Source organism: Copadichromis virginalis, linkage group LG6 (genome assembly GCF_057382275.1).
Source record: "Copadichromis virginalis isolate Kocher_CV1m ecotype Utaka linkage group LG6, C_Virginalis_male_GT1.1, whole genome shotgun sequence".
Classification (NCBI taxonomy): Eukaryota; Metazoa; Chordata; class Actinopteri; order Cichliformes; family Cichlidae; genus Copadichromis; species Copadichromis virginalis.
The window spans coordinates 27,161,894-27,426,289 of NC_140623.1; the positions used below are offsets into that span (position 1 = coordinate 27,161,894).

Sequence of the window (264,396 nt, forward strand, 5' to 3'; positions counted from 1 at the left end):
ATCTGCAATGCTCTACAGTGGCATCTATTGCTAGAGTTTTCCGGCAAACCAACAGGTAACTTGTATTCTGCAGGGGCATTTGCACATTTCAGAAGTAAATAAGCTTTTGTGTAATTGTTGTTGCATTCTGCTTAGGACTCAACGGTCACCTCACACAGGAGGGAGAGGACGGATGTTCACTGATGTGCAGGAAACTGCCATTGTTGATATGGTCATCAGAAACAATGGGATAAAACTCACTGAAATTAGACAGAGTCTTGGCAGACAACGTTACTTTTGCAAATATTCACAGTGTAAGCGTAACAACAATTTCTAGAGTCCTGAAAAAACATCAGGTCAGGATGAAACAGTTGTACACTGTGCCTTTTGAGAGGAACTCTGAACATGTCAAGCAACTCAGGAACCAGTATGTCCAAGTAAGATCAGAATAAAATACAGATCTGTTTTTGAACAAAACCAAACACACAAAGACAATTATACAAATTTACTACTGTAACAGCTTATGTTGCCATGTGGATTTATGTTAGAGAGTCATGGAGATTGAAGGCAGGCAAACACACCACATTTTCATCTTTGTGGATGAGGCAGGTTTCAACTTGGCCAAAGCACGGCGACGAGGGAGGAATGTGATTGGGAAGAGAGCCACAGTGAATGTCTCGGGCCAGAGGGGTGCCAACATCACAATGTGCGCAGCAATATCCACTGATGGACTGCTGCTACACAGACCACTGATTGGGCCATACAACACTGAACGGCTCCTTGCGTTCCTGCATGATCTCTATGGAAGGGTTGTGCTAGGTGAGGAAAGGGATGCGGAGAGAAGGAATCAGCCAACATTTATGATTGTATGGGACAATGTGGCATTTCATCACTCCCGTGCAGTCAGAGTGGTTTGCAGCCCATCCCAGAATGGAGTCTCTTTTCCTCCCACCTTACTCTCATTCCTCAACCCCATAGAGGAATTCTTTTCCTCATGGCGGTGGAAGGTTTACGACCATCATCCACATGATCAAATGTCCCTCCTGGATGCAATGAATGCTGGATGCCTGGACATATCAGCAGAAGATTGCCAGGGATGCCTAGGTGTATTGCTCTAGATGACACAAGATGTGATGTGGATGAGAACCTGTGGCCAAATGGAGAAGACAGAGTAGATTAGCATTACTATTGTATGTGCATCAGTGGATGGTGTGTATACAAATTCTTGTATTTTGGGATTACTTGGTGCAAAAAAATAAAAATACATAAACAAATATTAACGAATTCTGCATGATGTCTGATTCATTCCAGTGACATACATTGAAATTATAAACAGAGATGTGTCCTTGTTTTACACAAGAAAACACTGTAATGCTACATGTTGTTAGTGTTTTTTAGGTCATTGTTTTGTGGGTGACAAAGTGTGTTTGTCGGCTGTCAACCTTTGCTAGTGTTCTGGAAGAATGAGTTTATTTGAGACCTGGATAAAGTGTTTTGGTAGTTGTAGTGCATTTTGAATGTGAAATGAACTGCTTTGCCAAGCTGACGGTCAGTTAGGAGGATTGTGTGAAGAGTTTTGCAAAAGTGACCTAAGTATTGTGAAATGTGTCCTAGCAGCTGTAAAAAAAGAAAAAAACAAACAAACTTGCAGACAGGCAAGTGTTCAACAGCATAAACCATGTGAGCATCACCACCATCAGACGCATGTCCTGTGGCTAGACCCCAACAGACGGCGGGATCCATGAGCCCACGTATGCACAATTGTCATGATTTTTTTGTGTTTACAGTATAGTGTTTTTGCTATTACTGTATTATGGTTTTGTTTTTTTGCTTTATCTGAATTCATGGTGCTGCAATGTACAATATTGAGTAGGCCTGTTTGCTTTTTTTTGGTTGTTTGAAAATGTGTCTCCTGAAAATATGCCTTCTGAATAAACGATGAAAATCAAAGACTGCAGTGTTTTATATAAAGTAGACTAGTGTGTTCCCCCTGATCTGTAAGTGTTTGCATATGATGCAAGTATGTGTCATTTTGTCAACAGTTACATTTTGACAAAGAAATGTTAGGTTTTGACAGCAGAGTTTAGGTTTTGAGAGTAGTTTCAATTTGGCACAAATGTGAATGGTATATTTCCCAGTGTTGTGTCATGTTCACTTGTGTTTAGAGTTTTGGCACAATGAGCGAAGTTTTGCAAAATGTGTTCAAGCAACGGGCAAAAACTGTAATATGATATTTGCAACATTAGGTATGTTTTCTTCAAGGAGTGAATAAAACTTTTGTTTAAACTGAGCATCCATGTTTAATACTCACTGAAAACAGGAGAAACTGTTTTGTTTCCTTCAATTTATTAAAGTATTTTTTAAAGTGTTAATCCTACAAGCTTCTCAGTTTTCTTATTCATTTTTCATGCAACAAGCAAATAAAGATTTTTACATACAAAGCAACACTTACTGCTTTAAGTCGTGCACATATACATATGAATCTTTTCATCTACACACCTGAATAAAAATTATTCTTTTTATATTTTTCTTTTCTTCAGTTTATTTCTTGGTGATGTCTTTATAGCTAAAGACAACAGAGGCTATCTGCTCATGTATTTCCTTCTGCCCACACTCAAACAGACATGCAAAGCAGCCATCATCAATGTAAGCCAGGTCTGAGTAACCACTGGCTCCCTCATTAATGATGCAGGGTTCGCTCCATGCCTTTGGGTCACGTGGGGATTTGTTCAGATACACACCAAGATCAATCCTGCGCGATTTATTGGTTGGGTGTGTGAACAGCAGCCACTTGTTTTGGTTTGTTTCACTTTGTGCAGTTCCACTTTGTTCTTGAGCTGGAAAGGAGACCACACTTCCCTGACATCCTGAGCACTTTGTTTCTGTAAGCTTAGTGCATCTGAATTTTCTGAAGGTAAAACCTTTATTCACACTGACAGCTTCCACTCGAGAGGAGCAAAAACTTCGAGCATTGCAATAAATGAAACTGGAGCGGGTGTCTTCATAGACCTCTGCCATTTGACATTCGCCTGATTCTGATTGCAACGTTTGACCAAATTTCCAACTTTTATCAGGATCATCACTATACAGTGAGAGTGCATATGATTTACAACAGCAACTGAACGAACATGCAACTGGTTTACAACAGCAATTCATGAGGCAAGTACTTCTGCAATAAGCATAAACTGGGATAATCAGTCTACCACTCTCTGTTTGAATACCATGGCCTGGCCCAACAGCAAATGTGGACCAGTTTTTTATTTCACTCAGTTTGTCCGTCAAATCGGTCACATCGCTCCAGGTTTCTCCGAGATCCTCACTTGTGATGTAGCAGAGACGGGTCCTGTTGTCATAGTATTCTATTTGGTCATGCTCAGTGATGCAGTCTTCAACACAGATGAAAAACAGGAAAAGTTTGTTGTTGACCTTGTCATACACCGGGCAGGGGTTCATTGGACGGTATCCTTTAATAAGTGCCTTTTCCAGCTGTTTGAGCTCTGACCACTAAAAGAGAGATTGTTCAGGAGTAAATAAAACAGAACAGTTCAGAACAGGAGCGTAACTAACAAGTAATTTAGAACTGAAATGGCTGATTATCACTATTACCTCAGTCGTCCTCTCAGAATCCTCCTTCATCTTTCCTGTTCTCATAACCAGCTTTTCTCCACTGGCATCATCTGAAGTCTTCCTCTGCTCTGCAAAGGCAAGTAAAGTTTTACTTTCTTTCTCATACAGAAGAGCAGGGATCCTGTAAACACATTGAGCAGCTTCCTTAGATTCAAAGACAGGTTGTTTCTGCAGCTGAGCTGTTGTTGAACATCCACAGCCCATGTTTGCTGTCCTTGTGTATAAAATGGATATTAAATTATAAAGAAGCCTTGCTGGGTTTATCTCTGCGGTCCTAGAATTTGATGTTGCTTTGACTTTTATAGGCTGGCTGTTAGAGAGTGTGGATGAGGGAGGGATCTTTGTTTTTATCACAGACCGATGGTCATTTCTGAGGAAATGATTCACATTTCCCTGAGCTCCAACCCCCGTTCCCTTAACAAAATAAATAGGCAAAATCCGTCTTTCATCATGCATGGGAGAAGAAGAACATATATCACAGAAAATTTACAATAAAAATCATGATTTAGGAAGTAAAAAACATCATAACACAAACACAAAACATTAAAAAGTAATCCTGATATTATATGGTTTTTGAAGTCTTGATGAATAGAAAAGAGAAATCAAGCATAGAAGATTTAATAGAAGGTCAAAATGATGGTCAGACTTCAGACTGAGCTGGAATCCAATGAGAAGAGACCACTAAGTGCACTAACTCAGAAAAGTCCTCAGTTACTTAAGTTATGATACCAAAGTAGTAAATATTTAAATACTAAAGCAGTACCTCTTTGGTGTCTTTTAACCCAAAAAATAAATCACCTATAAAATATAATACCAATAGCTGGGCGGGATTAATGACAGTGAGAGCTAGAGGATGTGACTCTTGGCTGGTCTTCAGGTTTCATTGGAAGCAGTCTGAATATGAAATGCTGTAATGCGACTCTGTAGGTCAGTCAGTCCCTGTCTGCCTTTAAACAGTCTTAAATTTGAGCCGATGGTATCCTGCACCCAAAAAATTAACCAGTCTCTTCTGTATTTCCTGCACCAGTGGATGTGGAGACTCAACAACCAGAAAATGATGCCAGAGCATCGAGGTAACCAGATTATTCTCAACCAGGTATCTCCTCCTATAGCAGCAGAGCTGTGGCTGGATTCATGTCCATCAAGACAGTCAGGCACTAATTCTCTCCACTACACCTTCCCAGTTTTTCAACTGGAAATCATCATTGCCAAGCATCTGTGTGGTTCTCAGTCATCCAGGTCATGGTAATCTAATCTAAATTTATCATTTGTCATGAGTCAACAATACAAGTCAGTTGATTAGGATGTGTGTATAATTACATATTTTTTTGCTACATTCCCAAGTACTTGAGTAACAAAATAGCTGATTTTCCCAGTGGAGGCTCCCTCCCTCAACATTCCTTATTTATAACCGTTTTGTACTAGTATGATCTGGATTACTCCTTTGCACTGCGAAAATTGTACGAGTTTATCTCTCGTAGCAGTAATCTTCTGACCCTTTTCTAAGCAGTCCTCCATTTTCAGAGGTTCAGAGATAATGGGAAAAACTATATAATTGCACAGTAGCACTCTGAAGCACCTGCCAATCAGTTTTCCAGCATTAACTGAATCTAAGCAGAGGGTATATCACTGGAAATTTGAGAATTTACCCTGCTACTTCTATAAGCAGTTACATTATTAAACAATGCTACTATTACTCAGTCATATATGATCATACCATGTAGTGGCTCCACTTTGTTTTACAGATACGGCAGTATCTTTCATGAGCCGGTTCTCTTCTTCTCCACTGTTCATTTCTCATATGTCAAGCAATTTCAGACTTTTGCATATAAAATTTGCATTTATGGTCATGTTATAAAACAGCTTTGATTTTTAAAAGCAAGACTGTGAGCTACATTCCTAAGTACTTCAGTAACAAAATATCTGATTCTCCCGGTGGACGCTCCTTCATAATCCCTCTTTCGTAACCTGCAGGTCTGTACTCCATGATCGGGTTTACTGCTCGGCTCTGCAAAGGCTACAGGAGTCTCTCCGACTTTTTCACAGATTAGAGCGGGAATCCTGTGAACCCTGATTTTCTTTTATAAATTTCTTTATTGACTCCTATATATTTTTTTCATTATTCACAGTTTTATTTTATTTGCAGTGTCCAGGTTGTTGTTGTTACTGTAACAACAAATAATATCAATAATATTATTATCTGTGATCTACTTTAATGTGTTATGCAAAGCACGTTTAAACCTTTTGTTTGTTTTATATTGTTTTAACCTTAAATTCACTACAGTTATTTGTTTATTAAAATATTCATTGTGGATGTTGAACTCACAGTTTGGAGTTGGTGGGAAATAAATGAGCAAAAGAACAGATAGTTTTACAATAAAACAGCATATGTTAACTATTTTTATTATTTTCTGCAATAAAATCAAATGCATTCACAACCATTAATATGATATTTGCAACATTAGGTATGTTTTCTTCAAGGAGTGAATAACTAGATTGAAACTTTTATTTAAATTGAGCATCCATGTTTAATACTCACTGAAAACAGGAGAAACTGTTTTCTGTTTCCTTCAATTTATTAAAGTATTTTTTAAAGTGTTAATCCTACAAGCTTCTCAGTTTTCTTATTCATTTTTCATGCAACAAGCAAATAAAGATTTTTACATACAAAGCAACACTTACTGCTTTAAGTGAATACCTCTTTGGTGTCTTTTACCCCCAAAAATAAATCACCTATAAAATATAATACCAATAGAATAAATAAATAAATTAGAGCTGTGCACACTTTGCATTTAAGGGAGCTTGAAGATGGAGTCTCTTTCCTTATCAGGGATTCTGCAGATGTGTTCTGGAGAAGGAGGCATTTAAAGTTGTTTTTCATGGATGTGATCCTGTATTCTCACAATGGGTAACTGGGCGGGATTAATGACAGTGAGAGCTAGAGAATGTGACTCTTGGCTGGTCTTCAGGTTTCATTGGAAGCCAGACATCATTGTTCATTTCTGATAAAGTCATTTCCTTCTCAGTAAACTAACCTTCCCCCCTGTTATAGGGGTGGCTCTAGTAATGCACTTACATAGAAAAAGCATAGCAAAATGTGCTTCAGTGAATGGGTGAATGAGGCAGGTTGTGTTAAGCGTGCTCAGACAGAGTAGAAAAGTGCTAAATAAGAAAAGGTCCATTTACCATTCCCTGTTCCTGAGAAACAGAAATTAAATCACCATGCAGGAGAAATATCCCAAAAATAAGTTCAGACTAAACATCTCTGAATCCAAGTTTGGTTGTTTTTTTAAGATAAGATAAGATAACCTTTATTAGTCCCACACGTGGGAAATTTGTTTTGTCACAGCAGGAAGTGGACAGTGCAAAAGTTATGAGGCAAAAATTAGAATACAATAAGAATAAATACAGTACACAACTGTACAGAATAGAATAAAATACTATATACAGTAGAATAAAATAAAATAAATATACAATAAGATAAAAATAGAATACAAATACAAATACTATATACAACTGAGTAAAAATACAACGATGACAGAAAGGATTATTGCACTTAGTATTATTGCATATGTATGGATGTGTGTGCTTGATCAGTTAAAGTCTTTATTATGGAGTCTGACAGCAGTGGGGAGGAAAGACCTGCGAAATCTCTCCGTCCCACACCGTGGGTGCCGCAGTCTCCCACTGAAGGAGCTGCTCAGTGCTGTCACAGTCTGCTGCATGGGGTGGGAGATGTTGTCCATCAGGGATGACAGCTTAGCCGCCGTTCTCCTGTCACTCACCACCTCCACTGGGTCCAGAGGGCATCCTAGAACAGAGCTGGCCCTTCGGATCACCCTGTTCAGTCTCTTCCTGTCCCCAGCAGAGATGCTGCCGCCCCAGCAGACCACACCATAAAAGATAGCAGAAGCCACAACAGAGTCATAGAAGGTCTTTAGGAGTGGGCCCTCCACTCCAAACGACCTGAGTCTCCGCAGCAGGTACAGCCTGCTCTGCCCTTTCCTGTAGAGGGCGTCTGAGTTATGAGTCCAGTCCAGTCTATTGTTCAGATGAACACCAAGGTACCTGTAGCTGTCCACAGCCTCAATGTCCATACCTTGGATGTTCAGTGGTTGCAGTGGAGAATGCTTGTGCCTGCGGAAGTCTACCACCAGTTCCTTGGTTTTACTGGCGTTGATCTGGAGGTAGTTCAGCTGGCACCAGTCCACAAAGTCTTGGGTCAGACCTCTGTACTCCTTGTCGTCCCCATCAGTGATGAGGCCGACTATTGCAGAGTCATCAGAGAACTTCTGCAGGAAGCACTGGGTGGAATTGTGGGAGACGTCTGCAGTGTAGATGGTGAAGAGGAACGGAGCCAGAACCGTTCCCTGTGGGGCCCCCGTACTGCAGACGACCCTGTCCGACACACAGCCCTGAGTCCTCACATACTGTGGTCGGTCGGTGAGGTAGTCCAAAATCCAGGTAGTGAGGTGATGGTCCACTCCAGAGTTCACCAGCTTGTCCTTTAGAACCGAGGGAAGAATGGTGTTGAAGGCACTGGAGAAATCAAAGAACATGATTCTCACAGTGCTTCCAGCGGTCTCCAGGTGAGCGAGGGAACGATGTAGGAGGTGAATGACGGCATCATCCGCTCCAATGCCAGGCTGGTAGGCAAACTGAAGTGGGTCCAGTGATGAGCTTATTAGGCGCCGAAGCTGAGCCAGGACCATTGCTTTGTTTGTTTTTGGCACAAACACAGGCAAAAAAAGATTAGCACCATATTGTACATTTTTTATAGTTTTCAAGAACAGAACTGGAAGTTTCTGTCAGACAGAAAAATAAAAAAATCATTTCTTATACACTCAACAAAAATATAAACGCAACACCTTTGTTACTGCTCCCATTCCCCATGGGATGGACGTAGAGACCTAAAATTCATTCCAGATACACAATATAACAGGAGGGGAAACAGGAGGACAAAGGAGGGAACAACTAAGCTGTAGTGCCTCTTCACCTCACTGTGCAATACCTTTTGTGCAATACTTTTGTTAATAGTCAACAGTGCAATAGACTCAATACTTGAAATGTGCAATTCACTTGTATTTTTATTTTTATTCCTATTTATTCTATTTATCCCCTTTGTATATTTTATTTATATTGTCTCTGTATTTATATATATGTGTGTGTGTATAACTCTGTAACTTCTGTCGGTGCTGTGCTTTTTTGGAAATCGAATTTCCCAGAGGAACCCACCCGAGGGATTAATAAAGTTCTATCTTATCTTATCTTATCTTATCTTATCTTAACCATCCCTCCCAAACAGTGGTCACAAATCAGTCCAAATGTGTGGTAGTGGGCACATCTGCTATATTGAGATAATCCATCCCACCTCACAGGTGTGCCACATCAGGATGCTGATCTGACATCATGAGTAGTGCACAGGTGTACCTCAGACTGCCCACAACAAAAGGCCACCCTGGAATGTGCAGTTTTGTCTCACAGCAAAATGCCACAGATGCCACAAGCAATGAGGGAGCATGCAATTGGCATGCTGACAGCAGGAATGTCAACCAGATCTGTCGCCCGTGCATTGAATGTTCATTTCTCAACCATAAGCCATCTCCACAGGCGTTTCAGAGAATATGGCAGCACATCCAACCGGCCTCACAACCGCAGACCTCGTGTAACCACACCAGCCCAGGACCTCCACATCCAGCAGGTTCACCTCCAAGATCGTCTGAGACCAGCCACCCAGACAGCTGCTGGAACAATTGGTTTGCACAACCAAACAATTTCTGCACAAACTGTCAGAAACCGTCTCAGGGACGCTCAACTGCATGCCCGTCGTCCTCATCGGGGTCTTGACCTGACTCCAGCTCGTCGCCGTGACAGACTTGTGTGGGCAAATGCTCACATTCGATGGCGTCTGGCACGTTGGAGAGGTGTGCGCTTCACGGATGAATCATGGTTCACATTGTTCAGGGCAGATGGCAGCTGAGAATGTCCCAGTTCTTGCATGGCCAGCATACTCACCGGACATGTCACCCATTGAGCATGTTCGGGATGTGCTTGACCGGCGTATACAACAGCGTGTACCAGTTCCCACGAATATCCAACAACCTCGCACAGCCATTGAAGTGGAGTGGACCAACATTCCACAGGCCACAATTGACAATCTGATAGACTCCATGCGACGATGTGTTGCACTGCATGAGGCAAATGGTGGTCACACCAGATACTGACCGGTTCTGGGTCCCCAGACCCCCAATAGCGCAAAAAACTGCACATTCCAGGGTGGCCTTTTGTTGTGGGCAGTCTGAGGTACACCTGTGCACTACTCATGATGTCAGATCAGCATCCTGATGTGGCACACCTGTGAGGTGGGATGGATAATCTCAATATAGCAGATGTGCCCACTACCACACATTTGGACTGATTTGTGACCACTGTTTGGGAGGGATGGTTATATTGTGTATCTGGAATGAATTTTAGGTCTCTACGTCCATCCCATGGGGAATGGGAGCAGTAACAAAGGTGTTGCGTTTATATTTTTGTTGAGTGTAAATGCAGTATAAGAAATGCTGAGCAGTCTGAATATGAAATGCTGTAATGCGACTCTGTAGGTCAGTCAGTCCCTGTCTGCCTTTAAACAGTCTTAAATTTGAGCCGATGGTATCCTCCACCCAAAAAATTAACCAGTTTCTTCTGTATTTCCTGCACCAGTGGATGTGGAGACTCAACAACCAGAAAATGATGCCAGAGCATCGAGGTAACCAGATTATTCTCAACCAGGTATCTCCTCCTATAGCAGAGCTGTGGCTGGATTCATGTCCATCAAGACAGTCAGGCACTAATTCTCTCCACTACACCTTCCCAGTTTTTCAACTGGAAATCATCATTGCCAAGCATCTGTGTGGTTCTCAGTCATCCAGGTCATGGTAATCTAAGATATGATCACAATGGATCACACTCATAAATTTATCATTTGTCATGAGTCAACAATACAAGTCAGCTGATTAGGATGTGTGTATAATTACAGTGGGGCAAAAAAGTATTTAGTCAGCCACCGATTGTGCAAGTTCCCCCACTTAAAATGATGACAGAGGTCAGTAATTTGCACCAGAGGTACACTTCAACTGTGAGAGACAGAATGTGAAAAAAAAATCCATGAATCCACATGGTAGGATTTGTAAAGAATTTATTCGTAAATTAGGGTGGAAAATAAGTATTTGGTCACCTCAAACAAGGAAAATCTCTGGCTCTCACAGACCTGTAACGTCTTCTGTAAGAAGCTTTTCTGTCCCCCACTCGTTACCTGTATGAATGGCACCTGTTTGAACTCATCATCTGTATAAAAGACACCTGTCCACAGCCTCAAACAGTCAGACTCCAAACTCCGCCATGGCCAAGACCAAAGAGCTTTCGAAGGACACCAGGAAAAGTATTGTAGACCTGCACCAGACTGGGAAGAGTGAATCTACAATAGGCAAGCAGCTTGGTGTGAAAAAATCAACTGTGGGAGCAATCATCAGAAAATGGAAGACATACAAGACCACTGATAATCTCCCTCGATCTGGGGCTCCACGCAAGATCTCATCCCGTGGGGTCAAAATGATCATGAGAACGGTGAGCAAAGATCCCAGAACCACACGGGGGGACCTGGTGAATGACCTGCAGAGAGCTGGGACCAAAGTAACAAAGGTCACCATCAGTAACACACTACAACGGCAGGGAATCAAATCCCGCAGTGCCAGACGTGTTCCGCTGCTGAAGCCAGTGCATGTCCAGGCCCGTCTGAAGTTTGCCAGAGAGCACATGGATGATACAGCAGAGGATTGGGAGAATGTCATGTGGTCAGATGAAACCAAAGTAGAACTTTTTGGTATAAACTCAACTCGTCGTGTTTGGAGGAAGAAGAATACTGAGTTGCATCCCAAGAACACCATACCTACTGTGAAGCATGGGGGTGGAAACATCATGCTATGGGGCTGTTTTTCTGCCAAGGGCACAGGACGACTGATCCGTGTTAAGGACAGGATGAATGGGGCCATGTATCGTGAGATTTTGAGCCAAAACCTCCTTCCATCAGTGAGAACTTTGAAGATGAAACGAGGCTGGGTCTTCCAACATGACAATGATCCAAAACACACCGCCCGGGCAACAAAGGAGTGGCTCCGTAAGAAGCATTTGAAAGTCCTGGAGTGGCCTAGCCAGTCTCCAGACCTCAACCCCATAGAAAATCTGTGGCGGGAGTTGAAAGTCCGTGTTGCTCGGCGACAGCCCCAAAACATCACTGCTCTCGAGAAGATCTGCATGGAGGAATGGGCCAAAATACCAGCTACTGTGTGTGCAAACCTGGTAAAGACCTATAGTAAACGTTTGACCTCTGTTATTGCCAACAAAGGTTATGTTACAAAGTATTGAGTTGTATTTTTGTTATTGACCAAATACTTATTTTCCACCCTAATTTACGAATAAGTTCTTTACAAATCCTACCATGTGGGTTCATGGATTTTTTTTTCACATTCTGTCTCTCACAGTTGAAGTGTACCTCTGGTGCAAATTACTGACCTCTGTCATCATTTTAGGTGGGGGAACTTGCACAATCGGTGGCTGACTAAATACTTTTTTGCCCCACTGTACATATTTTTTTGCTACATTCCCAAGTACTTGAGTAACAAAATAGCTGATTTTCCCAGTGGAGGCTCCCTCCCTCAACATTCCTTATTTATAACCGTTTTGTACTAGTATGATCTGGATTACTCCTTTGCACTGCGAAAATTGTACGAGTTTATCTCTCGTAGCAGTAATCTTCTGACCCTTTTCTAAGCAGTCCTCCATTTTCAGAGGTTCAGAGATAATGGGAAAAACTATATAACTGCACAGTAGCACTCTGAAGCACCTGCCAATCAGTTTTCCAGCATTAACTGAATCTAAGCAGAGGGTATATCACTGGAAATTTGAGAATTTACCCTGCTACTTCTATAAGCAGTTACATTATTAAACAATGCTACTATTACTCAGTCATATATGATCATACCATGTAGTGGCTCCACTTTGTTTTACAGATACGGCAGTATCTTTCATGAGCCGGTTCTCTTCTTCTCCACTGTTCATTTCTCATATGTCAAGCAATTTCAGACTTTTGCATATAAAATTTGCATTTATGGTCATGTTATAAAACAGCTTTGATTTTTAAAAGCAAGACTGTGAGCTACATTCCTAAGTACTTCAGTAACAAAATATCTGATTCTCCCGGTGGACGCTCCTTCATAATCCCTCTTTCGTAACCTGCAGGTCTGTACTCCATGATCGGGTTTACTGCTCGGCTCTGCAAAGGCTACAGGAGTCTCTCCGACTTTTTCACAGATTAGAGCGGGAATCCTGTGAACCCTGATTTTCTTTTATAAATTTCTTTATTGACTCCTATATTTTTTTTTCATTATTCACAGTTTTATTTTATTTGCAGTGTCCAGGTTGTTGTTGTTACTGTAACAACAAATAATATCAATAATATTATTATCTGTGATCTACTTTAATGTGTTATGCAAAGCACGTTTAAACCTTTTGCTTGTTTTATATTGTTTTAACCTTAAATTCACTACAGTTATTTGTTTATTAAAATATTCATTGTGGATGTTGAACTCACAGTTTGGAGTTGGTGGGAAATAAATGAGCAAAAGAACAGATAGTTTTACAATAAAACAGCATATGTTAACTATTTTTATTATTTTCTGCAATAAAATCAAATGCATTCACAACCATTAATATGATATTTGCAACATTAGGTATGTTTTCTTCAAGGAGTGAATAACTAGATTAAAACTTTTGTTTAAACTGAGCATCCATGTTTAATACTCACTGAAAACAGGAGAAACTGTAAAGTATTTTTTAAAGTGTTAATCCTACAAGCTTCTCAGTTTTCTTATTCATTTTTCATGCAACAAGCAAATAAAGATTTTTACATACAAAGCAACACTTACTGCTTTAAGTTGTGCACATATACATATGAATCTTTTCATCTACACACCTGAATAAAAATTATTCTTTTTATATTTTTCTTTTCTTTTCTTCAGTTTATTTCTTGGTGATGTCCTTATAGCTAAAGACAACAGAGGCTATCTGCTCATGTATTTCCTGCTGCCCACACTCAAACAGACATGCAAAGCAGCCATCATCAATGTAAGCCAGGTCTGAGTAACCACTGGGTCCATCATTAATGATGCAGGGTTCGCTCCATGCCTTTGGATCACGTGGGGATTTGTTCAGATACACACCTAACTTGACCCTGTGTTTCGGACTGGTTGGGTGCGTGAACAGCAGCCACTTTTCAAGGTTCTGGCTTGGGTCACTTTCTGTGTTTTCACTTTCTTGTTGAGCTGGGAAGGAGATCACGCTTCCGTGACAGCCTGAACCTGTTTCCATAAGCTTGTTTTCAGGTTGAGGAATGGTAAAGCTATGTCCATTATCATCACTGACTGCTTCCACTCGATGGCCGCCCACATTACGGGCGTTGCAGTAGATGTGGTCTTTGGAAAGTTCAGCCATTTCACACTCAACTGATACCACTGATTCCTCATTAAATTTCCGTATGAAATCCCCAAATTTCCAGTTTTCACCATGACTATCACTATACAGTGAGATTGCATATGGTTTACTTGGTTTGATCGCAGTATAAGCATAAACTGGGATAATCAGTCTACCACTCTCTGTTTGAATACCATGGCCTGGCCCAACAGCAAATGTGGCCCAGTTTTTTATTTCACTCAGTTCGTCCGTCAAATTGGTCACGTCGCTCCAGGTTTCTCCGAGATCCTCACTTGTGATGAAGCAGAGACGGGTCCGGTTGTCACATTTTTTTATTTGGTGAAGCTCAGTGATGCCGTCTTCAACACAGATGAAAAACAGGAAAAGTTTGTTGTTGACCTTGTCATACACCGGGCAGGGGTTCATTGGACGGTGTCCATCAATAAGTGCCTTTTCCACCTCTTTGAGTTCTAACCACTAAAAGAGAGATTGTTCAGGAGTAAATAAAACAGAACAGTTCAAAACAGGACTGTAATTAACAAGTAATTTAGAACTGAAATGGCTGATTATCACTATTACCTCAGTCGTCCTCTGACAGCATTTCTGCTTGATCTTTCCTGTTCTCATAACCAGCTTTTCTCCGCTGGCATCATCTGAAGTCTTCCTCTGCTCTGCAAAGGCAAGTAAAGTTTTACTTTTTTCCTCATACAGAAGAGCAGGGATCCTGTAAACACATTGAGCAGCTTCCTTAGATTCAAAGACAGGTTGTTTCTGCAGCTGAGCTGTTGTTGAACATCCACAGCCCATGTTTGCTGTCCTTGTGTATAAAATGGATATTAAATTATAAAGAAGCCTTGCTGGGTTTATCTCTGCGGTCCTAGAATTTGATGTTGCTTTGACTTTTATAGGCTGGCTTTTAGAGAGTGTGGATGAGGGAGGGATCTTTGTTTTTATCACAGATCGATGGTCATTTCTGAGGAAATGATTCACATTTCATTGAACTCCACCCCTCATTCCCTTAACAAATTAAATAGGCAAAACCCGTCTTTCATCATGCATGTCAGGAAAACAACCAGAATGAAAACCTTTAATAGCTGTTATGTCTGAATTTTATTATTTTGTACATACAGCGGTATAAAAAACAATGTTTGCCCCCTTCCTGATTTCCATATTTGTCACACTTAAATGTTTCTGATCAAACAAATTTAAATATTAAAAAAAGATAACACAAATATAGATAAAATGTATTCTCTGGATGAATGTATTTATTATAAAGTGAAAAGAAATCCAAACTACATGGCTGTGTGTAAAAAAGTGATTGCCCTCTAAACCTGGGCCACCCTTAGCAGCAACAACTGCAATCAAACTTTATTGATAATTAACAATGAGTCTTTCACAGTGCTGAGGAGGATTTTTTGGCCCACTCGTCATTGCATAATTGTTGCAATTCAGCCACGTTGAAGGTTTTCAACCATGAACCACCTTTTTAAGGTCATTCCACAGCATGTTAATCAGATTCAGACCAGGACATTGATGAGGCTGCTCCAGTCCTCACTTTCGTACTCTTAAGCCATTATGAGGTGGAATTACTGATGTGCATGATGATGAGATAGCCTTTATTTGTCAGTTGCAGGTCTTTTACCCACAACCGAGATGACAGACCTTGCCGACCGTACATACAATACACAAACATCACATTGGGGAGACAGGTCAGGCTAGGTAGCGAGGAAAAAAAACATCGAAATGTGCAACACAAAAGGATAATACAGGAATGCACAGGTATCAACACACCATAACACAATAAACACAGACAAGTGTAGCACTTGGTAAAGTGTTAAGCTAAAATATGTCCAAAACATTCCACGAATCTGTTGGTATTTGTGTTATTCAATTTGCATGTGGACTGTCGGAAACAACTCAGCACTGTTGTAAGCCGATGCTTATCTGGTAAGAGAGTAACATGTGATTCTGTCACCTGGGCCCTGTTTCAGGAAGCCGGTTTGGAAAACTCAGAGTGAAAAACGACACTCACGGTTGAGTAACCCCGAACTGTCCAACTCGGAATATTCCGTTTCAGAAAGGCTGATAACAATTAGTTCAGTCAACGCGGAGTTGCTTTAACCCCAAGTGAAGCGCGCGGACGAGGATACATAAAGCCCTGATAAGCGGAGCACAGATTAAGCGAGTCACCATGGAGACGGAGGGAAAGAAGGCGCGGTCAATGTATTTTACAGCGCTTGAGGCCGAAATTCTGATGGCAGCATATGCCGATAACATGCAAATTCCGCGGAAAAAAGTAACACAGCCACAGCTGCAAAAGAAAGGGAGCATGCATGGCAAAACATAGCCGACAGAGTCAATGTGTGAGTGTTAATTTAAACATTGATCTAGGGATTTCCACCCATTTAACACGTTATTTTATCATATGTTATTTTATTTGTTATTTTATACATTTTATTTTGTGATGTGATGTGAGCGCAGGTGCAACCCAACAGGCCCCAAACGTGCCTGGCAGCAAGTAAAAATGAAATATAAAAATATAGTCCAAACAGGTAAGGTGTAATTGTATTATGAGCCATAGTGCTTGGTCTGTTTGTCCCATGTAAATCAATTGCAGTTAGAGGCTACATTAATTTTCTGTCTGTAAGCACTTATTGAAATTATCTGAGCACATTACAAGTACATATTTGCTTACTCTGTATGCTCAAATGTGGCCCGTTATAGCCAACAGAAAAAAAGCGGAGGCCCGAAAAACAGGTGGGGGTCCTCCACCACCACCACTCACAGAGGCTGAGCAGTTGGCCCTCAGCCAAAACAGTGGGCGCCCTGTGGCCGAAGGCATCTCTGCGGGGACATCCCCTGAGTCAATAACCCCGCAAGACACAAGTGCCTACATAGGGGGTAAATTCAAAATAATACATGATGTGCATACATCCTTTCTTCACAGTCACCTTTGCAGTGCTGCTCATTCATTTGATAAACTCTTTACCATAATGGATTATTTTGTAGTGAAGTTATTTTCCGACTGATCTTGCCTTCCCTCAGCCTTGGTTGTCTTTGAGAGCATAATGACAATGAAGTGTAAGGTGCTTGGTATGTTTGTTAATTGCCATTTGGTCCCTTGTAAGTTATAAGTGACCTGTATAAACCTCATATTCTATCAGTTGATGGTGATGGTGTACTGCATCTGGTGCAGCCTCCTGTTGAGCCAGACCAACATGCAGTTGTGAGTAATACTCCACAGATTATATGAGTTTACAGTAGAACAGCAATGTTGTCTATTTCTTTACTACAGGAAAATAATGAAGAAACATTGACAGCTGTTACAGAGGAGGAAGCAACAGAGACACTTTATGAGGTTTACATCTTTTAATACTTTGTGTACAGGAAACACAGGCGACCAATAAAGCCAGTTGAACAAAAAATCTGTTTATTCTTCTTTCAACATGTTGAGGTGATGGGTCAAAAGAAATGATTGTGACATATGGTGTCTCTGACTGCGCTTCCATCTTGTATGTCCGTGGGAGGGTCAGGATGTTCATGGTTTGGATCACTGCTGATGTTTGGTTCAGAAGGACAGTGTTCTCCTCTAATTGTGGCAATGTTGTGAAGAATCACACATGCCACAATAATGTCACATGCCCTTTCTGGGGTGACCCTGAGTCTTTGCAGGCACTGGAACCGGGCCTTAAGCATTCCGATAGTCATTTCAATTCTGGCTCTTGTCCTGCAATTAGCCAGGTTATATCGCTGCTGTGGGCCCGGTTCAGGGTCAGGGTAAGGGGTAAGCAAATAGGGTAAACGTGGATACCCCCTATCACCAAGCAAGTAGCCAGTGAACTCTCCTAAGACAGAAGGGTACACTTCAGTTCAAATGTCCCTGAAGCAATTGGTCTTTATATATTTTAAAGTATTCTCAACTCACCATGTCCAAATTTTGTGCTCAGTGTACATTCACGGAATATTTGTGAGTCATGGACAGAGCCTGGCCACTTGGCTTCCACATTTGTGATAATGTTGGCAGCATCACATATGATCTTCACAGTGCAGAGAACACAAATTAGCATCCATTACTATAATGAAATAATTTGTTAGTTTGAAATGCTACAGGGAACTATGTACCTGTACATTAATGCTGTGGAAAGACTTCCTGTTCACATAGTCTCCTTCATTTACTGAAGGAGCAATGATTGGAATGTGAGTGCCATCTGTACAGCCAATCACGCCTGGGAACCCTGAAAATAAATGTGCAATTTAAGTAGTAGTCCAAGTATCACCACATCATACATTAAGTTTTGGTCATCCTGATACCTGCAATTTTGTGGCATCCCTCTTTGATAAATCTTGTGGGTCTATGACCGGGGAACACCACAAACGAGTACAGGAGACGTTTCAGTGCAACTGTAACATTCCTGACTGCCCGACAGACTGTAGCCTTGGAAACGTGCTCAGCGTCACCAATATTATACAGAAAGCTCCCGTTTGCAAGAAACCGAAGTGCAATACAAATAATATGTAATGAACTGAGAGCATGTCCGCGATGTGTCACATGCGTAATATATGGCCTGAGGATGTTATCCAAATAAATTATAGATTGTGCTGAGAAACGGTAACGTTCGCACAGAAAATCATCAGGAAATTATAAAATGTCCAAACGCGCTCTGATCACTCTCTCCCGGCGGAGAGCTCTGCGGAGAATTTGGGCTTCACGATCTACTGGCTCTTCAAGGAAGTGGCACGCCATGTCCGACACTTCCTACTGTCAGGTTTCCGACAAAGGGGCGGAGACAGTCAGGGTTAGTTGTAGTAAACCTGCTAGGGGGCAGGTTAGCTTCACGGCGTGTGTCGTCATAGTGACTCACTCAGGCTTCAGCTGAACTCGCTTTGTGAAACCGAAAACCCAGAGTTTTCGTTAACTCAGGGTATACTTACTCAGTTTTTCCACTAAACCGGCTTCCTGAAACAGGGCCCTGAGGTCCAATAGTGCATCGTGAAAGTGATCTTAGAGCACTGCTAAACCCTATGCCGACTTACGCCATCTCTACATTGTCACAAGGAAGAGAGAAGTATATTTATTTATTTCTGTTTCTTATTGTCATGTTTTCTCAATGTTGGGACAACATTTATTTAGCAGGGGAGGAATGTAGCACTTGGTAAAGTGTAAAGCTAAAATATGTCCAAAACATTGCACGAATCTGTTGGTATTTGTGTTATTCAACTATATGTTTGGATTTTTGGCTGCTACATGTTTTTCCACCAGTAGGGGGCAGTCACGGAAAAAGAAAAACTATGTAAAAAAAAAAAAAAAGAAAAAAGAAAAGAAGAAGAGTGTATTCTTGGGCTCTGTATGTGAAAGCCACAGTTCTGAAGTACCCCAAATAAACTCGGTTCTGCTGTTTACACCAAGTTGTCCTGGAGTGGTGTAACATTTTGGAGGTTCCACCGAGATAGTTTTGGGACTACTTCACACAGAGGAACACGGTAAAGGAGCTAATGCTAACGGATTGCGACAGTCTAGCTAATGCCATGCAAACTGTTTTTTCTCCGGTCGGATACACTGAGAGAGTTTTATTCGTCTTAGTTATCTTTCAAGCATGTCTGTGAACCGTGAAGATTTTTTGTTGGAATTGGAGCAGAAGTTATGTGGATTTTCTTTGGAAGAACTGCTCAGAGTATGTGAACTATGTAATATTACAGAAAAGGGCAGCGAAGAAATACAAAGCAAATCCCGCAGAGCTCTCGTTAAGCTTATTAGCCAGTTTTGTGAACGAGAAGAGTTTTTACAGCGAGAGGATGAAGGCATGTCGGTGCTTCTGGAGCTAAATGATGTGCTGGTTTTGCTGGTGGAGGCGCGGTCAGCGGCTGTCGGCGCAGGAGCGGTGGTCCGGTCTTCATCTTCAGACAGAGCGGAGATGACGGTGGAGGCTGTGCACGAGGAGCAACTGGCAGCGGCGCAGGCACCTCCGGAGCGGCGGACAGGGCCGATGACATCGCTGGAGCATCAGGCGGCTCAAGGGACATCAGCGGAGCAGCAGGTGGCCATGAGGACGTCGCTGGACGGCGAAACACAGCGCAGGGGGAGAGACTGTATTGGCAACAGCTGCTGTAATGTTTCATCAGGTGGATTCAGAAAAGACTTCAGTATAAGTGGACATGTGGGTGAGTCGACAGCTAAAGACACGCTGAGTTTCAGTAGCTTAGAGCACCAGATGGAAAGCGGCTTAAAAACGGGCTACTCTGAAGCTGAGATTGTGGAGGCTGTCATACGTGCCATCATTCCTGGGTTAAAACTAAGGAGCTATTCGGAAGGGAAAGAAGATCTCACATTGACCAGCCTGAGACAAGTTCTAAAAGCCCATTATGCAGAAACGGATGCAACAGTACTGTACCAGCAATTAACCAAAGCTACACAGGGGGCAAATGAAACACCACTTGAGTTCCTGATTAGAGTGCTGGATTTGCGTCAAAAAATCCTTTTCGCATCTGAGCGCACCCAGTCTAGCCTAAAGTATAACAAAGAACTTGTTCAAAGTCAATGTTTTCAGTCCATTAGAACGGGTCTTCTAAATGACAATGTCAGAGCAGAAATGAGAGCATATTTGCAGGATGAAAACTGTAGCGATGAACTCTTATTAATGAAAATGCAAACAGCCCAGTACAATGAAAGCGAGAGAGCGTTAAAGGCAAAAGCCCACAGGTCATTTAGAACAGGACTAAATGTAGTTGAGCAGAATGTAGCGCTTACTGATCCCCGCACAAGCCAGCCTGACACAAAACCGGCTAAAACCCTCAAAGATAACTCCTTATTTGCAAAAATTGAGGAAAGTAACTCAGCAATCAGGGAACTCACAGGACAGATAGCTTCACTAGTGCAAACTGTCCAACGACATAGAAGTGGTGATGGTGATAGACAAGTCAGGGCATACAGAAAGGCAGCTCAGAGACCAAAAAGGCGATGCTCTGCATGTCAACAAGAAAACAGGGACTGTGACCATTGTTTCAAATGTGGCAGTGACTCTCACTGGGCAAAGGGATGCAAAGTAAGGGGAGCTCAGAAGCAGGAAAACTGGGCGGGGCTGTGACTGCGGGACAAGCCACAGCTTCAGCACCAATGTCCCAATGTGATAACATTCCCAAGGCCCAAAGCTTATCCCTTGCACCACCAACTGACTCAGGAAATCCTAAAAAAGGAACCAACCCCCAAACGTGTTCTATTTAAGTACCAAAAAAAGAAAAGTAGCACAGCTTGTGGGCAGAAAGTGTCTAGTATGGTGTAGAATGAATAACTGCAAAACACAGGCACTGTGGGACACGGGAGCCCAAGTTTCAATAATGAGTGCATGCTGGAAATCAGACAATTTACCTCACTTAGAAGTTCACCCCATCAGCGATTTACTAAGTAAGGATGAACTTTTAGACTTGAGAGCTGTAAATGGATCTGAAGTCCCTTTCCAGGGTTGGGTAGAAGTTAGCCTTAGCCTTTGTGATTCGAGAGGAAAAGCTGCAGCTCAGAATGAGGTTCGGGTTCCAATCCTAGTAAGTCAGGATGTGATGCAAAAACCAATAATAGGGTTTAATGCTATTGAGGAACTGATCAAAAAAGACACTACTCAGTCCAGTGAAAGCTTGTCTCTACTCAGAAACTCTCTAAGAGTAGGATCAAGCAAAGCAGAAGCACTGTTGAACCTTATCCACACCACCAGTAACGAGATAGTTACTTATCCTATCAGATCAGGACGCAAAGCTATTGTCGTACCGGGTGGGCAAATGTACGGCGTTAGTTGTTCCATCAAAACAGACCTAAAGGTAAAAAGTGAAATGCTTTTCGAGCCAGATGAAAACTTGTCTTTAGATGAGGGTCTGAAATCTAACTGCCAGTTGCTGTCTATATCAGACAGCACCCGCAAAGTCAATATCTATGTTACTAATGCTACCAAACATGACATTGTGTTGCCACCTAAAACCCTTCTAGGTAACATAGAGAGGGTAACACATAGTTATCCTGTAAATCTCAAAGAAGCTCAGATAGGCTCGATTGTAGAAAAAGACAATCAGAACTCACCTAGCTTGGCAGAAGAGCCTTGGGAACCACCTGTCAATTTGGGCCACCTTAACACAGAACAACAGGCGGTCATCATGGAAATGTTAAGGGAGGAGTCAGGCGCATTTGCTAAACACAAAGAGGAAGTTGGTTACATAAGAAATCTAAAAATGGATATCAAACTCACTGATCAGATTCCTGTAGCCAAATCCTATAATGCGGTCCTACGTGCTCTCTACGATGAAGTAAAAAGTCACATTCAGGACTTGTTAAAAAAAGACTTTATTCACAAATCAACCTCACCATATGCCTCTCCAATAGTGTGTGTGAGAAGGCAGGATGGAGGCCTGAGACTGTGTGTCGATTATAGGGGCCTCAATAAAAAGACCATTCCAGACAGACACCCTATTCCACGAATACAGGAAATCCTTGATGGACTTGGCGGCAATAGGTGGTTTAGTGTGCATGACCAAGGCAAAGCGTACTATCAAGGTGAAATCAGCGAAGACTCGAAAAAATATACCGCCTTCACAACACCCTGGGGGCTGTACGAATGGAATAGGATCCCATTTGGACTCACCAATGCACCTGCAGCTTTCCAGCGGAGCATGGAGGAAAGTTTGGAAGGCTTGAGGGACAAAATATGCACTCCATATTTAGATGATGTTTTGGTGTACAGTCAAACATTTGAACAGCATATTGAAGATTTGAGATCAGTTCTCAAACGTCAGCGGGCTTGGGGAGTAAAACTAAGACCTGATAAATGTGACTTGTTTAAAAATGAGGTCCGCTATGTGGGCAAAATCATTTCAGCAGACGGCTACAAAATGGATGAGAAAGAGGTACAAGCAGTACGAGCTTTGAAGGACAACCCACCAACAAACATTAAAGAGCTGAGAAAGCTTTTAGGATTTTTAGGATACTACCGAAACTATGTACAAGATTTTTCAAGACATGCAAAGTGCCTATATGATTTACTCTCAGTTGACCACACGCAAACACCAGCGCGGTCAGCCAAGGCGGGGCATGCTGCACCCACCCAAAAAATCATATGGAGTGACAGCCACCAAAAAGCACTAGACTCTAGACTATTTGGTGGATGTTTTGACTAATCCACCTGTGATGGCTTATCCTAAGTTTGAGGAACCCTTCATTCTGCACATCGATGCTTCAGAAGAAGGCTTTGGTGCAGTCTTGTATCAGAGGCAGGACAGTAAATTAAGAGTCATTGGATATGGGTCAAGAACATTAACACAAGCTGAGAGGAATTACAGGTGGCACTCAGGGAAACTTGAGTTTTTGGCACTAAAATGGGCTGTGACTGAGCGCTTTAGAGACTATTTGTTCTATGCTCCCTCAGTGACAGTGTACAGTGATAACAACCCTTTAACCTATGTTTTAGGCACAGCTAAACTGAATGCAACAGGACACAGATGGGTTTCCGAGCTGGCTGATTTTAACATAACACTGAAATACCGACCCGGAAAAAGTAACGTTGATGCAGACTTTTTGTCCAGAACACCTTCTAGTATGGATTCATACATGTCAGAATGTACTGAGCTGTGTTCGCCTGAAGTGTTAAGCGCAGTACTGAATGCCATTGAAACACAGGAAGACAAACAACTGGATTGGATATCAGCCATAACATGCAATCCAGAAGTAAACAAAATACTTACAGAAAATCCGCCAGATGTGAGGATCACAACGCAGGAGCTATTGCAAGCTCAAAAGCAGGACCCTGCCATAGCTTATGTTCTCAACTTAAAGAGTACTGGTGCGAGTTTTGACAAGACATCAGCGCTCAAAACCCCTAAAGGAAAACAGCTACTACACGAGTGGAAAAAGCTGTTTATCTCAGATGACGGGTTGCTGATACAAAAGACTGTGACTTACACTCAGATTGTGATTCCGGAATCGCACAAAGAACTGGTGTACAAACACCTTCACTGCGAAATGGGTCACTTGGGGGTGGACCGTGTGATGAATTTGGCAAGGAGTAGGTTTTATTGGCCGAATATGTACAAAGATATTGAGTTTTTCATTACACAGGTGTGCAAATGTAATATTCAGAAAAAACCTACAGTTCAGTGTAGGGCCCCCATGTGTCATGTGCCAGCTACTGTACCCTTTGAAATGGTCTCAATAGACTATGTCCATCTCGAAAAGAGCAGGGGAGGGTATGAGTATATTTTAGTGTTACAGGACAACTTCACCAAGTTTGCTCAAGCCTACCCTACACGCAACAAAGCTGGCAAACCAGCAGCAGATAAAATTTTTAATGACTTTTCCTTGAAATTTGGTTTTCCTGGTAAATTACATCACGATCAAGGCAGAGAATTTGAAAACCATTTATTCAAACAGCTGCAGAAGTACACAGGAATAGCCAATTCAAAGACTACACCCTACCATCCACAGGGGAACCCGGTGGAAAGGTTTAATCGCACTTTGCTGTCAATGCTGCGGACCCTGGATGAGGAAAAGAAAGGAAACTGGAGTGACTACGTAAACAAAGTTGTGCATGCCTATAATTGCACAACTAGTGACTCGACAGGATACTCGCCCTTTTATTTACTCTTAGACATCCACATCTCCCTATTGATGTAATTTTTGGACTGAGTGAGACGAACAAATGCAAATCATATGAGGATTATGCTCACAAATGGCAACAACAAATGAAAGAAGCATATGACATTGCATCCAGAAACATTAAAAAGACTCTGGCAAGAGGGAAATCACATTATGACCTGAAGAGACAAAGTGCTGTACTCTCACCTGGGGACAGGGTACTTGTCAGGAACATGTCAGAGAGGGGAGGCCCGGGAAATTTACACTCCTATTGGAAGGATCAAGTTCACATAGTGATCTCTCAAAAGGGGGAAAACAGCCCTGTCTATGAGGTTAAGCCGGAGCGTGGTGCTGGGCGAGGCCGTATCCTCCACCGCAACATGTTAATGCCCTGTAATGCATTACCGCTTCCCACAATAACAAGAACTGAACGAAGCCACACTACACAGACACAAAAACAAAGAGACCTACAAGACGCATCGAACCATATAGAGAGCTCAGATGATGAAGAGCAGTATTGGTCTCAGAGAGTGAGGCACCACCACTGTCAGCCTCAAGGGGATTTAATGGTGTCTGCACCTGCTACTGAACTGGACCAGGACCTTCAGCGAAAGAGCACGGAGCTTAGAGTGGATGCTGAAGAATTTCAAGTAGATATGGTGAATGGACAAGGTAACGCTAAACATGACACCTCAGCATCACCAGACACTGTTGCTTCGTCAGGTCAGCCCAGTGAAATGAACCCAGAACTGTCGGAACCGCAGCCGAGAAGATCTCAGAGGAAGAGATGTCCACGGAAAATATTGACTTATGATGCATTTGGCCAACCAGTTCAAAGAGCAATTGGTCACAGTGTTAACCCATTGTATGCCAGTGCAGCAGCACCGCCATTCTATGACCAGTTTGGAGTACCTTGGGCAGCTCTACAAATGCCTTACTATGCAGCTTATGTACCAGTTAGTTATTATTGAACTGTGAAAGAGTTTTTCTGAATTTAAATGATGTTATTTTTCAAAAATGTATGGGGACTTACAAGGCCTTACCAATATGGTGACACAAATATTTGATACTTTTGGGGATGGTAGCGTAAGACATTGGATCATTATGTTTGATGAGGTAAATTGTGATTAAATGGTTACTATCTAAGTTGACAAGCTCCGGAGCACGTGGTAAAGTGATAGTAACGTCTTAGAGGGTAATATTTGTATGTGGACTGTCGGAAACAACTCAGCACTGTTGTAAGCCGATGCTTATCTGGTAAGAGAGTAACATGTGATTCTGTCACCTGAGGTCCAATAGTGCATCGTGAAAGTAAGATAAGATAAGATAAGATAACCTTTATTAGTCCCACACGTGGGAAATTTGTTTTGTGATCTTAGAAAAGTGATCTTAGAGCACTGCTAAACCCTATGCCGACTTACGTCATCTCTACATTGTCACAAGGAAGAGAGAAGTATATTTGTTTATTTCTGTTTCTTATTGTCATGTTTTCTCAATGTTGGGACAACATTTATTTAGCAGGGGAGGAATGTAGCACTTGGTAAAGTGTAAAGCTAAAATATGTCCAAAACATTGCACGAATCTGTTGGTATTTGTGTTATTCAACTATATGTTTGGATTTTTGGCTGCTACATGTTTTTCCACCAGTAGGGGGCAGTCACGGAAAAAGAAAAACTATTTAAAAAAAAAAAAAAGAAAAGAGAAGAAAAGAGAGAAGAGTGTATTCTTGGGCTCTGTATGTGAAAGCCACGGTTCTGAAGTACCCCAAATAAACTCGGTTCTGCTGTTTACACCAAGTTGTCCTGGAGTGGTGTAACACAAGCAACATGGGAAAGTGTTCCAGTGTGTACATCTGATGTGGGACCGCTGTAATCTTTCGACTGCGCCTCCAGCTGACCCGATGTCCACATCATGGGGGAGGTAAGCGTTGGAGGTGGCGTTGGATAGGGAGGGTGATGCGTCAGTGAGTGCTTATCAGTATCAGTATATGTATGTGTGTGCGTGTCCATAGGGACTGCTCTCACAGCTAGAGATTGACGAGGTACAACACAAATGCTACGGCAAGGAGGAGTCAGGATGCCAGGTCAGGGGGGAGATATCATCACCCCCACCCGAGATTGGGTACATAGCCCCAAGTGTGATAGGAGAAGGATCGTTGAGTGCGGGAGGAACTGACCTGAAAAATAGGATCATGGCCAAGCTTGAAACCTGGATCCCCCGTAGCCGGTTACCAAGATTACGTGAAGTACCCTCAGAAGGTCTGCTAGATGATGTTAATGCAGCACTACGGGCAATACCTACAACCACGATTACCGACACTAACAAGCTGATCTACAATACGGCAGCAGTGATCAGTGAGATGCTTGGCTACAAGTTGAACAGCCACAAGGGGCAGTACCCTCCATGGAGAAGGAGGCTAGAGGACAAGATCAAAGTAGCACGGAGAGAGGTTAGCCAACTAACGGAGTTGCAGAAAGGTGTGACGAATAAGGTGCCTAAGAAGTACAGCAAGCTGTCCATACCTGAGGCCTTGGAAACTGCCAAGCAAAGACTCACAGCCTTGGCCAGCCGCTTGAGGAGGTACACCAGAGAGATAGAAGGCAGGAGAATAAACCAGCTGTTCTCCACAGAACCAGCAAAGGTGTACTCTCAGTGGCAAGGGAACAATAAGAGAACAGCACCACCAAGGCTGGAGACGGAGCAATACTGGAAGAGCATATGGGAGAAGGACGCAACCCATAACGGCAATGCTCAGTGGCTAGAGGATCTGAGGGCAGACCACAGCGACCTCCCTGAACAGGGTCCAGTAACCATCACAGTGGCAGATATCCAAGAAAGGGTCTCCAGTATGAAGAGTTGGACAGCACCAGGGCCCGACATGGTTCACGCCTACTGGCTGAAGAAGCTAACTGCACTCCACGAGCGTCTGGCAGCACAAATGAACCAGCTGCTAGTTAACGAGAGACACCCGGAATGGCTAACTGAAGGCCGGACGGTCCTGATCCCCAAGGACCCCAAGAAGGGACCGGTCCCCTCCAACTACCGACCAATAACCTGCCTCAGTACTACATGGAAGCTCCTGTCAGGCATCATATCGGCTAAGATGAACAGGCACATGGGTCAATACATGAGCGGGACACAGAAAGGAATTGGCAAGAATACCAGAGGCGCAAAACACCAGCTACTGGTAGACAGAACAATCAGCCGAGACTGCAAGACCAGACTGAGCAACCTGTGCACTGCCTGGATTGATTACAAGAAGGCCTATGACTCAATGCCCCACAGCTGGATACTGGAATGCCTAGAATTGTACAAGATCAATGGGACCCTAAGAGCCTTCATCAGGAACTCAATGGGGATGTGGCGTACAACACTAGAGGCCAACTCCAAGCCCATAGCACAAGTCACCATCAAGTGCGGGATCTACCAAGGAGATGCTCTGTCCCCACTGCTGTTCTGCATAGGCCTGAACCCCCTCAGTGAGATCATTAACAAGACTGGCTACGGATACCGACTACGGAACGGAGCAGTTGTCAGCCACCTCCTGTACATGGATGACATCAAGCTGTATGCCAAGAGTGAACGAGACATCGATTCACTGATCCACACTACCAGGCTATACAGCAATGACATTGGAATGTCGTTCGGACTGGAGAAGTGTAGTCGGATGGTAACAAAGAGAGGGAAGGTAGTCAGAACTGAGGGGATTGAACTACCAGAAGGCAACATTGCAGACATAGAGGACAGTTACAAGTACTTGGGGATCCCGCAGGCGAATGGGAACCATGAAGAGGCCGCTAGAAAAGCTGCAACCACCAAGTACCTGCAGAGGGTCAGGCAAGTCCTGAGGAGTCAGCTGAATGGTAAGAACAAGATCCGGGCCATCAACACGTACGCCCTGCCCGTGATCAGGTACCCTGCTGGGGTAATAGACTGGCCAAAGGAGGAGATAGAAGCCACTGACATAAAGACAAGAAAGCTCCTTACCATGCATGGAGGGTTTCACCCCAAGTCCAGCACCCTGAGGCTGTACGCTAAGCGGAAGGAAGGGGGCCGGGGACTGGTGAGTGTCAGCACCACAGTCCAGGATGAGACAACGAACATCCAAGAATACATTGGGAAGATGGCCCCAACTGACCGAGTGCTCAGTGAATACCTCAGGCAGCAGAAACCCAAGAAAGAGGAGGGAGACGAGGAACCATCATGGAAGGACAGAGCCCTGCACGGTATGTACCACCGGCAGATAGAGGAGGTGGCTGATATCCAGAAATCCTACCAGTGGCTGGACAAAGCTGGACTGAAAGACAGCACAGAGGCACTAATCATGGCAGCACAAGAACAAGCTCTGAGCACAAGATCCATAGAGGCTGGGGTCTATCACACCAGGCAAGACCCCAGGTGCAGGCTGTGTAAAGATGCCCCAGAGACAATCCAGCACATAACAGCAGGGTGCAAGATGCTAGCAGGCAAGGCATACATGGAACGCCATAACCAAGTGGCCGGCATAGTGTACAGGAACATCTCTGCGGAGTATAACCTGGAAGTCCCGAGGTCAAAATGGGAGATGCCCCCAAGGGTGGTGGAGAATGACCGAGCTAAGATCCTGTGGGACTTCCAGATACAGACGGACAAAATGGTGGTGGCTAACCAACCGGACATAGTGGTGGTAGACAAACAGAAGAAGACGGCCGTAGTGATCGATGTAGCGGTTCCGAATGACAGCAATATCAGGAAGAAGGAACACGAGAAGCTGGAGAAATACCAAGGGCTCAGAGAAGAGCTCGAGAGGATGTGGAGGGTGAAGGTAACGGTGGTCCCCGTGGTAATCGGAGCACTAGGTGCGGTGACTCCCAAGATAGGCGAGTGGCTCCAGCAGATCCCGGGAACAACATCGGAGATCTCTGTCCAGAAGAGCGCAGTCCTGGGAACAGCTAAGATACTGCGCAGGACCCTCAAGCTCCCAGGCCTCTGGTAGAGGACCCGAGCTTGAAGGATAAACCGCCCGCAGGGGCGTGCTGGGTGTTTATACATATACACACAATAACAGCAGCTGTACAAGTATTAACTGGAAATGAAGAATATAGTGACCAGTGTTGTGCAATCCACATTATGTCTTGTGCAGTGCAAATATGCTTAAAGTGATTTAAGTGATGAAGTGAAAACAATGTCCAGAATGTCCAGTGTGTGTGTAAGAACTATATGTGTGGGTCAGTACTGTGTGGTGGTGTGATTGAGAGACTGTATCGCCTGCAGGAAGAAGCTCCTCCTCAGTCTCTCTGTGTTGGTCTTCAGGGAGCGGAATCGCTTTCCTGACCTCAACAGAGAGAACAGTCTGTTGTTGGGATGGCTGAGGTCCTTCACGATCTTCCTGGCCTTGGTCCAGCACCGCCTGCTGTAGATTGAGTGCAGGTCAGGGAGCTCGGAGCGGATGGTGCGCTCAGCTGACCGCACAACCCTCTGTAGAGCTCGTCTGTCCTGCATGGTGCTGTTCCCGAACCAGGTTAAGATGTTTCCCGTCAGGATGCTCTCTATGATGCACGAGTAAAAGTTCCTGAGCACCTTGGAGGGCAGTTGGAAGTCTCTCAAGCGTCTGAGGTGGTAGAAACGCTGACGGGCCTTTTTCACCACGGTGTTGATGTGACAGGACCATGACAGGTCCTGCGTGATGTGAACTCCGAGGTATTTGAAGCTGTCCACTCTCTCCACTGGGCACTCGTTGATGACAGGGGTCTGGTAGTTCCTCTCCTGCTTAGTGCTGAAGTCCACTATCAGCTCCTTTGTCTTACTGACGTTTAGAAGGAGGTTGTTCCTCTGGCACCAGTTCTCTAGATTCCTAATCTCCTTCAGGTAGGCCGTCTTGGCTCAGGGGCTCAGAACACACCCCTGGGCGGCTCCAGTGCTGAGAGTGGTGGAGGCTGAGACATGTCCCCCCATCCTTACTGCCTGTGGTCTACCAGTTAGGAAGGTGGAGATCCACTGACACATAGATGAGCTGAGTCCCAGATGCTCCAGCTTGGTGGTGAGTGTGGAGGGAATTATGGTATTAAATGCAGAGCTGTAGTCTATGAAGAGCATTTTAACATAATTCCCCCTTCTAGTGTCCAAGTGAGTGAGTGATGTGTGGAGGAGATGAGAGATGGCATCGTCTGTGGAACGATTTGGACGGTAAGCGAACTGTAGTGGGTCCAGTGTGTCTGGTAGTGAAGAAATGATGAAGTCTCTGACCAGGCGTTCAAAGCACTTCATCACTACTGAGGTGAGGGCTACAGGGCGATAGTCATTGAGAGAAGCAGGGTGGGGTTTCTTCGGGACAGGAACAATGATGGACTCTTTACTTTCCCTGGAATAGCCTCCCACTGTCGTTCTCTAAAACCTAAAAGAGAACTATGGATTTGATCAACTGGTCTCTGAATGCTATTGACACCCTTTTCTCAACGAGAAATCTGGGCTCGGGAGAGCCTGAGTGCCCTGGAGGGACTTTCCCTGCCGGATACACGATGGACGGGTGGCAGAACTGGAGGATCATGTGCCTGACGGGACTGTCGATCGAGGACGCTGAAGATATCTATCTATTCGGAACCATGATAACAGGGTTCATGCTAATCGGAGTTGGCTTAGCCCTGGTTTATCGGAGAAATAAGAGAGCGGAACCGGCTGTTCAAACCCCCCCAAGGCTGCCCGCTGGAATTGGAAAGGAACGAGGCGCGACCTCTCACAACGAACGTAATATGGTCAACACCTTGGAGACGCTTGCAGCTGCTGTGAAGGCTCAAAACAACACCATTGAGCGTATGAGGGGAAACATCAGAGAGAGGCCTGCTCAAAATGAGACCCTTGAGGGACAGTTGGAAAACATCGCGGAACGGATCATTGCAGTTGTGAGGTCTCAGAATCAAAAGAATGATAACACCATGGAACAGAAGTTTGATACCATCATGGGGAGGCTCGCGACTCTCCAACGGGAGATCGAGAGGCCAGTGTCAGAGTGTTAAAGAGCAGCCTGAAAATTCTCCTGGGCTGCTCGCATGGAAATTAACAAAATCAACATGAACATTGTGGACCCCCATAACGCGCCAGCTGCAGGCCCAAGGCTGGAGCCAAACAATCACTCCCTGATAACGACTGTGTTACGGCTATTCTTCCCATCCCATGCAAGGACACCTGGATTGGCTGGAGGACTGTTTACTTAGCCTGATAGGCCGAAGGACACTGTCTCAGCTGAACTATGGACACGCGCACACACACACACACTTACACTGATAGGCACTCACTCATCCCCCCTCCCCTTCCAACGCCTTCGATGCTTGTTTCCTGCGAGGGAATGCGGCGGGCTGTGTGCCGTGCTGGAATGGTAGCGCTGTGCAGGGTGGCTGCTGTGTTCGCTTCGGATTACTCCTCACCCCCCACCCACCCCTGTGGCTTGTCATGTCTTCACAATGTTGTGCTGTGGACATTTATGTGCTTTTTGTGCAAAGGAGTTTTTTTGTTTCCTGTTCTCATGCTGTCCTACCATGGAAGCACAGCATGAGTAGGGGTCTCTTTTTTCCTCTTGCACTTTCCCCACTGTAGTGTAAATTTCAATGTTTTTTTCTCTGATTCTACCAATCTCCGACCTGTATCCCCATGTAATGTTTGTGCTATATGTGTAAGGTCGGGGGGGGGTCCCATTTCACTGCAGGGCAACCTGCATGTGACGAATAAAGGTTTGATTGATTAAAGCATGTGGGGATGACCGACTGAGATAAAGCGATGTTGAATATCTCAGTGAACACAGGAGCTAGCTGGTATGCGCAGTCTCTGAGGATACGACCTGGGATGCCGTCTGGTCCTGCTGCTTTCCTGGTGTTCACTCTCTTGAAGGCTCTCCTTACTTCATGCTCGGAGATGACGAGCACGTTTCCGGTGCTGGCAGTATCTTCCTGTCTGCAGCCGTTAGCGCCGCTAGCACTAGCATCGTTGGAGTCCTTAGCTGCAGCCTCGAAGTGAGCATAGAAAGTGTTCAGCTCGTCTGCCAGAGTCACTGTCGCGTTCGTCATACCGGTTGTTGGTGCTTTATAGTCCGTTATTGTCCTTAGTCCCCGCCACAGGCTCCTAGAGTCACTCTGTTGGAGTTGTGACTCTAGTTTCCTCCCGTAGCGCTGCTTCGCCTCTTTCACCGCCCTCCGCACGTTATATGACGCGGCTTTGTACGGGTCCATGTCCCCCGTCGTGAGTCCCGTGTTGTAGGCAGCGGTGCGGGATCTCAGAGCGTCGCGGATGGTTTTATCCACCCACGGCTTCTGGTTGGGAAACGTTGTGATAGTCTTTGTCTCCACGGTATCATCCGCTAGTTTCCCGATGAATCCCACAACCGCTTCCGTAAACACGTTGACATCATCATCGGAGCTGTTTCTGAACATGTCCCAGTCTGCGTCATCGAGTGCGTCCTGTAACGCGGCCACCGATTGATCCGTCCAGCTTGTTTCCAGGTTGGGGAATGGTAAAGATATGTCCATTATCATCACTGACTGCTTCCACTCGATAGCCATTTTCATTACAGGCTTTGCAGTAGATGTGGTCTTTGGAAAGTTCAGCCATTTCACACTCAACTGATACCGTATTAAACAGTTCCCCAAATTTCCAGTTTTCACCATGACTACCACTATACAGTGAGAGTGCATACGATTTACAATGGGAACTGAACAAAACATGTAATTAGTTTACAACAGCAATGCGAGAGGGAAGCACTACTGCGACAAGTTTAAGCATAAACTGGGATAATCAGTCTATCACTCTCTGCTGGAATACCATGGCCTGGCCCAACAGCAAATGTGGACCAGTGTTTTATTTCACTCAGTTTGTCTGTCAAATCGGTCACATTGCTCCAGGTTTCTCCAAGATCGTACCTTGTGATGTAGCAGAGACGGGTCCTGTTGTCATAGCATTTTCTTTGGTACATTTCAGTGATATTGTGTTCAACACAGGAAAAGTTTCTTGTTGGCCTTGTCATACACCGGGCAGGGGTTCATTGGACGGTGTCCTTTAATAAGTGCCTTTTCCACCAGCTTGAGCTCTGACCACTAAAAAAGATAAGTAAATAAGTTCATAAGTAAAAATAATTAAATGTTCATAAGTAAATAAAACAGAACAGTTCAAAACAGGACATCTACACACCTGAATAAAAATTATTCTTTTTATATTTTTCTTTTCTTTTCTTCAGTTTATTTCTTGGTGATGTCTTTATAGCTAAAGACAACAGAGGCTATCTGCTCATGTATTTCCTGCTGCCCACACTCAAACAGACATGCAAAGCAGCCATCATCAATGTAAGCCAGGTCTGAGTAACCACTGGTTCCCTCATTAATGATGCAGGGTTCGCTCCATGCCTTTGGATCACGTGGGGATTTGTTCAGATACACACCAAGATCAAACCTGCGCGATTTACTGGTTGGGTGTGTGAACAGCAGCCACTTGTTTTGGTTTGTTTCACTTTGTGCAGTTCCACTTTGTTCTTGAGCTGGAAAGGAGACCACACTTCCCTGACATCCTGAGCACTTTGTTTCTGTAAGCTTAGTGCATCTGAATTTTCTGAAGGTAAAACCTTTATTCACACTGACAGCTTCCACTCGAGAGGAGCAAAAACTTCGAGCATTGCAATAAATGAAACTGGAGCGGGTGTCTTCATAGACCTCTGCCATTTGACATTCGCCTGATTCTGATTGCAACGTTTGACCAAATTTCCAACTTTTATCAGGATCATCACTATACAGTGAGAGTGCATATGATTTACAACAGCAACTGAACGAACATGCAACTGGTTTACAACAGCAATTCATGAGGCAAGTACTTCTGCAATAAGCATAAACTGGGATAATCAGTCTACCACTCTCTGTTTGAATACCATGGCCTGGCCCAACAGCAAATGTGGCCCAGTTTTTTATTTCACTCAGTTTGTCCGTCAAATCGGTCACATCTCTCCAGGTTTCTCCGAGATCCTCACTTGTGATGTAGCAGAGACGGGTCCTGTTGTCATAGTATTCTATTTGGTCATGCTCAGTGATGCCGTCTTCAACACAGATGAAAAACAGGAAAAGTTTGTTGTTGACCTTGTCATACACCGGGCAGGGGTTCATTGGACGGTATCCTTTAATAAGTGCCTTTTCCAGCTGTTTGAGCTCTGACCACTAAAAGAGAGATTGTTCAGGAGTAAATAAAACAGAACAGTTCAGAACAGGAGCGTAACTAACAAGTAATTTAGAACTGAAATGGGTGATTATCACTATTACCTCAACCATCATCTTCGATGATTCCTCCTTTATCTTTACTGTTCTCATAACCAGCTTTTTCCCGCTGACATCATCTGGAGTCCTCCTCTGCTCTGAGAGATTACATATGGATCAGAGACCTTTCATATGAAAACACTAAACACAGCACAAGCTTCAGAAAGACACTCACTGAAACAATCAATCTACTGCTATGATGGTCTGAGTGAGCTGCCCGTAGGTTTCCAGTGTTCCCATGTTCTCATTCGCATCCACCCCGTCCTCCTCATCTCACCTGAACAGCTCACCTGAACCTGATCCCTGGCAATCAGTGAGACAGTATTTAAGATGGTAAATCTCTTCTCTGTCAGTTTATCAGCTAAGTCAAGTTGGTAACAGGCCTTCATGAGCTGTTTGCAGTCATGCTATGTCAAAACACCTCACCAAGAATCCTTTCCTTGCATTTTTCAAGTTCACGTTTGCCTTATAAATAAAGCTTGTGTTAAATCTACCAGTTGTCTCTGTGTCTGGTCTGCGCTTGGGTCCACACTCACGTACTGGCCTCCGGGCTCCTTTGACAACTGCACTGTTTTTCAGGACTATGAGCATAACTGCACAGGTATTGCTGTTGGTTGGACAAATAATAGTTGCTTTGGAATTATCTACTGATCATTCTCCCCTTAAATGGGTCCTAATTCCCAATTCCCCTTTTAATATAAATATTTTTGTACTAGCATTCCAGTACACACTTGTACAGAGTTACTTGTTTGTGGTTAATACTCAAACTGATATTGAAGCAAAAAGCACCAATGATCGAGGCTTTGCATGTTTGAATTTGTGCAAAAGGTGAACTTTGCCTTTCAGGCATGTTATTATGAATGCATGGATATCTGGATGTTTATTGAAAGCTGCACAAAGAAGTAAATATATAATTTCCTATGCATCTATGGAACTGGAGAAAACTCACTGATTATAAGTCTTAATGTTACAGAACATGTAGTGATGATGATGGATGAGGATGTTTGTCATGTCAGTTGATTGTGCTGTAACCAAACTCAGTACTGATGTGTTCAAGCAAGGAAAAAATGGGCACAGTTTGGAGAGTGTGTATTACACAGTAATAATTTATCATTAGTTTTGAGGGTAACCTTTTCTTTCTGAGGAGAAAGGCTCACACTTACAAGTCCCTTATTAATAATAAATATACAGTGAAAGTCAGATGTGTTACTTGTATTTTTATTAGCCTTCACCAAAGTCTCCAGCTTCCCTTCTCAAGGAAGACACACACTTTTATTGACTTTGTGCTGTACCTTCCTAAGTGGTAACAATGAAACCCCTCTTTAATTATTGTGTACACTACAGCTGTGTTCTGGAGAAACACACACTGAAAGCTGTGAACAAAATATTAATGCTGGGCCTACACTGTTATGGTTTCCAAATCACTGGATGTTAACTCTCCAGTAGCCTTCCTGAATTCACTGCAGCTAAAAACATCACAGGTTATCTGTTTAATTTCAGTTTGCTTCCCACACAATGAACATGCAAACCAACCATCATCAATATAAACCTAGTCTACCCACTGGGTCCAGGGTTTGGTCCATGATTTTGGATTGTTCAGACAGATAACTAGATATCACTTTGACTTGTTTATGCAGCCACTTGTTTATGTGTGGATCACTTTTTATTTCCAGTTTAATTTTGATCTGGAAAGGAAAACACACTTCTCTGACCTCCTGCTCTGGACCTGTTTCTGCAAGCTTTCCACCAGTGCGTGCCAACAATCGTTATCGTCATCATAAGCATAAAGTGAAGCTATCAATCTGGTGTCCTCTATTTGGAGCCCATGGCCTGGCTCAGCGATGGATTCAGCCCATGGTTTCTTAAATAAATTAAATACATTTAAATTTATAAATATGTTTTTAATCATGCTAAAAATTAAGCTTGCCTATGGAACCTGTTTACATTATACCCTGAACACTGCATATTTTTACAAAAGGCTCTCATCATCTTGCACAATAATATATAGAATATTGTGCAATATGCTGAGGCAAGCAGATTTTTTTGTTCTGTTTTTTATAACTTGAAAAATACCTTGTTCAGCTCAAAACTCATAGCAGGCGTTGGCTATTAATTTTTGCCAGATGACAATGTGAGAAAGTGGGACTCTTGTGGAAGTGGAATTCAGTTCTGCTCAATATCAGTTGTATATCTTTATAAACTTATTAATAGAGCCTTCCACAACAGTCCCACCATCAAATCTAACCCCTTGTAAAAATTAGTTGACTAGGTTAAATCGATTAAATCGAATAACCGGCCACCTAAGTGTTTAAAGAAGGAGAAAATCCATCCTGCTGTTCACGCTGGAGTTTTGTGGTCCAGACTACAAACTGATGTAGGACAATGAATAACTGTCATTAACTCAATCCTAGCTAGATTGTGACATGAAAAAGACTAACAAGAAGTTGCGGTAGTTTGTAATACCTGAAAGACAAATCTGTACCAGCTGCACAACTCTGTGCTGCCCTGAAGCCCATAAAATGTCCACATTCACAGCTTTTCTCTCCTCTGCACATTGCCTTTCTCCACGCTGCTCCGTTTCCGTTCCTACCTCCAGCGCTCATAAACAATTATTGATTGTTAATTGTTATTAATAATAATAATTATTATTGAACCTTTTTTAAATCTGCCTTTTTTAAGTCCCCACTTGTGGTATATTTACATACACGTATATTTATCTGCTTTATGAACATAAGTGAAGTTGAAGAACTCCCTGGCATCTGGTTTGACCTTTGTCTATCTCACAGCCATCAGGCCAAGTTTTGCTTCCCTTTTCTGAAAAGGGAAATAACAAGGAAGGGATAAAAAAAGAAAGTGAACTCTGCCATCCCTCCCTCATGCTTCACACTGCCAAAATTTATGTTAAGTCAAAAAAAAAAATACAACGCAACACAACTGCATCTCCTTAAAGCACCCAAGTTAGGTTTGTTTGCTTTGTTTTTTTGCATGATGTGAATTCAATTAAAAAGACTCTTGCAAAGACATCCTACCATGCTCCCAGTAACACTTTAAAACTATAAATGAGATACAATAACCTTTATTTCACTAGTTGGGCCCACGTCCTCATTTTAGGTTTGACAGCGTTTTAGTAGGTAAAGGTGAATGCTTGGACATGAATTGAGCCGCGGTTTGGGGAAGGCCTCGAAGGGGACTGGCGACGGCTCCCGGGCCTGGCAGATCGCCATGGACTAAGTAGAAATAAAGAAGTTAAAGAATTGAAAATAAGGGAGGGAGGGTGGGGCACGTAAACGAGAATGAACAGCTTGCAAAACTGGGGGAACTTATATAGATGACAACTGGATCTCCAAATGATTCTGATCACTGCTTTTTGTGACTCCAGCATGACTTTATGCCACACCCCAAGTTTACGCTTTCCTGTGTTTGTTCCAACTATAAAAATCTCTGAACAGTTAAGCAATGCGTTCTTGGAAGACTGCTTTAAATGACCTTCTCTCTATTACAGTTTTTTCTGATTGCTTAAGCACATTTTTTGTAACTATTGGCTAATTTTGCAAAACTCTTCACACAAATAAGAAAACCTGTCACCCAATAATCAAAACATTGTAGTTCTCTTGCAAAAGCAAACACAGCTAGATTAACTCTTCACACCTTCGTAAAAATGGTGTTTCCGTATCAAACAGTACACACAAGCCATCATCTACTAAGCACACAATGCGCCAACTGCACACTGATGGTATGAATACAAAACACATCTGGCTTTTGCCTTCCCTGTGCACAAGGTAGGCTATGTCAGTTTGAGCTCATACTTCTGTGATAGATCCATAAGCATAGAGGGATCCAAACTTCAAGTACTGGTGTTTATTCAAACACATCAAAACAAACACAAGTGTTTATTTCCAAGTATAGGATTATTTGCAATCGCCATAATGACTATATGGGTTACTTGGTCTGCAGTGAACATGCTTCCTCTGCCCCCAGCATCTGGTCATCTAGCAATTCTGTAAAGTACAATTTCAGTATTTTTACATCAATGGTATTGGTGTGTTTCTCATTGGCATATGGCAGTGCTACAAATCTTTGTGCGAAGTGACTGTACTAACCGATTCTCATTTCAAGATGTCCTTATGGTACTTGCTACAGTGTAGCGGCTCGAGTTAGGCTGGACCAGTTGGCCAGCTACCCTCAGGGTCATTCCACGGTTGATTACATGGTCCACTATTGTAGCTCTGATGTCATCAGCAATTCTATTTCTTACTCTTCCTACCCTTCCTCTCCCCCCTCCTCGTCTTCCTCTTGCTCCTCCTTGTCCTTGTCGTCCTCTTCGTCCTACTTCTTCACCTCCACGTCCTCTTCCTCGGCCTCCTCTACTTCTCACTCTTTCTACTCCCTCCATTGTACTCCGCACACACAGCTTACCTGTATTATAATGCTTAGGCTGATTGCAAAGTGAACTAATTATCTAAAAAAGTTTTCACATGTGAAAGTGTGCCAGACAGTTGGCAAATTAGTGTTAATGATAGCCATACATGTGTATACTTTTGCTAGGAGTGTGTTGGAAATTTGGTAATTGAGTGTTGTGCAGTGAATTGTGCCTACAGTTTTGCAAAGTGTGTGTTACAAAATTGCAAACTGAGTGCAAAGCAGTTTTTGTGCTTTTAGTTTTGCAAACTCAGTGAGTGGTTTTGCTATAAGTCTGAATAGTTTTGGAGATTGTGCTACAGGAATCACAGTTAGGGTTTAAGCATTCAGAAAAAACTAATGTCATGAAAAATCCAGTTTGTCCAGTTTGTGTTTACAGGCAGGAAAAAACTGAATGCTTGATATTTAATGCAATCTCAAAATCATACATTAAGTCTAATATTTTCTAAAAGATGTCCAGTTCATTCATTTGTAGCATAGCCTAATACACCCAGAAAAAAAGCAATATTAGTAGAGGCATGCGTGCCTATTGTGAGTCTGAATCCCATGTTTCAGAGGAGTCTGTTTTCCGAACTCTTTAAAGCAATTAGTGATCCACTTAAGGCCGACATAAGATTAATGCCAGAAGAGCCGACGAGCAGAGCTGTGGAACTAATCTGTAATACATCCCTGTGTTACTGACAACTTGTAGACATGAGGGAAACTGCAGGCCAGAGTCATCTGTACAAGCTCAGCTCAGCCCCTTTGAACCATAATCCCCCTCGAACATTTAGACACAGAGCAGAAAGGATCGCCGAGTGGCACAAAGTCATCAACCACACAATGCTGAGATTCACTTCAAAACAATGAGAATATGAAACAAGAGCAGAATCATGCACATGTGTGAATAAAAAGACCAAGTTGAAAGGCATAAAAGACTTATATGTCCGAGCATATGGTTGCCAGATTTTGCAGCAGACTTCTGATCGCACAAATAAATCCTTTTCTGGTCTTTGAGTGAGGATGGATGAATGGGAGGTGGATAACGATGTGAGGGAGTTTGTTTCATGTCAGGGGACCGCCGACGGTGTATGAGTGTGAGCGCGCTGTGCGACAGCTCCATTCACAAAGATATGCTTTGAATCAGATGTATGGACCTCAGTTAATGCAGCAAAGAGGAAACATCCTTTCTGATCCATTATGCTGCAATAAAATGTTTCTGAAATCATGAAAGCAAAATGAATGATAGAGAAAGATTCAAAAGCAATCAGAAGTTCAACTTCAGGCAAAAACAACAAAATGGCACAACGCAGGACACAATAATTAACGCATAAATAAAATACACAAGCTAAAGCTGCGTGCAAGAAACACAGTAAGAAAACGTGTTGTTATATTTTTTCATGTGTGCACAGCAGTGAACGAGCCGGGATGTGGTGGGTAAGATGTCGTAAACATGTTTGCAAGAAGTGATTTGTGGGTCTCGCATACATTTTGAATGGTGGCAGTATCAAACAGCTGTCACTGAAAAACTGCAGACATGTTTGAGCGGCCTCGTGTGTGCTCAAAAATGTTGTTTGCTTTACTTACAGCAGGAAACTGAGCAAGATAAATCTCAGATAAACTGATCTCATGTTCACACGCATGTGACACAAATTTGAGCAAAATTTGGCAGAGATTTCTGGCCACATTTACATTTTGTTTCACTTCATTATTGAGCAAAGCATTCATGGACACTTTTATGAAAGGCATGTGTGCGAAAAGCTGCAGTTTCTTTCATGGCCACTTGAGGCTTTATACGCATTTGTGCATTAAGGCTTGATGCACAATGACCAGGGGCTGGTTTCATTTTGCTCAGTTTTTTTCTCTTTTTTCTCACAAATACATCTTTTTTAAAGTCTGTTTCTTGCTTTGTTTTTACCATATCTCACGTAATATCCCAGTAAATTAAAAAGACATGCTGTAAAACTAAATCAAGAAGCTCCCCAGCTCTGCTGCTTTCTTATCCCAATTCTGGCTCGAAAAACAAAGCAACATGCAAAAACACGAGGCTCCAGAACAAATTGTTGCGGCATTGCACAGCAAGCATCTGCTAAAGGCAGACAAACAAAAGTGCTTATTGTTTTAATTGCTCACCATACTGTGTTCATTCATTGCGTCAGCTCTCGTGATTTCTTTTTAAGCCACCAGAGACGTTTCATTTTCAGGGATAAAGAAAAAAACTGCATGTGAGACGAGGTTTGAATCATTGTCTCCTTAAAAGTGCTAGGCGTATCTGCAGGTTGTGCAAGTGGGTAACTATTTGTGACAATGTGTTCATGAAAGGTGAAAACATTTCAATATGCCGCCCCCAAGTGGGCAAATACTGCAGCTGCTGTGTTTGCCACGTCATCCTGAGAAGTATGCTCATTTATAAGTTATACACTTTTCCTTCAGCTCTTTGTGTAGAGCAGCCTCGCCTTCACGTTTTTCTGCTCTAGATATTCTCCTGAGTTTGCCCTGCTGGACAGAGAGGATACTATTGAAGCTGTTTGCTTCCTCGCCCAAAATATGAGTGATGCATACCGATATGCCACACATGCACTAACTTTGGCCACACACATACTTCATCATGCTCTATATTCAGATTTTAAATATTTGCATGACAGAGGATTACATCTTTAAAAGAATTCATTCACTTTATTTTCCAGCATTTATTGGTTTCCAACTTGTGTGCGAAGGCTGAGTTTAACAAGTCAGAAAGAACAACAAGTACTGCAGAGCCAGGTGGGATAAAACCCATAGCACCCAATAACTAGAGCATCAGTGAAAATGCATTTTAACGGTTCCAGGTAACACACCTCGCCATTGTTGTTCACATGGAGTCAACATGAAGTAAAAGCTTTGTTTGATTTTGCCTTTCCACACTCACTTATTGTCTCATTATGAGGGACAAATGATCCAGCGGGGATGAAGACAAACCAAGAAAAGGCCCCGCATGCACAAGATTTAATGCGAACAGGGTGTATACAAACACAGTGTATTCTTCTTCATGCTGCGTTTTATGACCAGGAGTGGTCGGTCATTTAAGAGGGCAGTTTTAATGTCGCGTTGTGTAACTAGCCACATCTTTATCCTGTTATAACTTTATTAATTTGGCTTCAGCTTTCATCCAGAGTTTATAGGCCTTCGAAATGCCTGAACCTCAGAGGTTGGTCTTGTTGAACAGAGATCACCCACTGTGAGCTATATAAACAGCTGTAAACCACACACAGACACATACTCACACATGCTGCACGGGAAAGAAACACTGACTCCTCAGGACCTGGGGGGGGGGGGAGAAAGAAAAGAAAAGACGCTCAACCAAAAGCTGAACCTCAAAGGAAGAATTTGCAAATATCATGTAATACTTCTATAAGATCACCAAATAAATAAACCAAACACTGCAAATCAGGGAAGGAAAGTATGACATGTTTGTTTCAAAGTTGGGCTTCAAATTCAAGGGGAAAAAAGAGTATTTGATTTGAAACGAGTTCATTAGTTTCAATAAATGAAATGAAATTTTTTAAAAGTTGTGCAAATGAAACTTTCTTTTGAGTACATTTTCATTACCCTGAAAACACCTTCTTATACTGATATTAATGCCAGAGGAATTCCTGTAGCGACATCCTATAACAGCAACGCAGTCCAATTCAGTGAGCTCTTTAGTCTTTCACTAATGTTTGTAAAAGCAGACTAAAAACACCTGAATTCAAAGATTGAGAGGTGTGGCCCATTACTTTTATCCATGTAGTGTAAGTTCTCAACAATAAAAATTTTAGAGTATTTTTAGTGGCTATTAAATAATGCAAAGAAATGACTTTATACTTGGAACCAGTATTTTGTTCCTCTGTATGTAAAACCTGTTTCATTCCCTATCCCTCAACACCTTCCTAACAGACACACATTTACTGGACATGTTTTGACAGGTGGTCATCACTGGTTTATACTGTAGGCTGTAATTGCAGTCTGCACGAACAGCAGAAGAGATGGAAAGAGAGCAAGTGTTAGTGAGTACGTGGCTGTCTTTGTGTTATGAATATAACAAGATGACAGACAAGAAAGACCAAACACACACACACAGGAAATTTAGAAAGAGCAACTGAACATGAATCACAGACAGAATAAGTATTATTTCAGTCACAGCCAACACAGTTGTCAGTGAGTGCCATGACCAAAACCCTTTTCATTCCCTTCTGTCTATTTCATAAACTAACTTCTTTATTCCCAGCACATCTGGCAGACAGATGTCTATCTCGTCTTACGTCTCTTATTTTCTCTCCCTCGCTCCTTCTTTTCCCTTTGGGCAGGCCTGGTGTTAATCGCTCTCTCCTCCACCTGGCAAGACCACCCACATACTGAGCAGTGATGCTCAGGCCACCAGCAGAGTATGTGTGTGTGTGAGTGCATTATAAATTCATACACAAGAACATCACTTGAACTTACTTGAACTTACACAGGAGCAACAGTAACAGGAAATAGCCAAAAACTAAATTATTTGTGTGGAGATTTCACCAGTTTCAAAACTCAAATCCCCCCCCCAATGTAAATATTGAAGAAGAAATAAAAAACAGCTGTAATATATTCTGCCCTAAAATTGAGTGAAAGCATATGAATATGGATTTGAAATGTTTTAAAGGAAATAGGGATGCCCAGCTATGATAAAAAATAAGAAAAGAAAAAAATAAGGATATGCGAGAAAAAAGAAATGGGCAAAATGCCCTTTTAATTATTTAAGCCAGAGTCATGGAAATCTATGCATTTGCTGCCATCTAGTGGTCAAGAGACCAAAGCAGAGACAATAATACTGTTATTGTACTCAAGTATTTTCTAATTAATTCTAAGTAATTTCACTTTTTGTTTTTAATCCAGCTCAGTTTTAGTTAGTGCAGTGACAGTTTGCTTGTTTCAGTTTCATATTTCAGTTTTGAAAATGTTTAGTAGTTTACAGGGTTCATAACTACGCTGATAATGAGCCTCATCCTCCTTTTGTTCGGACTTTTCCATGGTCATCCACCCGCGTGTACACATTACATCAGAAGAGACACCACAACACAGAGTTAACACTGCATTACAATAAGAAAAAAAAGACCTGGTGCTGAAAAACCCCCCGGAGGGAATAAGATTAGTGCTGTTAAAGTCAATGAGGTGTCAAAATAGGCTAGCTGTTCTGCAGACCCTGTTCACACAACATAGCTGACTGAAGAAAAATGTAAAATATTATTTACCTTACCATAAACTGACTTTAATATTGTTTAATTTGATTTTAAATAATATGCTCAACTGTGTGCCAAAACTGGGGATCAAGCTGTAACGTAACTACAATTCAACTCATGAGTCTTACTCTAATCGGTGTAACGTTTTCTAACTTGGAGACCCAAAACAGGCTATGTTAGCTTAACTTTAACAGCAATGAGTAAAGGAATTGGGGGTCGGACCCTTCGTGTTTTCAGCCTAAGAGAGATATCAAGGCACAGATAACTTAACCACCTCAACTGCTATACCAAAATAAATCCTTGAGGGTTTTATTTATGTTGTTTTTAGCCTGTTTGAGCTTCAGTCAGTTTTAGCTAATATGCCTGTTAGCTAATGCACTATAAGCTAACAGGAAGTTCGTAGGATCCAGTGCAGGTCATCTACCCCCGAGCAGGACAACCAGAATGTCCCCAGGGTGTAATTACAGACAACCCCAGGTAAGTGCTTTTAATACTTTGGCAAATTGCGGGTCAAAATAAGCATTGGTGGTCGAATGCTGTTCTCCAGAGAGAGAATATTTGTTTGGTGTCTTGTTGTGCTTGCTATGCATCGCTGACTCGTTTCTTCTTTCTGCATCAAGTAAGGAATGTAGTGAAAGTTCTCAAGAGGTTAAAAACACCACTGAAAAAATGCCATCAGACCTGAGTTGGGACACTTGGATTATGGAGCTTCTGGACCAAGAGAGTGGATGGGAGCATGTGTTTAATAAGTAAGAGAATAACGTCCCCCAAAATGTTTAAACTTCAAAGCTCATGCATACATTAGTGATGGGCAGATGAAGCACTGAAGCTTTTCATCCAATTGGTTCACCCCAGCGCAAAGCTTCTTGAAGCTTTATTTGCTCTAGTAGGACATCTACTGGACGTAAAAATATTAGTTGGCATGAATTTGAAGAGTGTGGCCTTTTGCACACAGCCTGTAAATGTCAACAACAAAAGGAGTGTGTAAAACATGTATATTGTAGTGATGCAGTATACTGTGTATATTTATACTGGCAGTATGGAAAATGATTATTTGGAAATGCTTAAAATGGAAATGATCATTTACTGTGAGGTGAGGTGTGGTTGGGGTGTGGACAGTGGTTGTGCTTTTGTAACGTTGAGGTATGGACAGCTACACACTGAGGCGTCAGTCCTGCCCATATTTTATTCAGTAAAAACTAAATTTTCACTGCTTTTATGACCTTTTTAGTGGGGAGAACATAGCTAGGATTTAATGATTTAACAAATCTTATAAATCCTTTGTCCTCCACAATGCTAAATGGCTGGGAGTCCTCAATCACCATGCTAACCAGGTCTTCATCTATTTGAGATTGTTCTCCTGAGGAAAGACAATAAAAACAAAGCACAAATATAAATATCACACACGTAACTTATTACAGCTGTATAATATTGTTATATCATTTAGTAACATTACGGCATGCTATTATTATCATGGCATTTGATGGCTCACCTGGTCTTGCTCAACAATCGGTGTTCCCCTTATTCTCATGCAAAGCTCTGTAGTGCCTAAGCATGGATGAGGTGTTGTTGTTATATCCCAGCTCCCTGGCACATAGCAAACACTTCACCTTGTACAAAAGTAAATACAGCTTAACTTAAATTGTATTGCACCATCAGTATTATGAAAATACATCTTCTGTAGAAATACCTTGTTGGGAGGAATAAGATCAAAATGTTCCCACACAGGGGAGGACATCCTCCTCTTCTTAGCTGGCTCCATTCTCTCCTGAGTTTCTCTCCTCACTCTCATAAACCTCCAAACTGCCTCCCAGCTGTCTCCAACTCTCACTAACCGCAGCTCTCCATCAAACACCCACATTTTGATTGAAGTCTGAGGGGTTTGTATCGCTGTCACATCTCGCAGCAAAGTTCGAACCACTTCATGAACCAGTCACGTGGTACAGCCGGGCAGCGAGGCTTCGGACGTCATCATTTTCAGCTCCTCCCATAAATGAAGCAAGCCTCGATACGCTCATCGCGGAAACGCCCCCTCCATTACTCGACACATCACTAGCATACATGCACATCTAGTGCTCAGCGTCTAATTGTGTGTTTGTGTTTTTACCTTTTTGCAGTAGCGTAGTGAAACATTTGGGCGGTGGATAAATAATGGAAAATAAAATTCAGACCAGAGATGGCTTCAGGTGAGTACACGTGGTGCACAAGGACCAAAGCTCACCTTCTCAACCTGGAGAAAATGAATTATTTTACACTGATACTGTAAACTTTTGTTTGTGTGTCAGGTTTCCATACATCGGAAACAGCTGCTGCATCTGTAATTCTGTCCATCCTGAGGAGAGTCCACACTCTACATCAGATCCTTGGCTCACCTATAATGACGCACAGGTGCTGCACACAACTGGATCTGCAGCTTGTGAGGAACAGCAGCACTCAGCCTACATGCTGTTTCACAAGAGAAACGTAAGAAGACACAGCATCTCATCCTGAAGTGAGAGAATGGCACGCCAGCTGCAGCCTAATCCAATCTCTCTTCTTTTCTTTTTTCGGTGCCCAGACATCCTTCAGTTTCATCATGTCATCCCTAACAATAGCTGTAGAGTTGGATGGAGGATGAAGACAGCAGAGAGCAAAAGAAACAGGTAAGAGCAGACAGGTAGTCAGAGTTAACAAAAACTTTTAAAGCCAGTGTAGCTTCTGTTTTGAACACATTTATTGATGACAATTTTACATAAATAAGCAGTGTGTTATACTGTTATCAGATGTGGAGTCTCACTAACCACTTTAATAGTGACTTGTGTCCCAAATACTGTTTATTTGTCTTAGTTACAGATAGTGAAATAAAATGGGAAATGATTGTTTCATAATTGTATACTCAGCTTGGTCGAGAACGAGGGGCAGGATTTTGAATTGATGCCATTGGTGCATCTACTAAAGTTCTGGGGTCAGTTTGAATATCAGTGACTTTGACCTTGAGTTCAAGTTTTCTGAAAATGTTGTGAATGCTACAACTCTGTGACGAGAAGTAAGTCTCCTAGGTCTTTAAATTTGTATATAGGTGCATCTACTAGGAAGCTGAAGGGTTGCACTGTGGGACATCTGTAGAGGTGTAGAGTCAACAACCTGTCTCTGAATGTGGACAAAACAAAAGAGATCGTTGACTTCAGGAGAGCACAGTGAGATCACTGCCCACTTAACATGAATGGATCTTCTGTGGAGGTCGTCAAGAGCACCAGATTTCTTGGTGTCCACCTGGCGGAGAACCACTCCTGCTCCCTCAACACCAGCTCCATAACCAAGAAGGCCCAGCAGCATCTCTACTTCATGCAGAAGCTGAGGAAAGCCCATCTCCCACCATCCATTCTCACCACCTTTTACAGTGGGACTAACGAGAGCATCCTAAGTAGCTGCATCACTGTCTGGTATGGTAACTGCAGCATATTGGATCGCAGTACCCTACAACGGATTGTGAGAGCAGCTTAGAAGGTCATTGGAGCCCCTCTCCCCTCCTTATAACACCCGCTTGCTAGAGGACCCCACACAGCCTTCAAACACACTCTTCACCCTGCTGCCTTCTGGAAAGAGGTCCCACAACATCCGGGCCCTCGCTACCAAACTACGGAAAAGTTTCTTCCCACAAGCCGTCAGACCCCTGAACACTCAGTGACTGCACTGGCACACGCACACCTTCACACATGTCACTACCAAGCACTTGTCTGCAGTATCTCACACTCATACACATACATACAGACACCAAGTTACTTTTGCACAATACTCAGCATTTTGCACATTTCCATTGTCTTGTGTCTGTTTCGTCCTGTTCTGTCACGTTTTGCACTGTTTTGTCTTGTTTATTTTTGCAATTTATGCACACTGCACTTTATGTAGTCCTGGGTTTGTCCGTATATGTCATATATAGCACCAGGGTCTCGGAGGAACGCTGTCTCGTTTCACTCTGTACAGCACCTCTGCACGTGGTTAAAATGACAATAAAAGCCACTTGACTTGACCTGTTTTGTGTAGCAGTTGCTTGGAGACGAGCACCATACAGTTCAAATGAGCATACATTCCAAAATATGCAAATTTGCCCCATACATCATAATGATGATGTATGCTGTTCAGGGTATGAACGTTCTATGCTGAAAGTTTATAAATATACAACCTTTGACTGCTTGTTTTCAGTTGAACTTTTGCAAAGCTGAGGAGATTTTGGCTGCGATCACATCAAGTCCAAAGATGTTTAAACTTCTTTTTCACAGAAAGGTAAGTTTGAAGAGACTCGCAGCACATTTCTATGAATATTTTCTTATGGTAAACAAGCATTTTTGAAACTTTTAAGGAAGCTTCTTGGATGATTTCTGTAAAAACTGAATTTTGAATCCAAATGAAGGATTTTGTATTTTCATACCATATACTTTGTTTTATGCCATTACTGATGTTGGTTTTCTTGTTTCTAAACAGAAACCACACAAACAAAACGTGGCAGAGAAGGAAATTCCTTCTACGTCTCATCAGAGGTAAAGAAATGCGCCAGTCTTTAATGCTGCTGGAGATATTTATAGCAGTGGTTGAGTTGGAGCTCTTTTATTTCCCTTTTATTGGTGTTTTGTATTTACATCTTTTTTACTACTTCTAGTCTTGTCTATAATTTATATTGATTCAGAGATTAGCGTTTGAAAATGTAGAGTGTAAATGTACAAAATACATGATTTTGTTCCATTACAGTTATTAATTTTTATCTGCAATCTCCAGCATGTACTCCTTGTTAAAAATTTGCACTTTGAAAAATAACATTTACACTTTTGTCCTCATCAGCATCCCGGATGCTCCTGTTACTGAAAATGGTCAAAAGAAGAAGAGAAAATGGAGACACCTCTGCTGTTCCTCGGTTTGCTTTTACACAAAACATATGAAATGCACATTCTCTTTAAATTGCACTTGTTAATTTAAAGTGACTTTACTTTTTTAATAAACGTATGTTTGTTCGTCCTCTGCAGCAAACTGACAGCGATGCAGAGGCAGAGAGCAACACTGTGAAGACACAAAAAAAGTGTCGCTGGTTTCTTTTTAAATTCTGGAAGGTATGTTTTATGGAAAGAGTCACTGTCATCAAGCATTTACTCATCACAGTTAAATGAGAAGAATTAAGAGCAATTTAGCACACAGCCATGTCCTCAAATTAAGTTCAAAGATGTTTAAACGTTTTTTTTTCACAGAAAGGTAAGTTCGAAGAGACTTGCAGGATGTTTCTCTAAATATTTTTTATGGTGAATAAGCATTTTTGAAGCTTCATGGATGATTTCTGTAAAAACTGAATTTTGATCAGAACCAAATGAAGGATTTTGTATCTCATAGGACAAACTTTAAAACTCAATTTAAGGCATGAATAAATTGTTTTTATTTTATTTAAAGATATTCCTATATATCTGCTTCATGAGCTGACAGCTCACTAAAGTGATAAATAATATGAAATAATACCAAATTTTCTAACTGGACACTTTTCATGGAGAGACCCACTTGGTATGTTTGTTTTATGCCATTACTGATGTTGGTTTTCTTGTTTCTAAACAGAAATTACACAAACAAAACGTGGCAGAGAAGGAAATTCCTTCTACGTCTCATCAGAGGTAAAGAAATGCGCCACTCTTTAATGCTGCTGGAGATATTTATAGCAGTGGTTGAGTTGGAGCTCTTTTATTTCCCTTTTATTGGCATTTTTCTTCCACCTTGTGTATTTACATCTTTTTTACTCCTTCTAGTCTTGTCTATTATTTATATGGATGCAGAGATTAGCGTTTGAAAATGTAGAGTGTAAATGTATAGAATACATGATTTTGTTCATGTTGGTATTCCATTACAGTTATTCACTTTTATTAGCAATCTGTATTAGCAAAATGTACTCCTTCTTATAAATTTCCACAACATTTACACTTTTGTCCTCATCAGCATCCCGGATGCTTCTGTTGCTGCCACACCAGCTGACCCTGAAAATGGCCAAAAGAAGAGAAAATGGAGACACATCTTCTGCTGTTCCTCGGTTTGCTTTTACACAAAACATATGAAATACACATTCTCTTTAAAATGTACTTTTTAATAAACTTATGTTTGTTCGTCCTCTGCAGCAAACTGACAGCGATGCAGAGGCAGAGAGCAACACTGTGAAGACACAAAAAAGGTCTCGCTGCTCTCTTTTTAAATCCGGGAAGGTATGTTTTATGGAAAGAGTCACTGTCATCAAGCATTTACTCATCACAGTTAAATGAGAGCAATTAAGAGCAATGAGGCACACAGCTATGTCCTATATATTTATATCAGGTAAGAAGCACCACGGAAACGATCCCAGCAGACCTGAGTTGGGACACTTGGATTATGGAGCTTCTGGACCAAGAGAGTGGATGGGAGCATGTGTTTAACAGGTAAGAGAAAGACGTCCTCCAAAATGTTTCAACTTCAAAGCTCATGCATCCATGCACATACACTGCTCAGCATCCTGACATCTTTCCTAATTTTGTGTTTGTGTTTTTACCTTTTTGGAGCAGTGTAGCATGCGGTGGAGAAATAATAGAGAGTCAAACTGGGACTATAGACTGCTTCGGGTGAGTACACGTGGTGCACAAAGACCAAAGCTCACTTTGTCAAAGTGGAGAAAATGAATTCTTTTACACTGATACTGTAAACGTTGTGCGTGTGTGTCAGGTTTCCAAACATCGGAAACACCTGCTACATGAACTCCTGCCTGCAGAGCCTCCTCAACATTGAGGAGTTCATAAGAGACATCAGGCGTCAGGAGGTTTTGTGGAGCACAGATCCAGAAGCTCAGCTCTTAAGGTGCGCTACGTCAACCTTCTACTTTCTTCAAAAACCTGAAGAACAAAGAGATCTAACAGCAGAAATGTCTGTTTACCCTTTCCTTTCTACAGAAGGCTCATTGATGTCAGGGACTGTCATGAGTCAACAGATTATGGCCTTAAAGATCACCACCTAAGAGCTTTTAAGAAGGCATTCAGCAGTCAAGCTCCTGAATACACCGGCAGTGCACAGAAAGTGCGTCAGCTATTTGGACATTTTGTTTTTTTGCTTTACCTTCTGATTTTGATGTACTGTTTTAAATCTCTCTGCTTTTCTTTCAGGACGCTCATGAATTCCTAACATTGTTCCTCAATGAGGTCAAAAGGCTCGCACCTCACCTGGAGAGGAACGCAGCTCTCCTGGGCCAAAGTTATACCTGCCCAGTAGAAGAGCATCACATTTTTAAAATGGAAAACATGAGGACATGCAAGAGGTAAGCCTGTCTTTCAGAAACGCAGAGCTGGTTGCAATGTTTTCATATACCTCTTTTCCACCTACCTGATCTTTACTTTAACTACGTTACTCCTGAAATGTGTAGCTGTGGTCACCAATCATCACAGCACGAGGACTTCACCAGCTTGTCTCTTGACCTTGTTCCAGAGGGGTCTATTATAAACATGTTAGAGACATACTTGAAGGTAAGATCACAAATTCCAATAGAGTTGTAGTGTCAGCGATCTTAACACACCTTTTTTGTTAGTGTTTGTGCGTATGTGTGTGTGCATATGTTGAGATTTCTTTCTACCATAAAGCCTGTTTTCTCTGTGCTGTTGTTCAGGAACAAGAAATAGAATTTCGCTGTGATTGTGGAGGGACGGCCTCAGAACTGAAGTCGTCTTTTGATACACTGCCAAGGTGAGTAAGGTCACATCAGAAGTGATCGACTGACCAGGTTTCCAAACTGTGGCGCATCAAATATCAGAGTTTTTCGAGACAATACTTGAGCAGTCGTTTTCTCCCATCTTCTGTTTGTGTTTGACACTCATTCTTCTTATTTTCTACCTTGTTTGTGTTTTTTTTCTTCTTTTCTGCCAGAGTCCTGATCTTGCATCTGAAGAGGTTTGGCTTTACACAAACCTACAACATTAAGAAGGTGGATGACCCCGTCAGGCTGCAGAGGGACTTGGTGGTGCCATCCAATCAGGTAAAAACAGACTGCAGAACGTCTCAGGCTACGTCCACACTAGCCCTGATAGATTTGAAAACTCCGTGTCCACACTAGCGTTTTCAGTCATTTTCAAATAGTTGTGCGTCTGCATTGAAACGGCCGAAAACGCTTACGTTCCAGTCCTGCGCATGTGCAAAAGTGAGTGAGGATTACAGAATTTGAAGAAAAGCTATCCGGAGCATGTACAAACTGATATTAATCTTTTTTAGGGCTGTCAAAGTTGAGAGCAATCAAAACAACTGCTGTAAAATGCACTCGGCTATCTTTGTTTAATTGCTCACATGACTGCATCACATGACTAAAATGCATCATCGTTTTAGAAAGTCTGCGTTTTCGAGTGTCCACACTGCGACGGGACAACTCCGTTTTGAAATGTGTGCGTTTTCGAGAGCGTTTTCAAGATGCTGTGTTTTTCCTTGAGGAAAACGCCGTCTCAGTGTGGACGGGAGGTCAAAGCGGAGAGAAAACGATGTGTTTTCAAACGAAAACGCATTAGTGTGGACGTAGCCTCAGCAAATCAGCTTAATTATGGCTCTGATGTGAGGCTTTATGAAACTAACACTCTTTGGATTTGTTCCTTCTCAGGGTGGTGGCTGTTATAGTCTTGTCAGCATCATCAGTCATTATGGAGGCACAGAGTCAGGTAAAACAACAGACTTGTTACAAACAGAAAATGAAAACTTTCTACTTTTCAGTGAAGGACTCACACACAAAAGCTTTTGATGTTCTAAGAAGCACTAAGTCAAAATCACTGTTTGCTTGAATCAGTTGACTTCCAGAAGTTGGATTCATTTGTCTTAATGTGATTTCAGGACACTACATCTGTAATTCTGTCCATCCTGAGGAGAGTCAGCACTCTACATCAGATCGCTGGCTCACCTATAATGACGCACAGGTGCTCCACACAACCGGATCGGCAGCTTGTGAGGAACAGCAGCACTCGGCCTACATGCTGTTTTACAAGAGAAACGTAAGAAGACACAGCATCTCATCCTGAAGTGAGAGAATTTTTAAATGTCCTGTTACCTTGTTAACCAGTTTTGTCTTCATTCTCAGTTCTGAAACAGGAAATGGAAGGAAGGTCATCATCATGCTGAGAAGAAACAACACTCGTCCCAGCCCACCATCGCACACTGGAGGACAAGTACTGGTAAGTATTGCCCTCAGGAGGAAGGGTCCTCCCAGAGAGCCTGGTCCTCCCAAGATTTCTTCCTCCAGGAGGGAGTTTTTTCTTGCCACCGTCGCCCCACATTCACTGGTCTCATCAGCAGGGACATTTTTAACATCCTAAGACCTGAACTCTTTCATGGCATGCATTTTTAATTTCTCTGTGCCATTTGGGTTGATTGGGATCCGATGAATGTGAAAACAAAGACATCAGATTCGGACTATCTTTTTTTTGTTTCTCAAAAAAATGAGATCCACATATGAGGACATTCATTTTAAAGTTCGATTGAACAGTGGCAGTGTAATGTCCTCCCTCATAAGTGGATATCAGGTTTTTGAAGAGCAAAATTTTGTATTTTGGTCTCATAAATGTTATGTCCACATATGTGGACACCAGGTCCTAGGAGGTTAAAACAAAATCTACTAGTAGTGCAGCACTACTAGAGATCGTCCTTTTCTAGACCAGTGTTTGGCTTGCTCTCTGGAACAACAAATTAGTGCTGTCAGCGTTAACGTCATTTTAACTAATGACGTTTACGCTGACAGCACTAATTTGTTGTTATTATTATTAATATTATTATTAATTTATTTGTAAAATAAATTAAATTTAAAAAAACAAAGAAACAATTTGATTCTTTATGTTATTTTGTTTTATTAAAATCAAAATAACAACAAAACAAAAATAACTAATAAAAAAAATATTAAAAGTATTCAGCAGTGTTTTGTGAAATTTGTAATGAGCCTTAGTTAAGTTGATGTCACAGAAGTTTCTGAATCATTTAGATTGTTCAACAAACTGATTCACTCAGGTAAAGATGGTAAGCTGGAGCAATGGTACGCTTGGAGTTCAGTTTAAGTTTTCAGACAAACATTCACTCGATCAGTTGCAGCTTCTGCTTTTAAATAAATGATTTAGCTGCAAATGTTTAGCTGCAGGTAGCAAAGTCCAAAAGTGACAACATTTCCACTGCAGTCTCTCCAGAAATGGCTTATAAACTTTTGACCAAATTAGACATTTATCCTTGGATCATTGACAACCCTGTAGGGTGAAAATCTTTAATTGTACCTTTTATAACATTTTAACAAGTTACTGTCTCCTGCTGCATGTTTCCTGTTTTGGCTGAACTTCATCAGCTCAAAAAACTCACCGTGCTGTGGTGTACTAAATGACCTCATGTACAGGACACACTGAAGGCCGGTTTGCAACGTTTAATCAACAAAGTCAAGATCAGTTAACAACAACCGGACCCAGTGTTGTATATTTGTTTCCCAAAAGATTGAAATAGTGGAGAGAAATCAGGTTCTGAAACCATCCAGAAGACAAAGTCTCCAACTGGTTTGTGGAAGTCCAGTTTCTCCAAATTAATCAGCGGGTGAAATGTCTCTTCATGGATGGTTTTGATTCTGTTGTTGTTCACGAACAAAGCCCTCAAAGCAGCATATGAAAGAAAGTCATCTTTCATTGTTGTCTCCAGCGTGTTAAAAGAGAGATCGAGCTCAGTGATGAGTTTTGAAGCAGCTGCAGGGACTTCTCGAAGGTTTTGGCTCAAACAGTCGCAGGATGTTGTTCACAGTGGTGACACTGTTGACTGGTGATTGACAAGCACTGAGATACTAACATGACAAACACAAGAAACATCATGACTTATTCTCCTGAGTGCCTGCAAAACACAAACACAAAATCAAACTCAAAGCTTTTCTCTCAGGTGCTGGTGTGGCACAATCTAATGATAAGAAAGGTCATGCTAACAGCTTTTGGAGCACAGCTGCACAAAATAACAGCTTTTGGAGCACAAAATGCATTACAGGTAAACCCAGTACCCAAACATGTTAACAAGGATAAAGAAAAAACCTGAAACAAAAGCAGGTAGTGTGGTGATTTATGTTGTGAGGATGCTTTCACTCCCATCAAAGTCGCCCAGTGTTGAGAACCCAAATGAGCCCAAAAACCTCAAGTGGCTGCAACCAACAGCGAACGTCAAGAAGTGGATACTTGCATGTTGAGCCAGAAACATGCAGAAAACCCAAAAGAGGCAAGACAGCACATCTTGGTGCCACTCAGGCACTACGAACACCTGGAAAGAGGAGCCCACAGTTCAGACCCAAGGACACCAGCCAGCCAGTTATAAGTCTAGTTTTAATTTTCATTTTAGTTAGTGTTATAGCCTGTCTAAGGGTGGCCAGACCATAATATAAGGGTGATCCACCCCTGTCTGACCCCAAGCAGCACATCACACAACCAGTACAATTTTGACGGTGATTTTTTTTCACAGTGATTGAATTCTAACAAAGGAAAGGAGCGAACTACAGCTTCGGGGTGGACCCCAAAACAACAAACAAAAGGGACCGTATCTAAAGGATGTACAAAACTTATTTATGAAAAGAATAAAACCAAATAACAATGTCTTATCTCCCTAACTAACAAAAACATGAGAAAAGGGTAATCGAATAGAGTGAACCATAGACTGTATAAAAGATAGGACCATTGCAACTTTACTGCAGCACTTCACCCTTTCACATAGTCCCAGCTCTTCTCTGTCATGTTTTATGGTGCTGCAAATGTCTTCAGTTGGTGAAAGGTTTGGACTGCTGGTGTCTTGTTGTGCTTGCTATGCATCCCTGACTCGTTTCTTCTTTCTGCATCAAGTAAGGAATGTAGTGAAAGTTCCCAAGAGGTTAAAAACACCACTGAAAAAATGCCATCAGACCTGAGTTGGGACACTTGGATTATGGAGCTTCTGGACCAAGAGAGTGGATGGGAGCATGTGTTTAACAAGTAAGAGTATAACGTCCCCCAAAATGTCCCTAACTAACAAAAACATGAGAAAAGGGTAATCAAATAAAAAGGCAGTCCACCCCTACATGCTCCTGTATAAAGAAACAGGTAACACAAAGCCTGCTGGTTGAGGTCCATGGCGGTGTCATCTTATATGTTGTCTCCAGGTCAAGGAGACAACATACAGTGGGGCAAAAAAGTATTTAGTCAGCCACCGATTGTGCAAGTTCCCCCACCTAAAATGATGACAGAGGTCAGTAATTTGCACCAGAGGTACACTTCAACTGTGAGAGACAGAATGTGAAAAAAAAAATCCATGAATCCACATGGTAGGATTTGTAAAGAACTTATTCGTAAATCAGGGTGGAAAATAAGTATTTGGTCAATAACAAAAATACAACTCAATACTTTGTAACATAACCTTTGTTGGCAATAACAGAGGTCAAACGTTTACTATAGGTCTTTACCAGGTTTGCACACACAGTAGCTGGTATTTTGGCCCATTCCTCCATGCAGATCTTCTCGAGAGCAGTGATGTTTTGGGGCTGTCACCGAGCAACATGGACTTTCAACTCCCGCCACAGATTTTCTATGGGGTTGAGGTCTGGAGACTGGCTAGGCCACTCCAGGACTTTCAAATGCTTCTTACGGAGCCACTCCTTTGTTGCCCGGACGCTGTGTTTTGGATCATTGTCATGTTGGAAGACCCAGCCTCGTTTCATCTTCAAAGTTCTCACTGATGGAAGGAGGTTTTGGCTCAAAATCTCACGATACATGGCCCCATTCATCCTGTCCTTAACACGGATCAGCCGTCCTGTCCCCTTGGCAGAAAAACAGCCCCATAGCATGATGTTTCCACCCCCATGCTTCACAGTAGGTATGGTGCTCTTGGGATGCAACTCAGTATTCTTCTTCCTCCAAACACGACGAGTTGAGTTTATACCAAAAAGTTCTACTTTGGTTTCATCTGACCACATGACATTCTCCCAATCCTCTGCTGTATCATCCATGTGCTCTCTGGCAAACTTCAGACGGGCCTGGACATGCACTGGCTTCAGCAGCGGAACACGTCTGGCACTGCGGGATTTGATTCCCTGCCGTTGTAGTGTGTTACTGATGGTGACCTTTGTTACTTTGGTCCCAGCTCTCTGCAGGTCATTCACCAGGTCCCCCCGTGTGGTTCTGGGATCTTTGCTCACCGTTTTCATGATCATTTTGACCCCACAGGATGAGATCTTGCGTGGAGCCCCAGATCGAGGGAGATTATCAGTGGTCTTGTATGTCTTCCATTTTCTGATGATTGCTCCCACAGTTGATTTTTTCACACCAAGCTGCTTGCCTATTGTAGATTCACTCTTCCCAGTCTGGTGCAGGTCTACAATACTTTTCCTGGTGTCCTTCGAAAGCTCTTTGGTCTTGGCCATGGCGGAGTTTGGAGTCTGACTGTTTGAGGCTGTGGACAGGTGTCTTTTATACAGATGATGCGTTCAAACAGGTGTCATTCATACAGGTAACGAGTGGGGGACAGAAACGCTTCTTACAGAAGACGTTACAGGTCTGTGAGAGCCAGAGATTTTCCTTGTTTGAGGTGACCAAATACTTATTTTCCACCCTGATTTACGAATAAATTCTTTACAAATCCTACCATGTGAATTCATGGATTTTTTTTTTCACATTCTGTCTCTCACAGTTGAAGTGTACCTCTGGTGCAAATTACTGACCTCTGTCATCATTTTAAGTGGGGGAACTTGCACAATCGGTGGCTGACTAAATACTTTTTTGCCCCACTGTAAATGATGGATTCAGGGCCTTTTACAATAATCTTTATTCTACACAAGGTAGTTTAGATGAACAGAAATTCGAAGCATTCTTTACTGATTTAAACCTGCCACAGCTTTCTACTACTGACCAGCAGATTATAGATGCTCCAATTACAGTGGAGGAGATTACCCGTGCAATTAACAGTATGCCACTTAATAAAGCTCCAGGATTAGATGGGTTACCATTGGATTTCTATAGAGCATTTGAGGATATGTTAAGTCCCCTGTTGCTCGATGTTTATAATGAGGCGTTCAAAGTACCATACCATACCATACCATACCACCTTTATTTATAAAGCACTTTAACATAAAACCAGAGTTCACAAAGTGCTGTACATGCTAAAAGCATAAGTAAAGAAAATTAAAATGAGATAAGATAAAATAAATAACTAAAAAACTAAAATAAATTGAAACATGTCAAAACAAATTGAGTCAACCCCTCTAATCAATGCCAAAGGCTTCAGCGAATAAATATGTTTTAAGAAGACTTTTAAATTCAGAGAGAGAAGAGGCCTGCCTAACATGCAAGGGTAGATCATTCCACAACTTTGGAGCAACTACAGCAAAAGCACGATCACCTTTAGATTTATACTTAGTTTTTGGTACCTTAAGGAGCTGCTGATTGGCGGACCTAAGGGAACGGGGAGGTGTATATGGTTGTAGTAGCTCCGAGAGGTAGGGGGGGGGGCCAGGCCATTAAGAGATTTAAAAGCAAATAAGAGAATTTTAAAAACAATCCTAAAATGTACAGGTAGCCAGTGGAGTGAAATTAAAATTGGGGTAATGTGCTCAAACTTTTTTGTTCCAGTTAAAAGACGTGCTGCAGCATTTTGCACAACCTGCAGGCGCCTAATGGACGCATCACTAACCCCAAAATAAAGTGCGTTACAATAATCCAGCCTAGAAGTAACAAAGGCATGGATTACTGTCTCAAAATGCTGTTTCGATAAGATAGGCTTTATTTTGGCTAATTCCCTCAAATGAAAAAAGCTAGATCTTACAACAGCTCTGACCTGGCTTTCAAGTTTAAGATTTGCCCAGTCCCAGCTCCATAACCAAGAAGGCCCAGCAGCATCTCTACTTCATGCAGAAGCTGAGGAAAGCCCATCTCCCACCATCCATTCTCACCACCTTTTACAGTGGGACTAATGAGAGCATCCTAAGTAGCTGCATCACTGTCTGGTATGGTAACTGCAGCATATTGGATCGCAGTACCCTACAACGGATTGTGAGAGCAGCTAAGAAGGTCATTGGAGCCCCTCTCCCCTCCTTATAACACCCGCTTGCTGGAGGACCCCACACAGCCTTCAAACACACTCTTCACCCTGCTGCCTTCTGGAAAGAGGTCCCACAACATCCGGGCCCTCGCTACCAAACTACGGAAAAGTTTCTTCCCACAAGCCGTCAGACCCCTGAACACTCAGTGACTGCACTGGCACACGCACACCTTCACACATGTCACTACCAAGCACTTGTCTGCAGTATCTCACACTCATACACATACATACAGACACCAAGTTACTTTTGCACAATACTCAGCATTTTGCACATTTCCATTGTCTTGTGTCTGTTTCGTCCTGTTCTGTCACGTTTTGCACTGTTTTGTCTTGTTTATTTTTGCAATTTATGCACACTGCACTTTATGTAGTCCTGGGTTTGTCCGTATATGTCATATATAGCACCAGGGTCTCGGAGGAACGCTGTCTCGTTTCACTCTGTACAGCACCTCTGCACGTGGTTAAAATGACAATAAAAGCCACTTGACTTGACCTGTTTTGTGTAGCAGTTGCTTGGAGACGAGCACCATACAGTTCAAATGAGCATACATTCCAAAATATGCAAATTTGCCCCATACATCATAATGATGATGTTTGCTGTTCAGGGTATGAACATTCTATGCTGAAAGTTTATAAATATACAACCTTTGACTGCTTGTTTTCAGTTGAACTTTTGCAAAGCTGAGGAGATTTTGGCTGCGATCACATCAAGTCCAAAGATGTTTAAACTTCTTTTTCACAGAAAGGTAAGTTTGAAGAGACTCGCAGCACATTTCTATGAATATTTTCTTATGGTAAACAAGCATTTTTGAAACTTTTAAGGAAGCTTCTTGGATGATTTCTGTAAAAACTGAATTTTGAATCCAAATGAAGGATTTTGTATTTTCATACCATATACTTTGTTTTATGCCATTACTGATGTTGGTTTTCTTGTTTCTAAACAGAAATCACACAAACAAAACGTGGCAGAGAAGGAAATTCCTTCTACGTCTCATCAGAGGTAAAGAAATGCGCCAGTCTTTAATGCTGCTGGAGATATTTATAGCAGTGGTTGAGTTGGAGCTCTTTTATTTCCCTTTTATTGGTGTTTTGTATTTACATCTTTTTTACTACTTCTAGTCTTGTCTATAATTTATATTGATTCAGAGATTAGCGTTTGAAAATGTAGAGTGTAAATGTACAAAATACATGATTTTGTTCCATTACAGTTATTAATTTTTATCTGCAATCTCCAGCATGTACTCCTTGTTAAAAATTTGCACTTTGAAAAATAACATTTACACTTTTGTCCTCATCAGCATCCCGGATGCTCCTGTTACTGAAAATGGTCAAAAGAAGAAGAGAAAATGGAGACACCTCTGCTGTTCCTCGGTTTGCTTTTACACAAAACATATGAAATGCACATTCTCTTTAAATTGCACTTGTTAATTTAAAGTGACTTTACTTTTTTAATAAACGTATGTTTGTTCGTCCTCTGCAGCAAACTGACAGCGATGCAGAGGCAGAGAGCAACACTGTGAAGACACAAAAAAAGTGTCGCTGGTTTCTTTTTAAATTCTGGAAGGTATGTTTTATGGAAAGAGTCACTGTCATCAAGCATTTACTCATCACAGTTAAATGAGAAGAATTAAGAGCAATTTAGCACACAGCCATGTCCTCAAATTAAGTTCAAAGATGTTTAAACGTTTTTTTTTCACAGAAAGGTAAGTTCGAAGAGACTTGCAGGATGTTTCTCTAAATATTTTTTATGGTGAATAAGCATTTTTGAAGCTTCATGGATGATTTCTGTAAAAACTGAATTTTGATCAGAACCAAATGAAGGATTTTGTATCTCATAGGACAAACTTTAAAACTCAATTTAAGGCATGAATAAATTGTTTTTATTTTATTTAAAGATATTCCTATATATCTGCTTCATGAGCTGACAGCTCACTAAAGTGATAAATAATATGAAATAATACCAAATTCTCTAACTGGACACTTTTCATGGAGAGACCCACTTGGTATGTTTGTTTTATGCCATTACTGATGTTGCTTTTCTTGTTTCTAAACAGAAATTACACAAACAAAACGTGGCAGAGAAGGAAATTCCTTCTACGTCTCATCAGAGGTAAAGAAATGCGCCACTCTTTAATGCTGCTGGAGATATTTATTGCAGTGGTTGAGTTGGAGCTCTTTTATTTCCCTTTTATTGGCATTTTTCTTCCACCTTGTGTATTTACATCTTTTTTACTCCTTCTAGTCTTGTCTATTATTTATATGGATGCAGAGATTAGCGTTTGAAAATGTAGAGTGTAAATGTATAAAATACATGATTTTGTTCATGTTGGTATTCCATTACAGTTATTCACTTTTATTAGCAATCTGTATTAGCAAAATGTACTCCTTCTTATAAATTTCCACAACATTTACACTTTTGTCCTCATCAGCATCCCGGATGCTTCTGTTGCTGCCACACCAGCTGACCCTGAAAATGGCCAAAAGAAGAGAAAATGGAGACACATCTTCTGCTGTTCCTCGGTTTGCTTTTACACAAAACATATGAAATACACATTCTCTTTAAAATGTACTTTTTAATAAACTTATGTTTGTTCGTCCTCTGCAGCAAACTGACAGCGATGCAGAGGCAGAGAGCAACACTGTAAAGACTCTTTTTAAATCCGGGAAGGTATGTTTTATGGAAAGAGTCACTGTCATCAAGCATTTACTCATCACAGTTAAATGAGAGCAATTAAGAGCAATGAGGCACACAGCTATGTCCTATATATTTATATCAGGTAAGAAGCACCACGGAAACGATCCCAGCAGACCTGAGTTGGGACACTTGGATTATGGAGCTTCTGGACCAAGAGAGTGGATGGGAGCATGTGTTTAACAGGTAAGAGAAAGACGTCCTCCAAAATGTTTCAACTTCAAAGCTCATGCATCCATGCACATACACTGCTCAGCATCCTGACATCTTTCCTAATTTTGTGTTTGTGTTTTTACCTTTTTGGAGCAGTGTAGCATGCGGTGGAGAAATAATAGAAAGTCAAACTGGGACTATAGACTGCTTCGGGTGAGTACACGTGGTGCACAAAGACCAAAGCTCACTTTGTCAAAGTGGAGAAAATGAATTCTTTTACACTGATACTGTAAACGTTGTGCGTGTGTGTCAGGTTTCCAAACATCGGAAACACCTGCTACATGAACTCCTGCCTGCAGAGCCTCCTCAACATTGAGGAGTTCATAAGAGACATCAGGCGTCAGGAGGTTTTGTGGAGCACAGATCCAGAAGCTCAGCTCTTAAGGTGCGCTACGTCAACCTTCTACTTTCTTCAAAAACCTGAAGAACAAAGAGATCTAACAGCAGAAATGTCTGTTTACCCTTTCCTTTCTACAGAAGGCTCATTGATGTCAGGGACTGTCATGAGTCAACAGATTATGGCCTTAAAGATCACCACCTAAGAGCTTTTAAGAAGGCATTCAGCAGTCAAGCTCCTGAATACACCGGCAGTGCACAGAAAGTGCGTCAGCTATTTGGACATTTTGTTTTTTTGCTTTACCTTCTGATTTTGATGTACTGTTTTAAATCTCTCTGCTTTTCTTTCAGGACGCTCATGAATTCCTAACATTGTTCCTCAATGAGGTCAAAAGGCTCGCACCTCACCTGGAGAGGAACGCAGCTCTCCTGGGCCAAAGTTATACCTGCCCAGTAGAAGAGCATCACATTTTTAAAATGGAAAACATGAGGACATGCAAGAGGTAAGCCTGTCTTTCAGAAACGCAGAGCTGGTTGCAATGTTTTCATATACCTCTTTTCCACCTACCTGATCTTTACTTTAACTACGTTACTCCTGAAATGTGTAGCTGTGGTCACCAATCATCACAGCACGAGGACTTCACCAGCTTGTCTCTTGACCTTGTTCCAGAGGGGTCTATTATAAACATGTTAGAGACATACTTGAAGGTAAGATCACAAATTCCAATAGAGTTGTAGTGTCAGCGATCTTAACACACCTTTTTTGTTAGTGTTTGTGCGTATGTGTGTGTGCATATGTTGAGATTTCTTTCTACCATAAAGCCTGTTTTCTCTGTGCTGTTGTTCAGGAACAAGAAATAGAATTTCGCTGTGATTGTGGAGGGACGGCCTCAGAACTGAAGTCGTCTTTTGATACACTGCCAAGGTGAGTAAGGTCACATCAGAAGTGATCGACTGACCAGGTTTCCAAACTGTGGCGCATCAAATATCAGAGTTTTTCGAGACAATACTTGAGCAGTCGTTTTCTCCCATCTTCTGTTTGTGTTTGACACTCATTCTTCTTATTTTCTACCTTGTTTGTGTTTTTTTTCTTCTTTTCTGCCAGAGTCCTGATCTTGCATCTGAAGAGGTTTGGCTTTACACAAACCTACAACATTAAGAAGGTGGATGACCCCGTCAGGCTGCAGAGGGACTTGGTGGTGCCATCCAATCAGGTAAAAACAGACTGCAGAACGTCTCAGGCTACGTCCACACTAGCCCTGATAGATTTGAAAACTCCGTGTCCACACTAGTGTTTTCAGTCATTTTCAAATAGTTGTGCGTCTGCATTGAAACGGCCGAAAACGCTTACGTTCCAGTCCTGCGCATGCGCAAAAGTGAGTGAGGATTACAGAATTTGAAGAAAAGCTATCCGGAGCATGTACAAACTGATATTAATCTTTTTTAGGGCTTTCAAAGTTGAGAGCAATCAAAACAACTGCTGTATAATGCACTCGGCTATCTTTGTTTAATTGCTCACATGACTGCATCACATGACTAAAATGCGTCATCGTTTTAGAAAGTCTGCGTTTTCGAGTGTCCACACTGCGACGGGACAACTCCGTTTTGAAATGTGTGCGTTTTCGAGAGCGTTTTCAAGATGCTGTGTTTTTCCTTGAGGAAAACGCCGTCTCAGTGTGGACGGGAGGTCAAAGCGGAGAGAAAACGATGTGTTTTCAAACGAAAACGCATTAGTGTGGACGTAGCCTCAGCAAATCAGCTTAATTATGGCTCTGATGTGAGACTTTGTGAAACTAACACTCTTTGGATTTGTTCCTTCTCAGGGTGGTGGCTGTTATAGTCTTGTCAGCATCATCAGTCATTATGGAGGCACAGAGTCAGGTAAAACAACAGACTTGTTACAAACAGAAAATGAAAACTTTCTACTTTTCAGTGAAGGACTCACACACAAAAGCTTTTGATGTTCTAAGACGCACTAAGTCAAAATCACTGTTTGCTTGAATCAGCTGACTTCCAGAAGTTGGATTCATTTGTCTTAATGTGATTTCAGGACACTACATCTGTAGTTCTGTCCATCCTGAGGAGAGTCAGCACTCTACATCAGATCGCTGGCTCACCTATAATGACGCACAGGTGCTCCACACAACCGGATCAGCAGCTTGTGAGGAACAGCAGCACTCGGCCTACATGCTGTTTTACAAGAGAAACGTAAGAAGACACAGCATCTCATCCTGAAGTGAGAGAATTTTTAAATGTCCTGTTACCTTGTTAACCAGTTTTGTCTTCATTCTCAGTTCTGAAACAGGAAATGGAAGGAAGGTCATCATCATGCTGAGAAGAAACAACACTCGTCCCAGCCCACCATCGCACACTGGAGGACAAGTACTGGTAAGTATTGCCCTCAGGAGGAAGGGTCCTCCCAGAGAGCCTGGTCCTCCCAAGATTTCTTCCTCCAGGAGGGAGTTTTTTCTTGCCACCGTCGCCCCACATTCACTGGTCTCATCAGCAGGGACATTTTTAACATCCTAAGACCTGAACTCTTTCATGGCATGCATTTTTAATTTCTCTGTGCCATTTGGGTTGATTGGGACCTGATGAATGTGAAAACAAAGACATCAGATTCGGACTATCTTTTTTTTGTTTCTCAAAAAAATGAGATCCACATATGAGGACATTCATTTTAAAGTTCGATTGAACAGTGGCAGTGTAATGTCCTCCCTCATAAGTGGATATCAGGTTTTTGAAGAGCAAAATTTTGTATTTTGGTCTCATAAATGTTATGTCCACATATGTGGACACCAGGTCCTAGGAGGTTAAAACAAAATCTACTAGTAGTGCAGCACTACTAGAGATCGTCCTTTTCTAGACCAGTGTTTGGCTTGCTCTCTGGAACAACAAATTAGTGCTGTCAGCGTTAACGTCATTTTAACTAATGACGTTTACGCTGACAGCACTAATTTGTTGTTATTATTATTAATATTATTATTAATTTATTTGTAAAATAAATTAAATTTAAAAAAACAAAGAAACAATTTGATTCTTTATGTTATTTTGTTTTATTAAAATCAAAATAACAACAAAACAAAAATAACTAATAAAAAAAATATTAAAAGTATTCAGCAGTGTTTTGTGAAATTTGTAATGAGCCTTAGTTAAGTTGATGTCACAGAAGTTTCTGAATCATTTAGATTGTTCAACAAACTGATTCACTCAGGTAAAGATGGTAAGCTGGAGCAATGGTACGCTTGGAGTTCAGTTTAAGTTTTCAGACAAACATTCACTCGATCAGTTGCAGCTTCTGCTTTTAAATAAATGATTTAGCTGCAAATGTTTAGCTGCAGGTAGCAAAGTCCAAAAGTGACAACATTTCCACTGCAGTCTCTCCAGAAATGGCTTATAAACTTTTGACCAAATTAGACATTTATCCTTGGATCATTGACAACCCTGTAGGGTGAAAATCTTTAATTGTACCTTTTATAACATTTTAACAAGTTACTGTCTCCTGCTGCATGTTTCCTGTTTTGGCTGAACTTCATCAGCAAAGCCCTCAAAGCAGCATATGAAAGAAAGTCATCTTTCATTGTTGTCTCCAGCGTGTTAAAAGAGAGATCGAGCTCAGTGATGAGTTTTGAAGCAGCTGCAGGGACTTCTCGAAGGTTTTGGCTCAAACAGTCGCAGGATGTTGTTCACAGTGGTGACACTGTTGACTGGGGATTGACAAGCACTGAGATACTAACATGACAAACACAAGAAACATCATGACTTATTCTCCTGAGTGCCTGCAAAACACAAACACAAAATCAAACTCAAAGCTTTTCTCTCAGGTGCTGGTGTGGCACAATCTAATGATAAGAAAGGTCATGCTTACAGCTTTTGGAGCACAGCTGCACAAAATAACAGCTTTTGGAGCACAAAATGCATTACAGGTAAACCCAGTACCCAAACATGTTAACAAGGATAAAGAAAAAACCTGAAACAAAAGCAGGTAGTGTGGTGATTTATGTTGTGAGGATGCTTTCACTCCCATCAAAGTCGCCCAGTGTTGAGAACCCAAATGAGCCCAAAAACCTCAAGTGGCTGCAACCAACAGCGAACGTCAAGAAGTGGATACTTGCATGTTGAGCCAGAAACATGCAGAAAACCCAAAAGAGGCAAGACAGCACATCTTGGTGCCACTCAGGCAGTACGAACACCTGGAAAGAGGAGCCCACAGTTCAGACCCAAGGACACTGGTAAGGACACCAGCCAGCCAGTTATAAGTCTAGTTTTAATTTTCATTTTAGTTAGTGTTATAGCCTGTCTAAGGGTGGCCAGACCATAATATAAGGGTGATCCACCCCTGTCTGACCCCAAGCAGCACATCACACAACCAGTACAATTTTGATGGTGATTTTTTTTCACAGTGATTGAATTCTAACAAAGGAAAGGAGCGAACTACAGCTTCGGGGTGGACCCCAAAACAACAAACAAAAGGGACCGTATCTAAAGGATGTACAAAACTTATTTATGAAAAGAATAAAACCAAATAACAATGTCTTATCTCCCTAACTAACAAAAACATGAGAAAAGGGTAATCGAATAGAGTGAACCATAGACTGTATAAAAGATAGGACCATTGCAACTTTACTGCAGCACTTCACCCTTTCACATAGTCCCAGCTCTTCTCTGTCATGTTTTATGGTGCTGCAAATGTCTTCAGTTGGTGAAAGGTCTGGGCTGCTGGTGTCTTGTTGTGCTTGCTATGCATCCCTGACTTGTTTCTTCTTTCTGCATCAAGTAAGGAATGTAGTGAAAGTTCCCAAGAGGTTAAAAACACCACTGAAAAAATGCCATCAGACCTGAGTTGGGACACTTGGATTATGGAGCTTCTGGACCAAGAGAGTGGATGGGAGCATGTGTTTAACAAGTAAGAGTATAACGTCCCCCAAAATGTCCCTAACTAACAAAAACATGAGAAAAGGGTAATCAAATAAAAAGGCAGTCCACCCCTACATGCTCCTGTATAAAGAAACAGGTAACACAAAGCCTGCTGGTTGAGGTCCATGGCAGTGTCATCTTATATGTTGTCTCCAGGTCATTAGCCAATCTGTATGGTCCGTCCCATGGATGCACCAATCAAGGAAAGGCACCTGAGCACTCAGATTTACATATGAGACAACATTACAACAACAGTCGTAACATTAACTAAAAATGTTTTTTAGTATTTAGTATTTATTTATTTATTGTCATTGTCAAGAACAATGAAATTGCGTTTGGGGCTTCCATACAACCCCAAAAAAAGAAGAAAATAATAAATACCCCTTAAAACCCAAGTGTACATATTTAACCCAGTGTGACTCCAATGCAATAAGACAATCCTTAGCAATAATGTTCGTAGAAATTCAGACAAAGACCTGAGAAACATGACAAAATACAACAATGACAAAATACAACAACCATCTCGTTTTAACTTCTGGTTTAGCTTCAGCTAACTAAAACTAAATGGAGCTTGGAAATAATCACATTTTAGTAGAGTGAACCATAGACTGTATAAAAGATAGGACCATTGCAACTTTACTGCAGCACTTCACCCTTTCACATAGTCCCAGCTCTTCTCTGTCATGTTTTATGGTGCTGCAAATGTCTTCAGTTGGTGAAAGGTCTGGACTGCTGGCAGGCCTGTTCAGCACCCAAAATCTTACAATGCTTAGCAAGAAGGCGAAATAAGCCTTGTGAAAATGAAAAAGCTGTGTGTAAGACTGATTCAGTTCTGACCAATACTGTAGGTCATTATCACAGGTGTCTGATGCAGTTATATCACATAATGAGTAAATCATATTGACAAATACAGGGGCGAAAGGCATAAACATCTACAGTTAATGTGTCAGAGTAATGGAGGTGTTTCCCCAATGGCTGCTCACACTCTGTGCTTAAAAAGCAGCACAGAGTATGTGCAAAACTGCACCCTTTCTCCAATACAAACAACCAAGTCCAGAGTGTGAGAGCTCCAAACAGGAAGACATATATTTTGAATTAGTGGTGAAAAGTGAGGGAGAAAGTGGAAAAGTGATGCTGTGTTTCCTATTTTTGCAGGATGGGGGTTGACAACAGGGCTGAGTCCCTCCGTCACGCTGTGAACACACCAGTGGAATTTAGACACCGGCAGTGCTGATGATGAGAAATATGAGAGAGGAAGACACAATACGCTGTTGTTCCACACATCACGATCCAAAGGACACACGCACTCAGACACAGACACACGCACCGTACGTGTGCCGAGTGGCAATCGCAACCTCGGCCGTCCACATATGCTCGTTTAGACACATACAGTTTTGGCACCGAGGCCCAGAGAATCAAACAGAAACTCATCCATTCATATATACACACACTTACAAAGGCTATTGTCAGAGCTCATCTCGTGTAGAAATATTTGTAATTCTGTTGCCAAAAGTGGAAGTGGATGTGAGCTGGCTGTTTGAAAAGCCGCAGTGCTCTCGTAAAGTTCCGCACGTAATGACGCCTTAGAGTCAAAGGTCAGCGGGCGGCCTCAGGGTCAAATGAGTCAGACAGGTCCACACAGCGAGTGTCGCTGGACCGTCTTTCCACTGCGTCACCTCATCTCACGCTCGTCTTTCCTGAATGTCACAAAACCGATTTTAAAGTCTGGAAAAAAACGTCTAAATAGGCTCAACGATGCGTGCTCACGGACACTTAATACAACTATACTTAGTTACAGGTTTCATGCTGCAACATCTACTGGGTTTTTATTTTTCTAGCCATGTTTGCAAAAGCATCATAATGATTAGTCTTTATTCCTTTAGTTCAGAAATATAAAACGTCCATCCAGACTTTACAGGAGACAAACAGAAAAGTGTTATTAACAGATTTTGTCCAATTAACTGCACTGATTGGTCAGATATTTGCCTTGTTATGCTCAGAATAACCTATTGACTGAACTTATTCACTGAAGTTATTTATTTCCATGGAAATATTGAAAAACATGGTATTGATTTGAACAGCAGCATAATTATGTAATGAAACACTGTCGCAGGCTTCCTTGATTTAAGCACCTCGCATGAAAACACAGCCCTGTTTGTGCGCTGTTGATGTGGAATGTACAGTACGTGTGCAATCAAGGAAACTATTGATTGAGACCATTATGCTCTGATTAGGTGGCCAACCACGCTCTCCCCCTGGGGTGGGGGAGTCAAAGACTGGAGACAATAAAGGAACATTTCTCCCACGATCCCCGTGACTTCTTATTTTTCTTTTATGAGATCGTGTTGTTGTAGCATATACTCTATATGTGTGACACCCTTCTTTACCCTCACACCTGTGGCAGATATTTCTTGTTTGAAAAATCCCTCAGCAAAAACACAAATTTACCCCATTGCCCAACTCTGTACCCCAACTCCCTCCCACCACTAAAGCCCCCCCCCCCTTTTTTTTTCTCTGCCAAACCAGGAAGCATGCACAGGAAACAGCTGTCCCTCACGTCCGCCTGCTTGCTTGTGGCCAGGTGCATCCTGGGAACGGAGCGATGTGTGACCGTCGACATGTGGCTGACACTGTACAAGGTGCCGTTACTGTAATCAGAATCACCATGAACTTTATACAGATAGGAGAGAAAAACGAGACTCCTCACTGATCTAATTTCTAAGGTTATGTTGTGCTTTTGAACGAGCAACAGTTTCACAGAGCATCACTGCAACCGATTTAGGATGAGTTTTGATCAGATTTTTTGATCTGTATTAGATTAGACGCACGAGGGAAACTAATCTCACGAATCACTGCGTTTCCAAAAATTAAAGGGGAACTCCACTGATTTTACCGTCTGTTTAAAGGTGTGTTTCAAGCCTCCAGGCGCTTCACATGGACAAGCGTGAAATCTGATAACTTGTCTGATAAAAGGTGTGACTTGAGTCAGTTATTTTACAAGTAGACCGAAAATGAAAAATCAAAGTCCTGAGCTTATCAAATCTCTGTAGACCACCCATCATTAAAATGGATCATACATGCTGAGGTTTAACTACCTCTGCAGTGATTTCTAAATCTATGTCGAATTCTGTCATTCATTATAAAATGAATTAAAATGAAATGAAAATAAAACTACTGCTATAATTTAATGGCTGTTTTTCCAAAACTCAGAGCCCTCTTGTGGGCTGTAAAGGTACTGCTGAATAAAATAAAATATTTTTAACTAGGCTTCAAATTGCCATAAAATAAATGTTTGCAATTAATTTAAAAGCCATTATATTTAATTTAGTTATAATGTATCTGCCTGCTTATTTTGTCAAATAGTACAAGTCCATGCTGTTTTGTTTGGTCCTTGATTTTAGCCTGTTGCTCGGCAACATGATGACATCAGGATATATCATGCATAATTTAAGTTTTGTGGCTTTAAAAAATATATTATTTTACTGTCCTGAAATTAAAATGATACAATTTACAAGGTGCTATGGGAGCACAACAGGTCATTTTAACCTGTTTGTAGGTTGTTGCTAAGCAAAATAATGACATAATCAGTGATAAAGATAAGAACCTTTTGGGTCCTAAGAGGTACCCATGTGCTGAGTTTAGTTGCTGAATTTCCAATCCTGTACAAGGAGATAGCAGACAGAGGTTCTGTGTAGGATTTGGGAGTAAGAATTAAAATATACTGGTGGATCTCAGCAAAAAGGAAAGCTGGTAATAGAGAACAAACTTTCAGGAAGTAAATCACAAGACATTATGAAATTATGAGATTACTCAGTAATTATGTGAAATGATGCACGCACTCCCGTTTTTTCCTCTTGACTCACAAAAAAAAATATCCTTTTCATTATTCTTCAGAAAAAAATTATCCTGTTTTTGATCTTTTTCATCTACAATGGTGTTATCTTCTAATGTTTGTTCATGTTTACAGAATTGAAATCCTTTCCTATTTTTCCTGTAGCTTGATCCCTCCAATACTTAAGGTTGAGTCCTGATGGAGATGATCAGGTGTACACCGTGCTGTGTGGGGGGAAGAGATCAGGTTCAAGGCTGGCAATGCAACCCCATCCTCCTCCTTTGTGCTGAATATCTAACTAAACTAAAACCCTCCTTGCTGTGTCCTGTGGCTGGATGGCCTGTCTCCAGGACAATCAGGAAAAATAAACACAGTCGACATCTGTCGCGGAGCAGGAGGAGAAGAGAGGCGTCTGTCCCGACCAGCGCTCACAGCATTGTTTGTCACTTTCTCCATGAAATGCACTGCGAATATTGCCTCAAACAATTAGGTTCCAGTGATCCCTATCACCGGGTACACAATAGTGTTTACATGACGCGGAGGAAATGTGGCCATGGAGCCCACTTTGGGGAGTGTGTATGCGTTTTCTGATTTATGTGCATGTGCTCACTGTAAGTTCTCCAAGTTTATTTTAATCTGATAATGGGAAATACATGAACATTATCACAGATGATAGATAGATGTCTGTCAAATTAAAAGCAGTAATGACATAATGACAGAAAATAAGGAAAATAATATTTACTGTGCTGCTAGAAGTAACTTCATAGTCACAAAGCCACACACACACACACACACATACACGCGCGCGCGCACACACACACACACACACTTCTAAAGGCATGTTACACCAGGCAAAGGCACAGTAAAATTCATCTCTGAGAAAAATCAATTCTGGAGAGACTCACCCGCAGGGCTAGGTGGTGAAGCACTCTACCAGGCAAGCTAGGATATGTGCTTCTCTAACTGCACTAATGAGTCACAATAGCTTTGAGCCTGTTTCTGTTTTCTGGCATATTATTCTCAAGATCCACGAAGGCCTAATAAAAAGGGGTTAAAAAAGTGATCTTGCTTGTTTGTTGGGTTGAAAAGAACAGACTGTACTGCAGTTTATTCCAAACATGTACATACATTCACTGGCCACTTTATGGGGTACACCTGTTTATCTCCATGTAAACACAAATATCTAATCAGCCAACCACATGGCAGCAACTCAATGCATTTGGGCATGTAGATGACCTGATAAGGTTCAAACTGAACATCAGTTTGGGACGAAAGGTGATTTAAGTGACTCTGAATGTGGCATGTTTGTCGCTCAGATCTGATCTGAGTATTTGAGAAACCTCTGATTTATTGGGATTTTCCCAAACATCCATCTCTAGAGTTTACAGAGACTGGCCACTCCTGTTAGCCAAGTACAGGAAACTGAGCATGCTGAGGCTTCATGCGGTATCACCAAACGTGGACAAAAGAAGACTGGAAAAACATGGCCTGGTCATAATTTGGCACAAACACCTTGTAGCAACAGTTCAAGGTGTTAGTAGTGGTGTAACGGCGTGTAGGATATCTTCATGTGCCAACTCAGCTTTTTCTAAACACCACATGACTAATGTTCTGAAGCCAAAGGGGGGTCCAACCCAGTACTAGCAAGGTATACCTAATAAAGTATACGTATACTGTATATGTGCTTTATACCAGTGTAGCAATGCACACCTGCTATCTGAAAACTCTTTTGTGGTCATCGTGATGATGACAGTGGCCTCATTTCTCCTTAAAGGTCGGCTTTGTTTAAATGGCTTGTTGTGTTCAACTGCCCGTACCAATTTATAAAAACATTTCTTACAAATGACCAGCATAGAAAACGAAATAACTAAAATAATAAATAAATAAGTGAATAAATAAATACATTAAATAAAATTTTAAAAATAATAACAGATGGATCTAGATTTTGGCAGTTTTGAATGCTGCTGATGGGGCCTATTTTCTACTGGATCCAAAGCTTTTCGTTTAAAACATTTTCATTTTCAACTCTTTGCCCAGATGAGATCAGTGTTTCTGCAGGTGCATTCACACACACACACACACACACACACACACACACACAGAGGTTCCCCTATTGATGCTCTTTTTATTGAGCGGGGTATTTTAAGGTAGCCAGGAGGAGGGTGTGACAGGCACCGCGCTGAGATTAAAACAATCATCTCTTGATTTCTTCCTCACTCAAGGGAAAAGCGGAAGCTGGCTGTTATCGTTTGTTTCTATTATTATTCCCCATTTACAGTTTGAGTGTTCACATGGGGCTTTAAGTAAGACAGTCTGGTCCCGAGAAAACTGTGACTGTCTGAGAAGGGTTTTACCTGAAGAAGGGGAAATCCGAACTGTAAAATGATTCGTTACTCACTATGTGACACAGTGTTGTATCATATACAAATTTCTCTTACTTTTATGTAAAGTGCCTTTTATCCAGACTTGAAGCGTGCTTTCACTGCAGTAAATAAATGAGTAAATTAATGTAAAGACATGGTAACACATGGGGATATAAAACTTTCATGTTTATCTATCCATTTCTAACCTTTTAACTTTTTAATTTAGAATTTTCTCATTTCTAAACCCGCCCCACGGCCTCTCGTTCCAACTTCTTTTACCCCTTTACCCGTCCCGACTTTTAAAATTTCTAAACACGACAATCAGTCAAAAAGCGAAACTATGCGCATTATCATTTGTTTGTATCTTATTTTAAAATAATCTCTAAATGAAGCGGAAGCAAAGTGAACATCTTTAATGAACCAAAACGTTATTAACAATACAACTGTGTGACAGGAACACATACTGTAAAGCACAGGAAAAAGCTAATCCCAAAGGATTTCTGTCTGTCCCCCGTGTAGCTTTTTATATGTTACACGCAAATTTATGCAGCATCTGCAGGCGCAACGGTGCCACCGCGTTATTCTAGCACACAGAGAGTGATCAACTGGAACCACAGCTGTGGAAGCAAAAAAGTGTGACGACCAGGACCAGCAGACGACACCGTCTGTACTCTGATTCTGTAGGCCTATTGTTAGTTTGACATATTCACATGCAGCAGTTGCTTATAGCGATGACGACGATGATGTTTAAGGTGATTACGGTGAAAAGGGAAAAAAAATACAACTAATAAAATGATGATGATGAAGGTGGTGACAGATTTGCTGAGCAATTGTTCAGCAAACACTTTTCCTTCCCAGGACCTTGAAGGTCAGGTAACTGTAAAGCCTTTATAATGTTTGTGTTTCAGTCTGTCTAAGAAGGAAATGACTGAGGCAATGTAAAAGAAGTGCTGACCCTGAGGTTGAAAGAGAGAGAGGGAGTTTGGGCAGAATTGGACGGGAATGGACAAGCGAAGAGGAGAAAGGGTGAGAGACAAATTGAGGAAGGAAGTTTGGGAGCTCTTGGAGAGGAAAATTGCCGTGATGATGACTTATCTATCGGTCGGCGGCGGCACAGGTGTGCTCTGATGTCATAGTAAAAACAACACAGACCAAAAATCTCAGAGCATTTGTGTAGGTAACATCTATACCAGTGAAGATTAAGGTGATTAACGATGTTTTTCAGCACCCTGTCAATTATTTTGCCATTTACTCTGTTGTCGAGCCAAGATAATCGTGAAAGCCTTATTCAAACATATGACACATTCAAAGTATATACAACCAACTTTGAAGAGATGACCTTTCTAATGATCACTGCTTGACCTTTGATCGTAGTGAGACATTTATCTTTTTCAACTGAAATAAGTTGTTAATTTCAGATACCCGTTTGTTTAATTTCCTCATTCAGTCATTCAAATGTGGTCTAAATCCAGCAAACAGAACTTGTTTGTCTGCTCTAAACGCCCATCATTTGAGGGCTTTTGTGCTAATCAGAATGTGACAACGAGCTTTAAGGGCTGATATTTTAAACAAAGATATCCCAAGTGGCCATGTTGTGCATGCATGCGATGTATGTGTGCGTTAAAACACACAGGCATATTTGTGAAAGCACGTGCATGAATGAGCAGCAGCCACATTGTCTCTTTAATATATTGTTATATAAGTGCAGCTGCAAATATTTTCTTGGAAATGATCCAGATCCCTTCAAAGTTTGGGACTGACCAGTCCAGTGCCGTGTGTATGTGTGCGTACATGCATGTAGGCGTGAACCTGCTGATTCGTGTGTGTGTGCTGGTATTGGTGGTGGAGGAAGAGGGGTGGTGAAGGTTCCTTATCTACAGGCCACAGGCAGCTTTTGAGGCTCTTATCAGCAGCCACCATATTGTACTAGCACATCCTCTTGTCCAGCAGGGAGCGGAAAACTCTCCTTGCAACACGGTTCCCTCTCGCTCTCTCTCTCTCTCACTCTCTCCCCTCCTCTCCCCCCCCCTCTCTCACTCTCTCTCCCACCTCACATTTGCCAGTACCAGAACTCTGGCAACCAGCGACAGCATTGTGTCTTCTTGGCGAAGAGATTGAGCGAGGGAAAGGACAGGCAGGACGGTGAAAGATAGAGAAAGACAGACAGAGAGAGGGAGAGAGACGAGATTGACATATGGACAGGGGGTGATGGTGGAGACCCGCACCTTCCATCTCCACGTTTTGAGTGTGTCTTCGTTCAAAGGAGCAACTTCCAATCAAAAAAACCATACATCTATGTTTCCCAGTCGCTTGGCCTCGCTCTGACTTCTTCTCTTTGTAAATGTTTTTTTCTTTGAATATTTATAATTATTTATAAATGTTTAAGAATATGAGCAGTGGTATCAGACAGCGTGGCTCCAATTCTGACCTCATAAGTTGACAGACAGACGCTGACAGGCTGCAGTGGAGTGTGAGCGACTTAAAGGAGGAGGGAGAGGACGCTAAACACTGAGCAGATACATGTGCGTTCTCCGATCACTCGAACTCTGAGGGATTTTGTACGCCATACTCACGAGCCACAGTGGATGTCATAATGTATATGTAAGTATTAAAGGTTACCTATTGTCTTACTTATTGTTCAAATTGTACGCAAATAGTTTGCAGGAAGTAATGCTTATTTAAATACTAGTAATAATAGCACAATACACATACATGATGTCCAATACATCATGTATCTATTCATTAAAAAATATTAATAATGTATTATATTTCTATTATTGACAATATATTCTAGTTAACTGTTTGAAAACATAGGATTTCTGATTTCTGTCCTAATTTAAATTATAACATTTTACCCCCAGTTATCTATTTATTTATGTAAAAATATAATACACTCTGTTTGGCTACTCGAGCAATATAGGAAAATAACAAGTGGCCTTACCAGAAAGAAAGATATTGAACAAAAATTTAAAAAAAACTTTAAGAGTTAATAACATTTTTGTCACAATTGTAAATTGAACCAAAAAAATGAGGGGACTTCTGAAAGCATTGCTTTGTGTCTTTCACTACAAAAACGAATCCTCTTTAAAATGTGTGCTTCAAAAGTAAACATGCTGGGCCTTACATTTAAAAATCAATACAATGGTTAACAAACTGCTGGGGATATGCTGCAAAAAATATATATTTATAAAGAATTAGCTGCAAATGTCATTCCTACACATCACTGCGAAAGACGGAACTGTCCAAAATAAAGTCATGACCACCAGAAAAGAAAACAGGAACAATTGCGATTGCAAAACCTGAAAAATCATGAGCTGTAAGCTTTGCAAGACAGACTAACGAGCAGCAATTTGTAAAGTACAAGAATGAATTTACTCCATATGTCAACATTTTAAAATTGCATCAAACTTCTAAATTTACAATTGAAATAAATTTCTGATGAACTGAATCCAGATTTTAAGCCATGCATCAGCTTATCAGAAACTGTTGCACTGCACGTGTGCAAACTGACCTTTAAGCACATTTTCATATCTTATAGTCTTTGCTAAACATACATCAAATATATATCCTGAGTCCATTTTTCCCTTTGTTTTGTTCAACAGACTCTTTGATATCAATCCAATCGTCAGCGTTCTGGGACTTTTGGGGTCCGTAAAAGGATTTTGACTCATATCCTCAAAATACATGTGGACAGACAGATAGACGGATAGACTTATTAAGAGAAGCCACTAGAGACTCATTCAAAACCAAAAAAGAATTTGCTACTCGGGATGTACAGTAAAAAAAAAAAAAACAACACAAAAAAACCAGACTTCCCCATCACATCAAACTGCAAGAGCCACCTCCTTTATATGCTGGAGCCAGAGACTTAATCACAGCATTAGCCCCTTATTTAAGTTTGCAAATTCTATCCAACTACGTTTAATTTAAATTGAACATGGAAATTAATTAATTTGCTTTACTGGAACATTGTGCAATATTCTGTTACATTATATTACAGTTGTGCAACAGCCATCATGAGTAATAAGGCTGTACGAAAACCTCCTAAGCGTGTAACAGCAGGTGTCACTGTGAAGATTCATGAAATAATTAATAATATTGTAAAATCTAAATAAAACTGAACTGATGTTAAAAGACTTGTATGCTGAGAAATAAGGACAAGTCATGCATGTATGTAGAAATGCTAAAATATTGAAAAATCTGTAGAAAAGTAGAACAAAGGAAAAGTAAATAAAGGGTTAAAAGACTCCAGGCCAGGAGAAATTTTTAAGGCCCTGTAGGACTAGCTGCGTGTGCCGGAATATAAACACATTATTGACTCTCGTGTAAAACACCACAGGGACGAGACACAGACTTGCAGCACGCACGCTGGGCAGCTGAGAAGAGCGACACCTTGACAGAGTTTCCTTCAGAGACTTCACCACCATGATGGAGAAGCTGAACTCCACTGGCCCGCCTGCCTCACCCCACGACATACCTCGCCCCTCCTCCTCTTCTTCATCCTCTGCCTCCTCACCATCGTGTGCATCCATGGAGCATAGCAGCCCTCTCTACAGCCAGCAGTCAGCATCCTTGGATGCTATCGGCAGCCCACAACCCACTAACAAGACAGGGCACAAGGGACACACGGATGTCCCTACTCCTGGCTCGACACAAGCCCTCATCACCCCAAACACAGTGTTAACCAATCACCAAGCAGATACAACTGCTGCACCTGAGCCCATTGCCATGGAAACGGAGGAAGAAGAGGACGAGGAAAAACTAGGGGGGCCAAAGAGCACCACTGCTCCTGCTGCTTCAGCCAACGGGTCCCCAACTCTTTCCTCGCCACCTCCACTCCTCCCGGCACCAGCAAAGACTTCCCCGTGCCCTCTTCCCCCTCCAACCTCCACAGCTGCCTTCCCTTCATCCTCATCATCCTCTCCTCTTCCTCCTCACATTCCAGTTATCAGCCTTGGCCACAGCAAGCCCCCACTGCCACTCCCAAATACCCCTTTGACTGCCCTCCACCCAATTCCCAATCTCCTACATGGGCCACATGGAGACATTCGCCGCGGCCATTTGAACTGTTTACCTGTGGTCAGCCCCGGAGCTTCTGGATCTACTGGAGGTCCCGTAGGTCCCACAGCTGCTTCTTCAGGGCCCCTGTTGCCTCATCAGTACCTGTCTGGTCACCCCTTCTTCACTAGGTGAGATTATACAAATTTGAATTCATTCATACACAGTGTGAGTCACTTATAACTTCTTGAAACAAGAGCAGTCTGAGTGCTGCTACACCATGATTAAAGTGAGTCTGGATCTTTATGCAGATTAGTATACGATATTTTTGGGGGAACATCTGGATCATGTCTCCCAATTTTCCTTTTTCAATTTGACACTAATTTCTGAAGATAGACTGCAATTATGCAATCAAAGAAACCTTTCAATTCAAAAATTCCTGTATCTACTCCAAACGTTGAGCAGGATTATGTTGGTTGTTTGTTGTTGTTGTTGTTGTTTTTTAAAAGAAAGGAATCCTTTAAATTACTTTTGGAGTAATCCAAACATTAGACAAGGCCCTACTTTTGACTTCAAATTAATATATTTGAAGGCTAAAGCAAGTAAAGCTAAAGTATCCACAACAAAAAAAAGATTGATGCAAGGTAAAAAAAAAAAAAAAAAAAAGAAGAAGAAAAATGCATATTTGTAATGCTACCTTTTATCTGCTCGATTAAAAACTGCAACATTTGCTGACAGTGTGGTTAAAATGATCAGTGCAGTGCATGAATATGTTTATTGAATGAATTTGTTTCATTGGAAGCAAATAATTCTAGAGGTAAAATGAAAAAGTTATAAACTATGTAAAATAACCATCGCATAAATTGGAACATTATGTAAAATAAAGTATCGCACACTCATTGACTTCCTTTCGAAAAAGCCTGCAAACAGATGCGGACAACTAAACTATAAAACTCACTACAGTACAGCTTCCTGACATGCTGCTATCGAGGATGATGCCACTTTTCTCGCTGCAATGCCAAGTTTCAGATAAAACCTCAACTGCTCGGATTTCTCGACTTCCCATCATGATTAATAGCCGCTGTGCTGCGCTGTTATGTGAAAATGACAGCAGGATGTGTGCTGTTTTGAAGGGACCTCACATTTCTCACGCTAAATTTACCCAGCAGACCTTTTGGTTACCGAACACAAATTGAATCAGTGAATGTTTTTTTTCTTTGTGTGTGTGTGTGCGTGTTTGTGTGTGTGCATTTAGCAGCCAAGTAAAAAACCTTTACTTGAATATACCACTTTTCTAAACTATACATCCAGTTTTAATTACAGCTAATTTTAATCCTTAAACTGACAAAAGGAAGCAAACCAGAACTCTTAAAGCTCTTTTTGGGCCCGAGCAACTGGCAGCTCTTCTTTTACTCCTGTGAAGAAAGGCATTAATTTGCAGTCTTTATCAAAGCCCTCCTACTGTTCCTCTATTCTCTACTCCAAACGGCATTTTCTACACAGTTTTCTCACAGAAGAGTGGAAAAAGTGGGACTTTTTTTGCACAGTGGATATATCTGTGGCTTCCCCATCTGTCATGGAGGTCTGGGAATAAGCTTCTCTCCCCTTTCCTCTCTGGTTTGTTTGTAGCAGGAAGCATTGATCTATTTCATCCCCCCTGAAGTAGAATCAGCTAGTAACCAAGCTTAATGAGATTGGGTTAAAACTCTGCATGCACACTCAATCAACGCCACCACTCACATTCACACCTCCATTAATGACTTCCACCATGTTCCTGCTTTCTTTAGCCACTCTTTATGATTTCTCCCTATTCAGTTGCTATAGGAAGGAGGACGAAATGCCAAAACAACCTTATATGTGTCTTGTTTTTATTTATATGTAGCTTATTTTTACTTGTTTGACTGTAAATACGATCCCACAAATGATTCACATAGTGTTTGTGTTTCTAGTTCGTACCTGGGTTCTTCAGGAGGAAGCTATGGTGTCATCAGCAACAACCGCATCAAGAGGAGACCCTCCTCGCACTTTGAGATGGAGATGAATGAATGTGAGTTTCTGTGTGTACATCCGACACTATTATGGAGATAATTATTGTTTGAATGTTTTGAACTGTAATTTGGGGAAATTGATGTCCACATTTTGGAGATGAAGGCATATATTTAAACTATTTAAAGAGTATGTGGCAATGTTATGTACTTTTTTTCACTGCCATCACATCCTGTGAGAAAAACATACTTCCACAATTTGCTAGTCCATCTCTCAGTGCTTTTCTATATCCTGCCATTATATCCTACCTGATTTTATCTGTTTTGATTTTATATACTGTTGTTTGTTTGTTTGTTTGTTTGTTTGTTTGTTTGTTAATTAGTTAGTTAGTTTATTTGCTTGTTTTAATCCATTTTAAATCATGCTTTTTATTTGTTCTTGTTTCTAATGTCTCTGTAAAGCACTTTGAATCACCTTGTTGTTGAATTGTGCTATACAAATAAACTTGCCTTGCCTTGCCTTGCCATGGGTATAGGAATATACCCCTGGCACCATATGCCACTTTTTTTGGAACTGAAAATCAGCTCATGGCCCAAAACCTCCTGCAGAGGAATCTAATCGTTAAAAATGGATAACAAATATTTAATATTCTTCCAAAGTCTAATGAATCCCCTCCCCCTTTTGTTAGCAAAGTTATTTTAAAAAAAAGTTGGTGATGATTTGAAGGATTTGTTAAAAAAAAAACCACCTTTTGGACTAAATCTGTGTTTATGTGTGTTTAACAGGCCCTCCCCAAAAACTCGCCCGCCGCGTCTTCACCAACAGCCGTGAACGCTGGCGACAGCAGAACGTCAACGGGGCTTTCTCGGAGCTGAGGAAACTCATTCCCACGCACCCACCTGACAAGAAACTCAGCAAGAACGAAATCCTCCGCCTGGCCGTGAAGTACATCAACTTCCTGGTCACACTGCTCAATGACCAGGATCAAGACAAGAGCAGGGACTCGGCTGAGGATGATGTGGAGGATGAGAGCATGGCTCCTGGTTTGGCAGGCAAAAAACTGAACCCTCGTTTTCAGTGCGACACTCCGCCACCATCCCACTCTGCCCTGCCTGCGTCAGCCCGTCCCGCTTTGGCGTTAGCCCACAGAGACAGAGACTCAACTGACTCAATCAGTGCCCTGGTTAATTCCCCAGCAACGTCCAGTTGCTATGGAGACACAGACAGTGAAGAAAGCTTTGGTGCTAAGACCTCTGTGGTTACCCAAGGCATTCTGGGAAAGGTCAAGAGTCAGATAGGGATGGTGGCAGCATCGAATGATGAGCGGTGACACCAAAAGGCAGTAAACACTGGGAGTTTAAATGCCAGGCAGAGACGGAGATATCAAAAGTGTTTGATCAATTGCAGAAAGGTGTGAATAAGTTTTTAAAAAAAGAGGGATTTTTTTAAATGAATTTTGCAGGTTTGAGAGCTTCTTTGTCTTTTCTGGCAATGTTGATTGTGAAGCTGTCATTTAGTGAAACACCAAACTGTGCTTTGAGGAAGGCTGAGACATGAAACTTAACAGAACACTCAAACCAGCTTCATATCCAAATATGGTAACAATGATCCTTTAATAAACATTATACAACTAAAACAGTAGAAGAAGAAAGACACGAACAGGGCCCTGATTACACGTGCTTATAAAGGTAATCCGGGGAATTTAAAATCTTCTTAGCAAATGGATAAAAATGGAAGATCTGTCAGAAAAAAGCATGAAAATCAAATATTTTGTCAGTCTCTGAAGTTTACATGTAAATAATCAGCCTTGCCTCAGTGCAGTTACGGTAACTTAAGAGTGCCTGCAGAGAAATGCATTGCATGCAGTGGTGATTTGATGTTGCCGTTTCTTAATGTCCTCGCTGCTCTAATTGTCCGAAAAGCAGGGCCGATGGTTCCGCCCTGACATTGTGACACACTTGTAAGAGACAGAAATAAAGTGTGTTTTAGTTTGCTGTTCCTTATTTGACATCCTCTTACTGCGCTCCAAAGACTGCTCTATGTCAGCACAATTTCTCAACACATTCAAATGTTTTGCCGCTCTCGGTTTAGCATACTTGTGTATGCTCAAACTCACCAGTAAGTAGCATAAAATGAACACAATGACCAAACTGCTAGATTATGAGATTAAAATGGTTTATGGTGATTGGAAGTTCGCTTCTTTTAACTTTATTTTGAAAAATCTGCACGTAAGTCATGTGTCCTTCTGTTTGTCCATAACAAAGCTGTCAGCGCGAGTAGCCAAAGCACAACTCCATGCTGTTTACGTGTGCTGTTCACCAGAATGACAGATGACTGACAATAGTGTTTCAGCATGGAAGCCATAAACAACACAAGTCAAAAAATAAAACTAGTGAGTGACGTGACACCGAGAACATGGATCTACAGTTGCCCTGCCATTCCTGTAGCAAGTCCAGCAAACCGAAAAACAAATGTTTTCCACAAGGCAATGAGGTTTTCCCAAGAAGCAGACTTTAAAGCGTTTTTATACTGGTGGAGGATTTACAGATGAATGCCCAGTCTGACAATACAATACAACATTATAGGCACAATTTGTGATCACAAGCAAATTTGTGGTGAATTAAAATGAAGACAGTGTGTGCATGTATGTGCGTTATATGTTGAAGAACAAGGGAAAAAAACTGTGAAGGCAACAATTTTTTTCGTGTGTGGTTGCGTTTGCGGAAAGTCAGGGTGGATGTGGGATGCGGTTGAAGATGGGGTTCAGAATGGTGGAGGAAAGTGAAAAGTGTTCGGGAGGGAGGGGGCTTGCAGCTGTTGCCGTGGTGCGGGTGTCTGTCTATCAATTGGCCAGGAAACGCTTACAGTTAGTCCTGTCTCATTTACGGCCAACGAGTTTCCTGGAGGTTGGGTGGTGGCGGTGTGACTGTACCATGTTTGATGGGTGTTTGGATGTGTGGGGTAGCAACCGCTGCATAGAAGAAGGGAAGATAGGAGGAGGAAAAGAAAGAGAAAACAGCCACCAGGGTGCCCTGGGAAGCCCTGCACACTTGGTTTCAGGATCATACAACAGGAAGAACTGCTTTCACAACATTGCTGTGACTGCATCTGCCCACTCGGCTGTGCTAAGCTGGGCCTTCTCCTCCCTGCTTCACTCTAAAACCTCAGAGAGGATTACAGAGTGAAGCAGGGGTCATGCAAATTAAAGATAGTGTGTCACTTTGCAGTTGTACAAATTGAATTATTCAAAGATTTTTTGGATAACACACTAGATTTATTTGAGTTGTTTAACAATATATGATTTATGGGTTAGACATTAACCCGTTTTATCTTGTAAGCTTGTCCCGATAAAAAAGCAAACGGTTGAAATGTATTATTACTATTGTTACTACTGTTATTTATTCAAAAATATTTTTATGGCTGCACAGTACAGTTCAGGAAATAAACCCTCAAAATTGTAATTCAAACTCCTGGGATGTCAACCTTCTCGACTTCTGATACAGGAGGCCGCGCAGGGTGATGCTAGCCAGCCTGGGACTTAGAGATAATGCCAGTGCCTCCACCCTACCTCCTCCTCCCACCCTCAGTTGTGTCCCTCTTACGACCAGAAGCACACCCACTTACGTAAATAAATCCAATAAACGGAGTGAATTCTGCAAACTATAAACACAATTCCAAAAGATTTGGGGATGTGGCGTAAAATGTAAACAAAAAAAAAATAGTGATTTGCAAATGTCATAAACACATATTCACAAGAGAACAGAAAACAGATCAAAAAAACTGAGATTTTACTATTTTGAGAAAAATATTATCTTATTTTAATCTCCACAACACATCCGAAAAAGCTGGGATGGGGCCACAAAAGGCTGGAAAATTAAGCATTCCTAAAAAGACACTGCTGGAGGAACACTGAAAATAGGACAGTTACATGAATGTGTATAAAAACACCATCTGTTTCTCAGAGTTTCTCAGAAGCAAAGATGGGCTCATGTTTACTAATCAGCAAAAAACTGCATCTACAAACAACAATTTCAGAAAAATGTTCATCAACATAAATTTGACTTTGGATCATCTACGCTACATGGAATCAAACGAGTCTAAGAATCTGGAGAAATCTCTGTCAAGGCCAACAATTAATATTAGATGTCCATGACATTTGGGCTCTCAGGCAGCACTGCATTAAATACAGGCATGACTCTGTCATGGGCTCAAGAAGAGACACCATCGTCTTTGAGCGCAGTTCACTGTGCCATCCACAATGCAGCTTAGAGCTAAATCATGCAAAGGAGGAGACATATGCGAACATGATCTAGAAACACTGCCATCTTCTCTGGGCCAAAGCTCATTGAAAATAAACTGAGGCAAAGTGGAAAACTGATCTGTGGTTACACAAATCTTATTTTTAAATTCTTTTTGAGGATGCTGCATCCTCAAGACCAAAGAGGAGAGGAACCATCTGGCTTGTTATCAGGCCTCAGTTCAACAGCCCGGATCTCTGATGGTATGGGGTTGCATTAGTGTGCACGGAAATGGCTGATTTCTAAAAGGTATACGTGGCTTTTAGAACAATATATGCTTCCATGCAGATGACATCTTTTTTCCAGGGAAGCCATCGCATATTTCAACAAGCTGCAATAGATGCATACAGCATCTGTTACAACAGCATGATTTACTAGGAGAGGCTGGGTGCTTTCACAAACACATTTGGCACATAATGAAACAAAAAATATGACAAAGAAGACACATGACTGCTGAGAAGCTAAATTTATATACAAGATAGGACTTGGACATTGCAGTTTAACCATTTGTTCTCTGCCTTCTGTTGTGAATAAATTTAGTTTAACATTTCCAAACTTTTTTTTATTTTTTTTATTTTAATCTTAAACTCTGTCCCTTTTTTGGAATAGGGTTCATAGTTCTAGCATACAATTTGATCTGTGTTAAGTCTTACACAGGTAAAATCATTTTACGGTCAATACCTCTGCTCTTCTGCATAGCTGCCTGTTTTTTCAAACTCTCCACCCCCAGCATCCACCTGTAGGCTACAGGGAGAAAAATATCACTTCTCAATTTATAAAATCAGCAGGATGAACTCAAGCTAGATGCAAAGTAACTATACTCTGATGCTATAATAAATAATTACAAATGCAAAATCTCTTACTGAACTGAATTTGACACATTCATTACGGCCTAAACCTGAATGTGAGAAGTAATGTCATAATGTTTGTAGTCATGAAGCAGGTTTCGCTTGCTGAAAATACTGTCAAAGATTTCATAAACGTGAAACCAACTTCAGTATATAAAGGTTAAAAAGTGAAAGACTGTCTATTGTTGTTAAATCAAAAATGTTCGTAAAGAATTTTTCATGCTCTGTGGTTCAGCACCAAAAACACACAAAAATGCAATGACTTTCTGATGACAACTTTTAATCAAAAAACACTGTGACCAATTCAGGGTATAATTTACAGAATTTCCATCAATATACAGATTTTAATATTCTTTTTAGTCACTCGTTTTGTTAAATCACTGCCTTTGACATTATCAAAAATAGTCATACGTTTTATCATTCCTTTGCATATTTTGATGTCTTGCAAACATGTATCAACATTCAGAAAAGTATTTTCATTTATATATTATTGCTTCAATATCAATATGTGTAATTCATCTATTAATAAATGTCACACTCGTCTGTACTTATCGAGTGTCTCAATAAAACATGTAGCGATAAACTGAAGTTATAATCGTCTCAAATCAAATTCATTTTAAAGTATTTTATGCCTCAAAAATTACACAACAGTCAAAAAGCTGAAAATATTATTTCACAAGAAAAAAAAAAAAAAAAAAAAAAAAAAAAGCACTTTTACATTTGCTATACATTTTATATACAAACATCTGTCAGTCCTTCATTCAGTTTTCAAAAAATTCTCTCCCCGTTTTCTCACTGCGTCGATGTTCTTGTTTACTGTTCTGTCAACGTTTCTTGCAGCGTCTTCTGTCTTCTCTGTTGTGCTTCTCTTGCTGAGTTTTCGCCTGCCCACCTCTGTTACTGCAGATCCAGCAGCTGCCCCAACAGCTCCGCCAATCACACCGCCCAAAAGCACACCGAGCACCAGACCCAGCAGTGCCCCGCCAATGACTACTTTGGGCACCCGTTTAGCTGTATTTCCAATTTTCTCCCACACTGAACTCTCAGCCACCATTTTGGCCCCTGCCTTGGCTCCAGAGCCTACTTTTCCCCACACGGGACTCTGTGCCAAATTCTTTGCCCCAGCTCCAATTCCAGCCCCGACACGCATGGAACTCTCTGCCATGACTTTGGCCCCTGAACCCACTTTTTCCCACATTGGACTTGCAGCCGCTGCTTTTGCTCCAGATCCCACCCATGCAGAACCATCTACCACTACCTTGGGAACTTTATTTCCTACTGCTTTGGAGAGATTTCCTGCAGTAACTCCTACCTTCTCCCACACAGAACTATCAACCACCATCTTTTGGACACTTTGTGCACTAGTGCCAACTTTTTCCCACATTCCACTATCTTTCATCCTCTGTGCTCCCTCTCCAACCCACACAGAGCTATCTGCCAACAGCTTGGGTAAATTCTTTGCACCCGTGCTCATCTTCTCCATTATGGAACTAAGTAGTGAAGGGGATATGGTCGAAAGTGTAATTGGAGGAAGACTCTCAATATTTGTAGTACTTACACTCATCTCGGCCTCATCCCTTGTTTTCTCAATATCATCTTCCGTCACTTCCTCGTCTACTTCAGAAACAGACTGCATGTAAGGATAAAGCTTTCGCCTTTCAGAGCTGAGTGGGCCAACATCCTCTACTCTTGCTAGGTTTTCGCCTCGTTTCTCTCTTGCCATCTCTTGCTGTTTCTGCCTCACTCTGTTCTCGGCCTCCTGAAAAGCAGGACAAGAATAATACTGCCCCCCGGCCTCCTTCACTGTCTGCTCCACCTTTTCTAGCAGGTCGGCAACATTGCTCTTCTCTCCCCCACCTCTTTCTGTCTCCAAAACATGAAATCTGTCCCCACATTTCTCCACAATCTTTAACAAATCTCCTCGCTGACCAGCAATGTATGCCTCAATGTTCTTATTTTTGGCCTTCCCACTTGCCCTGAGACAATCAGCATAAGTAAAGAGGACCAAAGTGTGTCTCCAGACTGCTTCAGGCCCAAAAACAGCCTCTAGTGACGCAAGAGCCTGCAGCTCGGTCTTTGCAGGCTGGTCTAAGGGAACACAAAAGAGGAAGACATGCGGGCCGGGACTGGACAGAGCCACACAGGAGGAGATCTGAGCTCGCACCTCATCTGGAGTGCGCTCTGAATTGAACCAGTCTGGAGTATCCACCACTGCCACCTGCAGGTGACAGAGAAAATGCATGCAAAAATGTAAAGAGCTATTATCAAAAGCAACAAAACAAGAAGAGAGTATGAAACACTTTATTCTTTGAGATATTGTAATGGGTGTATGTTGAGATAAATAGAAAAAAAAAGACATCTTAGTAACTTAAAAACAAAAACAAAACACTAACCCTTCTTCCTTTAACCAATGCCTTCTTTTTCTCACACCATTGTGTGATTGCTATGAGGCTGTCTGGACGTGACTCAAAGGCTTCCTGCCCCAGTATTTCATTGCCAGCTGCACTCTTCCCTGATCCAGATCTTCCAAGCAACACCAGACGAAGCTCCGGAGAAGATGAGGATGAGGACAATGAGGGGGAAGAAGGGGTTGAGCTGGATGAGGAGATCAAGGAAGGAGAGGCAGCAAAAGTTGGTGAGGAGGGGAAGGAAGAGGAGAAGACTGGCGAAAGAGGAGTAGTGGTAGGCGAACCCTCGGGTGATCTCTCTTCAAAGCTGTTAATTCTGTGGTGAACTGAAACCATCAGGTAAAAATCAGAGTCAGTGACGTATTAAGAAGTGAAGTGCTGATAGTGACATATGAGAGAGTGAAGTCCTTTGACTTACAAGTAGAGATCACTTTTTGAGTTGATTTATCCTCTGACATTTGGGAGAGTATAGCTCCATCTAGTGGGGAAAAAGCAAGTTTTGCTCACTTTTGTCTTTTTTTTTTTTAACTCTTCTAAAAGAATGAATCAGGGTACAATAATGGAGGACAGCACACGGTTAGTGGCATTTACCTCGATTCAGTTTGAAACTGGGTATCCTTTTTAACTCCCCGGTATCACAGAGCTCGGAGGATGGCTGTCGCTCTAGAGCTGGAGTTGAATAAAGGCTACTGGAGACCTGGCTCACCTTAACTCCTTCCACCATTTCCTCCATTTCTTCTCTTCTCCTCCTTGATTCTGTTGATATGGCACTGACATACTCATTGGACACCTGGCTCACCTTAACTCCTTCCACCATTCCCTCCTTTTCTTCCTGTCTCCTCCTCTCTCTTGAAATGGCATTGAAGTACTCTTCCTCTTGACTTTCTGTGTTTGGGGTATAAGATGATGTGTGGGTCTTTTTCTTCTCTTCCTTTTGAGCCCTGAAACTTTCCATAAGTTGCTCCTTTTTTTCTTTCACCCGTTTTTCCAGCTCTCTATCCTGGACTGTTTTCATGTAGTATAACCCGTTTTTCCGCGCCATATTGTCCACCTGTAGATAAATAAACAAACAATAGTAACTTATTGCAGGAACTTTAACTCTGTTTTGTGAGTCACAGTTAGAAAACAATCACAATCGTCGCTAATATTCAAACCAGTCCAGACTACAACAGGGTGTGATGTGAAACTAGGCGTTCCTGGAAAAACAGCATGCATGCATGCGTACTTGCTCAGTAGTCTTAAAGAAACCATTAAAACAAAAAGCTCCAACCTATAGAGTATTTAAAAAATTCAATGCACTTAAGCAATGAGGAAGTCTCATCCAAATGATAAAATGTGTGAGGGCACGAACGCTCACACTTTTACTGAATCAGACAAACCCTTTGAGGAATGTTGCGTTTTGATAACTGTTTTTCACTCCTACTTCATACCTTTTCCAGCAGCTCACGGACCTGGTCCCTGTCCTGTCGCTGACGATTATTGATGACATGGTACCGTCCTCCGCAACCCTCAATTACCTGCCTCAGGCCTGGGTGCTCTTTCTGCAGGTACTCCTGTGAGAAAACAATGCAGCTTGTGTGAATTTATACCTGCAATGATTTGCATCACTCCTATATGTTATACTCCAAGAATAAGATAACCACCTAAAATATTACTGACAGCATATTTACAAAACCCAACACGAGATAACATTTATTTATAAATAAGGGGCCAGGTCGTAAGTTAATAGGTGAAACTATGCCGTTTTATAGTGGTACTAAGTGACTTTCCTGCTTTATAAAGATCAGCTTAAAGAGAGGGTAGGTGAACACCTCTCATACCTCCACTGTTTTTCCCATCAAGTAGTCCCCACAGGTCAGCATGACCATGGTGTGGTCCAGCACCTCCTGTCCAAACAGTTCCTCCAACTCTGCAGGCACACGTGTCTCCACCTGCGTGGGGAAAAGGCAAAGAGGAAAAATGGATCTAAACTGGTTACTGCTTGTTATGGAGATGTTTCAGAACATCTGTAACTTGTATATTTGGAACACATTTTTTTCCACTAGTTTGATAGATAGACATTTTTTTATTGAGTACACATTACAGACTGCAACTTCAACAAAGTTGAGCAACAGATGACATCACTAACGGGCAAGCCAAGACTAACCTCTGTGAATTGATTAACAGGCACCAGCAGCAAAATAGCATGTGGGCCTGGTGGTACCAGAGTCATTGCTCGCTGTGTCTCCTTTTTGACACCGTCCTCCATCTTGCCACCACTCCAGTACCATCTCGGTGCCTCCACCAGGGTCACATTCCTGCCTTCAATGAAGCCCTGCCGTAGCTGGCAGCTCCTGGAGGCACCGGGAGAAATGGGGGAAAGCTGGGCCAGGATAGTGTCCGCTAATGCTGTCTTTCCACATCCGATATTCCCCAAAAGAAGCAATCTCAGGTCTGAGGACGAGGATCCATAGTAGCTTTCTCTGTAGTGTTCACCCATCCCTGACATGAATAAAGGAAACAGGAAGGAGTCCAAAAAAACAAAAGAGAGAGAAATTGAGGACAGTATATCACCTGTGTTATTTGTAGGAAGCTACACCAACCAACCAAAATAAAAGCTGTCTTTTAATACTAGGTTTTATTGTTAGGTTTTGCCTAGACAAACTCACACATAACTTTACATGCAAATAAACCTGGAAAACAGACAACTGGATCAGCTGAGCAGGTTCAGCTAGGCAGATTTTATCAGTCAAGTTACTATTTTAAGCATCAAGTAATCATACAATCTTAACAGAAACGGATAAAATGCCATCTTAAACTTAACTTGAAATCTTTCTCCTCTATTCCCACACGAGTCTCTCTGCACACAGGATACCTACAGTTCCTTGTTGTGCATGAATGAACAAAAACTAAAGTAATTCACTGGTAGTTTCACTGGAAATGATTGTGGGTCACATCAATTTCATCTCAGTGTTTGATACCACACCTTGCCATTCCTGTCAAACAACATTCTGCCTGGACTCATATATGCAAAAAGGTACAAACCAAATCCATACTGAACAAACAGCAACGAGAGTTGATGAAGCATTTCAAATAGTGCTGTACTTCATAAGTATACTTGCTTTGGCACAAATTCTAAATTAGGCGTGAATCTATTGCTGAAACTGTAATAAATAGTTTGAGTTTCTGGATGTAGTTTGAGCTAACCTAACAACCTATTTCCTCAAATATGACACATTATATATCAACAATGTAGTAATTTCAATGTAATTTCAGTAATTAAAGTAATACAACTAAGAAACGTAATATGATTGCAATTAATCAACAAGTGCATAACATTAACTAATTTAACAATTAAGTCTCTTACACCAAGACAATCTTACAACAACAATTTAAGCAACAAGACGAATACTTACTCAAGAGTTTAAGGTCTACAAAGTTGCATTCATGTGTTGTCTTGTGTCAATACTGAGTTTTTTTGGTTGGCACTGGGTTATATTTCTCACGCAGACAACTTCAGTACATGCTAGTTCCCAGTCGACTGGCAAAAGCTGTCTGCTCAGATGAGGTGTCTCGCCTGAGCCACTCCCAAATTTAAACACATTCATACATGAGCGCACTCGTAAATATATTTTTTGATACAACAGGTTTCTCAGTTTGTAGGTTGCTAAGCATTCCAACCTGGGGTGGAGGCAGTATAACCAGCTGCCACTGGGAATCGTTCCAAGATAGTTTTAACTACCACACCTATGATATGTCAAAACTCATAGAGATCTGTTAAAGGAGGTGTCCTTCATGGTTTGCAGTTGCTAAGGATATTACCTGGTCAACCAGGTCTGTAAATATGTTGCTGTCATAACCAGAAAGAAATGAAAGCATGAAGGCTTGTCACAGACAAACAAAGTTACAATGTAAAGACAGAATAAATGCAAGAGGAACATTATTCTGCTTCTTTTGTGTGTTACACGAATGGAAAATTTAAAATAAAATAATAAAATAACTTTTCTTCCTACGGAATCATGAAGCATAAAACTTCAAGTCTTCATGGCCTTCCATATGAGTAAGAGCTGTTAAGTTTCATTTCAACATCAAAGTAATTACAAACAGACCTCTTGATTAATGTCACTAACACTTAGTCATTAAGGATTCAAATGTTAACCTGTTTTCAGTAATTTGCAAAACAAGAAAATTGCTCTTTCAGCATATATTCATGGCTGTGATTAAAGTAGCTGGGTAATATTTACAGATTTGCACACATCCCCACAGCTTCATCCTCAAATATTTTCTTGTATTCCCACTTGCTAGTACTTGGCTGGATCCCCTTGCCTTGGTTCTGCATGGCAAAGTGTCAACAAGTTGCTGGAAATATTTCTCATAGTTTCTGGTCGATATTGATATGATCGCATTGTACAGCTGCTGCAGATTTGTTGGCTGCACATCCAGGATGTGGCTACTGAATTGACTACTGACCTGGTGACTGTGGATGACATCCGAGTACAATGAATTCATTGTCATGTTCAAGAAACCAGCTTTTTCTCATCTCATCAAGAACATTTTGTAAGAATATTTAAGTTGACTATACATACCCATTCTGTACAAACAAAACATAAGATGGTATTCATGTACATTTATTATTGAGTTACCAGGCAAATGTAAATATGTGATGCCTGATCTCTACTGTGAATTACCCACTACTTCTAATGTTTTCCAAGTACACAAGACATCTCTATCACTATTCATTTAATTTAAAAAGCAGAGTGTTCAAAAATCTTATCTAATCAAATAGTTAATGCAAGGCATTTAATTTGCATTTTAAACATAATTAACATATGTAATTAACAAAAAAAATGTCCTTCTGAAAAAAGTTCACTTCAAAGTTCAAAGTGCAGGCAAATTCTCATAACACAAAACTCTTACTTTTCAAGTATCAACTACCAGAAAAATGTTTTTCAGGTTATCATTGCTGTGTAGAGCCAGTAGGGGTCTCCTTTTACTCACAGGCCAGGCATCACATACGCAATGTTATCCAAGGTGGAGGCCTTTAAACAAACAAGAAAAGCATTCACAAAGGAAAGAAAATCAAGGAAAGAGGAAGCAAAAATGCTGATTGCAACGATATAATAATAAAGTGCATTTAGGAGCACATGTCCAAATAAAACAATAAAATTACCACAAACTTGTTTAGTTTTGTTGAGTCTATGGAATGGGTTACGATGTTTACACTGTAGCTTCAGTTGTTTGTAAACATTTGCGTTTTATTCCTTGGTATTATTTTTAACCTTTTGAAATGAGTTTTTCCCTTTTTTGATTAAATCTCTCCTGGATAAATATTTCTCTTTGGCTTAAATGGCATTTGTTAGGTGCAAATTCGAGATGTTTAGAATAGGTATTATGGTAAATGGCCTGCATTTGTATAGCGCTTTTCTAGTCCCTAAGGACCCCAAAGCGCTTTACACTACATTCAGTCATTCACCCATTCACACACACATTCACACACTGGCGATGGCAAGCTACATTGTAGCCACAGCTGCCCTGGGGCGCACTGACAGAGGCGAGGCTGCCGGACACTGGCGCCACCGGGCCCTCTGACCACCACCAGTAGGCAAACACGGGGTTAGTATCTTGCCCAAGGATATTTGGCATGCAGCGAGGAGGCAGCCTGGGATCGAACCACCGACCTTCTGATTAGTGGCTGACCTGCTCTGCCACCTGAGCTACAGCCACCCAAACAAACAGTACATTTTGTACAAACAGTACATTTTGACAGCAGCTTTGATTAGTGGAACAACAAATAAATCAATGCTGAACAATAAACACTGACAGGATAAGTACCGCTACAGTTATTGGACTTTGTCAATACCACAAGTTTCATTCATAACAGCGGCATTGTGTCAACAAAGTAAAGCATAAATCTGCAGGCGTTTTTCCTTTAACAAACAATATACTGGAAGTTCACTACAATAATTTCACCAAGGTGAAAGCATGTACACATAACAACATGTAAAGGATATGATGTGTATGCACCATAAATTGGCAGCAATGCTTACCAGTGTGTGTTGTGTGCAGCTCCTCAGCTCTGGTATGTGCATAGTGAGGCCGGTAAGTGGAGCCATAGCACACAATAGAGAGTCCAAGAGTAGAGACAAACTACTCGACATGCACACCATTTTCTGCAGAGATGCACAGAGAGCCCTGTATCACCCTATAGTGCAATGAATAAGTTGCATGCTTTCCAGTAGTCTTGATAAAACCGTGTAATGAGCAAACTTTTAATACTACATGACCACCCCCCACACACACACACACACACACACACACACACACACACACACACACACACACACAGCTTCGTCTGTAGCAGCTTTATTGCTTTTCAGTCAGTTTAACCTCTTGATATTTTTTCGCACACTATTGTTTCATCTTCCTTTGTAAAATGAGTCACTCTGCTGACAGTACACTTATCTATAATAGTGACTGGTTAGAGACTGCCAACATTTTTCACCCTAGGTTAGCGTAACAAGTTGATAACCAGCCTCATGTGACCGTTTATCCTGATTGCCAATGTTAAAACAAGTTAATCTAGATAAGGGAAAGATAGCTTGGCTATGTTAAACTCGCTTTGTGAAAACAGGCCTCTGTGAACCAGTTTGGAATATAGACAGAAAAAGATAAAGAAAGCACCACGTTGTAGGACTGTATAATGTTTCAACTCCCACCAACTATCTTGGGATACACTCCAACTATCGAGGCCTTCACAGTATCTGTTTAAGATCAAAATCTCTTCTATGTTTACTTCTGATTAGCAAAGATATAAAGTAGTTCTGGTTCTGGGACCACTATTACCCCTTATTTCTGAATTTATACAAGCAAGATGAAGAATACATGTGAGAGATGAACAAACGACATTAAGTGTCTTATAAAAAGATTTTTTTTAATTGAATCTACTCACATCTGTCTCCTGGAGATGGTGTCCAATCAGGGATAACGATTCTCCCAGGAGGTGAAGGTAAGCTGCAGCACTGGCAGGATCCTGGTCAGAGCAGCAGAGACTCTTGGGGGTGGACATTAGAGGGTCTGTGGCTGAAGTAGTGACACCACATATAAAACCAATGGGACTACATGAATCAGTCATGAAGCTAGTCATCGTGGAGCTAACAGTAGTAGAAATAGCTGTCAGTGAACTAGGAATGGGTGTAGAGTGACGAGGCCAGTTGCCTACTGGAGAGACAGAGGGGCTGGCAGGTCCGTTACTGGGACAATCTGCCCCATAATGCTGGCTATTAAGATACACCAAGTACTCCATCATGGGACCTGGACTCCTCTGAAAGAAAACGAAAGGAATACAAAACGTAATGATTAAATGTGAGATTGGGAGATATAGAGTACTTGGCTATAAATCATAAATTACAAAACATTACCAGACTAATGTTTCCCTCTGCATTAAAACATGGATGCAACAAGTTTTCTTGGATACGCTACAAAGAAAGAAGTAGCCACAAGGTTAGAAGTAAAAGGATAAAGTCCTGTTTTTTGTTTTGATAGATAAAGATTTGAAAAAAAAAAAAAAATTTAACCATGGTGGGTAAAAAGAAAAATATTTGGATGTGTCTGTTAGGGCTGTTCGATATAACGATATATATCGGATAACGATATAAAAACGTCTATCGTTTCATTTTACGCTATCGTTTGTTTCGTGGTGTCGCAAAAATAAACTCTTTACGGCAATATTTTTTCATCGTTTTAATGGTCACTGTAGTGGCTATATTAATTTCTTAAAGTTCTCTCTTTCTCTTATATTTTATATAACCACACTAAGGACGGACAAGCGCCTGTTTTTATGCGTTGTCGTTAGCAACAACGACGGTAAAACCATCGCGTGTCCGCTTGTTTATGTTCCACATAAACCTTTCACAATAAAGCTCAAGATCCTGTTGAGACTTTTCAAAATATTTACGAATGAGAAGTAAAAAAAAGAGCCGGCAGGTGCTAAAAAATAAACCTTAGACTCAAACGTTAGAACAGGCTGTTCCCCGCAGCACGTTGTATATTGGTTTCTCTTCTTCTTACTTTAGCACCTTTGTGGTTCAGCTACCCAATTTCACTGTGCAAGAAACTGCACAATGACAATAAAAAGCTCTAAGTCTCTAAGTCTAAATACTCACAAAGAAAACGGCGGCTGTTACAACTTATGTCTAAAAATGTATAGTTTCATGCATCGGTTAAAACACTCGACCCCAGCTACATGACGCGCAGCTGGAAACACTTCCCGCAAGTCGAGCTGCCCGAGATTCACAGAATTTACAAAAATTTTATATTTTTGTGATTTATATCGTTATCGGGACGATAGAATTCTTATATCGGGATATGAGATTTTGGTCATATCGCACAGCCCTTTTATCACCTCTTCTCCTCTCACTGTCCATCTGTCCTGTGACACACAGACTGGATATTCATGGAGGAAGCCTGAGACGTCTGCTCCATGAGGTTTGTGGTCTATACCACTACTACCTGCAATTAGGGGACAGAAGAATCATAAACAAATGCATTAACATTTAATTCCCAGGTTAAGCCAAAAGTGTACATTTCCACCTTGTTATTTTTATACTCTTAACACCTTATGAAATACTGTGATGATCAGGATTTTATGTGCATTAACATGCTATAAATGAATTTCTGATAAATAATAACGTTTGTTAAATAAAATATCCTACTTTTGCAACCTTAGACATTGTAGACACAGAGATGTCAAATAAAGTTGCATCAGAAACAAACATATCACAGTGTAATGTACACAGCTGCTAAGGCCTTACCAATAGGTGGTATGTTCTTGTTCAGGGAGCCACTTTGTTCCTGGAAAAATTACAAGCACTTACATGACTTTTAACCCGTTAGAAGGCGGTTGTTGTTAACCCGATCTGTCCTGTCAGTATTATTGATGATCTGTATGTTTGATTTGGCAAAGATTTTATACCCAATGCCCTTTCTGCTCCCCCCCCCCCCCCCCCCCCCCCATTTATCTAGGCTTGGGCCCAGGCACTAACTGAAACAACAATTACCAAACTGTAATTAGTCTAAAAATCTAAAAGTAAATGGTCTGCATTTGTATAGCGCTTTACTTAGTCCCTATGGACCCCAAAGCGCTTTACACTACATTCAGTCATCCACCCATTCACACACTGGTGATGGCAAGCTACAGTGGGGCAAAAAAGTATTTAGTCAGCCACCGATTGTGCAAGTTCCCCCACTTAAAATGATGACAGAGGTCAGTAATTTGCACCAGAGGTACACTTCAACTGTGAGAGACAGAATGTGAAAAAAAAATATCCATGAATTCACATGGTAGGATTTGTAAAGAATTTATTCGTAAATTAGGGTGGAAAATAAGTATTTGGTCACCTCAAACAAGGAAAATCTCTGGCTCTCACAGACCTGTAACGTCTTCTGTAAGAAGCTTTTCTGTCCCCCACTCGTTACCTGTATGAATGGCACCTGTTTGAACTCATCATCTGTATAAAAGACACCTGTCCACAGCCTCAAACAGTCAGACTCCAAACTCTGCCATGGCCAAGACCAAAGAGCTTTCGAAGGACACCAGGAAAAGTATTGTAGACCTGCACCAGACTGGGAAGAGTGAATCTACAATAGGCAAGCAGCTTGGTGTGAAAAAATCAACTGTGGAATGGAAGACATACAAGACCACTGATAATCTCCCTCGATCTGGGGCTCCACGCAAGATCTCATCCCGTGGGGTCAAAATGATCATGAGAACGGTGAGCAAAGATCCCAGAACCACACGGGGGGACCTGGTGAATGACCTGCAGAGAGCTGGGACCAAAGTAACAAAGGTCACCATCAGTAACACACTACAACGGCAGGGAATCAAATCCCGCAGTGCCAGACGTGTTCCGCTGCTGAAGCCAGTGCATGTCCAGGCCCGTCTGAAGTTTGCCAGAGAGCACATGGATGATACAGCAGAGGATTGGGAGAATGTCATGTGGTCAGATGAAACCAAAGTAGAACTTTTTGGTATAAACTCAACTCGTCGTGTTTGGAGGAAGAAGAATACTGAGTTGCATCCCAAGAACACCATACCTACTGTGAAGCATGGGGGTGGAAACATCATGCTATGGGGCTGTTTTTCTGCCAAGGGGACAGGACGACTGATCGTGTTAAGGACAGAATGAATGGGGCCATGTATCGTGAGATTTTGAGCCAAAACCTCCTTCCATCAGTGAGAACTTTGAAGATGAAACGAGGCTGGGTCTTCCAACATGACAATGATCCAAAACACACCGCCTGGGCAACAAAGGAGAGCCTCCGTAAGAAGCATTTGAAAGTCCTGGAGTGGCCTAGCCAGTCTCCAGACCTCAACCCCATAGAAAATCTGTGGCGGGAGTTGAAAGTCCGTGTTGCTCGGCGACAGCCCCAAAACATCACTGCTCTCGAGAAGATCTGCATGGAGGAATGGGCCAAAATACCAGCTACTGTGTGTGCAAACCTGGTAAAGACCTATAGTAAACGTTTGACCTCTGTTATTGCCAACAAAGGTTATGTTACAAAGTATTGAGTTGTATTTTTGTTATTGACCAAATACTTATTTTCCACCCTGATTTACGAATAAATTCTTTACAAATCCTACCATGTGGATTCATGGATTTTTTTTTTTTTTTTCACATTCTGTCTCTCACAGTTGCAGTGTACCTCTGGTGCAAATTACTGACCTCTGTCATCATTTTAAGTGGGGGAACTTGCACAATCGGTGGCTGACTAAATACTTTTTTGCCCCACTGTATATTGTAGCCACAGCTGCCCTGGGGCGCACTGACAGAGGCGAGGCTACCGGACACTGGCGCCATCAGGCCCTCTGACCACCACCAATAGGCAACGGGTGAAGTGTCTTGCCCATGGAAGGACACAACGACCGAGACTGTTGGAGCCGGGGCTCAAACTGGCAACCTTCCGATTACAAGGCAAACTGCCAACTCTTGAGCCATGACTGCCCAGAAAAGTACACAAAATGTAGCACAGTTAAAATTCAAAGATGTTAAAAAGACAGCGTCCCTGCAATGGAATATACACTGCACTGCAACTCTGTGCAGAAACATGATTCAAAAATCCCCAGAATAGTGCACCTGGTGAAGCATCTTGGTGCTATGCTCCTCTGCATCTGATCCTGCTTCCTCCAGGTCCTCAACATCCATCAAAAAGTCTTTGTATGACCTTTTGTTTTCTCTGTGGGTGCATCCACTCACTATTTCTGCTTCACCATCCATCTAGACCAACAGAAGAGAGATCAATGATTCAGACAGCAGGAACTCTAAGTACAGTGAAGTTGCATGATGACACAGTAATGTGAGATAAAGTTGAGCATGTACAGTCTGCTTATTTAATGACCACTTCATATACTTTCTGTTTACTGCGAGGATTTTAGATGGAATATGCTCTGAAGTTTAGTCTGACCAAACATGAAGGCTGGATAAAGCTAATAAAAGGTTGCAGCAGCTAATAAAAGGTTTCAGCAGGGACTCGCCGTCTCTCTAAGGTTTATGGGCCTAAATTGCTGAAGATAAAACATTCTCACCTGGGCGAGTAAATGAATAGCTCACCTTCAGCAGACTGCTGACTGTGCAAGGCAAATAAATTATCTAAGGCTAGTGCTAGCTAGACGCTAGTTATGTGTGCTAGCTAGTGAGGAAAACAAGTTGTTTTGAAGTCCTCTGGTTCAACATTAATTTAATGTTTGTGATAATAGCAGTTAAGCAGTGGGCTTTCTACTATGCCCAAAACAGGGGTTGTCGAAGCTTGTGGGTTTTTTTTAAATCTAAAATAAATACAAACTGATAAGACCGAGCAGAAAACAATCTCAAACACGTCTCACATCGATGTCTGTCTTCCTTTCGTTTTGTTTCCACGTTTGACTAAAAACTATCCTTAATTCCGGAAAATGCCGGATTTTGGTCCGGTAACATGAAGCACACGACCTCTAACAAGCTCCTAAATCTCGGGCCAGCTCTGTCACAGACATTCCTGTGGTAAACTCACTGTGCTGCTCAGCTGTATACGTGTGAAGCAAAGCCTGCTGACTCACGTTTAGCGCCCGCCCTCTCTGTCGGTCACTACGCTGTGCTGAGTCACGTTAAGCCCGAGTGAAGCTTTGTGATTTTATACCTGCAGATGGCTGAGCAGATGCACGGCAGTCTGCAGTTTAGTGGCACATTTTTCAAATCATATATAACATAGAGTTGTGCTTTTTTATGTTATTTTTTTGTCCATGTAGGTTATAATTACGCATTGAAACGTTTGGCCTTTTGACAAAAAACAGATGTAGCGGTATTTTTTCATCGCTTTGTCTCAACTGATTTCAAGTAGTCACGTATTTTAAATGCCATTTTTATTTAGGCCTTTACATAAAACGTCTAAGCACAGTTTATAGTCAAAGCTATGTAGACACCCATATGACAAACATACCTTATTTTCACTTAAAGTGAATATATGATAATAATCGTTCTTTATAAAAGACCAAAGGTTTAAGCATACTGCCAACCACGTACAGGCTGGGAGTTGTTTCGCTGGAAGAGCTGCTCAGAGTGAAGCGGTTTTCTGTTTCCTTTGCCTCAAGATGGCTCTATAAATAACTCAAATTAAACTAGGTTGGACAGTAGTGTGGTTCCAGTTTTGTTCCTGTAGTTCAAGACCTCTGACCTTTACTCCTTCAAGCAGCTTCTGAGGAAAATTAAAATTGGGAACACTTTGCTGACTTCTTTTAATGTTGCAGATTGCAAAACCCCATGAAAAGATTTCTGAGTAACAGTTCTAGGAGGGGTCCAATAGGATGAAGATAAAAGCAGTGACGCTCTTTTAGTGGATGACAGAAGATTTTTGCAGATTATAATCTCTTTTAGATACTTGCACTATTAGGCAATCAAGGATGAAGACTTCCCAGAAGGGTAGAGGCTGTTTACAAGAGCATATGAATTGATCACATCTGTATATAATGCTCAGAGTCACAGTCACTCATGAATGACATATTGTGGAAGAAATAATTTTAAAAGCTTTGTTTTATTTCAGGCTAGTCACAAATAAGTTTTGGGCTTAACTTTTGTGTGTAAAGATGATATCAGTAGCTTTTTACTATTGTTTACATGGACTAAATGAACAGTATCTACTCTTGTTTGTCAAAAATACTCCTCCACTTTGTCACTGAATGTTGATAGACTTGTGTAATATGACAAACCTGCTCTTGTTTCTGATCAAATGCACAGCATTAGTCACTGTTTAAACACTTCCTCTCTCACAGCTTTGCAAACTCACACTGTCATGCTTAGCCTCAGCTCCTCCTCCCCTGTGTGGCTCTACTTTGGAATCTGAAGTTGCAGCATCATGTTTAGCGCTCAGCCCTCCCCCCTGGTTTTCCAGGGAACTCCCTCCTCACACTCTGGTAGTCCTTCCCTCAGCAGTTTTCCTCAAAGTTGCCGTATCATGTTAACTCCTGGTCCCCTCCTACTATTGTTGCTGATGTTGCCGTGTCATGTTTAGCCCAGTTTTTTTTTTGTTGAGGCTGAGTTCCTGTTTGTGTTGAGCTGGTGGTGGGAGGAGGAGACTGAAGCGGATCGTATAAAGAGAAGCGTGAAAGCCAGCAGAGCACACAACTGCACTGGACATCCAGAGAGAAACTAAGGGCACAGATCAGACTTCATTCTTACTGGTGAGTCAAACGAGATATCATACTTTAAATTTGACAACCTTTTGTCGATTTATATCCACAGTGTTCTCACCATATCAGAAAAGGATTTATGCTCTGTTAAAGTACCTTTCTGACATCTTTACTGTCCTTTACTGTTTTTTCAGGGGCACAATGGAAACCGAGAAGAAGACGCATACAGCAGCAGAGCAGATGACCGACAGGTTAGACTGAGCTGCTGTGATTTTATTAAGAACCTAAATCTTCTTTTCCGCTCCATGCACATTTTTCTTTTAATGTCTGGGGATAGATTTAGTTTTCAATCAGCTCTGTGACATCCAACACATATCTCAAGTAGCAGAATATGTTTGGGAAGCTTATGAGCTACATAAACATTTCTAATCACAATATCATAATGGAAGTTTACTTTGGATGCACATATTTGCCCTACATGTTTTCTAATGATTACTGCTCTTAGCCTTGTGTCACTGCCTTTATCTTAGCTGCAATACATTAAATGTTGTCTTTCTCTTCTAATTGTGATCAATTTCTTTTCTCAGGGACTTGTCTGAACAAATAAAAAAAGTGACTAAGGAGAGTCACGTTAGAGCAGAAAACACAGAACTGATGCTGAGCTTCCAGAGGGGAAAGGTCACGCTTCCGCAATATAAGGTAATATTAAAAAAAGGACAGCACAATTGTTTAAATAATCTTACTTTTGTGGGGGTCGATACCAAGATTTAATGGCTTTGTGTCTCTTCTTCTTCAGCTCCTCCTGTGTTCGCTGTATGAGATCTACCAGGCTTTGGAGGAAGAGCTGGACAGGAACTCGGACCATCCGAGCGTCGCACCTATTTACTTTCCTGCTGAACTGGCCAGGCTGAAGTCCATTGAAAAAGATCTGGAATACTTCTATGGTCAGGACTGGAGAGAGAAGATTGTCATTCCTGCAGCCACTAAAAGATACAGCCACAGGCTCAGACAGGTATGTTTTATTTAAACCTTCCATGAATCACATGCATGTTTCTATCTCTGCTAGGTGATGGTCAATTAACACTCTTGATAACTCCATTACCATTTTTTAGATTGGCAAAGAAAACCCTGAATTCCTGCTTGCCCATGCTTACACCCGGTATCTGGGTGACCTGTCTGGGGGACAGGTTCTTGGTCGGATCGCTCAGAAGTCCATGGATCTGAAAAATGGTGATGGTCTGTCCTTCTTTGCCTTCCCTGGGGTGTCCAGCCCCAACCTGTTCAAACAGCTCTATCGCAGCCGAATGAACAGTGTGGAGCTGACAGAGGAGGAGAGGAACGGTGTGCTGGAGGAGGCTGTCAGGGCCTTTGAGTTCAACATTCAGGTAAGGAGGTGTGATAATCTAGGAAGGACAGATCGTAAAGCAAAAGTGCCACTCAGAGGGCAGCTGAACCTTAGATTAGCTCCATCTTACACTTACTAATATTTAGCTACAGCAGCTGATAGATGCTCTGTTGTTTGTGTTACAGGTCTTTGAAGATTTACAGAAGATGCTGACTGTCTCTGACAACAACCTGCAGAGCTCCATGACACAGTCCAAGCCAGTAAAGGCGAGCACACTCCACATGTCAGAAAACATTTACACTTCCTCGCTGCTCAGGATGGTCCTGGGACTGTTTGTGGCTCTGGCTACTGTCAGTGTGGGAATGTACGCTTTATGAAAAGAAACTCAAGAAATACTGTGAAATGAAGTGTTGCTGTTGAGGTTTGAAATCTTTGCTTTGGTACTGTAAACCTAAAAGCAGAAAAATCCCCACCTGATTATAACTGTAAGATTTTAAAAACATGTACAGATCACAAAATACTGTGTAACATTCATGTAATTTATCCATAGGAACCATTCACACTCACACATACGTACAATAAGTGTAATAGTTTCTGAATCTGTTGCACTGATATCCCTTGTGGTTGAAAATGTGCAATGTGTGTGCTTTAAATACTGTAAATATATATGAACCTTTTAATAAAATATTCTGCTGAAAGAAAATATCTCTGTCGTACTGTATCGTGAAAATTTTCTGCTTTAGTACAGTGATCATGAAGTTCATTCTAGTAATGAGCATTACTCTGCTGATGTTGAGGGTCCAGCTGGTGGACATGTCCACTAATGTTCTGGCACCCAACCACATGCCTGCTGTTCATTTGGCTCTTAGTCATACAAGAGTCTGGATGCGGGGAGCAAGTCCTTTTTATATGATTTAAACACTAAATAAACTCACTTGCTGGCAAGCCACCCACAGCACGCTTAAGTGTTTTTGCCTCCATCAGACTAACATCTGCTTAACAAATGTTGCAAGCTAAAAAAAAAAACCTTATTTCAGTTTTACTCAGCCCAAAGTGATATGTTTAAACTGTTTGTTTAAAACATAAATCATTTTGCCTGATAACGATTATCGTCTTTTTTAAAGTGATCCTGAGTCATACATTTCTAGACTTTCTAAAGGTGTTTCAGCATTTTTCTTTGGACATTGGCTGCAGTCCAGTTTTCATACACAAATAGTTTCTTTTTGATCCATGGATCATTCAAGCATAAACAGGTGACTAACTAACAAACCAGTTTTGTGTCTAAATGTAAAGACAACTTAACAAAGAAACCAATTTGTTCCCATTTCCTTAAAAAAAGCTTGATGTATCTCAGCATGGTGTGAAATGTGTCTATAAACAATATGAGGAAACAAGAAGACAAAAGAAGAAATAGCGTGATTAAAAAAAGCTATCTACAGCAAATGAACAAATAAATGCCACGTCCTTAAAAAAACAGGAAGAAACTCAAGCAGACCTCACATAGGGCATAAGAGATATATCTAGAATTTCAGTTGATCCATCTGCTGCTCACTATAGCCTCATTAGAAATGGTCTCAGTGAAAGGGTGGTTGTGAAGAAGCCATTCCTAAGGAAGCAAAACAAAGTGAAAAGACCGAGGTATGTCAAAGTACACAAAAACTGAAATGACAATCAGTAGCAATCAGGTTTTAAGAAGTGATGAGTGATCAGTGGCGCTCTTTCGTGGTTTGGGGCTACATTTCAACCAGAGGCTTTGAGGATCTTGTGAAAACTGATGAATTTATGAACACAGCAAAGTGCTGTAATACTGTCTGAAAAGCATCTAATTGCCAACGGCTTCATTTTTCAGCACTATAATCAGCAAAACAATGCAAACGCACTATGTAGAAAAATACACAGTGGAACTGTCACTTTTGGATTAGCCTCCCCACAGACCAGACCTCAACATTGTTAAAGTACTGTGGGATCCCTTTGAACAGGCAGCTAAGATACAAAAAAAAAAAGAGCTTTGAATATCCTTCAAGAAGCCTAGAGAACTATTCCTGAAGACTATGAGAAATGACAAGATATTTGAGTTCAGATTATGTTAAAGAATAAAGGCGATCATACCAATATTAACTTCCAAGCTCATAATAATTGTACTGACATTTTCTATCTGACTGTACTTGATTTGCAGTTACGTTTGTGCATTTCCTGTTTTTCTAAGAAAACACAAAGAAATGAGGGCTGACTCATTCTGAGCTGTGACAGTGATGACACATTCTTTGAAGCTTTTCATGTAAAGGCGTAGACAGCCAATCCACTTCAGGGATTAACTATCAAGTTTTAACATCTTGCACACTTTCTATACTCAGTGGGCTTAACTGTTATCAATACGAATCAGTCATTTATGGAAATAAATTATTTTAGTGCTCAGTTAAACACAGAAGACTATAACGCAGTCATATGCAATGGTGTTTGAGATAAATACATGCTCTGTTCCTTAAGGAATCTAAAGATTTATATAAAACATGATAAATTAAATTTAGTTTTGTCTGTTCCTTAAGTTCTAACCCACTACCCTCTCCAGCTGAGAGGTTGAGAATGTGTTTCAATACAATATTTAATGCAGAAACAAAACATCACACTTGTATAAGATTTGGTATCCACTTTTATTGTGGTTTCATGGATTTCCTAAAACCTGTGCACTTGTAGCACAAGTCATAAATCAAAAGACAGAATGACTGTTGATTGTTAACAGCAGCCAGATCACATTTCTGGCTTCATCCTAGGCCTGTTTCATCGTGACACAAATCACTACATTGCTGGTATCTGCCTCCTCCTAGAGGACAACTAAAGAAAAACAAAAGTAATGTCATAAATGATTGTACTTCACAGGAAATTGGCTTACCTCAACCTTAAAAGGCACAGTATGTGCACAGTAAATCACAAATTTCCTTTTACAGTCATACCGTCAATGTGTAACAACTGAAATCATGCTTTACATTGAAGATACATTCCTTTCTACTGCTGTAGCTTCTGTTTTTGCCATTTCTCATCTTTGTGCATTATGCAACGATAACTGACAGCACATGTCCAACACCAAAAGCATAAAAATCACATTCCATTACCAGACGTGGAAGCTTTGGAAATGCATCACTTGCTCATTTAGAAGGCATTCGGCGCACAATCCAAAAGCTTCAAACAAGAAAAGGAGCGGAAACTACATTACATTTTACAACTGAGGGGGTTAACTCACAATGTTAGCTTGACATGACGATCTCTATCCAACAACCCATAAAATGCAAACATACACACATAGAAAAAACACCATTATCGAAATCTACAAGCTACACAGTATCAGGTGACAGACATCTTATCTCAAGGTGCTTTAAGGGTGATTGCACGGTATATTGTGTCTTTGTTATTGACTGTAAAGGACAAACTACGGGTTGAGAGCACAAACTTAAGGCAAAGCAAAAGCTGAGGATTCATATTGTGGGAAAGCAACAGAAACATTCACATATAGTCAAAGCAGCTAAAATAAAACTGGAGTAATTTTCAAAATATGCTCAAAAGCTGAAATGACACCATTTTATCTCATGGCATAGCTTCAGGAAAGTGTGATTTGTGAAGTTTTATGTATACTGATGTATGCTTTTCAGTAGAGAGCATTGTGTTTAGGTGACATTCAAGATCACAAGTTTACTTGGAGAGTGCAGTTACTTCACTTCATGTGTTCACTGGAAATTCTGACAATGATTCCCACTTGATCAAAACAATTATGCATTTCCTCCATTTAGAGAACATGCTACACATCACACATCTTGAAAGAGGGTGCAAATTACACAAAGGCAAAAATAAGTGTAAGTCATATGAAAGTGAAATTACTGTGCAGTAATATTTTGCTACTTGTACAGCTCCTTCATTCGTTGTATTTGGCACATCTTCCTTCTGCCAAAGCATGCTTTCCAAGTCTGACTAGGTGCATTTCAGGCCTACAGAGTGTGCTGTAGGACACAGTTGTTTACTTGTGTGTATTAACAAGCACCCAACAAACATCTGCATCATGCCACATCCCCTCATCTATCTGTTGGAACAGCTATGACAGTTTTGGCTAAAAAGGTGCATTACTTTTAGGCAGAAGCAGCCACCAGGGGCCGCTCAGTTGGTTTCGTAAGTAGACAGCAGGGCTGCATCTACGGGCTCCATGCAGGAGGGGCAGGTGAAGGAACGCATCAGCCATGGGTCGATGCAGTCCACGTGGTAGATGTGAAGGCAGGGCAAAAACCGAATGGGGTCGCCATATTCAAAATCCAACATGCAGATGACACATCTGGAGGGGAAAAAAGTGAAAAGATTTACCAATACCCGAAGACTTTGATATATTACAAAAAAAAAGCATCTCAAAATACAATCAATAACTCATACGATAACTCATCTTCTGTGCTGTGCCATCATCTTAGCCAGAGGTTGTTTTGTTGCCCCAATGTATAAATCACAGCAATGCTCCTGGCACTTAACAACTTATATTATATTACTCTGTTTGTGCCAGGGGACCCAATTCTTGGTCCCCGCAGAAGAGCTAACTCGTCAGGCCAGGACTCTGCAGTCTATTTACACTTACAGGCCAGTGGCCTCTCTTTCAATGATGAGGATGTACACATCCCGGACAGGGAGGAATGCTAGTTTGTGAGAGGAGTCAAGGAGGCCATTTATGTGAAAAGGGAAAGACCATCTCTGAATCGAGAAGGGGGCCTAAGGGTATATTTTTCACCATCTTACATTGCTGTGATTGCTGCTTTGCTCTGAACTTTGACAGCCTTTTGTGTTACTCGCAGCAACAACTCCACCTCATTGTTAGTCCATTTAAAAAACTCAGTGCTTTTCCTCAACATTCTGCCGCAACGTTTCAAAGAGCCGGAAAGTAAATAAGCGGCAGAGAGAAATGAGGCAGGTCGAATCTTCTTGCGCTTCACGCATGCGCTGAATTGGAATGTAAGTGTTTTCGGCCGTTTTAATGTGGACGCACAACTCTATGAAAATGACTGAAAACGCTAGTGTGGACGCGGAGCGTTTTCAGACGCTGTTCTCAAATCTATCCGGGCTAGTGTGGACGTAGCCTTAGATGAGTGACGAAATGTTTCTCCCACTGAAAACGCTACGTCCAGAAGAACAGAATCAACTTTTTGGGATTTCCTTACCTGGATGATTGAGCGTGCATCAAGATGCGAAAGCTTTGTGTTCTTGGACAGTGGAACTATTCAAAGATTTCTGAATAAACTATTAGTAACTGCAGTTCAAATGGGGAAATCAAATGGGGGAGGGGGGAATCAAAGCGATATGTAAATTGAAACAAATGAGAGTGCCACCATTTAAAACTCACTCTTTAACTTTCTTCTCAGAGGCGTCAGAGCCTGGATCAAAGATGCCTTTGGGAAGATGCTGGATGAGTCCTATGCGCTGTGCGATGCGGACTTGCTCCTCCTCAGTCAGCTGACTGGCCAGACGGCTCTCGCCTGGGGTGGGATGGTACACTGGCACAGCCTGAGTGCGCTCCTTGAAATAAATGAAAAGAAGACAATTCGTGTCATCTTTGAAAGGGTGATTTTATATTTCCAGTGGCATCAGAAAACCTGGGACCAGATAAAGATATTTTATTTATTTCCTTGTGTTTTCATATGTTTCTAAATTACCTGAATCTTCATCTTCATTTAAATTAAATTAAAAATTTAAATTAAAATATGATACACCTGTATATCAGAGTTCCTTATACTTTAAATGTCCAAGACTGAAACACTGAGCAAAAGCAGATTCTGTCTCTACAGGTACAATCTAAATAAATGAACCCTCTAGCACTGATTACTGGACTACAAGCTAACCATCTTTACAATTTTGAGGGCCAAAAAGTGCATATACGCTCACCAGTCACTTTATGAGATACACCTGTTTAACTGCTCATTAATGCAAATATTCAATCAGCCTTTCACATTACTTTGAATGTGGCATATTTGTTGGTAACAGGCAGGTCTGAGCACTTCAGAAACTGCTGATCTACTGAAATTTTCCCATACAATCATCTCTAGGGCTTACAGAGAATGGTCTGAAAAAGAGAAAATATCCATTGAGCCACAGTTCTCTGGGTCACAATATCTTGTCTATGTCAGAGCCCTTGGCATAATTTAAACACCACAGCCTATCTGAGTATCGTTACTGACCAGGTCCATCCTTTAATGACCTCAGTGAATTTGCCTCAAAGTTCAATTCATCTCAAACTGCTTTCTTGATCAAAAGTTCTCTGTACTCACATGGCCTCCACAGTCATCAGATCTCAATCCAATAGAGCACCACATGTGGTGGGACAGGCAAGTCCCATCATGGATGTGCAGCCGACAAATCTGCAACAACTGTGTGATGCTATCATGTCAATATGAACCAACATATCTGAGAAATGTTTCCAGCACCTGGATGCAACAAAGACTTAAGGCAGTTCTGAAAGCAAAAGTAAGTCCAACCCAGTACGAATAAGGTGTACCTAATAAAGTGTTCAGTGAGTGTACATTTCCAAGCATTATAATGTGTTTGCATAATTTCTAGATTTTCAGGTCCACTATTAGGAGACAGGTTGTGTTGAGCCAAACACAAAAAATCGGTTTTGTTTTTTGTTTTTTTAAATGTTTACTTGCTTATAAAGTTAAATGTTAAAAAGCCCTAAATACATTTAGGCAAGTTTCAGCCTGACTTATATTTCCGTGACAAAGTGGTGCAAAGGTTTGTACCGTCACCTCTCAGCAAGACGTTCCTGGTTTTCTTGATAATAAGCTGATGACATGAACTAGATAAAGGAACCAATGTTTTAGGATCGAGATAAAGATTGTCACATTGCAAATTATGCGTATACACTGCACAATGTTTTATCCTTTTTTCAAAAAAATATAAGACCCGAACACAAATTATGACTGTGTTTCTAAAATTTTGTAGCAGTAATTTGACTGTGGTATTTACTTTATTCAAGCTTAATTTCTGCATGGTGCAATCTGATCCTGAAAGCTGCGCTGCACAAACTTCAGCTTCCAAATTTAAGATAACAGCAATAACAGCCTCCACCACTAATTAGACTTGAGGGTGGGGGGATTCAATTGTCATGCTCTGGACTCCCCGGGCTGTATTTCACCTGAGACCCGGGCTGCTCTTGGTATGGCGGCGGGGGCTCTCCGGGCAGACTGCCTCCCTCGGAGTCGTTCAGCAGCGACAGGTCATCCGCACCTTGTGAAAATAGACAGTTCCCCATTGAAATGAGACCACCATGAGACTGTCACTTCTTTCTAATGCTGACAGACTCGGCGCTCTCTCTAAACGTTAGCTTGGCTAGCTTTTAGCTGACAGCTGTCATTCGGCGGGGAGCCTTATTTACGGAGAAGCGCTGCAGCTCGTTCGGACGCGATAAACGCCCAACACTGAGCGATACCGTGGCTTTAATAACAACTGGCGACACAAATTTTAACTGTATCAGCGAGAACAATTCTGTGTGTCCGACCGTACGCTATGTTTACAAGAAATACGAGCCGGAACTATATCACCAGGAAGTTTTCTAAACATCAAACATTAAACTTCCGGTAAAAGCTTCAAATTAAAAGTTGAGATGCGAGCTTTGCTGTAAGTGTTGATGGAGAATTATAGACAAGATCAGGAGTTGCACTGTGTCTTTGTGGATCTACAGAAAGCATATGTTAGTATACCAAGATCGGAGCTGTGGTACTGTATAAGGAAGTCAAGAGTGGCAGAAAAGTATGTGAGGGTGGTGCAGGACATGGATGAGGACAGTGGTAAGGTGTGCAGTAGGAGTGATGATAAAGCTTAAGGTTAGGGTGGGATTGCATCGGTGATCTAAACCCTTTCTTGGTTACAGTGGTGATGGACATGCTGACAGATGAGGTCAGGCAGGAGTCTCTGTGTACTATGATGTTTGCACACGACATGATCTGTAGTGACAGTATGGAGCGAGTGAAAGAGAGCCCGGAGAGGTGGATATATACATTGAAGAGAAGAGAAATGAACAACAGCTGAAGCCAGACAGAATACATTTGTGCTAATAAGAATAAGAAAACAGGTGGAAAAGTGAACATGCAAGGAGCAGAGGTAGTGAAGGTAGTTGAGATACCTGGGGGATCATCCAGCAGTGGACAGTATGTGCACAGGAGAGGTGAAGAAGATTGCATGGGCAGAGTGGGGCAGGTGAAGATGATTGTCAGGGTGATTTGTAGCAGAAGGATAGCAGGAAAGTGAAATGAAAGGGAAGGTTTACAAGATGGTAGTGAGACCTGCAGTGATGCATAGCTTAGAGATGGTAGCACTAACAAAAAGACAGGAAGCTGAGCTGGAAGTGGCAGAGCTGAAGATCTAATGCACAGAACACAGTGCAATAGTTACACCCTTTTGTACATGCTCTACAGAGAGAATAGCAAATAAAATAGTTTTACAATTTAGAGTAACATATAAATCATGAACAACATTGCCATCCTCTATGTAGCCGGTGTATCAGAAAAACTCAGGAGAGTCTTTTCCAAGCATGACATCCCAGTATACTTCAGACCCAGCAACACACTCAGACAGAAACTGGTTCATCCCAAAGACAAAACTCCTAAACACAAACTTAACAATGTGGTGTATGCTGTACAGTGCAGTGAGGAATGCCCAGACCTCTACATCGGAGAGACCAAACAGCCACTTCATAAACATATGGCACAGCATAGAAGAGCCACCTCCACGGGACAAGACTCGGTGGTCCATCTGCATCTAAAGGACGAAGGTCACCCTTTCAAGGATAGCAATGTACATATTTTGGACAGAGAGGACAGATAGCTTGAAAGAGGAGTAAAAGAAGCCATTTATGTCCACTGTGAGCGACCATCTTTGAACAGAGGCGGTGGTTTACGACACCAACTGTCGTACATCAACAACATCAACAATCCAGTTTTGCGATCCCTTCCCACACGCCATAACACACTCACATCCTGGGCCATCTGACCTCAGGAAATCACATGATAGGGTGGGGCTAGATTTCACAATGAGCTCACCCGAAACCTTGGCTGATTGTGACCTACAGCCATTTTCACACATTAGCTCATGTGATTAGGTAGAGGATCCATTGTCCCTCTCGGTGGGTTACTCCCACAGAGCTTAAATCTGGGACTTTCCACCATTTTACCCTAGAACTGAAGAAGCTTCTCGGATCAGAGGTGAAACGTCTTCAAGCCACTTAAAGAAGTCCAGATGCTTTTCTTTCCAAGCTCCTTAGACTGTAACCACATAAGGTCCTTAACGATGAATAAAATATTCAGCTTCTGACATAACTGCATTGGGTGAAAAAAATAAATAAATAAAACGCTTTTATTCTGAAGGGCATATATTGGTTCCTGTCAAGTGAACGCGAAGAGAGAAAGTTTCGTCTCATTTTTTAACCTTCTTGTGATAAAGAGCTGGCCAATGGTAAGCGAGCGACACATCTTTCTTTCACCAATTAACAAGCTAAACGTTTATTGAGGTCTATATTTTTATCGTAAAACATTAAGCTTTGCATATAAATCAAAACCTGCTATTATCTGGATTGATGTTTGAAACTAACGGACATTTCAGGGCGAAGGCTGCAGCTGGGGTAGACAACCTAGCTACCAAACAACAACCAAAACACATTAAATTCTGCTCTAGATGACCGGACTCATTCGATTTTACAAATTGATTTCTTTTGCGGTTTAAAATAGGCGTTTGAGGTGTTGTACGCGAGCAGGACCGGCCCACATTATGGCCGGGAAATCTGCTACACAGCCGAGTTGTCCCACCATCCCCAATAACCTGGGTCTAATGTGCCTCCGTTACGGTACGGTATGGCCACCATATACACTCCACAGCGCATACTGTGTGTGGCCCAAACACATAAAACATAGCTACACATGGGGAGCTGGTTTCTCTCAGCCGTGGCAGAGAGTGGGCTGAACCCCGAGAGAAAAGTGTTCACACCCCGTGTGCACATACACGAAGCCACTTTATATGCTCGTACTGCTCTTACCCTCTGTTATGGTCGTACTTTAATGTCATCTGAGCCATTTTCATTCAGTTTCATGTTGCTTTGTTGAATTAATTGATCGATTTTACTCTATAGAGCCACTTTATTGCGTTATATGTTCATTTTTACAGACGCTTTTTATTGTATTTTATTTAGATTTTTACGTATCGAGCTTATCGGATTATATTGAGCTTTACACATGTCATTGAGCTCCATGTAGATTTTTTCCTTTATGACTTCCTTTATTATTTATTGTGTTTGTGTGTGTGTGTGTGTGTGTGTGTGTGTGTGTGTGTGTGTGTATTGTTTTCATTTTGTGTTGTTTTGTACTATTGTCTTCTATTTTGAGTGGATGGAGCTATTTTACTTTATTGAATGTATTTTTTTCGGTAGCACTTTATAATAATATAATAATAAGTGCTTAATTCCTCGTGTATATAGCATTACTCCTTAGTATGCAATTTTTAAACACAGATACATTATTATGACCATGATTATGATCGTGATAATTACTAGCAGTCACTTAGTAGCAGTGATAGCTTTACATAGTTACACCATGTACAGCAGTGATAGTTGTATATGGTGTAACAACATCAGATCAGGAGGATTATGAAGGCACGTAGGCTGATGTTCATTTTCCTGATGTTTCATATGACTTTTGTCATGTGACTTTGTCTTGTTTTGCCCAACTCTTGTTCTTCTATAAATGCCAGGCAAATGGACGATAAGCTGCTATTTGCTAGCCTGTTTTTGTTGTTTTGCATTGTTTTGTCCTTTTGTCCCATATGTGTCAAAGTGCACATTTTTAAGTGCTGTTTGATATAAAAAGAGTCAAAACTCAGGAGAACAAGTGTGGATTTGTTCTTTTACTTGTGAAACAACCATTATGATGGACTCAAAGTCAAATACTTTGCTTTTGTTTTTTATTTATTTTTTATTGCATCCATACATATATTGTTACCTACCTAAGCTTAAATTTAGATTACCATAATTATTTAATATGCCACACTAAGGTCTCTTTTTCAGAATATGACTAACCCAAACAATATCCATTGCTAAGTTGTGCAGTTGTTCTTGGTGATTGAATGCATTTCAGTTCTGTAAGTGTTGGGAATAAAATAAACAATATTTAAAGAAGCCTAATTGCCCATTATACATCGTTCCTGTTATAAGAAATTCCTAAACTACCAGAAATAGAGACCTGAAATCATTGTCAGTAGTCGCAGCTACAGAGACCCACTGGTGCTGTTGTGGTAACTCGAGTCATGTTACAGAATTGCCTGCCTGCACATCAGACTGTCTCTAATGGCACTTCATTCATTTAGGCCTCGGTTCAGCAACCCCCTCCACCCCTTCCACCCCCTCCACCTGTTACTTTGGCTTCTGGAAAGCCTCCATCTTCACCGTGCCCTCAGCATGCTGCAATACCAATACCTCCTGAATATCCTCCAGTTCAGGAGACAAGTGGATCATCGCAGGCAAATTTCTCAGAGGTAAATGTCTCCCCCACAGTCTGTGGTTATACTGACATGAGACCCTTCAAAAAGTTTCATGATTTAATCTCTCAACATCCAGAATGGATCATCTCCACCCCTGCAAAATGGATTACAGGTTCCACCATCGCAAGACAGTGCAGGGCCTGAGCTGTCAGATGGTGATGAAGAAAATAAGCACCTCCCAGTGCAGGAAACAGACCCTGCACCGCAGACGTTAGCCCAACAGGTCAGTTGTCTCTGAGCAGAAACTTAAAAACTGATTTTCATTATTAAAAAGACTAATTAGATTCCATCTTCTTCAGAGTTCTGGATCCAGGGTGCCCGATGAAGCTCAGGCAGGTGAGAATGGAGAGGAGCGCATGCCCTGAGGAGCTTCAGTTACTTGCTGATACTTGAAATTTCAAGCAGTTGGGATCATTTGAATGTCATTATATTGCAGTGAACTTCTACTTTGTCTTTTTAATTTTAGCTAGGCTCTACGAAGCGCTTTGCTATGTGTTTCTCATTCAGTCATAAAAACGTGTACTTCATGAAGTTCATGCCTTGCTTATGGAATTTGCACATAGTTAAACTACTAGCTATTAGAGACAATCCACTTACCTACCTTAGCCACTCCTGAACAAGCCAAAGTACATTAAAATCATTAAAGTACCTTGGTGACCTTGACCTCAAGGTCAGAGGTCAAGTTTTCTGAAAATCTGGTGAATACAATAACCAAAGAAGAAAGTAATGATTTTCAAATCTATACTATAGGTGCATCTACTAGGAGGCTGAGGGTAGCATTAGCGGCCATAAGTATTTTTTCCATTATTTTTAATTTATTGAATATGAGGAAAGAAAATGTCTAACTTTTCCCCCAGTTTACCTTTCACAGGCAGGGATATATTACTGGTTGAAGTAAGGAAAATATTTTGAAACTTGATCAAATCGATGCCAAATCATAGGAGTTTATGATTCATAATTCTAAAGTCATTTTAATTTATTTATGATCTTAAATCTTTGAAGTGATCAAGCAGTCATCTGATGCCTCGTGCTCTTTGGCACTGTAAGAAGTGCACTATTGCCATGTGGGGAAAAGAAAAAAGCTCACCAGCACATGCACTTTGTCAGAAATTTTTAATGTGGTTGTTGAATATACCTCAGTGATGTTTTATTTCTGGTTTACTTTAATTTGTCATGACTTACGCTGAAACACAGGACCATACTGCACATACTTAGTGTGAACACTCATTTGTAAAAAGTCATTACCGTGCAGCGTATTAACCAACAACGTTTTGCTCAAAAATAGTATTTAAAAACTAATTTTGGTCTTCCAAATAAATTATTGTCATTTCTTTTTATCTGTTTGTATCAGTGTATTTAACGTTATGTTCGTGTGCTAATGTGCTTACTGCTGGCTGGACAGGAATCCTTTCCTGGAGTATGAGCTAGTAGCTCAGAATACTTAAGTCAAACTTGCAGCTGCAGTGCTTGAAACCTGTAAATGTATCTTTAAAAAAAACCCAAATATTTAAACACTGTTGAACCAAATTTTGTCCTTTTTTTGTCACTTGCCCTTTTTTTTTTTTTATTAAACTTTTTCTTGTTTTGAACACTTGCATTACTGTTTTTGAAGGAAGGCTTGACAGTGTTTGGTGAGTTCCATAATGCAGCGGTCCCCAACCCCCGGGTTTGGTACTGGGCCAGGAGAGTTGAAGCTCGGGTGTTAAATGTATGGTTTTCAGAGTTTTCATCGTTAACTCGGTTTCCCTGGGTCTTTTCCTGTGTTGTAGTTGTGCGTCTTATTTTCAAAGAAATATTTACGCATTACCATAGCGACCAGAGAGCATTAAGGGCCAGAGAGGAGGACGTTACTCACAATGTTGTTGGCGCTGCTAATAAAGTTACAAAATTACACAGTGAATTTGTGTTTATTATCATATTTACAAAATACCACCGTTTTTTTTCTTGGTCGTATCATTTTATTTTGTTGTATTTATCCGCGACACCTTAAAGGCCGGTCCGTGAAAATCTTGTCTGACATTAAAACGGTCCGTGGCACAAAAAAGGTTGGGGACCACTGCTTTAATGAATGCAACAAAGAGCCTGCAGGCCCTGCTAGCAGCTCTGTGAGGCTGTACCACTGCGAATCACATTGAGTGAAATGCGAACGCTCAGGTCACAATGCTATCAATCTGGTTTTTAACAAGTATAACGTTTAATAAGTTTCCCATCTCATTTTAGACGGGGACCAGTGCAGTTAAAGCTTTAAAGATGATCCATGTCAGCAATACCAATATTCTTTCTTTGCACATTTTGCACCTCTATACCAAAGTTTCAAGAAATCAGCTTGATGGTGTTTTAAGAAAAAGGAACAGCGCTGACAACATACTAGAAACTGGAGATAAAAATGACATAAATAAATTTCTAACTTTGTTATAAAGTATTTAGTTTGCAATTATTTTGACCAACTAATTTCATAACACGACATGAAAAGTGATTAAATAACCAAATTCAGCAGTTTGCCCTCTGGGCACTACTGACATTCCACATTTGAATCTGGAACAAAGAGGTGGGGCATGTAGCCTGAATGCTTTCAAATTCCAAACACCCTGCAAAGAGACAAGTTATTTTTTAATGTATGCAAGTCCAGTTTAGAAACACTAAGGACTGAAGTATATTAACAGCTGTTCCTGAGGCATTTCTTTTATGCATTATCCTACATACTGAAAGAATGACATGGCACAGCAAGATGGTACAGTCAAGAACATCCTTTTTATTCAATCAGGTGCTGCTCTTCTCAAACTGTGTTTTTCTTCTTATGGAAAAGAAACTGTAATTAACACATGCATTTCACCTAGAGCTCTGGGGGTGTTCTCACAAAGAAGTGGTGCTGCACTGAGGGCATAGACAGAGGCATAGAAGACTTGGGAGTGAGGGGGCCTAGGGTGCTGCCTAATTCACCATTAAACCATACACACTTAAGAAGAAAAAGAACTAAAATAAACAACAGAACAAAAACACGGATTAATCCTGCATGAGGTGGTCGGAGGAGAAAAATGGAGGGACTCCCTGGATCCTCAAAAATCTGAGAGATCAGGTTCATGCTGGCCTTTTTCTATCTGGTTGATGTGTGGTGAATGGCTAATACTGCTGTGGGTTTCCATGTGTGAAACCCACTGTAAAAATAGCAATAAAGAAAAAAAAAGAGATTCACTTTATAAGATTGGTTAAAATGGATGTGGGATTTATGCTGGTAAAGCATCGCCCCTCTTTCAGCCTCATGCACGACAAGTCCGGTTATAAGGTGCTTGTAGCTTTCATTTTACAGTCCAAGGCATACTCAAAGAGAGCCTAAACGACAGCATACCCTGATAGCAAATATGAAAAGAACTCCAAATTAAAAAAGGAAACAAAAAAGAGGGAATAAAACAAAGCCAAAAGATAAATACCTTAAACAAAAAGAGCAAACTCTTATCCTAGCCCATGCAGCCCCTTTCCAACTTCCCAAAGCAGTTCATCTATCCCTCTCAACCCCATTAATCTTCCCCTTAAACCTCTTGAACCCAAACCCCTGAACCACTGTCGTCCCTTCCTCACCCACCCAGGGACACCCCCAAAAGCCCGTCAGCGTAATTTGTTCACTTACATTAGCTGCTGAATGGAGAAGCTGAAGAAGATGGGTATGGTAATACAATGTGAAGCATACAGACAAGAATAACATGTGAGCTAACTGCATTCTGCTCAGACAAAAGTTTTTCGGCAATATTTTTTTTTCATCCTCCCAACAGCAGAGAGGGCAGGAGAGAGAGAGAGAGAGAGAGAGAGAGAGAGAGAGACGAGAGTGACAGACACACAGTTACAGACTACTCCAGTGTCTAAGAGAAAACAGACAGTGGAGACAGAGGGGAAGAAAAAAGCAAGAGCTGAACGAGAACAAGTTTTTTTGCCTTTTCAATTTTTTTTCTCATTTATCAATAAAAAGTAAAGAACTAATTCACACCAGTTTCCTTTCGTACTATATATATGTATATATATATATATAGCTTTGAAAAGGAAGAGAGGATAGAAGGGAAGGAACAATGGAGGGAATTCATTTTCGAAGCCGGAGGAAAGAGGTGCCCCTGATCGCTGAATGGGTGATGACCTTTTGCCTCCTTACAGCACTCAGGGGCAACCTGCTACCTCAAGCTGTTTCAAGGAAAAAAACAAATGAAAAGAAAAAAAGGGCCATCTTGATTACAAAATGGAGTCTGTGAACAAAAGGCACTTTCAAGGGACAACCTTTAACTGCTGGGAAACTATACACTACAGCACAAGCACTATAAGAGTCATTTACAGAGGAGGGGGTGGAACAGGGGAGAGGCTCACCTTGCTGCCTGTTTCACAAATGGCTCAGACCTCATATGTATGCCAGATTAAAAGCTTCTTTTACCCCTTTTCTGCTAACTGTACAGAAGGTCTCGGTCCACTTCAACGTCAGGTGTCTCAACACAGCCTGCTGAGCTCCATCCAACTCCAGATTTAGAAACATACTCGGATGATAATGGGAAAAAACTGATTTTGGGATGTGAAGTATCTCCGCAGTACTGGGAGAGACTTGTCATGTGTCAATGCCAATGTATGTGATAAAATGAATTAACTGGGAAGGTTTTTTGTTTGTTTTGTTTTGCTGGTGAGTTTCAGGCAGTGCGCAGGTAGGTTATTTAAAGAGTTTCTTGGGCTCGACAGTATAGGTTTGCTTTATTTCTTCTAAGGGTTGAACCAAAATGCCTTTTGTGTCACAACCTTAAGGAATAGGAACCTCTCCCCCCACTTAATACAAATAGAAGAATACAAATAGAGAGAGGAATAATGCAGTTTCCTAAATGGTCTGTTATTTTTGTTCACTCATTTATAATAGTTCTGAATGTACTTTATAGTGTTAAAGCACCAGTTTTTCATCTGATGATAGAGATTTTTTTTTTCTGAAGTTGTGTACATTTTTTTTTCCTTCAGCCCTCCCACATTTTTATAAACAAATGATTACACATATAACATTAAAAAAGAGACAAAGGAAATAAAAACAAATACCCCCAACTTACAAAGACTAGGATTTCTCGTGGCCCTCTAGTTTAGAGTCCCGGAGCATATGGACTTGAAACAAATACATTTTTTTTTCTCTTTTCTCTTAGCTTTCTTAAAAATCTCTAACAGACAAACACAATGATCTACCCAATGCATTGCACGTGGCTCAATCGACACATATTTTTCAATAATAATACTTTCCATCAAAAAACAAACACTTTTTTTTTCTTCAAACCTACTGTCGATTTTTGACATGTTCATCTAGGTATTATAATGCTGCGCAGCAGATGGCAATGGCGTGTGTCGTTTAATTCGTATTGGTAACAATATGGTGATGTTACTGAAACAGGTCGTGGGGCGGGGTGGGGGAGGGGGGTAGTGAGGGGGGGGGGGGGGGGGGTGAGTGTTCAGAAAATAACTAGACTGCCAACAAGCTCGTAGTAAAAGTTACAAAGGAGCATATATCATAAATATATATGTATAAGATCTCTCTCTCTGTTTTTACAAAAAAAAAAAGAAAAAAAAGAGTTTGCAGTCCTCTATAAAGATCTGTCCTAGGCCAATGATTTCCACATGCACCAACGCTACCATGCCCATGTAGCTTTAGCTTATATGTGGGAAGAGAACCTGAAGTCAAGTTTATTACTAATTGCATGAAGGGAATACAGAGGCACTTCCATATATTGTTATAGTCTCGATATATGGTTTTAGTACATAGAGCTAATGTTACTAGAGAGGCTGAGAACGAGCCCTCAGCCCTGTTTACTATCCCTGCAAAAACAGAACCAACAGCTAGGCAGTCCAGTTATTTTGTGAGGTCGGCTTTTGTTGGATTGTGTCATGACAAAAAATAATACCAACAGCGATTTCAGTGTGAACATTTACATAGAAAAATATGTCAAATTAAAAATACAAATTTTAAAATGAATGAAAAACCATTAAAAGGCAGTTTGGAGAACCAGTATAAAGGCTTCCCTTTATAAATTTAAACCAGGTTGTTGGTGGTGTTATTTTATATGTGCATCTGTGTGTGTGTAATCCTCTGGGTTTTCTTGTGAATAGACTACGGGACACGGGGTGAAGCAATGCCAGGGTTGCGTGTGATGAGCTGTCGTTACTGTGCTGTCCATACATGAGAAATTTGAGAAACTGCTGTTTCCATTTTGCTGAAATTCGAGCGTGATACTATGTGTTACTGCAAACTAAAGAAAAATGTTATGACATGCAAGAGAAGGTTAAAACAATCCAGCCAGAGACAGAGACAAAACCAAAACCAAATCTGGAAAAAGAAAAAAAATCGCAAGTAAACAACTACAAACAAAATTAAAGCAAATAATATGAAGCCGATGCTGTGTGCGCCTTATTGTAAAAGCAATATCTATGGATTAAAACAAGATGATTTTGTGAGTGGTTTTGTGACCGACTTTACTGGAAAGGTTGGTCTGCATGTGCTGCCTGCAAGCTTGCATGTGTGTGTGCATGTGAGTGCTGTATCTTTCAGGGCCTGATGCTAGCACAGCCCCCATACCTGCAGCCTCGATTCACTTCTCTAATCGCTCATCTGACCATCAGTGTGCAATACTGTTCATCCCTTAAAAAAAATTAATAGTGCATAGGTAAGGGGACGAGAGAGCAAGTGTAGAGTTAGTGTTATGACTATCTGTGTGTTCACCTTCTTGCCTTCGTGCCTCATGGCCGTCGTTTCTCCCATAGCAGGACACCCTGGTACATTGACAGGTAAACAAAGACCAGCCACTTAGTGCATATGTGTCACACCATTGGACTGGATGGTGTCAGCATGATTGGCCAATCCGAAGTGAAAGAGGCTCAGGGCTGAGCAGATGAAACAGTGGGGTGAGGGGACACTCAACTACGAGGCTGCAGTTACAGCTTTGCCCCTGACAAGCACCGAGCTCCAGGTGGGACAGGCTGTGTGGGGTGGTGGGTGTCAGGTGGGACCATGTACCTGGAGGAGAGATATGCAGATATGGAGGCGTGCTATTTGGGTGGCAATCTTTACAAGTTGCACATCTGACTTCACCATTTACCACTACTTGTTCTTTTTTGGATCTCCCAGCCAATGCATGGAGTTTCATTGTGGAGACAACAAAATGGAAAAAAACCATTAAAAAAAAAAAGAAAAAAAAGAAACAAATGTATAATTGGTCATTTGTCAGTTTGCCATATTGTGTTTCCTTTCTGACAATTCACGGTGTGTGAGACAGTTTCTCATCTTCTTCTTCCTCCTTGCATTCTGAGTCTGTCCACTCAATCTTGTTGAAGACTCCTGCGCAAAAGGGGACGAATGTTCCTGTTCAAATCGTGTTGAATTGGGAGTCCTCTTGGGGCAGCGTGGGGTTTTTCGGGGTTCTGTAGTAGTACTTTGAATAGTGTTGGCGAGAGAGAAAGACCTTTTAGTGTCAGCAGTTTGTTCTTTTTCAGCGGCGATGTGTTTGTTTTGTCAAATTTCCAATTTTCATGACACAATTTTAGCTGTTGATTCAGAGAGGCCTTGTCAGAGGAACCAGGACTGTAAAGATAAAAAAAAGGAACATAAATGTGTTTAGTTTTTCAACTCCCATCACCACAATTACATTTTGATTAAGCCACATTAAAAAAAATTTTTTTGTGTGTGCAGTGTGCAGTGAGGAACACAGAAGAATACCTACCAAGCACATGCACAGAGACATGAAAGAGCATAAAGCGTTATGGACTATGATGACAGAACAGCATTCTACACACAAGTTTTAATCCTTGTATCAATCAACAGTTTATGTTGAGGACATGTGCAACAAAACCTCAGTGCTATTGGTGCCAGTTATTATTATATCATTGATTCCCAACCTTGTGTTCAGGACTCCAACAACATATCACAAAATCAAACTGACAGGAAAAATATAACAAAAACATATTTGTGAAACGTCAAATTGTGAATATTTTTTTAGTTGTCTTTTCTTAATAATAATTTTTCTAAACTATTTATAATTTCTCCTCTTTTATTATTTTCAAATAATTAAATTCTCTCTGACTGAACAGTTTACAACCAGGAGGTATAAAATATACTGATTTGGTTTGAAGGCCTGATGCTGAACGGGAACACCAGGTATTTATCCACTAGGGGGCCACCTATTACCCCTTTTCTCCTTCACTTACAGTACTTAACTGAACTCAGTAACACACGGTGTCACAAAAGTTACTACCTTACCACTTGCTGCTTTTAAGAGGGCTGACTCAAGCTTTTTTACTCATTAAAAACAGTTGTGTTATTACAGAGTTACAAGTTCAACTAGGGCAGCATCTTTTGTGTCAGTCCTAAAGACTTTTCATTAAGCAAACACGGGACTATTGCTGTTCTGTCATGGGCAACCAGTTTACATGTAAGGTGATCGTCCTGATATGCCTCTGCTCTGTGGGCCAGAGTCGGCTCAGGCTACACTGTAAAACTACGGAGGGCAGCTACTCTGGGGATCCAGTTTCTGAGTTTGATAAGACGGCAGAGCGAAGGCTTTGGCACAGACCGAGCTGTTCTGGCTGCCTCTGACATGCCTCGGCCCGGTGAGAGCAGAGACTCACGGCACCTTCGACAGCAAACTCTGTCCCCCCCACCCCACAAAAAAAAAATCAGAAAACCCAGAGAAAGTTTCAAAACCCTTAAACCTCCATCTATTCTCCACCACTCTACCTTACTTTGGTGTTTGAAGATAATTCCTCCTCCTGGCTCCAACTTCCTCTAACCCCCTTCTTTTTTCCCCTCTCTCACTTACTCTGGCTCTCTCAGTGCAATCCTTGGCAGTGGAAAGTGACCCCCCCACTCCCACCCTCACGCCCCCCCCTCTTCAAGTCCAAGTTCAACTGCCTATGACATCATGTCTCGTTGCTGCGGGCAACCAGACAGCCAGGACGTGACTGTGGAGTGCAGCGAGCTTCAACTAACCCCCTCTCTCTTTTTTCCCTCCCATTCTCTCAGTCCCTCTTACTTTTCCATGCTTGCCGCCCCCCCACCGCCCAACTCTCTCTTCCTCCTGCATAGCTAAGGTTTCACCACCAGAGAGCTCCTCAGACCAGCTTTTCTCTACTTATTGCTCTGACGGCAGTGGGAAGACACTCTCTCCTTCTGTCTTGGCTAGTTGGCTAGCAGGCACCAAGGCGGGCTGGCAGGACTATCGTCTGAACCTCGCCATATGCCAGAGAACAGCAGGATAGGCAGAGACCTCTGTTACTCACTCTGGCTGACACTGTTGCTGACCTACTAGGCTCAGTAACTGGGAGCATTTGCCCAGGTTCTCGCTGTGCTTGCTGTAAACCCGGCAGAAATGTTCAAAGTGGACATTTTTCAATAATGTTTGATAAGCAATTGCTGGAGATAATAAGCATTTTGAACAGATGTAAGCTGTTGTAAAAGCCCTGTTGTTTTTAGGAGGGAAAATGAGGGGCAAGAGATTTGGCACAGAGTTGAAGTGTATGTGCATATGCGCTAACACACATTTGGATGGTGTTTGAATCTCCCCTCGGTGCCAGAGCTACATCTGTAGGAGAGTGGTGCAGGTGGGGAGCTTGAAACTAGTAAAGGGAGCAGCAGGAGGAGCGAGAGGGAGAGAAAGAGAGAGAGGGTGGGCTGCTGATGCACAGGGGAGTGAAGGGGGGGGGGGTTAAGCAGAGCTGTGCCGAGGAGGAATGCAGATTGTTTCCATGTGTGGGGAGGACAGGACAGCCGAGTTGGCTGCAGGCAGGTGCGGTTAGCCCCTAATGAGAAAAGTTGTGTTGGTGATGGAGTAGGCCCAAGACACTACAGCCCAGTGGCAGAGCACAGCCAAAGCTAAAAAACCACAATGTAGTGCACTACTGGCCTCACACGCTGCACTAATGCACACTGTGGGGCCTTGCAGAGATAAATCAACACTGCTGGAGCTGAAACTAACTGGCACTGCTTACAGTCACTGTGGGGAAGCTACTGTGGTATCAGCACTGTAAACCAATACTGAAACTAAAGGCCTTGATACATGGGCAACACTTTATTAAAATGTAGCTGAGCAAATGGGCAAACAGTTGATGGACAATATCTGTTAAACGTTGAAAGCTTATAAAACGTTTATAAACTAAGCTTGAATCCATGTCCGTGACAGCTGAACAACCCGATAAAAACGGTACGATACTCACGCTAAACTACTGACCCTGAGTAGAGACGGTGTGAGGAAAAAGGTATGATTGGCTTTCCGCAATACTTATATCATTTATGCTGCTGGGGTCGTGTGCTGAATAACTGATCGTAGCACGTTTTCGGTGCACAGCCATTGTCTGAGTATTGCCTCTGTATCACGGCCTTCACCCTGAATGTCATGCTTGTCCATTTAAACCATGGAAAGTTGTATGTGTGCACAGGACTGTGCAGCGTTAGGCTTGCAGCGGGTGGTGAGGGAAAAGGAAGAAAAAGACATAAAACAGAGGGGGAGGAGGAGGAGGGAGAGGTGGATATGTGGATGTTAATTAAATGAGGGAGGTTGGCGGGGTACCTGGGTCTGCTGGGGGATATTCAGAAAGTTGTCCCGTGTTCCGATGCCGACAAACCGGTTGGGAGCTGTGGAGCCTGGCGTGGAGTATGCTATAAACAGAGAGATACAAGTGTGTACATGCTTTTACACACACACATACACACTCAAATTTCTATATATTTAATCTACACTACTATAAACCTGCTTAGGCTCTTGCAGTATATCTGTCAAATAAACTGGTGGGAAAGGGTCAGGGATACTGATTCTGTATTAGTCACATGGGTGATTTGTTCATGCTGTGGACAGGTTCACTGTTATTCAACCTAACCATTTAATCTGTGGTTAAGAAGGGGGCATAATGTAATGATTAGTGCTAACATGGAGAAGCCTTCTGTTAGCCACAGACGCTCCTCAGCAGCCCCTGGCCTCAATAACAAGCCACAGTGATCACAGAGAACCACGAATGATTCACTGTAGACTTGATAAAAAGTTGGTCTATGGAGGAACTGTACTCATCATCACTGCTCCTTTTGCATTTAACAGGTTCACAGGAGCATCTTGCCTACACAGTGACACCACTAAAGAATGCCACAGGATCAAATTTAGGGCAGTTGTGCTCACTGGACTCCAACATGAAGGCTGAGTAAAATCTTTACTGTGCATGGCTTGAGTGAGTTGAGGGGATGGGAATGTGTAGGGGTGACAGCGACAGGGCTGGAAACTGATGCATGACTGAGGGTGAGAGTGTACCGTGTGTGTGTGTGTGTGTGTGTGCGTATGAGTTTCATGGCTGTAATTAAGATATCTTGAGAATTAAAGACAAAATTAGAGGGGAAAGAAAAAAATACACTGATAACAGTCACTGGGATGAGAAAAGAGACGGAAAGTACGATATTTATTTATATAGATTTTCATATAAATAAATAAGAGTGACATGTTAATCTGTGAGAGCTGGAAGGAGGGAGGGGAGAAAGACTTGATAGGACAGGAAGAGGAGAAAGAGTTCAAACAAAAAGAGGAGAAGGTGCCCCGTTGCTCCATCCAGTGCCCCCTCTTGGTGTGCCTCTCCCATGGCCCGACTCTCGTACTGCACCTGTCTGGGTGGAACCAACCAAAGCCTCACCACTCTCTGCCGACACTCCTTTCTCCCACTCCCCCGGTATAGCACTAATTAGATAAGTTTGATTAGATTTCATCATTCATGTTTAGAGAGATGGGTTGTTGTTCTTGTTATACTGTGATTTTCATGTTTTTTGTTGTTCTCAATTTTTAATTGTTGTGAGATTTGTGTGAAGGTGGCAAGGGGATTGGGTGGGTAAAGTGGGGCATGATGTTTTTTGGAGTCCACGCCAACTGCCCTAATTTTGTTCCCTTAAAAAGAAAAAAAGAAAGAAAGGAAAAAGAAACAAAGAAAGGAGGGTGTGATATCAAATAAAGTAGAAAGCAAAAAACGAAATGAGAGAAGGGGGTAGATTGTATTGCTGCTGTCACAGACAGACATGCAAAGTCTGCATTGATCAAAGGCTTGCAGCTACAGAGGCAACGTGCACAGGGCCCTGCTCTGCTCTGCTCTTCCAAACTACAAAACACATGAAAAAGAAGGGAGAGAAACTACACTGCCTCTTGTGGTGCTAGCAGGAAACCCAACACCAGAGAAAGAAAAATAGAGAAAAAAGACTTCAGGATAGGGAAAAGTAGGAGGTTAAGGTGGTTTGCAAAGACATGAAGAGAGAAAAGGAGACTGAATTTCAGAGGAAGACAGAGAAAGCAATACAAAGGAACCTGACAAGGGATCTCTGGTTTGGCAAAGGCGTGGCTTCTGCCTTCTCAAAATCGGTTCTTGCTGGTTCTGTACAGCAGAGTATATTGGCAGTCAAAAAGATGATAGGAGAAACAGGACTGAAGCTCTCGGGGCTGCTGAGTGTTTGAGTAGATTCCATCTTACTATGTGGAAACTATACCAGTAGCCATTGTAGGAGCCCCAAACCTGTGCATTTCCAGGAGTTAAACCAGAAGCTTACACTGCACATGAATACTGGGACTTCTATGATGGTTACGTCTTTTCTAGCCTAAAAAACTTCATCTGGTATTGGGATACATAAAATTTGCTGCCAGGTAGGGGCTAACAAACCTATGAGGGCCTAAAATTGGTTCGGACTGGTTTCTAAAAAAAGGCTGTGGGGAATATGGGGTATTAATAGTGGTCTGTGGGGAGGAGTGGGAGTGGGGAGTGACTTACACGGAGATGCGGGTGAGCTGAGTCCGCCGTCAGTCGGCGTGCTGATGGTTTTAGAGTCGGGCATGGGGAGGGGCACAGGGCGAGCCACCGGGGGTGGCGGGGGCAGCAGGAAGGAGCCCGGCATTTTGCTCTGGCCACCTCCATTAGGCTGCAGATGGACCATACAGACAGGGTGAGCAGGACACACCCCGAGAATATACAGTATATAGGAAGCCAGACACACACGTACAACACAAAGTCACACAGACAGAGCCCCATTTAAATACTGGAGACTCATATACAGACAAAACCATACAGAATCCAAACAGACAGACTAAAACACACCCATACTTGCACACAGGGTTGAGGGAGACTCACATAGCTTTAAGACAAAACAAAAAAATATTGCCGTCTGGTCAAAAGTAGTGAAAAAAATAAGATGTGGAAAAGTGATGAACATCGTCACACACAGGGGGAGAAGAAAAACTGAGTTTTCCATGAGGGACAGTGAGGGATTGTTAAGGGAAGTCGTTGCGGCGCAAGAAGGAGAAAATCAGCAATGTGTACAAGATGTCTTGGTGCTTGCGTGCCTGTCCATCATGTAGTGCAGATGCAATAAAAAAAGATGTTACTGTTTCTTTAGAGTGTGAAGTAACGTGAACAAAGGATAATAGGTCATGAAAAAGGGCTTGAGGAAGTTAATATAAAAAGCCAAGTTTGCAGTAGAGGTTTACAGTAGTACCTTATTTAATGTGTCAGAATAGTTCAGAAATACCTCTGAAAGACCAGCTGTATGCTCTGTTTTGCTGATTGTATCTGTAGCTTTCAGCACAGTGAGTATGGGATTGTTATTGGGGAGCTCATCTGGGTATCACCCTTTACTAAAGTTTCACCTAATTAGACCCACGGCACTTTAAAAAGGCTCAGCTGTGTCCCCAAAAATCCCCCCTTCAGCTTCTGCAATGAGTTTCTTCTCCATCTACAGCTGCACACTAGCTCCCACAGCTTGGTGTGTTTCAGTAATCATCTTTTAAATCCTTCTGCAGTGTGACTTTTTTTTTTTTTAGCATTTTACTCTCATATACAAAAATGCTAAATAGATAACTACTTTTCAATTATCTATTATTATCTATTATATTATTATCTATTAACTATCTGCCACAACATTAAAACCACGGGCCTAGTACCGTCTACGTCCCACTCGTGCCAGCAAAATAGCAAATCCAGATCTAGACCTCAGAAACTGTTCTGTGTATTAAGGGAGCTGAAAGCTGTAAGTCCTGTAAGTTAAAAAGTGGAGCCTCCATGGATCAAACTAGTTTTTACATCCCACATAGACTGAATTGAGATCTGAGGAGTTTGGAGGTGAAGTCAGCACACTGAACTCTTTGTCATATTTGTCAAACCATTTCTGAACAATATTCATAGACGTCATCCACACGATCCAAGATGTCCCAGCAGACCGCCACACTGCCTCCACCAACTTGCCTTATTCCTGTCGTGCATTGTCAAGAGACTGACACACATCTGGCCACCTTCTTCCATGGTCTAGCTCTGAAGCTCACATATATCCCAACATTTATATACCAGGTCCATTGTAATCCAATAATAAATAATATTCAGTTCACCTTTCACCGGTTTACATATTGTGGCTCGTTGGTGTATATTACTCGGTCTCAACGGCACACATTATGCCAAGAAAATTATCGTGGCATACTGCGAAGGGGCATTTACCTCTAGAGAGAGTTTTGGAGAGTAAAGGAATGTCACAAAGGATGACAGTCAATAAATCACTACTGGAGCACAGATGTAGTCTTTAAATATCTACTTCTGGTTTCTTCCAAGGATACTCTCCAAACAAAATTAATCTTGATCTGTCTACAAATCTGGTCTCGCCAAAGCTTTCAGCCTTGCTTCTCTAAAGTAAACGTTTAACCCAGTGCATACCTACAATATGGCCGGCCACGCTACAAAGGCTTCTGTTCCTGACAGACCCCTCCCCATCTGAACATTTCAGACGGGCATAATCTTCCAATTCTGGGAGAAGGCATGGCATTATATTATATTGAGCCTGTGATGAAAATGTGCTCTGGCGTCTTCCCCCATAATTTCCTCCAGCTGAGTTTTTTCTGATTAAGCACATCTGGCCCCCTCCTCCTGTTGATTTGCCCTGCGACCATCCCTGGTGGAGCCGTTTCACTTCATAAAGATTGTTCTGTATGCAGGTTTTGGCTTACTGCACCTTCTGTGTATTTACTTGTTTGCACTACATCCTCTTCAGTAACTTCCATTAATAAATACACCAGTTTTAATAATATTTCATAGTAGTTTGTTTTCCAAACTAATGTAGCACACCATCCTTCAGGCACTGCTCCTCCTTTTGCAGGATCCATAGAAAACTTACCTGTGCGCTGGGCTGGCCTGTGCCGTCGGTGCAGACAAACTGCACAAACTCCTTAAGCGGGTCCTGGTGGTGATGGTAGCGTATGGTGGGGTGGGTGAAGTACGGGCTGGACTGCTGGATGATAGAGGAGGAAGGGAAGTGCAGGGCTGAGGCTGAGGCACGGGGACTCCCTGAGAAGAAAAGTAGATAGGAGAGAGGAAAGGAAAGGGGAGGAGGAAGAGAAACATAAAAAGAAGAGAGACCGAAAGTGGAAAACAAATGCAGTGAGCTTAAGGTCATTCTGTTGTATTTCTACACAAATACAGCACACTATGATAGAGAGTACATGAACATGCACACCTACGACACCTATGCTAACATGAACATGCATATATTTTAACTAAGCGCTAAGACAGCTGGCATCAATGTCCAAGTTGTCATTTAGGCCCCATTATTGTCCTAACGCAGAAAATAGCTGTGACACTCTTGTGGTTGACTGACTGAAGCTGTTTCTGCTTACAAATGACTGGCATTATCCCTGGCTATTGAGCAACATCTGGTCCCATTCATTTTATAAATCAGCCCACTAGATTTCTCTGTACCTCTGGTAAGCCTGGCATCACAACACATGCACACACACAGTTTCACAGCCACATAAACGCTAGTGTGTTACAGTATTTTCTGCCTTCTGCTCCCTCTTCATTTCTCTCTCTCACCCACACACACACACACACACACACACACTGCTCGGGTATGACAGAGTCACACTCACACACGGACACACACACTGGGTTTTTCCACTTTTGTTTTATTGCTTGTCAGTGATGTGTAATCAATCAGCAGCGTATCCTTGCTGTGCGGTTCTGCCCAGTAGTTTGAAGCTTGAGAGAGAATCTCCCCTCTGCTCCCAACCGACCACAAAACACCTCCCAGAGACATTAGTCAGCCAGCCAGCCAACCACACACACACACATTCACAATCTAGGCTCCACTGTCTGTCCTGTCTGCTGTGATTCTATGGCTTTGGCAATTTGGCACACCAAACTAAAGAGGCAAGCTGCTAGGTGAGGGGAGTCTGGCGTACAAGCATCTGTGATTATGTCTGTCACCTACTATCTCTTGTGGATACTGTACTCACAAAGTGAAGTTCAAAGTTTCCATGTTTGGTGAAACTGATGTTCAAGCCTTTTTGTGTCAGCACCGTGCCTGTGGGTTCTCTTTTGTGTGTGTGTGTTTCCATGTCAGTATGTGTAGTTTTGTAGTGTATGCATATGAATGGGTTGCCGTGTCTGGCGCAGCTTGCGTGTGTCTTTTTACATACAGTATATTGTTGTGTGTCTGTGTGTAATCGCTGCCACAATGGCCGACACTCCAGACTAATATAATCAGGCAACAGTTAATCTGGCAGCTCTCCATGTGAGTCTGGAGCCAAAAACAGGACGTAAACCATCTCGCTCGTACCCCTGAGCAGCCACACTCGCTAGACCTATACACCAAGAGTTAACAGCTTCAACCCATCCAAGGCAAACCATGGTTGATAACTGCTTTCCCCCCCATTCCTTTCTAGCCCCATCTCTCTTTTCATCCCCCTCTCCTTCCCTCCCTCCCGACATCCTCCAGTCTCTTTATAGAACCAAGGCCTCCGAGGGACATTCCATTTGGATGGCAGCCATTTTAGCACAGAGAGTCCTCCACAAGAGTGTAAATGTACACACACGCGCTTGTGTGCATCAGTGTGTACGTGCACAAACGCACCACGACACAATCTCTCTACGCCGCCTCATTACAGCCTCTCTATTACATGAAAACCTTTCGCCAACTGTCTAACACACAAACACACACAGACATACATACACGCAGTTTGGAGAGTGCATGAAGTTAGTTGAGAAACAAAGAAAGCTGAGCTAGTCCCTGACACCTCGTGCGCAAAACAGGAGGAAATTTTAGAAATCAATTCAAAATTCAATCTGGTGTTTTGGATTCTTTAGATGCTATGAGACTGCTCTGAGCAGATAAACAACTTGGCTTAATGCTGCCAGATCCAGTCAGGACTATATTATCTAAATATACTTTGGGCAAGTAAAATTCAATACGTTTCAACATGGAGGGCAATGAGTCCAAATGACCTTTACATGGCAGGTCTGGTTTGGCAGCGGACCAATCCATCCCTTTGAGAGACAAATGGAATGAGAGGGAGCGACAGGGAGAGGAGGACATATTTATTCTTTTGAAAAGTGAGACCAGTCTGCGGGGACTTGTTGGCAAACTTGAGATCCTGGAGACTTCGGGAATTCTCTGACTCGAGATGAACAAACCATGTCGGTTACCCTATAGGACTGAAAAGCTCTTACGAGGACAACTTCCCCTTAGCGCCTTTATTAAAACAAGACCTTGGAAACACTGGAGGTTACTTTGAGAATTTTACCCGCTACACTGTACACCTGTGCAACTACATGGGTTCAAACACTTTATCAGTTCCCTTGCTGGCTTCTAAGTTGTTATGAATCTCTTTAATCTGCATTTGCGCCTGAGAACTAACAAACATATCTTTTAAAGAACAAAAATACAACCTCAGTGTAAGTCTAAATGTAAAAAGAAGGAAAACCAAACAAAGAAGCACTGGCTGGCTCTAATGTGCACTATAGCAAAGGCAGCGTCACTACAGATACTGGTTCTTTGCTGTCTTTGGCTTTTTTAATAAATTCAAAAATATATATTTTCACTTTCACTTGATTGATTGCTCCATATGGTGGTAAGTTTACATATCCAGTCAAGGTCATTATTTCAGAGTGAACAGCTTTGTCAGTTTAAATGCAAGGCTTCTACAATCGTTACGACAAAATGCATGAAGCAGTAAGATGAGAGGCAAATCAGTCACAAATGCATGGATGCAGCACTGGTACCATGCGATGGTAATATTATAAACACAGGCACAAAGATGGTGGTAAAAATGGATGGATGGAGAGAGGCTGAAAGAGAGAGAGAGGAATTTATGCCAAGCCGTGATGATAGCAGTAACACTGAACAGGTGAAACTCTGCAGGCATATTGCTTCTCAGCAGTTGCAACTGTAAGACTGGAAAGTTTTGTTTGCTTTCTCAGCAAGTACGTTTTGGATTTTTATTTTCAGGCACATGATAGCTGAATTTATTTTGTCTCCGGACGAGTTTGGGGGGAGTAAATACTGCAATCTAGGATTTGACACTCCCTTTCCTTCTCTCTCTTTTTCAGATTTAAAGGGGGAGGGGAAAGGTTGAGTTGTTGGGGTCATGGCAGGGCTCTCACCTGGTCTCACTCCTGCCAGCACAGGCAGCGGGTGGTGTGTGAACGCCATGCGGGGAGACCTCGTCTGGGAAGTCAGGGCGTTGAAATCAAACTTCCCCGGCTTCTTAAGTGAACCAGGCGAGGACAGTCCTGGCGAAAAAAAATGGGATCAACAAAAAAAAAAAAAAAAAAAAAAAAAGTGGGGGTAAGAGGGAGGAAAAGAGAGAGGTTGTTTTAATCAACAAAATGTTGCTTATTTGACTGGCTACACTAAAAAAAAAATCAGTTTGATTCCTATTGAAGGGGACTTGAACAGTGACGACTTTCTTATTAGATTGTTAAATTTTCTCATTGGTTGATGGCAGTGCATTGTCGTCCCCCTGTCCTTTCTGGCTGTAGGCCATTGACTCGCTTGAATGAGTCTGTCAGAGGACTGCAACCACAAAACATAAAGATACTCAAAAGACCAGAAGATTTTTCCCTTTTTTTCCTAATCCTATTCTGTAATTATTAATTCAGAGACACACTTCAGGATTCCCAACTACCAGCTTTGGCCTGAGTAATATTTCATAACCTAAGTGCGTGTCTTCAAAGGAAAAAGGGAGAAAAATACCTAAACCCAAACTGAATCTGGGCTTTTTGTTTTAGTGCCAAAAAACATCTGTAGCTATAATAATCTCTTCTGTGCCAATGTATGTTTTTCTGTCTCATCTCTTTCTGTTTCTCTCTCTCTTTCAGGTGCCAACTGTAGCGTTTTTGTGTACGAGCACGGCCACCATACAGCCAGAGTCAGCTAGCTGTGGTCTGGCTTCAGCAAAGCTCACAGGCTGGCTGCACGAGAAGACAGCTTCATTCAGAAATAGCACACACTGTACAGTATGGACACGGCAGCTGCTGAGTGCGAAAGACAAGCAGACGGACAGAGAGGGGAGACAGAGGGAGAGGAGAGGGAGAACGAGAGAGGCGAGAAGAACGTGGGAGACATGAAAATATGTGAGGGAGCAAGGGAGCAAGAGAGCAAAGCGGAACCTGTGAAAAATGCAGAAGCGTCTTTTTCTTTATTGCATTGCTCTGACAACACGTATGAAATTGGAATGTCATAAGATGTTTAGTATGGTTATTATCTCTTGCGAGCACACACTCACACCCGTCTCAACACACTTGAAAGGCCGCCTTATTTAACTGCTGAAACAATAGACTAATTTCTTCTTCTCTAAGTTTTCTTCTAATCTTCCTAACAAGTGAGTGGTGCGACACTGTTCTCTTTTTAAACTTTTTTAGACTGTTGTTTTGTAGTCTATTTCTGTGGCCCCTCCGCATCAAACAAGGCATTAAATATGATTCCTCCTCAGTTCTCCAGCTGGAGACGTGTGAAAGTCTATGGGAGTGTGGGGGCGTGCAAAACCTTCCCTCCCTGTGTGAAAGAGTTAAGTCTCAAGCAGGTGGGAGTGAATATGTGTGAACCATTTATGTCTTTAGCAGACATATAACCCCCCACCCAAATGTAGCGGGAGTCTGGGGGCGTATTGTACTGTCAGACAGATTCCAAGCATGAAAACAACCCCGATCCCACTTCTGACACCAGCAGTTAGCAGTGATTGCTATGACACTGTCACACTGGTGGGAGAAAGGTGGAAATAAGAGCAGACTGCTGAGACTGAAAGACAGAAAGGCACCGGAGGGGAAAGCTAGGAAAAGCTGAGATTTAGAGGAAAGTGTAAAAACCAGAACCATGTGGATTATACAATTATATTTTCAGAGAAGCAATCTTGTAGGTTTTCATTTAAGAAGTAAAAAAATGAATCCAAATTATAGAAATGAAAGCCAGGATCCACAGAGAGGATCAGATGAAGACTGACATCTGTATATATAGGAAGTTATAGCAGTGTCGTAAACAGCAAGGGACTGGAAAGACAATATTTTATTACTTCAGAGGCTATGCAATGGTCTGATCTGGCACGTGTGCATGTGTGCGTGTGTGTGTGTGTGTGTGTGTGTGTGTGTGTGTGTGTGTGTGCCACAACTGCACTGTTTCCTCTTCTGGCAAGCCTTAGTATTTCACTGGCAACCAATCAAGCGTTCCCATGATGACCCTTCTGTCTCTTTGCACTAACAGGCCTGCCACCAGATGCGCCTCTGAAGAACACACAGACGCAAACACACACATATTCATGCACTCACACACAGTTGGAAAAGACAGGAGATAGTGATTTAAAGAAGTAAAGGAAAGTTGGGGAATTCTCCTCTCTCCAGTGATTTAAGACGCATATGTCCAAAACCAGCCGTATCCCTCCAAGGGCTTGTAACACTTAACTCAAAGAACCAAGCAAAGCTCCCACCACCACAAGTCTCTGGTGTCTTAGGAAAAATTTGCGATCATTTGGAACTAATATGAAATCGTGGTTGTTTCGATCGCTTCCACTAACCTCCCCCAACCCTCTATGCCCCTGTGGAGCAGATGTCTCCAGCATCCTCATGGATCCCAAGGCTACACATACATTGAAACACCATCTGGGACCAAGCTTCAGCTGTGCAAGTGTGTGTGCGTGCGCATGTGTGTCTAACTGATATCTGTATGTAGCTGTGTTTGTGTGATCTATTTGAATCTGTCTTCATACATCTCTGGGTGCCTTTGATTGTGTGGGCTCTGTTGGTTATAGTGGAAGTCAAGAAGAGTAAATGGTGCTATGGACAGGCTGCGAGGTGCACCTGTGGGGTTCCTTTGTTTGTTTGTGTGTGTGTGTGTGTGTGTGTGTGTGTGTGTGTGTGTGTGTGTGTGTGTGTGTGTGTGTGTGTGTGCGCCTGCTTGTTTGCATTCCCCCACCTGAACAGGAAATCCCAATGGCAGGTGGAATATTTTATTAAATAGACACAGACTACCAAATATCACACATTCTCCCCTTCGTGCTTCTTGTGCTAGCCACGATTTAAAATGATTACCAAATCCACAAAAAAAAGCCCGTCAATTACAAAAGCTTTTGGCTTTTCAATTTTTCGCCTGGATTTTGTAAATTAATTGGGGAAACGGTCCAGATTTGCATGCAACTCTACACACTTATTTGCCAAACTCATTAGGAAGTGTACACGGCTGTTTGCTGCACTGGATAGTAAGGGTGTCGCTATACACACACACACACATAGACACACAGAGGAAGTGAGAGCAAGTGAGAGAGGAAAAAGCTGGGAGGTAAGGCTCTGGTGCGCTAAGGCGTGCAGGAACCTCTGCTGTGGCTCTGATGAGCAGCCTCTTAATTACATTTACAGCTAAGTAGAGCAGGAGCAGGAGAGCAGACGCTGAGGCTCGAGTGAGAGTAGTCTGGGGCAAAACCTAACCAAGGCTCTTGGCTTCTCTAGTTCACACCGTGATAACCCCTGTCTCTCATTGGCTCTCACCATTTGAGTACCAAAGTCATCTTCTCTCCTCTCTTCTGTTTTGCACCACCCACTTTTCCTTTTACACTTGCCTAATTTCTGGTTCTCTTGCCGCCTTTTCTCCTCTGACATGTTTTCCCTCCCCAGGGCTATTCCTGCTGTACATTTTCAATTAGACAGAAGGGACGCAGGGAAGAAGGGCTGAAGGGAGAACTAGGGAGCAAGAGGAAGGGTTTTACACCTCTGATCCACAGAAGAGTCCTAATGAGGGATTTGAGGCAAGGGAGGGATGGAGCAACAGAGAGATGGAGGCAAGGCAGACACCTGAACACCTGCAGGGGTGGGGAGTATGATAAGCGCGTGTATTTAAATGTGTGAACGTCTGCATGTGAGGGGGGTTGTAAGTGTGCGAGTCCCAGTATGGGGTGGTCGTCTATGTACATTGCGCTTGTGTGTGGGTGTTTATGCATATGAGTGAGTCACTGTGCAAGTGTGTGAGTGCCAGAGTGGGTGCAGCCACTGAATATGCCTGCTGGTGTTGTCAGTGTAAGTCTGGTGAAATCTGGTGAAATCGGTTAGTTAAATGAAGCTATTGTGCACATTTCCAGCTCCATGTGTATTATCCTGGACTCTACTAGGGTGGCTTTGCATGATTTACAGTTCAAAATAATGCTTTTTTATCTTATACTCACCCTCATTTCATCCACTGACTAAAATAAAACAATTTAGCTCCCTACCACCTCCAATTAAGCCAAACCTCTTCCAACTGGCTTTGTCAGTTTAAATATGCTCAAAGCTGAGCATATTAGGGATATCTACTCTCACAAAAAATGAGCTAAGGGGAAGAAAAAAATTGTCTAAAACAGAACAGTTGGCTCTTTTGGCTCACATGGATTATTTGCACACAGACTGATCAAATTATATGGAACTTTTCCCATGTTTATTATGACCCTCCACCACAGTAACACTATATAAATATGACAGAAAACTGGATATTCCCTTACAGTCCTGGCACTTTACACCACAAAAAATGAAACTTTCATCAGCATCATTGACATCAGTTAGTAAACAGCTAAACACAAATGAAAGTTTTACACACTTTTAGCATGCTATAGTTGTCCTCCCCACATTTATGCAACACACAAACACACATAATGTGTGTCTATCTATCTATCTATCTATCTATCTATCTATCTATCTATCTATCTATCTATCTATCTATCTATCTATCTATCTATCTATCTATCTATCTATCTATATTTTATACACACACACACACACACACACACACTTATACATACACACAGAGGAATGACTGAGCTACATAAAAGCTGATAAATAGTAAATAAATATGAGTGTAATCAATGTTGTTCTAACCATGGTAAGGAAACTGCACGCCATCGTTTTCATGTTTTATCTTCCTCTCCTGCACACTCGCCAAATGGTGCTGCACTGAAAGTGAAGAAGGGTATTGTTAACAATGAGATAGGGGAAGAATAAGAGAAAAAAGAGGAGAAGATATATAGACAGGAGAGAGAGAGAGAGTTAAGTGTGAGCATTTGTGTATGATGGAGGTTGTGAATCACTTATAATTGACAACAGATCAGGTAAACTGTATGCATGATAGTGGCGTTAAGGTGAGGGTGAGAACATATGAATGCTTGAAGAAAAGTGACCAAGAAAGGGGTTCAGGTATTGAGGAGGTAGAATAAAGAGCAAAATGTCCGGAGCTAAATGACACAAGTATTACTACCAAAACAATGGAGACACTAAACTAAAATATTTGGTGCATTTAGCATTGTCATTTTTATTATTCATCTCTCTTTTATTAAGGCATGTATTTGCATTTCTGTCATATGCGAGACATGTGACTTTAAACATTTTCTGTTTCAAGGTTACATATTTTATATTCACGTGTTTGAGTATATGGTTTCACACCAAACTTTTAAATACAAACAGATCCTAGTCAAACACAGCCATTGTTTTCAATAATATATTAACTAAGCATGAGCAAATTAACTACTGTGTGTATCTGTAAGTAGAGTGATCAGACTGTGCCACAGAGCCTTAAGAAAGGTGAGTGGAGGTGTATGAGTGGTCTCCAGGGCTGAGTACATCACCACAGTGACAGCAACAGATTGCGGTAGGGAGAAGTGACAAAGTCAGATGGAGGGATCAGTTTGGACTTGGGGGTGCAAATCAGGCAGAAAGTGCAAAAGCTTCATGATGCTTCAAGGGATAGGTGTGGGGTGGGGTAGGAGGGTACCTGATTCCATGTCATTAGGCCACGCACTGGACTGGGAGGAGCTGGCAGCAGGCGAACGCCCAGGGTAGAAAACATCATCTGTGGGGCTCTCCAGCTCGCTATCATCTAAGGACTTCCGCTTAGTGGAGCTGCAGACACGAGAGGATATTTGGTGGTTGGAGTAAAAGTGGAAGGGATAAATGGAGAGAGTGAGAGCAGGTAGGATTTTTTTTAATAAAAATATATGATGGGAAGGACAACACCTAGCAGAAGTAAGAACTTTTCATATAAACAGACTTTTTTTTTTGCATTTTAGGGGAAACAAAATCACAAAGTCTTGGAGCAGACAAAGCACAATGAATGTCAAAACTGTGAATGGAAAAGGAAGAAAGAGAAGGCAAAGTCAGAAAGTAGAGGCAGTCACACACGACTTTCTGAAAGTGTTTGTGCGTGCTTTCCTGTGCATGTGTCTCGCCAAGTTGTATCTTTTATATTTTTTAGATTAAGCTCAGGTTTATAACTACCTCCTTGGAAGGTTTGCGTACAACTCCACCTCAGACCTAAAGTGACAGCAGATGACAGAGGTAAGAAGATAGAAAGAAAAGGTTAAGAAAGACCCAGAGAGTAAAAAGCAGAAAGAGACATCACACATTCATAAAGACAAGAGCAGCTAGCTGAGAGACATACACATATATAAAGAGAATCCAAGACTGGGACTGGACTCGTAGTGCATAGCTGCACACCACTCATAACAAGAAACTTCAATGAGATGGTGTACTGTAGCCATCTTTGTGATAACAAGCAATATACGGTTGGTAAATATTACAGTACTGTGATTTCACACTTCCCTCAAGTTTGCCCTTGGCATCACTAACCAAGGCAGAACTGCTAAAGCCACATGGTGGTTTCACCCACTAGACGGTCTACTTATGGTAGACAGCCGTACCTCTCCATGATGTTTCCTGTGCAACGTATACTGTACGTCTGCACAACCTTCACTACTCATGTCTGTGGGGAGTATTTACCTGGTAGAAGGAGGGGAGGTGAGAGAGCGCCGCCCCAGAGCCACCTGGTTAATGTTGTAGTAACTGGGGCTGCTGTCCAGGTCAGCCAGTGAGAAGTTAGGACCCGACGCTGTGGCTACGGGAGCTGACAAGGAGACAAATATAAAGGGAATGTGGGGAGAAAAGAAAAGGGAAGCGAGAAATATGCCAGCATGAGATAAGAGGATATGCTCAAAATGCTATGCTGCATTGTTGCAGTAGATTTTTTTTCAATGAGGAAACAAATGCATTGTATTGTAATTACTCATGTGCAGGCATTTTGCCTGTGTCGTGATCTGGTTTTTCTACTTACTCTGAGACACTCTGACCAGCTCTGCCACATTCCACACTCCTGAGGTGACAAAACAGTCCTGGAAACTCAGGTGGCCTGTACAGACGAGGAAATAATCAAGCTTTTACAAATACACGCAAAAGCTTTGGGAAAACCCACCTCCCCACACAAAAACACAAAAAATGTTAAACTGAAACTCAGGAGACTCCATCTCTAACTCTGTTTGCTGAGCAACATCTATGGGAATACGCAATTGAATTACACTGTATGGACTAAAGTATGGGCCCACACCATCGGGGAAAACACCCGAATTCATAGATTAAAGTGTGTAATTTATGAATTCGGGTGTTTTCATTCCCAGCATCTCAGATGTTTAAAATAAAGCACATAGAAATGAAGAACAACGCAATAAAGCACAAAGAACAGGTCATCCTTAGGAGCTCACTGAATATAATCCTGGTACTGTAATAGGATGCTGCTGTTTCAACAGGTCAGTTTGTAAAACGTCCCTCCTGTTAAGTCTGCAATTTCATGTTTATACCTAACATTCAAACTATTCTGCTGCATCAGGACCCTGAAAACGCTGCTGAGCCAGGTAAAAGTTTGAAAACTGTGGTTTTTAGTTTGGAAATTGATTTTGGGAACCTGTGATGTCACGGATTCAATACACCTGTGTTCGATGCCTGATTAGCCTGATGACTTTTCATGTTACAGCCACATGACCAGTTTCTGCAAATCATCCTTGAGTACCAATGGCGAATTCCTCTAAAATCATTCGGCAGCTGGTAGCAGCTTTTGTGCAGTTGAATTCTGCCTTTTATCATGCTACTCATCGTCAGTGTATGTGAACAGTCATGTCTTATGCATTTTCAAGTGTTCGGTTTTAAAGCAAAACTAATTAGTGTGGATGAAGCTTGATGAGCTCGGTGAAATTAATTTAACGCTAATTTAAGAGGGTTTGAACATAGGCACGTGCTTGTGCATATACCCACCATTGGGTGGTGGCTTGATGTCTGTGTCCCCTTGTTGGCTGGAGCTGTCTGATTGTCCAGATTCTGCAAAAAGGATAGAGACAGACTAATGGTTATTATCTGATTTGCATGCTTAAGAAACTAATAAAAACATACTGGTAAGCGTGCAACATCTCAATGAGTCATAGCTGTGTGTTCATGTTGCCAAGAATGTGATATTTCAGGTGTGAGAGGGAATAAGAGGGACTTACAGTATGTGCTGCGGTATGGTATACATCTTGCGAATGTATGTGCGTGTGAATTCGCACATTTTTGTGTGACAGTGTTGTATCTAAGACTGTTCTCTCCTGTTTCCCTCTGTCCCTCCAGACTTAAGGTGCGATGATTTACACTGTGCTGCTATGCCATTTAGTATCTAACCACGCAATCATATCCCTCTCCCTAATCCTATTTAATACTTTCTTGCTGGTAGGGATTTAGTCTGCGTAAACAGAACACCTTACACACATAACCACACATAACACTCACTCTCAATCTGTTTCTTCCTGTAATTTTTGCTTCATACTTTAATACATGTTGTAATCCTTACAAGAACAAACACATAAATACACACATGCAGATCGAGAGATAACATTGACCAGGCCAGCCTGCTCGTCCAGAGGGATTTGACGCAGAGTATAAAATTGTATAAAATTGAGGCAACGCTCGTCCCTTTGAAATAAAATAATAACAAAGAAAACACAAGCGCATAAAACGCAAACCTAACATGTGTGCAGCTGTGCACACCTGTTATGACTGGTCTACTGAGGCTTCATTCACATGATAGTTGGAGTAAAAGTGCAAGTCACAAAGAAAAACACATGGGTGTTTGAGACCGGTGGCTGAGACCAAGTTCACTTCCTGGACTGGTGTGATGTGGGATACTCATGCCATTGGCCGTCCATTCAGGCCTAGCTAGGCTTTTGCTAGCTAGTAAGCTAGCTAAAGGAGGTGTTTGTCTGCAGGCTGTAGGTGATAACAGAGCACACAGACTCCTGCCAGCAGCACTTGCCTTGCAGCCACACTAAGCCACAGATTACTGAGCAGAAACAATAACAGACCTGTCTCGCTGCCTACGAAGCAGTGCTTATCCACCGAGAGAGGGGCGAGACAGACAAGAGCGAGAATGAAAGAAAGAAAGAAAGAAAGAAAGAGCACAGAAATGAAAGAGAGCTTCTTTTTCCCCTCTCTTTTCATGCAGAATGTCTCGCTCTTCTGTGTCTCTCACTGGCTGGGTGTAATCCTGGCAGCCATCTTAGAGCTTGGCAGCCATCTTAGCATTGGCGGTAGTGCCACATTCCAGCTAACTGACGGCACTCACTCCAAACATACGAGGCTGCGCCCCCGCCACGCATGCACACAGACACATTCAGACACACACACACACACACACGTACACACACGTGAACAAACACTGAGGTACACACGCAGAGTAAACATATATGGTGGCCAATGAAAGCTGTGGAGAAAACAGCCTCACTTCAATGGACTTTTTAACCGTTGTGTAGTATTTCACCGGAGGGCTCTACATTAATGTAAACACTATTTCTCACACTATGCATATGGCGCTTAGATGCAATGGACCGTTACTGTATGAACAATACGCTTTACAGATATCTCACAATCTAATACAGAAAGCATGGCTGCCGCCACGAAGCTGCACAAATTCACGTGTGAGGCATGAATTTTGAAAAACTGTAAAATGTCCGTAGCCTCTTTCCTACACCAACATTTCCTTTGGTGGATTTGCTTCAAGAAATCATATTGGCGCATACAACTTATTATCATGTTTTGTGTGATTATGCATGTCAGTAGACATGCATAATCACACAAAACAGTTCTGTTTATACAGTGTTTAAACACAGTTCTGTGTTTATATTTGCTGCCACGGTTGATTATTTACAGTAACAAGTGTGGCACCTGATGCTCAGTTCTGTTTGTTTAGGATATTAAGAAAGTTACTAATTGAAGGATTATTCTGTAGCCAGTCTGCTCCTGCCACCTGACAGATGTTACAAATAATTGCGGCATATTTAAACAAATATAACAAGTTCAGCCCATCCTGCAATACCGCAGTGACAGCAGGAAGCTCTTATCACCTGAATTTGGCTTTACCTAACAACGATAATACCATATTCTGGTTTAAAATTATATTCTGCAAATCTTATTGGGTAATGGAGAACAACTGATTTTCAGTATGGACATATCACATTCTGGAAAGATCCTGCACTTGGAAACTCTGCCCATCTGTCTTAAATTGCCTATTGTTGGCCTGTCATGACCTGAACATGTTCTGCTCTTGTCAAGGTGTGAAAGCTAAGGCTCATGGTATCGATAAGAGCTGACAGGCACATATGAGTAGCAGCAGGAAAACTGATAGCTGTTCTCAACATCACCCTGAGGTTTTGACTGCCTTTGGGCACACCAACTCTCACAGTATATGAGACCGATTGATACAGAGACTCCTATTATCGCTCTGATTTTTCATCTTATTTATGTATTCTTTTTTATTCTAAGCAAAGAACTTTTGATAATACTATTTTCCCACCTACAGAGTTTATTCAGCTCTTGAAAATCTTTTTCTGCAAACTGCACAATATGATAACCTACATAGATACTGAAGCTATCAACAGCTGTGGCTCTATTGCTCTGAGCTCAGGCTCTTTAGCCTACTAAGACTGTGCTTACAACACATCGCAACATCACTCATTGGAAATAGGTGCCACTGTTGAGTTCAACAGTGCATCATAAAGCTGTAGAGATGAGTGAGGAGGACAGGGCGAGAGGGAGGTAAGACAGAGGTCTGGTTATCACTGCTGTGCATGCTGCAGCCTACGACAGCAGCCACAACCCCCCACTCTACACTCAACACCCTCCATCCACGCATCCAGCCCCTTATCTTCTCACCGCAGCCCCCTAAAGCCCTCCCTTCAGCAACCCCAATCAGAGTCCTGCAGCCACTCCCTCCCTCAGATGCCCCTCTGCGTCCTCCACCAGCAACCCATCTCTGACTTCAAACCTTTCAGCCTACTCCGCAGCCGCTTGAACCCAGTGAATTAAAAAGACGACATACAAAGAAAAACAGTGTATGCATTGTGTCCTGATGGTGCACATGAGAAGCCCACGCAAACTCTACTCTGATAACAGTGTATGAATATACAAATATATACAGTTATTCATGACGGACTTTATGTGATTCAGCCCATCCATCACTGTTGATGTAACCATTTAGGTAAGTGAGTATCACAGTGATTAACTAAAACTTAGCTAAACATTGGCTTTGCACTAAAATTTTCCCCTGGATTTCACTTTTATGTGCAACATCCTGGAAGTAAAGAGTAAATTGGGATGTCGTAAGTCCCTAAAAATGAGAGCTGGTTATCAACAAACTTGACTTTGCACAACTAAATGCTGGTGTACGCTCAAAGTAAATGAGTGCTAATTATTTGTTTGGATTTTTAATCATTAGTTTATAATCATTTTAAATAATAATTTTTTTAATTTTAAATAAATAAATAGTGTAGTGAGTTTTAGCTGAGCATCTGCTTTCTCTCTGTGCTGGTTCTTTATACTGTCTGATTGCTGATTGCAGACTTTTCTCTCTTACAACTCCGCTACAATCCACACAACCCAACTCATCATGGCTTTGACATACAGCACCATGCATCTGACTGTGGCTGTGCTCTCTAGGTTGCAATCCTTCTTACCATCTCTCTGACACCCAGCACTAATTCCTGTGGCTTTCCTCCTAATTTTCATGAGGTCAAGTGGAGGATTCTCCTTCTCCTCATTTTTTTAAAAAACATATGATATCCTCATTAGTTATAATAATTCCTAAGCTATTAAATTTTCTTCACTAATCACTCTTTCCCCAATATTACCTCCTGCGCTGTTAATCTCCAAGGTCACAAATGGATCTATTAAAGAATCCTCCCCAACAAACAACTAATCAATCCAACATCTGTTCCACAGATGTGGATAAAGGTTTTAGCTCAGTGGCTTTTTCAACTGTTTTGGTCATCGGAAGACGCTAAAGCTGTGTGTACTCAAGTGAGGACTAACTCCGTTACAAATTTCATCACCTGAAAGAACTCTGGGTCAGTAACAAACTGAAAGTGCTCAAAGGTGTAAAAACTGAGGCACCAATGCAATTAAACCAAAGAGAAAAAGGCTTAATCTGTTACAATTTATTGTCTATAAAATGAACCATGTTACCTTGACCTCAAGCACATTTGTACATTTGATTAAATTCTGACCAACACTGTAGGAGGAGTAGCGACTGTGGATTGTGGCCAGATGCCTTGCTACGGCATAAGCTCATCAGTCCTTTGGACGGATAAACTAACTAGACCTCTGTGATTTGAGGAAAATCTGAAACGTGTCAGGACATTGCTCAAGATGATTATTTCGCTTGGAACATTTAAATCAATACTCAATAATCCATATTACAATTCCTATATTTTTTTCTTTTTAATTGATATACTCTTGACATAGACATAAAACAGTGAGAGACCGCAAATCTTCATATCGTCTCCTGACAATGAAAATACATCTTGCTGGTCATTGCTGATCAAAAATGAAAGAAGTAACAAGTGGGCTCTGCAGTGGCACATCGCTGTTTGACAGATTCATAAACACTGCTTGTCATTTGTGAGTATGTGCGGTACAACCACGCACACTGCCAACATCAACATGAAAACCAACAAGTGAGCTAATGTACTCTGTAGCCACATCAAACCAGCATGTGTCCATATGTGTGAGCATGCATGTGTGTAACTACCAGTATGTGTTGAGATTCCCCTCCTTGTTGGAACAAATGTCAACTCCACCACTCCCCCTCCGTCTCCTCCTCCCCCTCAGCTCTCCTCTCCTCTCCTCCCCAAAACACAGGATAACGCGGTACAGCCTCCCAATTGGGTTTCGCTTAAGAGGTTTATCGGTATGTTGCTAAACATTCTGACCTTTTTTTAATCCTTAATGCGCTTAAAATGTTCCAAACCCTCCTAATCCCCCCGGCTATCCCACACAGATGTTCACTCAGCTCTTTTATTGGATGTTATTTTATTATTTTTTTTACCCTTTTTATTTTAATATATATATATTTCTGTTTCATTTTTTAATTATTTAAGTCTGTGTCATACGAGGGAACATTTCTGTTTCTGTGTTAATAAGTCTTCATCACTTCTGCTATTTAGTGTATACATCTCTGTATGTGAGCAAAAACGCTTTTGTCCTAAAAGTCTTAACCAGATCCCCATGTGCTGAAACCAAAGTGTGAATGTGACCTTTACAAATCTTTACTCTTAGAGGAAAATCTTATAAGTTGCTTAGAAGCCAAACTTTGAATCAATAAGAGTCATAAGAGAACGAAAATGTCAGCGGAAACTGACAAATCTATGGTGTAATTAGCTGCTATATATGCTCACTGTTCGTCTGGCATATACAAAATGTATTACAAATCTGCACACGCACAACTGTTTATGTGAATGCACAAATAAATGTATGTATCTATATATGTATACATGTGTGTCTGTGTGTATTTGTGTTTGTGTCCCTGTATCACCGTGCCACTGTGCCAGGCAGGCTGTGAGGCGGGTTGGGAGAGTAGGGCTCTGTGTGTGCATGTGTGTGTGTATGTGTGCGCGTGTGTGTGTGTGGAGCAGGTGTGCCTGGCCGCCCTGCGCAGCTTGCTGCCCATCTGTGCTCCCGTCTGTGTGCCGCCTGCGCCCACGCTCTGCCAGCAGCACCGCACCATGGCAAGAAGACCCAGGAGAGAGAGATGCTGAGAGACGAAGGGAAGGATTGAAAAAAAGAGAGAAGGAGCGAGCGGGGAGGAGGAGGGAAGAGGAGTGAGGGGGAAGAGCAGTGGGAGGAGCAGAGAGGAGGGATTACAAGGCTTGGGGGTATGGAGGATGGGAAGAGAAGCGAAAGAAAAGTGGGAGAGGGAAAGGGAGCGGGTTATGGTCTAGAGAGGATGCATGAAGTCGCAGGCAACGAGTGGAGAGGGTGATAGTCAAAGTGGAGGTTTGGAGGGTATTTGGCTGGCTGGATGCCCACACATACCCCACTCCTTATTTATTCTCCTCTGTTCCTCATTCCCCCACTTATCCTTGTTCTCATCCTACCATCACCTTTTCTCTCCACCAGTGCAATTTCTTGTATACTGCAAAGTTTCTCCATCACTGGGTTTCCAGAGACATGTTTTTTCCAAAAATGTTGACTTTATAAACTTGCAAGATTATTCCCAGGCTGCCACAATATATGTTATGCTAATCCTTAGGTTTTAGGCCTATAACTTACTTAGGAAATTCTGACTGTAAGAGAAAAAGCCAACACACACTTCGGTAATGTGTGCTGTTAAATAGGAAATATAAGTAGTAAAAATCTTTATTTATGGGTTTAAACATGAATAGTTAGTTTCCTGTAGATGTGTAAAGTCATTCACTTGTGGCATTAAAGTAAGCCACAGTGCTTGATCAAAGTTTTAAGATTTTTAACCCATATTGCCCCGCTCTACAAGTTTACTGTATTGAGCTGAAAATGAGTCACAGACTTAGCATCTACACACACGTCGTGGCATGCTTCCTTAAATCAGAGCCTGTGAAACAATGCATTCTGTTAATCTTGCCAGTATGGGAAGCGTGTCAGATTACTCTAAGTCACCGATTCCCCCCCCCAAAAAAATAAAATAAAGAAGAAGAATGCAGATAAAGTGAAAAATAACAAAACACAGGGGATTTTTTTCCCCCACAGAGGTCTTTATAATACTGTATTTACTATGCAGATGTGAGAATATTTTTGCCACAGTCTGGTGTTTATTTTAACACACAAACATTAACCTTTTTTTTTTTTTATTACTGCCCCGTCTGAATTTATGTAAATGTTTACGGAGCGCTCAGTGGTGAAACCATTTATATCTTTGTATTTGTACTATTCACAAGTGTGGTTTTCCTTGTTTAATGCTAAAGAAACAGAAGTGTATCCAAAGGCAGACAGCAAAATACAACCTCAAGTTGGAAAGAGCAACAGTATGGAAAATGTAAATAAATACAGCAGGAGTTTCTAAATTTACTTTGACTTGTACAGTATGTCATTCCAAACAGTTTGAAGACAAGATATATAATGTTTGTCAGGACACCTTTAGTTTATTTGTAAGAACAAATTAATGCCTGCTTTTTAGGCCTCAAATGCATTCCAAAAAAGTCTGCATGGTGGAAAGTTATGAGACAGGGGTAAAAAGCCATGAGGTAAAAAATAAATAAGTGATGATGTGATGGCGTTAATATCAGCTGGCGGGTGGAATCATGATTTGGGATGAAGGGATGAAGATCAGTGTAAAAGAGAACCACTGACAATTTTAACAACGATGTTGCTCAAAGAAAAATGGTTAAGGATCTGGAGATGTGACCCTCTAAGTTGCATAACAATTAAAAAATTGAAGGAAAATTTAGAGATGTCTGTGTGTAGAAGGCGAGAGCACAAATCTATGCTGAATACTACTGATGTTCATAGCATCAAGAATGCCATTTATATAAGTGATAAACCATTTGGGCTCCAGTCACATTAGATGAAGACTGAGTCTAAGCTCTTTACTTCATGAAACAACATTAACAACCTCAGTTTCAACAAAAAGTTAAAACAAAATTCAACAAGGTTTCTCAGAGACATCTTTTGCAGTGGCACTGCTGGGAATTGTTGTTTAAAAGATAAAACTAAGAAAGTTTATTTTTCTCTATGATCAGGAGGGCTTCTAGCTGCTTTTCTGGTACTGTGGAGATTGGTTTGGTCATGAGAGACTACACTTAATCATTTTGTATCTTCAGCCCCTAAAAGCCTGTACTATGGAAAGGAATTGCAAAGTTACAAAGTGTTTGAAGGATTTCAGTTAAAGTATGTCCCCATTTTTAAACCTAGCACAGTTCTTGTGATGAAACAGGTAACGTGCTGTTACACTATCGGCAGTACAACACAGGTCAATGATAATTTACAAAACACTGCAATATGCTTTGATTTTGTTACACCAAGTTTTTGTACTTTGGAGTTGTGAGATCAAATCTGAATCCTTTATGAACTCTCTGCAAGACACAACAAAAGCTCTCAGCACATTCTGCATGTTTATAGTTTCATTTAGTAATCGAGGCAATAAAAGGTTTTGTGAGGCAGGAATGCTTCTAAGTATCCCATTTGGTTACAGTGATCATTGCTATGCAATGCGGTCACAGAAGCCTCCGACAGCACTCTGATTCATAATTAATATGGACAGTCGAGTGTAAATGAGATTCTGTGCTTTGGAGTCATGCTGACGAGACTTGCCTTTGGACAGACACTCAAAGTCCTGAAGGAGCGCTAGGGCTCAAGGAGCAAGAGTCCTACTTAAGCTGACACAAGAAGGCACAGAGCCTAACACACATACACAAGCGAGCACACACTGGTACAAACGTACTCTGTGAATGTATTAAAAATAATGTGGAAAAAGTGTATCGACACTGAATTAATGTGTTCAGCTTGCGTGTATCTACGCGTGAAGTTGTGTTATCTTTATATCAGCATGAAGACCTTGCATTATGTACATTTAAGCTGCTTCATTAACAGCAGCTCAAGAGAAATGCATGTGTGAGTGTATCTGTGGCTGAGGCTGGGGGCCCCCAGCACGGTTCACGACCTAGCCTAACAGAGTGTGAACGTCCCCCTGCCGAGCTGATACTGATATAACTGTCCTGTAAGTGGTGTTGACACCAGCATTATTACCCTGTCAACCTTCATCTCTACTCAGCTTAAAGGAGTCAACCGGGTGGGGGCCCAAACGTGTTAAGGACCAGTGTCTCTGCAATGCCCTGGTCCAGCCCAAATAAATACAGCTGCACAAAGGCCGGAAAGGGAAAAAGAAGGGGAACATGTGGGAGGGAGAAGGAGGGAGGAAGAGGCGGTACACTTATTCTCACTATTCTCACTACCTACGTGGCTTTCACAAGACACAAACATCTAAATCACACACACACACACACACACACACACACACACACACACACTGAATAAATGGCTGCAGTGGTTTGCTATCGCCACCAGGTGGCATTTTCCTGGCACACGTAAACCATGGTGAAATGCAAATAAAGCAACAAGGCCTTGGGCCAGGCGTCTCAGTTAGCTCAGACTTCACTCTCTAGACTGCAGAGAAGCAGGCCAGGAATGGAGAAAATGGAGACAAAGAGATGAAAAGGGAGAGAGAGAGATGTGATGTGAATAAAATCAAAGAGAAATATGGAGCCGTGAATATTATTGAGATGTGAGTAGGAGCTTATCCCTTCTGCATTTTGCCCTTAGATAGCAAGACCCTTACATAGTATGCGTACTATCATGTTCAAAGAAAGTGTTTCAAATCAAAATGCCTTACACTCTGCAACATCAGGAGCTGAGCACTGCTCAACAAAGAGACAGAGACAGACAGACACAGAGAGAGGGGAAATACAGAGACACAGATATGCGAGCCAAGGGAATATAGATTTGCAGGGGAAAGAACATGATTTGAAAATGGAAAGAAGAATAACTAAATGAAACTGTGGCAGAATGCATGTTTGCAGCTGAAGAAACCAGCACAAGAATCATAAAACTTTGCAAAGCAAAATCAGGAAGAAATTAAAAGGCAGTTTAGAAAAGGAAGTATGAGTATGAGAAGCATCTCAGTTTTCAGCTTTGTAAAAGGAAAGCTGGAAATGTTGCAGAGAAAGTACAGTACTAAGCTGAGTATGGAACTGAAGAGCAAGGGAAGGCCATGTGTTGAGACTTGGATTTCTCCTCCCCCGGTCCCTTTTCCTGCTGCCCTAGATACACACTGTGGGTCTTTGTGCTGAGGGTGTTACACACACTTCCTGTCTGGCCAGCAGAGGGGTGCTTTAAGGTAAGTCTCTCCCCCATGTAGCACTGGCTGTCCTTCCATTTATTCCTTTCTCTTTCTATATTAGACTAATGTTAGTCTAATATAGTCAATATATCTTTATACGTATTCACCTACCTGGTTCCAATGCATCAGTCAAACACTTTTAAACAACACAGACCACTCGCTTTCTGCCCACACATCCTTGCCTGTTTACCAGCACATGTCTTAAGTATTATTGTTTTTATTCTTTCTCTCACTTTTATGCCTGAAACTCTTTCCAGTTCGTTACAAGACACATAAAAGAAGGTGATTTACACTGATAGAACGTTGGTGCACTTGCGCAGCCAAGGACACTTCGATAAGAGTGAGAAAACATCCTCAACACACACACACACACACACACACACATACACATGCACACAAATCCACAAAGTGATACTGAGCAAGGTTGCCAACTCCTCCAAAAGCACCACTGAGATAACAGTGATAACAAACATTCTTCCAGCAGCCAAGTCTTTTTCTCTCGGGGAACACTTCAATGAAAATTCAGAGCAAATGTGCCACTTTATGAACATAACAATACGTCAATAAGTCTGCTGGGTGAATACGCTGCACTGGAAAGCAAGAGACCCAATTACAGAGAAACTCTTAAGTTGTTTGCTCCTGAGAAATGGAATGATGAAAGAAAAGACAGAATACATCCATTTGAATGCATCTGAAAATTATTATTGTTCTATTGGGAATACATAAAACTCATAATCAAAATAATTTTCTACTGAAAAAAAAGTTCTCTCTATAATAACATCTAAGTGATCTAAGTCATATATCTGGAAAAAAAATCCAAGTGTATAATTTCAATAAATATAAACACATAAAAATAACATTAACTTTTGCATGAAGTAAATATTGGACACTGCCCCCTGCTTGGTTGCATTCATACAGTGCACCATTCAATGGGCTCCGTTCTGCCACAATATGAGTCTCAATGGGAAGTATGAACAATCAAAGAGACTGTCCTGTCAATCTGTGCCAAGAGGACAGAGGGAGGGTGAGATTCAGAAACTAAGAACGCTGTGGGAGGTAGTTGGGGGGAATCAAAAGAAAAAAGGAGTAGAGATGCTAGCAGGAGAGGAGGAAAGGAGCTGTTGGCAAACACAGGAGGAGAGCAAAAACAGGGCTGCATGTAAAGGCTGTGTATATTATACTGTATATACATGGAGGAAAACTCCGGGAGAGCAAACTTGATCAAAGAGGTCATGCTGTCACGTTGACAACACACAGACACACTCAGAGAAGAGCGGAAGGACATGGAGCTTGCTCTGCCAAGCAGTGGTCACCTCTGCCCCTTTGGCTCTGCAGTTGGAGATGATGCCAGCCAGACAGCTCAACGTAGGGCAAGCAAAGCAAACAGTGTGTTTGAACGTGTTTATAAGTGTGAGTGTCTGTTTGTGTGTACACAGAGGTGTGGACCCGCAGTGACCAATCACAGTCGTGTCAAAATGTATGCGCCAATGATAGCGAAGTTTCACAAGGTTGGCAAGGGGTTGATGTTCGCTCATTTTGCGCCATGTCAATGTTCATTTTCTGTGTCTCACCGTGTTGCTGATGTGTCGCCGTGTGTTTGACTGTTGCTATGCAGACTGAGGATTACAGAGGAGGAAGAGAGGAGTTTGCACGGACATGGCAAAGCTGACAGACTATGAACTTGTGCCCTCGAGCGCCAGGATTCAGGAACTAAACTGCCATCTTATCAAGTCTGGTTCACGGTGCATGCACTTTTACCACACAAAGAGAGACAAGAGCGTGCTCAAAAAGAAACAGCGTGGCACTTGGTAACGTTCACACATTTTTACATAAGCACACACACACATACACAAACTCTCGAGGCACTCTTTGTCCATTGTGCAGCCCGGTCAGGGCAGATGATGAGAGGGATGAGGGGTAAAGGGTGAGGTCATGTGAGGGAGCTGGAGCCAGGCGCAACAGACAGGCTGAAGTCGACCCAGCAGTCACTATCACCAGCAGGCATTTTGTGAGTTTATCTTTGGGTGTAATCTTTGATGGAGCGCCATGAGCAAAGATAAAAATTTGATGCTATGTATTTAGCTGCACAAGAAAGAAAAAAAACTCCTCCTTAGTGCATGAGGTCAAATATACAATAATAAGTATTATAAAACCACAAAATATATATTTTAAAAAATCTCACCACACCAATTTGTGGACCCTAATTAATTTATTTCTAGTAACAAAACATCCGTAATTCAGGAAAGAATGGTTTCCCCCCCAAAATTTAAAAAATCAACATGACAGACAGAATTTTTTTTAAAAAAGGAACAATGACGCCAAGATAATCCAACAAATGGCAATTGTGGTAACCCTCACAGCAAGTGCAGCTCCGAACAGCTTGGGGTTCAAACAAACAAGAGAGGGAACCAACACAGACAAGCAGATAAACCAATCAGGATGCAGTTGTACAGTAAAGCAGACCACCATCTGTTTGGAAGTATAGACACTCAATGGGGAGCTGCATCACTGCCACACGGGGTCAATATGCGTGTGTGTGAGGGTGAAAGAGTTAGCACGAGTTATTTGATTAAGTGACACAGATAAAAACAGAGATTGTTACTGGATAATGTATACATGCACACATTTTCTCTCTATCACCTCTTGCCATGTTCAGTCTCTTTCTCCAGAAAAGAGCACTCAGTTCAGGCAGAGGACATCAGGCGACCCCAAGGCTTCTGCCAGACAGCAGAGGTCCTCAGTCTGCTTAGAGTTCTGATCACAGACAAAGCATGTGTGTACCCAGAGACAACAAGTTGCTAAAACACCACTTTTGTGTGTGTGTGTGTGTGTGTGTGTGTGTGTGTGTGTGAGAGAGCTATGTGCTAGTTTGTCAGCCATCTTCAGTCATTTCTTTCCATCTCTTCTTGTCTACCTTATTTTAAATAGATTATATTCAGAAACAAAAAAAGCTTCCATGTATTGATTGATCTTGCTGTTTCAATGTGTGCGTATCAGTGTTTATATAAGGATTCACATCCCCACCACCACTGAGCGCTTAGCCCGTAAGCCCATCCCGCTTAACTTCTCTTCACTAATACTAATTCTAAATCTAATTCACCTCCTTACCACAATCACCCCACACAACATCCCTGCAACTCTGCCCCAGCTAAGCCCCCCCACACACACACACACAGACGCAAAAACATACACGCACAGACTATCTGATTGTCCACATGGCAACTGGACCATGGTATTTGACTGTGCTGTGTGGCTAATCCATATTAACAGTGCTTTGCTTAGCCTCAGCCTATGACCCTAATCAATGAAATTTAGTGTAACCCCGGATCCAAAGCTAAAGCTAAACACACAGTTACAGTACAGCTTCCCACAATCACACTAGGGGTTTATTTCAGAAAGAGGGTTTAGGGAAAACTAAGAGCTTGTTAATCCTTAGGTCAGTTAAACGAAGTCTCAGTCAGTTACTGTGATAACATGACCCTTCCTGAGAACCAAGAGATACTCTTCAGGTCCTCTTGCAGAACCTGAAGGAGCTGTCTGACGTGTTTTATTTCCTCAGAAGTCAATGAGAATCTAAAAATAAAACAAGTATCAGAATGTCACAAAACATTTACTGTACATGACTGAAACAACTTCTACTTTGCATCTGAATAATTAAAATCAATTAAATATATTTACATATTTAACTAATTCTATGCTGTGAAATGCCACTGTTAATCAGCTACTAAAGGACTCAAAGTCTGCTAAATTATGAATGACTGGCGTGCACACAGTTTCTCCACTCCAACTTGGGCTCTTTCATTGTCCCTGCTCCTGATAAATCTCTACTGTCACATGCTATGCACAATCTAGAAGCTCTGCTCCATGTTTACCCTTTGCCATGGTGGATTTCAGCTTATTGATGGTGGCTTTTTTAAATGCATCATGCATGCTGTTAACTCAGAGTGAACAAGTGTGAACATGCTCAGAGATGACTGAACCAACACTGATCAGCTGAATTTTTTCTTCTCACAGTTTTTTTGAGGCCCCTGACGCTCATTTTGGACTCAGACAAGAGAACACAAACAATTAGGGGCCTGTTCTAGAAAACAAATTTGGTAAAAAATTTGAGTTTAACCCTGAGATGATGGAAATTACAGATTTTCTGCACCATAAATAGTTAACCCCTAGTTTAGTTGTCAGTGTTACTGACTCTTTGAACCGAACATGCTCTTAAACATAATCCGAGTCTCTCTGATTCTTCCTTTTATGCTGCACCTGAAGCAACTCTGTTTCGTTTCCTCATGCATACTTTCAGTATCAAAGTATATATCGGATTACATTGACCTGCACAACTTAACGTCTTTAATACACTAAAATCCCAGGAACATGTTTGCTTTCCATTGGACTGATTTAATGAATCCATCTGATATTGGTGTAAGGACAGATTAGTGGTGTTCAGCACAGAATAAAATCTATAGGCTATCTTTTTCTAACTCTGTGGATTCCCCACGCTAAAACATTTACTGTGCACTGCTGTAGCAATCACTGTTTTAAAAAAATAACTTGTATGAAGTTTTAGACACATAAAATACTCAAGATAAATATTTCTGAGTGAGGATTTGTGTGCTACAAATGAGAAAACCCCAGACTTCCAAAACTGGTCCAAATGTAGTTTCTGAATTTAAGCGCTTAAATTCAGAAACAGCTGAATTTTTGGACAGCAATTTATATTGCTGCTTGTTTCGTTTGTAATTCCTATCAGCAAAATTACATCTATTATAAAATATATTAATTCTTTATTTTATATTAAACACAAAATAATAAAACAAAAAATTTCAAGTCTGAACTTGTCCTTGCAAATCATCAGATTAATTTTTACTGGGTAAAGCTATGACTTTAAAGTCATAAGTAAACTGTACTTTATCATTTTAATTCCTATCATAGTACAACTGAATATTACAGGTGGCAGCATATTTATCAATCTCATGTACAATTTAATACGATTCAAACTGCATTACTAATTACTGGAAATTCAATCTGGGCAAATGATTGAATGGAGGACACTTTAAATGTATTTATCGGTATTCGTCTTAACTTGCTGACTCTCTTCTACACCTGTGGTTATTCATTTATTTTTTATAAAAATATTCTGGTCCATATTGGCCCACGTTCATTTTTCTGACTACACTGGAGGCTCTGCTCTTTATTTACTGGTTGCCACGGTGAATCGTGGTGTCAGAGCTCCACTGATGATGTTTTTTCTTTATTACCCAAACATGTGCTTAACTAAGAGGGAAGTAACTCTGACCAGCTGTCTGAAACCCAAAACTTAGACTTACCCGTCTTAGACTTAATCAACTCTTAGTGTTTGCTCTCTGCAACAGATACTAGTACCCAAGGTCATTGTTCTCTTCACCAAACAAGTACAATTTACTTAACAAACATGAGCTTTCATCAGCAGCATATATAGGTATAAAGCAGGAAGCAATGTGTGTATGCTGGGGTAGAGTTTTGTCTTTGAGCAGAACTGATCCCCAGTAATCTAACCCCGTGATGTAATGCCTGGTGAAGCCACCATAATATGTTACATAACCTTATAAAAGGCTTATAACCCAACTAGGGTTCGCAGGGTTCATTTAGGAGGATGAATGGCTGTTTTGTTAGGAACCAGTGTAATATGATCAAGATATTAAGTCATTCAATAATAAATAACAAGATATTCAAATCAACAGGGAAACTCTAATTTAAACATTGCTGAGACCACAGAAGGATTCCCACTTTTCCCTGCAGTAAATTTTAATTATGTAAAAATCAAATACCTGCAATCAGCCCAGAGTATGTTCAAAAAACGTTAAGTGTTATTAAACTGCTCCACTCCACCAAGAGAACTTGTTTAAAAAGACCCAGCCTTACTAAGGTTGTTGCAGAGCAGCAGCACTTGACACAAATGGGGATATTCAGCCACCAAAAATGGCGATAGTCGTATCAGTATTAGCACACCAACTCACTGCATACCTCCCAGGCCCCCAACTGTTCTTAGCTCAGAGGAAAAGGCTTTTGATTTGGTTGTGACTGGCAGCTCATGTAAACAGTGCATCAGCTAGTGAGCGATAGAAGAGACTGGGAGAGAGTTGAACATTTGCCAAAAGCTGCAAAGCCAAGTTTGGCCCTATAGCGCTCTGTGCGTGTGTGCATACGCAATGAAAAAGGGTATGTGCAGGCATAAGTGTGTACATACAGTATTCGAGCACGTGTGTCTGTGTTTAACCCATTTACGTAACAGTCGGGGTCCCTGGGTTCAAGCAAATTTAAAGACTGAGCAAGCAAGAAAGGCAGGGAGAAAAATAAGTAGAGGAAGGAGCTATACAGGCAGGGGGACGAGGGGGGGAGGATAGCAAGTTCTGCCAAAACAAAAACAACCAAAAAAAAAAGATTTAGGCGAATTTAGGAAGGACAAAAAACAACAGAGAAAGCAAAAGGTAGGAGTACAGACTTCATGGAGGATAAAGCACAAAAAAGCAAGGTAAAGCAGGAAGAAAGGAAACCCCACTTTTCCACTCCTTCCTTGTTTCCAAGCAAAGAGTCTCTCCTCAGAAGTGGGAGCACAAAGCGACTGACACCTGACAAAGGGATTTTAATGGAGGGAGTTTAACGAAGCAGAGGCTGAACAGACTTTTCGAGCCCAGACACCAGGCTGCTTTGACGACACTGCAAAGAGATTAAGAAACTAAGATGTTGCCCTTGACAGAAAAGAAGGAAGAGACTCAGACAGAGAAGAGAGTGTGAGAAAGTGTCGGGAGAATGAGAGACCAGGAAGAAAGATGGGGAACCAGGGACAGAAAGAGAAAAGACAAAAAGCATGAAAGTGAGAGAGAAGGAGAAAAAAGGGAGAAGCATGAAGGCTTGTTTCTGGTGGGACTCCAAGAGCCAGCATCTGTTTGGCTTGGGCTCAGAAAAGTCTAGTGTTTCACCCTGCAGCGCCCGGGGGAATGCTATTCCAGGCTGCATGGGCTTCTATGAAAAACAGCTTTATGTGGAAAAGGGGAGATGGAGGGAACCGGAGAAAGAGAGGCAACAAGGGAAGGAAGGAAAAGGAGTGAGAAGGAGGTAGGGAAGGAAAAAAGCAAAAGTGAAAGAAAGGAAGAAAGTGAGGGAAGAACTGATCTTTTGAGATCTTTGTAAAACAACAATGAGTGAAAATAAGAGAAAGAACAGAAACAAAGCACATGGCAGAAATGAGGGTCAGTTTTTTCTCTGTCAGTTTCACCTGTTAACAAACTTGATTCATGCTGATCTCAACGACACCCGTTTTATTCAAAACTCAAAAAAGTGGAGGTGAGGATAATGAGGCAACGAACACACACAGAGGATTTTTGTCCCTCCTCAGCATCTGGGCTAGGACAGCTGTGTTGTGCCTCTCAGCCCTGGGTATCCTCACCTGTCAGTCAGGCGGTTGAAGCTCCCAAGGGACAACAAGCAGCTGGCAGACAGGTGCTACTGCCATCTACCACCCAAACCACACCTATGCATGTGTGTCTCTCCCTGTGTTTGTATGTAGATGCATACTTCTGAACCACAAACATGGCAACCCTTCATGCAGCAGAGTTTGTGTAGAATAGACAGGCACAAACAAACATGAAGCAGCTTCATGTTAGAAAGAAACATATAAGCTGGCAGTCAATCAGTGCACGGCTGCAAAAGCTAAACTACTGCTGCGCAGTAAAGCAGAAATACGATGCTTCTACTGTATGTGTGCGTGCGTGCGTGCACACGTGTGCATGTTAGGGAGGCAGGGGGAGCTATGTATTAAAGCAGAGCCTTGGGCTTAATCAAAAGCAGAGGCACTTTCCCCTGGAAAAACAATGAGGGAAAGCAAAGTTTACATGAGCTAATTGATAGAGAGGAGAGGGGGGCTAGATGGATATGTGAGCAAGAGAAGCTGGAAGGGAAGAAAATAAACACACAGCCGAGTTACAGCATGGCAAGAGATGGAGGGAACAAGAGAGAGAAAAAAGGAGCAGAGTATCAGGGTGACACAATGAAATCATGGAAATTTTTCATTTCTCTCATATCTCATCACCACCGTTTCTGTGTCTGTCTCTGGGTTATAACTTCCTCTCCTTTTTCTTTTTTGTCTTTTCAGTGTCCAAGCTCAATAGCATAACTCCACTCTGTTTTGTAAAATGTTTATGATACGAGTCATTATACGAGAGCACATATGATTCTTGCTTGTACATTTATATTAAATTCAACAGTGGAAACACTCCCCCACCCGACTCGCGCTCTCCGTACTATTCTCAATCTAACTCCATCCAGATCCCACTGGAACACATAAGCCGGTACTATCCCTGCACTATCAGCTTTGGGGGGGGATTTCACTCATTTTAAGGCATTTACTTGTCCAGCCTGGATTGATGTTGAGTAAAGCAGCTCCCAAAACTAACAAACCCGCACATAAAGCTCTTCAGGGTTGGTTGAGGACAGACTACAGAGTGGGAGAGCGAGAGAGAGAGACAAAAAGACAGACAGAGGGATGCTGTGTGGTGGTGCGAGATGACCAGAGGCCTTGAAATTCTTGACACTGAAATGGATGTGGAAAAAGTTTCTAGACTGATGCCAGGTCCTGGAGATTTTCTGGTTGTAGTGTTGAGGTTTCACTGTGAGCAGGGTGGGCTGGTATTAAACTTTTACCAGCCGTTAATTTGGGAAATAATACTTAATGACAGTCTTTATCCGCAAATTAAATTGTATTTTTACAGTACTGAGCATGACTGAAATAAATGAAGCCAGGATGCACGTTTCTTCGTTTATGTACTTTCTTTCCAGTGCAATATGAAAGACAAAAAAAAAGAAAAAATAGTCTAACACACAGACAGTGACTGTACTCCTAAATACTGTATATCAATCACAAGGCTGCTGTGGGTCTACTGGGCAGCCTGCAGGTATGTTTAGCCTAGTCTTACTCCTAAATCATCACATGTGGATGAGTGGATCAGGCACTGATTACCTTTTCACTTAATTTTTCATCAGGCAAGGATAGAGAATTGTGAAAGGCTCATTTTAACCCAACCCATGATCTTTTCTTTAAGCTAACCAAGTAGTTTGGGATTCAAAACCACACTAAAGGTTGAAAAATGAAACTACTCCTGAGTGAAAACAAATTGAAACATACTTAAAAAACAAAGGTCCGACACAGGCTTAAAATGAACACTTTACAGCACTGCTACCTTTCTTCTCATCTATGTGGACTTTGCAGCTTTTTTAAAAATGAGCATTTGCACTGAGCATCCAATATTACAAAAACACCTTTAACACACTTGAGCAGATGTCTGAAATGTGTTCATGTCTCAGTGAGTTTGATAAACCATCAGTATCTGATGCCATGTCAATGAGAGTGGCTTTATGTGTGAAATACTCCCTCCACTCGCGCACATGTCTACAGGTGTCTTCCTTAAATGAAAACAATGAATCATTTAGCCTGCCTGAGTGAATAAGAGTTAAAGAAAACCACATAACACCACTGCAGAATGAGCTGAGCTTCATCTAAAAGGCTGGGGCTACTCGTGCTATCTCTAAAAAACAAAAACATCATCACTCTTCTCCATGCAGCTCTTTTTGTTTTTGAAGCGTCTCCCTCAGGCAAGCCTTTCTCTAGAAAACTGTAAATATCCTTGCTAAGTGAATGGCTGAGATTAAAAGTGCATTAGTGTTATCTTTGGTAGTGCAGCTCCCCTGGGGATTTACAACCACAGATCTTAAGAGCAAATAAAGTTGGTTTCTTTGTTTGTTTTTTAATTCATGACCAAGATAAAATAGTACAGAAACTAGACTAAACTCTTTATATTTTTGTAAACATTTTTTTTCATTTAATTTACTTTTCAGAGAAAGTTTTTCCTTTAACAGATGGGGGCAAACACTTCCACTTATACAGGCTCTTATATCATTTGCTACACAAATATTTGCTTTTGTCATATAATCACAGAATATAAACAAAATTTATAACGTTACTGAATTTGTAACGTTTCCTGTAAATTGTGTTTAATTCTGTTTATGAGTTCCTGACAAAGCCTTCTACGGCTATAAATGCTGAATAAAAACAATTTATGAACTACTCTGCCATAGTTTTACCAATAAAATATACAGCATATATTCAGTTAGACAGGTTTTATCATAAATGTAAAGTTTTTAGTAAGACCAATCTGTCATCACTTCCCCTGCTATTTTCTATAACTGTCAGTACAGAAACAAATCCATTGGTCACACCTGGTTTGTGACACCTGGTATAGAAAGATATAATTAAATTGAAAACAAATACAAACATCTTCCTTCTGTTTCTTTACTACGGCTAGATTGTATTTTATGAAGATTTAAGGTGTTGTCTTCCTCATACCAACGAGGCTTTCCTATAGCTTTGTGCCACTGCAGAATCCTTCATTGTTCAACAATGAAGGATTCTGCAGTGGCACTTATTTCATGGACACTTAACTGTATGGTGTGACTATTTCACTCACCACTACTCATTCACTTGATTGCAATCACCGAAAGAGTCCTAAAACAAAAGTGTTGGATACATAAAGATGAAGAATGTGCATTAGGGATGTAAAGATGCACACATTAACACAGGCGCTCACTCATAGAGCCATATGGGCTATAGCATAAATGAGGTGGATTTGTCAAAGAGCGTTTTTGAATGAATATTTACTGCTTCATTGAAAGCGTCTGCATTCATCAGCACTCTCTCTTTCTGCTCTGTGATGAGACAGCCATATGATTTCACTTATCCGTGGCCTTGGTCTGGGAGCCTCCAGACTGGGGATAGTGACGAACTAATAATCACCCTTTCCTGCAATTACCCTCCTCCCAAAGCTCCATCATTCTCTGTCTTTTAATTCTTCTTCTTCCCTCTCAGTCACCACTCTGCTTGGTTGACTCCTTTTTTCCTCTCACTTCATTACTCTGTTTATTTCTGTTTCACAATTTAACCTCTCCCTATCTCAAACACATACAAACGTATGTCTTTCCACTCCTTTTCACTTAATGCAAACATTTTTGATTGCACCTAATTTGTAATATCAATACCCACTCTTTCTTCTTTGTTTACATTTTTTGTAACTCGAGACTTGCTCACCTTTCCTTTTCCAGCCTATAGGGGAAACCCTGGCAGACTGTAGGAATGAGAATACAGGGTGTGCGTCCAATGGTTTATGTAGATAGGCTACTAAATTCCACATCCTGTTACACAATCCTGCAGATGTGTGCTGTATGGGGGCTGTGTTTACCTCCAGAAAAAAACTGCTCATTTTTTACAAGGCAGACAGAAAGATGGAAAGACAAATAGAAGATGAAGGAAACAATGGAAGTCAGAAAGCAAGAACGAAAGAGGGAAACTGTATTCCACTGCAGAGAATCAAAATCCAGTACTTCTCAGTGACAAAGAGGTCATGCCTGTGGCTCGCTATGACTGGATACAACTGGTTCCAATATCTAGCTATACTAAAAGTTGAGTAGATGACTGCATGAAGTCAACAACATGGTGATGGCTTGTGACAGACATTAACAAGAGGTGGTGATGTAATCCACTTGAGGGTTTTGTGGTGAAACTGCTGACGCCCTCGTTGATTGACTCTCTCTTCTGAGATAGCAGGCAGAGAGAGTCAAGAGGACTGAGGTGGTATGGTTAATGTGAAATAAAAGTTAATGACATACTGGGATGGAGTTCATTCTGGCGTTGAGTTCATGTGTATTAGCACTCACTCCCATTTGAATCAATGTGCGTGATCAATAAGCCAGTGTCAGACTGTTTTAGATCAAGCTGGCTGGGGCTCAGTGCTCAGCCACAAATCATGCAGTTCAGCCTGAGGCGTAAGGCCCAGTAAGGGCTTATTATTAGCTTTTGGGTTGGGCTGACCACCACAGATCCTCCTGCTTTGGCTTCTTTGTAGCTGATAGTGATTATTTGGGCTTATTGATAAGCTAATGGTGAATCAGGGCTATGAGGGATTGTTTAGAGAGGATTACCGATTGAACTAGTGGGGATATAAAGGACCATGACGACACTAATGGTGATGCTGATGATGGGGCCATGCTAATCACTTCAGGATGGAGAGAAACACAGATGGGAAGGTGAGTGAAAGAGAGGAATTTGAAAGAAGACAGAAAGGAAAAAAAACAGAAAAAACATGCATAACTTAATTTAGTTTAGAGTAAGGTGACTAAAAGCTGGCATCAAAATGTAAGCTTTTTTTTTTTTTTACTTTAGTTTGAATCTCATTGAGAAAACAGTCAGAGGTGATCTTGATTGAAATAAGAGTAAAATCTTTATTTAAAACAGAACCTCCCTTCCAATCATAACACGGCACAATATCTAAACAAAGTAAACCCATAAAAGTCTAAAATTCGTATTTTAAAAAGCAGCAACCGGTCATGAAGGATTAGCTTCTGGGCCTCAATCAATTATATAAGTACAAACTGTCTAACAGCTCAAATAACTTGAGTGGAGGAAAACACTTATAGTCATTATGACAGCACATCACAACACATTATTGGTACCAGTGGTGCTCATTTCTTGAGAGACTGCATTGCCATTTATTGGCCGATTACAAGATTTTTGTTTTTTTAGTCACACCACAGTTTTCCAGTGTATGTAACTTTGATGAGAAATTGATGAATGAAAGCCAAAAGCTCATCAGCTCAACGAAAGAGTGGCCTGACTACTCAAAGCAGAACACAGCTGTGCGACGCAGGCCGAGCTGAGATGCGGAGTGTATCAAACACAAGGTGGAGTGACTCGCTCACATTACCACTCTTCTGGCTTTTCAAACAACACTGACAGATGCATACCCCTCCGCACTTCCATTTGTCAGAGATCTATTCCTGCACTTAAAGCAGACTCTCTCTCTCTCTCACATGCACATGCTAAAACACACACACTAACAGCTTACACTACCTTTGTCACCTCCCACACATTGGTTATCTCCAAGGACACAAAACCCACAAGATCCCCAACCCAATTTCCACGCATGCAGCGTAAATGGAGCTGTAAGCAGGCATTAAGCCTGACAGGGAAAAAGGGAACAGAAAAAAATACCAATGCTGGAGAAAAGAAGGAGATGGATGGAGGGAAATAGGAAGAGCAGGAGGGGAAGGAGGGAAGAAACAGGAGGTGGATTTCTATTTAACACACTCACTTTCATCTTTGCTTTACAACATACTTAGGCAGGGTTTTGCAGGGAAGGTACGCACTCTCTGGATGGTGCACACAAATGCTCCCCCTCCTTACCCAGACAGAAAAAGACACAATGAGCCCTCTGTACTTTCTGCACGAGGGGGACACGCACAAAAAAAGTACTGCAGTCCCTGCCAGATTTAAGAATGTCTTGGTTGGTAGCCAAAGTATCTGAAATAATACTCCACAGCTCACAATACTTTATGTAACTTCTTCTTTTTTCATTTTTTTTAAATCAGAGATTAGAGGTGATCTTCTTTCACTGCTAATGCTTCAACCAGTCTGGTTGGTGTATCTGTAGTTTGGACTGGAAGCAAGCCAGGAAAGGAGCCATAGGCAGCACTGGGCACTAGTCCAGAATAGAAATATATAGCTGGGTACTTCAGAAATAGATACACATACATCTGACTTAAGCCTCCACTTGGATAATGTTTTTAAATTCCATTACTGAAGCATATGAGTCACATAATACATGGTTCCCATTTTTCCTTATTAAAAGGATTGAGCGTTACTTGAAAAATATTTTTTATTGATACACTGTTAGGCTGTTAGTCCTAGCATATTTTTGAAGACTTCTCATAATCTTTACATGCATCCAATAAGTTTGTAAGTGATGATTGCAGACTGACTTTCAGCCATTTGGTCAGATATAAAATTTTTATAGAGGACAGAGAGCAGACTCTTTATGCGTTTACATGAAACCGTATATGTACACAGATAAAAGATGGAATAAAGTCGGAGGCACACACATACATAAAAAAAACAAAACATGAGTGGTTCCCCTTCCCCCAACTGATCAAAGAAAAACGCAAATGCAGTTTCTCTCTTTCCACTGGTCCATCTCAGTCTCAGTCTGCAGCTGTGCTGGAAGGCCCTTAATGCCAGGGCTGGTAGACTCATCTCCCTGTTCTCTTCATCTGTCTCATTCTCCAAATTTTCATGCACACTAGCTTACTGAGGAAACTCGGCTTAAGGCACAAGTCAAGAAACATGTTTTCATTCACTGCGGATTTTATTTGCCACAGGTTTACTGACAGCTACTGGATAGTTGACAAGTAGACAACGGGCAAGAGAGCAACCAAATTCTTGCTGTGTGTGCAGATGTCCTACCTCCTGTAAATGACAGACTTTAGACTTTATTTTGCTCTGACTTTTAGCTCTATTTCATTATTTTGGATTCCAAGACACACAATTTAGAGTAACTGTCTCCAGCTTTAAAGGACTAAAGCTTTGTGAATATCTCTGATCCTCACATGACAATTAAAATCGCAAACCAGATAAAAGACATGAATTACACAAAAATGTGAATCTCCATAAAAACCTGGCTGCTACATGTAAATTCAAAAATCAATTCTTCTCTTTGGGAGCAGCCAGTCATGGACATAAACCGCAGATACTTTACTATGACAGTATGAAAAAACAAAGAATACTAACATACTAAAAAAATTCATCCATCATCCATCCATAGAATTTAAAAAAAGCCCTCCTGAGTGAGTGACTGGCTATCTGATGTAGTCAGTCTGTCGACTCACAGGGTTAATGAGCTGTCTCAGTGTATGACAGAAGCTTATCTGACCGGTGGCCAAGACAGCAGTCATGCTGTTCACAGACTTCCCATCTTGGAAACTTTCAACTTTATCATGCCCGTACCCATGCTTCCACCAGGCTGATCTGAAGCTTTGGTGGATCTGACAAGCTCAAGCACAGAAAAAGTGACAAACACAGATGATTCATTTGAAAAGAAAAAAACCCCTGAAAGAAGCAAAAGTATTCCTCAACTTTCCCTATGATCAGAGAACAAACACACAGAATAACTATGTTCATCCATAAAGGACTTCATATTTTCATCCTATAGTCAATTTACTGAATAATCTAAAATACAAAAAAGTGATGCCACTAATAGCACAGCAACAATTACACCTGCCTATTACATGATGTAATGCTGAGTTTCTATTTTGCCTAACAACCAAAACTGTCTCTTACATCCATTCAGTGATGAAAGTTTGTCTTATTGCCAGCATTGTTTGACAGCTGGACAGGCTGAGTCATTTTAAAATACATTTGTACTGTGAATGAATTTTTACAGGTGCTGCAAAGCAGTGTACTTTGCTCTGGGCACTAAATTTATATTGTAAAATTTATATTGTAAAAACGAACACATATTTCTTAAGCATTTAAGTAAGGAAATCACAGAAAAGTCCACATGAAAAACGGAACAGCTGACCAATTTTGGGGGTGGGACCTAGCAAGGTCTCACCATCCACTGACTTCTCCTCACTATTTGGCATCAACAGTGGGCTGTCTGTATGTCAGCTGCCCTTTGCCTGACCCAGTCAGTCACCCAGAGGAAGGAGTGATTAGCAGGACTGTAGAAGCAGGAGCCCACCTGCTCTGACTCAATGGAAGCCCTCACACAGCTAGCTCGCTAGAGTCAACAGAATTTTAATCACATATACAAAGACACACTTGCACAGACAAAGACGCATGTACACACAAAGACACATAAGTGCTCACCCACACACACACGCAGACAATTATGCACACAGGGAATGCTCCCTCACACGTACTCCCTCACTGACTCTTTCATCCTAACAGATAGATAGAAAGAGGAAGGAGGCAGAGGAGTGATAAAGGCCCAGACAGCAGTGAAGTGGGGGTGAGGAGGTAGGGAGGGAGGGAGGGAGGAAGGAAGGGAGGAGGAGGAGCGTTTCCTGGAGAGACGGGGCAGGCAGGATATGCAGAAGGAGAAGGAGGAGAAGGAGGAGGGAAAACACAGGGGTGGCTTGTTCCAAGCAAAGGTTGTGTCCTTACAGGGGCTCTGTACACGCTGGTGTCAAACAGAAGGGACAAAACACTGTCTGGCCACTTCCTAATGTACAGCACACTGGAGAGAAGCACATGCACAACTCAAATTCATATTTCTGGGCTTGTGAATAGAGCAAGCACAAATCCACATGCAGCCGAAGTCATTCCCACAACACAGGTGGCTATTTTGATTCAGGTAATGAAATACAGTTTCTGTCTTGCAACTTCTAAGGAGACAAAACCCTGGAGGACTCTACAGTATATCCTGTATGTAACAAGATCTCTCTTTTCTCCTTCTGAGCCTCTTTTTTTCTGGCAAGCCTGTTTTGTTGACTGCTTTTCTTCAGCCTGCTGCCCCTTCTATCTCTGTCTGCCCCCTTTCTTTCCGCCTCTCTCCTTCTCTTTTTGCATCTGTCTCTCTCTCGACATAGTCTGGGTTGTCAGGCCTGTAATAGAGCTGCCATTGTTTGATCAGGGAAGTAACAGGAACTGTACCCTGTTAACCCAGCTCTGCTGGTATGCGTTCATTTGTGTATGTGTGTGGGAGTATATTTCAGGAAGGTGCACGTCATTGTGTGTGGTTATGTATATAATCTATGCTTGCCAGTAACATGTGTGTGTCTGATAACAGTATACATTTCTCTCCAGTGAATAAAGGGTCTTTCTGTTTGAAGTGTAAGCAAGCATGACATTAGACTTTACATTGAACAAGTGCCGCTCTTCTTTCCTTCTTATGAATACAAACTTCCCCCATGTACTCTTAAAGGATTCGACCTCTAACCATGACCTCTCATTGCTCCAGCTTTTTTCATAATTGCATGCTCACACACAGGATTTATTAGAGTCTGTACTGTAACATTTCATTTTCACACATGCTTTCCATACCCTGCCCTCTAACCCATTCTTTAGCATTCTCTCTTTCCTTTGTATACTGTTAATACCCCCATCCCAAATCTCCAAATACCCCCATCTCAAGTTGCAGGACCTGTCTCTCATGCCTGTGTGTGTGAATGCACATGTGTGACGCTCCATTAACTCTAGTGGTGACAGGCCTTTGATGCGGCCACTGCTCCTTAATCCCAACAATGAGGGAGGGGGGTGAGGGGAGAGAGACAGAGAGACAGGGCGGGAGGGAGAGAGAGAAAGGAGAGGGAAAGCAACAGCTCTGGTTCAGGATCAGGATCAAGTTCAAGTTCAACCACAGAAACTTGCCTTTTGACATGATTAACAGGTATTAAGTGATATTATAGGATGACACAGGACAAAATACAATTAATAACACATTGATTTAAAAAAAAAAAGGATTTCAAATAATGTATAAATGTTCAAAAACTTTATAACATCTGAACTACTGGAAAACAAAAAGTTTCTTAATTCAAAGGAATTTCCTAAAGGATTCTTGGATGAATGGACATAATACCAAGAAAACCTCAGATCATGACTCACAGGCAACCACATGTTGGAATTCAAAATTCAGATTAAATCCAATAGACTGCGACTTAAAATTAAAATTAGATTTTAAAAACCTCTAATTAAAGTAGCAGGGAACCTAAATAAACTAAATAAAGTAATCTCTATCTCTATTGTTTAGGTTTTCTTATTAGTAGTTATTTTCAGTTATTTGAATAGTCTATGATTTTTAGCAGAGAGGTTTTTTTAAACTCCTCTTAGGGGCTGTGGTAATTTGTGCAATCTTTTGACTGTTTGTAATTTTTTTTTTTTTTTTTACCACTCATACACTTTGATGGAAGACGTCTGTGTTGGTTGAATCACAAACTTTGTGCTGTAGAACATTCCTTAAAGACGAGCTGTTATCTGAACAATAACTATGGAATAAATATGGAAGATATGAGAAGACGCCATGTCCTGTTACCTCCTGTGGGTGTCGAGTGATTAACAGGAAAAATGTTTAATGCTCACGAAAGTACAAAGGATTCCTTGGCTTCGTGTCCACAGTGATAGGTGTATTACCTTGTTCTGGGGAAGTTGTTTTTCATCCTGTTTAAGTAAGACCAGTATAATGAATGGCTTCTTCTAACAGGAGGAAAATAAGCTCTGCTATCTCAGATTTTTCTGAGCGCGTGCAGACACAGCAACGAATGATGGAGGGAGGAAGTGAAAGCAATACAGTCTACTACCAAAAGGAATACTGACACAGACATCTACACTTGATTTAAACTAAAAGTGTAACTGAGTTCATGTTTCACATACATGAGCTGCAGTGTACTGAATGAAGTCTTGCAATGCTAATTGTGCACTATTCAGATATTTTAAGAATAAAAAATGCATCTATAGCTGTTGCAGTTTATTCGCTTGATATTTTAACTAATGCAGTCTCCTATAGTGAAACAGTCATAACATTTACCAACTACTGATTTGAAGCTTTACATTTCAGAAGATGTGCATGTGCTGTCATGCTATAATTTCATCTCATTAACCTCATGTAAATGCAGGAAGCTGTAAAAGTTTCTGCCTCATGCATTTCAATGTGAATTGCACCTCTTTGATCTCTTCCACTATTGCATACAAAGTACTGCACGTCTGCAGGTGTGTGTCCTCACCTCCACCCCATTCATTTTTAAAATTAACTTGATCTTTAAACAATGCAATGCAACAACAAGCTTTTCTCTCTAAAAATAATTTCAGTGTTTTAACTCCCTGTTAAATGCCTGCTGTAGCAAAGTGGAAAGCTGTCCTGTAGAAAATTATCTGGTACCTAATGTATGTTTCACCTGTTTTGAATGGCTTGTCAAATAAATTCAAAACAGGTGAATAACATCAATTAAAATGAGCAGGATGCAAAATTTAACACGACATGAAGAAAATATTTCCTTAAACAACAGTTTAGCTCATCATTTTAAGGCAACCATTTGACTTTTGTTAAGTGAGCGCAAGTCTTAATGTCTTCATCACAGAAAGTGTGTTTAGAGGGTTTAATGAGCCTGGGATTGATTGCAAATGTGTAATTTGGACAAGGACCGCAGGCCACTGGGTGTGGTGGGATCAACGGCATAACAAAGAGGACTTCCAAAAAGATGCTCTGCAAGTTTGTACTCTGAGAAGACAGCTTTGACATATGTTTACCATTTTAACATCAAATTGCGGAAGACCAACCCCTCAATTTCTAATCAGAAAGATGCTGTTTTGTTCTTCTTTTTAAATGTCTATCGTCTGTCAGAAATGTGGTTGCTTCACTTTGTCAGGTGGTGTGTGTATGTGTGCATATTTGTGCATGTGTTCACATGAGTGATGAGGTATTTGGCAACCAAAGAGTGGGTTTAATAATAACTGATATATCCCTGGATGCTTTCAGACCCATTTCCAGCTGGGAGCAGCCTGCCTCCAGACTCCAAAGTGAAAAGCGAAAAGATGAGAGAGAGGGGAGTTAGCAGAAATGATTAAACAGGACCAAGACAGAAAATGAAGAAAGAACATAAGCTGAAGAAGAAGGGAGGGGAAGTGTGAGCTGACATCTGCCTGGCATCCTCTCACCTTGCATGCTCTTTGACCATTCACTCTCCCCCTCCTTCGTTTTTCATAAAGTAGGAGGAAAAATGACATCGCTCATCTGACCAAGGCAAACATCCAAACCACACAAATCTCCCCCAACACCACTGTCTGACACGTCTTTACTTCTCTAAGGCGCTGGGAGCATGTGCGTGCGTGCGTGCGTGTGTGTGTGTGTTATAGTCTGAGGATGTTTTTTTTTTTCACAGACCTCTAGTCTCACACTGAGAGATGGTGAGATGAACCCAGTGTGTCTGCCAGGTTTCTACTCACATAGATCTTGAGGCGTATCACACTCTTTAGCTAGCTGGCTCTAGTTGCATGTGTGTATGCGAAAGACAGAGTGTGTGTGTGTGTATCCACTGGCTTGGGATCCCTGGATACGTTTGACTCTCACACACAACTGACAAAACAGTATAGGACATTAGACATTGGCACATCCTTTTAAAGATATGCATACACAAATGCAGATACACACAGTGCAAAAGAGAGAACCATAACAGCATGAGCTCCAACAGTGCCTCTTTGACAGATTTAAGTAAATAGCAGCAAACAAGCGATTATTTTTGGCAGACCAGGCAGCAGCCCAATCCAAGAACTAGGGGAGGTCCAATGGGAATGGAGGGAGATGAAATCACATAAACAGATGTGATTAAAGTCAATATCATATGTGTCATTACTCATTCAGACTATGTACTCCTTCACTGGACCATGCTAATACAAAAACAGATGCAAAAGTTCTGCTCTTCACTCCTTGCTGCTACACTCTCTTATTTGGTCTTCTTGTAAAACACGCAGCGGTTCTCAGTCTCCACAGAGTGCAAGGTCTCAGCATCTGGACTACACACAGAAAACAGCGTGGCTGTAATGCCCTGCAGTGACTATGTGCATGCATTTTTCCCTCGTGCACACATGCATTGCAACTACCCACTGGGGAATTCACCATGTTCATATTTTTTTCTTTCAAATTTGCAACATGAAGCGATGTGAAAGGGCCGCAGGATCTGTGTGGGATCAGCAGCTGACATCGTCAAGTTGACCCACTATAAGTGGATTTGTAATCCTCGAGTGGATTTAAACTGTGTTTAACGTCCGACCAGTGTGTGCATGAGCGTGCATATGTGCTTATTTCATCGGGTCTGCACAGCTGCATGTGTTTCCTTTAGTCACTAACTCTTTTGCCCATGTTGCTTTTTGATCATACACCGCTAATCGTATTGCACAGTGGTAATCATGGTGCTTACCTTACAAATGCAGAGGAATTATTAGTGACATACAGCTGGTACAGTTCATTCCGTCGTGTACTTTGGGATAGGCAAATGTGCTATAGCAGTGTGGTGTTGCTACACAAATGTCCCCACATGTGCAACACACAATCACAGGGTGTTCTGGCTGTGCTCAGAGAGGCTAAGCTGCTTTGGCACTGAGATATACTGTCACCAGTCGATTAATCGGTCATTAACAACACTAGACTAGGCCAGAAATCCTAACACCAATATGTCTCCACCACACACAGACTGGTTAGTGCGTGCAGGGTCCGTGCAGGGTCAAAAAACTCCTGGAGTTGACTGTGCCATGACCCTAAGTGGAAGGTCAAGCACAAGTCATCATAGGTAAATCAAATCAAATTCAAATTAGGTACAGATGAATTGCAGTGTAAAAATTGGCACAGATGGAGCTGCAGGTGACAGAATAAACACCAAGAGCCAATGCAATGGTGTAACAAGGGAGCAGGAAGTGAGAATGCTACAGCTAAAAGTGTATATCTGAACCTATATATTGTTTGTATCGCTACCCTAATGTTTACAACTGGTTCATCATTTCCCACAGAGGCAATTCTGAGATCGTTTTATTTTTAAACTTCATTAATTAATGTCATTAAACTGATTTTAACAAGCTGATTCTTATTTTAAAAACTCAGCAACAAATTCAAATCAACAAAATCTTTCTCTAGTGATGATGATAACTGAGTAAACAAGGTGATTAGGGCTGCCACGATTTGTCGACTAGTCACGATTACGTCGACTACCAAAATCGTCGACGACTGATTTAATAGTCGACGCGTCGTTTGAAGCTTTGTAAGATCACAAAAGACGCAGGAATAAGTGGCAGGATTTAAGAGTGTAATAACGGACTGAAACAGAAGATGGCAGCATTGCATGTACAAGGATGTCAGCTACCGTTAAACCCCGAAGAAGAAGAAGAAGAAGCTGTGTCCCAGAATTCATAGCGCGGCCCAGCGCAGTTTCCAACAATGGCGGCAGCTGGTTAGTTTTAATGTTACTCTTATTATTCTTTCTGGGTCACAAAATAAACGTTTAACATATTTTCAGGCGAGAATGTAGCTGTGTAAACCTCAAATATCTGCTCAGTTTATCAGGACACCACATATTTTCAAAAGCGCTCCGACGTTTTCGGAGACGTCTGTTACCCACTAGCTCGATAGCTAGCCGGGGGCTAGGCTCACAAGCGCCGTGAGAACACCGGACTCCCCGCAAATCGTTTTCAAACCCACCGCCGTCTTTCGCTACTCAGGTTAAATATATATGAGTCACTTAGATAACTTAAAATGTTATTGTTTGGCTTTTTTTTTTTTTGTATTTTATTTGTTCCTGAGTAAATCAGTTTGTCTGAGATTAAAGTTATAGTTTTTACACAGCTGAATAAAAGTCAAGCAGACAGCTGATTATCAGAAGTGTGAGATGCTCCAGAATATACTCCAGTGTCCTGTCATATTTTAGATAGCAAGGAGTTTATTAAACTTCACCGAAACAATCCGCAAATTTCATTAAAATTTAATAAACTATCATCTTGTCTTTATTTTTAGTTAGCACAGACCTTAATCAGAATCAGAATCAGAATACTTTATTGATCCCTGGGGGAAATTATTTTTTGTTACAGTGCTCCATTTTAAACCAACATTAAGACAAGACAGACAATACGCTAACTAAGAATAAACACTTAAAGCTGTAAGCTAATGATAGTTATATAAGAGCAGATGCTGCTGGTGCAATAAGCTGTAGTTTTGCGTCCAATGGATGATGATCTGATTAGTCGACTAATCGCAAAAATAATCGGTGACTAGTCGACTATCAAAATAATCGTTTGTGGCAGCCCTAAAGGTGATGATTTCAGGGTTCAGTTAGAAGAGGTAAAGTTACTAAATCTTCATATGCACCCAGCCGCCAACAAAGCCAAACTTTGTCTGTGAAGGTTCTTTAAAGCCAAACTTTAAAGATCAAGGTGCTGTAAGATAAATTAAAAAGGATTTTGTATCAGACCGCCTTCTAGAATTGCACAGGATGAAGTCAATAGGCTTAAATCCGGGGAACATTTTCTCATGTTTGTTTACTAAAAGGCTCATGGATCAGTAAGGTAGGACTGTAGGAAAAAAAACTGCTACATAAGAAAAAATAGGTTAAAATAAAGTCTAATTCTGTACCAGGTGCTCCTGGGCTTAAGAAGGAGGACATAATCTAATTAGTTCTATTAAAACTATTTAAGGACCTAAATATGACATTTCTAAGTCTATGCTGCAATGATAAGGGTTGGCAGAGACAATTTTAGTAAAGCCCAATTCTGAGTCTGCACAGATATCACAGGAAGTTGCAGTTAAGTCAGGAGGCCAAAATAAGAGATAAGAGACTTGATAATGCGTATCAGCAAAAGTAAGTTTAACAGAAAGACATATTAGGATGTTTTACAAAATTAGGAGTACACAGCAAGATTTTCTTTGCCTGGATGCTTGAATCTTGTTCCTCTGGGACTCTGGCAATTTATTGCCTAACAATCTAGTGGTCCAATATACAACTTCAGGATGACCAATAATTAGGCAATCAGCACGATGGGCAGGATTAACACCAGGGTCAAGGTTTATCAAGATGCAAGCTGTGATAGCGATGTTTTAAATGAAAAGGGATTGCTTGTTTTTCCCATTGCTTCGCTTCACTCCCACAAAACCAGCATGTTGTTGTGGCTGAGCATCAGATTGGAGCTGATATGCTAGATTCAGGCTGATACGCTGGTGACTAGCAAAATCTAATTCCCTCACCCAGTTAGCCAAGGAGATTAGAGGAGTTCCTATTTCAATGTTAGTTTGAGGATAGCAATAGCAAAGTGCAATACTTTGGCAATTCTGTCTCATAACAGGGTAATATCACACCTTGGGGTAGTCTGCAATTTAGTTAACATGAGGCTGGCTTTGTTAATTCTACAAAGCTTTCCTGCAATTAGTAAAATTTATGTTAGCAAATTTGCAAAAACATCTGCCCATTTAGGTTTTCTGTTGTGATGTTTATTGGTTTTTGTTCTTTTCCAGAACGATTTCCTCGTATGAGAGACAATAAATTGCCCTACCTTACCTTATCTTATCTCATCTTATCTTAAAATGGACAGAGATGAGCTTTGGTAGATGGCACTAGCACTGACAGTGCCACCCAGACAAAGCCCTCAGGGAAAACATTTACTGGCCCCTCACTAACACCTGCTGTGTGTGTGTGTGTGTGTGTGTGTGTGTGTGTGTGTGTGTGTGTGTGTGTGTGTGTGTGTGTGTGTGTGTGTGTTAGTGAGAGACATAAAGTGTGATTGTGTGTGTGCTTATGTGTGTATTAGAGTGTACATTTATTGGCCCCCTGCTGCCACCTCTGGGGAGGAGTTGTCCAAGTGCTGAGTGACACACGCTGTTTAGTGTCTTAATGGAGGGAGAGGAGGGGCAGCCAAACCACAGCCTCCAGACTGGGAACTTAGAGCCTGTAATTATGGAGAGATGTTAAAGTTGCTCTGTGCGTGCACGTGTGTGAGAAAGAAGGAAAAGCAGAGACGTAGAAAGATTTGTTACAACCCTCTCTCGCCCAGTAAAAATTGGACCCCAGGTGTGCGCGTGAGTGGATCTCTCCATCTTTGTTATATGTGACTGTATGTATGTGCAATTTTTTTTTCCACTGCGACTGTCACAGTCATGTGATTCCTGCTCCTCCAGCTGTGGTCACACACACACACACACACACACTCAGAAAAAGAAGAAGAAATGAAAGTTGTTAGGAACTGGAGCTGCGTTCAATTAGGGTAACCACATATTTACAAACAGTGGGGGAAAGCTGCCTCTCTGTGACTCATCAGCCAAGCGGCACACTTGCACTTTTGACTTCGGGCCTGCCTCTCCCAACTGCACAGCTAAGAGCGAGGGAGGGAAAGAACAGAGGGATGAAGGGAGATGACAGGGTGTGGACAGAATGAAAAACACACACATGCATTCTGGCTGTACATGTGTGAGCAACCGCATAAATAAATACATATGGGTGCATACAAACACTTGCGCAAATTAAATGAGCTCATTTAAACTCCTGTGGTGTGAACAAACGCTAGAACCGGCCTACTTTTAGACACTGACTGATGATCTTTAAACAGAAAACACAAACACTGGTTGGGAAAGGTCCCTGTAGGGCATAAAGTTGCCAATTTATAAATTAGATTATGAAAAAAAAAGAGCATTGAATAATAGTCTGGATGAAGACCTCTAGTGACATGTCACATAGTCTGTCTACATTATGAGCAAAATAATGGGCTTGCAATAGTAGCATAAAGCATCGCACTCAGTTGGTCCAAGAGATTTTTGGTTTAGGTTCAAAACATTTTACCTGTTCCTGCAACCTGCTTCCAAGCCTCCAACCAAAAACGGAAAGGTCTGGATAATGTTGCACTTGATCTTACAGGGATAATATTCAGACTCTGGGTTTTCACCACATGCCTGCAACCACATCCATCTGAGCATTTCTCATCTCAATATAAACTATAGTTTTTTTGTCTTTGTGGACACAAAGTACATCAATTCTTCATGCTCATACATTGCAGCTCCGAAGCACAAAGATGTGCCCCTTTCCCAGGTCTAAGGGGGTGTTGTCAAAACCTGCTAATGTGCATGTGGCAAACATGGGAGCACATCAAAGCCTTGGCCTTGTTTTTTCTTTTTTGGCTGTCAGCGCTTTGAGAGAGCAAACTGAGGCACAAGGCCCTGAGTGTGAGGGCTGTTTGTCTTGACTTGACCTTGGTGTGTCTGCATGTGTGTGTGCACGAGTGCATGTGTGTGCACGCATCTGTGTGGCGCACCACATCAAAGAACGATGGAGTGGCTCAGTTGTTATGACCTCTGACCCTGGCATGCTCCGAGACAGAGGGAGGGTAGAGGAGGTGGAAGGGAAAAAAAAGACACAGTTAAACATGCTCACGCACACAAGGAAAAAGGGTGGGATTACTAAATGCGCAACAGCTAGAAAAACAACCACAGACAGAGACCTAGCAATTTGTCTTGTTAACTTTTATTGGGACCTGTGAGCTGGGGCAAGTAAATCCTTATATGCTCACACACTAAAATGGTCACACTCACACATCCATGCATGACTGCATACTGTTCTGAAGTGCATCCCATCCTCCATCCCGTTGAACCTATATGAATTTGTATTTCACTGTCCTTCACTCAATCCAATGAGAATGTTTAAAACGATTTTCATTTGACTTTGGTATGAATGAACGCGGAGTACAGAGTTTCTTGTCCCTTGGATGAGAACTTTATCTCTCTGCTTTTTCATCATTTGTGCATGAAATGAAGTCTTCAAAGGTGATCTAGCCTCTACATCTTTCATGCATTTATTTTTAGCCTCTGGCGGATATAACCTAAATCCTTGACAAAACATCAAACACTGGCTTAGCATGTGTATGCATGGCGTATGAGTCACTGGATCAGTGTATGTGTGAGTGTGTTTTAACATGTTTTTCCAACCTGCAGTAAATGAGTCATTCACTTTGTGCGTAACTGTAGACGCACATGTCTATACGTGTGTATTTCCTCTGTGTGTGTGTGTGTGTGTGTGTGCGCGCTCGTGCAAGTTTGTGTCACAGCTGCAATAACTTACAGCTCCTTGCATTTCAGCTATTCTGTCACGGTCCATTTTAATGGTCCTTCTACACACAAACTAATGAAAACAATTCTACATACTGCTCATTTGAAAACAAGAACATCCCTTCTAATGACGGCTGCGGAGAACTGTGGTATAAACTTTGTGGCTGATTACTGTTCTGCGCTGTCAGCAACTGCTACAAACTAGAGACCATCTTGCGATGGGATCACATCAGTCCCGCTGTCGGCTGCTAGAGGTGACGTCTTCTGCAGGTGCTGACAGCACGAATCTTTCTACAAGTGCAGGCATGTGTGTGAGCTAGGCATTCTGTGTGATTGTACTCCATATATGCTCACGCACATATATGACTTTGTGTTTGCCTCCCTTTGTGCGTATATAAAACGACCCTTGACAGCCATTGGGGGCAGCGGTGGTGCGGCCGGTGTGTTTGCCTTGGCAGCGATTCAGCATTCCACATTCCTCTGTGATATTCAGTACTGTGACCTCAGGAAACCCACCCTGCAGAGAAGCTTGCTCTCTCTCTCTCTCTCTCTCACATTCCCCCTCTCTTTGCAGCCTCTCTCTTCCTCTTGCCACCTCCCCAATTCTCTCTGTTTTTGTCCTTTCCGCCCTCTCTCTCTCTACCACTCCGCCCTCTTTTCATATCTGAGCTTGGGAAATCATGTGTCACCCCCACCCCCCCAAAACCCTCATTTTATTTTCCCTCCTTGAGTTTCGAAAACTTTCTCCACAACGTTACTGACAGAGGTCCCCTGACGAGGCACCTTTCTCAGTACTCCCAGTCTGAACACACATCTTGTTGCTATCATGAAAAAGTCACAACACTGTCCTGGTCACTTAATGTATCACTCAGATGCATATTTTTCCTTTATTAGGAACTCCCTCTGCATTCACAGTACAGCAGTCTGGACAGGAGTTACTCCCTCCATATCCTTCCCTCCCCTTAATTCCAAGCCATTAAATTCTACATCTAGGCTCTTTGTATGTATAACAAAAAAAACCCCGAACTGATTAGAAAACTATATCTGTGCTATTCTTTCATGAGACTGGCTGTTCTTCTGATCTCCTTTCCTATCACAAACTTTTTTTTGTGCCTATCGCATGTCTCAACAAACTCCTCCTCTGACTCCTCCCTCTTTTCTTTTAGACATGCCCACGTGCCCAGAGACATTTCACCTGAGATGACCCTACGCCCGGGGCAAGGCGGTTCCTCCTCCCTCTCTGCATGCCTCCCTCCTTCCTCTCCCTCTTAGCTTGGGCTGTAAACTACTAGACATACTTAAAACACATGGCCACCACACCTGCCACCATAAGGTAACAGGATGAGACAAAGACAAAGAAGAAATGGAAGTATGCTGAGCCATTTACAGTAAAGAAATACCACTATCAACAGGCTATAGAGGCACAAAGTCACCTAGTAGTTAAAAGTAAAACTTATTTTAAGGCTGCAAATTTAAATAACGCCAGACAGTAAAAGACTAACAGATAAACACTAATCCTGAAGAAAGCTATTATAAAGTTAAACTGATACAAAAATCAAAGATAAACAAAAGTTCAGTGAAGCACCACATTTTTATTGTTTAAACTTTAGCGCAAGTTAAAATCCAACAGAAGCTGTGAAAGGCTAATCATTGCAGACATTCCCCATGTTACACTGTAGCTATCCATTGAGTGTGGCGTGTGTGCGGTGTGGCTGACCTACATACAGCAGAGTGGAGAGGAGCAGGGGTGAACTGAGGTAAAAGGGTGGAGCAGGCAGCCAACTACCTTATCTCCCAGTATCTCTGACACTTTCTTCAGTCTCAAGTGTACCTTAATATGGCCTGATGTGTAGCAACAACCTTTGTCATAAAAAGTAATCACGTCAGTGAAAGGCTAAGAGGAAGCAAAATAGACAGAAAGGCCAACCAACTTCCATTAATATATTATACACTTGTGTATGTATTTATGGAGGAATGAAGGCAAAGCACAAGCGCATAAATTTATGAAGTTAACAATGTTTTATGAGTGTCTGCAGGTGTGCGCATATATTAAAGCATTACTAAGTAAGTCGGGGGTTTCTGAAAGTTTTAAAACTTTGCATGAACGCAGTTAACAGAGAGGACCAGGGACACGTGCATGTCCATATGTGTGTTTGTGGGTGAATGTGTGTGTGTGTTGGAGTGACTGTGAATAGGTACATGTGTGCCTGTGTGTTTGCAAGACCATGAACGTGCGTATGTGTGTGTTTCGGATTAAGAGCTTCACCCCTGGACCTCGAAATTAGATAGGGGATTAGTGGGACACATCCGCCACCTGGCATTTTAAGCCCCACAATTACAACAACAACTTTTAATCAAAAACAGCCACATATGTGTTACATACAGTCAGAACTCAGCAACTTGCATATTTTTCTCCTTGTGTTAAAATCTCTTGGGCTGTCATTGAACTGACCCTGCCATAACAACAGGCCACATGGAGGGCAGCTGAATGCTACAGTTTTTAGTCTGATCATGACCCATTGTATTAATAGGGATCAGCCTAGATTGGGACTTGTTAGCACTGCACACTATGCAAGGATTTAGCATTCAAAGTGACTTTTACTTGACACAAGGCACGGAGAAAAGATGTGAAGCAACTGCTGCTAGGCCAGGAGGTAGCTTCCCATTATCACCTGTGCAAGGTATTCACGAACCAAAGATCATGGCTGTATGCTAGGGTTTACTAATAATGTGATACTCCACTGAACTCCTTTAAAAATTCTTTACTCCTGTTGCAGTGCTCAGAGGGGTCAAAGATTGGGGTTGGTTACAGAGTAACACCTCTGGAGCTGCTGGGTATTCAGTGTCTTGTTCAAGGCCATTTTAACAGGTTGGGTGATTGCTGGGCACCAGAGCTTTAATCTAACTTACTAAGCCACACCACTGTTATTCAAACGCATGGTGACAATACAGCTAAAGGCAAGCCTCGACGGTGACATGCTGTCAAATACTTTAATCATTAAATAAATTAAAAATAACCGTGATCTTGCACCAACATCAACATATGCATGCTTAACATGTATGAACTGTTTTAAACTCACATCCATAGCCTTCGAGGCTCTAATTGTTCCAAGGATGTTAGACTAGTAAAGAGCAGTGGTTTTTACTCTGTATAGACACATTATGTCATAGAATTAAAAAGCAGGAAGGGCCACGAAACCCTTGAAAACTCTGCTCCAGTTCATGGCCAGCGCACAGTGGGGAGGAAGACACAGCGGGTTAGCAATCAAGCTAAACACAAACAGCAACCAGGCACCATGAAAGGAAAAGAAATCATGTCATTTTTTCCATGTACACCTCCAGTTAAACATGTTAATACACATATACAAAAGTTTCTCTGTGTTTAAGAGACAAATTAGACCCACTAAGTGAAAGAGAGTGTGGAAAGAAAAAATGAGCCTGTATACCAAGATGTGTTGCCAATATGCCAACAACCAAGAGCACCACGTGAATAATATGGTAAGGTAAAATATACTTTCCAATCTTCACTACATAAACTAAAAATGTACTCTTGATTTTGAGTAAGTGTAATTCAGAGAGCAATGAAGAAAAAACAAAACTACATGAAGCCAACGCGAAGAGTAAGCCAAAATAAAAAGTCTAATCAAATGAAAACAAAGGAGGGAGCAAAGAGAAGGAAGCAGGGTTCTGCATTTTTTCTTTATTAACAAGCTGAGTTTCCATCCAAAATCTCAGATAGCAATCAACTACAAATTAGGACCAGATTTCTTTAATTGACCATCATGTCGCCTTAAAAGATGGAGTGCCATCTTGATTTACCACTACTTTCTAAGAAGGTGACAGGAAAAAAGGGAAACTGGGGAAAGGAGAAACATGAGACAGAAGAGATTAAGGAAACTGAATAATTTGCCTGAAAGAAAAAAATGAACAGACAATGCTAAAACAGAGAACTTGAGATGGAAACAGCGAGAGACAGAGGGAATAGGAGAGAGGGGTGTAATTGCAGGAAAAAGGGGCTCATTAGCCCGTCACTATCCTCAATCTAACCCTCAATTTAAGGTCAGGGAAGAGAAAGAGAGAAAGAGACTACAGAAAATGAGAGAATCAGAAAAGGAAGGAGGAATTTAACAATAATTCATCTGCAGTTTATACAGTGTTAAATGATTCACTGTCAAACTTTTCTTTCTCTGTTAAACTTTCTACCTCTGGCCCCTTTACACCAGCTGGCAGCTCTGAGCGCGCACGCTGCACCGTCATGCATCACACATCATATCTCCTTACACACCTCGCGTGACGAATGCACCGTCTCTCTGGCCCGTCTGAACTCACTTAGGAGTAAGGAAGAAACGCTGACTTTGTTCTCAAAGAGAGAGGAAAATTGATAAAAGATAAAAGAGTGGTGTAAAATATAAAAGACCCAGTCAAAGAGATTTAATACCAAGCTGTACCCAAACTGCCCAGAAGTCCCTCTAGTAAAGTACTTCTGAACCCCAGACCAGGTAAATTGTAAACTGGTATTTTCATCAAGTGGAGCCCAACTGTTAACAGTGATTGGCCCAAGGCAACTTAGGGATACCGACTCACAGTTTAGGAAAGCAGGGTGATGAGATATCCATTCCTTCCCTGCAGAGCCAATGTGTTGCCCTACCCTTAACTACTCTGTGCAGTTTAGAGCTGGAATGTAGTGCATGGAGAGCACTCAGAGTGGCTACAAAGTCTCCAAATGGAGTGCTGCCTAAACTGCTTTTTCTAGTCATAATTTTAAGCGATTAGTCACTTTTCCGCAGCTACTTTTAGCTTCTGAACATGTTCTGGATGTAGCTTTAATTGGGTGAACCTCTGAAATGTGCTACCTGCCTTTAACTGTAGTCCAAACTCTATAGGTGCACCACAAAAAAAGAGCATCACAGTTACTCTGAAGTGGTTATATATAGAAACTATACAGGGCTTCATATAGTCCTGAAAAGTGTTACCACTTACGATGCTCTAAGTCAGCAGGCCTTGCATTGTTTACAGTGCCACAGCAGGAATGCCTCGCTGGATAAAGCTGAGGTAAGAATAAGCACTGCACGAATCCCTACTGTACCAGACTACCCACTGACTAGGTTTCAGCAGTTTGCGCTTGGCCTGTGTGTATGTGTGTGTTTGAAGGAAAAAAGGTGGGTGGATGCACCAGGTGCCAATCCATGCAAAGAGAAAATGTGCCCAAAGTGTTGCAGGATTTCCACTGTCTGGAAAAAGCACAAATAAATACAACCATTCACAAGTGTCCTTTTCTATTTAGCATACAATCTGGATCGCACTAACATTATCATCCCATTAAGTACGAACAGTCTGTGTGTCACCTATTTGTTTTGTTTGCAATTAAACAGGATAAAACAGATGACTGTACAGACAAAGCCATGCACTTACACAGAAGCATACAGTCACACACTTTGTGGAGGAGAAAAAAAATGCAATCTGAAAAGAAAAACAAGAACTAAACAATACACCATCATGTTTTAATTTCACTTGTCGTTCGAATTGTTGGGCCACTGATGGTTGTCGGCATCAGTCATAAAACCATATTGCCTCAACAGATGCATGATGATGTACACAGATCATAATCATGCATTTATAGATCATACACGTGCTTTGGCAACACATGCGGAGCCAAATATGTGCAGCTGAATGTTTACACACCCCAAGAGAAGAGCATTGTTTAAATAAATGTATATACTCATATATTACACACTGAAAACGCATCTCTATACCATCTTTCTCCCTCTCACTCTCTCGTCTCTCTCCCTGTTTTCTTTCATGTGGGAGGCAGCAATGGGCACCCAGCCATGCCACATCAATATGCGTACTGGTGAAACGCTTCCCCTGCTTCCCCCACGTTGCAGTTGCCGAGGCCTGCAGCAGTTGAAGCGGCAGCTACTGTCACCGGATATGGCAGGTCATGTTAGCTAGTAGTTAGTTAAAGGAGGTTAGCGAGCTAGCACTCCCACTGAGGCAGGCCACAACCGGGCTGGCCTTGTCGCAGCAACCTTCCGTGGTGACAGCCCACTGACGCAGACAACGCCAGCCAGTGCCACCCTGAAGGCACCTTGGATTGCACCCAGGCAAGGTTCCCTGGGAGCCCGGGTTGCCATGGTGGCAGCCGAATTTGGGTCCAATAAACGTGAGGGGAACAGGCGGTGGACTGGGGAGGGGGACTTTCGGGTGGCAAGAAAGGGGACAGAGAGAAGGGGGGATTTCTGACTAAAAAAACAAACGAAAAAAAGCCTGTACCAGTCAGTGTAGAAAAACATATTAATGGAAGGACATTAAAATTAAATCATTCATCCCCCAAAAATAAGACAGACGGCAACAGAGAAACTGCGATACTGTGTGTGGTGGATGCTGCTGCTACCTACACAAAGGGTTTTTAAGAGTCTCTTAACATTGTCAATGACAAGATGAAAGTACTGCATGTCTTCCGCTGCTCCGAGGTTGTAAATGAAAAGTATAAAGCTCAGCTGTCAGATCACTCAAGTTGCAAAGTGACAGATGCACTTCTCGCGTCTTACTGCACAAGGCCGCGACTATAAACAAGACGTGCTCTTAACAATTACAGGCAAGTTTAAAAGAGTCAGAGCTGTTAACAGTCACACTCAAGTGTAACACAATTAAACATAAACCAAATAAAAGCTTTTAAAAGACGCCCCTCACTTGGCTTCCCGCTCCGCTCTTTCAATTACAATTCACTAAGTGGTTGGAGGTGACTTAACCCTGATCTTCGTGTTCATAAATTCATCTCCTCTTAATGAGAAAGTTTTCACAACAGAAATGCGCCATAGGACTTTTAGCAGTTAGTTTACACCTGGCTCCCTTGGCCGACGGGCCGACGAGCTGAATTATAAACAGCTGAAACAGAGAGTGAAGCATAACACCTTGCTGTGGCCAGTTCACCACGGTGTCCCTGAGACCCCAAAACTCTTCTCCTTCCAAACTCTGAATCTAAAAAAAGACGCCTGCTTGGCTCATAGTACTGTAAATCATGCAAAGTAGAGCATAGTGCTTGGTCTGGAAAAAATAACCATGTATAATGAGCAGACATATGCACATATGCACTCTCACACATATGCACGCCTGTGCTTACACACATAAACGTTGCCAAAAGAACCCCCCACCACCACCCACTACACTGCTTTGTACTAGACACACAAACACACACCGTCTTTAGTCCTTAATTCTAACCCCTGAAAACACCATCCTTTCCTGAATCCATGGTAGTGATAAAGAACAAACACACACACAAAAAACAAAACACTATCTCTGCCCCCACCTTACTCCACTCGCTGAGACTCTGTCCACTTTCCACCTGCTCTGCACACCCCTCCAAGCTCGCTCAAACTCAAACGTGAACACGCACACATAGACACACACACACTAATGCCATTTCACTCCAAACTCATCCTGTTATCTAAACAAGCGCCGTCCTCTCGTCAGCGTCAGTGGGTTCCTTTTTCTGTCTCCTCAGAGAAAAGAGAGACTCTCCTGTTCACAGATGAATGGGGTCTTTTGATGAAGCGCCGAGCCTTGTTTACCGCCACTCGCATTTATTTACCGGCCTGTTTTTCAAGTCGTCATTGAGGGACACTCTACCAAAACACCCCCCGCGTCAACCACCTTTCCCCAACAAACCGCATCCTCATCCACCAGCCCCCTCATCCTCCCCTTAACTACACCCCCTATATGCTCAACATAAATACAAAATATACACACTATGCCTGCTCCCAATTCCATGTTGTTCCCTATCCCGTTTCATCCCGCTTTCTTCTCTACGTCTAGTGTCCTAGATCTGTGTCCAAACTGATTTGAAGCTTACTCGCTTACACAGACGCATGCCAAATTTGATTCTCTGCATTTTGCTGTGCTTCTCGGCTAGCTCACTTATTCACCCCCACCCCCCTTTCTGTCTTCTCTAAACTGCTCTCCTTCTCACGGTGTAACAAACATCAAATGAAGCCTTCATGAAGTTCTTTTTCCTCCAAACATCTAAGAGCGGCTTTTTCGGAAAGATGGACCATCTCAGTGTGATGATGTTTTAACCAGAAAATAATAAGCAACCAAATTAAATAATGAGTTAAGCAAATATCATAAAGTGAAAGGACTACATTTATCCAGAAGGGAAACTAAACTGCAATCCAGCCTGACTGCATACACAAAAATACTTTGACTGACAAATAAACAAATGTAAAAATAAACTAAGGCATTACATACTAACCATAAAGAGTGTTGAAGGTTTTTCTGTAATTTGAAATATAAAAAAATGACTGGTGACAAAACATCTTTGGCCACTAAAAAAAAAAAATCAAGGTTCAAAGCCTCCACATGTGTGATGGCCTGCTTTCATTAAAACTGAGAAAAATGGTCCTATTGAGTGCTAAAATGTTTGTGCTTACAAGTTATTTTACATTTTTTTGTAGCTGCAAATAGAAGTCCAGGGTGTTAATGAGGCTAGGGGAGGGCATTCATTTGAACCTTAAAGAGGAATAAAAGAAAAGCGGAACAAGCGAAGGAAAGAAAAGAGAAGAAAGAGAGGATCAGAGGGAGGAGGTTGGCAGGGAATATCATGAAAATTTGGCGTCTTCCATGCAGGGAGATAGCATCGTGCCAAAAGCGACCGCCGACACAACTCCTCTCACTTTCAACATTAGACTCCTTTGCCGTGTTAAATTCGCCCACATAATAATTTCATTATTCTTCAACCCACATGTGCAAAATAAAATGAAATAGATGATATTTTTATTTCTTTTTTCTAAATCGGTACTGACCCAACTTTTAATTCAACAAAACAAACTCAGCAAAACCGCTTCTCTTAAGAAAAATAACTATGCGGGGAAAAATTTAATAAAAACAACAGAAACATAAGTAATAGTGCCTTGGATTTGAAACACAGTACTGAGGTACTTATTATAGCACGCCTATTGCTGTGTGGCACTGAATACTGCCATTAGCCAGACTCAGCAGCCTTTGCCAGGGCCTCGCTGTGAGTGCAGCCCGGTGAATAAGCCGTGTTCCCTGGCTCTCCCTCCTTTCTGGCTGGCCTGTCTGAGATTGAGCATTGGCCATAGCGCTCTTTCTCCTGCTCCTTCTCCTCCTCTTCCTCCTCCTCTCTGTCTCTCTGAGGTCGGGAAACCCTCCTGAGTGGGTATATGGTTTTTGGGGACAGACACATTTCATGGTTGGCGCCGCTACAAAAGCCTGAAAAGAGACCCGGCACTGGGAAGACACAGTATTAATACAGACAATACCTCCCCCTCGCTGCTTCTGACTCTCTTTTTTCTCAATAACCTCTTTCTTTTCATCTCTTTTTCTTGCCCCCCCCCCCCCCTTCTTTTTTTACACTTTAGTTTTTCTCCTAATAAAAAATGTTAAAAAGCCCACTCAGCTCAAGTAAAGAATGCAGTTTTTAATCACTGCATGGCGTGGCTTAGCCTACACCCATTTTTATTTAACAAACGTTACTGTGTTTTAATGTGCAATTAAATCTCAACAGTAGGTATTAGACTAGGCTCGGCAGCGTGTGAAAACACTCGTCTTTTCTTTCAAATAAACAAAAAACTGCTAAGCATGTATTACATGCCAGTCCGAAGAGTAATTTAGGCGGAAAAATAGCAACAATGTGTTACATTATTAAATTAGTGAAAATAATAAAGATACATTTACTTTAATTTGCATAATGTATTTCAAGATATTATTTTGAACACATCACCACTGGGCCAAAATTTTAATTAAAGGTTAATTTAATTTGTGGAAATCTAAAATTGTGTAGTTGTAAATTTAAAATGAGCACTGCAATAAATTAAAATACTATAAGGAAAAAAAGATATGCACAATTAGTATCCAAAGAAATGTAAATTGTTTAATTTGAGACGTTTTTTCCCCTAATCATGAAAACCACAGAACGCTGAAAATTTCCTTTTGCTTTTCTGCTGCTCTACCTGCTTTGCGTTTACGCTGCAGTGCTTCTTCTCATGGGGAGCAGAAAAAAAGTCTGACAGCTGGGTTCATTCAAAAAGACACAGGGCATCTGAGAAAAACCAGTAAAAGAGCCAAATAGCACAAACTGTCTTATTTGTCTCCTCCACCATAGTGATGGCCTCCCAATTTCACTGGAATAATCTATTTACCGCATATCTCCGACACTGAAACTCTTCACACAAAAGGAAACAGATGCGGGTAGACCAGAATTGTTCATGGGTTTTACTCTCTCCCGAGTCAGGCACAGCCAAAGAAATGGAGGCTTATGATCGTTATGTAAAACCAAAAAAAGCGGAGAGCTTTTCTAGGACAAAAGGCACCGTATCAAGGAGCATGCCAGTTGTCACTGGTCAATTTAATGGGACACCAAACACAACAACATTGTCTTTGACTCGCCTTTCTCGTGTTTTTTTGTTTTTCTAATTTTCCCTCGAGTCAGCTTGTGTCATCATGGTCTCATGAGATAAATGCAGACCCTGCGGTTTTGGATCAATCTATGTGCGTCTGTGACACCCCAATGTTAGCCTCGCGTCTGTGTATGTGTGCGCGTGTTTTGGAACGAATGAGTACACAACAGGGCTTTGGCTAGACGGATAGCAATAGCTATCCAAATACACAGACTTTTTTCTGAAGCCAAGAATAGTGTGAGAAGACTCCCTCTCACTCGGCCTCTCTAATGTGACGGGGCTCTCCCTGCGTCTTAACCCTTTAGATTTGATACATAGCCACCTCAACGCGTCCCTGAGGCCAGACAGAAAGGCAGAGATGTGCAAAAGACCCGACTAAACGAGAGTCATCAGTAAACATTTGCTGATGCCAAAGCTGCTCTGCATGTGGAGAGCTTTTCTTAGCCGACGTGGGCCCTGTTCCCACCACACACACAACAGAAAAGCCTCAGACCTAACCGACCCCCCCTCCCGAGTGTCAAGATTTCATTTAATCAAAACTTCACTGCTGACGGCCATCCTAAGCTGTGCTTGCACACAAGGATAGTCCACTCAAACCTTGTGATGTCATGGGAGTCTGAGAGGAGATCCAGGAAGTAATTAACAACAGATTATTTTCACAGGGAAAAAACAACGAGCTATGGGGAAAAGAAGACCTGTGGAATCCATCAGAGTATTCCTTTAACTTTTAAGATGTCATAAACAATTCACGTGATTCCTGAGTGTCAGGATTCCTTTCTCTTTTTCTCTCCCTTTCCTGTTACTACATTTTTTCACCTTTTTTCCTCACACATTTAATTACCTTTTTCATCCCCATAAACTCTAGAGTTTTGCATAGTGATGAACGCAAGTAGGGTTTTATTTGTGAATCCTAGCTGTGGTCAGTGAATTGGCTGGGGGGCTGGCCACAACACTAAGGCTTCTCTGGGCTTTCTCACAGCAATGTCCAAGGCATGACTACTGCTATAGTGAGAGAGAGGCGGGATCTGGCACTACAGAGCGTGGAGTGTGGAGCGGTCATGGCAGAAATGGCACGGCGAGCACATTTCACACCTCCCTCAGAGTGACTGCAAATTTCCTGTACTGCACTTTTGATTGGAAACACATTTGAAACATCTTTTCATGATCACACTTACGGCGTACAAAAGAAAAAGGGGAAAAAAAATAATAAAACGCTGGAAAAATGCTTTCCAAGCTATGACTAAGTGCATAGAGCTAACTTTGGACCTGACAAATGTTTTTTTTAATCTTCTATTTTTCCAACCTCGAATAAATCAGAAATGTGCTGAGTTTAATCTAAAACAGCCCAAAGATTATAAATCAAATAGTCCACTGAATACTGTGAGGAGGAGCAATAACTTCTCCTCAGATGGTGTACAGCTGCAGCCACCTATGCAGTAGTCAGAGTAACAGAAGTGAGAACTACATCCAGGCTAGTACGGTGAAGTACGTGTAAGCCTATCCAAAGCGCTCCATTCATGGGTTATCAACTGGACACTGGCAGTGTTCGGTGCTCTGGCAGACCCTTGGCACTTCCGGGCCAAGAGATCACTATCTCCATTATAATATACCAGTCACTCACTCTTAATAAACACTAAAAATACACTACTCACTGTACTGCACCACAGCCCCTCTTTCCCTCTCATCTATTTCTCTGCCAGCATTTCAGTTACAAAGTCATTCAGTTTCAAAGACATGTTGCTCTGTCTGCTTTTTTTTTTTTACTCTTTATCTGAGGTGCCTGAAAACAGGCGGAGAAGGTTTTGTATTGTGGCATCGTGGTTTGTTCTGTTACGGCTGCGGTGTGTTATGCTCTGTAACAGAGAGGATCTCAAAGGCTGGCTGGCTGCAGAACAGTCTGAGAAAGCCTGACGGCAAGCCCAGAGATTCCCCGTGGCAGCTTTTGCCACTCTGTCATAAACAAAACACAAGACGTCTTTCTCTTCTTCCCACACCAACGGGGCCCGGGTGCTGCCAAACAGAACAATCACTATTGTAGCCTCTTCTGCTTCCCAACGTGCTCTCTCTCCCTCACTCTCTCTCCGAGTCTCCTACAATATAAACAAAAGAGATCAGCGGAGGCTTTACCTCTGTGAGAGCAACAATGAAGGCGATGTTTAAGGAGACAAAACAAAAGTGTGCACGGGATCAAAGAGGAGCGAGGAAGACAGAGATGCTAAAGACCGACAAAATACAAACCAAACAAAAATAAACAATGAGCACATCTTGTCATTCACTGTGCAAGTGAGTGGAAAAGGAAAACACACAACCACACATCACTGTAACAGATGAGTGCAACAGAGAAACGGAAGGCCTTGATGCCCATTTCCTAAATGTGAGTTAAAAGCAAAGGAAAGACAAGTGTGCTGACCTCACGGAAAGTTTGCACTTGGTGTAGACCCCAAAGCAGCTCTCCAACAAGGACTTAAAGTGAAAATCGGCTCTTTGGAATAAGATAAAAGTGCTGAGGCACACTATTGTATAATTATATATTGTATTAGTCAGATAAGATAAGACAAAGTATCCAGTAAGCCAACATTATGAATGGGCAGCGCACTGGGAAGGGCCTCCAAGTAGTCACGTGTTTTACTATACTGTTGTAAAACTAAGTGCTGCGGTGATGAATACATACCAAGAACCCGAAAATTGGACGGCTGACGTCATCAGTACAGGTAAAGGAAATTTAGTGCAATTCAATTACATTTGTGTGTATGGACACATCAGAACATCTGTAGCAACCTTTACACACTCGGTTTTAAACCCAAGCAGCTTCAATTACTTAAACTAATATACACAGAATTACACCATGAATAAAATATTTTCTGTTGTTCATTGGTGTGTTCCTTTATTCCTTTGTCCAGCATGCCATTTTGCTTTCTCCATGAATTTAAAATATTTGAAAGATTAAAAATAACCTCTTAAAATATGCGTGCCATTTGATTTAGTTTTCATTTTATGATTAAACTAATTTTGCAAAATTTACAAGGGGAGACATTTTCATTTGCGTAAAACAGAACTGACCCGAAATGCACCAGTATACCAATGAATCTTTATAAGAGACATTTTTTTCGTGATTAAATTTGATTATAAATTTAAAAAAAAATACAATCAATTACATCTACAAAAACAAAAACCCAAACACTGTTGATATTCTCTCAGTATGCTCTAATATGGCCGCAACCTATGGTTTATTACCGCCACAGAGAGACCAACAAAGTGAAGCTGGAACTGCTGCCAGGGTTTGGCTCAGGCTGTGAGTTATTTGGCCTGGATTGATATTTTGCGTGTGTGTGTGTGTGTGTGTGTGTGTGTGTGTCTCAGAGAGAGAGAGCCTAAGGATCACCTATGATAGCATTTGGCTAGAGTAATGTTAATGCCCAGTGTAAGAGTTGTGCCTCGGCAGACACGAGCGCGCGCGTGTGTGTGTGTGTGTATTTGGACAGTGATTGGGATATGCTGTATATATATGTGCGGGTTGAGTCACTGTTTGAAATTTCCAGAAAATTCCAGCTGACATAATATTAGGTCATGAGTGTGTGTTTGTATATGTAGCCAGCAAATGGTTAAGCAGTGTGTATTTGGAAGATTTGGCTGTGAGATATATTATGTGTGTGTGTGTCTGCGTGTGTGTGGCTTCTCTGACAGTTTTTTTTTTTTTTTTTGCAATGTGGGGGGGAAAACTACAACACAGCCAGTGTTTTGGCTGTGTGTGTGAGGAGTATGCGCACTGGAGGCTATAGTGATGTTTGGCCGGGTGTGAGTGTGTGTATCCATGATGGTGGCTGCGATACAACAATGTTTGGCTGTATTAAACTGTATCTGTGATAGTCCTTGGCCGAACGTGTGTGCTGTGTGGGTGTGTGTACGCAATCGTGACTAAAACCGTGTTTGCCTTTACGTGTGAAAGTGCGCTGCAGAGATGACAGAGTTGTTTTTCTTTTCTTTTTTCCTTTTTTTTAAAAAGAGTGTGTGTGTATCTTTATTTAGCTGTGTTTGTATGTGTGTGTATGGGTGTGAAGGTGGCTGCAATAGTACTGGCTGTCTTTGAGCATTGGCGTTTTGTGTGTGAGTGTGAGTTTGGCAGCCAGGTCCAACGTGGTGCTAACGTTCAGGCAGACGGTGAAGGCGGCAGCAGCCTGCGGCCTGAGAGCAGGAGGCTCACGGCTCTGTTCGCTTTCTCTCTCTCTCACACACACACACACACACACACACACACACACACACACACACACACACACACACACACATAAATACACAAGCACACACACAACCTGGGCTGCGGCCAAATGATGATTTCTGGCTACAATGGCCTTACCATGGCAGATATACCTCGACAGACTGTGTACAATACTATAAACAGTGACTCTTCTTTGTGCAAAATTCATTGCGCAAAAAACACAGAAATTTCATCTCATAAAAAAACAGTCACTCAAACACACACAGACACACACAAGCATGCAAATTCTTTCCTAGGAAAAAAACAAAACACACACACACACAAAATACATGCTCATATGAAGCCGCAAATGCCTCGCTCAGAATAATGAACGCTTACTTGCCAGAGCACGCTGGACGTATGCCCCTGACACACACTAACAAATTCTTTTTTATTACTGTTGATACTACGTTGTCATGTAAACAAACCCCAAGAAACAGATGAAGAAAAGAAAAATATTAAAAGAACAAAAACGTACCCGCTGTTTTCTGTGGGAACAAAAGCAAGCAGGGACTTTCACTTTGTTAATCTGAGAGATAAATCTTTACTTTATTATTTTTTTCTTACCTTTTAACTGCTTAGTTATTACTTTAACGTTCCCTCCGTAGTAGTAAAAAGGGTTTTATTATGTCTCTGAATATTTTTACTTTTACGTTATTCTTTTTATGTTTTTTGTCATTTTCTATATTTTACTATATTGCAAATTATAGTGTGTTGTGTTTCAAATTGTTAAAATGTTAGCGCGATCCTAAAAGCACACCGACATGATTACATGTGGCGAGTGTTTACGTGCTGGCATCCCTCTCAATTAGTGTCTGATGTCCAGTTTCTCACATACCTGGCGTGTGGACGAAGTAGGCCAGGTAGAGGTCCAGCTCCTTGACGGACACTCCGATGTGGTGTGGCTGGACGCACAGGCCAGGGTTGGTGCACTGCGGTGACTTGACCAGTCGTTCTCCGTCCGTGCTCTCCAAGGGGCTGCCCTTAAACAGGATGACCATCACCAGGTCCAGCCGCCACACCTTGTCAGCCTGGCGCAGGCAGTCGATGCGACGTATTTTGCCCTTCTGGTCGGGGTTGGACAGCACGCAGCAGGGGGGCTTTTTGCCCGTGATGGTGAGCACAAAGTCCTCACGGAACTCAGGCCGGATGTCCTTGCGGAGCTTGGCCAACAGGCGTGAAGCCCACTTCTGCTTGATCTCTGGCTTCTCTCCCAGCAGTTCATCCTTCACTGCACGCTCTTCCTCCTTGGACATGCGCTTCTCGTGCTTTTTGAAGTATTTACGCTTGCGGGCCTGCAGGTTGAACCAGGTGTAGGCGAAGGCGCGGACATGGGGCAGAAGGGCCTCGATGAAGGGGTGGAATTCATCCTGGATGAGGGAGGAAGATGGGGGGAGGGTGGATGAGGAGAGGGAGGAGGGGGGGAAGCAGGAGGAGGCATTGGAAAGAGAGGGGGAGAATGGGGGAGAGAAGGATGGGGAGAGAGGGAGAGGGGGTGAGGAGGGGAAGAGAGAGGAGAGGCAGTTAGCACCGGCGCGCAGCATGGAGGAGCGGCGCCTGCTCCGTGTGAGTGGAGGGAGAGAATGAGAGGCGCAGAGAGAGAGGGAGAGAGAGAGAGAGAATGAGAGAGAGAGAGAGAGAGAGAGAGAGAGGGGGAGACGGAAAGATACCTTGCGCTCTCTAATACAGACACATCGCACCGAAGGACACACTTCACAAACCACTGAACAACACATCACTGAATGACTGAGGTAAGAGATGAGACAGAAAAAATATGAGACTTGTCTCCATGAGATATTTGTGTAAATGTTGTTTGTCTGGTTAAATATAAACAAATGTGCTAGTTATAAATAAAAAATAGTGCCATCCTAATCCATTACTAAACATAAACAGTATTATTCTCAAAAGCAGTATAGTAAGTATCAAAAAGTCAAGTAAAAACACAACATTTCTAAAACATAATCCAAACTGACCACGCGTATTATACAATGCTTAAAACACTAACATAATCAAGAAGAACGCACATGCCAAATTCTGATTAATAAAATTAAAGCCGTCTCGCTGAAAAGCCACAACATAAAATATTTGTCCATAAATAATACAACTGCGCCTGCACTCAAAAGTGCTTAACAGTAACGATCAAAAAATATTTGTGAATAAAACAAGAATTACATGGTAGTTACCATTTTGCTCTCTCATCATAAATTCACCCCGTCGATTGCAAAGAAACTTAAAATGCAGAGCCAGTACAATAACTGGATTGTAGAGTCAAAAAAGGCGCTGAAGTAATGCTGAAAACAAAAGAGTGAGGGGAAAAAAAAGAAGCAAAAAAAAGAAGCTGATAAACTGTCCAATAAAAGCAGCAGGGGGCAAAAAAGCTGAGAAAGAGGAGACAGGCCAGGGGGTGCAGTGTAATACCAGCACAAGAACACAGGAGGTACTGTAGCAAGAGCTGCAGGAGAGGTGCTGTGCAAGAGCAGAGCAGAAGGAGTGTAGAAAGTTTAGCAATCTCTGTGTCTAAAAGGATGAAAAAAAGGAGCTGGGTGTGCACAAATAAAATAAAACAGATAGTGCAGCAAAATAATAAAATTGTCAAAAATTAAAACAAGCTTCTTTCTTTGTTTGCAAAAACATGCAGAGAAAATATCTTGATGAAAAACAAAAATAAAAAAAAAATGGCTGGCAAAGCAGCGCGTGCTATTGGTTCAATTCTGATCTGCATAAGACTCACGCAGAGGGAGAGAGAGAGCTGGACAAGGGGGGTGCGGACAGAGGAGAAGAAGGGAAAAAAAAACAAAAACAAGAGGACCGAATCAATGTTGGAAGACTGTGCACGACCGCTGGCAAACCCGAGTGCAGCTTCTTTTTTCCCCCTCTTTCTCTCCAACTCTGTCTCTCTCTTTCTCTCTTCCTCTCCACTTTCCGTCTCTAACCATTGACTGAGTCTGTGCCAACACGCAGAGGGCCCACCTATTTGGCATCGAGTCTCAAACAGCCCAGCCAATACGCACGCTCAAAGCACTGAAAAGGAGGGAAGAGAGAGATGGCAGAGGGAGAAGCAAAGAGGTGGGGGTGTGGATGGTTGGTGGCTGGTAGTGGAGAGAGGGCGGGAGGGGGTGGATTGTGTGTGGTGCAGGCAGAAGGCACGTCATTAGCCAAACAGACAAGTTCCAATCTAGTGCAAAGGCAAAGTCCAGAGGATATTAATTTTACATGCATCCAGACAGCACCCGCCTCCTAAAGCTCCCCCCCCACACTTCTCCCTCCCTCACCACCTTCGTCACCAACATGGTCACAGCCATCCCAACAAACCAGCTCACTCTCTAACTGCACCCCCCACTCCTGAAACACCCCTCTCCCGCTCTCTCTCTCTTTCTCTCTCTCTCTGCTCGCGTTACACCACCTTGGCATGGGATGGCATGAGAAAACACAGACCCAAAATCCCACTAGACCCTGAGACCAGCAGCTGCTCCTGGATTTACCACACAAACAAAGAGAGGAGGGGGGAGAAAAAGACCCCCCTCCACCCCCCAAAACAAAAAATACCATCCAAAAACATGCTCTCCTGTTTCAAAATGCAGTCTTACATCCAAACTGGCCCCTTCGCCTCCTTTTTTTCCTTTTCCTGTTACTCCACTTTAATAGCTCCAGCACCATAGAAACAGAAACACATTAAAAGTTTCTGTTATCAAATTGGAGAGTTGTCTTGTTTGTGGGTGAGAAGCTGGATCTGATTGACAATGATGCCTCAAAATGCTGTGGTGGATGGGTTTATGCAAGTAGCCTATATAGCTTAAGCCTTATAAAACTATCAAAAACAGACTACACAGCTTCCTGTAATTGCAAAGTTGAGTCGAATGCATTCAGCTTTAGATATGCTGGTCTTTATAATAGTAAGGACAATAATATTTTCATTCTGCAGCCAGTTAATTGCCCATATTTTCATCGTGCTGCATTATGAATCCCACAATGACACATAATTGGGACTTAACAGCAGCAGAAAGTGAGGGAGCATGGGCCTGCGTAGCTGCTCTGGACAGCAAGTTGTCTCATCCTCATTGGCTGACTCACACGACCTCAGAGGTACAAGCTGTGCCCAGAGCACCAGGCGAGAAATATCTGACACAAAGGCTCCCACCGAGGGCCGATTCAACATAATCGGATGCATTTGTCAGAAAAATAATATCTCTGTGATGATTTGATGTGAAATACGTAAGGGCTGCTCCACTCCCTAGAAGTGCATTTAAATGTCATTCTCCCAATTTACAAAAAAGGAACACATTTACCCATTTACGCAGTCCAAATTACATGAATTAGTCCACAAGGCTCACAGGAATTACAGAGACATTGTCAAAACTGGAATCTTGACAGTGGGCAGCCATAAAAAGCTAACTTGTCATGTGGCAAAGTTGAGGGTCCGTTCATTTGATTGTGAGTTGAAGCCCCCTGCTGTGCAACGGGACAGGCTGTCTGTGTGAACGCCCTACAAAGGCCAGAGTCCTCTGGTTGGCTCCCAGGACCATCAGATTTAGCCTGGCCTGCTCCCTCTGTCAGCGTCTGACAGAGGAGCTGCAGCCTGGATGACTGGCTGGTCCACTGAATGGCTGACAAGCTGGCTGCCAGGTTGGCTGAAAGGCCGCATGACGGGCTGGGTGAATGACTGGTTGGCTACCCAGGTGGGTAGCTAGCTGGCTAGTTGGTTGCCTGGCTGGCTGGCTGACTGGCTGCTACTGTTGGGGGAGGAAGGGGGGTACAGACCCCATCTGGACCAGGCTGAGCCGGGCCGGGTGCCGATTGTTCGTGCTAGCATACGCCTGCCTCACACAGCCACGCTGAACACGTGAATAATGTGGGAATGAGAGAAGATGGTGGAGGCAAGAGAAAGAAAAAAAAACAGGCAAATGGAACATGAGGAGATGGAATTAAATAGGATGTGTGTGTTTGTTTTTGTTTTTGAAGAATAATAACGGAGGTGTGTTTGCCACTTATTTGAAAAGACTGAAGGGATCTAGACTTTTTTAATGAATGGGCCACAGACAAAGAACAGGAGAGCTATGTGCCAAGCACTGCAGTTACTTCCTCAATATCATCACATTACTGACAAGCGAAATGATAACCAAGATTCATATCAGGGAAATGAAAACCAATCCATTGTCCGAAGCGACGTGTTTTCTTTAGCAGATGAGCCCTGAGACATTTTTTGAACAACATAACTCCTGTTAAATCTTCATACCGCAAAAACAGGATGAAAAACTGAAGGTATCCTATTACGAGATAAAATTTTATCTGTAACATTAAGCAAATAAACTGCAGATACTATGCAAAAAAACAATACCCCTACCAGCCCCCCCCCCCCCCCCCCTATAATCACTCTAAAAGAAACAAAAAAACCCTTTTAAAATCACTTAGTTAAATCTGCTACAGGGCCTCCTTCTTATGATCATAAACTGGACCAAATGCAAAATTATGCACAGCCATTGAGGTTTGTGCACAAATTGCAGTTAAAGAAAAAAAATCTTTTATTATTTTGGCTAAGAAATCAGTCTGTGTGGCACCCCGCTGTTTAATGTGTCCTTTTTTTGACATTTTCAAACCCGCAGCTCCTTCAGCTCATTAAGGAAGATTTCTCCTGTTTGCCCACAATTCTTCACGGCAGAAGAAACAGTGGCAGTTTTTCCAGGCCTGAGCCACGGCGCTCTGTAGGTATCTGCGCTGCAATAATGTAAGAGAGCGCTCCTCTTATCTCTGCATGCCATGCTCTGTCTTTCAGAAAATGACGACCTTTGTTCGGTCAGTCCGGGCGAGCCAATCTCCACTCACTCCACTCCGCTCCAGCCCTGACACGTTACAAACGCAGAGAGCAGCAGAGAAATGAAATCCAAACTCAGGTTTTATTGAGGCTTCAAGCACCAACAAAACACCAGAGTTAAGAAACCTATAAAAAAAATAATAAATCACCGTGTTCAACAATTCGGAGAAAATTAACAAGAGCGCTCCGTTTGAGTTTACTCATTAAACCAGTTTGTCACGTAAGGCTGGCTCGGGGATTACTTTAACTGTTTAAATAGCAGGGGCTACGAAATGAGGCCAAAAATTGAATTAAAATAGCATTAAATTCGAGTCAACATTAAATCCTTTAAATGAGAAAAACCCCTCTGTGTGGCCTATCCTCCATCAGAAAAGGGCCTGCACCTCGTCTTCCTACATTTCCCAAAACACTATGAAAATTAATACTCTCACCTCTGAAACAACGAAGCCCACCATTTTCACCATCTTCAGAAAAAGAAAGGCAAAAAATGTTTAGCGTTTGGTTCTTGGCTGATAGCGCCCGTTAACCTCCACGACCGTCGTTCCCAGCATCCGTCGGTCTGTTTCTGAATTAGACTTTTTATGTTGCTCTGTAAAAATAAATTGCAGGCCTTGAAGTCGACTGCTCTAAATACGAAACCTGTTCAAATCAAACGTCCCTCTTTCTCACGCCAAAAAAAGAGCTCTGAGGCTGTCTCTGTTGAGAGGCCTACCCACTACAAAGGGGGTCAAACTAATGATAAACTAATAAAAATGTATGCTAGTTCAATTCCTGCTGCTAACATAGGCTTAGCATTAGGCTATAAAGTGTGACCTCTGTGAAAACACATGTTAATCAGAGTAAAATCAATCACAGCTGCTCTAAAGCGTTTATGCGGCTTGCTTCTTTTTTTTCATTACATATTTATAAAGAGCCTCAATTTAGCTATAAGAAATATCGATCGATTTTAGAAAGGAGCAATAGTTTCTACCCGCCTCAGTGTTTACGATGCAATTAATTTTAACAAGCATAACTTTGGCCTGTTTCCCACATTGTCGTGTTTACCTGAGATGAATTTGCGGTATCAGTCTAAGTGTGCAAATAAATATCAAAGGAGCAAAAATAAACTCAGGACACGTGGGAGGAAATTTCTCGACACTTAGGCCTGCTTTATGCCACATCCTGCACGCTGAGGTAACAGTAAGAAAGCAGACATTACATTCTTACATTTGATGTCAGTGTTTTGCAGGTGAAATATTTCAGGTTAATAGCAAAAAAGGGTGTTTTATTTATTTTCTTCTTTTAAATTGTGTGATTCAAAGTCATGCAGAAATTTAAAAGAAAAACTTAAAACAAAATTCATGTAATAAATGTCATTTGCTCATATTTTCTTCATGACCTAAATAATTTACATTTTTAGAGATTATTCAAATTTTAAAATCTGAGCTTTCTATAACAAGTTATTTTTTTAACCTTACTTGTAATTGCCAAAATAGATTAAATGCTGTCAATTTATTATACATTTGAAACTAAGTAATACCAAAGACTTTTTAAAACTTTTTCAAGGGAGACATAATTTTTTCTTTAATAAGTTATTTTAAAAAGTGTTTTTTTTTTTTAGCAATAATCAGTTAAAAAGGGGCATCATGAATGTGTATTATATTTTATAGCTACACCTAAATGTACCACTGCTCCAAATGTTGTTTTTATTTTATTTTACAATATATTTACTATAATATAAATTGAACCTAAACTTAAAATAATGTTTTAAGATTATGCAACCATATTGCTGAACGCCAGATTTGTCTGTTGAAGTTATATTTCTTTCACAGGTTTTCTGTTATTTTATATCTAGATGATCCTGTAAAATCAGGCTACACACACACACACACACACACACACACACACACACACACACACACACACACACACACACACACACACACAGAGAGAAAAGGAGAGAAAGACGGAGAGAAAGCTCGTGAAATTTTCAGCACATCAGGACATGTCACAACTGTAATTCAACTTTGACATCTGTTGTGTAAAATCACATATTGAAAAAGACTATGGTGATATAAAGGAAGCACTGTGAGAGATCTGAATCATTTTGTGTGTGTGTGTGTGTGTGTGTGTGTGTGTGTGTGTGTGTGTGTGTGTGTGTGTGTGTGTGTGTGTGTGTGTGTGTGTGTGCATGCATGCATGTGCAAGTGTGTGTGTGTGTCTTCAAAAAAAACCATTTTCGGTTAAAGTTTCTTCAGTTGTTTTTGCTTTTTATAGGAATCAAATATTTTTCAGAGACTTGGTGAAACATGGAGTTCTAACTATTTTATGCCATATGTGTATAATGCCTTTTTAAAATTTGTACACAAAAGAAAATGGAAACAGCAGAGAGAAAAAAGTTTCGGTAAGAGAAATTTTCATGTTTCCTTCATATAAGAAACATGGGAAAATCGGGTGCACAGAGAGGACGCCTGATTGGATGTATCATCTCGCCATTAGAAGGTGGAAATTTAGTGACCTCACTGTTCTCGGAGATATTAAAAAAGGAACATCGAGAAGTTCATATGAAATGCGATTTCCTTGGGAACGCTAACAAAATTTATTTCCTTTTTTGTTCCATCACATTCAGACACAGACACACAGCATTTCTCTTGAAATGTCCTCCTTAATGTCTCATCCCTGCCACTCATTCGCTTTTGTCCTCAAAACCTTTTCATCCATTTCAATCCTTGGAAGAATTAAAAAAAGGAAAAACTTCCTCTTTTTCTGCTCTCTTCCTCCCAACGGCACAGATTGATGTTAAAAGTGTGTCTGCGCATCGTGTGTAATTACGCCTGTTTACACACTGAAGCATTACTATGTGTGAAAGTCTGGAAGCCATTTGTGGCATGAGGCTGAGAGAGAAAGACAGAGCAAGCGAGCTTTAAACAGCTCCAGAGACACAAGGACTGATAGCAAGCCGGGGCTTCTGACACAACTGCAGACCTGGGTAATTTTATACTCAAATATGTTTTCTCGTTTGTATGACGGGTTTGTCTTGCAGACTGTTTCAGCCTCAAATGTAAGCACATCAAAGATAAGCTCAAGGGCTCTTTGTGTTTCTTTTTAAGTATCCAAAATTTGTTCAGCCAGGATTTTCCTGAGGTTTATGTGGTTTTTCTATGACTCTGGTCCATTTGCATAAATTTCACCTTACACAGTTAATTGTAAACAGGGCTTTAACCTCACAAGTGAGTCATACTCCCAATTTATGTTCTGAAAATGTTTGGAGAACAGAATTAAATTTGGAGTCGGAGAACGCAGCTTGTTAAATATATCTGAATTTTTCTCTTTAGATGTGGCAAACGCTAAATGTTTTGTGGGCACTTTAAAGAAGGCTGCGTGAAACGTTAGACTTTTGCCCCTCTGATCCAAAACTGGATGCTAATCCTGATATCAGTGCCGTCAATTAGAAAGAATGTTTAGATATTACAGCGCAATGGGAGCGCTCAAACTAAATTAGGAGGATCTGCACTGCATTTTGCAAACAACGATTTAATAAACCACTCCGACATGTAGCTGCAGCTAGACGGTATGGTATAGGATTACTCGCAGGCAATTCCTAAATGAATACATACAGTATAGATTACTACCGTATGTGTGGTTCTGTAGCGTCACCAAATGCACACGCGAACGAACAGATACTGCTGGAGGTGGCATTTTCCGACAGGACATTGCAATAGAACTGAATACAGCAATTCCCCTCGACAAGGGCAGCCATTCTTGATAAGGTCAAGTAGGCAGTGTGGCACTTAAGAGTGTGCGTGCGTGTGAAACACAGAGAGAGAGATTGAGGGGGGATGACAGAGTGTGGCAGCTTTCTGCCTCAGTAAAGGGAAGCCATAACGTCTGTCTCACACTTTCTGTCTCACTCCAAACTGAAGTGCATGCTGCACACACCTACAGCGTTCCAGTCGGCACATGCCAGCGGCACAGACTGGCTACCGTGCCCTGCCTACAGCTGCAGCAAGGGCTTTGAACCTCATGATTAGCAAATACAGCAGGAATCGAGCAGATAATGAAACCAGATATCCCCTCCCCGCCATGCCCTGCTCCAGCAGTAGCCAAGGCCTGCTACTCCTCGCACAAGAGATGCACTATTGAGAGACTTTCTCTCTCACTCTTTCACTCCCCCTCATTCTTTTATTCCTCCCTGGTCCTCGTTCTGCCAGTCGGCAAGGCGAGATGCCAACCTCTCCCCAAAGCTGGGCAGAGTGCCCTTACCCTTTATGCAAATGATTCACCACTAGCCCAACACACACATTCATTCCGTGCCCCCCACCATCACCTACTCCTCCATTCCTTCATTTATTCCTTTCACCTCTTACTCTGCAATCCCTCTCTTGCTAACACTTTCCCTTTCCTGCACTTCATCTTGTTGTTGCACTTCAACTATCCCTCCCTCTGCTTTTTGCTGCTTCACTCACACTCTCACTCCGACCAATTTGCCTGAGCTCCCCCTTTCTTTCAGCTGCTATCCATCTTCGAGCATCTCTCTCCCTCCTTTCACCGTGGAACTCCTTTTTCTCGCTGCCTCTCCCTCGCGCAGCTTGACTCACCCAGATTCAAACTTGTGCACTCATTCCTCGCCCGGTTTCAGACAGGCAAGTGCAGAAACTAGCTTTACCCTCTTTCTCTCTCTCTCGCTCTCATACAGCCACTCATGCTATAACACATACCCTGTTTATATTTCTTAAAGGGAAAGAGTCTCTTCCAGAAATCCCTGTTTTTCTTGATCTCTTCCAGTTTTTATAACCATTATATCATCTGTCAGCATTTATCGCTAAGTAGATTGTTTGAAAGAAACTGTTTGGCACGATTGTCCGTATATTTCCTGTGAATTTATTACCTGTTTTGTGTGACTGATTGCTTCCTTGATTTTTCCCTGAGTCTTTGTTCAATCTATTAACACTCTCTTTTCACAAAAGGGGAAAAACTGCATGAGAGAAATTAGATTTGACATAATTACATGTTTTAAAATTAGCGTTCTTCTTCTTTTTTTAAAAATACAATGCTTTCAGAGATTACAAGTGTAGCAAAATAGACTTTCAAATAAAATGAAATTGCTACAGCATTTTGTCACTAGACTGGCAGTCCGTCTGCTTTTTGTGGCTTCATTTTAGTTGGTTAAGAGTCAAATAGTCTGAAAACAATTTTTTATAATTCATAATCGAGTTTCTAAATGTAAAAACACACTTTTAGCTTTTGTTTTTGGGAAGCCGATGTTTTACAAGGACATAAAAGCACTGCAGATTGAAATTAACTGGATGAAAAGGGCTTTTATGGAGGAAATAACCCTAACAAACAACAGCCCGGTGACCACATGTACAGCTAGAACACTAAAAATGTTTGGAGCACTGACCCCCTGGCGTTACAATCCAAGTTCCACATCAGCTCCCTATCAGGAACTCCGAAGCTTGCAGATTTAATTCTGCTTATCATATAAGTTGGAGTTTCGCCCTTGATAGGTTGGCACTGTGAGGGTTAAACGGTGCCCGCTCCCTGTGGCATGATATGAGCTGGGCCTTTGCCCGCGCACTCTTGCTCGTCTGCACTAAGTTGGTGTTAGGGGTTAAGAGTCAGTTGCTGCTCCAAGTGGCTTCCTATGTGACTCTGATCCCATTAGGGCTAAAGGTGTCTGTTCCATATGGCCTCCTGAGAGCTGGGTCTTAATCTCTGCAATGCTTGATGGGGTTTGGCTCTTGATAGCAAGTTATGCATATCTCTAAGGCAGCAGTTTAAGGGTTAAAGGTCGCTTTGCCCATTTTGCACGGCACTGCCTATAGGGGCAGCCACCATGCCAGGCCAGAGGAAACTGAGAACACAAACACACGTGAAGTGAGAAACAAAGAGCCCTCAACCACACACACACAAATCATTGTGAAAGTTAAATCCTCTCAAACCAATGCTTTTCTTTTTTAAAGATGAATCTTCCATAAAAGCCAGGGGGAGGACAGACAGACACACCATGCAGACGGGCGCCTCTGGGAGAGTGTGTGTGCAGTTATCTCCTCTGTGACCACGCTTATTGACTTCCCCAGCCTAAACTACCACCTCGCTCAGACCTCAGGAGCACCACAGCACCACAGGCAGACAGCCATAAGTACATGTCCTCAGAGGGGACATAAAGTGGCGGGAACCCACCTCGATAAAAAGGCACCTCACAGCCTGGGAGGAAAAAATGAGGAAGGGAAAAAAAAACCTGGATACTGATCCAAACTTTAAATTAAGTTAAGAGTTTCACATATACTGACGATGCATATGTATTTGATTGTTGCAGTTATTACTAAAAATGCCATTTTCTCCACTCTAATTTATAGAGTATAAGTGCAATTATGAAAGTACAATTTAAAACAAAAGAACAGTATATCCTTTTACGCTGCAGTATATGGAAATAACTACATAATAGCTTGCATCTGGTTGATTTATAGGTGGTATTTTGCAATTGCCCTTAGCTAGAAAATCCCCCTATTGTGTTGAGAGTTGGTATAACATGTAAGTGGAGTACTGTTTACATGTAACCAAATGTGCCCTTGCAGTCCTTAAACTGGATCTTGCCAGATATGTCCGTGTGTGTGTGTGCGTGTGTGTTTTAATTCGAGTATCCTGCTCAGTTTTATTGTTCTAAAAACAAAAAAAATATTCGTCACTACAAAAAAAAAGTATTCCTGCAATATTATTTTAAGCGAAATTTACAGTTTTGCAGAGACTTGATAAACCTTCAGCAAAACCGGTCCGGTATGAAACAACAGGCAGTCTCCATTTATAAACATGTGATTGTATGAAAAGATAGTATCACAGAAAAGTGAGCCAGAAGGAAAGAGCTGGACTGAAAGCAGCAAGAGCTGCCACGTCAGATGCTGCTGAAGCTTCTTGGCTGTCAGGACTGAAAGACACACACGCAGAAAGATACACACACAACTGCAGTATGGCCTCCACAGACACACACACACATGCGCGCGCACACAGAAACACACCACTAACTCAAATACATACGCACACGCGCACACAAAGAAGGGTTTGCCTTTGCAGTGCTGTTTGGGGAGTTGGAGTCATCAGCCAAGCCTGACACCCCTGCTCAGTGTAGCCATCACCGCTGTCTTTCTGTGAGTCAACATGGATGGAGCCGCTCCATCAACAACACAAGCCGGCCCTAATAATAAAACGAGCAAATCCCTCACTCCAGTTTGCCTGCCATACGCCAGAGAGGGCCTGCCCGGGGTCTGATCATATCCTGTTAGGATTGCTTCTGGATTTGCACTTATAATTTGGTTACACTCTTCAAGCATTCAAATAAATATTTTGTTTACTAAATTTCAGTTACGGTATTCAAATGCTTTTAAAAGTCCCTGTGACCAGATTGTCGTAACAGTATATGCAAAACGTCCAAACATTTATTCGCATACACAGAGAAGAAAGCACAGTATGCCCTGGATCAGATGCAAAATAGGATTTGGCCTCATCTTTATTTAGGCTAGCTTTCCCATTCCTGGAGAAATTGCATTATTGAATACAACAACACCATTGTTTCAGCAAATTTTAGACGGGATTTCGGCTTTATGTATTTCCAGAGAGGAAAATCAAAATGTGAACACCGTTTTTCACTCTGAAGCAGAGAAAAGGCTCTTGTGCAGAGATTTGATTCTCCAGATAGCACTTGGCACCGTTTGCCTACTCTAAGTACTATAATATGGTTATGATGCATTAGCATTCCTTCACATCACCAAAGAAACCCAATATGTGTATATCAAGTATTTTAGACAGCGGAGGAACAGAAAAGAGGCAGAACGAGAAACAGAGAAGGGAAGGAGGTCCAGAAGATGGAAAGCCAGGTAAAGGATTAGCATAAAAAGCCAATAGGGAGTAAAAAGTTGCCCATTGAGCAGCATTCCAATGGACAAAGCCTGGTGAATGGTGAAACTGTTTAAGATAGCTCGTGCTGTTCTCAGGAGAGGCAGACAGGGAGTTAGTAAAGTGGCTTTTAAGCTCACCAAATCCAACATATCCCAGATAAGACTATGGCTCCTCCTGAGGGAATGAAAGAAAGGAGAGGGGGCTGGAAAGAATGAGGTAAAATACACAAGAAATGGTTGAGGTAACAGATGTAATGCGAGCAAAAAAGAGAGCTGGGGGAGTTGATGAGGAATGATAGAGAAAAACAAAGATAGGCAAACACATCTATTAAAAAAAGGGGGGGCAGAAAAAGAAAAAAGTACAAAGAAATGAGGTGTGCTTGAGCCCGTCTCAGAGAGTGCAGTGAATGAACCCAGAGACACCGAGCGGCCCTGCCTTCGTCTCCAGCGGGATTTTATCACCTGCATGAAAAGCAGCTTGAACACACATTGGCCAACATCATCAATCTCCGCTCGGCTGTGTTATAGGAGGAACCTGCGCAGGCTCTTTATGTACCTTTTAATGCTTGGATACTTTTCAGGTAACAAACTCATGAAGTAAAGTTGCAAAACTCCTTCTAAACGCACACGTATTTACAATTCCTTAAAAAAAAAAAAATTTCACCCGACAAAAAAGGAAAAAAAAACATTTTCTGTTTTTTTGGATAGTTTACAATCTTAACTGCACCACTTAAAAGACAGGAGACAGGTGCACACATGCACACAGGCCAGAAATTAGAGAGTAAACAAACAAGGGTTCATTTTAATCATCCCTAGCCTGTTTATTTAGCACCGGTCAGGATTTAACTAATAAACCTTTTTAAACTCCATTGCAAAAATTCCTTCTTTTTCGACTGCAGGAAGAACATTCAAACAGTATTAATTCCTCTGCTGGGAAAAGGGACAGCCTTTTCCCGGAGCAATCCATAACATCTGAATATAAAAATAAATATGAAGAGCGGGCGCGCTCGTAACCCCAAAGTGAGGAGGGAAAAAACCTGCCGGGAAGTTTGATAGTGCTGTATGTTTTTCCCCTGTTTCGCTAGCATCTGGGACCTTTTTCAGTTACTCTTGCTGTGTTTGAGTACTTTAAACTGCCACCATTTCTCTTTTTGCCGACCTCCTTATTAATTTTAATCAGTCTTTTGATTAAGGTTGCCCTATTCTATTTCTGTCTTCTTTTTCTTTTTTTTTCAATCTTTTCCGTCACTCCCTCACTGCCTCTCTCGCTCTCTGCTGGACGCCCCAGTGCCAGTTAACACACCACAAGCCAGAGGGAGGACCGCAAGAATGCTTAAATCAGCATAATTAGGCCTGTGTGTACTTTAAACACACACGTTTCCCCCAGTCCTGGACCCCTGCCACCCGTACACCGCTGTGTACGCAGCCACGGCCTGTCTCTTTGAGTCAATAAACACAAACATATCAGCAGTCAGTCTCACAAACGTTTACACAGTATACACAGGCATACATATGCAATACATGAGGTGAAAAATGATGCAGTATCCTTCTTCCACCCAAATGAAGCTACCTCCCTCATAGAGCTGTCACCCCCCCGCCCGCCCTCCGGGTCCAAACCACCATCACCACACTAACAGTTTGACCCTTTACACTGCGTAGCTGAAGGGGAGGGAAAAAAATGAGTTGAATACGCGGGTGGGGGTGGTGGGGTTTACTCTGCACGTCCGCTCAAACATTTCCATAAGCGAGCCCGGTAAAAATTAAGCACGAGCATGCACTGAAACAATGGCAAGGGATCTCGATTGGGTTTGTGGTTTTGTCCCACACACACACATCTGTATGTGTTTTAGGTTTCAGTGGTGCATTAACAAACAACAGCCTCCCAGCGAATCCAGAGTTCTGAGCTGCATATGGGGATTATCAGTAGTCATTACAGACCATTTAATAGCAATCAGCATAATCAAAAATGAATCAGTCCTATCATGTGAATTTCAGATGGCTAATATCACTGCCTGGATTGATCATATTAGTTAAGATGGAGGACTGATTAGACAATATTTGGCATTTCGTTTTACTTAAATGATCACACGGAGACCCGCACGCTTTGGAAAGAACCTCAAACTCTTTACTCACACATTTATTTTTGTTTCTTTTGGAGTTTTTTTGTGTTTTTTTTTTTTGCCATTTATAAGAATATCTCTATAACAGAGCTGACACCCATGAACGAAGGCGCGCTCAGTACAAAAGTCTGAAAGTCAGCAGCTACACAGCGTTCAGAGGCATCCAATCAAAACATTACACTCCCTCCCACAGGAGTATAAACAGCGACTGCTCCCGAAGAAGCTTCAGGTGCAGATGGACACTGCGAGCGAGGCCTGCACTTGCACAAACAGCTCCAAACACAGCAAACCCCAATCTTGTGAATCGAATGAGAGGAAGCGTGCCAAACATGAGAGGCCGGATACACTTTAATTTATTCGATATTCTAATTTCCTCCCTGAAGTTATGAACAGAGCACAAGTACCTCGTGAAGAGCGATACGCTCACCCCTCTGACTTTGGAAGTACAGTGGCGTTTCCATGGAGTTCATATGTCATGCAAGCAAAACATGGACCTAATTTGATTTCCATTTTTGACATCGGCCGCCTCAAAAACAGATAAATCTTATGTGGCCTGAGCTTAGTTTCTCCAGAGAGTGATTAGAACACTATGCTCGGTCCACTTAAGAAAAAAAAATTGTCAGCAGCATTTGATCAAAGTGGTGTGATACTGTTTATATGAGGGTACACAGTGAAAACTGGCCACAAAGAAGCCACTCTGTGTGTCTCTCTCCCTCTGTCTGTGGCCTCTTTCTCTCTGCCTCACACACACGGGGCACGAGCACACTCATTTCTCTGTTTGTGTGCTCACACAGCTGTGGATCTTGCGCTGGGTTCAACCAAGGTAAAGATATGGTATATTACGCAACGGCTTATAGATTTTTCCACCCCTGGCGAGCTGCCAGCGCTCTCAACAGGAGTGAGAGAGAGAGAGACAGACAGAGTGAGAGGGAGAAAATCAGAGAGCAGCACACTTTGTTCCACAAAGTCTGACTCACTAACTGGATTCCCTGGCTGCAGTTGGAACTACAGACCTCTGTGTCCGCAGATACACTGCGGACACATGGCTGAACAGAAATGTGTGTGCACACACATGTGTGTGCGTTACTTAATAATACGGGGAATTACAATTGTCAAAGAGAATCACGGTGATTGGGAGTTTGCAAGCGCATCCGTAACAAATGTCAGACATGTTCGTTTGGCCCGGTTGATTTTTCGGCTAACGCTCCCGTGGCTGCTGCAGCCCTGCACCGCAATGCCTCTTCTAACTCACACAAATGTACACAGAGCCCAGTCAAAAATAAATGACCTTAGCCAGTCATTCAACACACTGGGCTGTCGTGGCTATACAGCCTGCCCTATATATTGCCATCAATAACGATTTAAAAATACAGTAAACATATTGGCAAAGGCTTAGGTGTCGAACAGTAGCCTGCGATTGCTTTGCTTGCATTTAATTCGAAATGCCTACACTTTTATGATCTGTTTGTTTGAGGAGAACGCCAACTTTTTCCGACGAGGCAAAACAATCACAAGGCTGTTTTAACTGATTGGGGGGGGAAAAAAGCACAAATAAATGTCTTTGACGTGAACAACAGAAATGTGCACACATGACAGACATTTTGGTGCAGACTACTTCCAAAATGAGACTTGGAAGAGTCAGCAAGAGCAGCCCAATCTGTTTTGAATCTGACGCTCGCCTGTCAGGATGATCAATCAGAATGTTTTCTTGATTTTCTTACTGAGTACGTGACATGCATATGTTAATGAAACTTGCACTCTTCTCATATCAGCCTCGTCCATATTTTCCCGCCTGGATTAAGGAAGGAGCCATACTGTTCACACGCAAGGAAACAGAATTGCTTTCACTGAGCTGATTTGGCCTAGATCTCACTCACTGAGGTTTCCCCTACTCTTTTAATTGGGCTCTTGATGCTCGAAATAGGGTATACTTCCTCTAATTAGCTATATCTATAGCGTATGGGAGGGTGATGAATGCATGCATGTGTAAAATCCTCTTTTGAGCAACTCCAAACTAACTAAGAGCTTTAATTTCACGCTAGGCTGCATTGTCCCATTCAGTGGGGTTACCCCCACAAAAAAAAAGGAAAAAAAAAAGCCTCTGAGAAAATCAAAAAGAACGAAAAACACACCAACGGGTCACACAGGAGGGGGATGGAGCAAGATACAGGGAGAGGGTGAGACAAACAACAACAACAACTGAAGCTCATCCTCGAACAATGCCGATCACTCACTAACCGTTACTTCTCTTTAAAAGGGAGCTAATTGAGAAGGTGGAGGGGTGTGGAGGAGAAGGAGAAGTGGGGATGAAGGTGAAGGGGAGTCTGTCCCAAGCAGATGCAAGAGCAGCGCACTTCTTTGGCTCTTGCATCTTCTCATCTCTTGATTCCTTAGTGGTTTCTCACATTTCCCTCGTCTGATGATTTCATCTCTTTTGCTGGCAAACTAAAGTCTTTTCACGTTAAATGACTGTAAACTGCTAGTTGTTGCACCTCTGATTCTGAAACCTGAGAAAAAAATAACAGTCTTGCACAGGGAGGATATGCAATTATCAGTCAATCACACGAGCACTTTACACACTTAATTCGTACCCCAGCCAAGATTAAAATTATATCGCATAGTGAGCAAAGCCACAACAAAAGCTCTGAGGGACAATTGTGAAAATTTGATTTTGGAGCATTTTCCACCCCCGTGACGAAAACTGGCAAAGGCTAAAGTTGGAGCAGCGTTCCCAGTATCAGCACAGTGAGGGGATTTCGACTCTGCTGCTGCTGCTCCCGCTCCTGAACGCGTCTGTCTATCAGTCTATAACATTACGTGAGTGTTCATTCTCTTTTCGGATGAGTTTGCGTATCTTCATGCATACATGTGTGTGCAGTATGGCTCGGTAAACAAAACTATCTCAGACCAACATAAGACCGCTATAGGGGCCGCCTGCTACCACTGGCCACAGATCAACCTAAACCTAATCCACACTAGAAGGCAGAGGACAGGGAGGAGGTAACATGTGCACAAGGCCACACATAAACACGCGCATATCGGCCACACAAACACATGCTCATCCATCCAGAGGACAGCCACCTATTACCGGATTGTGCCAAGTGCCTCGGTTAAGCATGATAAATCCATTTTCTATGGGCAGTTGGGAAGACTGCACAGATAAGGGATAAACAGAGCGCCACTGTGTTGGATTTAAATCACCTCCAAGACAGATTCACCCACATTCAAACAAACACACACTGCCATAGGACGACTGTCCAAGAGCTACCTTAGGCTATAGGTCTGGGGCTTTATGGGTCCTTCAATTGCATATTTTTTTCTTTTTTGGTGACGTTACAAACAAAAATCATAATTTTAGTATAGACTACCGTTTGACACTATGCATGTGATTTCAAAATTTTGAGTAACAATTTAAGTTAATTTAGGCACACATCAATCCCTCACACATATCAGGCACATTTATTGGTAGCCCGTGATCCAAATGTATTTAGACACTGCTAAACTGACATCATCATGTGCCATTTCTTATGCGTTCCTTCGTGCCTGCCTACCAGCTCTCACTCGGGGCCAAGGAGCGTAAGTTGGACCTTGTCTGCCTCTAGCAAAGGATGAATAAGTAAAAAGAACACAGTGTACCCCTGGGTTCTGCCTACAACTCACTGCCTGCTTGCCCTTGGCCTGCAGTTGGCCATTTTCACCCTGCTTACCGTCCACCACAACAGAGCTGTGCCTGCAAACTAGCTATGTGTGCGCAGGATTATAGGGAGTGTGTGTGCATGTGTGGGTGCAAAGTGATGCCGGTAAGGATTGGTATGTTACCAGATCATGCAGACCCACCTCGGCTTACACCAGCAGTCACTGACCGGTCCCAGTGAAACCAGAACCTACGCTGACGCAGGAGAGCCGTGGCCCAAAACGGGACGGAAAAACAAGTACTGTACGCACACAAAAAGCACACACTAGCAGGTAGTTAGCTGTGACGCCATGTGTCTTGAACATTTGACCCTTTGTGACAATGGCGACTTCTAGGTGGAAACAGGAAAAAGAACAATCTCAAAATTCGGCTTAAGAATGAATATTTGATTTGGACAGTCTAACTGTATAGAAACTGGCTGTGTGAATTTCACACAGATTGCCACACATATTGTGCGCTGCTCCATATACAGTGATTCACTTGGCTGTTTGGTTGCGATAAAAATGCTTTTATCTCTATCACCAAAGATACTGTCTGCAACATCTTCACTCCCCCCCCCCCCCCCCCCCCACCCCCTCTTCTTGTGCTATTGCTATATGGCACGCCTATTGTAGCCTGTGCACATTTCACTTCATGCTTCTAATGGCTCAGCCAATCGCACATGGCCGAGTGAATTTCAAGGACTCATTTGAAGTCCAAAAAAAAATCTAAAACCCTTAAGAAGTGCGTATAATAGGACATGAATGGCGTATAAGCGAGAATCAAGTGAACAAATAAAAATGTTCTGCGCGTGAACTGCGAGGGGAGCAGTTAAACAATCTCCCGGCACATTGTTAAACATTTCTTATTTTGCGGCAAAAGCTTCAGAATTTGGCGCTAGCAACCCATTTCATTTTGGATAAACGGGACTTAACAGCAGTCTGAAATAACCGAATTCAAAAACGCAGCACATAGAAGTTTTAATTAACGACGCCCCCGCCCCCCTCGACCTTCAAGCCGCATTAAAACTTCATGCAAATGCATTTCCCGTCACAGGGACGTGAAACAATGCCACGCGTACGCAAAAAAACAAAAAACCAACTCCTGCTAATGTTTGGCAATGTTTTTGCACCGCTACTTTGGCTCGTCGGTCCGTCACCTACCAGGCTATTCCAAAAAAGCTTTTATCAGCATTAATAATGCATTGTAGGTTGTTTACACCACTTTTACATGTTTTCTGTGATTTGTGAATTATTTACAGGACAGTGATCAAGAACAAACTCTTAATGGAGTCACTGGACGAATGTGGAAGGATGGATGGATGGTTAGGCTACAAGCAATCTACATTACCGTCAGCATCCGTGTGTACACTCATGTGAACCCCCCCCCCCCCCCACACACACACACACAAATGGCGTGTATTCCGTTTTAATGACGCATCAAAAGATAATTAAAAAGAGCAGAGCATAAATTAATGCAAATGTTTAAGTCATGTTTCAATTACAGGTGTGAAAGAAGCAGGATGCACGGGCGTCTTTGGGGTTAATCTTTGACTGGTGTTATCTTAATATACTCGACATACAAACACGAGCTCTCAAGGAGATACGAGAGAATGCAAACAAACCAGCTTTGCTTGATATCTGTCACTAGACCCGTAGACGTAGTAACAGCAGCCTAAGCAGATCAATATGTATCACGCATATGGGCAGCACGAGTCCATGCGGCGCTCGTGTGAGAGGATCTGCTGCCAATTAATTTTAATTAATGGAAAGAAAGAGGAAACTCGATGCGGACCTCGCCTCATACCGCCAGGCTCGGAAAATTATCTGTACTAAATATGCAGTAGGGCTGCTGGACTTATTTTACGGGGCAAATCAAATGGGCTATTGATTATTAAATGTCATTCTGACTCTATAAAACCTGCAGACGGCAGAACAGTCAAGAGAAAGCGGGAAGAAAGAGAACGAGACCGACGCGTTTCTAGGGATGCCTGTGATTCCGGGTTTGTTTTTTGGTTTTTGTTTTTTTTTACGTAAAAACAAACTAACGGAGAAGAGACATACACACATGCATACACATTATACTTTAGTTTCAGTCAAAGAAAAAGCAAAACAGGTCTGGTCTGAAGGCCTGAAATAACTGTGAGAAGGAATCCTGCATGTTTTCCTCGGAGCTCTCGAAACCAGACTGTTCTGTTTAAGGAAAGGAATGATTACAATTCTCTGCTCCACTGCAAAAGGCTGTGCAGCTACAATATGGTTTGGAATACATTTTTTGCAAAACGTATGAATATTACAGTAAAGCATTTTGTAGGACTAAAAGAAACGCAGGGCTGCAGGCCGTGACCTTCCTGTATCATTGAAATGTAACACGCAGGCTGGAAGCCAAACTGTGATTTTATTATGTTTCAAAAGTCAAATTAATGCGCAAAAATTATACATCATAAGCCTTGTAATTGGCATTTATTGCACTGCAGGCTGTAACTTACAGGTAACTGAAGCTTGTGTTTAAAAAAAATCATTTCTTACTGACAAATGGGCCGACTGATATTAAACGGTAATTATTAACTCCACCTTTAAATAAAGGATTGCTGGTGACGTGCGTGCAAATAAAAAAAGTGCTTTTATCCCGGTGTGTGAATTTGATAAGCCGAGCGGCAGAAGGGGAAAACGGACCTGCGGTGGCCTGGAGCAGCAGGCTCGGCGCTCCTGTGGTCCTCATCTGTTAACTCTGCAGTGACTGTTCTAATATAACTTGAATAAACATAACTTTAAATGTATGTGCTCTGTCGGGCACAAAAAGTGCGGCGCTGTAAAGAAAATGAAAAAGGTCATTTACAGAGTGACCTTTGATCTCCCGAGGCCTGTGATATGATCTGTTTTGATTTACAGATAAAGGCTCTTTACGCACTGAAACAACACAAGCCGAGCTCATAAAGACAATGTATTCACTGTTATGAAAAATGAAACAAAAAGAAAAATAAAGCCTAAGCTCTACGTCACTTCTGTCAAAAAATCAACAAAGACAAAAACAAAGGTTTGAAGGTTGTCCTAGTCCTGTGTTTTCCTTTAATCTCGAGTTTATTTCTAGTGCACAGTTTACAGATATATATCAAAGGAACATTATAGGGTATGAGGTGAAACAAGATAATGCAGCGTTTTAGTGCACAGTGGCAGAAATGCTTAGAGGAAATGAGCCTTGAAAGGTCAAAACTAAGTCTGTAATTTCGAATTTAGGTGAAAACCTGTGAGCTAAATATTCACAGATCTCAGTTAAAAGCTGCAGTTTAAAGAAAATGTTTTAAAGCAAATTGATCTAAACTTTTTTTTAACTTAACTTATTCCTCTGTGTAGAACCTGTACCTGATCCACGGCCTTTAAAATTACGCACATTACATTCTCCCGCTTTTTTTAACCGGGAGAATCCCTAAAAAGCTTCCACCTATACTGACTTTCATACAATGATTATGCAAATATTACGGAGTGGTTCTGTTGTTTATTTAAAGGGCACCTCCGTTTTGTCATTAATCAATCTGACACCACCGAGAACACACACATGCACACTTGCCCACAATTTCTTATTTGGCTAAAAAAAAAACAACCCAAAAAACAATTAAAAATAAATAAATAAAATAAAGCACTTTGTTTTGTTTCTGCTGTTGCAGAATATGATAAATCCAGTTAAGATTGCATCTAGGACGTGACCCTTAAAGGCCCCCGCGGCTGAAAACTGGCAGACCACCCTACAGCCGTAAGTTAGAAACCTTAAAAAAAGAAGAAGATTTTACTACTCAAGAAGCTTCATTAAAACTCGTTCATGAGCTTTATGGATAAAACCGGTTATTGCCTCCGTTTGTCTGGAATTAGTCGCAAGCTGTCAGGACACCCAGCCCCTCTTCCCCTTTCTCCAACCTCCGTTTTATATAAAATAGATTTGGGAGAAGCGCCATTTTCTCTCCAAACCATGCGCAATGAGACGCACAAGAAAGCCCGTTGGAGGAGTGCCATTAAAAAGAAAGGGGGAGAGAGAGAGCGCGAGAGAGGGAGAGAGAGTGAGAGAGCGAGGGAGGTTAAACACTATCGGGGAAAAGAGAGCAGAGTTGGGAAAAGCTCCTTCGTACGCAGCAAATGACAAGTAGCAGCGCGACAGGCGACACAACACTGTAAACCACGTACAGTAAAAACAAACCGGAGGCGCGCTACACCGGGGGGGAAGGGAAAAAAGCAAAGCGCCGGAGCCTTAAAACGGCGATTTTCTTCCATACCTGTGTCAAGCAGTAAGGGGAGTACATGTTGGAGTCTACAGATGAAATTTGGAGTTGCTGATAACAAAGTTGGATGGAGGTTCGCTGCGGTGCCGCATTGCAAAGCCGCTGTGGCTCAGTCCAGGCTGTAACCCCGCCTCACTTGCAGTGAAAGCTGCGCGCTAACTTTAGAGGAAAGTTTTTGCTGCTCTCTCTCCCTGCCTCCCTCCCTCCCTCTTTCTCTCTAACGCTCCCTCTCTCTCACTCACTCTCTCTCTCTTCCTCCCCGCTTTTCTATCAGATCGTCACAAACCTAACATTATGTTTGAAACGATCGTTATTTAAACGTTTCTTTTCTCTTTTCTTTCTTTAAGAATCAACGCTTCGCTAAATCCCCCAAAGAAAAGTCGCTTGAGCTACAGTATTCCTGCAGAACTACAGGGGCTCAATGTGCGCCTGTGGTACTGTGCGGGCAGAGCAGTCAGCTCGTTGTATTTTAAAGATAGTAATACTTTTGTAAATGTGGCATGGGATTTCGCTTATATTTTACTACATGATTTAAACACTTCGGAAGCAGAAATCTAAGCTTTTAGTTCTGTTAAATAATGTTTTTTATCTATCTATCTATCTATCTATCTATCTATCTATCTATCTATCTATCTATCTATCTATCTATCTATCTATCTATCTATCTATCTATCTATCTATCTATCTATGTTTGCAGTCTTTTGGTCATGTAAAAAAAACGGAATCTTTTTTTGGTGCAGGGATATTTACTTTGACAAAACTGTCTTAAAAATCTTTGCCAATCACTTGTGTTTGCCAGAGCAAACACAAGTGATTGAGGTGGCAGATTTCCTCAAAAAGATCCCTTTTCTGCTTTCATATCCTTTGCTCTTATGAAGAATGCAGAAGCAAACCCAAGTGTAACCAAAATAGAAAGACCAAAAAAAAAGAAGAAAGTTTTAAATTTACAGCTCAGATTATGCTGTGGTCCTTTGTCAGCCAGTCATCTGGATGGTGGCACAAAGCTTTCTGTGTACAAGCTATTTAAATGTCTTACAAGTTTGTTGAAGGGGGCCCGATTGTTAACTTGACTATGTGTTACTGTAAAGTAAACGTGCGCGGTAGGGTCGGCTTTTCATACTGCTGAAACATCTCATTAAATCTGGACCGCCTATTTTTATTTAATGCATTTTACAAGGTGTCAGAGCTCAACATGAGCCCTGACTCTGCAGCTCCGCTTTAGCTTGAGATGCTGCGTGCCGCTTGTTTTAACTAAAGAGCTCATCATCTGAAAGTTATAACCAGACTTAAATATTTACAATGGCAGGCGTATTCATGAACCTAAACAAGTCCAAAATTATTACAGCAAGTTGTAAATTCTGCTGTCTAAGAGTCATTTTTTTCAGCCATGATACATTTTGCTTTGCTATTTCTGCTTTTGTTTTTAACTGAATCCAAGTCATATTCCAGTATACGGTATATGTTTATGTCGACAAAAGATACCTGAACTTGTGCAAAGTGCTCTAAACCGGTCTCATTGTGCCTCTATTGTATGGAAGCAATACACTCTGGTTCTAATCAGGCTTGGCTTTATCCTCACCCGCTCCCTGCTCCTCAGCCTAATCAAACTCATATATGCAGGCAGAGTGCCTGCAATTATACATAAGCCTCTGCCTTGTGCATGTGTGTGTAAGAGTGTGTGTGTGTGTGTGTGTGTGAGAAGAGAGAGAGCGAGCATTAGTGAGAAGAGAGAGAGAGAGCATTAGTATTTGGAAGCATGCGTGTGCCTGTGTGTGAATACAATTCTATATGTGCAAGTCTCCGTGTGCGTATGTGTTCCAGTTGTGCAAAAGTTTTTGCTCCCACCCACATGTGTGCGCAAGGGTGCGGTTTTGGGGGTTGAAGTCACCCTCGTGCTTGGATGCCAAGTTTTTCTGGGGGGGGATGAAGCTGTGCAACTTTACGAGACCTCAGCCTATGTAGCATACATAGAAACCTACACCACAAACGCACATGCATATAGTGTACAGTAGAGACAGACACACACACACTCACAGTTTCAGTGCATTCATGAACACAAATGTCTGTTGGTCAAAGATATATTGGCACAAACAACCAGAAAAAGAATTTCACCCAGAAGAAAAAGAGAGAAAAATCTAAATTGAAGTGAAAGAAAGTAAAACATATTGAGGTGTAGTGTTCTTTTCCCAAAGTCTCTCCTCTTTCCAAACCACACCCCACCACGGCACAGGCCCAAACCCCAAAGCTTTTGTCCGCTCTCTCGCTTTCCCTCTTTTTCTTTCTGTCTACCCCATTTTTTCTCTTTCTCAGTGGGTCTTTTTAGTGTCACTTTCTCCTTTTCTGTCTCATAATCTTCAGCTATTCTCCCTTTCTTTAGTTTCTTTCTTTCTTTTTTTTGCTGTCCTCATCACACACACACTCTCCCTTTCTGCTGCCTGATTTTACTGGTTGTCTTTGTTTCTGGCTTCAGTCTGACATTAGGTGTCCATCTCAGTATTCAACACAGGCACTTGGCTGCAACAAACAAACTATAGCAACCGACCGCAGAAGTTACAAAACACTGACGCTTGGGCTTTCTTTCCAAACTCTCTGCCTATAATCAAACAGTCAGGTCTCAACATCACCTTTGAAAGCCCCTCGAGCGCACAGGGATCTAGTGGTTTCTGAGACTACGCTTGCCATTAAAAAGCACATGAGAAAACCATATGGCGTGCCTAAAGTTAGCATGTTGCGGTCTCCCATTGACACACAGCACTACTCATATCCTTGTTGTTTACCAATGCCTGTGGCTAGGCCATTAAATATTGAATGTGATGTAGCATACTGATACTGCCATTAGCATGCTAAATGTGTGAGACAGGTGGTTGAGGCTGCCTTTCAAAAGGCAGGAAATATGTGAACAGAATATTGTGCAACTGTACCGTTTACTACGGCATACAGTGTAAATATTGTTTGAGTAAGCTGTTTACGTCTGCCTGCGAAGCGGCATGCCAGTCAAATGCATACAGGCATATGCAGTCAGAAAGACATGGCTGACCGGCCGCCACGGCTAACAAGCATATCATATACAGTGTGGATCCCAGAGACTATGGATCTGTTTGTGAGTGTGTATGCAGAGCACTGTGTTAGGCCTGCTGCTTTTTAAAAAAATGTGTTTACTATATGTCATACTCTGACGGCTTTGGATTTGTGCATTTTTACCATATTTGTATTCAGCTGTAATAAAGACGTATAGATTTATTTTGCTGGGATTATGTCATAATTAGTTTGTTTTAAAAGTGGAAAATGGAACAAGTCATATTGAAGCGTGTAGGCCAAAAGAACAATTTTCCAGGCAGTCTAGCAGTTATCGCCAAACTCATTCTGAAAGCTGATTTTTTTGGGGGGGGGGAAATATTTGTGAAAATTACCATATGTATAACATGTAACCCAGGCAGTATCCTCCAGAAAAATTTCACTTTTATAACGTCAAGTATATTTTTCTTTGCTTTAACTGGCTTCTAACTTTTGCCCTGCACGTGACGCGTGTCCTCCACATGAATCTGCAACAAAACCAATTTTCTGCCAAGCCTAAATAATCCCTTATAAAAATACATGTCACGGAAAAGTTGACATTTTTAGGAAACATAGTGTTTTTGCAGGGCACTTTTGCCACATGTCAGCGCAACTGACAGATGAACTGAGAACATTCATGAAGACGTGTGGGAATTTTTTTGTGTGTGTGTGTGTGCGGAGGAAATGGACATATGAGCGAGCTAATAGCACAACGTCAACACAAAATGTGGATGTATTTTCTGAACACATTAATGGAACCCTAGAAACAAACATTCATCATGGCAAGAATGAAGGTAGCATAGTGTTTCCTATGCTGTGGTCGGACCATGTCAAATGAATGCACTAATGAGGCTTTTGTACTTTAAAAAAGTCCTCCCCCCTACAAAAGAAAAACAGAGAGGGACTGGGTTCCTTTTTTGTTTTTTTGTGTCCAGGAAATATATCTTGGGACATCAGTGCAATTAAAAGGACAGATACAGAGAGCTTGCAGTGTGTATGTATTTTGGGGATGTGTATACCCTATATGTATCAGACACGAGGAAACATTCAGGCATCCCTGGGCCTCTAGTGGGATCGTCGTTCACCAGGTAGGTGTCAGTAGCCTGAAAAACAGAGAAATAGTTATTCAGTTAAAATTGTTTCCATGTAGCTGAAAAGTCATGCTGCGAAATGTGGAACAAATACAGCACAGATTTTAGCCCAGCATATATTTTATATCATTTTAATATTTATTAAATTAAATATTATAATTGGATTTCGTTGCTCTTTAATAACATATAGTATATTTAAGAAGTATTGCAACATTTAAAGCAATCTCACAACACTCTGTTAATTTGTTTAAACCAGTGTAATTTAGATTGTGGCAAAACGAAATTGTGATTTTCCTTCCCTCCTCTTTGTGAGACGTAACCCTGAAATGTACCCGCTCCGTGTGAAACAGTCTTTTAACCCCAACTGGTTTCATTTCTCCACAGAAGCTCCACAACACTTGCACTATAAATCCCCAGTCAGATTGTCTGTAAGTACAAGGGTGTATGCATGCATATGTGTGTAGGTGTGCATTCAGGGAGCTTCATTTGTATTCTAAGTCAAGCAGGCAGGCGGGCAGGCAGGGTTCTGGCAGGGCCCGGAGCTGTGAAATAGGCTCTCCTTGCAGTTCTGCAGTTGATTGGATCAACCTATCCCACTCTACTTAGCCGAAGGGAGCCCAAATCCCACAGCCGCTGTGCCGTTCTGTGAAATCCTATTTCATTTCACAACTTTAACGGATAAAAAAGCATGCACACGCGCTTGTGCCAGCCCAAGACCCCATGCCACATTTATTCAGCGAACGGGAGCAGAGAGAAAACACTGCATGTGTGTGGAAATGCCGAAATGCACACGCATATAGTCTAACCCTCTTGAAAATATAATCGCCCATATGCATATACATTTTTTCCACACCCATGTTCACTCTGCCTCACGCGCAAACACACTGCAACACGTACCAGCGCACACACACACACCGATATACACGTGCATGCCACTTACGCAGACACACAGACACAAACCCCATAATAAGAGCCAGACGTTGGCAGACCACACAGCCCTGAGTTGTGGTGAAAACAAAGGCTATTCATATCCTTCGCAATGAGAGGTCTGTATGGCTAACTCTCTTTCTCCCTCTCTCCCCAATCTCTCCCCTCAGCTTTTTATTACAGATAATCTGCACTCGCAAACCTTCCATTTTTCTGCAATTGTGCGATTCTTAATCATCTTTATTAGTCCATAAACATTGTTTTCTTTTTCCTATTTTTAGCCCTTTTTTATTGCTGAGGCTCTCAACTCCTTGAGGGGGCAACACGAGTTTCAAAATGATGATGAAGCTGGGATTCAGAGTCAGAGAGGCCTGCTGATAAGAGAGCAAGGCATTATGGGAATGGGGTAATAGAGTCCCTCACATCCACAAATACACATCCATGCTAATAGACATGCAGATCCACACACACACACACACGACAAAATGCAAGCACTCAGATTCTGCCAGGCCACATGTGTCTGATAATGAAATGACGCCTCTGATTGGCTGGCAGGCAGAATAATGGCCTGGATCCACGACACCTGTGGTGGGGTCCACAGCAGTGCGAGCCTGCTGACTACCAGCAAGCAGACCACAATGCATCAGGTGTGCTGGAGCCTCTGTGATTGGCTGTCCCTGGCCAGAAACAGCGTCAGGTGCACCAGCAAGCCTACCCTGATTGGTTGAGTCGAACCCAAAAAGCTGCGGGTGGGAAAGAGCTGTTTTTATTGGCTGCTGCTGCCCAGTGCTGCTGGTGAATGGGTGTCTGGCTGGATGGCAGTGGGACAACTGGGAGCGCTGACTATTTGAGAAAACCTTTTGTACATTTGTAGGTTTTCGTACCCCCAGAATCTCAGCATTAGCTATCATTTAACCTGACTTCAGGAAGAGCAACATAACACACATAAAACAAACAACCAAAAACCCCAACAACAATTGAACTCCAACAGTAGATAATTTGCTCTCATTTCATATTAACCATCCAACAAAGAGGAATTTAAACACCCACTTTATGTTCGCCAGAAAAACAGGTGTTGATGAACCTCAATCCTATTGTACAACAATGAATAACATGAAGCTAATGAATAGGCTAAGCTCTGTACCTGGCACTGGGGAGGCCAGAACATACTGATTCCCTTTGTAGTAAACCCCTAAAAAAAACTCCAGGGCCCCCAAACACTCTCTCCTGCAGCAGTGTATGAATTATATATTGTACTATATATATAGAACATATGCCCGGCCCATATGGCCAGCCCTGAGCGAAAAAATCTCAAAGCCCTGCTTAATTAACATTTTAGAGGGAAGATTCGGAGGCGGGAGATTGAGTCAGTGACCTATTTGGAGTCCATCATCGCCCAATGCAAATGTGTTAATTGAGACAGATTTTCCTACTTCACAAATATGTGGAGTAAGGGATGCAGTGGAGGATTTTTATTTATTTATTTGTCTGAGCCATCTGATCTAAGGTATCTGTATATGGTGTGTTTTAAGATGCCTTTCTTTCTGCCTTCACTGACAAAAGAAGACACTTCTCTTTCCTTGGCTCACTCGCTCTCTCTTTGGATTTAGTGTTGACGACCATATGGCCAAATTCTTTGGAGGTGAGATCTCCGAAACCTGCTCTCGCACTGCACGTACACTCACACATGTACTTACAAACACACCTCTACAGAGCTTTGTGTATGAAAGGCCCTGATGGTGGAATTTGTTCTCAGGTGGCTCCATTTTAAAGCAAATGAATGGCATCATATCAATGATCCCCCCCCCCCAACCACACACACACATCGCCCCACCTTTCCTCGCTTTCTGTCTCTCTGCATATCACATTAGCAGTTACACACAAAAACACACACTTGCACACTAATTCACCACCTACACATAAAAACTTACACTTGTCACACACCTGGTGCAGCCCTCTCCTTGTTTCCACAAAACCTTTATCCTGGCCGCCCCACAATCATGAACCACAACCACTACCAGCACTGTTGATCCCGCTTTTTTCTTTTTTTTCTTTTTCTTTCCTTTAAAAAAACATGGTTATTATAACCACCATTGTGTCTCAACCATGTTTTTATCATCGTTATTTGGTGCCTGAAAAGCAACACTGCCAAGTTTAAGGCACAGGATGAAAATAGGGGGATGGGGAGAGGAAAACAGTCCAGCCAACCTGCGTGAGATGGCAACCACTTCAAAGATGCCAGGCCGCACCGGCGATCTGTTCCATGGTGTGTGAGGAGTGTATGAAAGGCAGAAATGGCCGCCGTGTGAGTCCCTGCCAAAGCTGCCTCGGGGAGAAACGTTGGAAAAATACGATTTTTCACACAGCCTTCTCAGGGGGGGTGACGAGAAAACAGGGAGGCTAAGAAAGAAGATGAGAAACCGAGGGGCTGCATTAAAAAAATGATGGATGGATGGCTGAGTAGAGTGGGGCTAATTATTTCACTCCACTCGTGAGTCCTGAAGGTTTGCTTGGGTCAGAAGTACAGCCAAGACGCAGAGCTGAAGATTGCATTTGGCTTAATTGTGCAGTTGTGTTTTACACAATAATACTAAATGTTGGGATCCTGGATAAGGCGGGAGGCACATCGTGTGAAAAGCGAGTCTGTTCAAGAGGCCTGACTGCTGGTGTATTAAAAAAATAGATGCCTCGAGTAAAAAGATATTTGACTTGTGTGAGAAATTCATACAAGCTGGTTTGCGGTTTAATTTAAAGGTGAGGTGAGGTGAGGTGAATCACCTGAATGCCAGATAGATAGTGAAACTACGCCAGCGTTGCTTTATTAAAAAAACGTCTTTGTTGACCAAAACTGTTCGATTAAACAGGTCTGAACAGAGCGCTCATTGTGACACACCCCAAGATGCACTTGGCCTGGCAACTTGCCTGTCAACTACTAATCTTGCTAGACAGGATAGGCTATGGCTGTGGCCTTATGATAATACCATGCCAGTTGTAACACTGAACTGAACCAGCAACATTTCACTGACACACTTGCTTGCACCAAACGCCCCCTTGGCACATTAAGTAACCCAATGCCACTGGCACCCTTCTTTGTACATGGGTCCTTATTCATTCTCTTATTTGAAGGTCCAAACCACATTCAACTAAGGTCTAGCTACTCTGGTTAATGCATTTAACAATGAGGTTTGGGCTGGGACAATCAACCCATTGTGTCACACAAGGACTGATCCGTGGGGAGATTTTCTTGTGGTTATGGTTCTAATACAGTAGAGTTTACCACAAAGACCGGGAAGCATGGAGTTACACACACACACACACACACACACACACACACACACACACACACACACACACACACACACACACACACACACAATGTGACTCAAGGAGGCAGCGTGTTGAGCTCATTTCAAATGTCTCACCCACTTCCATCTTAACTGAAATGGTACTTTGAAAATGTATTTAATAATCTGGTAAAAGGTTTACGCCCACCTCCCAACTTGGCACCAATAAGTTTCTTGACTTTTATTTGACTGACAGCTTCTGTGGTTGGCACGTTTTCTCTGCAACAACCGCAGCGCAACCAACTGTGAAATTATAGGCCGAGAATCAAAACAAAATGAGCATCGTATTATCACTGCCAATTACGAACAATTGTCTAATGTTTGGCTTACCTTAAGATATATAGACAGATAATTGGAAAGCTGACATCAGAAGACACATGCGGCCTAGAATTTGACATCTTGAGCATCTTGGGGCCTGTCTGTGTTGTTGTTTAGCAGGTATGACTGTGAGTCAGGGCAGCTGGGGCAAGGAAAAGTTTTTGGTAGGTGACCCCCTCGATGTCACGTAAGGCTGACATTTATAACCCATAAAAAAACACGTGACAACGTGTGGGCTATGCGCCCTTCATGTAGAGAGCAATCAGGGTGCTCGTGCAAAGTTGGCGGCCGATGATAAATGTGCAAAAAGTGAATGAACACTTCTGCTAATGCTCTTTAAAGTAATGCTGCATATACAGGCAATATTTGATCATGTCAGTGACCGCGAATCTATATATCTATCTATATATAAATATATAGATAGATATATATATGTGTGTATTATTTTTAAAGTGTTTTTGTTATGTATACTCACTCAGTATGATAAAGAGACAGATCTGTAATTATCCGAGTGCCAAGTTTATACATTTTTTCCCCTCCTGTATCTTTGGTGCTTATCATTTGTGAGATTCCGTGTGCATTCCCAGAAACATTATAATCAGATACGGTTTCAGTCTAAATAAACTCTCACTGTTTTATTTCTAAGGATTGACTGTTCTAAAACAGGTCTCAAACTTTCAGGAAGGTAGATGAGTGTGTAACAGCATCGATATTTGAGGTGAAGACGTGTGAGCAAGAGTAAGAGGTAAGAGTTATATTACAGGATTGTAATAGTGAGATACTGAAACATATCGGATGATCTACAAAGTATTTCACAGTGCAGTTTGTTATTTCTATGTTGCAGTAAACAACCATCACTATCACCTTAAAATACTTCACAGGTTTAGCAAATTTAATCAGAAATCTATGAGTAAAAATAGCTTAAACAAAATACCAAAAATAATGGAATCTTCTGCTTCAATCTCTTAAGTTGATTTAGCAATGATAATGCTGCATTTTTATTAGGACATTTTAAAACGTAAAGCTTTGAGTTAATAGAGATCACGTAAAGCTGATGGTCACAGCCTTGCATTTTCAATATTGCTGTAGCAGTTTTAGAGAAGATATTGATGATAAAATCTGATATTTATCTCCAAATGCTGCTGGATTTAGAGAGATAATGAGCTCATCGTCATCATCCGATTTTCAGATCAATATTAAATGCTTCGGAGGTGCTCTAATTTATGCTACTTGCTCTTTCTGAGGACTCTCAGCGCTTGTTCTGAGGGCACAAAGATGGTCTGTGTGTCACCTCACCTCCCCACCCCCTTGTAGTCGCTATAAAGTGTCATCAGCTACGCAAATGAAGTGCCCATTGATAAAAAAGAGCAGCCGCCTTCTGATAGAAAAGACTCGAGTCGGCGAGTGCAAGGTGGAGTAACGCGCGAGAGTCGTGCGCCACGTTAATTTATTGCGATTCTTAGGGCATAATAATAACCAGTACAGCAGTAATAATCGTCCACACACGATCACTGTGCGAGTCTTTAAGATTTACCTTTGCTTTTATTTTGTGTGACTTTAGCAGCAAAGATCAGACTCTGTCTACAGGGCCACTCGATGCACGTTAACGCGCCAGAAAGGAGAATTGCACTGATTTAAATGTGGAGAAAATTAATTTTGAACACATGCCATGCACATAATTATTACAGCTGCAGATATTTGAGAGCACTGTGGGAGAAATTTCACGGAAAAGAACTGCAACAAAAAAGTAGCTTATTGTTAACAAATAAATGAAAATCACTTTGGTCATAAAATGCACGGAGCTGTAGGAAAAACAAGGCAGTGTGTGAGAATAATATTTAACACTCAGCGCTCAGTACTGAATGTTTATTCAATCGCGGCTCATTTAGACGCTTTGTAATTACATTTGGCAGACAAACGAGTTGAGTTACTTTTACATCTGCACGCGCGCATACACGCACGTGCACAGGGACGCACACAGGTGTGTTGTGGCCCAGAACTCTAGCACCAAATCCATCCGCAACAAAAGTTCTTTACAAAGAAATTAGAGCCCTGAAATAAGTGCAAGCATGTTTTGTTTATTTCCAGCCCTATAGACTTTACCCTATAGAGCCAACAGAAAGGAACTATTGAGTTACACAGCACGTACCATTATAGCGTGGGGAGATCTGCCAACCCTCTCAATGCCCCATTTTCCTTTAAAAGTTCAGCTTCCAAAAAAGTGAGAGAGGGAGTGAGAGATGAGGGAGGAAGACTTAGTCTCTTCGCTGTTGCCGGAAGCAAAAAAGGACCTTTAAACACGTCGGCTTTAGGCCCAGATAGAGAAAAAAACACGCTCTTTCAAAAGTCGGTCCACTCTGAAAGCGATAGAAGGAAACGAAGACACCAGCTCCGAGCCTTCCGTCTACCGCTGTTTGGCGTCAGATGCGCCCATGTCCCGCAGAAAGAAGTGAGGGAGACGTCTGCGTCTAAGTCCCGAGGTGCGTCCTTCGGCGGCAAAACTCCAGCAGACTGGGAGATGCTAAAAAAAAAACCCTCCCCGAATTAATACTGATAATACGGGTTTAAAAAAAATCAAAAAAATAACCCAAAATAATAATGGACGGGAGAAGTGACGCAGAGTAAGTTTTGTTTCTATTATTTTTCCGTGTGCAGCCTTTGCGGTCGATCAGCTTCTGTGTCCAAAACGTGTCCAAAAGCAGCTGTCTCCTATGCCGCGCGTCCGATCTGTTTTACCCTCGTATCTCTCTCTCTCTCTCCTCTCTCTTGATCCGAACGCACACAAACACACGCAAGCACACGCACGGAGTTACACGCAAACGGGGGGGACACCCCTGGTCCCTCGCCGCCTCCTCCTCAAAGCTGACGAGATGAAAGAGCAGCTTGCGTCGTGCCTCTTCAAATCGCTACAGCCTCGCCGATAGAGGAATGCCTGTACAGCGATACGTCGTCGGTCGCGGCTTCGGCGGGGCTCTGGATGCCTCGGTGCGTAAAAATGGAAGCTCGCCGTGCGCTCCGGCAGCGATAGATTGCCTTGCTCTTCCCTCCCTCCCAAAATATCAGCCACTAAATAGCTCACCTCAGCAGCATGCGCCCTGTTTACACGCACATACACAAAATAATAGACGGGGAATTGGGGCAGTTGTTTACAGTGGGGGGCCGGTGCTTCAGGCGGCAGCGTCGAACTGGTGAATTATTAGGTGAATTATTAATAAAGCGAGCGGTGTGCAGTCTGTCGCGGAGAGAGCGGAGCGGCCAGGAGAGCAGCTGGGGCTTTAGGAGCATTAGGAGGACCAGAGGCTAAATCACGGGCTGCAGGGATTAGAGAGCTGCGCCGGCTCCTACCTACCGCCTGAAGTTTGCAGAGTGACTCTGTGGGGACGGCCGAGCGAGAGCAGAGCTGCTCGGTTTTTATGTGTGTGGTGTTTTTTTTATTTTTTTATGTTTACAACCCAAGAGCAAAGATCGGGCCACTAAAGGATGATATGTTATTTTAATGACAACCTGGCCATAGATATAAGCTGTGCTCTGTGTGTCCACGCATCTGATAATATAAAAAAGGGGGAAAAGTCAGCTGTCATTTACTGAGCAGCCAAGCAGGACCGCTTTCCTCAATCCCAAAACTTACTTTGTTTGATTTCCATCAATATCTGTAGCACTAAGGGTATTTTGCATGTGACTGTCAGGATGTGACGCTGTGAAGCAACAGGATCAAATTCATCTGAGATATCGCAGACATTCTCACCAACATGATTTAAAAAAACAAACAAAAAAAAACACTCTCTCCACTTTACCAAAAAGCAACCACGTGTTTTAAGAAACTGTTTATTGCTCCAGAGATTTTAAGGACAACGGCCAGATCCAGCAGGCCTGCCACATAAGACACTTGGTGCACGTGCTTTCTGATGTCAAGTTTCAATTTAAGAAAGTTTCTTCTTCTTTTAAAGTAAACTTGGATACATCACCTGGAACAGATTTTGATTCAAATGAAATTGGCCAGGAGAATTTGTGGGGACACCGTGGGGCCTAAAGGACATAATCTAAGAATGAAAAAGTCACTTTAAAAAAAGCAGATAAGAGTGATTTAAAAATAAACTCTGGAGAAAACAAAAATATCTGGAAGATTTTGTGCAGATTTGGTCACTCAACCTGTTCACACGCCAGTCACATTCAAAACTTGGCCGTTTCTTGTTTCATACTCAACCTTCGGGCTTTCCTCTACAGTTAGAAACGGCTGGTTCAAATCAAAGCAACAAACTAAACATTTTCGTTGTTGCAGATGAATCTGATACACATCGTCTGGATAAATCAGAATTTGGCCTTATTTCTGCTTTTATTTTCAGCTGTGCGTGTGGAGTTATCTGCCTCTCTTCTTTAGAGAGAGAGAGAGGGGGGGGGGGGGGGGGGGGAACAGCCTAATGACATTCCTCCAACATGAGGGGTTATAAATAATTAAACGCTGACCTCCCCACACATTTGGCCACATCAATTAATCATCTCTAAATGAATTTGTTTTTGTTTCAGCATAATTTCGATTATTCGGTTTGCGTCTGTGGCGGGATGACATGTGCGGGGTTGTTATTGTTGTTATTATTGTTTAGAAACGGAGGCCCCTGTGGCCCAGTTACCCAACAGCAGGGAGATACGAACAAGTGTCGTTTTTATTTGTTTTTCTGTAGTTTTAATTTTGTTTTAACACTGGAGACAACCAAGACTGACCAAAATATGACGAGACTGAGCAGAAACCACGTAACCTAACACTTAGTAGGTCAACAATTTATCGCCTCCTTTAATTGATACAAGGACCTGTATTACAAACACATTTTCCTTTTGTTTGTCATAAAATTATTTTTATGGAATTATTTTGAAAAAGAGGGAAAAAAAATGACTAGGCCTTCAAAATGTTGACCCTCACTCTCTCTATTATTTACATATTTCTGACATTTTTAATTCAATGATAATTTTGTTTAAATAACTAATAGGATCTTATTTGTTTAGGCATAAAACAAACTGCAGGTAGACGTCGAGGTAAGCGATTACTGGTAAGTTCAACAATCAGATGAATGATTGGCTTGAATACTAAAGTTGGTGAATGACTTAAAGTATGAAAGAGGAGTAGGAGCCTGCACAAATAATAATAACAATAATGACGATGATAATGAGTATAACAATGATACTATTATTATTAATAATAATTCCTAATGTTACATTAACATTTTTATTAATTGATTGAATGACAGAGGCTTTCTACCTCAAGCGTCTTGTTAAGTTTCACAGTTTGTACCTTGAACTTTCCCAATACTTTATTTATTTACTTTTAATATTAATTCTGGTCTCTCTCTCTCCCCTTCTTCTTCTTCTTCTTTTTTTTTTTTTACAGATGCTGAAGCCCACACATGCCCAACGGCCTGGTTGGAGAGTGACCAGTTAATTGGAAAAACACCAAACTGTGCCTCTAAACCCCAAATAATCCCACAACACGGTTCCCCCCCTCTTTTTTCTTAACTCTTAATTAAAGTACAAATAACAGCACAGTGAGCGCGCACTGTGTACTCAGCACAGCCCACACAGCAAAATCTCCAGTGTTAAATTAACACTAGAGAGTGTCTATATGGGTCCACTCCTCTGAGTGTTAAATTAACACTTTTGACAGTGTTATATGTTTAAAAGTAACCTAGTCAGTTTAGAAGATTAACAATGGCTAACACCGAGCAGTGCTGATTTTCTAACACTGGAAAATAACTCAAAATGTTAGAAATATTCCAGTGTTAGAAAATCAGCACTGCTCGGTGTTAGCCATTGTTAATCTTCTAAACTGACTAGGTTACTTTTAAACATATAACACTGTCAAAAGTGTTAATTTAACACTCAACAGTGTTGTATTTAACACTCAGAGGAGTGGACCCATATAGACACTCTCTAGTGTTAATTTAACACTGGAGATTTTGCTGTGCTGTAGCCCGGAACTTACCGCAGGCCCACAGAAACTTCTACAAGCTTCAGGTAACGAATCTGCTTCCGGAAAAAAAGAAAAGAAAAAATGAGATGATAAAAATCGAAAGGTGTTTTTGTACTAGCAATAATAATAATAATAATAAAAAAAAAATCACGTAGCTTTGTTTTAAAGCTGTTTAGTGAAAATCGTTGGAAAAATATTAACAAGACATCAAGACAGGTGTTTTAATCAACAACCAGGTATTTGAGGGGAAAAAACACCGTAAATAAAACAAGAGATTAAAAATCCGAAAAAAACGTAAAATCAAAACACTATAAAATTAAAGTAAAAATATGGCATAAATAAAAAACATAGATGGGGGAAAATCCACAGGTATTTAAAACACGGAATCTCTGAGGACGCTGAAAAAACGAGAAACTGAAACTTTAAATACCCCCTTCGTTTTCTTTAGATGTACATTTCCGCTTGAAATTTCAAAGGCAGAATTACACCTGCATTATAAAACGGAATGGTTTTAATAACGTAAATAACGTCGACAGTATTACACGGAATTATACATCTCAAATTGTTTTCTCAAATAAATAAAATCCACAAAAACAAAAAAATAAATAAATAAAAAACGCAAAAAAGTCCGATGGCCGTCGCAAAAACATTGTTTAAAATGTAATAATTAAAGCTGATAAATATAACACAGAGGCAAAACTGCATGTATTTGTTTATTAATGTGTCATAAATAATAATTTATACTTCTTCCTCCTGATGCTGAGGCACCATATGTTTAGCAGTTGACCTGGTTTCAACATTTCCCATGTTTTTCTTACAGTCCTGATTTATAATAAAAAAAAGGCGAGGGGGCTGGGCAGCTGGTCTTATTTTAATGTGAGGCCCTTAAAACTGTTTGTGTTTTTCCAGGTATTTAAATATTAAGCTGCGTTTAGTGGAAACAGGCAGTGCGCTAATAAAGAGAAGATTATTTGTCATTAAAACAAAATACAAGAAGGAGGAGAAGTCTCAGAAGACTTAATGCCTTCCTCTGATGTTTCTTGGAATAGAACATTAAAAAAATATATATTTAGTTGATATGCCTCAAAAGTTGAAGGACATTTGTTGGCTTTCACTAGTCCTAATCATGCGAGGCAACTTATGAGCATCAATTAGGCTGAGATTTGAGCTAATGAAAGCCCTGAGCAGTGAGTCTCACCACAACCCCCTAAACCAGCCATTACTGCAGACCACAATGGCTCTGATAGCACGCTGTTTTAAGACCCAGCATTATGTGGGCAATAAGTTCTCTAAACCTCACTGCGAGAAAAGAAGGGCACATTGTGGGATCAGACAAGCAAAGTTTAGACAACATAGAAGGAGTTTTTCTAAGTCCAAAATGCTTGTCTGTAAACCCCAAAACGAATCAGGGGAATTTTTTTCTTCTTCTTTTTACTCCAAATGACAAGTTTCACATTCCAAGCTGGAATATAACTGCAAACCATGATTGACACGGACAAAACTAATTATCAGAAGAACACTAATGCTGAATGAGACACGGAGCTGCTCAGTGGATGGCACTGAGATATTGTAAATATTCACTCATCAGTGATGGACTTGGTGTCATTACATGTTTGCAAGATTAGAGGCACGAAATACAAGGCAGAACTGGAGTTTGCCAAACAGAGCGCACTGCCAAACTTCAATCAACAGGTACACACTTTATTGAAGAAATTACTAAATACTGAGGTGTATAATGAAGGGGAGACGGGGCGTGCTAGGGAAAAACCTGAAATATCCTTTAAGCATTTAGAAAGAATCATCTCTTTTTAAGCAATTCAGAAAACAACCCAGCAAATCTGTGTCTGTTTATGTGGTTCTCTTTCTGGCCCCCAAACTAAAAGCTCAAATAACTCACATTTGTCAAACGTAATGGCCCAAAAAACACAGAAGCTGATTTATCTAATCTGAACAAGTGTGGCAGAAAGGCATTCACCAAATCTATAACCACTATAAATAAAGGAAAAAGAAAATGGAGAAAACAATGCAAACAAAACTGTGAGCTCAGTCCAATAGCTTCAGCAGCTACTGCATGTATAATTCTACTAGTAAAGATCACACGCAGCTATGTTTGCAAAGCCACACATGACCGCTATAAAGAAACAATCAAACAAAGTATATATAGCAACACTGAAAAAAAAGAAGATATAAGAAACCAAATCTGGGATCTATAATAGTGTCAGAAGGAGTGGACTGCACATCTACAACAGAAATGGCAAATACAAACCGAAGGCCCGAGTCGTGCTGCCTTTCTTCTTTTTAAACCACTTCACTCTGACTCTTGACTGCAGCACTACTGACATCTACTCCCAGCCTGATCTCACCGCCGCGCGCTGCAGTGAAAGCTAAACAAAAATATACCCTGCATCGAGGCCATACATCAAACTCAAACTGGAACTATCATTTTTCCCTCTCTGCAGTCTTTATTCCTGTCCCTGCTGAAAGAAAAGCCTCGCAGAAATCTGCATCTCCAAAAGTGCAGTAAGCGGTGGAAAGGAAAGGGGGGCGAAAAAAAAAAGAAAAAAGACAAGGCTCTTTTTGTGTGCGGTGGCCGAGGTTTTATCCCTGCATTGCAGAGTGTTGTCTAGCATTACAAATCTCAGCCCCGGCCTGGATGGACACGGGAGGGCTCTGCTGGCCCTGCTCACACTGTCTGCATCTTTTACGCTCTGCCATGCAAATAAACTCAAATCAGCGAGCAGCTGAAGGAAAGCGCTGAGGAGATGGAGTGTTGTTGAAGGGGAAAACACGGAAGAGAGCGGAAATAGAAATAGAACCAAGCATGGATGGAAGGAGGAAATGGAGAAATGTATGTGGCAAGGAAAGAAGGAAAGGAGGAAATAGTTAGCTTCAAGCAGTTGCACAGGGGCCAAAAGAGAATAAGTCTGTGTGCGCTTGTGTGCAACGCAGAGAAAAAGAGCGGGTAGTAACTGGCCATTGGAGGGGTGAGGAATGCCCGGCCCTGGCACGGGAGAATGGGATGGAGGGTGGAGTATGTTCACATTGCTGCTGCCAGCTGAGCACATTCCCACTACAGAGTCATGGAGACTTTTTAACCTACAGATTTCGAGGCAGCAGCTTCAATCCGGAGATTTTTCCCCCACTGGGGGACAGCAATAAAGCGCTCACCATGATCTAAACCTCTAAACTGACATCAGGTGATTCTGAAATTATCTGGAAATGAAGATTCATTTAAATGTTTATTTCTTGTTATTTTACATTATACGGCTTACACAGACAGGAAATTTGGCAGGAGAGATAGGGCATGAATGTGCCACATGTGGTACTCGACTCAGAGACATTGTGATCATGGCGTTATGGTGCCTTACAGACCTATAGAGGAGAGCACAATTTAGGTTTTTATTATAAGCTGTAATTCCCCATCCCACCCCTCAGTGCTTATATAGTAGTTTGTTTTTTTTAACTGTAAGGAAACTGAAAAAATAATATGAGCCACCTAAAGACTGATATCACCTTAATTCTGGAATCATATTTTTTAACCTCTTTTTAAAAAAAAAAAAAATTCTACTGTTGAATATTTTGAGTTAAAACAGGGAATGTGGGGGTTAATTTAAAGGCAGCTGCATCTGGGAGCACAAGGTTGATTTCTAAACAATATACAACAGATAAGAACGGTGAAAAAAATAATTTAAATGAAGCCTGTGGGAGTAACATATTCATTGTTTGGCAATAATATCCAACACCTCTGAAGGCACTTCATGTCAAAAAGGGTCCTCGCGAAATAATTTTCATTATTGTTTAGGTATTATTACGATTTTTTTATATGGCTGCACTCTTTTGAAGTCATAGAGGACATGTGTGAGGAAACCCTTTTCAGCATGTGCTCCCTTTTAGGCTGAACTAGTGAACTCTAGCAGGAACTGTCTGACAATGAGAGAAAAAATCCTTTAAATTGATAGTATTTTTAAGAAAAAAGGACTGAAGGTAAATGTACTGAAAGCTGCTGTTAACTCAATTATTAAGCACAGTTTTGAAATACTTGCAGTTTGGCTTGAGGTTTATATTTTTTATTGATTAGGTTGCATCACTACATGGTCAGAGGGAAATTTTATACTTTTTTTTATCCACCTCATGTAATTTCTGGGTGATTTGGAGAAAAAAGCCAATATGGCAAAAGTGGACAATGTCATAAAAAATGACGCTTTGTTGTAAAGTCAGCAGTTGTTACCGTCTGCAGGCTTTTTAGTGCTTCTAAAGCGTGTTATTGTTTCAGTAAGAAGTTTAGGATTTGAATGCTTTTTCCATTACTGTTTATCAAAGTGTGCAGTAAAGCATAACGTACGGCTTCACTGATTTGTCTAACTGCAAATTTTACTCTGAGACAAATGTTGGTGATGCATCGGGAGTATGTGACATGAGGACGCGAAGAGCCGTTTGGCTTTCTGAAGAGAGACCTCACCTTTCCTAGAATTAAAGCGAGACGAGCTTAGTGTGTGTGCATGTGTCTTTGTGCTATAGTCAGTGCGGTGGTTTATCAGTAGCTCACACTGGGCACAGTTTTGATAGCACGCCACTTTATCAAAGTGAAACTGATAAAGCATAAGCACAGTTCTGAATCACATATTTCACGTCAGATTACTAGCTGGACAACGGGGATATTATAATTAGGAACTAAAAATAATTAGGTGACTAATTTATTAGATGATTGACGGTTATTTTATTTTTTTCCAAATCTAGACATTTATTGGTTCCAGCTTGTTCATGGTGGAGATTTGCTGCGTTTCCTTGCCATGTTTGAATATTCTGGGGTTTTTTTTTTGGAGTATTAAGCGAGCAAAAGGAACAATTTGAAGATGGGAAACTGGTGGGAGTTTATTTTTACACAATTGCTTTTCATATATCTGACAATGCAAATAAATACCTAGTCAGACGAATCATTTAAATATAACCCTAAGTTATGTTATTTATCTTCAAGTGAGAAGAAAATATGAGCCACATTACCTACTCACAGGGACACAGTAGCTCCCTGTATTTGTACGGACGATTGCTTTTTGTGTTCGCATCCTTCTGAAGCAGGCAGATACTCTTCTTTGTGTCATAAACAGTTAGCAAACGTGACCTGATGTGAGGTCACCTAAACGGCAGCACACAGGCTGTCATTGTGGCTCTGTGTCTCCTCCCATTCTGAGAGCGAGGACGACTTCAGCACCGAGCGAATTTGTTCTGGGCCGGGCAGGTCAGCGGCGGGTGCAGCGTAAAAGTTAGTTAGTTTTATGTTTGTGTGACGAGGAGGGGGGACGGTGGTTAAATGGAAGGTATGTGTGTGTGTGGTGTGTGTGTGTGCGCGCGTGCTTCCCCAGGAGAAAAGAGGACTCCTAATCTGTTTTCCTGGCTCTTCTTTAAAGGGAGAGCAAGACACACTAGAGGCTCCCTCTGATCTGCTGCCCCATCCATCCCTCACTTTCTCTCTCTCCTCCATCTCTCCTTTCCTCACTTCCATCATCTGTCTCTCGTTCCCTCTGCTTTTAGCCCTCGTTTTCTCGGCCCCCCGTCCCTATGCTCTCTCATCTGTTGTGTTGGCCCGCTCTGGTCTTTGTATGGCGACAGCCCCCATCTCCAGATACTGCCTAAGAGCTCTGATTCCACTTAATCACTCAGTTTTTTATTAGTTTTCCCTCGCAGGGTATTTTGTGTTCTGAATTGCGTTTATCTATTATGCTGTTTCAGATTTATTGCTTTAGGAGGCAGACTGTGTGGCACACTACCCACCAATACGGTACACGATGCTGTGATCTCTCTACGTCTGCCCCTCTTTATGCCTGTCTGCTTTCATCCCTTCAAAATTAAATGAACAAATACACAAGGAGGGTGCTATGCCACACTAACTCACAACTCTTTTTTTTGTTGTTGTACTTTTCCCTATACTTTTTTATTAGTTTTCTTTAATTTGGGCGTCTCAGGGTCTCATCTGCATTTATTTAGCATGCAGAAAGACCACAGGGGAAGAATATGTGGCATCGGTTTATTGGATGGTACTCTACTTTCACATCCATCTGTCCTGGCATCTTTAATGCCTCATTGATTTACTTTTCCAATTTCAAAATAAAAAAAGAAAGTCACAGGTATGGCTTCCTCTGTGAGCACAGATGTCTGTCTTTGAATGAATTTTGAGTAATTTGCTGAATATTTAGAGCGGCTTAGTCGTGACGTTGGCACCTTTGAATTACACTTAATTAAATTACAGTAAAAGAAAATACTGTTGATTATTTGGTCATTAATCAACCGCTAGCGACGATTTTATTTTGTCAGCTGACGCTGTTGCTCAAGGTCATTTTGTTGCCACTTCTTTGCACTGCAGTTTAAACTGCTTATTTCTACATAATTAGGAGACATGGCATGCATACTCAAAATATTTTGCTCCAAAATGGCGGCACACCATCCTGGCCCTCCATTTTGTTCTGTCACTGGATCGAGTCTGGATCCTGCACCTGACATGTTGGACCAGTGTTTGCATTTGAAAATACCCTCTCTCCACGTCCTGCTGTTACTATGCAACCCCTTCTGGTTATTGGTCACCAAACGTGCCGCTAACCTGCTGCACCAATAGGACGGAGCCCCGCAACTGTGGTTTCCTCCTTCTCCACTCTGCTTCCAGGGCTTCCTGTGACCGGGGGGGGGGGGGAAATATGGGCACTGGCCATCACCTCGACCAAATCCAGAACCAAATGAGAAGAGAGACTCGCAGAAACAGCCAGACAGAGGGAGACAGAAACAGAAAGAGCGAGTGAGCCAGGGTGCAATAAAAAATTATGATTACACATTGATAATTAGTACAAAGCAAGAACTGCGGTCACCATGTAGACATCGGCAGCTCCTTTTTGGAGTGAAAAAGGGAAATTAATATTCATGACCTGGTTCCTCCCATCCAAAATTCAGCACCCTCCCTCCCTTCCCACTCTGATCCTCCCTCCTCCTCACTTCCTCTCCCCTCCGTTGGGTGGCAACACTTGGTAGGGCACATGGTGAGACAGCTGTTGCAGGGCAACATGGGCATCTGTGGTGCTACGTAGAGGAGAGGAGGTAGTACAGCGGGTGTGGGGGGTGTCTGTAGGGGTGCAGACGGCATCAAGAGAGGGAGATAGTACCCCGTCTCAGCACTGTGTGCATATGTGTTTGTGTGTGAATGCGTCCAAAAGTTTCCAGAATTATTATTTTGATCTTTAGAGGAAGATGGAGATGTATTTTAGGGACACAATGAACAGCGAAAGAGAAAAAATGAGGTCTCCCTTTTCTTCTTCTTTCGTGTCTAGCTGTGAATGAAATATAGCACCTGTCCTCCAAGCTATGACAGAATCAGCATTAGCATAAGAACACTAGGATGGACTGCTCCAAGATTGGAGTTTGTGTCTTCAACAGCCAAACTCAAGCCCAACACACACACACACACACACACACACACACACACACACACACACACACACACACACACACACACACACACACACACACACACACGTGCCTGTTTTCATGCCTGCATCTCATTCTGTCTTTCTCTCTCACACACCCTCCTCCCTCTGCACCTTCCTCTTCAGAGGGAATGGGCGTTTTCCCAGGGTTATTATCACATGCCAGGTGCCCTCCCCTCCCTTCACCAATACGCAGACAAACGCACATAGATATACACCTCACCCCCATCCACCCATCTCCTCTCCTCTATCCCAGCACCTACCACACACCCTTGCCATTTCTCTCTCCCCCAAAGCGCCAGCGCAGCCCCACCTCATGGTGCCAAAGTGGGCAGCCTCTGCCTTGGCGTTGCCGAGGCCTTCTGGTGCCCTAGATAGCTGTGTGAGTGTGTGTGTGCGGCTGCGTGTATGTGTTTGCGAGCACTGGCCCAGCTCTTTGCGGACACAGCCAGCCCTTTAAACTGTGTCAAGGCTCCAGATGCTGGGAGAGACTGGGATTAACACAGGCGTTTGTATGCAGACACATATGCACAGATGCACAGAAAACATTATCCAGGCCCATATATTGCATCATACTTGGGTTTTATGTTTTGACAAAAGGCTGAATAAGTCTTACAAAACCCCCCAAAACAAAACAAGACAAGAATGACAAAGAAAAGAACCTGCTTATTCCTTTTGTTATTATTAATTTTATTGTTATTATTGATTTGAAAGGAATGCTGTACATGACTCTATACAACTAAAATACTGGATCACATACAGAAATGTAAGAGACAGGATACAAAGGTATCAGAGATCCTATGGTGAACCAACAGGCCCTGGCAGTACGCTGAGACGATGCACTGATGCCAACGCAGCACCTCAGAGAGTGGATTTGGATTAGGCAGACACAGAAAAGGACCACGGAGACCTGACAAACACACACACACCCCAGTGTCCGTACACTAGCCCTTTAGCTGCATGCCACTACCCCGAGGGCATTAATGCACACGCTCACACAAACACATGCGCAAATATGCAGACACACACAAATACAGACCAAGTGTCCACCTACTGTTACTTTAGTGGCCTGCCACTGCCCTTAGGGTATGCACATTTGCATGCACGCACACATTCACTCTAACACACACGCTCACATGCACATTCCATAACTGATTCTGACATCACTGCAGCTGAGTGCAGTTAATGAGATGAACTTAACAACGGTGTATTCAAGGCGTCCCCCAGCAAACTAGCGAAAGCTAGAAACTACTGATTACAAGTATGCAAGTACGTGCGACTGAGTGTGCAAAGAGAAGAGAGAGGGAGTGTTTTCTCCCAGTGTTCACTCTCTCTCGCTCCCTCATTCTACGAGTCTTGCTGAGAGGTAGTTATGGTGCCAGTTATGGAGTGTTTGCCATAGCAGGGAGCTGCTTTGGCACCATGCCCTAATTTAGGGGAATTAAAAAGCACTAGACAAGCCCCTTTGTGGCACCGTGCGCCGGCTTTAATCTCCCCACGCCTCAGCGGGCACCCACAGCACCAGGAGTTGGCACCTTGCCCACATGACCCCAGGCAATATGGAAATCGCCACCAAAAACCCTAACTAAGTGCCCAGCCCTGCCCTGGTGCACAGTGTACACAGTACGCACAGACATGCGCAAAGTGATGCTGTCGCATACATACAAACACACACACGGTGCAACAAGGACAACACCCAGCGCAAGGCGGTGTTTTGCATGCACACACGCATACTTGCACAAATGATTGAAAACACAGAGAAGTAACTGCAATGGCTCTGTGTGCAGAACTACAATGCTGAAATACACATATGCAACACACACACTGAGGTGTTTCAGAGGGCCACGGTGGCATGAAATGAAAAACCCCTGCTGTTGTCCCTGTTGGCACACATGCTGGCATGTACATGCATACACACATTCACTTTTCCACACGTCCAAAGTTGGTGCGCTCTCTTTGAAGTGTAGGTGAGTGCGGTGCTTGTCATGAGGTCATCCATCAGGGCTAATGAAACTGGCAGACCCTGACACTGTCTCACTGGGCAGCACCGCTGGCGCCGCGAGCTAATTCAAGGAGAAATGGACTGATTTAATTACACAGTGAGGGCACATGCACACACAGACACACACACACCTGCGCACACATATATATAAACAGTCTTGGACACATTTGCACAGAGAGAACAGGACATACACAGAGCACGCATACACATACTTTGCATCCAGGGACATAATCATGGGTAAAAATGCAGTCTCACACACACAGATATACACTTAAATGAAGCCAAATGACGGCCCGTGCGCGCACACACATACACACACGCTCCACTAAATATTGCTTTTTAGCCACATCTTTGTGGAGCTCTCAAAATCAGATGAAAAATTATAAACTCTGCGTCAATAGTAACCTTTTCTTATAAACAAAATTTGATAATCCATCATAACAAGTTTAGCTGGCCTCATCATCTCCACGGCAGAATTCACTGAAGGCGCCATTAGTGAGCTAGCTGCCCCTCCTCACCGCAGGTTCACAATGTTCCCTTCCCTAAAACAAAGACCCACTTTGGCCCGGGAACAGGACACACTACCATCCCTCTCTGTCTCTCTCTTTCCCCAGTTCCTCATTCCCCACTCGCCCTCTCTCTGTCCATTGGTCTCCCTACTGGTTTCACTTAATAAGCTTCAAAGGTTTCTGGGCAACATGGTTTTCAGAAAAAAAGTTACCATGGCATTTTTTTGGCACACAACATCTTCTCTCTTGCTAAGGATATGGGGTTGCCATGACATCAGCGGGCACCTTATAAAGAATACAATTGTGTATGTGTGTATGTGAGCATGCATGCGTGTGTGCGTGCTCGATGGACATCGTTTGCCAACCGCAGCTAAATGCTTAGACGCTGGTAGAAAACACAACAGCAATGACTGTGACAGAGTTCAACTTTTCTCCTGCAGCTCATGCTTACAGATCGCTATATTCCTCAACATACATACGCATGCAAACACTCCAAAAGACTCTAATCTCCTCTTCTGTTCTGTGGATGACTGCGATATATTTTGGACAACTTATTAAGAAAATTTTAGCGATTGAAGTCTGCATTTAATCTCACTGTCTCAGTGCTGAACATAGCATAAAAACATAACAGAACATGTGTTTGGCTTTGACATATTATTAATAAACTCAACAACAAAAGAACTGGCTAAGAGCGAACAGCATACATGTATTTTCTGCGAGTACATTCTGTGTTTGTTTTGGTTAAACTTACCCGTGAGAGTCTCAAATCCAAGTGCTAACTTTAAAATTGGCTCTGGATTCCCACTGATGGTTAATGTTTTCATACTGGCATCTTTATTTGTTTCTGCTAATGCTTGTGTGTGACTTTGAATGTGCATGTGCATTTATTTAGTGCACTTTTATCCAAAGTAATTATCCTTGAATTGACTTGTAATTCCTCATATACTGCATAAACAGTACACAACTGATAGCAATGACTGCAAAGGTCATGGCTATATTAGTCAGACTGACTGTGATTTGTGTACATTATGAGTAATATATGACAATTAATTTTGCTTGTTTTTTATGATTATCAAAGTTGTATTGCATTGGTTAAACGACACTATCACAGCCAACCCCTGGATTTCACTACACACTTTAGTGTAAATCTATTCCCTACTAATACTGAAAATAATGGGAAGCTTGAGCAAGCACCACATATCTCTAATTTAGGTTGAATTCATGTTGATTTAAGTCTGCCTTTCCTCTAAATTGTGCAACATCTAACAACTGAAACTATAATTTCCTTTTTTCTCAAGCAATAGAAATGGAAAAGTGGTGCTTTGGTCATTTTTTTGTGTGTCTATTTAACCCAGTGAATGCTAAAAACACCCATCAATCATGACATAAAGGAGTAATTATATTTTGTAAACCTTTTCAAGAAATGAAAAACTTCTCAAATCCCCCCTGAAGTTGAAAGAGACCCTGCTTTGCCCTCTTACAGTGCCAGTACTGTACATCTGTACAATCCTATGGACTCTTATCCCTCTAGTGGCCTCTAGTGGCTTATATATGATGTCACTGTGATCTCACATTTCATGAACGGAGCCTCTGGTGTCCGTTGTCTCCATTGTACACGGCTGTGTCCCACAGCTCCAACAGCACATATTCATTTTATACACCATATACTAATCATCATGGTACTGAGTCAGAATGTGTTGAACAAAAATACAAAAAAAGTAGGTTAAAAGTATTTCAGTAATTTATAGACATATATATATTTAAATATTATGAAATGATACTTGATATGAAAAGTGAATAAAAGTGTGTCACTCCCAGTTACACTTCTAAACCACACATCGTTATAGCTTTGGTAGTATTGAATAGTTATATTGAGTTTTCCAAGATATTTTGGCCGTGTCTCACCGACACCCACTGGATATTTATTTCATCTCCTCCATTACCTTTTGTGCATCACATTGTGGCTGAATAATGTGCATCGGTAGCATATAGAGTGATTGTATAACCTAGATTCTGTCAGGTGCAAGAAAACATCATTAGGAGATTATGAACACACTCAATACCAGAAGTGTCAAAATCATTTTACATCATTGGCCAAAAGCAGTCTAATTTTAACTTAGAGTGAAAAGACCAGTAAAGCTATTTTCTGGGAAAAAAAAGAAACAAAACCTGGAGATAAAAAAGATAAAAAATAAAAACAACAAATAGTTTCCCTTACTTTAAATGTAAAGACGTTTAACTACACATTTAATTCCAGATGTGCCTTAAGAAAAAGGAATGCGATTGCAACAGTTTTTCCACATTATAAAGAAACACTGCTGTAGAAACACATCAGCACAGCTCTTTGGGACCTCATTGTAAGAAAAAAAGGAGTTTATCTTGTAGGCAATTTATCAAAAATTATTTATGAATTTAAAGAAAGTGTCCTTTTTTTTACTATGTAAAAACCCTGAAAATCAGTTTTAAAGAGTAAAAAAAATGTCTCTGTCATTAAATTGAATACTAACAATAAAAAACAATTATTGCTCTTTCATACTTTATTTACTTTGGAATAATGACAGGCCAGGGTTTTGTCTTTGTTTGTAAGATGACCAGCGACCATACAGTTAAATGAAAACTGTGAAAGGTCAGCAGTTTCCAAAGCTACCCTTTAGTTTGCCAGTTTTAGCCTGCGGGCTGTATGTTTAACACCCCTACTCTATAACAAAAAGCTACTTAGAATCAGTATATTATTATATGGGATCAGTGCACAGTGTTTTGTTTTTTAATTTCAGTGGCTTTTAACCTAAACAATGGTTCTGTACACACTAATCTACACCATTCAAATACCTTCATATTGTACTTTGCTTCATATTCACTCCATCTCTGCGTGGACTTACACACTAGCAATACCACTTTAGTAATAAAGTATCACTCAAATAAATTTTGAAATACAAAACAATATGATATAAAAACAAAAAGTGCAAAACAATACCGAAAAATGCCTCAGATAAATGTCTGCTGTTTAATCCAGTCAGGATGAGTTATTCTGCTTATTTAGATAAGTGCGGTGCCTTAAATTAGTACAAAAATCAAACTTGTGTCAGGGACATGAACTTTCTCTTACAGTCGAGCTCACAAGGAGAGGCTACAAGAGGGGTAACTTATCAGGTTTTGAAATAATAAATACAAAAAGCATTCCACCTACATAAAAATGTGAGGAAAAGTTTGCGTGTTATGAACAAGTTTGTGTCCCTCTTGTTTGCACCCCCGAGGCCATGTGTGACCTTTGCAAGCAACAAGGTATGTGGATCATCTCGGGCTTTGTCAAAGCTTCACCCAGCCGATAAGAAAGGACTGCTTTAGAAAAAATGGCCAAAAAAAAATCCCCCCAAACACTCACCCCCCTGAAACGAAAAAGTGATGATAGCTATCCAAAATAATCTTTTTTTTCCTTCTTAAATGACAGTTTATTTTTTCTATGTAAGCTTCGAGCATTGAGCAGGCCAGTAAGAAGAAAGACAGGATTGTGAAGGCTTTGGAAAATAAGCTTGTGACAAGTCCTGCACTTGCAGTGGATATGTGCAGTACTAATGTGTTCAGCTTTGCTTCACCCTAGCGATATAAAACACCCTACGGAGCTCAGGTCATATAATTTGCCTTCTCTCAAAAGAAAAAGGAAAAAAAAATCCCTCCCTGGGAACCAGAACATGAGTTTAATAGTTATTCTTATTAGCTCGCACAACTGCTGGGAGCCTGCAAAATAAAATAGCTGTTTTTCTGTTGATCTGTTTACGCTCGCCTAAGGAACTTTACCGCAGAAGGAGCCAAGACTCCAGAATAAAAAAACAAAACAAAACCTTTTTCTCTCTCCCTCAGATCTAAAGTGGACTTATTATGTTACCCATGGCAGTATTCCCAGTGTGGAATTAGGACTTTGAGCTCCGATAACGTTCTGAATCCCAGCACGGCCCTGCTTTAACTGGTGGTGGTCACACACCGCTCTCTGTCTTGCCCTGAGCCAATCCAGCCGAGGAATTAGTCATTAATAGGGGGACGACTTCGGGCTGCTACTGTTTCCCATAGCGGTGAAAGAAAGAATATTATTTACAATGATCTTTGTGCCGCTGTGTGGTCTCAGAAATGGTTCTCACTCTGTTTTTTTGGGTGTATGTGTGTGAGTCACATCTCGGCTGCCCTAAACAACAGTTGCGTTAGTTCATCTGTTTCACATCCTCCATAACTGAAATCGCAGCAGCTTAGTAACTCCCTCATGCACCTTAAACCTCTCCGTACCTCTGGTTCCTTATCATTAGCAGTGTAGTCTCTATGCCCCTGTGTTGCTATAGGAAAACAAAAGAGTGCAAATCTTCCAATCTCCTTAATGTTCACTAATCTAACGAGTGCGGCGGGGATATTAAGCAGATTGCTGAGCATTACATTTTACCATTAGAGACATAGCCATCAGCCATTTCGGCACTTCTGGATTCTTTTCCTCAAAAGCCCCCCCCCACCCCCCTAAAAAAAAAATAAAAAAAAATCAGATTTTACCATTATTTCTCCAGTCTGATCCTATCGGCCTGCTGCGTCTTGGGTAGATTATGATTTGGCATGATGAAGAGAAGTAATCAAATCATGCTGCTGCTAAGTGTGGTTACTGCTGAGTGCGGGAGAAAGTGAGTGGGAGTATGTGTGACCATGTGTGTGTTTTTGACAGCGACTGAGAAAGAGAAAATGGCATGGTAACAAGCCAAGTTAATAAAGGGAAACAATTAGGACATAAAAGATTGATATAGCCCACAGTTTTTAATGCTCTTGTCCCTCTTAATGAAATCCCTTTGACTATATCTGCTTCACACACAGAGACACGTATATGGACATGTACACACTCATTATAGTGATCCCATTGCTTCCCTCAGGCTCTTCTGACAGGTGTGGCTCCCACACAGACACATAGATAAACACTCACACACACACACACATGCACAAACCAGGCCCTACAGGGCATTTTCCCTATCCTGGGACTGCACAATGGGCACTTTGTACACCCTCCCACCTCCCAACCCTGGCCCTTACCATCAACACCCCACCACCCCCTCCCAACGGCTTCCAGCACATCCCTTTTTAAATGGGAGATTATGCAAATGAGCACACACCATTGCAGCACCCCACATATAAGTGATGTGCATTGAGGGAAATCTGTAGTCTGTCTATGGGAGTCAGCACATGGATGTTTTTACCTACTGAGCAACGGACGTGGCCTAAATACACAGTCGACATCCCAGGTGTTTGAAGCCATATGATGATATTTCTTCTATCAGTCACGAGCGGCAATGTTGTTTTTCACGTTCTCCCGAATAATTTAGTTATTTTATCCCAAATATGTTTCTAAAATGTCTCCTTTCACCAGTGGAAAAATATTTCTTCTGCATTGCCGAGAAATCTCAAAACTGACAAAATAGGCTCAGACGATCTGATCTGAAACTGCAGTGCGTGGACTGAACGAAGAGCCTTTGCAAATTGGTGCATGAGACTTTTTGCACGCAGTCAAAATACGAAGAGCACCATTCATTTTTTGTGACGGACGAGGTATTCAGATCCCTCAAAGAAGTATAAAAGCTACGACTGCACGATTTAAAAGTGAACAAAAAAGTCCAAAGCAACAACAACAAAATGTACAATATAACACTGCTGGTGTGATTTTATTATTGTAACATTTATTAATGAACAGGCAAGTGTTACTTCTTGAAATGCTGCCAGTTGATGTACTTTATGTAAGAGTTTCACTATTAATGGACTGTATTTTGTAGACACTTGACCTAAAAGTAATCTTCTTTGTCAGATAAATGTAGCATGTCCTTCAGAGATGTTCTGAAAAAAGAAACTCTCCAGACTGTACTTGATTGTTGCACATAGTTGTATTCTGCCACCTAATAATAATGAAAATCTGTCACTGTCAACGCTGCAAAATCATACAAAAAGAAATCAGAAATTTGGAGCTTCTGAGGGGAAAGAATGTGAGTGAACTTGATTCCCGAGAGTCAGGAGAGCAGAGGGCAAGCTCAGCACAAATACCAGAGTAGCCCATTTAGATAAAATAAGATGTAGATGCATATCAAAAATGAAAGCGAGGCTTTAAAAACAGCTGATACTCACTTCCATAGGGTGCCGATTAGAGGGGTGTGCAGACAGAGAGGTGCTAGAGATGAACACGGATACACACAAACCCACACGGCGAGCTTGTTACATACAGCAGTTAGGTTCGGGGTCAGGCTGGGACACAGGTTACCACAGGGTTAAAGCCTCGTGCACATGAGAAAAACAGCAGAAACAGATTTAAGAGAGAGGTGGATGCCAAGAGTGCCATCTGTTTTAGTTACCCCCCCCCCCCCTCCAGTTTCCTCTCTCTCCTCTCTCCCATCCCTCCCTAGCTTTCTCCATCTTTGTCTCTCTGTGCATTCCCCACCGATCCCATCTTCCCATCTAAAGCCACAAACATATTTTATCAACAGCTAAATTTTGCTCTCCATTATTTGCTTTCTGAACACCGCTCGAAGCACTGGTAATCAACTAAGATCGCATAGCTACAAGGACGGGCGTGGGGATGGGGAGGAGAGGGGGGTAAGATAAGTCCAAATCTGGCAACCGTCTCTAGTGTAATGACACCTCCATCTCTATGGAAAACCATCCCTTTTGTCTTCACTTGCATGGAAGCTCTTTCTTTTTACTGTTTTGTTCCCAGAAAACCCATGGAACATTTGCCAACATTTTTAAGAGCTGCGAAAAGCAGGATTTTTTTTTTCTTCTGTTTTTTTTTTTAGTCTTCCACCTCGCAGGTGTTTCTTTTTAAGGCGTGCTCGACAATGCCAAGTTCGTCTTGGCTCGTCTTGAATGCCGCGGGCCTCGGGGGGAGAGAAAAAAAAAAGCGAGGTTGGAGAAATCTTATTGATTAGCAGTTGTCGCTTCCCTTTTCTTTATCTCACTGTGGCTCTCCTTTTCTATCTCACTCACTCTATCGCCACACACTTTTTTTTAAACTGTCGATAAGGGGATGAGAAACCTTTAAAGGACAGGGCCAAGAAAGGAAGAGAGTGAATGAAATCTGGACTATAGCATAAAACTCTCTCCTCTCTCACAGGAAGTGGCTGGGCTTTTTTTTTTGAGTGTCAAAGAATAAGCTTTAGCAAAGAAAAAAAAATGTCTGTCACATTTAAGTGAGCATTTGTGTATAAGTTTGCATGTCAGAGACTCTCAGCTCACACTAGAGTCCTCAATGTGGGGCTTTTTTTTATTAAGAGGAATCTAATTTCCCTCACACCTTCAGGCTAACATCTCATAGATGCTGTCAGAGCTGATTTATGATGCACGCCTTCTTTTAATACAGAAAATGGAAAAGAATAATCAATCTTATCTTATTCGGATGCGCTCCTGCTTGTCTGATTAGTATTCTAGGAGTAAGTGACACAAACGCAGCCAAACTGGGTTCATTAATATCAAGAAGAATTGCTGCTCGTTAGAGCCACCATGTGGCGCAGATATAAACAGCAACCATCTTGTTCACGGGGAATTTGATAACTGTCAAATCCGTGTTTGGTCCTAACAAAATGTCATGTGAAAGTTATAGCTACAATAAGAAATAATGGATCCACGTTGCTTCCCTTGAGAGAGACAGAATTGATTCCGTTTTTTTTAAATTAGAGAGTGGGTGATAAGAGAGAATAAACAGGTGGACTGCCAGTTAGGATCAGTGCTACACCGGCTGGATGGAAAGAAACATGGGGAAAAGAGGGAGGGAGGAGGAGAGCTCAGAGAGGAGGATGAAAAGAGGAAAACGGGAAAGAAGTGCCATCTGTTTTTTGTTTTTTTTTGGGGTGGGGGGCATAAAATATGAGTAGCGTTCAGAGGCAGAATTTTAGTATAGACTCTGGGTGTGAAAGGACTTTTCATACAAGGAGGGAGGAGACTACAAGGGCCAGAGAGAGGTAAGGGAGAGAGGGCAGATAAGAGGGAGGTGGACAGATGGAAGACAGAAAGATGAGAGAGGGGGAAAGAGTGAGTGAGAGTGAGAAGGAAAGAGGACCAGAGATTGGGTCTGGCAGCGGTGTGAGCGCACTGGGCACACACACATCAGGAGGGGTCATGACTCGACATGCCGGCTCAACCCAGCTGGGTCAACGCTCTGCACTGCCATGTTGTTTTGGCTTGGCATCCCCTGCTCTTACAAACACAGACACACGCGGCCACGCACGCACACATACACGTGTACAAACTGACAAACAAATCCAGTCACCCACAGCTTGCTCACTCCCTCATTCGCACTCTCCCAGTCTCATATCTAGACACACACTCATTCGCAGACAAACACACACTAGCTCACACCCAAAATGCCATGGTTTTGGCTAGAACTGGACGGGCAGGCGAGGGCCCTGGACTAATGGAAACGCCAAACTCGTTACTCTAACGCTGGGTGACAAGGGCACCTTGGGCTGCAGATGTTCCTGCTGATGACAGATGGAGCCTGGCACTGCCAGGGGACAGTGGGCCAGGCCTGCGCCAGCTCCATGCCACCTGCACCCCTCCTCTGTACCCCTCCACACAAACTCCAGCATGCACACACTGCCTCGCTTTCTCACTTGGCCTATCTCTCTTGAACACTGGCGCACTGCCCCCCCCCCCCCCACCTCCCCCCTTTGTACCCCCACCCCCTATGTGTATGTCTGTCTCTCAATCACTCTTCTTCTTTCTCTTTCTCACACACTGGCATGATACTACTCCTCCTCTGCCCACTGTGATGATGACTGTTTGATGGATCACTGTTTGCGGACAGATATCTATGACACTGGCAAAATGTGCTGGATGAATTGTGTCTGTAGTGGTCCTGATCTTATTAGCAGTCCGAACAAAAATGCGTGTTTCATGAGCCCCATTCAAGATGAACTGCTTTGCAACACATAATCCGGTGCTGCATCCCAACGAGCGCTTTCAAAAAAAAAAAGAAAGAGAGAGACGGTTACCAATGTTTGTCACACATTTTGTCAGTGTTATCCGATGGCTGAGTGTAATCCGTAGCCATTCCCACTTTTGCAGAAAGCAGATTCCAGATCAGCTAATGCATGATGGAGACTGTGTAATGATACCATTTATCTTCATGGAAGTGGTGACAGGCTTCTGGAGGTGATTCGCTGGTCTGGCTCAAGCAGACAGTCCACCAGGATAATTTGCTTGATGCTGTTAGTAGCCAGATTACCAAAGTGTGCTCAGCTGTAAATTTGATGATGATGGCTTTTTGCGAGGCTTTCAGTTCTCGGCTCACCATGAAAGAATATCCTGAATCGAGTGAGAAACAACCAGTGATGTTTCTCACTGTGAAAGGCCTCTTCTTTTTCCCCCTCTTTTCTTTTTTGCTCTTTTACTTATTTCTCATCTTAGCTTCTGGTCAGATGTTAAAGATAAATAAAAGGGAACTACGCTGGAGTGGGCGAACACATGAGGAAAACAGGGGGAGGTAAGCCCAGGGTTCACATCAAAGTCTTTTTTTCTCACAGAAAATGGGATGAGATTCTGGAAAAGTGCTTGTGCTGCCACGCCAGCTACAAATCCAGGCACTTCGTCTGTCAGTCTGGGAATCCAAGTGCTGAAAGAACACCAAGACACCAGAGATTCATATGTTTGCCGTTTCATAAATTTTGATAAATCTGACCAGGCCCGGTAGCCAAAGTTGTGTCTCCAAGTTGGCTCAGAGTGGTCTTTCCCACTGTTGGAATTTGTGGACTGTGATATTGAAATACTCTGTGATTAATGTGTATTTTGACATTGAAATGTTATAGAAGTCCCGTAAATGGAACAAACAACGTGCACCAAACGTGCATCAAAGTTTCATGGGAGCTTGTGAATCTGTCAGTGTAAAAACCACTTAGCAGCCTCCGGTTTTTCATTGTGACTACAACTCTTTGGAGGGTTTTTTTTTCAGTACTATTACTGCTGCATTTTTGGTGCTGCACCCCCTTTCCCTACTAATTCAGCACTCTTGCATCAAGCTTGCATCTCTCAACCCCTCCCTTTCATCACTTCATCCAGAAACCATGTGCGGCATGTCATTTCAACTCCCTCCATACTGAAGAAGGGCCCCTAACAAAACAAAACAATTATCTTTCCCCTCGTTAGGACCTGGCTTGCATCCCCTCTCCCTCTTTAACTCGCCTCTTCCTCCTGTCGGACCCAGCCTTTGGTCTTCCCCTTCCGTAGCTGTCTGTGTGACAATAAGTTGAGCTGAGGGTCTCTTAAGTGCTTCTGGAGTGGAGCGTTTAGCTGATTTTAGGCTTCATGTTTCTTTCAAAGGCCTCAGAAGGAACAGGGGCGCAGGATAGTTTTGACATAACGACGAGGACGAGGTGCTCGAGGGAGAAAAATGAAGGGAAGGCAAGAGAGCAGAAGTAGTTCAGCAGATGATGGCATGTAGTGGTATGAGGTGGGCGCTGATGTGTGTTGCTTAAAAGGAAGGGGAATGGATGGGTTGGCAGTGGAAGAGTGAGCAGGTTTCACCATGCCAGCTCTTAATTACTTTAATTGGAGTCATTAGCTAAGTGAGCATGAGAGACATCACCTGCATGGCATGCAGGACCGCACCTGCCACAGCGACATTGCTATCATCATCACACTCCAGCAGAGGGTTTACTGACAGCTCGACACTCAGCAGCAATAATCACCACAAATATATTCACAAGTACAACCCAAGCAAATACAAATATCATCAAATGCAGATAGAAATCACTCAAATATCACTCTTAATGAAATAGAACTTTTTTAGAGAAACTACAGATGCTGCATCTTAGGGATCATCAGATAATAAAAAAGCAGGTTAAGGATACTGTTGGTCTCTTAGTTGAGTCTGAAAAATAGACAAATAACTAAGTGTGTAAGTGGTAGGTGTGTGCAGGAAGAATGATTGCAGCTTTCAAAACCTCTTTCTGTGTTTACATGATTATTTTAAGAGAAACTACAAACGTTGTGAACATATTTCATAAGAACAGCCAAATCACATTGAGCTTATATCAGGCAATGTTACATTTTTACATCAATCCACATTTCTATGCTTAGACTTAATCTTTTAAAGCAATGCATTTCTGAACATAAAAAATTCTCATTTACCACGTTTCAACTGCTAAGCAATGTCAAAATTTTAGCGATAGAGTCATATAATCTTGATTAAGAGATTGTGTGAAATCTAAAGGTAATAAATGAGATTTATGGAGTTGTGTTTTCCATTTGTGGTCTGCTTGTAGCCCTTGGTTGAGCAGGCTCTGGGTGTGTGCACGTAAATAGCTGAGAGCACAAGAGGGAGGGTATTTGAGAGCTGTAAACTCGAAACCACGGACTATTGTCTGGTGACAGTTTAGCTTTGTATAAGCGCTTTTAATCCATCTGCATTCTTTTAAAATAATGAAAGGAAGAAGTGTTGGCCTGGCTTTACTGGAAGCCACAAAAAACTGGCCTATGGTCAGCAGACTTGCCAAGGGGTTCCTTAACTGAATCTCATGTGATGTCTTGCTCCGTCTTCTCCACATTAAATCAGGTTGTAATTGAATTAAATGTTGTTTCAATCTCTTGTAAAACCTTTTAAATAAATAAAATAAACCCCCTTCACCTTACAGTGTCAGATTAGCAAAAGTCTAACTCACACAGAACCAGAAAAACCCATTCAGTTATTTTACTATGGTTACTGGTTAAAACTACATCAACATTTTATCCAATAACAAACTTTTGTAGGGCTACACCTATCTTTGTTCTGCTAAGCACCCAACAGACAGTCTGGCGGGCAGGTTGGCAGTCAGGCAGAATGGCAGTAGGCTGGCAGGCCTAGCCCGGGGCGCCATCTCCAGCAGAGCCAACTCTGACCAGCTGGTCCACACTAACACCACAGAGTGAACATGTACTGCTGCATCAGAGGGGAAATGGATGTTATAACTGTGGAACAGACACACTCTCACCTAGAACCTGACACCTACAGCAGTAGACCTCTACTGCGGGGATTTAGGTGATAACACACCATCTCACCTATGACTTAACAGGTCTTACAAATAATCCTTCTGGTATACCTCTTCACCATTCAAATTTATTTCCAGAGAGTGCATCCTGGACCCCTGTTCACCCTTACCCGCAGATGCCAGATCTAGGAGCATGATCACTACTCCACTCAGGTCCAAACTAAGCAACAAGCTCCAGGGCGAAAACATAAAGCCAGCACTAAAGTGCCAAAAACTGCAGTGCCTTCAACAAATACTTGAGGCTAGCTTTAAAAAGGGCACATTAAATCCCCATAGATGTTAAAAGGTTCCCCAACTGTACCATCTATTAAGACTTAAACTTTGTATTTTTAAGGTGTGACCACATTATAGCTGGCAGGTCAGGCTTCACTATTGCTCCATCAAACCAGTAAACTGTATCCATCATCTGAGTTTGTGGTAAACTGGCCCTAAAAATCATAGAAACATATTGTCTAACCAGATACTTATTCTGGATGGGATTGCCTTGGCCTCCAGTAACACTGTGAGGAATCTTGGAGTCATTATTGAGCAGGATATGTCTTTCAGCACACACACATTAAACAAATATGTAAGACTGCTTTCTTGCATTTGTGCAATATCTCTAAAATTAAAAACATTGTGTATCAGAGTGATGCTGAAAAACCAGTGCATTTGTTACTTCTAGGTTGGACCACTGTAATTTATTATAACCAGGTTGTTCTAAACACTCTCTGAAAAGCCTTTGATTGATTCAGAGCACTGCAGCTAGAGTACTGAGCGGGACTAAAAAGAAAAAACATATTTCTTCCATATGAGCTTCACTGGCTTCCTGTTAAATCCAGAAACAAATTTAAAATCCTTCTCCTTCAAACTGCTGAATCAAGTCTCATCTTATCTTAAAGACCTCGTAGTACCGTATCGCCCCAAAAGAACACTTTGCTCTCAGACGTCTGCCTTACTTGTAGTTCCTAGGATATTTAAAAGTAGACTGGGAGGCAAAGCCTTCAGCTTCCAGGACCCTCTTCTGTGGAACCAGCTCCCAGTTTCTATATTAGAGACAGACAATCTCTCTATTTTTAAGATTATGCTTAAAAATGTCCTTAATTTTGATTAAGCTTGTAGTTAGGGTTGGAGTAGGTGGCTCTAAGACAGCGGTCCCCAACCCCCGGGCCTCAGACCGGTACCGGTCCTTGAGTCGTTTGGTACCGGGCCGCGAAAGTTGAGGTGTGAAATGTATGGTTTTCATGGTTTTTATCGTTTTTCAGTGTTATTTTGTTATCGTTTTTATCGTTAACTCGGTTTTCCTGGGTCTTTTCATGTGTGTTATGAATAAATCTTCTTTTTTTCGGTACCGGTACTAGTTTTATTTTGTTGTATTTATCCGCGACACCTTAAAGGCCGGTCCGTGAAAATATTGTCGGGCATAAACCGGTCCGTGAGGCAAAAAAGGTTGGGGACTGCTGCTCTAAGAGATAAGGTTACTCCCTAAAAGAGGGTTACTCTTTTAGTTATGCTACAGTAAGCCTTGACTGCTGGGGGCAGTGTGTTTCTTCTTCTTTTTCTTTTCATTCTCTGTGTTTATACATCACTGTATTTAAACATTAGTTATTATTAATTTCTGGCACTCGTCCCCTCACCTCCCATGTTGCAGCAGAGTGCTGTCCCTCCCTGAGTCAGATTTCTTTCTCTTAAAAGGGAGTTTTTCCTTACCACTGTTTTACCAAAGTTTTTCCTTACCACTGTTTTACCAAAGTTTTTCCTTACCACTGTTGCCTAGTGCTTGCTCATAGGTCATCTGATTGTTGGCGTTTTCTCACTATTATTGAAGGAGTCTCTTCGCCATAAGAAAATAAAGCACCTTGACACAACAATTCCTGTGATTTGATGCTATGTAAATAAAATTGAAGTTAAATTAAATGGACTTGGTGGTACTTGTCCTTCTTACTCACTTGAGCACTCAAAGTGTTCACTATTTCACTCAATAAAACACACATACATACATTTACATAGCATTTTTATCTATGCCTAAGCCCTTTCCAACATTCACACACACATTCACAATGGCTGCATCAGGGATAATATGAAGTATTTTTCTTAAGGATAGTCAGGCATGCCAACTTGCCAACATGCCTTCCAGTTTGGTAGATCACCTGCCCTAACACCTAAACCACAGCTACCCACACGTTTAGTGGTATTTGGTAGCGCTAGTATAATCACACAGTGTGGTTAATTCTACTAATGGGCCACCCAAGAAATGTTTGGTAAGTTATATTGTTATTTTTTATTTGTCATTTAACACTATTTTGAGGTATTTTATCTCTGTGCAATGGGTGCACCTTGCTAACCAAGCTCGCTAGCTAGCTGATAGCTTAGCACATCATGCTGTGATCTCAATTTTGTCAGTTACTGCTACAGAAAAAAACAAAAAGGGAAAAAAACGCATTAAGTTATTTTTACTTACAGTATATGGTCCAGAGTAGCACGGTGATTTAGCTACAACGAAGCCCCAAGTAGCCAGCAAAGGTAGGAAAGGCCAGGAAATCAATGGAAAGATTTCATCAGCATCAAACTGGTTCAGTGTGGTAATTTTCCTTTTCTTACTATGAATCATAAAATACTTCAATGAGCACTTAATATATTATTATAATGAAGGAAAAAATATATATATAACTTTTCAATAATGAGCAAAATGGGCACCTATAAGTCTCACTTTATCATTCAGTTTCCTTTAAATTCACCTTGACTTAAGTAATATTTCTTGAGTTCCACCCCACCCTCCAACCCCCCCCCCCCCCCACACACACACACACACATACCCATCACACATACCTCCCAACCATTTCCATGTCTGACAGTTAAAAGGCCTACACACACAGCAAGAGAAAAAGCAGGCAGCTCATTGTGCGTTTTAAAGCGCTAACTAGGCCACTTAGCACCCCGTGACGCTGATCTGATCCCCGAGGCGCTGAACTTGGCAGCAGGCCCTCCTCCTTTCGCTCCTTCCTTTCCCCTCGCCATGGGAACCAGGCCATCCTTAATGACACAGGAGTGCTCCACCGGATCCCACAATGCAAAGGGGGCTGACATCTGTCTTGCTAAGTGGTGCAATCTCTTGTGCACCTTGTTTGTTCAATCAACAACCGTCTTCATCCTCCCCTCCCCTCACTATGCCCATTTTTCTTTTTTTTTTTTATCTCTCTTCTTCCAGGAAAAAAAAAGATTGGAAAGAGGGTGATACAGGGAGAAGATAGTGAGCTCATCACTCTTTCTTTGTTAACATCATCATGCGGACTGATGGCAAATGCGCTATTGCATAATGACATTTAGGGAAATACAGCCATGATTAGTTATAGATTACTCAGACTTTGACATTTCACAAACAACCCTCTTCACTATGAGGAATTTGTTCATTGTCGTGTGAGTCTCCCAAGCTCTCCACCTTCTCTATATGTCTACGTATAGAGGGAAAAAAAGAAAAAGAAAACAAGTGCCTGATTAAAAGTGGCCCCTAATTCTTCACAGTTAAGACCTGGGCAAATATTTGTCCCATCAATCTCGGAAAATATAGCCATCAACGCAAGATGTTAATCACATGCTAATGGAATCCAAGGGACTCAATGCACCCCCGTAGTGCAATGAACGCTTTCACTTTTTCAGAAAGCCCACGTGAATGCAAATGGCCATCTAAGCAGCCATTTTGACAACATGCCAAGGCGACGTAAAGAGCCCCCTTCTTTATGCTCCTCTGGGAATGTATGTAGGGATGTGTGGGATGAGTTCACTTTACCAGGCCCAGGTGCCAGGATATAAATGAATAATAGGTTTTATGGGCTCTAACGGGGGGGAAAAAGCACATACACACATAATCACACATGCCCTCTTGCTCAAGTGCATCTGTGGTGAAGGATGTTCAAATTCCCACAGCTAGCTTGAAAAGAGATTGGGCATGAGAATAGGTGGTGCCTATACATAATTCAGGGGTCCATGCTGAAACAATTATGTTTGCTTACCGCTAAGTACTTGTGCTCAATAGCCTGCTTGCTGTCTAGTTCGGTGCTTTCAGATGTAAGTGCTATGTGCTAAAAGTCGATGGAACACGGCTTTTTAATAAAATATAGAAGCTGACACTTGAATGCTTGAATACAAGAGTGGGAGGGAAAAAAAACAACAAATGCTCTTCATGTTTTTTACTTGAGCTTTGCAGGCAAACTAAATTGCTCTTGTAAATCCAACAGTGTTGGCAGAAAACTAATTAGCAATGCCAGGAAAAAAAGGAATGCGGACAAAGAGGACATTTTAATGACAATATCACAGATCACAATATTTCAGTTTAGATTAATCTAAACACACTTTTAATCATAAGTCCAGTGTGGACCGTTTCTTTTGTTGCGACAGAAAAATGCGTGACCGAAGCTCAGGTCACTTTGTCAACAAGCGATGGTGGGAGAAGCCACCAGAACGTTTACCTTCTGAATAATACATTCAGACTCACAAATACAGATACACATACGATTACACATACAAATATTTGTTCCAGCTATTAAAATAATCACTTTATCGTTTATGAAAAATAGTGGCTCACTTTGGCTGTGATTTGATTCAAATTAAAAACTTGTCTCCTACTTGAATTTCTATGTGATTTGCAACACAGGATTGCATTCAGACAGCACAAAATGTCATGAAGCCTTGTTGCGGCAGCTTTTACAGTGTTACACGTGCCTGGAACCTGCAGCCATGGCGCTCTTTTCTTCACGGCCTGTCTCACACTTGCACTCTTCCACCACCATCACTCGCTTCTCCCGGACGTCGGCTCCACAGCGCAGAGGCACAGTAACAGTCTGAGCTTTTGATGGTGCACAGCGGGAGCAGGGGGCCCGCCGGTGGAAGGCTCCTGTCTCAGGACTCAGTCCTTCAAACTCTCCTTCAGACGGGACAAAGAGGGAGCTGCATTGGCCGAAACACAGCTTGTTGTGTACTGTCACTGTTTCGCATCCATCTGCTGTCACATGCTGGGAAGATGACAGCGAGGGTCAGGTTTAGGGTAAACACAGCAGCTATAGACATAAATGTTTCCTTTACCTCTGAGAAAGTAAAAATCAGCGCTTCAACACCACAGCTAATGCAGACTGTAATAATCTTTTTTTAAAAAAAATCAACACTAATGTGACTAACAGTGAGAAATTTCCAATATTCTGTGTAGTCGTGTAAGAAGTCAGTTAACCTGACGCTGATTTGCATGTGCATATTAATGGGCAAAGAACTGAAAACGTATGATTCTTTGGCTCTTACCTGAGTGAAAGGTACTGCAGTGCATGTCTGCTTCATGTCCTTCAGGTTCACTGGCAAAGACATCTTGCCGCCTTTATCTATGACTTTCTGCCACATTTGCAGGCCCTGCTTCTTCTTTAGCTCTAACTCAGTGGGGTTTTTAGGGCGCAGGTTGTGTAGTGGATTTACAGGAGCCTTGTTGCCCACAGCCTGACCTGGACGACCGCGAGACAAGAAGGAAGGGAAGGGCAGTCTGGTACTGTGGGAAGGGGCTCTTCTGGGGGTCAGTCCTCTTCTGAAGAATCCAGACTGGGTCAGGGTATGATGGTCCAGCTGCACAACCTTGACAATCCCCCGGACAGGTTCCTCTGGTCCGCTGCCAGATGACTCAAAATCAACCCTGGATCCTTTCACATACGAGCTGTAAGGAAGTGTAAGAGCCGCCGCTGTCCAACTTGACAAAAAGATAAAGGCGATGAGGAGAGCCATACTCTGAGGAAAAGTTGGATAACTGGCAGAAATGACTTGAAACACTGAAATTATTTTAAAATTTACCACTATTGACTTTAAAACATTTAATTAAAAAAGAAATCTTTGTCTGGTAGTTTGTGGTCCAAGGTTCCAAATGGCAACCTTGCTGTCAGTGCTTTGCCAGTATGGCGGAGGGAGTCTTTTTATGTAGGTGGCTGCCAATTCTCACCTGCGTTTAATGCAAAGAAGGTGTCACAATTCCCACACCAGACCAGACATCACACCCAGCTTAAAAGTCCAGGTCGTGGATGGTTGCCAGACTGAGAGGATTTTAGTTTCAAAGCAAGTGTGGAAAAGACGGTCATAAAAACATAACATTTGAAAGGTGAGCTTGATCTCGGAGTTCAAACTAATCCGATCTGGGCTGATTCCACAAACACTAATTATGCTGCGACTTTTATTTAGAATGCTTTTAATTAAAAAATAAGAGAGAATATTTACAACAACAACAAAAGAACATCAACAGATATAGAAGTTTTTTCAACAGTTGAATGGAAAGACCTTCAGTCTCCTTCAGCATAGAGGAAGTATGAACACCATTCTTGTAAAACATGGTCTAATGTTTGCTATTTGCTGCCTAACAGCACCAAATATCCCATAGGTATTCATCTGGTTATAGAAAAACATATAAGATATCAATATCTTTTAAATAAAAGTCTTTTCTTGTCCTAGCACACAACCGCATATAATTTTTTATTGGCAGAAATGACTGCAGTGCTGATAAGAAAGAATTATAAATAAATAAATATAACGGTAAGAAAACATTAACAGTTGTGGGAATTTATTAGAATGAATCACTAAATTAGAATTCTTGATGCACAATTAACCTAAATTCAACCTGGAGGTCTGGGATTTTTACGTGTATGCGTAAACACTCAAAGTATACTCGCACAGTTTCAGAAAGACTTTTGAAACACTGTCTCATCAGCTGGGCCGGTCATTCAACAGGTGTTCCTGCTGCCTTTGACTGTAAAGCAATAATGAGTTTATGTTCCCCGTGTAAACAAACAGTCTCCTTCCCATGTATTCCCGCAAGCAGTTTCTTAGCCTCTCCCTTGGCATCCCATCATTGCGCCATTAGACTTGATTGTGCTCTGTCACCCGTGACGTGATCACATGCTGGCTGTTGAAAGCAGACTAGCTGACAGTCTTATAACAGAACCAGTGTTTAACTTTCTCATATACAAGCCTGGGCTTTAAAAGTCACTTTCCCCTCCCTTCTTCTCAGTTTCTGCTTCCCAGAATCACTATTTAACATTAGCGCATACAATGAGAAAGATTAGGAAAGGTAAATGAATCTGGTTTATTTGTAGGTTTTTTATCACATGCACTCATGTGGGTGACATTTGTAGTATCAACCTTATTTACCAGCAAGATAAGTAGTAATTCAAGGTTATGCGACTGTGTTTAAAAAGCATTCAAGGTCTATTCCTCCAGCTACAGCATGATCATTCTCCACTAGAGGGCACAGTTTACAAACTATTGCCTCCTTCTTCCATTCAATTGCCCCTTTAGTATTTAAACAAACCTCCAGACTGTGACTGTGTGCATTTTACAATCAGTATTTTTGTAGAGCCCCTCTGTTGTTTCACTGCTTTTCAACAAAAGGCTGTACTGACAGGTTAGATCTGCTTTTCTTGCTTCCTTATTCTCAAGGGTTGCCACATCAGGTAGCTCCGGATGTGTGATTTGGCAGATATCTAAAGGCCTTCCTGATATAACTGCAAAAGGATTTGTGTCTCCTCCCAGTATTGAACTGGGAATCTTTGGACTCCTGTTCATTTATACCATTCTCTAGAAAGACACCAGTAAATATTTGAATAAACCAATGACACGTCAGCAGCTTGTTGTGGGGGTTAAAAGCTGAACAGGCGGCTTTTGTTTCTGTTTATTCAAATGACAAGTACACCATATAAAAGATGGCCCGTCATAAACTGTGACAATAAAGTTACTCCAGGAAGTAATGCATTAGAATTATTCACATACTGGAAGGAAACGGTCCATGAATGTGTAACTTTGTGAAAGCCCGACTGCCAGCTTTTTCCGACAATACCAGATTTGGATGAAAATATGTTTATCTAGTATGCAGTTTGGGCATTAACTTTCTGGACAAATCCGCTTTTTCGATTTCTCTATACGTCATATTAAATTACATTTTAAATCAAAGAAAGGAAATGTGACTAAAAAGCAGACTTTTAACTTTTATTCAAGAGGTTGAAAGTAAAAATTTTGCATTAACTGTTTCGGGATTGCAGTCATTTTTATATGCAGTCCCAGATTTTTGGAAGCTCAAAAGTAACTGGTCAGAGTAACAATTTCAACACAAGGAGTGATTGAAACCATAAACATCACCAACTGCTGTGTTTCCTTTCTTGAAATGCTCTGTTATGCCACTGTGGCCTTCACCTTCAAGGGCTGCTTGTTTGTGGGTCTGTCTGCATTCACTTTTGCCATCAGAAACTGAGCATGCTCTGTTGGGATGAGATCAGATGACTGACATTGACATTGAAGAATTTCTCTTTTCTTTGCCTTTAAGGACTTCTTGGGTTACGTACATTTGTTTTGCATCATTATCCATTTGCACTGTAACACAAAGTCCTATCAGTTTTGCACCAGCTGGTTGCATCTAAGCAGAGAGTATAGCCCTGCACACTTCACAGTTCTTCCTGCTGCTGCTATCGGCAGTCATATCATCAATAAACATTAGTGACCCGATTTCACTTGCAGCCATACATGCCCATGAGCCGTTTCTTTTCTTCTTCATACTTCTTCCCAGGTAAACTTTGGTTTCAACTGCCCAAAGGTTTCTTTTTGTTTTTAGAGCTGTGCTGACTCTTTAGATGATGTCTGGCAAAGCCTAATCTAATGTTCTTGAGTGTAACCAGTGCTCCCTACTGTAATTCCTCTGTATTTCCATTCATGATTCATGTTGTGATTGGAGATTTTGGCACTGGTACGACTTTCAGGACTTTTGGTGCTGCTGTCCAGTTCATTCCTTTTTATGATTGCAGATTGTTGATTTTGCCACTTTTAATGTTTTTCTCTGTGATCATTTATTGTTTGTTTTTTTTTGTTGTTTTTTTTTTTTCAGTCTAAATGGCCTCATTCACTGGCAGCTTTATGTCTTTTGAAATCATATTGAGAGTTCCAATCAACCACCAACAAATTGAGACTTGATATTTAGAATCAACTGGAGGTATCTGCTTAATTCGTTATGAAAAATCAGCGGAAATAAACTCATCTGGCCATTAAACTGTTTGTCAGAGACTTTATCTTTAAGATTGTCCTCGGGAGATTTTATTCCTAAGTGTATCTACTAAAAAAGTCTATATTTTATAAGAATTTTATAAGAAAACAAACAAACAATCAATCTATGATCTATGACATCTTGAGGTAGTATGATCACATTGTACCACATCAAGATGTTTTACATTTTTTTTTATGTCATCAGGACACCACAAAGCCAGCTAGAAAACATAACATACTATACTATAGAATACTTCTGAAGTTTATAAGTTGGGGACATTGATCAAAACTCTTCACTACTGTCTGTAACTTTAACCCAGTTCATATTCAACAGGCCGGGCTTCAGTCTCCGGTGAACAAAGACGGAATGACTGTGCTTAAGAAGGGTTTTATTTTCCACAATAAAATGTTCAAGGTTTAGTGTTATTGTTATTGTCCCACTAGAAAGTAATATAATCAGGTTGCAGATAGGTATGTCAGTGGTAAAAACAAAAAGACATGGAGTCGTTTAGTCCTCCAGGCAGATTAATAGAAAGACAACCTCAGGGGAATAACTCAAACTCCCAAAGAAATGTCTGGTTCAGACTGAGGTTATTTTAGTTAACTAAAACTCAAACTCAAAATTGAAAACATTTAGGAAAAAATATTAGAAAATGAAAACTACAACACACCAAATAAAAAAAATACAGAAAATGTTGTTACTTTTGGTAATTTTGGTCAAATTTGTGAAAACAACCTGCATGAGGAGGCATTGGTTCATATATTTACTGAAAAAGGCTGTTTGTGAGTCTGCTGCCTTGATAAAACGTTGTGTTTGTATGCATGTCTTTAGTTTTTTTGACCTGTGTGGCTAAAAGACAGATGGCTCTATGGTATAGTGGTTGACACATTCACCTACACATAACATTTCCCCAATTTGAGACTGGGTGGAGGCACAGTAGATTGGTACTCTCAGTGTTGATACGAGTCCCAGATAAAAGGGACTTTCCATATGCTTGAAGTTCTTATAAGAACGTTGACCTAAAAAAGAACTTAATAATGTCATAACGCTATCAAACATAATCAGATGTTGAGGTTTATCTGTTTTATGATGTTTATGATGGCTGTGGCAGAACATGTGACTGTAAAACCGGCTGCGTCACCAGCTAGCACGCACACACACACACACACACACACACACACACACACACACACACACACACTGTGTGATCAATCCTGACACACACACTGTGTGATCAATCCTGCTTAGTATAAATTGAAATGTATCAAATAAAATTAACCTGTGGAAATATAATTTACTTTACTTATTAAAGTGTTTTAACCATACTGATCAAATATACCTTTTCATCCCTCATGCAATTAAACACCTGTTTGTTGATATTAATATGTAACTTATACACTTTGTTAAGTCTACTTATTACCTGCCACTATTTTTTTTCTTAATGCCTGAATACTAGACATTTTCCAAAGCTTGAAGCAGACTGTTGAACCACGAGATTTAACTCAAAAGATTAAATTGGAGTGGATATACTAAAAAATATGAGTTCATTCAACACTAACATGACTGATGTTCAGGGTTGTGTAAGGACTTCATACATAGAAAAACTGTAAGATAATGTAAGCAGACGATTAAAACATGGAATGCTAATGGGAAATTAAGCTAAAAAACTGAACGTGAATGATATGAACTGCACTAACTTTTTTAATAAGTAACAGTGGCAAAATAAATTGTATTTATTTATAGCTGTCAACATTTTAAGAAAAACAGTTTCTTACTACATATTAAATTAATTTTCTGATATCACTGAAAATCCGAAGGAAAAAGACAAAAATAGGGAACAACATACGTAAGAAGAAAAGTTGGCAACTGGATTTCTTTAGGTTTGCAAAGACATTTCACCTAAAACTACTCAATCTACTGAAAACTACTCAAGACTTCCAGTTGCCTCTTTTTACGCTTGATCGGGGTGACTGATAAATTACACAGACATAAAGAAAAATACTCTGGAAATGAGTTCGTTCATTCTAGCAACATCAGTAAAATAAAATGACAATGTAAGAAGTGACACTGTTACAATAGAAGTAATGGGAGCTGTAATTTTTCTGCATGCGCACAAAGTAATCATAAAAAAAGATTGATGAAACTGTTATGGTGATGAAAAACTGTGATAACGGATAAAAAATGAGTGAAACTGTTATGGTGATGAAAAACTGTCATAGTGGAGGAAAAATTGTTTCCGAGCATGGAGGACAATCCACAGATCAGCGCTCCTGTCAGTTAATGCTCACTGGAAATATTCGACCTGAATGTGACATGTTTGCATTGAGCGGGAGCACTGTAGCGATAATTGGTGTTATGTTGTAAGTTAGTTAGCTAAGGCTAAGCAGACCATCTTTTCTCTTCGACCTTACATTAAATAGACATAATGTTCAGTGGTAATGTTCAAATATACCTTTTCATCCCTCATGCAATTAAACACCTGTTTGTTGATATTAATATGTAACTTATACACTTTG

At 41.7% G+C, this 264,396-nt stretch overlaps 13 protein-coding genes, 2 long non-coding RNA genes and 1 pseudogene across 35 annotated transcripts; 6 read left to right on the plus strand and 10 right to left on the minus strand.

Moving 5' to 3' along the window:
• Positions 1–2,251: 2,251 nt before the first annotated feature.
• LOC146707947 (sialidase-3-like) lies at positions 2,252–3,907 on the minus strand. Its single transcript, XM_085460901.1, has 2 exons — positions 3,586–3,907; positions 2,252–3,483 (listed from the first exon to the last, which is right to left on the minus strand). Exons 1-2 carry the CDS (start codon positions 3,808–3,810, stop codon positions 2,521–2,523), a joined length of 1,188 nt encoding a protein of 395 aa, XP_085317027.1. The 5' UTR covers positions 3,811–3,907; the 3' UTR covers positions 2,252–2,520.
• A 9,373-nt stretch (positions 3,908–13,280) lies between these two features.
• Positions 13,281–15,015, minus strand: LOC146707948 (sialidase-3-like). Its single transcript, XM_085459574.1, has 2 exons — positions 14,695–15,015; positions 13,281–14,592 (listed from the first exon to the last, which is right to left on the minus strand). Exons 1-2 carry the CDS (start codon positions 14,920–14,922, stop codon positions 13,666–13,668), a joined length of 1,155 nt encoding a protein of 384 aa, XP_085315700.1. The 5' UTR covers positions 14,923–15,015; the 3' UTR covers positions 13,281–13,665.
• A 2,509-nt stretch (positions 15,016–17,524) lies between these two features.
• Positions 17,525–19,091, minus strand: LOC146707949 (uncharacterized). Its single transcript, XR_014921096.1, has 2 exons — positions 18,238–19,091; positions 17,525–18,152 (listed from the first exon to the last, which is right to left on the minus strand). It is a non-coding gene; the product is annotated as an uncharacterized LOC146707949 (long non-coding RNA).
• A 14,042-nt stretch (positions 19,092–33,133) lies between these two features.
• On the minus strand, positions 33,134–33,780 carry LOC146707950 (sialidase-3-like; annotated as a pseudogene).
• Positions 33,781–33,871: 91 nt separating this feature from the next.
• On the minus strand, positions 33,872–35,076 carry LOC146707951 (sialidase-3-like). Its single transcript, XM_085460902.1, has 2 exons — positions 34,987–35,076; positions 33,872–34,884 (listed from the first exon to the last, which is right to left on the minus strand). The coding sequence occupies exons 1-2, from the start codon at positions 35,032–35,034 to the stop codon at positions 33,922–33,924; spliced, it is 1,011 nt and encodes a 336-aa protein (XP_085317028.1). The 5' UTR covers positions 35,035–35,076; the 3' UTR covers positions 33,872–33,921.
• A 9,205-nt stretch (positions 35,077–44,281) lies between these two features.
• On the plus strand, positions 44,282–53,747 carry LOC146707952 (ubiquitin carboxyl-terminal hydrolase 37-like). Of its 6 annotated transcripts, none has more exons than XM_085459575.1 (23): positions 44,286–45,086; positions 45,230–45,358; positions 46,727–46,795; positions 46,895–47,072; positions 47,167–47,251; positions 48,792–48,872; positions 49,071–49,126; positions 49,425–49,497; positions 49,607–49,690; positions 50,181–50,236; positions 50,556–50,646; positions 50,732–50,815; positions 50,925–51,025; positions 51,149–51,205; positions 51,306–51,437; positions 51,530–51,653; positions 51,740–51,891; positions 51,997–52,096; positions 52,237–52,313; positions 52,494–52,602; positions 53,212–53,269; positions 53,439–53,596; positions 53,683–53,747. In XM_085459575.1, exons 5-23 carry the CDS (start codon positions 47,216–47,218, stop codon positions 53,686–53,688), a joined length of 1,635 nt encoding a protein of 544 aa, XP_085315701.1. In that variant the 5' UTR covers positions 44,286–45,086; positions 45,230–45,358; positions 46,727–46,795; positions 46,895–47,072; positions 47,167–47,215; the 3' UTR covers positions 53,689–53,747. The 6 variants fall into 6 exon arrangements, with proteins under 6 accessions (XP_085315707.1, XP_085315701.1, XP_085315704.1 ...); XM_085459578.1 differs by having other exon boundaries at positions 46,895–47,025; XM_085459579.1 differs by having other exon boundaries at positions 46,895–46,997.
• A 6,578-nt stretch (positions 53,748–60,325) lies between these two features.
• Positions 60,326–66,005, plus strand: LOC146707953 (ubiquitin carboxyl-terminal hydrolase 37-like). 3 transcript variants are annotated; one of them, XM_085459582.1, is made up of 18 exons: positions 60,326–60,412; positions 60,611–60,666; positions 60,965–61,037; positions 61,147–61,230; positions 61,721–61,776; positions 62,096–62,186; positions 62,272–62,334; positions 62,420–62,544; positions 62,668–62,724; positions 62,825–62,956; positions 63,049–63,172; positions 63,259–63,410; positions 63,516–63,615; positions 63,756–63,832; positions 64,013–64,121; positions 64,731–64,788; positions 64,958–65,115; positions 65,202–66,005. In XM_085459582.1, exons 1-18 carry the CDS (start codon positions 60,386–60,388, stop codon positions 65,205–65,207), a joined length of 1,548 nt encoding a protein of 515 aa, XP_085315708.1. In that variant the 5' UTR covers positions 60,326–60,385; the 3' UTR covers positions 65,208–66,005. The 3 variants fall into 3 exon arrangements, with proteins under 3 accessions (XP_085315708.1, XP_085315709.1, XP_085315710.1); XM_085459583.1 differs by having other exon boundaries at positions 62,444–62,544; XM_085459584.1 differs by lacking the exons at positions 62,096–62,186; positions 62,272–62,334; positions 62,420–62,544 and having other exon boundaries at positions 65,202–66,004.
• A 10,065-nt stretch (positions 66,006–76,070) lies between these two features.
• lyl1 (LYL1 basic helix-loop-helix family member) lies at positions 76,071–83,006 on the plus strand. Of its 2 annotated transcripts, none has more exons than XM_085459587.1 (4): positions 76,071–76,620; positions 77,622–79,208; positions 80,967–81,064; positions 81,789–83,006. In XM_085459587.1, exons 2-4 carry the CDS (start codon positions 78,445–78,447, stop codon positions 82,331–82,333), a joined length of 1,407 nt encoding a protein of 468 aa, XP_085315713.1. In that variant the 5' UTR covers positions 76,071–76,620; positions 77,622–78,444; the 3' UTR covers positions 82,334–83,006. The 2 variants fall into 2 exon arrangements, with proteins under 2 accessions (XP_085315713.1, XP_085315711.1); XM_085459585.1 differs by having other exon boundaries at positions 78,359–79,208.
• A 3,833-nt stretch (positions 83,007–86,839) lies between these two features.
• On the minus strand, positions 86,840–92,073 carry LOC146707955 (GTPase IMAP family member 8). Of its 2 annotated transcripts, XM_085459589.1 has the most exons (8): positions 91,953–92,073; positions 90,704–91,038; positions 90,378–90,488; positions 89,988–90,110; positions 89,149–89,608; positions 88,976–89,035; positions 88,543–88,883; positions 86,840–88,367 (listed from the first exon to the last, which is right to left on the minus strand). In XM_085459589.1, the coding sequence occupies exons 2-8, from the start codon at positions 91,034–91,036 to the stop codon at positions 86,907–86,909; spliced, it is 2,889 nt and encodes a 962-aa protein (XP_085315715.1). In that variant the 5' UTR covers positions 91,037–91,038; positions 91,953–92,073; the 3' UTR covers positions 86,840–86,906. The 2 variants fall into 2 exon arrangements, with proteins under 2 accessions (XP_085315715.1, XP_085315714.1); XM_085459588.1 differs by lacking the exon at positions 91,953–92,073 and having other exon boundaries at positions 90,704–91,943.
• Positions 92,074–92,183: 110 nt separating this feature from the next.
• hmgxb4b (HMG box domain containing 4b) lies at positions 92,184–100,610 on the minus strand. The gene is made up of 8 exons (XM_085459590.1): positions 100,415–100,610; positions 99,669–99,809; positions 97,347–97,386; positions 96,938–97,044; positions 95,955–96,011; positions 95,486–95,857; positions 94,584–94,706; positions 92,184–93,575 (listed from the first exon to the last, which is right to left on the minus strand). The coding sequence occupies exons 2-8, from the start codon at positions 99,807–99,809 to the stop codon at positions 93,531–93,533; spliced, it is 885 nt and encodes a 294-aa protein (XP_085315716.1). The 5' UTR covers positions 100,415–100,610; the 3' UTR covers positions 92,184–93,530.
• Positions 100,611–102,159: 1,549 nt separating this feature from the next.
• hmox1b (heme oxygenase 1b) lies at positions 102,160–104,240 on the plus strand. The gene is made up of 6 exons (XM_085459591.1): positions 102,160–102,241; positions 102,385–102,441; positions 102,778–102,889; positions 102,987–103,202; positions 103,303–103,575; positions 103,721–104,240. Exons 2-6 carry the CDS (start codon positions 102,392–102,394, stop codon positions 103,910–103,912), a joined length of 843 nt encoding a protein of 280 aa, XP_085315717.1. The 5' UTR covers positions 102,160–102,241; positions 102,385–102,391; the 3' UTR covers positions 103,913–104,240.
• Positions 104,241–106,168: 1,928 nt separating this feature from the next.
• On the minus strand, positions 106,169–111,119 carry rnf11a (ring finger protein 11a). The gene is made up of 3 exons (XM_085459592.1): positions 110,689–111,119; positions 108,901–109,073; positions 106,169–107,850 (listed from the first exon to the last, which is right to left on the minus strand). The coding sequence occupies exons 1-3, from the start codon at positions 110,803–110,805 to the stop codon at positions 107,679–107,681; spliced, it is 462 nt and encodes a 153-aa protein (XP_085315718.1). The 5' UTR covers positions 110,806–111,119; the 3' UTR covers positions 106,169–107,678.
• Positions 111,120–112,925: 1,806 nt separating this feature from the next.
• On the plus strand, positions 112,926–115,522 carry LOC146707959 (uncharacterized). The gene is made up of 4 exons (XM_085459593.1): positions 112,926–113,003; positions 114,903–115,070; positions 115,153–115,299; positions 115,376–115,522. Exons 1-4 carry the CDS (start codon positions 113,001–113,003, stop codon positions 115,439–115,441), a joined length of 384 nt encoding a protein of 127 aa, XP_085315719.1. The 5' UTR covers positions 112,926–113,000; the 3' UTR covers positions 115,442–115,522.
• A 2,286-nt stretch (positions 115,523–117,808) lies between these two features.
• LOC146707960 (nuclear factor 1 X-type-like) lies at positions 117,809–227,995 on the minus strand. 12 transcript variants are annotated; one of them, XM_085459597.1, is made up of 14 exons: positions 227,046–227,990; positions 220,236–220,319; positions 193,258–193,789; positions 141,417–141,479; positions 140,446–140,520; positions 140,115–140,238; positions 139,614–139,649; positions 139,111–139,238; positions 138,222–138,296; positions 133,494–133,622; positions 130,231–130,400; positions 127,848–127,995; positions 125,630–125,718; positions 117,809–122,649 (listed from the first exon to the last, which is right to left on the minus strand). In XM_085459597.1, the coding sequence occupies exons 1-14, from the start codon at positions 227,046–227,048 to the stop codon at positions 122,635–122,637; spliced, it is 1,671 nt and encodes a 556-aa protein (XP_085315723.1). In that variant the 5' UTR covers positions 227,049–227,990; the 3' UTR covers positions 117,809–122,634. The 12 variants fall into 12 exon arrangements, with proteins under 12 accessions (XP_085315723.1, XP_085315726.1, XP_085315729.1 ...); XM_085459600.1 differs by lacking the exon at positions 138,222–138,296 and having other exon boundaries at positions 227,046–227,995; XM_085459603.1 differs by lacking the exon at positions 133,494–133,622 and having other exon boundaries at positions 227,046–227,989.
• On the plus strand, positions 227,316–230,455 carry LOC146707961 (uncharacterized). The gene is made up of 3 exons (XR_014920894.1): positions 227,316–227,376; positions 229,895–229,938; positions 230,277–230,455. It is a non-coding gene; the product is annotated as an uncharacterized LOC146707961 (long non-coding RNA).
• A 27,088-nt stretch (positions 230,456–257,543) lies between these two features.
• Positions 257,544–258,591, minus strand: dand5 (DAN domain family, member 5). The gene is made up of 2 exons (XM_085460903.1): positions 258,124–258,591; positions 257,544–257,843 (listed from the first exon to the last, which is right to left on the minus strand). Exons 1-2 carry the CDS (start codon positions 258,589–258,591, stop codon positions 257,544–257,546), a joined length of 768 nt encoding a protein of 255 aa, XP_085317029.1.
• Between the last annotated feature and the right edge of the window lie 5,805 nt (positions 258,592–264,396).

Bases quoted from the DNA above. Each gene is read 5' to 3' on its own strand.
- hmgxb4b (XM_085459590.1), bottom strand. From the start codon at position 99,809: ATGGATGGTGAAGCAGAAATAGTGAGTGGATGCACCCACAGAGAAAAC. The intron at 96,012-96,937 runs GTGATAAAAGGG...CTTTCTTTGTAG, and splicing joins GGACAGTGAGAGGAGAAGAG to CGTATCCAAGAAAACTTGTT. The intron at 94,707-95,485 runs GTGAGTAGATTC...GCATCTCTGCAG, and splicing joins ACCATCTCCAGGAGACAGAT to AAAATGGTGTGCATGTCGAG.
- LOC146707948 (XM_085459574.1), bottom strand. From the start codon at position 14,922: ATGGGCTGTGGATGTTCAACAACAGCTCAGCTGCAGAAACAACCTGTC. The intron at 14,593-14,694 runs GTAATAGTGATA...TCTCTCTTTTAG, and splicing joins GCTGTCAGAGGACGACTGAG to TGGTTAGAACTCAAAGAGGT.
- hmox1b (XM_085459591.1), top strand. From the start codon at position 102,392: ATGGAAACCGAGAAGAAGACGCATACAGCAGCAGAGCAGATGACCGAC. The intron at 102,442-102,777 runs GTTAGACTGAGC...TTCTTTTCTCAG, and splicing joins GCAGAGCAGATGACCGACAG to GGACTTGTCTGAACAAATAA. The intron at 103,203-103,302 runs GTATGTTTTATT...ACCATTTTTTAG, and splicing joins ACAGCCACAGGCTCAGACAG to ATTGGCAAAGAAAACCCTGA.
- rnf11a (XM_085459592.1), bottom strand. From the start codon at position 110,805: ATGGGGAACTGTCTATTTTCACAAGGTGCGGATGACCTGTCGCTGCTG. The intron at 109,074-110,688 runs GTGAAATACAGC...ATTTATTTCAAG, and splicing joins AAGAGCAGCCCGGGTCTCAG to GAGCGCACTCAGGCTGTGCC. The intron at 107,851-108,900 runs GTGAGTTTTAAA...TTTCCCCTCCAG, and splicing joins TCTGAGAAGAAAGTTAAAGA to ATGTGTCATCTGCATGTTGG.
- lyl1 (XM_085459587.1), top strand. From the start codon at position 78,445: ATGATGGAGAAGCTGAACTCCACTGGCCCGCCTGCCTCACCCCACGAC. The intron at 79,209-80,966 runs GTGAGATTATAC...TTGTGTTTCTAG, and splicing joins GGTCACCCCTTCTTCACTAG to TTCGTACCTGGGTTCTTCAG. The intron at 81,065-81,788 runs GTGAGTTTCTGT...TGTGTTTAACAG, and splicing joins TGAGATGGAGATGAATGAAT to GCCCTCCCCAAAAACTCGCC.
- LOC146707951 (XM_085460902.1), bottom strand. From the start codon at position 35,034: ATGAGAACAGTAAAGATAAAGGAGGAATCATCGAAGATGATGGTTGAG. The intron at 34,885-34,986 runs GTAATAGTGATA...TCTCTCTTTTAG, and splicing joins CATCGAAGATGATGGTTGAG to TGGTCAGAGCTCAAACAGCT.
- LOC146707955 (XM_085459588.1), bottom strand. From the start codon at position 91,045: ATGTCAGGGATGGGTGAACACTACAGAGAAAGCTACTATGGATCCTCG. The intron at 90,489-90,703 runs GTTAGTCTTGGC...TTCCCCACGCAG, and splicing joins CTGTTAATCAATTCACAGAG to GTGGAGACACGTGTGCCTGC. The intron at 90,111-90,377 runs GTATGAGAGGTG...GTTTTCTCACAG, and splicing joins TGATGGGAAAAACAGTGGAG to GAGTACCTGCAGAAAGAGCA.
- LOC146707947 (XM_085460901.1), bottom strand. From the start codon at position 3,810: ATGGGCTGTGGATGTTCAACAACAGCTCAGCTGCAGAAACAACCTGTC. The intron at 3,484-3,585 runs GTAATAGTGATA...TCTCTCTTTTAG, and splicing joins ATTCTGAGAGGACGACTGAG to TGGTCAGAGCTCAAACAGCT.
- LOC146707960 (XM_085459595.1), bottom strand. From the start codon at position 193,963: ATGCTGCGCGCCGGTGCTAACTGCCTCTCCTCTCTCTTCCCCTCCTCA. The intron at 139,650-140,114 runs GTAAATACTCCC...CTGTCACTTTAG, and splicing joins ACCTCCCCTCCTTCTACCAG to GTCTGAGGTGGAGTTGTACG. The intron at 130,401-133,493 runs GTGAGAGCCCTG...TTTTCTTCTCAG, and splicing joins GCTGGCAGGAGTGAGACCAG to GGAGTCCCCGTGCCTCAGCC.
- LOC146707959 (XM_085459593.1), top strand. The intron at 115,071-115,152 runs GTAAATGTCTCC...CTCAACATCCAG, and splicing joins CGCAGGCAAATTTCTCAGAG to AATGGATCATCTCCACCCCT. The intron at 115,300-115,375 runs GTCAGTTGTCTC...CATCTTCTTCAG, and splicing joins CGCAGACGTTAGCCCAACAG to AGTTCTGGATCCAGGGTGCC.
- dand5 (XM_085460903.1), bottom strand. From the start codon at position 258,591: ATGGCTCTCCTCATCGCCTTTATCTTTTTGTCAAGTTGGACAGCGGCG. The intron at 257,844-258,123 runs GTAAGAGCCAAA...TCATCTTCCCAG, and splicing joins CTGCAGTACCTTTCACTCAG to CATGTGACAGCAGATGGATG.
- LOC146707953 (XM_085459582.1), top strand. From the start codon at position 60,386: ATGTTTAAACTTCTTTTTCACAGAAAG. The intron at 61,038-61,146 runs GTTTGCTTTTAC...CGTCCTCTGCAG, and splicing joins GACACCTCTGCTGTTCCTCG to CAAACTGACAGCGATGCAGA. The intron at 61,777-62,095 runs GTAAAGAAATGC...TGTCCTCATCAG, and splicing joins CCTTCTACGTCTCATCAGAG to CATCCCGGATGCTTCTGTTG.
- LOC146707952 (XM_085459575.1), top strand. From the start codon at position 47,216: ATGGAGGATGAAGACAGCAGAGAGCAAAAGAAACAG. The intron at 51,892-51,996 runs GTAAGCCTGTCT...TGAAATGTGTAG, and splicing joins AACATGAGGACATGCAAGAG to CTGTGGTCACCAATCATCAC. The intron at 52,603-53,211 runs GTAAAAACAGAC...GTTCCTTCTCAG, and splicing joins TGGTGGTGCCATCCAATCAG to GGTGGTGGCTGTTATAGTCT.